A 243793-nucleotide genomic window follows, 5' to 3' on the forward strand; every position below is an offset into this window, starting at 1 on the left:
ATGGGGGGCCTCGCGGGCGGGCGGCGGACTTACGGTTAGAAGCCCGCCCAGGGTGCGGAGTAACCGCCACCGCTCCAGGACGCAGGGCCTTGGGCAGCGTTTTAGCGGCTCTGAGGCCGAAGCTGGGATTTTGGCGAAGGTTGTCCGGAACTTTCAGTGCTGTCGCAACCTAGGCCCGATTCGGGGCCAGACGGTCTCGGCGGGAAGTTGGGAGGTTACATCCCGAGGCCCCTGACCCCCAGCGCCCACCCGGACCGCTGAGGAACAAACGGGCGCTTGCGGGCTACAGCTGGGACCCGGCCGCGGAAGCCGCGCCGCTGGCGGCCGAATCGGCCCGGCAAGGCCGCGCATCCTTCGGCCGCGAGTCCTCGACAAGCGCCGCAGGCTCCAGCGGCTCGCCAAGGCAGGCGGGCGAAGGTTGCCCGGCGCAGGGGCGCAGCGGGGCCTCCGGGTCTCCCCGCTGAGCTGAGGCGCCGCAGCGGCTAAGCCTCCCAGCTCCTCCACGGAGCCCCGTGCTCAGGCCGGGGAGGCAAGCGGTGCTGGAACCCTTGGAACTCGGAGGCCGAGACTGCCCAAGTTGGAGCGAGAAGGCCCTTCCGTCCACCTAGACCCACGGGCCTAGGGTCGAGGTGGCTGCAGGCGCCCCTAGGCCGCCCCGCAGCGCTCACTAGGCATGACCCCCTTTCCTCCCAAGTGTCAGAGCGCTGGCGTTTGGAGGCGAGAGCGCAGGTCCTGCCGCTACAACGCCCAGAACTAATTTCTGTGCGACTGTGAACACAAGTTTTTCCTACTGCGAAGTGGAGAGGAGCAACCAGACCGGGCAGAGATGTTCGGTCGCTGTAAACCACACCAGGCGTCCAAGGCCAGCGGTTCTCGGTGGCAGTGCTGTACGGGGAGCCGAGGAAGGGGAGTCACTCCCACGTGCTGGAAGCGAGTGCCAGCCCCTCTGTCGGTCTGTCTGTCTGGCTGTGTTCTGCCCGGGTCCCCTCTTCGGTCCCATTTACATTCCCGTAATTCCAGATATCACTGGCCGCGGAGCCTCCCGGTGGCCTGACCCCGCGCCCTGGGCCGGGCAGCGTGACCCTCTTTGCCGACTCCTAGGGCCCAGGCCTCCCCACCTGCGGGCAGGGCCCCCAAACTTTCGCACCGGGGGGATCTCGCACAACCAGCCCTCCGGGCCCAGGGGCTGCCTCTTGCCTCCGTCCTGCGTCTGTGAAATGGGGCGGCTTTGGAGACGCTCCAACCCAGGCGAGGGCAGGCTGCGGGGGAGGGCGGCGAGGCGGCGAAGTCCGCTCTGGCCCCGAGGTCCGCTGCTTCTCGCCTGCCGCAGCCAGGCTGGGCGTCCCCACTCCCACCGTCTCCGGAGCCTCGCCGCTTCCTCAGGCCAAAGTGGGCCCTAATGTTGGGTGAGGATCTCGAAGGGGCAGCCCAGGAAGGCCTCCCCCCCGCCTCCCGCAGGCCTTCTTTCCCCTAAGCTCAGCCTCGGGGGCGCCCGTCCGATCCGGATATTTCCGCGCCCAGGCTCTGCCTCAAAGCCGTCCTCAGGAGGGGGCTGGGAGCGGTGTCCCTCAAAGCGGCGTCCTCCGCCGGATTGCTTCGCAGCCACGGTGGGCACGGCGACCTCCGGGCGCTGGCTTTTCACCCCGGGAAGGAGGGGTTTAGGCACCCGCACCTAAACCCGCGCCTAACACCCGCGCATTGGTCAGCAATCGCTCCCACCCGCGGGGGGCGCCCGCACTGCTCTGGTGGGCACCCACTCGCCACCAGGTCCCACTCGGGTGGGCTCAGCGCCCTCACTGGAAGAACTCTTGGCCCGTCTGCGCTGGGCCAGCCTTGGTTGGGGCTAAGCGCTCAGAACGGAGGAAGGCCAGGAGGCACCGGGTGGGGAGAAACCTGGGGCCTCGCAGGGCGCCATTGAGACTGGGTCCCGCCCTGGAGCGTGCTCGACCCCGAGTGGCCTTCGCAGTCAGAGATTTTTGCGCAAAGTGAGGCAACAGGGAGAAAGAAAAATACGCTAGTGTGTCCCCCAACAGGCCCAAGGCTGGAGGGTCACCCTGGTAAAACAACAAAAATAATTTAGGAAAACAAACCCCACCAAGCTTATTATTACGGAGCAATAGCAAAAAAGTGAGGGAAGTGGGAACGTGAGGGCAGGCCCCGGAGAAGGGGCTGTCTGGCCAGCAAAGGCAAAGAAAGCCGCTCTAGGTCTTAGATGCTCAAATCCCCGGCCGAGGGGCCAACCTTTTGCATCCCGAGGACGCACGAGGGCGTTCACTGGGCTTCTCAGCGGAGAAGACCGGCGCACTTCAGAAAAACACCCGCCGAAGAGGCACGAAGTTCTGAGTCCCCCTGCCAGGCCCTCTCGGGAGTGTCTTTAAGTCCGCGGCGACCCCAGCGTCCGGATCGGTGGGGCTTGGAGGCGGAGGTGAGCGCAGGAACCCTGGGAGCTCCAGCCGTGTTTCTCAGACTCCCTCCCCTGCCTGGAGCCCGGCCAGCGCGGACGAGCCCGCAGCCCGCGTGCATCGAAAGCGCCCCAGCACCGGAGCTCGCGGGGCGGCGCATGGCCCCAGAGAGGAGGAGACGGTAGGGGGGCAGGGCTGCTGTAGGGCCTCTGGGATAGCGCCCCATGGGTTTAATCTCGGGGAGCTACTGGGAGCCTGGCCTGGAGCACTGAGGAGGGGGCACAGAGACGGAGGCGGAGACAGAGGCAAAGAGGGGCTCAGAGACGAAAAAGATAAAACAAAAAGGACAGAGAGAGAGAGAGAGAGAGAGAGAGAGAGAGAGACCTAGAGATAGACAGAGGGAGTCAGGAGAAGAAACGGAGAAAGGGAGGGGACGAGAGGAGATCATAAAGTCAGAGAAGCGAAAAGCAACAGAGAAGGAACTACCATGCAGAGAAACGTTAAACTCTAAAGAAAAGGCAAAAGATGCAGCCACATCGAGACGGAGAGGAGGCACGTGGAGGAGGAACAGAGAACGTAGCGGAGACAGACCCGGAGAGGCCAGAAGCAAGAAAAGTTTCCAAAAGGGAGAACGACGAAAGGAAAAAGCGAGAGGAAACGACCGCAGGCGCTTCGAGTGCGTTCGTCTTTGTTGGAAGGGGCCTCCCGCTGCCAAACCCGCGGCCCCCAAACTTCTTGCTTTGGAGTCCAGGTGACGCTGGGTGGACCGGGCCACACCGCTTCGCACCTGGATCAGGGGTTCGGGCCTTCCGGGCGCCGCCCGGCTCCAGGCCGCAGTGACGTCACGTGACGTCACGCTCTACCTGTGGTCCCAAGCAACCTACAAGAGCGCGGGTGTCCTGGGCTGTGTGTCCCCGACCCCGAGAGTTTGCACCCCCAGGACGCACACCCACTCCACGCACAGCCCTTCCACGACGCGCCCCGAGCCGGTGCAGCTAGTCGGCGGGGCCCGCCCAGGGCCTCTTGGAGGCCTCATTGGAAAAGGAGTGGACAGCAGGCTGTGGGCTGGGGGGCGCGATGGGGCGGCTCGGAGTTCCCAGACGGTCGAGGTCGCAGGGCCTACCACCCTCCAGGTCGGTTTGGCCTGGGACGGCCTGTCGCTCCCCAACTCCGGCGCTGGTCTAGTACCACCAGGCCTGGAGAGCCCTCCCCGCGCGCACCCCATCCCGCGGGCACCCAGACTGCGCGCGGCGGGCGCACACTGACCTGCACCGCCGATCCTCCGCGGGGCGCGGGCGGGGGTTTGAGCCGAGGCGCGTACGGAGGAGCCTTGGAGAAGGAGACGCGCCCCGCACACCGCGGCTGGGCCTCTACCGCCGTAGGGGTGGGGCGCAGGCCGCGGGTCAGCGAGCGTTATTGGAACGAAAACAAAATAAAAGCGGCGTTAAGTGAAATAGCTAACTTTTTTTTTATTAAATAAAACGACTTAAATAAAAGGAACGGAAAGAAGTGGACCCTGCCTGAGCGCAGTCTTGCCCCAAGCCACTGGCTCTTCCCCCACCACCTGGTCGGCCGCCCCTCCTCCACAGGCCCCCGCGGGGGAAGCAGGTGGCCGGTTTGGGGGGGGAAAAAAGCCGAAACTTTTATTATTTACATGTTTGGGCAAAAGTACAAAGTATAATACAGGCGCCCGGCCCGGGGATGCGGGCGTGGGGCGGAGAAACGTAAGGCGCTTTCTTTGTCAGGCCCTGGCCTGGGGCGGGACTGGGCGCGGGGCGGGGGCTCGGATTGTGCAGCCGCGCGGAGCCCGGGCCCAGCCCCCTCCTCGGCCCGCGGGGATGCGGTCGCGCCCCCGGGGCCTTCTCGAGCTCGGCGGCCCCTACCCCTCTCGGCCTCGGTTCCCCCCCCAGCCCGGCTGGGGGCCCGAGGCGCCCCACCGCGGGGAGGCGGCGATCCGTGGCGACCGTGCGGGTTGGTGGCTCACACCAGAGAGGTGACGGCGGGGACTTTGGAGCTATCCTCCTCCCAGGGCTGCAGATTCTGCAGAGCAAAAAGCGACGAGTTGTGCAGACAGAGCGGGTCCGGCTGGATGGAGTCGTTGAGGCTCTTTTGGAAGGCGTCGTGTTGCAGCTGCAGCATGAGCCGACTCGCCTGCTGCCGCTCCGCCTCCCGCTCCTCCGCCGTCTGCCGCCTGCACGGGGGGAGGGAGAGGGGCAGCGCCGTTATGCACCCGGCCCCGCGGAGCCGCCGGCGGGGCTCCAGCCCTCCCAGGAGCCCAGGCCAGCCGCGAGTCTCCAGGCGCAGAGCCCGCCTGCCCCCTGCCCGTGCTGTACGCCGGCGGCCGGCGGGCGCGTCCCGGGACTGGGTTGGGTCGCTTGTTTTTGCTGTGCCCCGGGAGGTCGCCGGGAGGGGACTCCGCCCGCTGCCCACCTGCACGCCCGGGTATTGTGGCTTTGCCAACGACAAAGATTGTTTCTTTTGTGGGACAAGGGCTGGGCGTGCGTGTAACGGACTTGGCCCTGCGGCAGGCAGCCGGGAACTCACTGGGCTCCGCGGGTGGGCAGGCTGGCTCTGCACCACCCGCGCGCGCTGTTCCCGGGAGGGGTCGGCCTATCCATTTCTCCCAGGCCCTGTCTCGGACCCCTCTTTCGGGACCGCTTCGCCGTTCACGGGTTGGATGGGAACAGGGATGGGATAAACACGGGGCTGGAGTCGGGATGGGGAGCTAGAGGGGGAACGTGGAGTCCGCACGGATTGTCGGAAATCCGAGAGGACCAGCGGAGGGAGAAGGGGAGTGAGACAGGGGTGGGGGGCGGGGTGTTGGGGAAGGCAGGTGAGAGGAAACCGAGAGAGCGAAGGAGACAGAATAAAACACGCAGAGAGTTGGAGAGGCGCGAGAGAGCGACACAGGAATGGCCACGGAGGAGAAGCCGGGGAGCGAGAGAGTGGGGAGAGAAACACAGGCCGGCGGGAAGGAGCGGAGGCAGATGGAAATCTGCGAAGGCAGGGTGGGGTGGGGGGCAAGGCGCGGCCCGGGCAAGGCGGGGTGGGGGTAGCGCGCGGGACGGGCAGAGCGCGAGCCTGCGGCGTGGGGCGGGTGAAGGGCAGGCGCAAGGTGGGCCGGGCCGGGCCTCTCTCACCGCCACTTGGTCCTCCGGTTTTGGAACCAGGTCTTGACCTGCGCGTCCGTCATTTTGAGGGACTTGGCGAGCGCCGCCCTCTCGGCCGAGGCCAGGTACTTCTGGCGGTGGAAGCGCTTTTCCAGCTCACAGATCTGCACCCGAGAAAAGGACGTGCGCGGCTTCTTACGCTTGGGCGGCGTCCTGTTCTGGTAGGGGTGGCCGATGCGCCGGGTCACCGTGAAGGGCGTGAGCGCTGCCGCCGCTGCGGAGACACACGAGGCCCCCTGAGGCCCAGCCCAGCTCCACTGCCTTTCAGGCCCCACGCAGACCCCGCGCCGCCCGGTGGGGCGCAGAATGCTCTGCTGTGTCGTTGGTCGCGCGCGTTCCCAGCGGCACCAAGCCGCCTGGGAGGTGCCCCCCTGTTCCCTGGGCACAGGCTTATTTCCCCGAACTCCCTGATTCTCCTCCCCCTGCCGTTGCCCCGGATCCCTGGGCGCCGGGGCCTCCGCCGCGCTTGGGCCTCCGGAATCGTTTCCCGGAGAGGAGCTCACTGGGCGCGGTGCCTCCCGCCCCGGGAGGGCCGTGGCCCGGCGCCTGTTCGCCCGCCCTGCTCACCTGTGAAGCGGTCTTTCACGAAGCGGCGGCTGCTCTCCATCCAGGGGAAATTGAGGCCGCCCAGGCTGGAGACCGCGGGCACGGAGGGCATGGCGGGCAGCGCGCTAGGCAGGGGCGGCGGCACGGCTCCGGGCAGCGGCCTGTGCGCCGGCACCCGGATCACGCCGGCGGGCGCCAGGCTCAGGTTGACACTGTAAGATCCCGCGTCCTCGAAGGGCGCGCCGAGGCCGGCAAAGGAGGCGGGCAGAGACGGGTATGTGGCGCCCGGACGGCCCCCCGGGGGCCCTCCCAGGTAGCTGGCGCCGTCGGGGCCCCTCGGGGCTGGTGCGCTGTCCTGGTCCGGGCTGTTGAGGATCTGGTCGATGCCGAAACTGATGGGCTCGTGCGGGTGCGGGGTCTGCGCGCTGGCGGGCGCCTCCATCCTGGGCGGGCGGAAGGGCTGGGCTGGGCTGGGCGGGGAGGCGGCTGGGTCCCCGTTACGGCGCGGCCATGGAGCGCCCGGCGCCTCTCGTCGCACTGAAACTTTGCCAAGAGTGCGCGGGCCCGACAGGCTCTGTGTCATCTTTCTTGAACCGAACCTGGAGTTTCCGCTGCTAATTCCTCTCCCGCCGCAGCCATTGGCTGCGATCAACAAGCCTCTCTCCTCCCATTGGCTCCCGGCTTTCAATAACGGCCTAATTCATGGAAATAGGAGCTTAGGGACTGTTCCAAGGTGACATCATTTTAACAAACGAACAATAGGTCAAATTTATTAGCTGGGATAATGGGCGGCGGATATTAGCGCCCGAACCGCAGCCTCCCAAACACGAAATCTAACGAAGCTGCAATTAGCAGACGCTCCCCGCTCCTCCCGGTCCGGGCCGCTTCCCCGCCGCAGCGCGGGGCCGGTCGGGGCGCTTTGCTGGTGAAATTGTCCTTGGCTGAGGGGGGTTGCGGTTTTCTTCCAAAATTTTTTTTTTTTTCATCTGAGCAAAAGCCGAACCCTGTGAATCCTCTCAGTTACAATGGAATCGCAACCCCGGAACGACTCTGCGGTAGATCCACCGAAGCGCCTCGGACACTCCAGCGCCGCCGGAGCAACGAAAAGGGCGCACCCCAGGGCGCAAGCTCCGCGCTTCTGCGCGCGGGGTGACGCGAGCACCGCAGCGTGCTCCGCGCTGCCGAGGACACCGACCCGCGTGGGCAGAATTCGCCCCCTCCTGGCTTTCGGCCGCGGCGTCGTGACCACTTTGGAGACACTCCCTGGCTCCCGCCGGGAGGACCGAGGAGTGACTCAGAGGTGCCCACGCCTGCCCTGCCCGACTGGGCTAGGGACCCTGGGTCGCCCGGTGGGGAGAGGGGGTCCGGCCCCTCGAAGTTCGTTGCAAGATGGACGGGACTGTTGGTCGCTCGTGGGGACCCGCCCGTGGCGCAGCAGGTGTGGGGACCTAGGGTTCCCAAGGGGCAAGGGCGGGAGTGGCTCATATTTAGAGCAGACAGCGGGGTTTCTCCGGGTAACGAGAGCAGCGAGTTCCTCCCGCTCCAGTGTAGCCTGCGCGTTGGAACCGCTCCGCGCTTCGCTCGCGGCCCTCGGGGGCTGTCCAGGCAGGCCGAGGGGCACTGTGGCCCCGACCGCACGCGGGGCCGTCACCCCCCGCGCCAGCCTCACCTGTCCCCCCTAGGGGAGACGCAGAGTCGTTTTCTACCCGCTGGTTCTTGAATTGTTAGGTGCAAACTGACTGCTACACCCTTGGCCAGGCCTCTCCCCGGCGCTCCCCGCCTCGCGGACCTGGTGAGAGGTGGGACGCGCGGTTGGCCAGAAACGAGTTTAAATTGGGGCCGGCCACTTCCTAGTGGAGTGACCTTGGGCAAGTGTTCCCCTGCCTTAGGCTTTGGTTTTCTTCTTTGCAAAAAGGGCAACGCAATGCGTGCGTTGCTGGATTATCGCGAGCGGGCAGGAAAGGGCCGGGAGCGCCGGGCTTAGGGCCTGGCACACAGTAGGCGCTGAGCGGCTGCTCCCCGCCATCTTCCCACGCCTCGCCGCCGCCCCCCACCCCAGCGAGATAGTTGATGGATGATTCTCAGGATTCTTGTTTATTTGTTTGCAGTTGTATTTGCGGAGGCTCAGCATCCTGCAGAGAGAGAGATATTTGCCTCCAGTGGAGTCAGTCTCCGAGGAAGGGCAGGAGGCGGCCTGGGGGGGGGAGGCCCCAGGTGCCTGAGTGAGGTCGCCGACCCCGTTGGCTGTGTGGCCTTGGGCCAGTCTCCGCCCTTTGTGGAACCTCCGTGTCGCGTGGGAAGCAGGAGGCCCCCTAAGGTGGGCCCTCCTCCGCTCCCTCCAGGGTACAGAGACCTTCAGAGCCAGCAGACGCCCCCGCTTCTAATCCGGGCGCTGCCTGCACTGTGGTGCTGGGGTGCTTTGGTCTCTCACGGCCCCTCCACTTTCCGTGTCTGTGCAGCCAGCCGCCACCCCGGGCCCGTGGAAGTGCCTGTGAGGACCGCTGTCCGTTCTTGGATGCCTAGGACAGCACGAGGCCACTGGAGGTGGCTGGGACCCTGGTGTGTGCCGGGTGGGACGTGGCCTTGCACCTGTGTCTCAGCAGAGCCCTGTGAAGAAAGGCTGTTACTGGTCCCATTTTTTCCCTGATGTGGGAACTGAAGAACACAGTGCTTACGAGACTCCCAGCCCCCACCTCGGGAGCTGGCCCTGGCGCCTCACCTGCTTCCCTTCTGGCTTCCGGAGCTCTGGGTTCCGGGCCTGTCCTGGCCACTTGCCCGCGGGTGCAACTGGGATAAGAAGTCCCACCCCGCAGGTCTGTGGGCACAGGACTAGGGAGATGGGGTGGGCGGTGTGGGCAAAGCCGGTCCCAGGCCATGGAGAGTGGCCCAGTGCTAAAGAATTGCATGTGTGCCTCTGTTTCCCAGCTGTGTGGTCTCGAGGAATGATTGGTCCTCTTTGTGCCTCAGTTTCCCCAAGGACTAGAGCAGTGGCACCAACATCCTGGAACTGCAGGAGCTCTTCCAGGTGGAAATACCAGCTCAGGGCCTGGCCAGGGAAGGGCCCCGCCTCCCTGCACCTGCCTGAGACGCTGGGTGTCTGGCACCCAGCAGTAGGCATTTTGGGCTGCAAATGCCGTCTTGCCCAATCCAGACTGGGCAGAGCTGCCAGGAAGGGGCAAAAGGGGCAGTCACGACCCCTGGGACAGTGGTTCTCGGGGTGCGTTCCGGGCCAGCAGCAGCCACTGCCACTGCAGCAGCAGCACCCGGGAATTTGTCAGAGATGCACACTCTTGGCCCCCAGCCCAGACCCACCGGATCAGAATCTGGGGTCGGGCTCGGCAATCCGATGTGACCAGGCCTCCAGACGATTCTGAGGCACATTCCGACTGGGGAGCCAGTGCCCGGAATATTGTCCATTTCATCCAAGCTTCCAAACTCATTGTTATAGCCCCGTGGAAATATTCAGCTCATTTGAAACTCTCATGTGAATCTGAGCTAATATCGTCTGCATTTCACTCCCAGCCTTGCTCCGCTGTGCCTTGTGGTCTTCCGTGCCAAAGGTTCGTCCATTTCATGGGTCTTCAAAGACATTTATTTCATTATTTTCTTTTTTATGTCATCTTTCAGGAGTGTTTCGATTTATTTTTATCAATTAATTTCTTCTTTGTAGAAGTGAACATTTAGTTCATGTTTTCAATCTTTCTTGTTTTTTGAGTAAACATATTTAAGGCTATAAATGGACTTTTAGGCACTTTTTTTTAGCCAAGAATGTTTTGATGCGTAGTTGGTGTTCCTGAGATTGTAATTTTGCTGTTCCTGCTCATCTGCTATCAATTGAACACTCTCACCCACATGAAAAATCACAATGCTAAGACCTGGGCACCTGGGGCCAGGTGTCCTGCATCCAGAAGGACTTCTGGGATACAATGTATCCTCGATACTTCCTTGTGGAGAAGCTGGGAGAAAGGGCAGAGCTGGTGGAGCCCTTGCTAGGGGTTGGATAGGAGAGGGGAGGGCTTCAGGCCCGGCGGGCAGGGCGCTGCAATTTCCAGTGACGCATGTGCAAGGGGCTTGCTCTCCCACCGACTTCCTGTGCTGGGTGGAGCTCCATCTCCCTGTCTGTGAAGTGGGGCAGAGATGGAATCAGGGCTCCTAAACATGTTTGGATCAGCAACCCTATTTGAAAGATGGATGAAAATATTACGGGCAACTTCCGGAGACAAAGACACCGGCGAGTAACTCGGTGCACGTGCCGAGCCACCGGTCGCCCGCCTGCCCAGTCTCGGTGCCCACACCCTGGTCGGAGTCTCCCAGTTAGAGACACCTGCTGAAATTGGTCGCTCGTTCATCCATTTGCTCAGTAAATATTTACGACTGAGTGCTTGTTCAAGTTTTCTGAACCACGCCCCAGCGTTGGGCCTCCGTTTTCCCATCCAGAGCGGTCTGATGCATTTGGGCTCGGTATCGCTGCCTCCCCCGCTCCCCCCATTCCTGCGGGTGGGCTGGGGGGAGAACCTTCCTGGGGGGTCTGGCAGGGCCCTAGACTCTGCCAGCTGGAGGAAGGCGAAGCCCCCTGGGTGTTGTGTGCTCCTTGAGGCTTAAAGGACAGCGGGTCCAAGGGACTGAAGGCCTTTCCCAGAAGCGTGCAGTTGGGAAGGCTGGAGCTGGGATTTGAACTCGGGGCTGTCTTGTCGACAAAGCCCATGCTTTCTCCTTTATGCCACATCCCCCACTTTCCCCCCGGGAGCGGGTAGAAAGGACTCTGAGTCCCAGGACCCAGTGGGGAGAGGAATTAGCGGAGGGTCGCCCAGGGGTGGGGTGAGGGCTGGCTGTGGTGGGGTTCACTTCTGTCTCCCCCGCTGGCTCGGAGCCCCTTTAACGCAGGACAGTGTTGCGGCATTCGACGCCACGTCCTGGGACCCAGCCCAGGGTCTGGGGAGAAGGGGTCAGAAGTGTGTCCGGGAACTGGCCGGCACTCCGCTGCATGCTCACTTCCCCCAGCTCTCGGGCTGGTGCCCGTCCACCCTTGAAGCCCCGGGCCAGCGAAGGCCTCTCGGCCCATCCCCCTCAGCAGTCCCACTGCCCAGAATGCTTCACCCCTGTTGATTTTCATCATTGCCTTTGGATCCAAGATCCTCTTTATCCTGCCCACCAGCCGAGGACGGAGACTCGTCTCGCGCCCAGCTTTCTCTGTGATGGGGGAATGAATGAGCGAATGCATGCTTTCCAGGATCCTCGCATGCTGAGTCAGACGGGGGCCCTGGCCTTGGGGGTGCGCCCGGGCAGCAGCCCGAGAAAGCTGGCTCCCGGGTCGGGGGGCTAGAAGAGGGTGTGCGGTGAGAAGGGGGAGGGGAGGAGAGGCCTTTCCCCGCAGGCAGGCTGGCGGAGGACGCAGAGGGCGTGTGTGTGTGAGCAGGGCCCCGTGCAGAAGCAGCGTGTCCGGGGTGGCGGGGGTGGGTCGATGCGTGAGCGGGCACGGAGGGCAGGCGCGCTCGGTGGCCGTTGTGGGGCCTGCGAACCCCAGAACGTGCCCTGGGGTTCGCTCCCGCCGCCCAGCAGCCACTTCTCCCGTCTTGCGTTCTGCAACTTTCCTCTCTTCCTGACAGATTTCTCCACTAAATTTGACTTCGTTTCAACACTTTTGTTGGGCAAATTACATTAAGATGGATGTTGCAGGTACGCTTTATGGTTTATTTATCGTGATACTGTTGGTATCTCACACTTATAAATAACTTATGTTATAGCTTTTGTTTGTGGAAATGTAACTTACATATTTTATTACGCTTTCTGTAAACCTCAGAAAGAATCTTGTCAGGGAAGCGCTCTTATCAGCAATCCGAACTGTGAGACGTAAAAATCGACACTAACATTATTTTTTAATATGCCAAGGAGGCAGGTTACTCTTGCTGTAGTTTGAAAGGTTTGCTGTCATCATAAACTTACACCTCAATAAAACATTAAAAAGTCTCAGAATGATTTTATAAAGTTCATGGGGGAGGAGGAATGGGTGGCAGAAACCACAGACACACCACACCGGGGGCCGAGGGACTGGACTGGCCTTGTTTTGGGGGGGGGGCAAGCCCCAAAAGGTTCCAGATCACCCTGCTCCCCAACCCCCTGCCCCTCACCCCCCAACTTTCCCCAAGCCTGGCTGTGAAGACCTAGTTTAAGGGATTCAGGCAGAAAAGAAACACGAGTTCTGGATCAGGCGGACGTGCCTTTGAATCCTGGCTCGTCCACTTTCTAGCTACGTGGCTTTCGGCCAGGTTTCCAGACTCGGTTTTGCGACCCCTGAAATGGGGAAGAGGACACTCACCTGACGTTCTGATGGGGAAGCATTAAATTTCAATGAGACCGCTCTCCACAGCGCCGGGCAGGTGTGCGCAGCACAGGAGAGTGGTTCCAATCGGTTAATGCTTGTCTCGGAACTTTCGTCCTCTCCTTTTCCGCCCTGCCCTGCCCTGCCCTGCCCTGCCCGCCGGGGGCACCATCCCCTCCTCGCCGCCACCGGAGCTGAGCTCTCTGGTGCCCCGTCTGCCCCCCTCCATGCACGATTTCCCCAGTTTCTCTCTCCAAAGCGATCCTGTCCTTTGTTCTCATGCTCAGCTCTCGACTGGTGCTTCCTCTAGTCACTGATCTCAGCGTGTGGCCACGTGCCAGGACGGTTCTGCATGTGCAAAGGAACCTCCGGCGCGTGCAAAGGAACCGTGACGCCACACAGGCGCTCTGAGCGTGGGAGGGAGCTCGGGGGCTGGGCCCAGAGCTTTCCGGGCTTCTCAGATCGTCACGCAGTGCTGGGGCCCTGAGCTTCCTCATCTTCCCACCCTGGAGGGGCCTGACGGGAAGGCACAGAAAAATGGAAGCGTCTAGAATACAGCCTCCTCGAGGGTTAGGTTCTGAAGTCAGCGTTGGAGACACAAAATGAGCCATGTCAAAAAAATACCTACAGACTGCGTCTCGCCCGAGTGTCTGCTGGGGCAGCTGGCTGGGCGCGGGGCCCCGTGTGCACGAGCGACCCGTGTCCGCACACGAGATTCTCGCCAGGAGGACGAGGGGCGCCCGCAGAGGCCCCCACCCCCCACGCTGTCTGCCCTCTCTCCCCCCTCCCGCCGCTGAATCGGAGCAAGTCGGACACACCCCGGACCCGATGGAGCACGTGGCAGATCCAGCCGCTGCTCTTTGGGGTCGGCCCCGCAAGGTGGGGTGTGCCGTCGAATGCTCGTCGGACCCTTGGGAGACTGTGTCCCTTGCCAAGGCCGACTCTGGCAGGCGGGGTGGGGTGTGGGGGGGCACAGTCAGGGGTCAGGTTCCCACTGGTTGGGGGACGAGCGCACAGGATGTGTCCCCGAAATGCCCCAGCTCCCCCGCCCCCTCTTCTCCCCTCAGGAAGGGTGCAGAATGGAACTGAGCCCTCCAAGGAAAATCAGGGTTCCCTTCCGGGTTCAGAGGGAGGAGCTCGCAGCCAAACGCAACCTCTCTAGCACCGGCCGGTAAGAGGTGCGGTGGGCGGTTCTGAAAATGGCTCCCGAGAGCCCCCGCCTGCTGGCACCCACGCCCTCGGCCCTCCTCCAGCGTGGGTGTGAGCCGGTGCCAGCGGTCTTAGGGACCAGACGGAGCGGAGTGACGGCGCCCCTGCGGAGACCGGGTGGGAAGAGGCTGTGACTCCCAGGCCGCTGCCCCCTCCGGCTCTTTCCCGCTTGTTCCGCTGAAGCGGGGTGCTGCCGCGTGAGCTGCCCGTGAAGAGGCCCGTTTGCCAAGGAGCTGGGCTCCCAGCCCGCCAGTCCCCGTGGGACGGACCCCCGCTGCCAGCCGCCGGTGGCTGCAGAAGCAGGTCCTTCACCAGGCGAGCCCCCTGATGATCGCAGCCCCGGTTGCCCACCGTGCCTGAGGCCTGGGCGCCCCCGGAGCAGGGGACCTGGCTGCGGACTCCGTGGCCCCCAGGACTGTGACACAACCACCGTCGTTCCAAGCCACTACGTTTTGGGGTGTGCTGGGAAGCATCCGAGTCCCGAAAAACAAATGGAAACGGACGTACACGGTAACTGGTTTCAGCTCACCACTGTCTTCCTCGGAAGAGACCCCGAGTCCCTGGAGGCGAGGCCGAACCGGGCTCCGGCCCTGCGGTGGGACCCATGAGAGCTGTGTGCCAGCTCGGGGTCTTGGTGTCCTCCTCCCACTGGCAGGGACAATGGGGTCTACCTTCCCGGGGCTGTTTCAAGGATGGAGGGAGGGAGGGAACACAGGTCACGGGCACGGTGGACACTCCATCAGTGTCCGCCGGGTCCGTGCTCCAGCCTGCGTGCGCCGCCTGGACGCATGCCCCGAGTCCAGCCCATGGGCAGGCCCCGCTGCCACTGGGCCACAGTGGGGCGGGCCTGGCCTGGCGAGTGGCCGGAGAGCAGCTCTCCAAGGCCAAGGCGGAGGGGCCTTCCACAGCTGCTGCGACCCAGCCGCTGACCTCTGGCAGTGTGGCGAGGAAAAGCAAGTGCACGCTGTCATTTTCTCGTGAGCATTTTACTGCAAATGCTTTTGTGCCTCCGGGTCCTAGGCTTTTGTAGAGAAAACTGAGCCAGACAGGCAGAGGCCTTCGATGAAGCAATTTTTTTTTTGTGGGGTGAACGTGCAGTAAGAAGTCCCTGAAAAAACAGAACTCCTCAAGTGGGGCTTCTTCAGTTGATGTGTTATAAAGCTCAGGATTTGCCTCCTCCAGAAAAACTCTGTGTTTCTCACTGCGAAGGAAATGCAGGGTAAGGCCCAGGAGACACCGGAAGCAGCCCTATCCAGAACACACTTCCCCCGGTCTCCCGGGCCGGCGCGCGGAAGACAGGCGTTCTGAGGTCAACTTGGCTGACTCTGCCTTTACGTGACGAGCCTGTTCCCAAATTCCGCTCTCAAGAGCGGCTCCCGCGGCCACTGGTCTGAGGAACGAGATGAAAACGGGGTTCTGTGGACTGACTTCTTGTCCAACAGGAAGGCCGATGCCTCCCGTCTTCTTACCAGAAGTGAAGGGCCCAACGGTTCCTGCCAGCCCGGACCGTGAAGACAAGACAGTGAGACTGGATGGCCGCCTGGCGGGGGCAGCCACCCCCCACGGACAGCCTGGTTACAGGGCCCCTCCTGTGCTGGGGGTGCGTCCCACCGGGGACGCGTTTCTGCGGAGGGACGGAAGCCCACTACTCCCCAGCCTCCCAAGATGTGCACTTGGGTACCTGGGGCTGTCCTGGACGGCCCAGGGAGGTGGAGCTGCCTCCAACCGGTATTTTCGTGCGACGCCCTCGGGGTCTCGTAGGGATTAAACAGGCGGGAGGACGGGGTGCTCGCCCCACCCCGTGGCCTGGCTCCTCCTGAAGAAATGTCTCTGCGGGCAGTGATCGCACAGCTTAATTCTCCTAGACCGGAGCGCTGCAGATTTATGCCCGTGCAGAGCAAACGTTGTTTGTAAGCCGTTTAATTGTGTTACTGTCTCTCCGCTTTATCAGATGCCGCGGAGGCGGAGGGGGCTGTGCGGCCCCGTGGAGGCTCCCGAGCGCTCCCAGGCCCGTGCTCGGCGCCCACGGCCGGCGGCCCCCGTGCCGCCCCCCAGACGCCTAACGAACTGCTCACGCAGCAGGACCGAGCGGGCTTTGTCTCCCTCTGGGGTGCGCGGCGGAGGCCGCGTCGCCGACACTTCTCGGCTCTGACGGAAGGACCGTGAGCGGGTCCACACTCAGGCGCAAACGTGGTTTATTGTGTTCTTTGGTTAAATACACCGCTGCGGAGCATTGTAAGAACAAAGATAAGGACGTTTTTATAGAAAGGCTGAAAACACTCTTGCTTTTTCGGAGCGAAGAATGAATTTACATAGAATGAATCTGCACTAGTATAAATTCTTACAATCAGGCTGGACTTAGAAAAAGGTAGGGCTCTTGTCGCTGTTTGTTTTGAAAAATAGATCTCCCCGGGCTGGCCGGCCGCGCCGTCCTGGGCCCGGCCGCACGAGTCTCTCGGAAAGGCCGCCGCTCCCGCGCCCGAGAAGCCGTGTCAGCTCATCATGTCCAGGCCGCAGGGCTCGGCGCCGCCGTCGCCGCTGTCGCCGCGCAGAACCTCCGCCACGTCTCGCCTGAACACGGACAGGTTCTGGGTGAACCTGCGGGAAGAGGAAGGAAGGGCTGAGGGCGGCCGGGCGAGGCTGCACCCGTGTCCCGCCGGCGGAGCCACGGTGGCGTTCAGCACCCTGGAGAGCGCCCCGGGTCCGGCTGGGCGGAGGCTCCTCCCTTCCACTCCGACCAGCAGGACCGCCCCCTCCCAGAAAATGCAGGTCACCACCCTAACCACTCCGACCATTTTGAGGGTGCATTTTGTGGTTGTGCTATTTAAAAATTGTTTCTAATTGACGGGACAGGAGATTATAAAGAACTGAAGTTCAAGTGCCAGGTTGAGCTTATGCCTGAATTCTCATAATCATCAGAAGTCCTCCCAAAGGTAGGCAATGGTATCTCCTTTTACAGATGAGAAAACCGCCCTCAGTGCTTCAAGAGCGGGGCACTGGGTCAGACCGCCCGGGCGCAAGCCCTGGCCCCACCACCCCTTAGCTGGGTGATCTCGGATGAGTGCGTGGGTGCCCGACAGGGCGGCTACCCCACAGGACCGTGGGAAGCGAGACCTCACCTGGGACAATGCCTGCGAGTGCTCAGCCTAGAGCCGGTGCTCGGGAAACACCGGCCTTGCTGGCCGGGCCCCCGGGAGCGAGGAGGGCTGGCCCGCGGGCGGCACTCCAGTTCCCCAGCCCCGGGGAAGCCCGCTGAGGGTTGCCCACTCGGCGCCTTCAGCCGGCTGCCCTCCTCTGCCTGGGGGGGTGCCCTGGCAGGGAACAGAGGGAGAGTCCGCAGAGCGCCTCCACTAGGCCTCGCACTAGCTGAGCCGGGCCGGCGACTCCAGGACACACTGGCCACCGGGACGGCCGACGTGCATTTCCGACAGTGTGGCCCTTGAACGCCACCGCTTTCACCAGAGGGTGGGACAGGTGGTTGTTGTCCCTGCAAACGTCACTCCGTATCGTCCGTCTTCTCCAGCAGAAGCTGCCTGAACAGTCAGTTCCCCACGGGTACCCCCCCCACGCCGGGCGCACGGCGGGCGCTCCGTAATGTTCCGTGCGCCGGATGGATGGACGGAGAACGTGGGCATGGCTGCTAAGTGCGGCTCCTCTTAGGTCTCCCGGGCGGCTCACGGGTCCCTGTTGTCACAAAGCCAGCCACCACCCCCCGCTTTTTTTTTTAACCAGCCACTCTTAAAGGCCAGGCAAGGGAACCGATATTTACTGCAAGTCCTATGTCCTCGGGACCATTCCTCACTACATTCTGTGTCTAAACATCACAGCCTATTACCCTGGTCTCAGTTTTACTAGTAAATGAACCGAGGGCCAGAGAAGCTGATGCACTCTCTGCCACGCAGCCTGCAAAGGGCAGGGATGAGATCTGAGTTGGGGTCCGCCCGACTTCAAAGCCCGTGCCTGTTCACGTGCGGGGAAGCCCTTCCTCGTCCTTTGTAGCACGTCCGAGCCTGCTTTCTTTGGCTTCTCTGTTAGTCACTTCTCGTATGGCTCCTGCCGGACCGCAAGCTGCCTCTGCACCCCGTGCAGTCCCCGGCCCGAGGCTTGCGGGCAGCGGGCGCCCGGTCACGACTGCCGGGCGGAAGTGAAGGGCGCCAGGGTTCGAGGTGCGACAGAACAGCCGCACGCACGGGTGAGCCGTGTTAAGCAGGGCCCAGTTCTTCTCCACGGACCGGGAACGCCCACCTCCCCCAGAGACGCCGCCGAGCCCACCGGGCACTGCTCACCTGTCTCTGTTCTTGATGGACAGGTTCTGCTCCACGCCTTCCATCAGGTTCCTGAAGCACTGGGCCAGGCCCTCCTGCTTGGGGAGAGGCTGGCTGTCGATCAGGCTCGCCCTCAGTTCGCTGAAATACTGTTGGGGGACAGCGTAGGCGTCAGGCTCCGGCTCCGGCTCCGGGCTGGGGGGGAGGCCCGGGGAAGGGGCTGGGGACTGGCTCCCAGCCGCCCGGGCTCCCGGCTCGCAGGGGAGCCCCTGCCGGGTCCGGCCTGCACCGTGAGCCTTTGCAGAGAAGGGAAGCAACAGAGGCCTTCCTGCACTCAACCTGCGTCCCTTTCCCCACGGCAACCTCTCGCTGTGACTGCTCTGTGGTCACTGGACGACTCAGGCTGACGGAGGCCTCGCTGCCTCTGCGGGGACCGGGCAGGCGGCCGGGAGAGGCAGGGCCTCTCGGGCGGATGGGAGGACGGCACTGACGCCCAGGGAGCACGCTGGGGCCACTGACGGCCCGGCCCAGGGTCCTGTCATTCTTCATGGCTTCAGGGAATCGTCCCCCAACAACCCCGGGCTTTGTCTCCAGCCCCTGCCCTTCCGGGTCAGGATGGGGCCGCATCCTAGGACGCGGGCACGGGAGGAGCCTGCTTAGTTCCGGGGGGACAGTCTGTCCTACCTGGTCACTCGGGACCCGCAAAGCCCCTTCCCCTCTCGGGGACCGGGGAGGTTTTGCACAAACAAAACCTCTCATGCTAACCACGGCCCCTAATGATCGGAAGCAGCCTAATTTGGGCACAAAGACAGCGTTTTGCCAGTCGTGAGTTTATCCTTCCCAGCCCAAACGGCATGGTATTTAATTCCCGTCATACATTAAAACAGCTCACATCAAAAACACACATAATTAATATGGAGTCAGACTAATACTTAAATACTATATATCAGAGACATTAGATGTAAACCTCACTGTCTCCCTGAACAAGATTGGGAATGCACAGAACTACTTATTTTTCCTTTTTATAATGATGCAGTGACTCACACCAAATAGAAAATTATTAGTTTTTCATCCCAAACTGTGAAATATTGCCTCCATCAGTAAAGTATAATATTGTGATGTCATAAGCTTTTTCTAAACACTGAATTTGCCCTTATTCCCTCTCAATCATTTTAAAAGAACTGCTCTCCTTTATAGAGCCTGGATCTAAATCACGGCAGCGCCAGCGGAAGATGAATGGCGGGGCTCCCGAATGCGGCTAAAATTGGATACTTCAGCACAGGTGAGTGATGAGTCGGCGCTGCTCTTTTTGATATATTTTCTCCTTCCATTAGTTTCCTTCCAAGGCTGGGGTTTCGGTTTGAATTTTAATGTATGCGCCTGCCTGTAATCTCCCTGTCTTTTCCCCCAGTACCATCTCATTGTACAGACAATTCATTCTCCCGAGCAGGAAGGAGCGCCCTGTTCCCGCCCACTGCTGGGGGGCGGGGGGGCTTCTGGGGACAGCCCCCCACCCCGGCGGCGGCGGCGGCGGGCACTTCGGGACCGACCGGAGACGCGTGCCCCGGGGGTGAAGGGGCTGGCTCTGGCGCGGCCCTGAGGGGCTGCTGCCGCGGTCCAGGGCAGTAGGGATCCCAGGCTTAAAAGGAGGCCAAGGAAGGGGCAAAACAGGATTATTGCTCAGAATCCCCGTGGAACGGGGGCAGGAGACGAGGGCGGGCTTGAAGCACTGCTGGGCACACCGCCCGCCCCGCGAGTGGGAGCTCTGGGTTCCAGGGGAGCTGGCCCCGAGGCCTCTGCTGAACTGGAGAGGCCTCCGGGGGAGCACGGCTCTGCCCCTGGGGGCTGGAGCTCCCCGCTCAAGCTCAGGGGCCCCTCCGTCGCAGCATGGCCCAGCGTCCGGCCTCTGCCCCGCCCAGGGCCCGCCCCCGAGGCCCTCCCTGCAGCCCCGCTCACCTTCTCATGGAGCAGGATGAGCCCCAGGAGGGGCCTGGACACCGACCACTGGTTCCGGCAGTCTTCGAAGACGATGGTGTTCATGAGGACAGACATCATCTAGGAGACAGGGTCCCATGAAGACACTGCTGCCGTGGCTCGGAGTCCCTCCGGCCGCTGGCCCCCGCCTCTCAACCCTCTACGCGAGGTCGCCGGGCGACAGCCCAGCTCCCCTTCCTGTCTGCCTCTCGTTTCACCGGAGGCCAAGTCGCGGAGGGAAGCAGCTCTCAGGCGGAGGGAGGGACGGGACCCTGCTCCCGCCGGCTCGGGCTGCTGAAGTCGCTCGTTCCTCCTTCTCTGCTTCAGTCACACACACACTCACTCCGCTCCCACAGGCACATCCGCCCGTTCGCTTACACTCGAAGCCTGCGGGACAGCCAGCGGAGGAGAGGGAACACAGGCGTCTAGCCCAGCCTCTGCCCTCGAGGAGCTAGCTGGACGCCCCCTGGGGCAGAACCAGCAGGAGGCAGCTCGGGGGAAACAGGGCTGGGCGGGCGCCGTGCCATGGGCATGCAGTGGGGGGCGGAGCGACAGACAGGTGGGCCAGAAGCAAGACCCCAGTGCCAGGTGGGAAGGCCACGCCCGAGGACCTGGACTTCATCCTGATGGCAGTGGGAGCCAGCCATGGGCTCACGGCAAAAGGCGCACAGGCTCAGACTTGTCTGGGGACACGGGGGACATGTCCCGTGCAGCTGACACGGCAGGAGGGAGGCTAGAGATGGCCAAGGCGGCTGGAAGCCCAGGTGAGTGACAGAGAAGCAGGCCGTGGTCATTCACGTGGGGCCGAGGATCCACCTTCTGCTTCTCGGACCCTTCACCCCGACTCCAGCCCGTTTCCACAGCGCCAGAGCTCCTCTCCCCACTGTGGGGGCGGGGCAGGGGCAACGGAGACGCCGCGGCACAGGCTGCCGCGCACACCGCCCCCAGCTGGGCTCTCGTGACACTTGGTTTCACCCTCTGGTACTTTTGCGATCCAAGGTACACTTCGATCCTGCACAAGTTACTGAACCTTTCTCTCTCTCTCTGCCTCTGTGTCACTAGCTATGAAGAGAAAATAACGATCCGGCAGCAGGAAGCTCCGAGAACCGAACAAGATGGTGGAGCTCAGAAGTGCTGTGAAGAGTGGAAGGTGCTGCAGACGTGCAAGGTACGTGATCACAGCAGCGGTGAGCTTCTCTGCAGCTCTAAGCACCGGCCACTGCACGCGCACACACACCAGCGCCGTCGTCACCGCCGCTGTGGCGCCGAGGCTGGTTGTGAAGGAGACCTGCCAGCCCCTCCCCTGGCCGGCTGCGTGTCCGGCCTCCCGGGGAAGAGGCCAGGTCTCCAGCCTGACCCGAGCACCGTGTGCAGGTCACGTGTTTCTACGTGTAACCTAACGAGCCACCCGAAGTCACGGAGCCACAAATTAAACTGACAAGCAAAACTAACCGATCCGCGGAGACAGCCTAAAATATTATGCGCTTCTCAGTGTGAAGGCAGAATGGATATTTTAATGGGGAAGATGCAAGTTAGAGGTACTGAGCTCCTCCAGTAACTGACAAAGCATCCTGAAGTGATATGCCAATTACTTTCTACGGTTCTCCCGTGGATTCATTTGTCTGAATGCATGTATTTATGTCTGTAATAAGTAAGGGGATGTTTGAATAAAACACTTTTCTAAAAATAAAGTTAGCTAAAGCGGATGATTTTTTCCCCCTTTTCGCTCTTCCGGAAAAATGGAAATTGGTGAGCGAATCTGCCCAAATGGCACTGACGTGGCGGATCCTTTCCAGCGATCCTCTCCCTAGTAGCCGTGGAGGGTGCGGGGGAAGCAGCGCAGCCACGAGGCACGTGGAAGAACACGGGGTGAAGCGCTTCAGTGCGGCAGCCTGCCCGGGCGAAGGGAGCTCGCTGGTGGGAAGCCCTCTGGGGTTCAGGTGCGGACAGTGAGGACGGCAGGGGGCGAGCTCCTGGCGGTTCTGCACGGCACCCCCCTTCCCCGCCCCACTGAGCTGCGGGGCTCCACCAGTGTGTGGCTGGTAGGAGGAATGCAGCACAAGCCCTCCCCGCTCCCCGCAACACACTCCCAGACTGTTACAGGGACGGCCAGAATGGCCGTCTCCCATCTGCCCCACCCAGGCTGCCATTTCCAGGGCCCACGTCCAAAACCACACCGAGCCGCGTACCCTCCTCTGCCGAGTTCTGCCCCACTCTGCAGGGGACCGCGTGGGGAGGGCGAGGGCCACTCCACACGGCCTCGGCGCGTCCCCGTCCCCCTTCCTCGCTCCCACAGGCTGTGGCACGAGATGACAGGAAACCCCTCTCAGCGCAGTGAGACCAACCTGCTGTAGTAGGGACAGGCTCAGGAGCCAGGCGGCACTGAGGCCAAATGTGGCCGGGCCACACACCCACCCGACTTGAACTGAGGGGGGGCTGGGCAAGCCATTCACTTCTCCGAGCCTTTAGTCCCTTGCCTGTCGGCAGGGGATGATACCAGCTACTTGAGGGGCGGCTGCGAGGACGAACGCTTCCAAAGGCCTCAGAGTCACTAGCATCTCTTCACTCCAACTCCGGCTCCCCGGCCCGGCCCAGCGGAACCTCGTGGCTCAAGCAAGCGCCGCATTTCATGTCTTGCTTGTGTACAGATAAACCAATTATAGTCTCCATACAATCTAACTTCACTGAGACCTGCAGTAAAACCAACCAACCAACCAACCAACCAACCAAACAACCAAACAACAAAAACAACAGCAAAACCCTAAAACGGGAGCCAGTCCGAAAGGCGTCCCTACTTGGCCGGTACAGGTGTCAGCGTGGACTTTGAATGACAGAGTTCCTGCTGCTCTGAAAATGCGTCATCTCCCAGACAGAACCCGAGGCTACTCGGCAAGTGCCCGGCCTGGGAGAAGAGCACAGAGTGACGACGCCGTGCTCCGCGTCTCCGCCCGCCCCTCAGCGCCCCACCCTCCCCACCCCCCGCCTGCTTCCCGGGGCCCAGTGGACTTCCCCACCCAAGGGTGCTGGGTGATACTGTCCCTGCGGCAGGCCAGTCATTTCCAAAAGCTTCCAGACATTTAGGAAATTTTTATATTTCCTAAAAATAATAGCATCCCTCCCTCTAAAAATACCACGTGCACAGCAACTGAAACTGACATCCTAGAAAACACTGGGAAATGAAGCTCATTTCCTTTGAGTTCTAGGACTCCCTATAAAGCGAACACTTCTCATTTCTAATGTTCTTCGAGCACACTGAGTAATATAACCAAAAATATTTCGGACTTCTAAGAAACAGGTGGGAAAATTCAAACCCCTCCCTGTTGCCTCCTGTCTGTAACAGAGAGAGGCGTGTCCGACCTGCGGGCTGCATGCGGCCCGGGATGGCTGGGAGTTGGGTCCACCACAGGATCGTACACATTTACTTAAAACAATATGAGAATTTTTTGTGTGATTACACGTCACAACATATTTAATGTGTGGCCCAAGACAACTCTTCTTCTTCCAGTGTGGCCCAGAGATGCCACAGGGTTGGACTGAACCTGAACCCGGAAACTGAACCTGAAGTGACCAGGTGAACCCTGACCCTCTGGGGGTCAAACCTTCAACGTACTTAGGGAGCTTCAGCTCTTCCCTCTCGGATCCCGGCTCTCCGTTCAGGGCCGCAGGACAAAACAGTCCCAGCGCCACTCCGCTGCCTGTTGGCCAGGGAGTCAGAAAGTGGCCCTGGGACGAGAGTCCACCTGTCTCATCCGAGCGGTGGTGGCCGGAGGGCCTGGGACGGCGGCTTTGGGTTGGACCAGCGATTTCCAAACTTCTTCATCTCACGGCACACGTTAACTACTAAAATTCTGTGGCACAACAAAAAATGTGTTTTTTGCTGATCTGACAAAAGACTAGGTATAATTTTGATTCATTTGCGCTGGGCGGCTATTGTGTTGGCTGTTGTCATTTTTTTTACTCGGCGACCTACGGGAAAAGAGGTCCGTGCCCCTGACTGAACAGTTAGGTATCGCATGTTGTAAAAATTCTCGTGGCGCACTGGTTGAAATCGCTGGTTCAGACAAAGGAAGGGCAGACCTAAGAGAAGGTGAGGGGCCCAGGAGAAAGCCTAGATGGAGGCTGGGGTGGCAGGCGCAGGACGAAGGCAGGACGGTCAGGGCTGTGCCCGAGGGGACCTGTCCGCAGAGTGGGGTGTTCTGATGTGGTAGGTGGGGGGCCTTTATGGGAAGAGGGGTAGTGTACCAGACGATCTGTACCCCTGGCCAAGCCAGGCGGCCCCCGATTCTGAGGTAAGGAGCAGGGGAGGTTCTGAGGAACACCCAACACTAAATGCCCCAGCCACTCAGAGCTGCTTCTGAGCCTGAGGCATCCTCTGGCGCGGTACCTGGCCTTTCGGAAGGCCGGTGGCAGAGGGGGACCTGGGGCCTGGGGGGGGTCCTGAGTGCTGCCCACGGAGGGGATGCGTCCAGACTGCCAGTGCTCGTGGGAACCAGGGAGCTGCTGCCACGGCCACGGGCTGTTCCCGTGGCCTCACGCGAGAGCAGCACACACTGAAATGTGATCCTCCTCAAATTAGATCCTAGTCATCTTTAGGGAGAAGGAATCAATTGTTCCCTTCGTCTGCTGCTTACCGGTGTGGGCCGGTGGGATGCTACGAGACATACAAGCAGTGGACCAATGAGCCTGCCCTTCCCTGCCTGGACTAACTGAGCCCTACCACCTACGTCACCTCACCTCTTTTAATGTCCACACAGTCAGCACCCTCTTCAACTCCTGCATGTCTTTGTGGCCTCGTGACAGAAGAGTGCGTTAGCACTTTAAGTGAAAAAACAATCAAATGAAATGCAGGACGAGGTGGGCCTCTTTTCAAAGAAACAAGACAGCAGTTGATTATGGGCGACCCCTTCTCCTCCGGAAAATCATTTCGGGGTCCCGCCCACTGGGCCTTTGCACAGGGCTAGCTTTGCTAAAAAAAGAAAAAAAGATAAGCAGAGAGGCTTCTTACCAATAAAGGCACCGTGGGACTGGTTACCTCGGCCGGCCCTGGTCTTGCATTAGCGCTGCAGGCCGCAGCCACACCGACAGCACCCTCCCCTGCTGCCCCTCCTCACGGCAAGTGAGGGGCTGCTTTCTCTCCGTGTGATGCGCGGCCCAGAGTGTTTCAGAACTCTACCACCCACCGCAAAATCCAAGGAAAACCACGACCTAGTTTTGCTGTTGTTTCATTTTTCCCCATTACCAACATTACCCCTAGTTCTCAACACACTCACTTGGATCATCGTTTATTGGGGAAAGAATTACCTGCCAGTCTCCTAGCTTATAAGATAGAAGATAAAAGTTGGAATGCAACTTCAGGATTAATTAATTGAGAGTATTGCATGTAATGTGTCTATTCTGAGTGTTACTGCGAGTATCACAATGAAAACAGTTTTATTTTCCATGGCTGAAATAAATTATCATAAATAATTCATTTCAATGGCAGAGATGTACCGGAGAGCAGCGGCAACGAAATTGACTGCACTGCACTGTGAGTCTCATTCTTGAATCTTCATTATCCACTGGAAACTTTTTACGAGTACTCAATCATATTTCAAGTGGCTGCAGACCTCATAAAGCAGCTTGCTGCATTAAACTAAAACCAGGAAACCCGGGGCTCTGGACGGCTGCAGGGTTTGCCACTCAGCACTATTTGGGGGACCGCTTCTCACTCTCCTCTTGCCGACATCAAACAGAACGCTTTCCAATGTGATGGGAACATTACGCATCACTTGTCAAAGACATGATTTCCATTTCCTCTGGGTAGGAATGGTGGCAAAAAAAGTGGAGGAACAGCTTTCAGCGCCAAAGCCGTTTTCCTCTAGCATGTGACACTGTTACTTTTCGCTCACGGTCCCACGTGAGAGACCGGCTTCCACCAGCCTCTGGGGGTCCCCGACCAGCCAACAGGTGTGCGAGCTCCAGGGAGGCCAACAAGGGCACATGCACGGTGATTGTGCCTGAAAAGACCTGCCTATCTTCCTAGGAAGGTGACATTGAACTTGAATCCTAACAGATGTACAGAGCATCACCGGGGAAGGAGAATCTATCCGGAAAGGAAAAGAAAATGAGAAAAAGCACAGGAGGCAGGGCTGGGTGGGCCTGCGTGAGAAGCAGTGAGCCCGGCACAGGAAGCTTTTGAGAGACGCTTTCTGAGCGGCCAGAGGTGGAGCCGAGGAAGAGGGGAAGGCTGGGCTGAGCCCGGGTCGTAAAAGGCCGTCCAGGGCAGGCTAAGTGCCGAAACGAGTCTGGCCCAGCACACGCGCGGGAGCCTTCCAAGGCCTGCTGAGTAGGGGCGAGGACTCTGATGTGGAACAGTGACTGACGGGGATCTGGGGGCCGGCACCCGCGGGCGGCTGGAGGCAGGGGGCATCCAATGGCTGCAGCCCGCTGCAGAAGTCCGGCGGGGACGTGACGGGGGCCCGGTGGGGCTGCGGTAGCAGACGCACAGAGCGCCGGCCGGAATTCCCGACTGCATGCCCCGTCTTCTTCCCAGTAAAGGAAGGCTTTCCCAGAAACATGACCCGATCCGGGAGCCGCAGGTGTACACTGAGCTCTAAGGGTAAACACTGAGCCTCAAGGTCCAGGCTGCCAACGGAGAGAAGCGGTTGGGTGCCAGGCTGCCCCGGCATGGAGCGCTGGCTGTGTCTAGCGGGCCAACCGTCGTCCGACAGTGAATCCGGGGCGTCAGGGGCAGTGAAACGAACCCTGACCGGGGTCCACACACATGCACGGCAGAGACCAGCACAGGCACGTGCCGGTACGAAACGTTCGGTGATAGAGTCGGCGCTGCTAACCGAGGCCCCTGGAACCCCGGGAAGGGGGCGGGCAAGAGCGTGCTCCTGCCCTGCGTGGCCCTCATAGCGCTTCCCGAGGAGCGTCGTGTTTCACAGCGGAGCGACGCACGGCACGGCGGCACGAGGGCGGCTGGCGCAGCCGTCGACGCGGAGCGCGATGAATATTGTATTTCGTAGTACATGTATTACCCCTGCCGCAGGAGGCCCCGAGTTGCATCGCCTCTCATCTATCACTGCGTTCTCCCTGAGTTCGTGAAGGGATTTGCTTAGATGGACATAAAACCCTTCATAACCAACAGGGGAGGGTTATTTCACTTACCATGTTCACAGTGATTTTGAGTGGGGAGAGAAAGTATTTCTGCGGAACATTCATGGGGCCCTCAGAAGCACTTTCCACCGAAGACTGGGCTCGGGCTCACATTTAAGCCACGGCGGACGGCGAGCCACCTCTCAGGGCCGAGGGGTTTTATTTAGAGTTGTCTGAATGGCGCAGCGAGTACTGGCCCGGGGCCGGGAGGTGATTCCAAGACGTTGCTGAGACTTGCAAGCTCGTTGGCCCTGATCATTACACAGGGACCCCAAGACACGGCAGTGACGGACAGTGCTGGGGATCGAACCTCGTTCCACGGTTTCTTCAGACACTGGCTGACCGCCTCCCCTGTGCCGGGCTCGGGGTCCGACCCCGGGGACGCAGATATGCACGTCTCGGCCCCAGCCCTCAGAGAGCTCACGGTCAAGTCGGGGAGGACAACACAGTACAGCAGGCGCCACGAACCTAGGCCCGCTCAGGGGGCGTAGAGAGACCAGAGGCGGCTGGCCGACTGCCTTGGGCTGCAGGGGCAGGCAGGGACCCCCAGTGTGTCGCAGGGAACGGGCCAAGGCGGCCAGGCGGGAAGAAGGGCAGGCAGGGGCAAAGGTGTGGAGAGGTGGGGTGATGAGCGGGTCCGGGGGGCTGGAGAGGGAGCTCGGGCCATCAGGCGGCTGACGGGGGAGGCGAGGGCCGGTCTGGTGCAGGAACCCTTCCAGCAGTGACATGGGAAGGTGACCTGCCTCTGCAACCAGGGGTCAGAGCCTTTAGGGGTCTGGGGCTCCCCGACTCCTTCCAAGAAGATGCAACGTTTTGTGCTGTGCTAGGACCGGGAAGCCGCAGACGGGTGGCCCGCGGGTCCCGGCCTCGGCCAGGATGCGCCGCGGCGCCTGCCCTGCAGCTCTGCGGCCAGCGGCCTGAGCAGCGGCCCCGCCATTACTTCCGCTGGCCCACAGCACATAACTTAATAGTGTCCCCCGTCAGGAACGGTTCCCTTTGTCAGAAAGCTTTTTATTGATGCTCAACCTTCATTTTCCCTTTCTTAATATTATCCCATTATGCCAATACTCCATTGTGCCAGGCTAAGTAATTCCCTTTCCTCCCTGGCATTTACATCCTCCGAGTATTTATAGACTTATCAAATGCCCCATTTAGTTGTCACTTAGGCCGGCTATACATATTTAGCTTCTTTAATCTGGCCCCATAAGCCAACCCTTCCATTCTCCTAAATCACTTGAGTTACTCTCCTCCAGGTTTCTGTCAATTTGTTTCGAGCCTCTCTGTAATTCAGGGGGCTCGGAAACAAGACCGGGGGATGGGGAGAGGGGGCGCCTGCTCCCTCTGTGGGGCCGGAGAGTAGCGTTTGCATAGGGTGGGGCTTCTCCCCTAAAGGGCAGCCTCCCTTGAAGCAGTCCAAGAAGCTTCTGGAGGGGCCACGAATTCTGCAGGCATTTCAAGTCAGTATTCTCTTCTCAGCTCTTATTATGCGCTAGGTGCACCCACGCAACGCATGCATTGAGCTCCTACTGTATGGCGGGTTCTGTGGTGCGGGACTGAATCAAGTGCGGTCCCTGCAGCCTCCCAGAGCACAGCAGCCTACGTATTTATTAATCTCCTGTTGTCCGCCCATCAAGTTGTCTCCTCCTAATCTTAAGGGTCTCGGAGAAATCATCCCTAAATGCACTTAACTCTAATTGACGCTTTCAGCTCCCCGAGTGGAACTCCCCTGTCCCATCTAAAACGAGATGCCACACTAAGTATGGGCATTAACACACGGCTCCTGCTTCAGGCTTTCCTTCTGTGAGGTCTCTGGGGCCTCAGAGACTTCTCTGCAGGTCTTGCACTTTCCTTCGCTGTACTTCCTGGCAGTTTATCTCTTATTCTTTGCTCCTGTGACCTCAGCTAAGTGTGCCCGTGAGTGTTCTGCTTGTCCGTGGCACCCGCGTTCCAAGCAATGGCGCGGGCTGAGGGGGTGGTGGAGGGCGAGAGCTGGAGGGCAGCGAGTGCCGGCTCGAGTCTGGGGAGTCTGGGCATGAGACCACAGGACGGAGTCGTTCAGCCGCCTCCTCTTCCTGGGGCCCACTTCAAGTAAGGTACAGGGTTCTCCAGGAGGAGGTGCCGTTCCCCTCGAAGAGGTGGAGTGCCTGACCCAAGGACACAGGTAGGAAGCACAGAACTGCTACTCCGACTGCAAAACCTGTCAGTTCCAACTTTGATGGAGCGGAAACTCCACCCAACACAGAGACTCCGCAATGGAACAACCCTCAGAGGAGGACGGAACTGCTTCTGTCTGGAAGCACCGAGTCTGTCTGTCCCTGAGCACGACAAGGGCTACACAGTCAACACGTCAGAGTCGTCCGTGCCGCAAAGCACGGGAAGCAGCATTAACTCACAAAAGGTCGGGGGGTCAGGGAGCCTTGACCTTGTTCTTCAGGTAGTGACCAGACCGCGATCCGAAAGAAAGTCTTCCCTGGTGTACGACGCAAGCGTACGACGCAAGCCCACAGCCGCCCCGCGGGCTGCTGCTGTGGGCCGAGCTCCCCGCGAGTGAGGCCGAGCCGAACGCCAGGCCCCGACTCGCCGCGCCGGCACACGAACACACGTCGGGGGAATCGCACGTCATTTGCCCTTCAGGTACGTGCAAAACCAGTAATAACTGTAAAATGAATAAATCATTAGGCCAACTCTCACTTTATACTGTTCCTTTGTTTCAAAGACTCGAAGAGCTGCTCACACCGCTCACAATGCCACTCAGAGACAAGGAGAGACCCTGCCATCGACCCCGCCGCCTCCCTGGACAGGCACGGACGGGCAGGAAGGAAAGCCAGGAAGGGAGGGGAGGCCAAGGCCCTGGGAAGCCTCGCTCCGGTGAGAGCCGCACCGTCAGGGGCCGTGACCGCCCCTGGAGCAGGTGCGTCCCGGGCACCGGCATTTACTGGCTCAGTGACTGCGGGCGAGTTACTTCGCGTCTCTGAACCTCTGCGTGCTTTCCCCACGTGGGCGCCACGAGAACACATTTGTTGATGTCCTCAGACTCCCAAGTTCAAAAATACCCATGCTGGCCTCATCTACCCGTTGGGACAGAGACTCAGAAGAGACCTGGGTGCGCAGACACGATGTAAAAGGAGAGCGTTAGGAAGGTGATTTTTGTTCTTGCCCGGTCGGAGTACGCAGGAAGAGTGAGTGGGAAGAAGTCAGTCTGGGGCCAAGAGGGGGAGGGGCACAGGGAAAAGCCACTGTTTTCAGGGCGCAGGCGCACCTGACGCACTTGGTGCACCCTCCTCCGGGTCAAGGAGGCGACGCTCCGTGGTCCGTCTTGTCCTCGAAGCGTCCCTGAGTCAAGACTGTCTGTCTGTGAGGGCAGCAGCCTCGATGGATGACACTGAGGCCGGAAAGGGCTGACTCGGACCCGGGCCCGGGCCCAGGCGGAGCAGCCAGGCCCCTCGGGGACCCACCCGCAGGGACAAGGGCTGCCAGGGCCTCTCCCAGTCTCTCTGTCTCTGTCTCTCGTCCAGACTCTCGGCACGTCGGCCGAGCTCCCCGTGGCTGCGGAGCGGCTGCTGCTCTGAGCACTGGGCAGGGGCTGCCTGCCCCCGGCTCCTGACTTTTCAGGTCTTCCGTTCAGGGGGAGACTGGAGGCTGACCAACCCTTCTGAACGCTGACTTCCCCATCCAGGGGCCCTGACGGAGGCAGCCGGTGCCCAGTGTCCACCTCTTGTCCAGTCCGTTCTGCGGAGAAGGGTCCTCGGCTCAGGCAAGGGCCTGGGAGTGGCGGGGCTCTGCGCCCCTCCCGCTGCCTCCCCTCCACCCCACCAGTCCCGTCTCCCATCCGTCTGAGCTCCGTCCCGGGGACCGGAGCGGACTGCCACCTGCCAGCTGGGTGGCTTTGGGTGGGCCACCGGACTTGCCAGAGCTGCAACGACCCTCTTTCGACTATAAAATGGAGATAAAAACATCTGCCTCGCAGCCGGTGAGACTTAAATAGAACACACACACATGCGCACGCGCATATCACACGTGTACATGCACGGACGTGTGTACAAAGCACTGAGCACACAACCTAGCGTGTGCTGATTATTTCTACTTCTTTTCCGTCATATCGTTCATCACCATGATTCTCTCTCTGAGTCTGAGGTGGCCCTTGCACAGTGACGGCCCAGGCCCTGGCGGCCCGCAGAGAGTAGGGCGTCTGTGGCCGGAGGGAGGAAGGGTCTGGCTCTTCGAGGAGGTGTGCGGGTTCCTCCACTCAGGCATTGGAGGAGCCCCCGGCCCAGCATGCTCTGATCAGCGCAGTCAGCCTCGCGGGGACACCCGCACAGGCTCAGGACCCTGCTGGCGAGCCCTGGCCTGGCTTCGGTGCGACTCAGGACAATGACCTCAGGTGTGGCCTTCAAGGTCACAGAGATGCCGCTCAGAGGAGAAAGAGTGCCCTGGTGTTAACGCTTGGGAGTGCGGACGAAAGCCAGACAGCTCCCGCCCGCGAAGGGTGGACAGCGCGGCCACCTGTGCCGCGCCGGCGTGAACAGGCAGGGTCATCTGGGGTGCCCTCGTCTTCCGAGAACGCTCTACGACGAAGACAAAACTGTCCCTTCAGAACACAAACCGTTCATTCTCCCAGGGCTGGTCTCCGTATGGAATCCGTGGATTAGGAATTTTCCTTGCAGAGGCTTTTACAAAAGGTATGTTCAGCGAACTATTTTTATCCTTCACTTACAAGGACAGCCAATTACGCCAACCCCCGTTAACGCAGACGCTAAAACCACCTTGCTTGCCATTGGCCATTGGGGTGACGGGCCTAATCACACCCTATCGGGCTCGCCGACCACAGCTCTCTGCGTCTTTTCCTTAGGAAGCGCTGTCCGTCCACTTTCCGTGAGTGGGCAGGAAGAGGTGTGCCCACGGGCCGTGTTTTTACAGCTCCTTGGCTATTCCGAGAGCATCTGCTGCGGACCGACAGTGAGACCGTGCTGCACCGCGGATGAAAGGGTGGTGACAGGCCGCAGCCACTCTGATTCATCACGGGCGCGCTCGGAACCCCTGGGAACGCCCCGTCCAGCCGCTGGCACCCAGTGACTTCATGCTAAGTCACACACTGGATCCTATTTTTTAGATTAAACGCAGGGGCTAATGGACATGTGGCTCATTTATTTCAAATTCTTTTTTTTACGAAGGAGTGGGCTCCTTGGAAAACATTATAATTCCCCTATTCTATAAACACACAAGTATAATTGCAAAATGACATCATTCTGTTTTCATTTAATTACTCCTGAAATGCTTTCTATTTAATATTCATTACTCAAAAGCTAATTTAAAAGAGAAAGAGATGAGACTTATTCAAAAAGATGTACTGTCATTCACAGCAATAGTTATCTAATACACAGAAGTTAATAAAGCAGATTAATCTACAAGTCCCTTTAAGCCATTCTTGAGTTCTGAACAACTGCCTCTTTGACCTCTCACCCTCACGCTGCGCACCAGTAGCAGGTGCCAGCTGTACAGAAATTATGGCTGTGCATCTGAAGGCAGAAGCTTTTCTTACTTTGCTTCTGACCAGCAGCTGACCCTGTAGGAGTGATTGTTTCTGGTGCCGGCCTAAAGGCTACATAAACCAGTAGCAGATTAACAAAAGGCTACACAGACCAGCTGCCTCGCCTAAGGGTACCATCCTGCCATCCTGGGCTGACACCTCCGCTCCCGCTCCCGCCCTCTGGACCGCTCCCCATCGGTTTCCGTGCATGCATTTCACCCTTGTTAGTCTGGGCGCGGGGGGAGCAGGGGCGGGCAGAGGAGAAAACCCCCCAAACAACAAAAAACCCCCATCCCTTCCCTCGAACTTGACTTTTGAGTATTCCATGTCAAACTGTGCCATTATGATGCTAATCTAGGTCTGATTTAGCAACTTTAATAAGAGGCTAAGCCCTCTTGTAATTAGATAATAAAATTTTATTATGTATTTTAATATTAAAAGTCTTAAAATCAAACTCCTCAAATCATACACTGGTACAGAACTAAGGTACTTAAGTACCGTAGCCCCAGAAAACGGGAACCCGAAAAAGCACAGTGTGGCTGATTTTTCACTCTCAGAAATGTAAACATGGGATTCCTATGTGGTGGCGGCGGAAAGCTCCAACCCTCTTAATTACGTGCGGGGAAGAATGAATCTGCTCCAGTACGGAGCGCACGGTACCGCTTCCCGCAACGGCGCGAGATGGCTTTGACAGTTATTTCTTGGATACAAATTACACAAGTACAAAAACAATCCCCATAATGATTAAATGCAGTTATGTACATGGGAGAATACCAGTGCAAATGGTAACATATTTAAATGGTTTTCCTTCATTAAAAAAATTATATATGATATTAAACCATCAATCACTGCTGAGGCACAGGAGTTTAAGTGTACTGTCACCGGTTGAAATAAATGACTTGGAGACCGAATTCTGGCTCACTCAATATGGTGTCTTCCCTGTTGCTTAGTCACCCAACTCTCTGCTGGTTTGGGCTACATCTGGTGGACTCCATCCCTTTCAATTAATAAGGGCAGTTCCACTATCCATGGATTACATCTTTAAGCTGTGCTTAGAGGTAGAAAAAACACATGTCCTAGTGAAAAAACAAACAAACAAAACAAAATAAAAAACACCTCTCTGTTCTGTTAACCATATCCTGGAACTATATTTGAAGTACTTATTTCTTTCTTCACCCGAGTGTGGAGTGAGCTGTTCTTGTGGACTTTTGGCAGGGTGACGAGGTAGCGTACAGAAACATACAATAAGCTCATCTCAGCATCGCTGTTTAGTTCATTGCGCAGTAAGTGGTCTGCAACCACGTTGATTTGATACCTAATGCCTATTGGACTTAGAAAGTCTAAATTTTTTTTTTGTTTGCTTGCTTTGCAGACAGTCATCAACCAGCACAAGGTGCCAGGCTCCATGCGGGGCTGGGATGAGAACCGAGATGATGACAATCTTTGGGGAAAACAAGGGATTCTGGAAAATAGGTATTATGGCCATAATGCCAATCTGATGATTTACTAATCAAGAATAAGGTACTATTATAACTGGCTTTTCTGTTTTAAAATATCACTTTTTTTTTTTGGTTACAGTTGAAACAGTCACTCAACAATTCCATAACAACAACGAGGTCGAACTGGCAAAGGTGATCCATGACAAAGGATACGGACCAGAATCCTCCTTCTAAAGATGGACAAATAATTTCTAATACCATGGATAAGATGCTATTTAAATGAAAAAAGAGTGTTCTCTATTTTTAAAAATATAAAGTTGAATTTTCTAAACTGATCTTCAGCGGCGGTGGCGACATACTCGTCCTTCTCCCTTGCGGGCGCCTGTTACCTGGCTGTTACCTCGATGATTCTGTCCAGCCCTGGTTCTTCTAGACGTTCTGATTTCCTCCTGATTAATTATTAGATTTTACCACATCCCTTCTGTATGCAAAATAACACATCCTTTAAAAACTAATAAAAAAGTGTGCTTTGAAAATTCTCAAAACATCAGAGAGAAATAAACATACCACTGGAGCCGTGCCCCAGGAGCTGGCGTGAGCAACTCAGGGGACCACGCACTGGGGGACCTTACGGTTCTGAAACTCTCTGCTACCACACAGCACAGAGGAGCAAAACCAGTAACCAGACATACAGTGCTGACCTTTTACTTTTTGTTTCCGGTTTCCAGTTCGTGGCCAGCACTTTAAAAGCTAGGTCTCTGGCTCCTCTTTGGGGGTCGATCTCAATGCACCTGGCAACACCTAGCCTTCCCTTTTCGCAGGGAAGTAGTTCGCCCGAGCTGTGAGGACGCTGCCCCCTTCAGACAGGAATGCGCACTCAATTTAGTGTTGTTCCCCTGTGCGCCTCATTCACGGTTTCTGCCCGGCTCTAAGAGGCATGCACCTAAGCTCGCAGAGTGGAAGGGCGAGGAAGAGGGAGGCTCAGAGGAACCCAGGTGTCGGCTTCGGACTTGCCAATGTGAGCACACCTTAAGGATGACCTCTGATAGAGCTAATGGTGCTCAGTAGTAGGAGCTTCCTTTAGGCAAGAAGGACCTGTTTACGACCAGGAGGGGGTGAAACATGGCATTCTGCGCTGATAAATCAGTGACGAAAGTCAGGAGGAAAGTGGGGGTGTGCAGGGCGTGGGGGATGGACGCAGAACACTTGCTGCTTCCCCACCCGCACTGCCCGGTCCACCCCACCGCTGCCAAGTGACAGTACGGCCCGGAAGCCACCTCAGAGGCATGGAAGGAGAGTCACAGAGGGGCATCAGGCACAGTCACCCTGCCGACTCTGCTCTTCTCAGGAGACATGTCTCGCTAAATCTCACACGCTCAAAGCCTGGCTGCGGCACTAACGCTTGGGTCTGGGTGGAGCAGGAGAGCGAGGAGGCCCTGTTAGCTCTGCTCGCACCGCCTCGGGGACGGCAGGGACCACCGGGCGTCTCGGTACCAGCTGGCAGAACGACCTCCCTCTCCCTTGCCCATTGCCCCTTTGGGTCACTGCCATCTGTGTTGCCCGGGACGCAGCACCAAGCAGAGGCGCAGGATGACGCTCTCAATCACTCTGCCTCAAGGATGGCCCCGACGGGACTTCCTGGAAGCTCAACTCGCCGCAGCGCTCGTGCCTAAAACACTCACGCTCTCGCAGAGGAGTGGCCAAGCGGCTACAGCTTTGTGGTCAGCATCTGAACTCGGGAGTGAGACGGGCCGAGGCTAATATTTCCGTTTTTCTACTTATTGACCAAGTGACCTGGGGAGAGTTACTTAATCATCTGGTGCCTCAGTTTCTGGATCTGTAAAATGGAGATCATGTGGCAGAGGTGCTGTGATGACAAGACCAGATGAAATACAGGAACGTAAAGAGCTTCAGCCAGTGCCTGCCCAGCGCAAGCACTTCTGTGTCGCCGGTGTCGCCTGCTCCCCGGGCGTAAACCCACCGGGCGGGCAGGGAGGGCTGCGGGGCCGAGCTCGCGGCAGCAGCTGCAGAAACCGACTGTACCCCGACGCGGGGGTTCCTGTTGTCCGCTTTCGCTGTCCAGCGACCGACCCCGGGCTTCCTGCAAACCCCGTCAGCCCACGATTCAGCCCACGTTATCCTCTGACCCGCTCGCGAGCGCCTGCCAGTGTGCGTCTCTGACACCAATCTACTGCCGTATTTTTGATGATGAAGTTGCGTGTGCATCAGCCAGACTGAGCTAACGGGTCACGCAGAGGGCACACGTCCTATTTAGGGTTCGCGAGAAGTGCCTTTAACAGCATTACCAAATCTGGCTAATCCCTTTTTAAGAGGCTGAGAGACATGAGTGTCTCTCACTGGCCTGAGTGTTCCCCGCGGCGGGAGGGGGCCTCCCCGCCAGTGGAAGGCACGCCTGCGCTCTCCTGGCTCTCGGTTATGGGATGGAATCTTAAGTATGAGAGATGTCTCGTGCGGTATGTCAAAATGTTGAGCAATACCATCTCAGTCTAAACACAGGAGTGAAAGGAGAGCAGATGATCTCCCTCTCGCTGTAATTCACTTTGGGATGTATGTCATGCAGAGCGCTGTACAAAAGCAATTTTCATTGATTGACTGACTGATTGAGGAAAAGGGCGAGTGTTCTTTCAGCTTACGTCCCTGCCGGAGCATGACTCTCATAGCTCCTGACAGCTCTTCACAATCTGTAGTTAAATGCCAGGTTAGCGCAAGAAGTCGGGTGGGGGGAGGGTGTTGGGATGTCTGATACTTGATCCAAACAGTTAAACAGATGAGGGTAAGATAAACTGAAACCTAAATGTTCTCATTCCTCCATTCAACATACAAATATATTTAGATCTTAGAGAATATAATTGCTGAAAGTACCTTGTTCATAAGTCAATCACATAATCTAATCTAATCAGGAACACTGCCGCTCACACACTTTTTGTTGTGCTTCAGCAGAAGCTGCTACTCGCGCTAGGGCAGTGAGTTTTAGCTGGCGTTCTGGCTTAGGGAAGCATTCAGAGTCAGTACCCTGTTCTTATAGTCTGAAAAAGGGTCAGTCACATCTCTGACATGGCCCTGTAACTCCACGGAACTCACTCCTTCATCTACCTAACCTGGGCAAATCTTTCACCCCGTGAGATGACTAAATGAATGCTGGTCTGTGGGTTATGGATGCAGACACTTAAGGTGACCAGCGGTAAAGCTGAAAACAAACAAACAAACAAACAAACAAACAAACAAACAAACATCACCTAGAAGTTGCATCTTCCAAATTACGGCGGCCGGTCAGGGCCTCCTCGCTGTGACTATTGTCCTGCTCTTAAAATTTCGGTTTATCTTTCTAATGACATATAAACATACGGGGAATTTTTTTCTTAATAATATGTGTAAACTGGGTGTTTCTCAACTGCAAAGTCAAAACAGTGCTGGCTAGAAAACAATTCTTACTTGAAACGGAGCCACTTAATCATCATGCGTCTTCAAACGGACCAAATTTAATGCTTGCAAAGTTAGATCTGTTTGCAAAACGTGGCAGGTAACTTCTTTGGAGAGCGCTGGGAACAGCACTGAAGAGCTACAGCCCCGCGGCAGGTCCGGGTCAGCACAGCTGAGGTGAGTGGCACCTCGGATGTCTCTCCCCAGCCGCCGCGCACACAGGAGGGCCTGCGGGGCCGCCGGAAAACCCTCTGTGCGGGCTCCTGCTTCTTCTGCTCCGGACACTTCGGGAGATCACTTTTGCAATTTGGAGTCGACCCTCCTCTCGCAACTATGCTCCCAGCAATGGAGACCCAGGTTGGGGGGGAAAACAATTCAAACTAGTAAATAATTGCAGTCTCGTCGTATCAGTTTAGTTTTAAAGAGCTGACAAACTCTCTCTAAACTCCAAGCACAATTAGTCATTAGGGTCTAGTTTTTCAGCACTGTTAAGCAATTTGTAACCCATTCCTTTTAATAGGGTTAGGCATTACTTAACGGACACAGATGTCTTGAAAACTGAAACCTCCAGTTATGAAGCAGCAACCTTGTTCATTACTTTCTGTGATAGGCAAATCACCTATAAAATCAGCATTTAATGGGCAACCAATGAATAATCAATGGCTCACTTTTCATCTGAGTGTGAAAATGAGAATAATCTAATACAAAGTCCCCCTGGTAAGGGGCCGAGTCCTGGGCTCTGCCGCTCTTCAGGGCTGATTTATAAGGTCTGGGAAGCCGATGTAAACAGATGATCAATGGGACCCATCCTCGCTCATAATAACCCCCAACTGGCCCACTCCCTCTTTTCCAAGTCCATCCCTTCAGGCTATTAGCTCTGTCCGGCTAATCCTTCCCACCGCTCCTGCCTGCTGCTTTTACTCCGGCCATCCGTTCAGTCCAGCCGGCTCAGAAGTAATTTTATACGCAGCAGAGAGCGGGTGGAATTGATTTTTCACTCAGCGCTCAGTTCCCATCTGAATAATTATCAATTTTACTGCCTCATAAAGGGAAGAGTCAAAATTTCAAATCAATTCAAAAGAGCTTTTGAGACGACAGAAACTGTGCATGAGAATAGAGGTCAAAGTTGTCGGTGACCTGAGGAGATGATGTCAGATATTACGGGCCGACAGCTGACATCAGAGGCACTCAGGATGATAGAACCTCGTGCTAATGCAAATCATGTTTATGCTGACTACCAGATACCAGCCATTAATATTTAAAATGCTATCTGAAAGCCTCCATTCCAAATAAATAGAATGTATTCCACTGTTAATAAAGATGTATCACTACTTAGTCGTACACTACAAAGTAAAGGGTTACCAAGTGTTATTAACACACAGAAATTACTTAAAGCAACAAACGCATGGTCCTTCTGAGTGCAGACAAACTTGACCGCCCCCTGCAGGGCCACGTGACTTGCTCCGCACTGCCTGACGGTACTTGTCTGGGACCACGGCCTATTGATTTTTGCTAAAATTTTCCACTCACGGCAAAATTCCTGCCAAAGCCTGTAGGGCAATGTTGAGACCACGGCTGAGTGCCAGCAGGGGGCGTTTGGTGGTGACCTTGTTGCCTGCCATGGAGGGGTGGGGGCTGGGGCCGGTCCCTGGCCAATCCATGGGTGTTTACCTTCTCCAGGGGCTCCGTTCTCCAAGTCTGTGGTCCTCAACCTTCTCCTTTGCAAAACACCTAGGGCCATGGCACACTGCGGACAGTGCCCGCGGCGACTGCAGTGGGTGGGCAGGGCAGTGGGGAGGAGAAGCACGCCCAGCTCTCGACAGGAAAGGCAGTCCAGGTGAATCTGAGGTCTTAACCCCAACGAGACCCTTGAGAGCCACTGGCATAGGTGGTGAGGACTTGGGCTCTTGAGTCAAACAGACCTTCCTTCACATCTGACTTTCCAGTTGATCTCTCTGAACCTCAGTTTACTCATCTGTCAAATGGGGATGATGATACCCACATTTCAGGGTTGTTGGGGGGTGTCGAAAAGAGATGACTTCTCTAAAAGTCCTCTTCTCCCATGTCACCCTGTCATCACTATATTAATCACGTCATCATATAACTGGTTAGTTACTTATTTCTCTGTCCCACCCGACAGGAGACTTTTTAAGGACAGGAATGATGTCTTATGAGTCTTAACTGCCCTTGTACCTTGTATGTAGAAAGTTCTCAATAAATGTGAGTTACCTTCTTCTTCTGTTCACTGTGTCACCAATACGTAACAATTCTGGGGTCATACCAAATAGTTAACAAGCTGACAGCACTTTGCCTAGTTACACAAGACCTTAACTACCCCCGTCCCCACCAGGAAAATAATTGGTTAACTGAGACATTGCCACAAATAAAGTTCTCGTAATTTCATTGAAACATTAGCCAAAAATGACAGCCAGGAAGAATGCCCCTTCCATGGCTGCTGTCTCTTTCTGTTTCACCCAGAGTGACCTTGTCTGCTGATTGTAAAACACTTATTTGCTGGTTGATGGCCATGGCAAAGCGTTTACATTTGCAAACCAGACCACAACGGAGATAATATCGCAAAACAGAACTGGAAGCACAACAAAGATATCATTTTCCAAACCCAGTGAAACTGGAAAAGATCAGAGTGATGGTATTTCCATAGAGAAATGGTATTCTTCTTTTGAAATAACAGCATGTGTATTTTTTAAATGCATACTGTTATGGTGATTTGTTGAAGTGAGCTCTTTTTTTTAAAGATTTATTTACTTTTAGAGAGGGAAGGGAGGGATATATATATATGTATGTGTGTGTGTGTGTGTGTGTGTGTGTATATATATATATATATATATATATATATATATAGAGAGAGAGAGAGAGAGAGAGAGAGAGACATCAATGTGTGGTTGCTGGAGGTCATGGCCTGCAACCCAGGCATGTGCCCTGAATGGGAATCGAACCTGCGACACTTTGGTTCGCAGCCTGCGCTCAATCCACTGAGCTACGCCAGCCAGGGCTGAAGTGAGCTCTTTAAGAACAGAGACAGAATCATGGATATGGAGAGTGTTTTGATGGTTGCCAGATGGGAGGAGGGTGTGGGGGAGTGGGTGAAGAGGTGAGGGAATTAAGAAGTACAAATAGGTCGTTCCAGAACAGCCATGGGGATGTAAAGTAAAATACAGGAAATAGAGTAGCCAAAGAACTTATACGCATGACCCACAGACATGAACAATGGTGGGGTGAATGCCTGAGGTAGCAGGGGGTGCTGGGTGGAGGGGGACAAAAGGGGGGGGAAATTGGGACAACTGAAATAGCATAATCCATAAGAGATCATAAAAAAAGAGAAAATAAAAACAATATTAAACTGGGACCTAACTCATATTAGCCACTGAGAAAACACATTTGACAATAAAGAAATTGTGGCTTTATTACTTATTATTAAATGCTCCTGGGAATATGACCTCGCTGGACCTTGATTTCTCATCTTAAACTGGGAGAACCATTTATCATGCTATGATAAATGGAAAGCTCCTGGTAGGTTTTCCCTGGGACAGATGTGAGTTCCCCACATCTCAGAGTGCTCCCCAGGCCAATGCAAGACGACATTATTACAGGCTCCAGGGAAGAACTCAGAAGTGGACCGTTTCTAGCTCCGGCTTCGCCTTTTCCCCTCCCAGGCCTCCGGAAGAGCCGGCCCCTTTCTGAACTCTAGTTCACTGCGGGCAGACCGAGGGCTCCGAGAGCCCCGAGGCTGGTAACCCTAAGGCCAGCGCGCTTCCCACCTTCGGGGGAGACCCTCCCGGGGAATAACTGCTGGAGAATCCCCGGGAGACCAGCCGCTGTCGAAGACACTCAGGCGCCGGGCTGGCGTTTGGGAAACTCTGTTTCTTAAGCCAGGCGAGCGACCACCAGTCAGTTACCTGCTGCAGGACGTCTGGATTCTGCTGCATGAAGTGGAGCAGCCTCTGGCCGGCCTGGGCGGCCTCTCGGCAGCGGAGTGGCTTCTTGCCTTCTTTGGCTATGTGCCTGAAGAGGTAGGTGACGATGTAGTCCAAGCTGGTGCAGCAGCTGGAGGAGACCACCGTGTCTGCAGGAACAAGAAGCGAGAGCTCATTTGCGCCGCTGACGTGTTTGCGTCACCTGGCTCGTTACAATGCCTCTGCTGAAAAATAACTTTCTGGTTTCAAAGTACTCCCCCCCCTCTTTTTATTGAGTGTATGTGGGTGATACTGGTTAACAAAATCATAGGTTTCAGGGGCACGGCTCTAAATGAACGCATCATCTGTACACTGTATGTGTGCTCCCCACCCTGGGTCGAGTCTCTGTCCATCACCCCCGCCCCCCCGTACCCTCCCCATGCTGTCAATCACCACATCGTTGTCCGTGCCCATGAGTTTTTTCTTTTTTGCTCCAACCCCACCCCCTGACAGCTGCCAGCCTGCTCTCTGTCTGAGTCCCTCACAATGTGCTCATTAGTTAATTTTGTTCATCGGATTCCACATGTGAGTGAAATCACATGGTACTTGTCTTTCTGTGACTGGCTTGTTTCTCTTAGCACAGTGCTCGCCAGGGCCATCCCGGCTGTCACAGAGGGTGAGCCTTCCTTCCTTTTTACAGCTGAGTAGTATTCCACTACGTGAATAACACACCACAGCTTTTCTTTTTTATCCACTCATCTACTGACGGACACTCGGACTGCTTCCGAGTCTTGGTTACGGTAAATAACACTGCAATGAACGCAGGAGTGCATGTATTCTTTTGATTTAGTGTTTTGGGTTTCTTTGGATAGATTCCCAGAAATGGAATTGTTGGGCGATAAGGCAGTTCCATTTTTAATTTTTTGAGGTAATCGCATACTGCTCCCCACAGTGGCTGCATCAACCTGCATCCCCACCAACAGTGCGTGAGGGTTTCCTTTTCTTTACATCCAGCCGAGACTAATCTGTTGATTTACTGATGATGGCCTTTCTGCTATGTATGAGGTGGGATCTCCTCATGATTTTAATTTGCATTTCTCTGATGATTAGTGACGTTGGGCACCCTTTCGTAGGCCTACGGGCCCTCTGTACGTCCTCTTTGGAGAAGTGCCTATTCAGGTCCTTTGCTCATTTTTAAATCGGACTGTCTGTTTTCTTCGTGTTGAGTTTTACAAGTTCTTTATAAGCCTTGGCTATTAACCTCTTATCAAATGTATTGGTGAGTATGTTCTCCCATTCATACTGGTGGGCTGTCTTTTCATTTTGTTGATATTTTTCCTTTGCTGTGCAAAGGCTTTTTAGTTTGATGTAATTCCATTCGTTTATTTTTCTTTTGTTTCCCTTACCCGAGGAGATATATCAGAAAAAAATTGCTACAAGCAATGTCTGCGATTCTACTACCTATGTTTTCTTCTAGTATTTTTATGGTTTTGAGTCTAACATTTAAGTCCAATGTTTGCAAGGCCAGCATTATCCTAATTCCAAAACCAGACAGACACTATTAAAGAAAGAAAATTACGGGCCTGTATCTCCAATGAACACAGACACTAAAATCCCTCAACAAAATATTAGCAAACCAGATCCAGTAATACATTAAAAAGATCGCATGCCATGATCAAGCGGGATTTAATCTGGGGATGCAAGGTTGGTACAATATCCATAAATCAATAAATGTAATACACCACATAAACAAAACAAGGGGTAAAAACCATATGATCATACCAATAGATGCAGAAAAAGCATTTGATAAAATCCAGCACCTATTTATTTATGATAAAAACTCTCAGCAAAGTGGGAATAGAGGAAACATACCTCCATGTAATAAAGGCCATATTGACAAACCCACAACCAGCATCATACTAAACGGGCAAAAACTACTATTAGTTACATGGATGATTATTTTTAATCCTCACAACAGCATCATAATAGTCACTACTGTTATCTCCACGTATAGCGGAGGACAGCGAGAGCTTCGGTGACTTGTCTGGTGTGGAGCTGCGACAGGAAGGTAGACAAGGAGGAGAGACCTACACTCTTAAACACTCAAACTGAGTAGATGTTGAGCAAAACATCTCCTATTCTCAGCGAGGGAGGAGAGAGGGAGAGAGAGAGGAGGGAAGCATCAATGTGTGAAACACTGGTTGCCTCATCCATGCCCCGCAGCTGGGGACCCGGCCTGCAGCCCAGGCATGCGCCCTGACCGGGAACCGAACCAGAGACTCTTCCATTCGTGGGCTAATGCTCCATCCACGGAGCCACACCAGCCAGAGCTCAAAATTAAGTCTTAAGGAAAAATATATGCAAGCATCAAGCAAGGTCCAAAACCACAAGGGGGACTCAAAAGATGTCGTCCTGGCGCCAGAGGAGGCTGCGTTCGGGGAGCGGGACTTCTGGTTTGAGCGAGAGACCGTGGAGGGCGGTCCTAAGAGAAGGCCGACAAGGAAGGTTTGGGTCCTCCTTGAGCACATCTAATATTGGGCTGACACACTCACATGTACTCCGAAAGGCAACAGAAGTGCTCGTGAGGTTTCTGTTTCTTGTTTTTTTGCAAGCAGGTGACACGACAGAACAACCACTTATTCATTCTCCCTTGTACATTAAAACGATCATTTCATGGACTTCCGGAAACCACTTTGTATATACGTGGTGTTATTTGCCTTTTTCAAATGAGACAAATAAAGGCCAGAGATAAGCAGATTCTCCAAAGTTCATGGGTTGGATTCACACCGTGACACTGCCCAGATATTTTTGGCCCATGGTAATACATGAACATCACCCCGGGGAGTCTATGATTAGTGACAGAAACAGCCAGAGAAATAGTTAAAAACACCATGGACTCAAAAAATGGCAACTGGGGCAGATACAGGAGAGAGGCACACTGGGCCGGCAGGACCAGGGAGCACTGGGTCATCCAATTCCTAAGGCGATGGTTTCTTCCTCGCTTCATCCACCTCTGAGGCGTGCAGACACGTGCGCCCGCCATAGAGGAGAGGTGAAATATTAGCTGAACTGATTAAAGAATGGGCAGGCAAAGCGAGTCTGAGAAAGTTTTTGAAAGGTCTTGAGTTGTGTTTAGTAATAAAACCTACAGTTGATGTAACACCACAGTGTAGAAACCCTTTCACACACACTGTTTTAGAAAGAATTGACATAGTAAATAAAAAGAGGTAGGTTGGGGGCCAGTTTTGAAACACAAACATGTGCATTTAAAATAGAGGGTGATGCCCTGGCTGGCGGGGCTCAGTGGGCTGAGTGCCGGCCTGTGAACCGCAAGGTCGCCGGCTCGATTTCGGGTCACGGCACACGCCTGAGTTTGCTGGCCAGCTCCATGCAAGAGGTATCGATGTGTCTCTCACACACTGGTGTCTCCCTCCCTCTCTTCCTCCCTCCCCTTCCCCCTCTCTCTCTAAATAAATAAGCAAAATCTTTAAAAAAATAAATCAGAGGATCCTGATGGCAGCAGGATCACAAGGGGCTGGATGAGCTTCCAGAAGATGGGCCCGGACAGCAGTTTGGGGAACCCACGGAGCTATGGGCTTTTAAGAAGGAGCTTTCCTCTCCTCCTAAGGCTATGGCATCTGATTGAATTATTAATTAATTAACTGTTTGCTCTCCCCACTACCTGGGTTACCCTGCAGAAAGGGGAGCTTTGGTTTCATAGCCCTGAGCGGTCGTGTGTGGTGGAAAACCTCTAGGCTTGAGAGCCAAGCAGGCTTGTTGAGCCTGGGTGTTTCCTCCTTCCCTTCACATCTCGGCCGTGGAGGTCCTCCTCAGGAAGGTAAGTGGACTAAGTGACTGAACATCTGCAAGGGGAAGCAAACAGACACGGTTCCTCTCACCAGGGGAGAGCAATGTGCTATCAATCACACAGAAGTGAGGGAGACTTCGCACAGACCTGGTGACCACATGCCACGCGGGCTGCATTCAAAGGTTCCAATGCACTGAGTCAGCTATGAAAAAGCCAGGTAGACACTTCGGATACGGAGGTCAGAGCGCATGCCCTTGCAGTAACAGCAGGAAGAAGAGCTTCCATTATGGCTGATTTACGGCCGGTGACTTTGAAAAGGATAAACGTTATTTCAGGGCAGAATGAAACGTGAGGAATCGTAAGGATCGAGGGGCATTTGACCAAAACACGGAAGGAACAGCGCCTAGGACTGGGTACTGTTCCTGGTTTTCTTTACATGCCGCTCATGCTACCGTGTGAGATTCAGACCGTGAGCCTCTCCTGGCATAAAAGAACAAGCAAAAGTCAGGGATTTTCACATTTTATCCTATTTCTTGCTGTTTAGAATCTATTAATAAGGATTCATCAATAATTTAGACAGTTGTGGATATAATTTTTGCTAAAGATTTTATTTATTTAATTTTAGAGGGGGGACAGGAGGGAGAAAGAGAGGGAGAGAAACATTGATCAGTTGCTTCTCCCAAGCCCACAACTGGGGACCCAGCCAGCAACCTAGGAATGTGTCCTGACCAGGAATTGAACCGGTGACCTTTAGGTTCGCAGGCTAGCACTCAATCCACTGAACCACACCAGCCAGGACTAAATAGTCCTCTTTTTTAAACACAGAGGGCACAGTTCACTTGCGCCGACAATGCCATTTTGCAACAATATAAGAGACTGAAGATAAAATCAAGAATACGAGGAAAACCATTTTTACCAGGCATCTAGCCATCAAAACTGTGACCTTTATCAGGCACATCTAGCAGGCTGGCAGGTAAAGAAGAATGAATGAGCCGTAAGGTTAGAAAGACTCGTAGATCAGGTACTTAATAGTTGCATGACCTCAGGCAGATTGCTGCCCCTCTCTGAGCCACAGCTTACCGTCCATGCAGCGAAAGGGATCTTACCTAATTAACTCAGTCTGTAATACTCAGTCTCAAGTATTCATTGAGCACTTACACGCTAGGCACTGGGAATACAGTGATGATCAAGGCCGCTCCCCTCCTTCAGCTTACGGTTACGGAGGAAGCAAGGACAAACCATGCCGTCAGAGGGTCTGATTCAGTGTCAGTATGCAGAATGCATCCGAGGATGAAATGAACACAAGAGAAACACACACACGAGAACACCAGTGGCAGTATCGGGCACAGAGCAGGGGTCCGTGCTCATGCATTTAGTGAGCGGCAGCACCGGATTCCAAGCTCAATATTCTCCCCACAAAGCCACTTTGTCAAGACTCACGTGAGAACCTTGCTTAAATGCAGATTCCAGGCCTCAGACCACACTCGGAGAACAACACAGCCACCAGCACCCGATGCAAACTCTTTGGTGTTACTAGGATGCGAGAGAAAAGAAGGCCAGGCCCAACTGCAATAATAAAAGACGTCAGTTTCTGTCCACGAAGAATTAACTGCCATGAGAATTCTCCCTTCTTCCGTAAACAACGAGAACACAGAACGAAATATATGAAACAGCGTTTGCAGTTATTGCACAACAAGTAGTACAGGACTATTAAACCGGAGACGAGGGGAGGAATGGGGGAATGGCCACACAACTGCGCAGGCTCACCGTGCAGCGCGGTTTCCAGGCCGCAGACGGGGGAGGGGGAAGCGCACGAAGCCAAGTCTTCTCGCTGAGCTGAAGGGGAGCAGCTGGGTTTGGGGGGGCTGAGGCAGCTGGAACCCGTTGGGCAGAGTGTTAGAGAGGGGAAGCTGTTCCGGGAGCAGCTCTGGGGACCCGCGAGGGAGTCCTCTCCGGTCTCCGGTCCCCGAGCAACATAACCGAGACAGGTACCACCTGGGGACCTGGAGTTCCGGAAGGAATGGAGACAGAGGAAGACAGGCAGACTGTCAATATCTGAAGGAAACTGTGACGATATTATTTGAAGGTATGCATTGTGAACCCTAGAGTGCCACTAAAATCAAGAAGTATGGCTAAGAAACTCAAAGGGGATATAAAATGAACTCATAAAAAACAATCCAAACCAAAAGAAGGGAGGAAAAAGAAAAGGAACGGTGTCAAGACAGGGTCCAGAGAAAACCAACAGCAACAGTGAAGTTTAAACTCAAATACACTGGTAGTTACCTGGACTGTACATGGCTGAACCACCAATTAGAAGGCGGAGGTAGTCAGATTCGACATAAAAATATAACCCAGCTATGTGCCTGGTGCTATGCAAATATGGCCACATGCTGACCCCCAGAACCTGGGAATGCGTTAAGTCATTGGTGTTCAGATGGATTAAGGTTGATAATCAGCTGGACTAAAACTAGGGAGATAACCCTGGATTGTGTGGGTAGGACTGACATAATCCCCAAGACCTTAAACAGGAAAGAGAGACACACTGAGGGAAGACGGGTCCCGGAGATCGGATGCTGCTGGCCCAGAAGGCAGGAGGCGGGCCGGAGCTGAGGAATGCAGCTGGTCTCCGGGAGCAGGAAGGGGCGGGAAAATGCATGACCCTCTAGAAAGAGACGCGGCTCTGCTGGCACCGCGGTGCGAGACCCTCATCAGAATTATGACCTAAAGCACGATAAGATAACACATTTCCATGGTTTTAAGCCGCCAGATTTACAGAAAGTTGTTACAACAGCGATATAAAATATTGGGCTGGCGAAAGTGTCTGTTTAGTTTTTTTCTGCAAAATAAGGCACATTTTTCATTTTCACCGGCAACTGTATTGATTTGGACATTTTGAGTATGTCGGCTGTCTCCTGCGCGGTAGAACGTGGGTTGCTCTCACTGCCTCGATGTGACCACTATGAATTTCAACTGGTCTACCCGACCGTGGAGCACGGTCCAGCGAGAACTCTCCAGCGCGAAACTTTGCAAACCACCTGTGACACGTTCGATCAGTCACAGCACCTTTCAATACACTGTACGAAACTTGTTTTTGCATTTCATTTGTGTTTTTATCTTGCTTGAAATAATATGCCAAAATTGTGCATTTTCTTCTATCTTCAGTACGAAAAAGGCTACACAAAAATTCACCGATTTTGATGTTTTTTTTTTAAAAACTCGCTGATATGACAACCGTCACAATATAATCTAATGAAATTGTTTCAAATGAAGTTAAAGACAACTAAGTGCTACTAAAGCCATCTTACAGAATAAACCAAACAAACTTTTTGGACAACCCAATACTTGCTATCTACAAGAAACCAACTTTAAATATAAAGACCCAGATTAAAAGCAAAATGATTTAAAAAAATAGAGGAAAGTCCTGGTTGGCATAGCTCAGTGGATTGAGCGCGGGCTGTGAACCAAAGTGTCGCAGGTTCGATTCCCAGTTAGGGCACATGCCTGGGTTGCAGGCCATAACCCCAGCAACCGCACATTGATGTTTCTCTCTCTCTCTCTTTCTCCCTCCCTTCCCTCTCTAAAAATAAATAAATAAAATCTTAAAAAAAGAGAGAGACAGGATAACAGTACTCAAAAGAAAGCTGAAGGGGTCAGTAGTATTGAAGTATTGTAGATTTCGGAGGGAAGAATGTTCCAGGGATAGATAAAGAGGGTCCTCTCATAATAACAACAGGGTGAATTCATCAAGGGGATGTAACAATCCTAAGTATTTATATGCTTAATAATACAGCTTCAAAATGCTTTATATCAAGATCAACAGAACTGAAAGGACAAGTGGACAAATCTATAGGTAAAGTTGGAGACTTTAGCCCATCTCTCGCAATAATTCATACAACAAGCAGAAAGCAAACACACAAGAAACCAGCGAGTACAGAACAAACCCTGAACGTTGTCAGTCGGTCGGAACTGACACTGAAACAGATGCCCTTCCAGCAGCAGCGGGACACCCATGCAGGTGCCCATGAACACGCGCTGTGTCTGGGACTATAACAAAGACTCGATGAATATAAAAGTTACAACAATCATTGAGCATATTCTATGCCCACCTGGAATGAAACTAGGATCAGTAACAGAAAGGTATTAGGAACATCTCTGAATATTTGGAAATTGAACAATGTGTTCCTAAGTAACAACCCATTGGTAAAAGAAATCAGCAGGGTAGTTAGAAAATGGATTTTTAACCTAATGGAAAAAAGTATCAATATAAAAATGTTGTGAGGTATGGCTACAGCAGTGTTTACATTACAGCATTAAATAAACAGGTATCTCAGAAAAGCAGGAAGGTCTAAAAGGAGTGATCTAAGCTTCTACCTGACAAAACCAGATTGGGAAAAGCAGAGTAAATTGAAAGACGGAAATAATAAAGATTATATTTCAGATCAATGAAATAAAGATGGAACACCAGAGAAACATCCATGAAAACTGAAAGCTGGTTCTCTGCAACACAGCCGATGAACCCGGGGCCGGGACAACCAAGAAAAAAAGAGAGGAGACACAGACTGCCAATGCCAGGGACAAGAGGGGGACGTCACTACAGACCCCAAGGAAACAAACTGTGTAAAAGGGTACATTATGGACAACTTTAGGTCCAAGATGTCAGGTTAACTTCAGATAAAAAGGTGGACAAGTTCTTTTCAAGACACAAACTACTAAATGCTACTCAAGATGTAACAGATAACTTTAACAACCCTATACCGTGAAAGATATTTAATTTGTAGTTAAACACCCCCTAACAAAAGAGAAATCTAGGCCTAAGGTTTCCCTAGAGGATTGTGTGAAACAATAAATGAAGAACTAACAACAATTCTACACACGATCTGAAGAGAATGGAAGAGGGCAGCATTTCCCGACTCATTTTATGAGGGCCCTTCCCTGACACTAAAAACAAGGCAAAGATATGAGGAGAACAGAAAAGTATGAAAGAACTAAAACCTGTTGCAACATTTTAGAAAGTTGAATACAGTACTCTCTAAAAAAGGTAATATCTTGTAACCAAGTGTGGAATGCAAGGTTGGTTTAACATCCAAATGTGCATCAGTGATGATTAACATTATATCGTGTATTATCACACCTCTCCCCTCAAAAAAAAACGATACAATCGTCTCAACAGATGCAGAAATAGATGCTTTTGATCAGATTCAACACCCATTCATGGTGACACTCTGGGAAAACTGCAACAGAGGGGAATGTCCTCAACAAGACGAAGAGCATCCATGGGAACCCCAGAGCCAACATTAGACCGAGTGAGGAAAGGATGCGCGTGTCATCCGTGACCCTGGAGACAGGAGAAGGGTGTTCGCCATCACCCCATATTCAGAACTGCACTGTGGATCCTAGCCGGTGGGATAAGCGGAGGCAAAAAGCCACAGAGATTGGGAAAAAGGAGGTAACACTGTCTTTGTTTGCAGATACATCTACGTAGAAAAACCTACAAACCTATTTTTGTAAAATAATCTACAAAATGCTACCGGAATTAATAAGCGAGTTTAGCAGAGTCACACGATACAAGGTTGACATCCAAATATCAACTGCAATTCTACATGGCAGCAAAGAACAATATAATAAAATACTGAAACTCAGTACCATTTACAATAGCATAAAAACATAAAATACTCACTTATAAATACAACAAAATATGTACAAGACCCATACATTTAAAACTACAAAAATGCTATTTATAACAATTAAGGGAGATCTAAATGCACAAATATGCCGTTTCAGAAACTGAACACTCAATAGTGCTAATATATCAATTCTCTCCAAATTGGGTTAGAAATTCAATGCAAAGCCTGACCAAAATTCCCCTATTTATTCTTTTTTCTAACAAGAGAAATGAGCAAATTGACTCTAAAAATTTATATTAAAAAAGCCAGGGACCCAGAACAGCCATGACAATTTTAAAAGAGAAAAAAAAAATAGAGGGCTGTACTATTCGATTTCAAGGCTGACTATGATATCAGGACAGTACAGGACTGGTACACAGTAATCCAAAAGATAAAGGGAATTTTTCAACAGAAGTTGCTAGGACAATTGAATATCCATATGTTAAAAATACCTTAACTTTAATCTCATAATACTATATTCAAAAAGTTAATGAAATGGCTTGTAGACCTAAAAGTAAGAGCTAAAACTATAAAACTTCTAGAGAAAAAAAACAGAGGAAAAATATCTGTATGGCCTTGGGGTAAGCAAAAATGTCTTAGGATGGGACCCAAAAGACATGAACCATAAGAGAAAAAAAAATTGGATTTCCTTAAGATTAAAAGCGTCTGCTCTTCAGAAGATATTGTTACGAAAATAAAAAGACAAGCCAAGGGCTGAAAAAATAACTGTCAAAAATATATTTGATAAAGGATTTGTACCTGGAATAAAAAAATAAACAATCCAATTTAAGAAATGGGTTAAAGATTTAAACAAACTCTTCACCAAGAAGACACATGCATAGCAAACAAGCATGAAAAGATGCTCAAATCATTAATCATGAGTGAACTGTGAATTCGAACCACAGTGAGATTCCACTTCACACCTACTGGGATGGCCAGGACGGAAAGGCTGGTACTAACCAACAGTGCTACCGTCGGGTGCCTGGAGCGCGCAGACACTGCTGGGGGAGCCCAGTGGGATGATGACTTTGGGGAACAGTCTGGCAGTTTTTTTATGTTAAAAACACAGGTGGCACACAACCCAGAAATCCCACGTCGCAGTGTTTACCTAAGAGAAATAACATTTGTCTGCAGAAAGACTTGTCCCTCAATGTTCATTACTCAAAGTCACTAAATAATGAAGACAGCTCAAGTTTTAAGCGGCTGGCGAACAGCTAAAGAATGGCGGTCATCTATGCAGTGGAATGACACTCAGTGATGGACAGGGATGAACTCGCTGGCTCATGAAACGGGGACGAATCACAAAGGCATTACGCAAAATGAAGGATGCCAGACCCAGAGGATCACACAGTCTACGATCCCACGGACATGAGCTCCTGGAAAAGGCAAACCACAGGGAGAGAAGGTGGACCGCGGTTCCTCGGGGCCGGGGCTACACGGGAGGACCGATCGGACTGCGGCGCGAGGGAGTGTGTGGTGCTGGTGACAACGTTTCTGCCTTGGCCGCGGTGCTTCCTACGGTGTACATACGTTTGCCAGGGCTCCGTGAACGGTTCGCTTAAAATGAATACATTTCAGGGTGTGTAAATCATACCTTCGTAAAGCTGATTAGAAAATAAACCATGTATCAGAATATAAAAGAAGCATTTTTGCACTTGCAAGCAATCGTTACAGCCTTTCAGCCTGGGCACGTGCCCTGCCCGCCAGTCCGACGGACGCCCAGCGCGGGGAGCGCGGACACCGACGGGCACAGTCTAGTGTTCCCCGTGGAAGCGACGCTCCCCGTGCCACCTACCCAGAGTGGTGAGTCCCTCCGAGACCGAGGTGAGCACGTACAGGAGCACGGGAGGCTCCAGGTCGGTGATGAAGCTCATGTGGTCCTGGGTGAGACACTCCAGGAGCGGGTAGTACGCCTGGCTCAGCTTCCGGTATTGCTGCAACACAGAGATACTGAGTGTCAAGCCACACAGAAGCTCCAAAGACATGTGACAGTCCAGCGGAAACTGCCATTTATAATATTGGAAATGACAAACTTACTTAAAGAAAAGCAATACAACATAAACATATGAAACGGATGCCATGACCACTCTCAGTTCAGCACTGAAAGGGCTCTAACGGGCATCTCTTGATGGCCAGAGACCCTCATCTGAAGTTCCGGCATAGTGTGTCATTTCAGTTTCACCTTCCATGGCTAACACACACACGCAAGTAAAATCTCTGTCGTATGGAATTCAGAAGACTGAATTATTTTTCTGGACTGGAATGGTATAACACTCAATACTGCCTAATAGTGGCTTGGCAAACCTTTTCGTTTTTTCCTTTGAACACCAAGAAATTTGCTCGTATAACAGGCTTTGGCATGACAGTCTGCTGCATTTCCACAATGCCACCCCACCTAACGAAATCATAATTTAGTAAATGGCTTGATATATACCATAGACTACAGGCAAAGGGTAAGTGCCTGAGAGAGACACCTGGAAAAGCTGAAAGGAAACTCGAACCAGTAGCAAAAGAAAGCATACTCGGAAGACACATAAGGCCGAGAATTTCTGAGAGTGAGATTAAGACCATGTCCGTAAGAACTGCATGAGGTGCTCGTTAAAAATGCAGTTCTCTGACCCCCACTCCAGGCTCACGGAATGAAAAGCTCTGGAAAGAAGTCCAGAAATGGGCATTTTAAATATGTACACTAAGGAGTCTTAGGCACCCTCAAAACTGATTTTGAGAACTACTGAGTTAGAAGCTTGCCGGTCTGTGAGAAAGAAGACGAGAGACATTCCTAGAACCGCGCCAGTTTTTCTGGCGGGCCTCAACCGCAGTGAAGGGTCCCCTCCATGAGCTGGCTGTAATGCAAGGCTCACCCGACTCAAGTGTCTACTTGGTAATTTCTGTCACCTGGGCAGCCTTCAACACGCATTCCATTCTACCGCAAAGAGGCTTACCCACTCTGCCTCGAGATGTGGTTCTGCTAAGACCAGCTCAGAAAGGTGGAAGAGGGCACCACGGGCCCACGAGGCCATCCAGGGGCACTGCCCACACAGGTACACTAATGAAGGCCGCCGGAGCTTACTTGTAGCCCTGGGTTGGGAGCAGGCGGGAAGCCTGAACTAAGGCCGAGCATGAACTTGGCTGTGTTACTGGAGTAATTATTGGAACCACACTGGGCATGGTTTAGCTTTTGTGTCATCAGGCAGAGATGTTAAAAAAAAAAAGTCTGATAATGAAACAGATCCGGGGAAGAGCCTGGGAATTTGACTTTTCAACAAGCGCCCCAGGTGACCCCGATGGGCCTCTGAGTCTGAGGACGACAGACATAAATCACAGGAAGTAGGTGGCAGAGTACGAAAGGGACCTAGAGATCACCGTGTTTAATTCAGTCACTTTACAGGTGGGAAAATGCAGGCCTGGAGAGCCAGAGACGGGGACTGATTCGTGGTCCAGGACCGGTGAGTGGCGGGGCTGAGGGCACGCGCTGGGCTGCTCCACTTCCAGGTCAGCACCCCGTGCCCCAGACCAGCAGCGGGGAGCGCGGACAGAGTGGGGGACGGGACAGAGCTGACCTGCGGCAGGAGGTCCTGCAGCCCGCCCCGCACTCTCCGCCGTGGGCAGCACACACCTCTGCTGCACTGGAGGCGGAGCTGCGAGCCACGGGCTGAAACTGCTGACGACACCTTCTCCAGGTGCAGGGCCTGGAGCACTCTGGGTGACTGATTTGTCAGAGGTGGCGGCCGCGGTTTTCAGAATGGCACATTTAATTCTATCAATACGGCCACCGCGGTGGCTCAGAGTCTCTGAGTTCAGTGGAGATGCCGCTCTAACACGCGAAGTGTCGCGGCGCGACTCCAACCCCCTGGGCTGCGTTGCCGCGGCTCCAAGCCCGTGGTGGCGGCGCGTCACGTTCCGCGAGAAGGCCCCCAGGACGCACGGGCGCTTACTAGCAGGTCGCTGTGGGACACCGACAGCAGCATCTTGACGAAGGCCTGGAGTACATTGTCAAAATGGTTGTCCCCGTACAGCTTGAAGACGCCAAAGCTGACATAATTCCCGCACAAGGCAGACTTGAGAGCGGAATAGCAGATGGAGATGCCCTTGAGCTTCATTGGATACATCTGATCTTTTGAGAGGCTCCCGAGGGACAGGATCTGATTACCTGTTTCGGGGGAAGAGCAGAAAGAGGACGGGCTATGAGGAGACACAGTTCCAAGCAGTTAGGAGGCACACACTGTTTGACGTTTTTACTTTCCTGCTTTTGTGTTCCCTGCCACTGCTCCGAGAATGACGCCATTCGCGCACTGAAAATGGAACTGTCTAAGGCAGTTTACCTGGGAAGTACGAACGGCCCAAGGAAAACCAATCAAGGGCATTAGAAAATATTTTATATTTTTATCCGGATGCATACCTAGATACAGAAAAATCCACTGAGTTTTATTCAGGATTAGTTCCCCTTATGTACTTTAATATGTGCGTTATCCATTCTCCAGTAAGATGTTAAGGAAAAGTGGGACTAAATAACCAGCTAAGTCAAGGGAAAAAGATAACCTAGACTGAGAGATATAAATTACTCTGAATTCTGCAGTGAATTTTCAACCTTTTTTTTTTATATAAACTTGATCTTGAGACACTTCACTTTTAGGGGCCTCACAGGTTTGGTGTGTGAATTAAATGAAATAAGACACATAAGAAGTTCTGGGCACAGCACGCAATAAATGTTACTTCCTTTTTCTCCTTAGATCCTTTTTCAGATGACTGCTTTAAAAACTGTACTTAAATTCTATGCTGACCATCAAAAGACAAAGAAATGTTTATATAATCACCTTAAAATTTTTACTAGGTATGTTACTAGGCGAAACCCAAGAATGCTTTTTCAAAAGATATAAAGTTGTGCATGTTTCTTTCCTCTGCTTTTTCCTGTTCAAGTAAGTGCCGCTTCTAAAATTGAAGCAAAATTCAATTTACAAAATTTAGAGGGGCATTGTTGTGGTTTTGTACTGCGTCGACTTGGCTAAATAAGAATTCAGTTTCCCAGAATGCATTTCCCTGTACGACTGTTGGCAAGAGCTGGGCAAACAGAAATCTGTGCGAGATCTGGGAGGTGGAAGGGAAGCAGCCGCCATGGTCTTCTTACGGCCACTCCGATTAGACACAGTGAGAGTAAGCTGCAGAACTGCCCGTGGGTTTCAGCTGGTCCTTGCTCTTCTCCGCTCTGTGACCGGAACTACCAGCTGTGCTGACCGCTGGTCCCCAGCTCACTGCCAAGTCCTTGGCAGCACGCTCACAGGGCGGCAGCGCTGCAGAGGCGACGGTCTCTCAGCCTTGCACGCCCCTGCGCCGGTCCCCGAGTCACACCTCTCCTCCGAGGTGCCACCTGGCAGCTGGGTGAGCGCAGCTTCTAGCTTTCCCCGCTGCTCCCACTTGCCCACCCACGCCCCTGTTTCAGGAGGGCTGGTCGGTGGCGTCTCTCCTGACTGTCCGACTCCCCCGGCTGGATCCAGTCCCCGTCTTTGCCCAGGATTACACAAGGTCTAGTTCCTAACTTCCCTGTTCTACTCGTGTCGTGTCATGGCGCTTGTTTCCCTGCTTGATCCCTGATGGGTATGTTTGCCATGGTAGCCACACGTTAGGGGTCTAAGAGGTTAGGAAGGGCCAACACTCCTAGCAGATCCTAAAATGCCCTCGATCTGTCCGAGTGAAACACGTCCCTGTAAAGGTTTTCTTCTGTGCATCCTCAGAAGCCCATGTAGCTCCGCTTATAGTGTATACATCTGACTGTACAACCACTGTCCTGGAGGCTGGAGCAGGCCTTGGAGCTGACCCCACACCCAATTCTACACCCTCTCTCATGCCCCCACCTTAACTCACCTACCAGCACCCAGCGAGTGCCGCACGGATTCGACGCAATACGACGGCGCTAACTCAACAGTCACTGCGTGTGCGGTGCCGGGCCGAACAAACCAATGGAATAAAACCTCTGCTCTGACGGGGTACCAATAGATGTGTAAACACAGAGGTGCACACCAGGCGACAAACACTGTCCGAGAGGCCTGTCCGGGCGCTATGGGGACAGCAGGGGCTGCCTCTGCTTGGGCAGGAGGGCAGCGGGTTACTTCTCAAGGATCAACTGCCGCTTCCCGGGTGAACGTGGAGGGGCAGGAGTGTTTTCCAGGTAAAGCACAGGTATGGAGGTACCCCTGAGAAAGCAGGACAGGTATGGCAGGACAGGGCAGCTGTCAGCGGCTGCCTTTCTACCTTTGCCTCACACTCAACATAAGCCAAGGTAGGCCCTTCCTCCCCCGCCTGCCTCAGGAAAGAAAGTGCTGTTCACACGGGATGGGAAGAGGCAGAGTAAGTGGCGGGAGCGGGGGAGGGGCGATGGTGGTTGTTACATACCATGGTGGTTTGCTGGGGCGGCCAGGACCACGGGGAGAAAACCAGGTCATCTTTTGGGACCTTTGCGTGCTCACGTTCTTCTGGGGGAAGTAATGGTCCTGTATTCTTCAGCGAAAGATGGACCAGGCGGGCCAAGGGCCCTGACGGGGAAAACCTGATTGTAAAGGGCCGGATAACCTATCGGCGAGGAGGACTCATTATCCAGAACCGCAACCTGCACCTCTACGTTGAAGGTGCGGTTGGGCACGCACGCCTTTTGGACTGTTCCAGACCCGTCTGTGTTGAAGGCAGTGAACGGCACGTGTCATCGTGACTGCCACAGCGGAATGAGCGACACTCTTAAAGCAGGACACGCTCATCTCGTTGTGTTCAGGTGCCTGGGTGGCGCTCCCTGGGGGCTATGAGAGACTGTGGAGGTCAGTGAACAGACGCGACAGACAAACGGAAACTCCGAGACACAGACGACAGTGTGGTGAGCACCAGAGAGCAAGGGAGCGGGGGGGGAATGAGGGGAGGGGATGAGGGTAAAGAGGGTCAAGTACACGGTGACTCTGGGTAGCAGATACACAACACGATACACAGATGATGTGTTACAGCACTGTACACTTGACATCTGTCTAATTTTATTAACCAGTGTCACCCAGTGATTGTAATGAAAAAAAAAAAAAAGACTACAGAAGAGAAGCTTTGGCCAAGTTGTCATTTATTGATTCCAACTCAGCTTTTTCCAACAATACTTACTGAAATCGGAGGTCCTGCCCTCAAACAGCTGAAAATTCAGCGGTGGACTCTCACTACTGCAAACAACAGTGACTGGCCTGGGTCTGATCCTGATGGTCCTCTGCAGATAGGTCAGCCCTCCGGGCCACCCTGCTCCACCCCACGCCTGGAAAACGCCCTCTCCTTCCTCCCCAGCCCCCGCCCCCGCCCCCACCACCAAGAGGAGGCCTGCATTACACCGGTGGGCAGCTGGGAGATGCAGGCATGGCCAGCCTGGCAGCCACGGAAGCCAGTAACAGTCACCACTTTGGTACTGTTGTTGCGGCACAGAAGGAAATGATACTTTCCTTAATGAAATAAAAGGAACTTTGGGAGTTTAGAGTCAGAAGGAAAAGCTGTACGTGTTTCCCACTGACTCCATCTGCCAGGAGTGGGGGCCGGGGGAATGAGGTGCGGTTACATCCTAACGCTAGACCCGGGTCAGACGGATGGCGAGGTCAAATGCTGGGGCCTGGGAACAGACGCCGCGGACTGGGCGGGGAGCCTGGGTGGGGAGCCTGGGTGGGGAGCCAATGGTGGGGGGCAGGAGGCCCAACGGCAGGCGCTGCCATTCCTACTCCTGCTCACGCCGCGCAGCAGGACAGAGCTGCTAAATGGAAGGGGGATGAGCTGGGAAGGAAGCACAGAGGACGCCGGATGCAGATAATCTGGCTCTTTAAAAACTTTTTCCTCATTATTAGCGTATGTGAGCTGCTTGGGCTCTGGAGAAGCCTTTTCTGTGTGTTTGGTTTTTGGTTAGCTTCCAGCACTTAGCAGTAGACAACTCTCAAGATCTAGAGTCGGAGAGGGAAGTTTATATAAAGATGCAAAGTCTCCTATTTTCAAGTCTGTTTTAAAATAAAACCTTTTTCCTTCTGACTCTCTCTCTTCCGAGGACACCTACGGAGTCACAGGCCTCCTCAGGGGAACTGAGCAACCCCAGAATATTCTGACGACAAACGTCATTCGTAAGCACGCGCGATGAACCAGCGCACTGCGCACCTGGGCTTCAAGTCCTACGTCTGACTGCCGGGTGTCTGAGCGGATTACTATGCTGTGACAGCCAGTGTCCTTATCTGCAGAAAGAGGATCGAGACGGTACCTGTAACTCACAGGGCTCTTAGGTGGAGCGAAGGAGGCGGCACTGGAGAGGAAGTCACCACGGAACCAGCCCAGAGCTCCGCGGGAGTCAACTGCAAGGTCACCTACACGGGGGCCGCTGCCTGCTCCAGCCTAATGGCCCGCAGGGCCACGTCTGGGGAGCTGTGGGCTGGAAGGAGGCGGAGGGGAGGCTCCGTGTGTGTGTGCTGTGCGATACAGTCACCTCCTCCTAACACGTAACTCAAAGGAAGGCCAACACTTTATCTCTGACCACCTTCGCTCTGTTCCTTCGGTGGCGACACGGCTCCAGGGGTCACGGCGGGGTTCCCTGTCCCCCGGGGTCTACCAGTTCTCCGCGCCCTTACACGGACGCTCAGGGGAGGAAAGGCCCAGTGAGGAGATGCTGTAACAGTGTGCCGAACCGGGAGAGCTAACAGCACGGGCAATCCATTACATCGATTTACCTTTTCTTTCTCCCTTTTAATCTCTAAAATTTTAAAGTGAGTGTGATAGTCAGCTGACAGCTCTACGGGCCGAGCGTCTTCATTCATCACCGGAGCGGCTGTGCGGAGAGGGCCGCCAGCCAGCGCGCTGCTGCCCCCCCGGGTCAGGCCGCTGTGTGCAGGCCCCCCGAGGCCTGGGCGGGCCGGCCTGGGGGGAACGGGGCTGTGGCGGCCGGAGAGGGGTGCGTTTCCCTTCCGGGTCGGAAGGGGTGAAAACCAGGCGGTGTGGATGCGGCTGTGGGAGACTGAGGAAGGGGCTGGAAATGGGAATCGGTGTAACCACTCTACAAGGCAACGTAGTGGCATTTATTAAAAAGATAAAAGTGGGTAAATCCACTTTCGGGAACATGCTCTGATTCCCAGGGTCGACGCCACACCCACCGTCCACCGGCGTCCGCACTCACACGCCGTCGGCCACACAGGCCGACGCCCGCGCCTGTTCCACTAGCTCCCACCTCCTCGGTTACGAGCTGAACCGAGTGCCATTCCCCCCCTTTCCTATGCAATATATATATTTTTTTGCTGTTAGATCATCTTACTGGTATACAAGTTATGCTACTATCTCTTTCATAAAAATGCACAAAAATCTCACCTTGTCCCTACTTCCATGCTAGGTAGGTATTATTCCCCCTTGTACTGAAGCTTCTCCGAAAAATGGCCTATATTCGCTCTCATGACTTCCTCTCTGATCCTCTCCCACGCCCACGCCCACTCCACCCAAGTGCTCTGTCCAAGGTTCCCAAGGGCCTCCTTGTCGCTCACTGTGACGGTCGACTCTGGGTCCTCATCTCACTGGGCCCACGGGTGGCTGTGGGCGTAGCTGGCTGCCTCTCCCCTCGTCTGACAAGACACACGATCTCCTGACTTTCTTTTCCTTCAGTGCTTGCTCCTTCTCGTTCCCCTTTGCCGGTGTCATCTCCTCTCCGTCTCCCCCGCACCGCAGCACCCTTGGGATCGATCCTGGGTCTTCACATTTACATTACCACCCCCCCGCCCCACGCTGGCACCTGGTAACCTTACCTGGTTTCCCACTGCAAATACCACCCAAGGGTCCACGACTCCCGTACTTGTTTCCCTAGACCAAACCTCAGGCCCAGACACCCAGCTCCAGGTTCACCCTCTCCACCTGTAAGTCTCATCAACACCTCCAGCTCGGCACGACCCACATGGAACTTTCCATCCGCTCACACCCATCCTCGCCTTCCCCGTCTCAGGCGACGGTAACCTCACCCCTCCAGCTGTGTGTGTCACAGTTCTCCGACTACGTTATTTCTCTCATGCCGTGTAGCCAGTCCACCCAAAAATTCGATTTGCTTTCCCTTCAAAATACATCCAGGATCCAACCGCTTCTCACCAATCCCCCTGCTACCACCTGGGTCAAAGCGACATGAAGCCAACGCCACCCCTCTGCTCAAAACATCCTCAAGTCGCTCTGTTTCCTTGGAGTTAGCATCCAAGTCCGGATAATGGTCTATAGGACATGACATTAACGGCATTGCTCTTCCCGTTTCTCTCCCTTTGATTTATTGTGCTCTGGCTACTGATCTCCCCGCTGTTCCTCAGACGCGCCAGATACACTTCTGCCTCAGGACCCCAAAACGGGGTGTCCCGCAGCCTGGAAGGCTCTCCCCCAAGATACCCCTGCGCCAGAAGCCCCCTCACTTCCTGCCAGTCTTTGGTCACGTGCCATCTCAGGGAGGCCTACCTCGACGCTGCGTGCAGCTGCCTGTTTCCGGGGCCCCGGCACTTCGAATGCCCCCCCCACCCCAATCCTCATTTCCTCCCTCCTTTCCTTCCTTCCAACAAATGTTCTACTGATTCTGCTATTCCAGTTGTCTCCATTTTTTCTCCTTTGCACCCCTCTGCCTGGTGTCCTCTTCCCTCCGGCGATCCCCCCGCCGCTTAGTTCGTGTTCATGGGTGTGCGTATAAGTTCTTGGGCTTCACATTTCCTACACTGTTCTCGACATCCCCTGTCTGTTTTGTACCCACCAATTATGCTCCTTAATCCCTGCATTCCCCCCTCGTCCCCCCTTCTCTCCACCCCAGCTGATAACCCTCTAAATGATCTCCGTATCTATGATTCTGTTTCTGTTCCGGGTCTTTGTTTCTTAGATTCAGTTGTTGATAGTTGTGAATTTTTTGCCATTAATGTTCATAGTTTTGATCTTTTTCTTAAATAAGTCCCTTTAACATTTCATGTAATAGTGGCTTGGTGATGATGAACTGCTTTAGTTTTACCTTGTCTGGGAAGCACTTTATCTGCCCTTCCATTCTAAATGACAGCTTTGCTGGACGGAGTCATCGAGGTCGTAGGTCCTTGCTTTCATCACTTCGAATACTTCTTGCCAGTCCCTTCTGGCCTGCAAAGTTTCTTTCAGGAATCAGCTGATAGTCTTATGGGAACTCATTTGTAGGTAACTCTGCTTTTCTCTTGCTGCTTTTAAGATTCTCTCTTTATCTTTAACCTTTGGCATCTTAATTATGATGTGTCTTGGTGTGGTCCTCTTTGGGTCCACTTTCTGCGCTTCCTGGACTTGTGTGCCACAGCACCGTGTGCGCTTCGGGAGCACGCGAGGGGACGCGACACATCGCAACTCTTCATGCACTTCTCTGAATCCCCCACTGGGCGCAGGTTTCTTAGGGGAAATCTCTTCCTGTGTCTCCTTTTCCTAGGCCTGTGACTCTCACAGTATTGGACACATAGTAGATGCTCAATAAACGTTAGCTGTGCAGGTGAAAGAATCCACTGAATCCTAAGGAATCACCTTCACTTACTAAACCGATCACTCGGCATTTTTTGCCGGCCTACAGAATGGGCCCAGTCCAACACGTGCGGTGGCAGAGGAGACAGACCAGCAGCCCCCCGGGGTCCCCGTGGGTGTGTTCCCACAGGCCTTCCTTTTGTAAGCCACCCCATCTCGGTGTTGAGATCCTCGAGGTGTTAGTCATTTCATTGTCTCACAAGACTTTTGTGAGCTTTACTCAACTACGTTGCCGTTCTGTGTCCCCAACCAAGGCTTTGATAAAATCTAAGGCCATATGTAGGGTTCCTGACAGTGTTTTCCAGAGCTATTTTTCCTGGTGACGTTTTATTAAGCCTCCAGTTATTTCAAGGTCAAGGCGTTCTTCAGCTATCTGACTGTAATCATCTAAATATCAGCATACAATCACAAACCTTCATTCTTAGGATACTTCCGCTAGTGCATTCTAGTAATTTTCAAGTTCTTTTATAAACATATTTTTTAAGACAGGAGACCCCGATGACAAGACAAACAAATCCAGAACAACTACCCAGCTGGGCGGGGCTGGTCCAGGGGCAGCAGGGTCCCCCGCCCACCCCCTTCTGGGGGGCCTCTGTGGCACTTTCTGCAAAACCCAGTTAGGGCACCACTGGTCTGTTATCTAGGTCGCAATAAATAACAGTGGCTTGTACTTTACAAATTCAATTTATGCATGTTATTAAGTCATGCCTTAAATGCATCTGGAGCGCAGGCTGCCGAGAAGAACCGTGATGTAAATTCTTTTGTATAGTGAGTAATCATAGCCGGTTCCACTCATTTTTCAAGTTCAGCTGTTTTACACACCGAACTTCCCTAACTCGGGTGCCCAAGGAAGGAATCAAGGCAGGTCCGTGGGGCCGGGCCTAGGAAGACGATCAGGGCCCCCTCCCCCTGTGCGCTCTTCAGCCAACAGATGTCACTAAAGACGCCAGCACCCAGAGGCGAAGGGGAGAAGCGATTAGACAAATGGAAACCGAGCGTAAAAAACATCCAGTTCTTACAACTGAGGAGTAGGTTTCCGAAGTAATAACATTTATTACACTGCGTGCAACATTTTAACCAAAAATTTAAGAAAGAAATTTCTTTTATTAAGTTGGTTAGGCTGAACGGATCACGGCACTAAGTTTTGAACTACACGTCCTTGAAGCAATTTAAAACTCATTAGAAATAATAGGCTTGGGCTAGTGGAAAATGCGGTAAAATTTAATCCTCATCCAAATGTTACCTGGGCTGTACACACAGGAAATTGTTCTGTGCTACTGTGGCTAACCTCGCTGCTGACCCTGAGCTGTAACAGCGAGAGCGGCTGAGAGCTGAGGCAAAATTAAAAACTTACATCAAAGTATATCATGACAGAATGTAGATAAATAAAACAGCATATCAAAAGTATTATTTTTCTGCCAGTCTCGTTGAGCAGGGAGGTGGAGGTGTTCCACAAAATATACAGCCAATCAGGCGCATTTGGAAATGAGCCCTCCCCCTCGGTCCTGCCCCCACTCCTGGCTGCCCCAGTACTGCCCAGGAGAGGCGAGCGGAGAGAAAGGCCGCTGCGCACGGGGACCGTCGGGATCACAGAATGTTCTGGCCTGGTGCCCCCCCAGGCTCCCCCTTCCTTCACCCCGGCTCACCAAAGAAATAAACACCGCCGGCTCTCCTGTGTCCTCCCAGCCCCTCTTCCCCTCGCCCTCCAGACCCCTGGCGGGCAACCCCACGACCCCCCTCCGGGCGCGCGGCAGAATCTCCAGAGGTAAGAAGCAGGGTAATGGAAGGTTCCAGGAGGTGGAGACAGGCAAACCCGGCCTGGCCGATAGATGGGGGCCAGCAGGGGGATCAGTGGGGGTGGAAACGTCCTTCTCCTACTCCACGTCAAGTGCATGTGTCAGAGTCGCCAGCGACCACGTTGAAGGCCATTTTCCCATTGGGCCTTGATTTTCCTTACGTTTTAGGATGGAAGCCACCATACTTAAAAAAAAAAGTCCTTCATCAGAAACATCCAAGGCACAATCTTTCTTCGGCCACTCCCAAGCGGCAGTGAGAAACGCGGGAGACCACTGCCCGGAGTCAGACAGACTTGGAAGGGATTCCAGCTCAGCCGCACACGCTGGCCACGCGCGCGGAGTGGGGCCAATCTCTTCTCAGCTCCGCGAGCTCCAGTTCCTCCCTCGCGATAACCACGGCCGCGCACTGGTCCAAGGGCTTGTCATGCACAGTCTGCCTGAATCTTCACAACCACCCGACGAAGCAGCTGTTATTGTCTCTGTTTCACAGGAAGCTGAAGGACAAGTAGCTAAGCAGCTCAGCCGAGTTCCAGTGGCTGGGGAGTGGCAGCGCACGCCTGCCTGGGGAAACCAGCGAGCTAACGTGTGGTCAACGATCCGGTGCAGGAGTGGGCAGGTAAGAGCTGCTCAGAAAACGGAGGTCACCACTGTTACCAGCACAACGGGAGCAGAGCTGGCCTGGTCTCCTGGTCTCTCGTCGGGGTAAGAAAACCCCTCACTGCTCTTCTTCTCAAGAACGCTTCGAGGGTTTTTCTCTCTTCCCCTCCACCTCCTGCCCCTTCTCCCTCACCGTCCCCTGTTTCCGTCCGTCCCCTCTTGTTCTCCCCCCCAAGTAACCCTCACAAAGTCACCTCTCCCTCGGCTTTGCCTGTGTCTGCGACAGAACCCCAGACGGAGGGCTGGGTAGCCCTGGGAGCCTGTGGGTGTGGCACTGTTCTGAGATCGCCTGGACGTCCCTTGCTGGACACCCGTTCTTCTGTTCTAGACGTCCAGGAACAGCGCCCGAGGAGGAGGCCACTGCTCCCTCCCGCCCCCTGCGCCGACGAAGGAACCGCCGAGGACAGACTGTGCTTGGTGGAGCGAACTAGATGCAGAGGAGGGAGATGGAAGACACGATCGTGACTGGTAACGGGGCTCTACCATTCACACAGCCACAGCTCCACTGCCTACTGAGACATTCAAAAAAGGAAATTCATACACACGCATCGTTTCATGATGGAAAAATGCTATTTCCTTTTAAAAAGAGAAGAAATGGAAACTCAGCCCCTGTCACGGGCGGAAGGGGGCTGCGCAGTGGGGTCCAAGTATGAGGGGTCCGTGAACAAAACCGGGACGACGGCGGCCGTGCACCCCGTGCAGAGAGAGCCGGCCCTGCGCGCGCGCGAGGGCACCCCAGGGAGGCGCTGCAGTGGGCGGCGTCCAGCGCCGCAGCCCGAGCCGAGCCCTCCACCCAGGGCGGCTCCGCTCACCACCGCGCCCGCGACCTGGGCAGGTAGGTCAGTAGCTACTGTTCACTACCGTCGGCTCTCTCTCTGCATTGCACCTGCAGTTTGGTCAACTACAGATCTGAACTCACTGGAAAAAACCACCTCAGAAAATTCCAGAACGCAAACCTAGAATCTGCCACGCACCGGGCACCATGCTGAGTCCATGGGAATGAACTGGGGGGAGGCAGGCCCTGCTGCAGCCGGCATGCAGGTCCCGCGCCGTGCTCTGCACGGGCCTGGAGAGTCAGGGGTTTGGTATGCGAGGGGGACCCTGGAGCCAGTGCCCCACAGGCACGGAGGGACACCTGGAGTCCTCATTTTCAAGTGTATGAGGGAACCAGGCACAAAAAGGCACAGTGTCTTCGGTGAAGCTCACGGAGTTCATCAGGGCTGGTACTCAGACCTTTTAATCCCCAAAACTATGCTTTTTCTAAGGTCCCAGGCTTTGGGGAAAAGGCCCAGACATGTATCTTTGTATGACCAGATGCTGACAGGAGTTAGACAGACAAGGAGTTAGACAGACAGACAGAAGCGTGGCAAACCGTCCTGAGAATATTTTAGAAGGGGTCCATTTTAACCATTAGGCGGCAAAGCATTCTGCTTACATGACCCTAACATCCCATTGTCAAGAGATGCGAAAGCTGTGGCAACGCAGCTGCTGGCAGAGACGAAAATAAGGGCAGGCAAGTTTACTGACTTGAATTAGGTGATTTCTGCAGTTTCTGTACACTCGCAACCTTCAACTGTAAAATCAACTGCACAGTGAAAACTGGGCATTCCAAGCAGAAGCCTCTAATGCACACATATCAGAGACTCAGAATACATTCTTTCCTAAAAATTGTTCAACTATAGTTGTCCCCATTCCACGCACCGCCCTCCTGTCCCCCCACTCCGTTGGCTTTGTCCAAGGGTCCTTTTCCTTCCCTTTCCCCCATAACCCTGCCCCTCCCCTCTGGTTCCTATCAGTTTGTTATTTACTTCAATGTCTCAGGTTATATTTCGCTTGCTTGTTTGTTCTGTTGATTAAGTTCCACCTATATTCTGAATTAATGTAAAAAATTTTAAAACAACAGTTCTTCTGCCATATTTTTAAAAAATGGGATTTTTAAAAAAGTAACATGCTTTTAATGGTTGTTCTCTCTCTGTCATACACACACACACACACACACACACACACACACACACTAAAGAGGCTTTACAAAATTTTGTAAAATCTGTCTCTAGGCACTCAAAAAGATCTACGAAAATCACAGGCCATGTTGAGACCACACGTACGTGGAGCTGGCCACTGCCGGGGAAGGGAGCACGGGACAGGCAGAGAGGAGAGACCGAGTCCCAGAGGCACAGGAAACGCCCCCGGGGAAGGGCCCGCCCTGCACGGCCGGCCTGGGCTGGGTGCCTGGTCAGTGCGCGGCCAGCAGGGCACAGGGACTCCTGTCCGTCCTGCCAGCGCCTCATCCCCCCACCCCCCGAAAAGCCTCGGCGGTGAGAATTTCATTGATGACGCTGTCAGAGTAGGTGAGTATGAAGGTTGACGGTAGTTCTAAGGCCCACTGTGAGCTATTACCCCAATTTTTTTTCCCTGTAATTGAGTAGGACAGTCTGTCGAACTCCGATTCCGGGCGCTGTGATGCCCCAAAGTCCCTATAGTGCAGCATTTACTGCTCGTCACCAGGACATTTCCCCCGAATTCAGTGCCGGTGACCTCCTGGTCTAGGCGCTCCTCCACCTGAGACAGCGGACGGCCTGGCGGGACTTTTAGCAGTTTTGAATATGCCAGAACTGTTCCCTGTTCTACCAGGTGTACATACTCCCTGTGCCCACTGACACTGCAGTTTTATTCAAAAGAAATTCATCAAGTTGGTCAGGAATGATTTGCAGTCAGGGGCAGGCTGCCTACTTCTCCCGACGCCAATGTGACAGCTACCTGGCTTTTTGCACTCCGGTTACCCACTTCGCAAATGCATACAGATATGAAGTTCAAAATAACAAAATAACTAACATCTTTCTTTCCTCCAAAGAGATAAAGTTATATTGCAGAGACAAATATGGAAAAAGATACTCACCATAAGTGCAAATCATTTTACTAGCTTCTCTGAAGAGAAGAATTCCATTAGGAGATGATACATCAAAATTCAAACGCTGGGATCTAAGAAATACAGCAAAAAATTAGACTACCCATGCAGAAAAAGAAACCCAATATAGGTTTAAAATGCCTAGCATTTCCATTTATTAGAAGTAGCGATAGTACAATTAGCCCTTTTTAAAAGTGCTATTCCATTAACATACGCTAATTTTCTCACTACAAAGACACTAAAACAATTAAGAAAAGTTATTTTTACTTATATGCTGAATCAAAGAATTCACTTTGTATCTGTTGAAACAATATCCTGACACCCTATATCACAACGCCCTTCTCCTTTCATGCAAAGTGGTTGATAGGTAGTAACATAAAACCCCAGGTGTGTACGTGCAAGTTTATGCAGATACTTGGACAGATTTACATCTGAGAGCTCCTCCTGTCCCCGCTACACATTTTGAAAACAGATTCTAAAGAGACAGGAAACCGAGGTACCTTTAAGACCACACATTTGCGTAATGCTCCACCTGACACTTCAGGCGCATTTCCAACCCGGTAAGTCCCACACAGACTGCGGCGGTTTCCACGGCCCCAGCTCCAGGAGGGAGCGCGGCACACCCCAGGAGCTCCGCCTGCGGACGGTTCCTCCGCCGCCGGCTCCCGACAGGGCAGGGCCGCAGGGACGGAACAGAGGACGCGCCACCCTGACACACTATCGGCTTTTCCGACCTCGCTTTGGCTTTAGTGGGTTCTAACATGCCTTCCCACTGTGCTTTCAAGAAAGGATGGATTTCTAAGAGAATCAGCAAAAATAAGAAATCAGGCCGAGGACGTATGGAAAAGCAAAGACACTGGCTAGAGCGCTGACTGTCAGCTGGGAGCAGATTGCAGTGCTACCGTCCCACGCTTTCTCAAAATGCTCTGGGACCCAGTTCAGTTACAACTTATCAGAAATGTTACTGTGGACTTCCGACTGTTGGCATATTATTCCCGATTAAAAATGTACACACATAATTGACATTAGATTCTAGAGAAACACAGACAAGGTGACACATTTTCTGAGATATCAATAGGCAGCTGCTAAAACAACTGAGCTAGATAAATTACCAGCCTGTGCTCACATAAAATACTGCACAACATATGATGCAGTGTTTTTCCTTTCGCATTAAATATCACAGCAGCAATATACAGTATCAATTATCTGGCTGAAAACACTGTAACTGAATAAAAACTAAATTCCTGATGTAAAATGCATAGCTATGTTTCCCTTAGTATTTAAGTAACCTATGAAAATGGTTAAAAAAAACCCTAACAGCTTTCAAAAGAATAATACTCACAGTTACTTATGTGCCAGGTATTTTTCCACCTCTTGTTTTAAAAATTTGAAACTCACTGCCGGAGAAACGCAGCACCAGAGAGAACACTGGAGCTGCCGTCCACGCTCCTGCCTGAGCACCGCCCTTCCAGCCCGCGGTTTACAAAGAGCAGCTGATGACACAGGAGGGCTCAGTGACAGGTAATTTGGTGCTGAGCCACATTCACAATGACATTATTTTAAAGAGGTAAACCAATTAGCTTATTGCCAGTTTTTCTCTTTTGGCTACATCTTTGTTAGTATTTATGCGCAGAGTTATTGAATCTCTGCTGGTCTATGCAAATTATAAGGTCAGCCAGGCAATTCCTGGGAAGTATTGTAGTTGCTATTGAAATAAAAATTTCGAGTGCATAAATCATCCACCTACCGTGCGCCCTGGCGCAGAGGAAGAGAGATTCGTTAGAAGTCAAAGCAAGGATATTCCCAGGGCTCCTGAGACAGACTGGGCCCTGACCTGCTCTGGGCCTCTGCTCCCTTCCCACGAAATGAAGCATCTCCACCCCGACACCTCTAGACTTCTCTCCTGCTTTCAGGTTCTCCAGAGTCGCAGGTAAGCAGGGAAACGGTAAAACCGGCTGCCCTTCCTCCGTGTCGTGCCTTTGATTATTTTAAGGAAGGGTGGCTGTGGTCTTCTAATTTTTTCCAGCTTCCATGTACACGGAAGCATGCCATGTTCTTTCCCCCAAAAGGACTAAGTTTACGTCTCTAATTCTACTGCTACCACTGATCATCTTGCTCTGGCCCCCGGGTTCGTGGTGAGCCTTGGTTATACACACATAAAGCAGTAAGTACATTCTGATCTCGGCAGGCCGCCGCCAAAGAGACGGGCTTCACTCCCCGCCGCACCTCTTACCTGTTCTGCATCAGTTCGGCCATCAGTTTTAAGATGGGCGTGGTGCACGCCGGCTCTCCGTACCACCGTTCCACAGCCTGCTGAAGGAGGGGGAGGTAGGTGGGGTACCTGTCACAAAGCCTGTTAAAGAATTTAAGGCTCACGAGAAATGGTGCTCTGGAAAGTGCTGCTTAAGAAGAAAAAGGAGGAGCCCGCACTTGCTCTATGGTTTGCCCACAACGGCAGTCTTATAACCCACTCTCCATAACCTGTGCAGCTGCATGCTTCCGAGACTGAAAATGATGTGCTCTTATTTGTAACGTATCCCATACCTTGACCCATGACCTTGACCTTGACCTTGCTTTATTCTCGGCATGCTCTATAAATAAAATATATAAAGTATCAGGGAAGTATCTGGGTTAATTCTTTAACCCAGTTAAAGAATTGCACTTAATATTGCAGAAAAAATGAATTTTTGTTCATGAGGATAAAAACATATTTTAATTGTTATCCTTACCAGGCTTTCTTGGGTATCAAACTACTTAAGGAATGATGTCGCTCATTCTGAAATTTTAAAAATACATCAAAGGAGAGGGAAATGGTAACAACAAACCACATGTACCCATCTCCAAGCTTAGAAATTATACGCATTCTCTTCTTTCCAAGTCGCTGACGTGTTCTGCTTGGACCGGCCAGAGCTCCGAAGAACAGCGGGGATGTTAACTTGGGGAAAACCTGTGGGTAACTTTTAACCTGCTCAGCGTGGCTCCCCAGGTCGCCCCATGCCCACGCGCCAGGGAGAAACTCCCAAAGGTCCTCATCAGTAGCGAGGAGTGTGTGCCTCCAGGAGTCACTGGCCAGGACCATCGGGCCCCGGAACAGTGACTCGGCTCCACTGGCCCCGGAGCCCACGACCAGCCTGCTCCTTGCCCCGTGGGCACACACAGATGAAGGTGAGGCCTAACCTGCAGCAGAGAAAACTCTCGCCGCGCCACCGCCTTCACTCCTTGCTCTCTTCCTGGTCCCCAAGTCTCTCTCTCTCTCTCTGACCCTTTCGGATGTGCTCGCCTTTTTGCTGCAGGTCAAGTGCTGAACCGAACCTTTTCACGGCGTTCTGTGGGATACAGGCAGAGACCTCCCTGGTGGAGAAGATCCCACGTTCCTTCCCTGCCCTTGGGATGAACGCCCGACTCCTTAGCAGGTCACCGAGGCCTTCTCAGTGCTCCCGCCCACCGAGGCCCAGCCCTCCGCAGTCCCCTGCAGATCCGGTCGCCCACTCTCTTATCTCCCTCCTCTGCGGGCTGCTGCGGCCTCTGCCTAACGCTCATAGCATCTCCCCTAACAAACCGTATCAGGGTGGGTCGCTTGTGTTCCTGCCTGCCCATCGGAGAGTGAGTCTCTGCGGGGCCGAGGTGACCTGTGCTCCCCTACCACGTCCCTGCTAATTCCCGTCTGCCCCCCACATTCCAAGACAGACGTCAGTTATCCTATGAGGCCTCCACGACCCCGGCCCCCTCGCCCCCGCACACACACAGCACAGGGTGGGTGAGGTGTGTCTCCTGTGCGTGGCTATGGTACCGCATCTAGCACTATGGCAGCACCTTATCTGCTACATCCCACGCTCCTGTGTGCATGGGCCTGCCAAGGAGTCGACGTCAGCACGTGTTTGTTGCTGTAAACTTGTCGCCCTCAAAATGAGGCGTCGCACATCTGCATAGAGCTATCTATTTAATTCTTTTAAACTGTGTATTTTACTTTGACGCTTCAGGAAACAACATTCAATGAAAACAAGCCCGCCACTGGCTGAGAGTAGCATGCTCCTTACAAGTACAAAAAGCAATATTTTTATCTCCCTAAGACATACCATGTTCAAGGCGGCATTTGCTTATAGTAAAACAATTTACCCAAGTATTTACTGAAGGCCTATTCTGTAACTGTGTTTGCTGTTTTAGACTCTCTGGAGACACCAGTGAACCAAGCATTTTAAAAAATCCCTACCCTCACAGACTTTAGAGTCTAATAAGACAGAAAATAAACAAACTAGATAGGCAATCTGTTAGAAAGTAGCAGAAAGGAAAATCAGGCAGAGATGGGAGATAAGTGGTGAGTATGTACGTGAGTGTGAGATTTCAGTTGAATAAGAATGGAAAAACTGCCCTGGATGGTGTAGCTCAGTGGACTGAGTGCCAGCCTGCGAATCAAAGGGTCACTGGTTCAATTCCCAGTCAGGGCACAGGCCTGGGTTGCAAGCCTGGTGCCCAGTAGGGGGCGCATGAGAAGCAACTACATATTGATGCTTCTCTCCCTTTCTCTCTCCCTTCCCCTCTCTCTAAAAACAAAGAAATAAAATGTTTAAAAAAAGAATGGAAAAACTAAAGTCAATGAACTTGATTATTAACTCTATTTTGGCTGTTGTCATATAATTGACTATTCTTCCCTATCAACTAGAAAATTTGTTAGTTCTGATCGACGGTAGACACCATGTGCCAGGTACTACGCGGGGGGCCAGGGATCTAGAGATAAGCCAGCCGCGGCTTCATCCGTGGGGAATTCGTGCTCACGTCTGGACGGTGGACACGCGGCAGGGACACTCCAAGCAGCGGAACCCCAAGGCGGCGCCAGAGGAGCCAGGGCGAGAACATATTCCGCTGAGAGGCCTCGCGAGCGCACCCTCAGCGACCAACGAGCGGGAAAGCACCTGGGAGGCTCATCAGGACACTGGAAAGACCCAAAAGTCAGAATCGAAGGCCCCTGTGCTAGGCGCTCCACGGGCATTAGGGCCACCCTGTTTTTCAGAGCACAGTGCGTTCACCGTGAGACCCGGCCGGGGGACCTGCGGGGGAGGGGGGGCTGCCTTCCCTGTGCGGGGTGAGCGCTGTTCTCACATGCTCCCGACAGAGGGGACTGCCACAGGGAAAATGAGGGACAGCGGAGAGCGGAGCGCAGACCTACGCAGCAGGGAGGTTAAGAGGCTGCGGAGAGAGAAAGCCAGGCTTAGATCACAGGGCGAGAACCAGAGCCCGCTCTCGGCTTGCCCGCGGGCTCGCGAGGACCGTGCACACACACACGGACAGGAGGAAGGCCTCGGCGGCCCTCAGGGAGGAGGGCCGGACTCTAACCACCTTCGCCTAGATCTTCTCAATGAATGCCCCAGGTCTGCGTCAGATGAGCGGACAACGAAAAGCATCACAGACATATTACCGTGTAAGATGCCCAACACAAAGGAAAATGGGAAGTATGTGAGATTCGCTTCTGGACAACATCCACCCACCCGTCCGTCCAGTAGCGATTAGTACTTACTATACTATGTGCCCACCCCCCAGCACTCCCCCCCCAAAATGAGTAAAATCGTGATTCTTTCCCTCTGGACCTTCACAACAGAGAAAGCATCGCAGTACACCAGAAGACGACAAAAGAGTTTCTGCTGAACCCGGCAGGAGGCTAGGCGTGAGGACGTGGGCACAGCAGGGGCCTGCCAGTTTCGAGCTTACTCTGGAGGCGCCCGTGGATGTGACCTGGCCACGCTCTGTTCCTGCAGGGGAACGCTGCCAGGGCCGGGGCCGGGCCGCTCCCTGCCGCCCGGCCAGCGCCCGCCTGCCCGTCTTCGGCACCTGGGCCAATGTCCCCTCCTCTCACGGGCTCCCGTGGTCCTTTACACACACTGCTGTTAGAACGCGCTGACTGCTGATCAGCTACTGGTTATATATCCACTCGACTGGGAGCTTCCGCAGAGCAATCGGTTGTGTCCGTTCTTGTAAAGAGCGATCCTTTTATTCATGCCTCATGCCTGGCACAGAGCACTCAAAAAAAATGCGCGTGGAACAGTGAGTTTTCAGGCTTCCTTCCTTTCCTGTGGCGGTCTGTCCAACATATTGATCATTACACCTCATTCTTAAAACTGAATTCTGATTGTCAGTCAATCCAAGCAATCGGTTGCTTTACGCTGTCTATGGAGTAAGGGTCTACATCCCTCAGCCTGACGGTTTCGAGGGTTCCAGACAACCTGCATTTCCAACCACGAAGGAAGCAGCATCTGTAACTGTTCCCCACTATCCCCCTTCCTGAGACCGAGTCCCGGCCAACTGGAAAGATCTGACTGTGCAGTTCCCATGGTCCGATTCTGCGTTTTTGGTAAGATCCAAAACACACAAAAAAACAAATCTTCACCTTGACGGAGCCTTTCCTGATTCCCCAGCTAAATGCAATCCCTCCATTTGTATCTTTAAGGCACTTACCACCTTTTATATTTTGTTATAGTCATTTATGCAGGTAGCTAACCAGGTCTATCTGTCATGAACCGTAAGCTCCTTTTGGGGTAGGATTTGATCCGAAGTGATCTTTGTCCTTCACAAAACCTGACACAGCCCTTAGCAAAGTCTGCTGGGCGAGGGAACAAATGCACTCCTTTGTCTCACTGCTGTCAGAGGACGGAGCTACAATGACAGCGTCAGAGCAGGTACGTTGAGCCAGACGCTGTCCTGGGCCCCTTCAGTACGTCAGTTCACTCGCTTCACGACACTCCTGTGCGACAGGCGTTGCTAGCCCTGCTCTGCAGAATGGAACACTGTGACTCCAAGACATTGCGTGGCTCACCCAGGAGCTCACAAGTTGTTTCGTGGCGAAACCGGAACGGAGTCTACGACGACCCTATCCCAGAGCGTGTGCTCGCCGGCCAAGCTCCTCGTCTCGCCCCATCTCTGTACGCTCTGATGGGTGTTAATACCCACAACTGCTTGACTGGAAAGCAGTGGACCTAAAGGTCAGACTATGACCATTAAAACACCAGCTAGAAATAGCGTCATACACATTTCTATAGCTTTTTTTCTCTATTTCCTTTTGGATTTTTGACACCTGAGTCTAAATATGATCTGGGGAAAGTTTAAACGAGGTGACTTAATATGCTGTAAGATAAGGTGCTTTTGTATGGTTGCATTCTCACTACAGGAGCAAAGAAGTGTATCAATGATTCTTCTTCAGTTCTCCAGTAGGGGAACAATTTATCAACACGGTTGCTTGTGTAGTTTCAGGCAATTTAGTTTTGGAAGGACAGAGTGATGAGCCATGTAGTTTGTGTGGCAGTTAATGCAGTCAGTATTTATAGAAGTGTTTTTGAATTAAATAGCTAACCGCTAAAATAGCATTTTGTCAAATAATCACCATAAATAAAATGCATTTTGACGGGGAGATGACACGTGCTCTTACAGGATGCTCCTTCCGCGTGCCAAGGACGGTCCCGCAAATTAAAGGACGCACGTTTATGGGGATAAAAGGCAAATAAACCTTCCCCAGCAGTAATGTGGGAATCACCACTGACGTTTTGACATATCAATATTTCAGGAAGAATAAATGACTTTCATATCCATGTTTTTTTTAATCATATACTTATTCATTTTTACATTACTAGAATACTTTGAAAAGAATCTGTACTTTATCACCTGAAACTGCTTAAAGTATTTCGAAATATTTTAATAAAGCTTTTTGAATGATCAAATAATGTAACTTTTAAACAAATTTTACTATTATTATAAATATTCGCTCTTCATCCCTGGCCCAAAGGAAAACTATAAATCTTGTCTCCACTGAATGAACACCATTTATCATATTCATTTTGTTGTCAATACAATTATGAAAAGCCTTTGGCCTTCTCCCAAGGAAGCTGATTTGCTCCTGAAACTCAATTATTATAAGCAAGGCCTGGACCACGCCGCCCGTCGGGCGACCTGGCCCAACTTCCTGCGTGACAGACGCCCCGCCCTGCGCCCGCACCCTGGCCGTGTCCACGTCTGTGGTCAGACGGGGGAGACAATGGCTTCTGGTTTGAAGCAGAGCACTGTCCCAAGGTTTTCTGTTTGCCATTTTCTGCCACCTGCTGGACGAAAGTCTCACTGTACAGAGGTGCCAGGAAGAAGGAGCTGCGTCAGGCGATGGAAAACAGCCTTAATTAAACACTCAAACTGCACTGTGTTCTATGAGGTTCAGGCAGTGCCAGTTATGGAAGATCTTTCTATTCTGTGACACTGACTCTTGGTCCTGACTGTGGAGGGAGACACGCAACATTGACTGCTGGGCACCCGAGAGCCATGGCTTGGTCACAAGGTCACTGTCCATTCTGAAGTGCCAGAACTAGGATTGTATGACTTCTCAAAGAAATGAAAGTCTTACTGCATGAGCTATTTCCGTTTAGAGAAATAAGAGGGTCATATGTGATCCCGTGTATCGTTCACAGTTTAAAGAGCTGCATGACTCTTCTCCACACTGAAATCTACCATCTCTGGAAATACACTTTGTTTGGTGATCGAAAGATGCACATGCTTCCTCAGTGACACGATACATTGTCTCTAACCCTTCTTTTTTAAAAAAAATATTTTATTTATTTTTAGAGAGAAGAGAAGGGAGGGAGAAAGAGAGGGAGAGAAGTATCAATGTGTGAGAGGAACATCAATTGGTTGTCTCTCTTCCACTCCCAACTGGGGACCTGGCCCGCAACCCAGGCATGTGCCCTGACCAGGAATCGAACCAGCGACCTTTTGGTTCACAGGCTGGTGCTCAATCCACTGAGCCACACCAGCCAGGGCTCTAACCCTAATCTGGGCACATAAATCTGATGAAGTGGTTTTAATAGTAAAATGTAAGTCAGTATTCAAGTTAATGTTAAAAATTAAAAAAATATATATATAACGTTCTCTCTAAAACACATCAGGTTCCTAGTTAGTTATTTTTGGGGCCATAACTGTTGTAGATTGCCTTAAAAAGTTTCTTTTACAATTTATGGGGGAAGTTTGGATAAGAAGGGTTTGAAAAGAGCAACTGGGGAATGGTGCAACTGAAAACTATAACAGCTTTAAAGCTTTAGAATTTTTCTTACGCGCTCTGATGGTTTCATGTGTAAAGGCATGAAGAGCTTACATAACACTTACACGACTCGCCTACATTGTCGCTTCCTGTTAGGGTCAAAGAAGGTTCATATACACCATTAAAGCGATCTGAATAACCGCCGTCGGAGACTGTCCAACACGCTGCAGACCGTACACAGAGTCAGCTGGTCTAATGGTCACAACGAGCCAGGACACTGGCTGTCTCCGTGTCCGGGCGGGGACACCGGGGCTCAGAGAAGGTAAGTGACTTGCCAGGGCTCCCGTAACAGTGAAGAACTTGGATTTCTGACGCCCAAATCCAAGTTCTGTTCACTCTCAGGTGATGAGACACTTCTGTGGGACATGTCTGTCTGTCTGTCTGTCTGTCTGGCTGCCTGCACTGGGCCTTGGCAAAGGCAGACTCGTACACCAAACGGAAGGTCCTGACCACTCACTCCCCGCGCTCTCCGCGTCCATTGATGTTCTCACGATGCTGAAAAACTGGGGCATGATGAATTAAGCCTCAAAGAGATAAAGTGACCTTCTCGGTCCTGCTAATTAAGATGGAGGAGAAATCCAAATCTCCTCAAGACACCAAACGCCAGAGTTCGCTGGTCCTGAGTCAAAGATGTTAGCCCGACTATCCCTCGACCCTGACACAAACACTCATCTGGGGACGGGATTTTTAAGTTGTCAACATTTAACGGCACCGAGAAAGTGACCTCTCTGAGCCGGGTCTCCAAATGCTACGCTCAGTTATCTGCACCGCTGCCGCTGTGCTGTAATTTTTAGCTGATTACACATTAGTTCATTTAGCTTTGTTTCCTCTTCCCCACTGTGCCATACTATTAAACGAGAGCGAGGGGCCTGGCGTCCCTCTGTGCACAGAGCTGGTATTGTCACAGTGTAATAAGGATACATCCAGTCGAACAGCATGGTGTAGCTGGTCTTTGTGTTCAGCGCGAAGGCAATCCCTCGAAGGTCTCTTGCCAGCCCGATCAACATACGCTGTCAGTGGGGAAGAGACACAGTAATTGATTTTCACGTTAGCACGGAGCAGATGGAGTAATAATCAGGCAATAATGACCACATATCTGATTTTGATTCATTAGCTAAAATGTCTCGCTCAGAGCCTTTTCTGCAGAAAAACGTAGACCCTTCAAACAGACAGACCTCAGATCTGCTGACCAGCTCTGCTTTGATCCTTGCAAACTGAGCTAAGTCACAATTCTAACAGTGTAGGAACACGCAGATGCTTAATACATTTTAAAGCCAAAATAGGGGGGAAAAAAGGACTGGTAATTCCATGAGACAGAAATGCACACAGTCTAGACATTATTCAGTCACAGCAAATCTTAACGACACTGGCTTGCACGGAACCAGCCCCACCATGCAGCCTGAAGCCCACTGTGCAAGCACAGCGGCATTTAAAGATCTCTAAGGAAAATCCCGAGTAACTCAGGACAAGAGACAACTGCCCACGTGACCCACTGGCACCATGATATGCTTAGGGTACTCATATTCCCCGAGCAAAAACAAAAACAAGAACACAAGAAGAAGGTGTAAGGAAGAGTCCCACAGTCAGTGCCAGAAGACCTGATATTGAATTCCAGCTTCACTTTTTAAATGTAAGTCTTAAAGCAGGGCAATTTATCAGCCTCAGTTTCTCTCATCTATAAAAGGGGCTGATAATACCTCTTTCACAGAGGCATTGTGGAGGGTACATTGAATAAATTGATGTAAAAATGCCGAACAAGAGCGTGATACATGCTAAATGTTCCACAGATATTTAGTTTTAGAAAAACAAAAATTTGACTCTAAAATTAAAGAGCTCTGACTTGGTACTCTGGATGCTTAATTAAGCTGTCCTTAGGATGATGCCTGGGAAGAGAAAAATGAAACCCACCAACAGATGCTGGAATGTCAGAACAAAGAGCACAAATAAACATAATTGCAAGACAAGGGGGTGGGATAATTGAGGGGAGCAACTGTGATTTCTGAAGATACTGTTTCAGTAGCACAGTTTGCCGGAAAATAGCTTCTGAACTTCTCATCTGACCAGATTTCCTTGCTCCTCACGCTCTGGTAATAAATGAAAACCTCTTTAGGAAGGTGTTTAAATTATCATTAAGGACTTGGAAGTGAATCACGACCCCCAGCTTAATGGCTGACTAACACTGCAAAGCACCAAATAATAGTTTCTCTGTCGGGGCATCTGAACTTGCGATCCTTCCGCCACCCACCTGTGAGGTGACTCATTACCACTGGAAGGTGTTTATAAAAACACTCAGCTTTGATGCCCACCGTTTACAGAGTGATGGTTATGTGAATTTCTGAATCTGTTAAACCCCGGATACCTGTTTGTTTCTCCACGTGACCTACAAAGAATAAGTCTCTCCCCTGTCTCGCCAGTCCTTGCTTCTCTGCGACCGGCTGGTCTCCTGTCTAGTTCTCTCACGTGACCTGCTATTTTTTAAAAAAACCACTTTGCCTTTTATTCAACCTGCTCTCACCACCTGGCGCCTGTTCCCCTCTGTCTCACAGCCTCCAGAACAGAACAGGTCTCCTAAGAAGCCTCCTCGAGCAATTCTGTTCTGACTCGTCAGCTCTGCAGTTCTCCTACCGAAGTGGCCTTTCTGGTCTACTTTTATGACGTGTGCTCACAGGTCACCAGCTACTCTCCAAAGAATCTTACGTTCTCCTGTACAAGCGGCCCCCGCCATTGCACTCTGAATTAGTCAACAGGACCCGAGAGTTAACCTTCTTTGTACCAAGTGCAAAGGATTCTTCCAGTATTTTAGACCACCCTCATTACACAGACATGCTAATATTTATTTCATTAAGCATTTTTCTTCCTTAAAAGACGCCGAGTTAGTTGACATGCTCTAATGGACTCAAATCTATGAAAATCTATGAATGTCTAATTTTAGAAAACGTCACTCCAGAGCAGCGTAAGCATTAGGAAGTAATAATTAAATGCATGTTTTCAGCAGGTCTGACTGAGCAGGAGAATGCGGCGAGCACGTGAGAAGCGGTTCCCTGTGCTCAGACAGGGTCTTCTATCTCAGAACAGCCAGAGCGCCCTGATGAGCTCGACAGAAACTCGACGCGATTTCCCGGGAGCCAACACATCCCCAGCGCCGGGGTGAGACGGGAAACCCGCTCTCTGGGAGCTCAGCCAGCTCCGAACCACCTCAGAGAGTGGCGGGTGATCCGGCTGAAATGGGGGGGCGTTGGGAAGGAGCCCCAATTTACCATCTCACTTACAACAGCACAGACGGGTTTATTTGAACGAGCTGCCCTTCTCCTGCGGCTGGCCAGCGCTGGACTGGCTGGGCTGGTGTGAAAAGTGAGCGGTCGGTCACTGTATTTCCAGCGAGGCTTCCTGGGGGGCGGGGCGGCCCTGGGGTGCCCGGCCCCGTGGCTTCCTTTTCGGGTGCCCTTGGGTGGCCCGAGGAGAAGCCGCTCACTGGCGCAGTCCGCGGCCTGGCGAGCACTTGTCTGTGTGCCAAGCGGGAGACGGATGGGCTGGGAACCAGCTGAGATGCGGCTCCTTCCACCCTGACCCCCAAAACAGGGTTTCTAATGGAAAGTCTGACAGACCCTTTACGGTAGTGGCACTACTGGGGGCAGCTATAATATTATCCTCATAATTCTACGGTATAATAACAACAAAGAAGAAGAAGGTGAAGGGTCATTGTGCTTTGTCTTTAGAATTAAGATGGCTGTCTTCATCCTTAAAGCATACTCTTAATTCTGGAGACACATCTTAATAACCTCTAAATAGTTCCAACAAAAGAGCCGTGTCAGAGGAATGAGCCGGCCCCAAGGTGTTTCAACTGGAGTGTTTTCATCTGCCTTTATTGCTCTATCCCTCTCCAGAATTAAGGCAATAACCTGTGATAAATTATTCAGGAACTGCTACAGGGATCAAAGCAAAATCATTCTGTTAAAGTGCTGTTTGCAACATTTGGCACTTAGTGCGAAAACTTTTAATGTGCGCATGCTGAAAATCAAGGATTTTAAATAATTTAACATTGTGGCGTTTATACGGAGGGACTAAATATAGCAGGCTCCCATTTAACTGCTCCTCTTCCTCTGAGAAGTTTTCATTCATTTTCCTTAAAACCGGTGACGTCATGGCCACATCAAAAATGATGCATGAGCCGGGGGCAACTGGGCTGTATCTCACCACGGATACAATTACGCGGGAACAACATATATTTTGCACGAATGCTGTAGAGCCGGGATCTGTCCCAGCATTTTCCCTCTTCTTCCCCTTTCCTTTGAAGAGAAAAACCCGACACAAAAATTCAATGTTCTCTTCATTTCTGTTAGGACTAAGTAAGAAAACAAAGCCATAAATTTCAGAGTTTTGCACCATCTCCTCCCCTCACAACCATATTTCATTTTGGCAACACAGGTCCTTAATGTTTATGTTCGTCCTGAAATCTGCATTTGAGAAATGTCTGTAAATAGGGAGTTAGGAAATCTTGGGAAGGGTTGCAAATTAAATGAATATGGCAGTCCTGAGGCATCTTCATAGAGATATTTTAACAGCGTCACCTCCTGTGGATTGGAATACTAAATACTTTATTGAAGAACAAAACAGAACCGTTTTTATCTCTGGTACTTGCAAAATGAAGTACCTGAAAGCACTTTTGCATGTATTATTTATTCATCGTGATAGAAAAATAGCCTTAACCTAATAAATTACATTTAAAAGCATTTAGTGCAAAAGTTTTGTTTATGATAAAGCAACAGATTTAGTTCCTTACTGGTAGCTCAGAGCACCAAGTTTTCTTTATACAAATTAGACAGATGGTGCTTACAGTAGAATTTACTAAAGGTCTGTCACAACAAATGCAGCCAAGCTGCATATTTAATCACTGCAGAATCTTGTCTACCTGCAGCTGCCAACTGCTAATCCAATTTCCCTGATAAATGTGGCAAGAGACACGATCAGCAATAAAGAGCATCTAACTCCATTTTCCTGCAGGGCGTCTTTTGATGAACATTTAGGACGGAAGCAGGGAGTGCACTGTGTGGCCTTGGTTCGTGGCAGCTGCATGCATTCTGCGGCACAGTTCTCAGGTTACTCACTTAATTCTGCCACTATCATTACGTTGCTATTGATCTCAGTAGCTGTTGCCTACACAGCATTACTCTAGATGAAGCTGAATCAGGCAGTTATCATGCATCAAACTTGCTCAAAAGCCTGGAGATTTCCCCTTAATTACTTGTGATTTTATTTGCAAATACCGTTAAAGTGTAATCAAGCAGTCACTTTCCAGGGTCGTTAAGAACTTGCTGGTTTAGGGATATATCACTGGAACTCCATTAAAAATGACTCCAGGAAGATGGTTTCCATCAAACTAGATGGGATCATATCAAAACGGGCTTGGAGTATAATGAAATCTTCAAATGAGACAAATGTAATTTTTATAAAATGGTTTTTTTCAACCTCGCTTCTTTTTGGCATCAAGGACAGCAATAGCCACCTTAGAGCTGCAAAGACCTGGCTGGTCAGTAGGGATGTTTGTGAGACGCCTATAACTCACAGCTAGTCTGAATGGAAGCTCTGGTGAAGAATCTCAGCAAGGCTATGAACACACAGAAAATCTCTACAATCCCTTTTGGTTTTAAAATTCTGTGACTACTGAGTGTTGAGAAATGCTCATTTCAAAAACTTTATTTCAAATGACAAAGTACAGTATTTGGCTAATTATTTTTTGGTAGAACTATCCTAAAATAATCGTCAAAGGGTGATGGTTTTTCTATCTGGCTTCTTACGGCTATTTTTTTTTTTTGCTTTTGTTTTTGTTTTCTGGTGGAGAGAAGAGGAGCCATGGGAAATGGTGGTTTATATTTTGGTCAGCTTATTTCAAATAACAACAAAATATGGCTCAAACATCACCAACAAAGGTGCCTAAATCCTCAAGAGTATGTTTATTAGTCTCTTAAAAATAATCATCAGTGCCAATCTATTGAACATGCCCCCGACACCTCATAATTTCAGAAGACGCTCTTTCCACTCTGCAGACCTTCGCTCCCCATCCTCCACGTGGAAATATGGGACTGTTTTGTCATGAACAGCTTGCTGCACTTAAGGATTTTACTAATAAAACATAATGTTGTCTTAGATATTATGACTGTTGCCACAGCTGAACTGACTTGTCAAATCAATCCTAATATGCCTCCCACAGGCGCATAAAAACCTTATTTAGCTATCAGTTATCCTAATCACTTTGTTCAGCTTAAGAATGCAATACTTCAAGACCAGCCCCTATTTATACACATATGCCTAGCCATTTAATAAAGTCTTGATTTATATAAATTCCTGTTTAAAAAATATTTAGAGATGTCGTGTTTGAGCGTGTGTACGTTTGTGCGTTCTTCCATATGAACAGGCTGAAAACCGCAGTGGGGGGCAGATGAGGGAGCAGGGGTGTCTAAAGGGGTGCACCCGTGAGAAACGTTCTTTTAAAGACACGGGCTGCCGAGAAGAGACAAATCCGTGTCATCTCATCTCGAGTGCCCAAACTCACCGCTGGTCTCCGAGTCCATCTGTGCGAGACACGCCGACACTTACAGGAAAAGGACAACCGGAAGACACCAGCGTTTGGGGACGCACGCTGGATGAGGCGCGGGGCACACGCAACCAACTGTGCGGCAGCTCTCCCTGCATCTAGACACCCGGCAGTGAACAGGACGGTCTTTTCTCCCGTTTGGGAGCAAACCCACCTTCACATCTTCTTGTTTAAAGTTGTTGTTGAACATCTGTAACACTGTTTCAAAGGAGACCGTGAGGGGCAGCATGAAATTCTCAAATTCGTCCTCATCTTCGCCTATCGGAGAGACAAAAGGGTCACCAGGGTGTAGCGCGCCTGCCATTGTGTGCACGCGCCTCCGCAGCCAGAGTGCCCCGCTCGGGCTCAGAAGCGTGCCGGCGGGGGGGGGTGGGGGGGGGTGGGGGGGGGAAGGGGTCGCCGGCGCCCACACGCAGGCCACACTTTGCGCTTTGGCTCATTGAATATTCTGGTGTTTTGCCTTCTCGTTTCGCACCATATGAAAGAGCGAAATCACTCACCAGCCATTTTTTTTTCCTGGCTCTTTATTGGATCACAGACTCCTGCCCGGGGCATCTCAGCCCGGCAGCTCGGAGCGCCCCCAGAGCTGCCCCAGTGCCCCAAGGGGAGTCACTCTCAAGGCCTCGGAGACAAGGGCCTTTTCTCTCCCTTCTCTTTGGGTGCCAAGGCCCCACAGGGCTCACAGACTCAGGTGCCCAGACAGCTCTGAGTCATTATTCTCTTTTATTTATGTTCTTTTTATTAATTTGTTAAATAGATGGCAGGGAAACTTTGATCTGCCAAACAGACTGAGGTCCCTCCTAGGTCATTTGGATTTTCAGCACATTCTCCATGGGCACCCTTCCTCTTGCACTAAGCTTCCCTTTCTTTATAGAAAAGAGAGAAAAAGAGACATTTTGCTACTGTTTTTTCACTTTAGAGGTAGACTATAGTTTCCCCAAGGATTCTGCCAAAGCGGTCTTCACTTCACACATGGATAGGCCCAATAGACAATTTATGTAATACTCTTTCAAAACGGGCTTATTTTAAATGCGAGTTGATTTCCTCCTTCAGCCTCTGCCACAGGGAACCCGCAGGCCCGGGTTACTGGTGAGGAGCAGACAGGGAAAGGCCAAGTGACTCGCTCAAGGCAGCATGCTTCAGCTGGAGGTGGAGCTATATGGTCCGGATGCCTGGTTTCTGTGCCTGCAGTTTTTATACAGAGCATCACAGAGGGAACGAGATCTCAGAGGAGAGGCCAGGGGTTCCCCAAGTCTGGTCCTGCCCAGCAGCACCAGCAGCACCCGGAACATGTTAGGTGGACATTCCCAGGATCTATCCCAGGTTTACGGAGTCAGGGGTGGGGTCTCGCATTTTCATTTTAAGACCGCCCCCCCCCCGCCCCAGGCGATTCAGATGCGTGCAAATGCTGGAGAAACACCAGCCTGCGCATCGCTCTGCAGGCGAGGACACTGAGGTCCAAGGCCACATACACCGAAGGTCATGGCAGAATCGGGATCTCCTGACGCTCAAGGAGTGGCTGACCAGGCTGACACTCATCTTCTGTGACTTTTCCCTTTAACCTCACGAAACTTCTTTCCAGAGTCCACCGGAATCAGAGGCTTAGCTTTGTTCACAGAGACACGTGGAAAGGCCAACGCGTATTTCCTGGTTTGCTGCTCTAGGTCAGGGTCCTAGGGGACGGGGAAGTCGGTCCAAATGACCGCTGGCCCCGTGACCAACTTACTCCTCTCACACACAACCTCCGTCACCTGGGGAGAACGGCAGAGAGCTCTCCAGTGACCCTTCTCATTGCCAAAGCCCAGGTCCAACCATCGCACGCCCAGTGTCCGAGCCAGGCTGCCCTGCAAGTGCACCCTGAGGCCCCACCACAGGCGTCCCCCTTTCCCTTCCAATCCCCACGGCACTTTGTCTGGCTCTGCCACAGTCGGCATCTTTATTGGGAAGCCTGGCACTGCAAGGGTCTGGGCGTACAGCTACTGACAACACGAACGACACCACCGACAGGAGCCCACGGTTTCCACCATGTGATGCGGGTCCCTGTGGGGACTGAACAAGATAAAATGTATGCTGTGTGTAGTGTATGAGGTCTGTCAGCCTGCACCGATAGCGTCTTTGGCTGCCCTCCTGGGGAGCTGAGACTTGCATCTTTGCGTTTCCCGGTGAAGGGAATGAGGCCGGGAGAGCTCTGCAGGAGCGGACCTGGAGTCTGCCTCAAGCAGACGCTGCTTAACTTTGCGTACTCACTGATCACCCCGAGTCTCAGGTTCTCATCGTCAACATGAGGGTGAAAATACCCATCTTTTAAGGCTATTGTGAATATGAAATGTCACATGCAACACGTGAAAAGTAGATGCTCAATAAACGGTAGAGGTGGTACTACTGTTTCAGCATTAGCTCCTACACCGCAGCCTGCCAGGGAGGCGGGGCTGCTCCAGAGACCGGTGATCACGCCCCCTGCTGGCGGACACGGGTGCAGGGAGGAGCCGGAGCTGTGCACATTCTAAACTCGGGACCCTGGCTCTGCTATCATTAGCCATCTGGTTTTGGATGACGTCACTTTACTCATCTAAGCCTTAGTGTCCTCACCTGTAATTAAGACACATAATATTTACAGCAGACCCCCTTAGCTGTGGTTTCACGTTCTACAGTTTCAATGACCTGAGGTTAACCAAGGTCCAAAAATACTAAATGGAAAATTCCAGAAATAAACAATGTGTAAGTTTTAAATTGCATGCTGTGCTAACAAACACGACAGCACCTGTGCCATCTCGCTCCGGCCCGCCCGGGACTGGAATCGCCCGCGCTGTCCAGCGTCTCTGTGCTCTGCGTGCGGCCCGCCCGCCCGTCACTTAGCAGTCGGCTGGGTCCGATCCGCTGTCGCACTGCCACAGAGCCTGTGTCCACCTAACTCTTACTTTACTTACTCATGACCCCGAACTACAAGAGTAGTGACGCTGGCAATTTGGAGACGCCAAAGACAAGCTGTGAAGTGCTTTCTTAAAGTGAAAGACAGAAGTTCTTGACTTAATAAAGAGAAAAAAGTATTATGAGGTTGCTCTGATCCGTTATGAGAAGAATGAATCTTCTATCCATGGAACGGGGAAGGAAAGACACACGGGTGCTGGTTCTGCTGTCGCACCGCAAATTGCAGAGGGTCCAGCCACGGTGCTCGGTGAGGGCCTGGTTACGACAGAGAAGGCACTGGACCGCGGGTGGAGGATGCGAACAGAAAACGTGCTCTGGCCGGTGGCGACGTGTTGCCCCAGAGAGCACCGAGCCCAAAGGGGCCCCCTCCAGCAAGGGGTCCCCTGAAATGGGGCACCACATAACTTTTATTACAGTCCATTGTCCAGTTATAGTGGTCGTATTTCAATCTCCATTATTGTTGGTAATGTCTCGCTGTGCCTAACTTATAAAGTTTATCATGGACATGCGTTACAGGAAGAAACACAGTGTGTGTAGGTCTCAGTACCACCTGTGGTTTCAGGCACCCACTGGGGGTCTTGGAGCGTGTCCCCAGTGGGTAAGGGGGGGCTGCTGCACTTCACGAAATCCGCTGCAAGGACTAAATGACAAAACATCTGTAAACCCCTCTGCTCAGTGCCTGGCACTTAGTACATGACAACCACTAGCGTTTTGTTGTTCTGAGTCTACACGGACGTAGGTGGTTACGGCGACCAAATGAGGTGCGTCCACAAGGCTAGGCTGCCAGCCCAACACCCTTCCTCTGGGAGCAGAGCTCTTCCAGGGTGGAGCTGTCCACTGAGAACACAAGCTCGGGACTTGAGCGCTCCCACCGTTCACTAACCCCCTGAGCCACGGATGGAGAAACGGACTTCCTTTCCTTCCGCAACCCATTTCGGAGGCCAACAGAGGTATCAGGGACGCCAGAGACAAGTCACCGAAACGCGCGGGGAGAAGCCAGGGGGCAAACATTAAAGGCGGTCACTTGGACAGCAGTTCCGCTTATAGGCCACTCGGGCCTCCGCGGCCCGCTGACCTGAAGCCGGCCAGCGCGCACCCCACCCTCACCAGTTTCCCGCCCCGCCAACGACTGGGCTTTTCTTACGAGACTTGCTGAGACTGGCTCTCACTGACATATGTCCTCGCTGTCTTCCCCACTAGAGCGGAAGCTCCTTAGAGAAGCAACCCGGCCTGTTCTGGTGACGGCCGTGTCCCGAGTGCCTAGACTGGGGCCCGCCACCCAAGAAACAGCTGGGTCGAGGCTGCTGGAGCACAGGGCCGTGAGCCTGTGTCACCGACAGCCTCTCGATGGGAGGAGGCGGGGGGACAGACTCCTCCTCGGGGCCCCCAGAAGAAGCGCTGGCCTGCCCACACCTTGGTGTAGCCCGCCGAGGCCCATTTCGGACTTGTGGCCTCTGGAATTGTAAGATTATAAATTTGCAACATTTAAGTCACTGCGTGTGTGGCACTGTGTCACAGTGGTGACAGGAAACGCACACAGTGGGCAAAGGTCGGTGTGACGCCTCTGTTCCCGACAGAGGAGGCTGAGAGGAGAGACAGACGAGGGGCCAAAGAGGTGGGGAGCGGAGAAGCGAACCCGTCTAAAACCGAGTGCCTGCCCACGGGCAATCTCCGAACGGCCGCCCCCCCACCCCTCCTTAGGACAGCACTCTCAAGGTCTAGGGCGAGTCTGGAGACACGTGCTCAGCCAGCTCTCTCCAACGTGGGCCAGAACCTGGTGTTGGTGTCAGGCCCTCCGCACCGCCCGGCAGACCCAGGGGGCTCTGAGACGGCGTCTGGCGTCCGGCAGGGCAGGAGGCCTCTGCACCTGTCAGGAGGTGTCATCAGCTTGGGGTGTTGTAGGAAAACAACAGCCTGGACTCTGGAGGCAGAGCAGCTGCATTAAGCCACTAAACCCGCGTTGTTCCGAGGTCCCCGTGGCAGTCAGTGTCCCTAAGAGTGCTGGCAATAAATATCTGTGTCCCAACCCATACAGACCGAGTACGTGCTTTGTGAACAGAAGTGGTCCCAGGCCCTGTGCGCACCTCACTATGGTATTTAAGCCCCACGACTCTTGGAGGTAGGTGTCTCCACCTACAGATGAAGAAATCGAGGCTCCCTTTCACTCCTCTCCCTCGGGAACCAGAATGTCTACTGTGTTCCCAGAAGAAAAATGCGGCACCCACTGCCGACCACCCAACACCTTCTCTGGGACAGCTACCTGCGAGTGTCATCCCTGAGGCCCCTTATTCCCTGGGGTGCCCTGGACTCTCCCCTCAAAATCAGGTAAGCTATTAAAACTGGATCTGGGCTTAATGGGCTGCTTTCTGCCTACAGGGCCAGCTAATTAGTCTTAATGATCTCATTATAGATTCTAAGTATTTCCAGCCGCTTCTTTCCCCATTATTGCCCACTCCACCCCACCCCGTAACCCCCAATGTCTGTTTTCCAGACAGTCTCTGCCAAATCCTGGACACAGGTGATGTATGGATGCAGTCTTCCTATCTATGAGAACGTTAGCTGCTTCTGATTAAGCTTCTCACTGGCTAGACCCTCCTGGGATACCCACCTCTGTGTTCCTCCGGCTAGGGGAAATACACTTTGCCCAATTATTGGACGCAAGGACAAATTTTATAAACTACATCTGACTTTCACCGATCATCGGGCTGTAACGTACCCATAAAGGGCCAATCACAAACATGAATTTATTTGATAGAAGCTTGGAAAGTAATCCCTTCTCCCTTCTCTCAGTGCCCCCAAGCCTCATAGCAATCACTCAGTACAAATAGTTCAAATAAAAATGAAGAACAGGAAGTTACTTTTCCTAATTGGCTGAGGGAGTGAAAGGTGAAGCAACAGCTTAGGGAAAGTGAGAACGTGTGGCCGGAGGGCTGCAGCGTGCACACTGACCTTGGGGCTACAGTGTATATGCCTGACCTTGGGGCTGCAACGTGCACACTGACCTTGGGGCTGCAGTGTATATGCCTGACCTTGGGGCTGCAGCGTGCACACTGACCCTGGGGCTGCAGTGTATATGCCTGACCTTGGGGCTGCAGTGTGTACACTGACCTTGGGGCTACAGCGTGCACACTGACCTTGGGGCTGCAGTGTGTACACTGACCCTGGGGCTGCAGCGTGCACACTGACCTTGGGGCTACAGTGTATATGCCTGACCTTGGGGCTGCAGTGTATATGCCTGACCTTGGGGCTGCAGTGTATATGCCTGACCTTGGGGCTACAGTGTATACGCCTGACCTTGGGGCTACAGTGTATACGCCTGACCTCGGGCAGGTCACTTAGTCTTCGCACCTCAACTTTCCGACAGGTAAACAGTGCGACAGTCCTCACCCCAAGGGGGCTCTTGTGAGGTGGGAACAGACTACTGCGTGGAACAGTGGTGCGCTCCCTGCAAACCTGTGAACAAATGCTAGTTATTATTACTAAAGAAAAGGCAAGTTTCCTTCCTCTGTATTTCTACTTCTCTCTTTTAGTAGTTATTTCTGGAACACTCTTCCCTTTTGATTCAAGTCATTTACTTGTTATTTAAATTTTCTCAAGTTTCAGCTAGAGACCTTCAGGTACCAAGTACTTGTTATGAACCACAGAAGCAGATGGGAGCTTTGCTCATCCCTGCAGAGCAGCAGTCCCCCTGCTTCTGGGCACCAGGGGCTGGTTTGGGGGAAGACAATTTTTCCCCCGACCGGGGTCGGGGGTGGGGGGATGGTCTCAGGGTGACTCAAGAGCACTACATTCAAGCTCACCTCCTGCTGTGCGGGCCAGTTCCTAACAGGCCCGGACCAGCACCAGTCTGAGGCTGGAGGTTGGGGACCCCGCTACAGAGAGAACTATCTCACAATGTCTATAAACTCTATTTTCACATTAGCATGCCCACGACCAGCAAAGCATACGACTGCTTCTTAAGAGGTTGGATATCTGAGGAAAGCACTGATCACTCAGATGCTATCAACGCGCTTCGCACCTGAGGATTCCAAGGTGAGGTCAGACCGTAACGTGTCCAAGGACGACCAGCTGGCAGTGACACTGAGCACTTCCAAATCTGTGGCTGGTGAAAACTTCAGTTGCAGCTAATGATATTTAGTTCTCCACAAAACAGAGGGCCTTGTTACAGCTCTTCTCCACACTCCCCTCTCCAGTATTTGTCAGCTGAGTTCACCTCCATTCAAATTAAACAAAATAGGAGGTTTTTATTTATTCCAGTATTTCAGACTGAACAGCTCCCCAGAGGTTCTCCATTTACTGGCTTGAGTAATACTATCTTTCCTTTAGTTTATTAGGTTGACGAAGTTAATTCAGGAATAACCTAGGGAACTTTAAGTGATCCTGGGAAGGGCTAACACAGGTACACGTGATCGGCCACCCATCTCTTCTGTAAGTGAGCTATCTCTCAAAGGGAACTGTTTTGCACTTACTTTTATAATTTCTTAGAATACAAAAAAGTACATCGCTAACACGAATCATCTTCATTCTGCTCACGACATGCTTTCAATCCTTTTCTTTATTTCATCTAGTTTAGACCAGGAACAATTTGATAAAACCGTACAACTGTTTATTGCCAAAAACCTCCCCATTTTCATCCGAAATACTACCTGGGGCACACGGCATCTAATTAAATCCGCACAAAGCACGAATTATTGACTAGAAACCAAAATGCACTTCAAAGTAAATATCAATTAATGTGACACCCGATTTCTAGTCACTCCAATGTGCAAGGCTTATGCATGAAACATATTCAATTTATTTTATAGGATTCAATTAGAATACGTCTTATACCTCAATCCAAGAATCACGTCTAGTGGTTTGCTAGCAGTTTGGTTGGGTGTTTTTTTCTAGTTTATTCTTACCAAAAATTTAAAAAAAATCAGTGTTATAAAAAGTTCCTCCTCAAATGCTTCGTTTGAGAAGGATTCTCATTGCCTGATGTTTTTCTTTCTTTCACCCAGTGCGTGGGTCTGTGCTTCCCTTGGCAAGAGCGCTGTCTCCTCTCCCCTGGTTTCCATGACAGTGAGCACCCAATGGAAAACCTCGAAACCGTGGGTGCGGGAACTCCGACGGCAACGTGCCAGTCAACCCGGTCGGTGAGACAAGACTTCAAATAGCAGCGCCGTGTTCGACAGCACTCAACAAATGAGCGTCTCTAGAGCAGCGACCCTTCTCCTGTCCGACAGAAAAGAACAAACGACTCATCCAGCACAAGTCGGGCCAAGCACGGCTCATGCCGTGCGAGAGGAATCAGCCACTGGGTGAGTTCTGTCTCGGAGAGGCCGACGGGCAAAGCTACTCCCAGAGGGAGCCCGGCAGGCAGAGCTGAGGCCAGGAGCCATAATGATGGCGTCCTGGCCACAGTACACTTGGGTGTCATACTTTCAACAAATATTCACCGAGTCCTTCCGATGCGGAGACACTGGGATGGTGCTGGAAACCGGGAAACAGACAGAGTCCGTCCAGTGCGGGGCTGGGAAGCAGAGTCCCAGTGGTTCTCGACAAGGGAAAGACCTCGTCATATCTATCACACGTCAGCCCTCGATGCAAATAATACACATGATTTCCAAAAATAAAAACCACTGACACGTAAGGAAACAGTTTCTTCCCGAGCAACGCAGAGCGCCCGTGCGCGCCGCTGCTGTGCTTCCCGCACACGCCCGGTCCGACCGCCTCACCCCGCGCCCGCCTCACCCCCGCGCCCGCACACGGCCCGTGCCCTCCTGTTGCTCTCAAGGTGTCCAAAACGCGCTGGCCGTGTAACAGATATTTACTTTTTTAATAAAACACTAATTAAAGAAATCCATTCATACTTTACGTTGCTGTGGGTTAAATAATTCAGAGAAACTGGCGAGAGCTAAGAGCGTCCTAGCACTTACTCAGATTTATACACTCGCACTTCAGTTTCCCGTCCCTCACGGGCAGCACCGAGTGACCCTAAATCACAGGCGCCTTCACGAGGGGTCTCCCCGGCAGCACCGAGCCAGCCGCGCCCTGCGCACTGGCGGTGCCGTCCTGTCGCCGAAGCCTCTCAGGTTTCCGGGGCCCTTCTGTCCGGGGGGACCTTGTGGAAGAGGATCCAGGCCCGTCCCACTTGGGTCCCCACGTCCTTCCCCCGCTCTGCCAGAGCCGCCCCAAGAGCGTGCTGGAGGCTTGGGAAGGAAGCGCGCCTGGGGAAGGGCCTCCCGGTCTTCCTCGGTGCTCCGACAATCGGGAGGCGAGAGGGCGAGCTCCCCGGGGGCAGGGGCCGGCCTGGCGAGGTCCCTGTGGCGCCCTCGGAGCTCAGCAGCGTGCGCTCTCGCAATGGCCACTGAGGACAAGGACAAACCCCAGCCCGCTCCTCCGCTCTCCCAGGCAGCCGCCGAGGCTCGGCGCAGGTCAGCGTGCAGCACGCAGGGCTGTCACTCAGCGCGAGCTCCCGCTTGCCCGCGGTGGCAGACGATTGGGTTCTGCATGCCTGGTCTGCACTCTTCAAATATTTATAGGCCGCGCTCTTCGCCTCGAGCCCTGGTTGTCACTTAGCCAAGTTACACATACACGGTTCTTTTCATCTCTCCTTAGAAATCAATCCCGCCCGGCCCCCTCATCCTTCTGCTCGCACTTCTCTCAACTTCCGGCTGCCCGTCTTTCTGGTAACTTATTCTTTTAAAATGCACACACACAACACAGGCATGGAGCCGAGAGGGGCTCTCCTTCCCCATTACAAGGTTCAGTGCCTTTTACGTGCAAAAATAAGATTATTCATCCTCTTTCCTTTTGTATGATCATGTTTTTAAAAATTCAGATTTAAGTCGATGGGCCAATCAGTGCTTTGCAAGAGAAAGGAAGAAAGAGTCTCATCAGCATCACGTGCTCTAAGGACGACGTGGTCACTGCGTTAACTGTCTCACGTGTCCGTAAAACATGCGAACAACGGGATCCAGAGTCGCGTGGTCACAGAGAGGCCACTGCGCCTGCCCCCAGGCGCCTCCTCCCTGTGGACACTGCTAGCTAACTTCCGCTTCCAATGCAAACAATACACACAAATGAATTCCTCCCACTGCAAAAGGAGTACATGAACGAAAATCTCACATAATCCGACATGAGGAAATGCTACCTATAGTCCACTATTCAAAGACAATATTTAACATTTTTGAAGAATTTCGAATACGCCTTTTCTTGGTGTATTGCCCCCCCAAGTCCCAAGAGACATGGCCATACCATGTGCATAGTTGAACACCTTGCTTTTCCCACCATTGTAACAGAAAATTTCATGTCTGCACTGTCTTCAAATTGGAATTAAAAAAAATTTTTTTAAAGATTTTATTTCTTGTAGAGAGGGGAAGGGAGGGAGAAAGAGAGGGAGAGAAACATCAGTGTGTGGTTGCCTCTCATGTGCCCTACACTGGGGACCTGGCCTGCAACCCAGGCCTGTGCCCTGACTGGGAACTGAACCGACAGTCCTTTAGTTCGCAGGCCGGCACTCCATCCACTGAGCCACGTCGGCCAGAGCAAACTGGAATGGTTATTGACCATACATTCTTCCATCAAGTAAGTAGATGTATCCATCAAGTAAGTAGAATGCCATTAAATGGCATTATAAAGAAAATCTATGTGTAAGCCTTTTCTGTATTTAAGGTTATTCCCAGATTCATAGCACTAACATTAAGATAGCAAAGGATACCCAGAAAACAAATGTAGAAGAAGGAAGGAACTAATGCAAGAACTATTTGAAGTGAGGAACACCATCTCAGGCACGAAGGCTTGTCCTGGGCTCTGAGGTCAGCAGGTGAACGCTCACATCCCAGAAAGCTGGTGAAAGCTGCTGGGGGTGGCAGTGCCAGTGAGTTAACTGTGGTCTCACTAGTCTTTCATTTCTTGATTCACACGAGTGTGTGGTTATGCCCTCGCTAAGTGAGCTCCAAGTTTCACTCTTACCCAGCTCTACCATGAGGAGGCGGGTGAGGGCCGTGTAGAAGGTGGTGCGGCACCGGAAGTCGCTGAGACTGTAACTGTCGCTGATGCCCAGGAAGGGGAAGTGTTCACTCTGAAAGCACAAGAGCACCCGAGGTCACACGCACTTCACCTGAACTGCCGGGAAAGTCGGGTCACGAACGAAGGGAAGTAAGACTCACCGTGTGATTTTTTAGCATGAATTTCACAGCATCGATCTTCACAAGCTTTTTTAAAAGGATATAGGTAATAGAAGTTAAGGAACCCGTGGGAATGTGATTGTCTTATCAATAGGTAATAAACCACAAGGTAACACTGAATTGTAATGGCACCGACTTCTATTATGAAGAATAAATATTATTTCTAAAGAATATTCCTATAGACATGTCCTTCATACTATTAAGAATGATAATCTATTATTAACCAGTGCAATTACTTTCCCTATCTTATACATATTCTCATTATGGAAAGAAAGAATGAATTTTATAATTAAGACAAAACTTCTTTACTATTAAAACCTTCAGAGTGGAAAATTAAAATGACCTTTTTTTACATTTTGGGTGTCATGTGAGAATTTTTCACTTAATATTATTTCATAATAAAATAATTGTAAAAGACCCATGATATGCTATGGAGAAAGAAAAATGTTCAATTCTAAGAAAGAACGAGCACAGCTGGAAACCTAAGGAAACGCTGCGTTAGATGAAGGGGCCGGACCTGGGTCCGGGGGCAGAGCCGACCGCACGTCACCAGGCATCGATGCAGAGGCTCAGCGGACTGAGCGTTTCCCAAGAACCTCCTGGGTGCACGGCATTTCGTATTTGTCAGCTCACAATCACACTGTTCAACACGGTCTGCCATTTCTAATCTACAGACAAAACAGGCACCGAGAAACCGGGTGTCTCGCCGAGGACTGCAGAGCTGTGGATGGACGGTGCTGGGGTCTGCACTGAGGGCGGACCCCGAAGGTCGTACTCCTTCTCCTGTCCTCACTGTGGCCCGAACAGCTCAGCTGAAAATGAGAACAACGTTAAAGAGTCATAACTGTGACTGTGGGTCTAAATAATTTCTGGTTGACGCTGTCATCAAAGGAGGGCTGGCAAGGGCTCTGACAACATCGATTCAGGGCACAAGCACCCTCCTCTTTTACTTCGCCGCAGTCACGGCGCCCCTGCCTCAGCCAGGGTCTCTCCGGGCCACTCCCTGCACATTCACCCCTGCCCTTCCTGACGCCTGTGACACCGTACACGGCGCCGTTCGGGTTCCAGTGAGCACACGGACTCCTCTGCTTACGTACATCGTCTCCAAATGCAGAACTCTGTAAACGGCCTCTGCACGGGGCCGCTGAAGCCTAACTCCAAGTGTCCGTCACTGGGGTGGGATGTCACAGGGTGGACAGCACGCTGGGACTCGGGCCAGGAAGCCTGGGCTTTCAGCTCCACGATTCTGTCCAATCAGCCGGCTGAGTCATGCACGGGGCTCTGCACTCAGAGCCTTCGTGTCCCGCCCCAACAGGTGAGGGTGCAACCTAGACTCAGGCTACCTGTCTCCCAGAACCACTGTGAGGGTCCGACGACAGAAATGTCTCCATCCATTATAAACCGGGGAAGAGGACACACCGACGCAGAGGTTAACACATGCGGAACATTGACTACTTGCCAGGTGGATTCTCACAGTCCCACGAGATAGGTGACATCACTTCCGTTGATCAGATGAGGGAACAAACACACAGAAACTCAATGAAACTGCCCATGCAAAACAATCAGAATGACTTAGACTCAAGTCCCTTGGACTCCAAAGCCACCATTCCAGCTGCACATGAAGCCAGCCTGTGCGGCCCACCTCCACGCTAGACCGGACGCTTTCTGGGGGCAGGGCTGCACCTGCACGTCTCCCTCTCTGCACCGCGCTCAGCGGGTGGTGCTCAGTGAGCTGCGGGTTTCTGGCGGCCGAAGGGCAGCAAGACCGGGGCTGGCAGTGAGCGGGTCCTTCCCTGCCTACAAAGACGCAGATTTGATGCCTTTTCCCGGTGAAAATCACTGAGCGGAAGAACTGCCACTCAAACTTCACTCAGTTTAACAGGGCGGGGATCAATACACTAAGAAATACCTTAAGCAATTACCAAATACAATTCTCTTAGAATTGCAGAGTTAAAGTGACAGGGTCTGTGGGTAACAAGAATGCTGCCATTAATAGGAAGCTTCCTGTCAGCGCTGCTAATAAACAGCAAGTCATGTTCTGACAATAGAATATTTATGGTCGCAATAAACAGAACGTTCGCAGGAAGTCCTCCGCTGCCAAAGACACACTTTCGGCAGCACTGCATCCGTGCACTTCGTGCCAAGGCCAGCCTCACGCCTTTTAATTACATTCTAAAGAAAAAAATAATTAAGAACACATCTTTTTTCCATAAAGAAAAACATGAGAGTTCGTCTGAATATTTATCTTCCCTTGTAGGAATTCAATTCAAAGCCGGTTAGGGTCCTCGAGGGGGTCTGTACTATTGTTTTTTAAAAGGCACATGGATGATCGCTTTAGGATCTTGTGTACTTTTATCTCATTCTTCCCGAAAGGACTCGGGCTCTTACGAATGGCACCACTGTATTTGGTGGGCGCGTTTTAGCTGAACAGCTCACGGCAGAAAAGCGTGGCGATGGCGTTCGGCAGTGACAGCACCGGGGGTAGGGGCTGAGAGCAGTGAGGATTCAGGAGAGGTCGCACATCGGGCGTGTGAGTGATAAACGCAAGATTCACACCCGACTCTGCCTGACTGCAGAGTATGAGCTCTTTTCTCTAGGTGACACCCTATCCACTGGATTTCAAGGAGGCCAGCGATTCCGCATGGACCACACCCGGGACTGCACGAACCCACAGCCTGGCTAATACTCCCTCACTACACAAAGTTCCCAGAGAACCCCTTTCTGTGTCCGTGTGGTCACGAAAGCACTGAGGAAGGTGGAGACGGTCTGGGTGACAGCCAGCGGGACAAATGGAGAAGGGCAAGAAACGTTGAAAAAAGGGTGTATCTTAAAGGTGGTTGCAAGTTTTTAAAATCTGTATCCTTTGAAGAGGAGGACGACTACATTGAGAATTAGCTGGTTTCTCAAATTACAGGGGCACCACGCACTTTCACGGAGGGGCTGACGGGCACATCAGCACCGAATACAGCTTCCGTTCACGGTGCCAAGCCTTCACGGGGTACCTACCGTATTCCACCAGACCTGCAGTACCGCTGATTATGAAAAACATTATTTTAGGTGCTACGAAGACAGGGGAGGTATTTAGAAATATCATAGATTGTAAGACATCTTATTCAGAGAAGAATTAAAGTGTGAAGAAACGTCGGTCTGAGAACCAAAGGAGTGGTGCAATAAATATACCATATTTACTAAACACAAGAGGGCACGTGGCGGTACTGATCCAGGCAACCACTTTAAAGCCACACGTGTTTATGAATAGTTTTCACAGACAGCGTTAGACCCCAGTGATAAGAGGAAGTTCACGAGTAAGAAAATTACATGTCGGAAATCACTGCAGATAGACGACAGATACAAGGTCTGATCACTAAACTATTAGTTCGCCTATTTCACAAACAGGATTATGCTCATAAGCCCTACTGGGCTAAAAAACCCAAACAGCTATAACCAAAAGGAAGTATCTTATGGGATACTGACAATCACTTACAAGGAAGAGGGGTTACGGTCTTGGTCATTCAACGAGAGGGTGACAACAGGTTCAAACGTCCACAGGGGAAGTTCTGAAACCCCAGAGGGGAAAAAAAGAACCCCAGTCTCTAACAACTTACAACCTACCCGGAAGGAGTGCTAGCCCATACCAATCTGTATTATATCCATCCTCAGATACGTGAACCAGGTGTTCAGGAACATCGAGAAAATTAAAGATGATAGGAACAGAAGGGGGGCGGTTAATTTAGTCAGCTCCTACTTATACGACAGGGTCTGTGGCACCAGGTACTTTATTTTTGTTAGATAACACAAATACATTGTTATCCATTTATTATTTTATTTAGTTCACACAAAATCCTAAAACGTAGACAATATTCCCTTTCTATTGAAGAAGAACCTGAGCCCCAGAGAAACGACATGCTTGTTTGAGTTCTTTCAGTTAGCTCGGTTACTAAGGAGCACAGCCATTGCCAGGTGGCTGTGCTAAGTCTCCAGCAAGGCCGCAAGAACAAATTTTTTTTAAAGAGACCGAATCGAGTTACAATGGGCCAGATGATGAGAACAGCCTACGCGGTGATTCAGTGAAAGGTCATGCAGGGGGTCAAGGGGAAGGCAAAATACATTTCCCTGGCCCAAGGAAAAGTCTCGAGTACAAATTGTGGTTGAGTGGTGGATCAGAAATTAGTTGCGGGAACTCAATAAGTCAAGTACCGTTCAAGGACTCGAGTTCAAATCAATAATTTTACTTTGACCTGAGAAGCAAGTAGAAGTAATTCTGGGCTTTTGGGAAGAGAAATGATCAGATTAAAACGATACTCAAGGAAGGTAATCTTGTGAAGCAAGAATTTAAAGAACCGAGTGAAGCTCTGAAAACGCAGGCTACGGAAGGGCAGACAGGATTCCCACGCTTGATGCTAGTACAAAACCAAACAGAGCAGACAAATCACGGGGTGCCTTCTCCACAGGTGAGAGAGACAGGAAAGAGAAAAACACATCAACATTTCTTTTGATGAGAAATGTTAACAGAAGTATGCCTGAGGGGTGTACGCCGAAGCTGGTTTTATTTAACATTCTCCAGACCATCTGGAGACGGTGGGGTCCCGTGAAATAAAACAATACATTTTAATACTGTTCCACCGAAGCAGAGTCACTCCTATTTATTACTAAATACTTCCTGTGACGGACATACCCACTTTTATTTCCATCCTGCACCCTTATTTCCTTCTAGACCTCTGTTTCCTTTCTCGTCCCCCACACTTCGCTGACCCCAGCTCCTCCGGGATTCACGCCCAGTGGAGGGCAGACCAGCAGCAGGGCACGGATGTCTGGTTTGCATGTTACTCGCATGCTGAGCGGCTCGTACACGAGCTATGTCTAAATGACCTTGAATAAAGAGCGCTCCCTCAAAGCCACCACATCAACATGTCACATACCCGCTTTATGTGCAGTGGGTAGATTTCCAGAAATTTCGTATGTCATTTGTTTGGGTTACATTTTAAAAAAGGAGACTGTTAATAATACAATGTTCTTGGAGCTCTCAGTAGAGATACAGGAAAGGAAGTCTGGAGTTGGGGCCAATTCTAGAAAGGCAGGGCCCGCGTCTCATTTGTCCTTCTGCCCCGTGCGGAGCAAATGCTTAATTAAGATTTGTTGAATTGAAGGAGGCCAGTAAGATAAAGTAAATCATTCAGAGGAGTATGAAATTACATGTTTAAATCATTATTTATTCTTACTCAATGTTAAATTTCAGTAAGGATGCAATACTAGTCATTGCACTTGAACTGGCAAGCACCAAAGACAGATGCAGCTGGAAGGGGCTTGGGGTGGAGGAAGCAAACCATCGGGGTGAGCTAGAACAGGAGAGGAGAGACCCTGGCTTGCAAAAACGAAAACCACCGAAATAAATAGATAAACAGATCTACGATGCATGTGGACCGAAATGATATTCACGAAATCCTGGCGGTACAGGAACTAAGGGGACGGTCTCAAAGTCCTGGAGAGTTAGTCTGAAGCCAAATGAAAGGAATTAGCGTTTTACACGACAGATAACCTGGGCCAGCCTCGTGGGTGTGCAAGCCGTGCTCTTGCACGGGGTCTTGTGCTCGGTTCAGTGCTCTGCTGTCGGGGTCCTGAAATTCTCAGTAACTTGGGAACGAGTGTTCCCTGATGTGTTCATTTCGTGCTGGGCCCTGCAAATTAGGTAGGTGGTCCTGGAATAACATGGATGAGCCATCAATCCGAAGAACTGTTGAAGTGAACAGTAACGACAGGGTAAAAATGAGTTTGGCTCATTTCATGAATTAGTGCAGAGCTCTTTCTTAGGGTCTGTTGTAAAAAGCTGAAGATATTTGGGGGTTTTCTTAAACCTTTGAGGATGATGTAATGAGGGCAGCCGCCAACAGAGGGCCTGGTGGAAAATACAAGTCCTTCCTCTTTATTATCTATCCGAAGCCCATGCTACTGCTGTGAATTCGAGCAAATAAACAAACTGCAGTAGAGATATTCATCAGTGATCTCTCAAAGGGAAAAATCTGGAATAACAGGGAGCAGACAAAACTCTGGACGAAACGCGAGCCTTCCTTCCCTCGCTCTCAGTGTTCCACACCAGTCTGGCCTGGCTTCCTCCTGCTCTGCACGGCCTCAGTTTCTCCGGTTTCCCCGGCAGCTCCCTTGTCGTAATCATTGGAACGGGCCCACCCTCTCCCAGTCAGAACAAACTGGAACTGCTGATCGGGACACACCTTGCAGAGGAGAAAGATGCTGAGCCGGACTGCGCAGGGCCGCCCGGGACACGGCCGTCTCAGCTCCCGCGCGCAGGGACGAGCTAGGGAGAACCTGGAAGTCTTGAAACGTTGTCTTGGACATTGAAAGAGCATATTAAAAAGCTACTCAGATATATTTGCTAAAGAGATTTTACATGCCCCATGTAATGTATTTGATTGGAAAACAAGCCTTCTCTCAAACAAGGCCTCTGGGTTTTAAAATTACCGAAGCCTTAACAATCTGGAGAACCTCAAAGGTGGCAAACAGAAACCATGGGGTAAATCGCAGCAGGCTCCCTCAGGTCAATTCCAGGGCCTTCTCGTCCCGGCAGCCTCCTCACACACACCTTGTTCAGGGAGCTAGACTGCGGGCAGTTCTCCGAGTCTCGTCCCTGGGCCCCCAGCGGTCACCCGAGACTTGCTGGAAATGCAGGTTCTCAGGGCCCGGCCAACACCTCCTAACACCTCCGTTCCGGTGGGGGGGCCTGGCCGCTCTGCTCTACAAGCATGCAGGTGCCCGGAGGGCTACCGAGTCTGAGACAGCTGCCTCGGGCAGGTGAGCACAGGCTCTCTTACGTGTCCTAAGAGCAAGAATCTTTTGGGATTTCAATTTCCAAACAAGCGGCCAGATAAAAAAACACGGAAGTTCAGAGACTGACTTCGAAGCCCATACACACTGAGTAAGATTCACCACAAAGAAATAAAAACAGAAAAAACACAAAAGTACCTGAAAACATGCATCATAAAGGCATAGGGAGCACTTCAAAGCTTCGTGGCAAAATAACGTGCTTTTCATTTGTTATTAATATTTTAAATACACTTATTTTAAATATTAATATAGAAACAGATTTACATTAATAGGGGGTCAATCAGTGACAATTTTTCGCCTGCATAACTGTTCCTATTTCTGAAGAATGCCATCTTATTTTTAACACAGAAATAATGCATTGCTTTAAAATCAGGACCTGAAAATACATTACAGTACAGAAATCGACGGGAAACAACAGAACATGCATTAGGATCCAGCAACGGCACTGAAGCGGGCTCGCCACTCACATATTCCATTATGTAAATGAATTCAAAGATATTTCATGACTGATCAGCTGGAAGGGACATAATGATTTATAATTCAAATAACTGAGCACTGAAATCAAATTGAGCTAATATATATTTCTAAATATGCAAACCTGAAATAATTGTTAAAAAATATAAATCAATGTACCCACATTGAAACCATTCATATCCCTTAGTTTAAAATGTTATAGCTTTTAAACTTTTATCTAATAAGTTTTCTGGAAATATGATTTTTTATTAACTTCAGGAAGTGCTCAAAAGCAATAAGCAGCTTATAAAATAAAAGGTTATAATTTTAGAACTAAAGAATGGATACAAAATACAAGGCGATAGGAAGAGAATCCTAATAGCAGAAACAAATAAATTAGGCATTATGCAAATTACACTAAAAAGAATACAAATCAAATTAATTTTGCATTAGATTTCAATCTCCACCTAAAAAGTCGGTGAGTCTAAACAACAGACATGTACGATAGGACAACACAGGCTTCTTTGCAGGTAAGATGCTCTCAAAGTAATTCACCGTGAAAAGGCCAGCATCTGCAATACTAGGAAGTACTTATAAACCACTTCATATGTTAGAAATAAAGAGTATTTCAGCATTATTATTTAAAAAAATACAGGTTCAGTGTTTTTTTAATAAGAAAAAACACGTATCTTAAGAAGCGGAAATGACCACCGGAATTGGGCTGTGCATCACTTTCCAGTAAAAAGGAAAAGCAGCCTGGACAGGTGTAATTTATCATTTTTCTGATTTAATATCAAAGAAATATATTAAAATAATAAAAAGAATCCTGAAATCCTCAAAATTTGTAGTGATAAATAGCCCTCCCTGACTTTATTGCATTATACCTACTAACAGAAATATTGCACGGTGGATTTTGCCAGACAAGGACGATTATTTTCCAATAAAAAGTTGCATATTAAATTCCAGCACAAAAGTGGGTGTCTAATACTTTGGAAATCTTTTCTGGTTTGCCAAGGAACACAATTTTAAAGTTAACTAATACAAACGTATTCGGGAAGTGAACCTACACTAAAAATTTCTCTCCAGTGCCACCCGTTTGCAGAATTTTACGTCCGTATTAAAACATGAACGACTCTTACTGCTTAATTAAACCAACATTTGTTTTTCAAAACTTCTCCATGTTTGATGGATAACATATAAAAGGCGAACTACACAATTCTCTCTCACTGGTAGAAACACGACAGCATTACGAGTTACAACCTATCAAGAAAAGAAGGTTCCGGGTTTAGATTTGAAAAATCTTCTAAGGAGAGTGCGCACCGGGGAATCTAGGGTAAATAACGCACTGATCTGGTGAGGCCGAAAATCAAAAAAGGGTTCAAAACTTAAAATTTTCTTCCTATTCCTTTGTGCCTCTTCACTGATGAAAATAATACCCTTCAACTGAACAATGCTGAATATGTATCTACTCTTAGGAATTCAGTTTCTATCAGGTAGTGTTTTTAGAACATTTTGACCTTCTTAGAATTAGTTACATGCTTTCTTCTAAAAAAAAAGCTTCCGGACAATCATGTAAGATCATGGGCGAAAACACATGTGGTTGCATACTTTCTTAAACAACAATTTATTAATCTGGGTGCGCATAAACCAGAACTTTAGTTAGGAATCTATACAGTCTTTCATCTACAATCATTCTGACTCTGAATGTAGGCCAGTACGAAGCTAATGTAAATCTTTCAAAAGCATGCATTTACAGATAAGGCTAAATAAAAGGCTTTTTTAAAAAAAGTGCAAAAAATATAAACAAGGAAAATACCTAGCCAATAGCGTGCACTTGTTAGGTTGCTTACACAAATGATCAGACACACAGCAAAAAGGATATCCGACAGAAAGGTCATTCAGGAACTGGAGAGTCCTTGAGATCACGGGCTCACATCTCCCCCAGTATTTAAGGTTTGTCACACTGAATATGAAAAAAGAAGTTGTGAACTGTAAGTCAGGGATCCAGAAGTACACATGCATTCGTGTAAGCCAGAAGACCTAAATCACAAAATACCAATGGAATACTTTTTATTTTATTCTTTTGACGTAGCACATTCAAAATGATAAATAATCAATGCACAATGGGCACTGCCCTCCAAATGGTATATAATTCTATAAATTTAGTTTTGTAAATTAAGAAGCTGCCTAAGTGTTTCAGGGGAGACACATTAAGCCCGTATCTAAAACACGTATTTGGGGACCCAGCGGGACTTACGAAGGAAGTCAGGTTCCCAGTCACCACCAAGAAATGAACCGTCTAACTTGCAGCTCCAGACTCACTTCTTAGGATCATGACTGTTTATCTAGCTTTTACTATCTGCCAGCAAGACAGCGCTACTTCTGCGTCACACAGACACAGGGGACACCACGTGGAGGCAGCCCAGGGTAGGGTAAGTGCACAAAGTCACATTTCTAGCCAGACAATGGTGGATTCTGCGGACACTGTAAGGATAACTCCGTGTCCACCATGACCGTGTCCCCGACAGCACCGGTTCCTCCTGGAGCCGATGCCCACCCTGCGTCGAGGCCATCAGGTCTCTCTCAGTGATTCCAGGGCGCAATAATCCCTTCCCCCGCGCTCTTCCAAACTGGGCACTTTCTTTTTAATTAAAAGAAATACTGCCCAAGTGGCTTGGAGAGTCAAAGCCTGCACACTTTCCAAACCCACGTTCTGGTGCTGCGTACTGCAGTGGTTAGAGCCCCTGACAAATGCCAATGTCTCCCGGATGGTGAACCTTAAATTTGAGAAATTCAGTTTTAATTAAAACCATGCCTTCTAAGAATTAAAGCCTAATTTTTACAGCCATTTATTAAGAAAATGAGTATTTACAGAAAGATTCAGACAAAGTGAAAAGGTCTATTAGATTCGAACCAGCAACAGCAGCAGAGAAAAATCCAAGAGGCAAGGCAGGAACTCACATTTTCGTCACGAACGTCTCCAGAACGTGGCTGTCGTCCATTATCCCCAAGACTTCCGACATGCGGGCGTACACCTGCGTGAAAGCATTCCCTTGTTAAAGGCTTCATCATCAGCATGTATTTTCAAAAGGCTATCAAACGGAACAAGTGTAAGAGTTAATGCACTGTTTCACCCAGACTAAAGTTGGGAATGGGGGGCAGGGAGCAGAGCGAATCAAGAATTAAAAAAAATGTTTATATCTCCCCCAAATACAATTAAGCTCCCCCAGATACAGACGACAGGTCTTACTTTCCATGTTGAAACCGAAAGCCCGGGCTCAGGAGCTCTCTGCGGAGGACACCAGGGCCTGGGAACCCACTGAGCTTCCGGTGAGAGCGGGGGCTGCAGAGTTTGCGTGCGACGTTTCCGTCCCAACCCGGGCCACCCTGAGCTGATGATAAGCACACACCCACTTCACTGGGAACCTGCCCCCGGCAGCCAGTGGAACATTCCCTAATAGCCTGGCAAAGCCGAGAGGTGGGTTAACACCTCCGCACTGCCCGACGCTCTGGTGTGACTCCAGGTCATCCCTGCCAGACGCCAGCTGTACGGGATTTCTCTTCTACGACTTGCCCCCCTGTGCCTGCGGTTTCTCACTTTCTAGGGACCACCCCCTTTCCGATGGTGTGGCTGCTCAGCTGCCACTCTCTCTGCCTCTACGTCCGCTACAGCGCGACACACTGCCATTGGTCGGGAAGGCGAGCAAGAAACCACAGGGCACCCAGAGTTGCAGGGTTGTGATACAGGGGAGCAAAGCTGTTCACTGCCCAGGTCTCACGTTTGGATTTTAAACACTATTCAAACCAGAAGTTTACGTTCCAGGCTTTTAGCCTAAGTGCTGTGACCAAAAGCTCCTCAGGCCCGCAGAGTGCACTAGAGACGGGCAGAAGGCGGGCGGGCGCGGGGCGGGTGGGGAAGGCCAGAGGAGGAGAGAAGGTGGCGGGAGAAGCCGGGGACCCACGTTCCTGTTGCCTTTTCTGCTGACTTCCGAGCCCTCAAAGAGGCATTTCAATGACGGTATCTGTGGCTCTGCTCGTGAGGGTAGGCCTTTGCCTCTTCTAAGACTGAGTCCGCGTGTTTGTAGGATGTGTGGGGAAAAGAGGAAACTAGGAAGAGAGAACCCAGGCAAGTTCATCACTACTCGTCCTCAGTGACCAGCAACCTTCGCGCACAAGGCTCAACCGAAGAATCCTAGGTAGAAAGGGAAGCTTCCGCACCTCACCGCGACCCTGAACCGCTCTCTCGGGTGGGAGTGAGTTCGGTCCCCCAGGAAATCTCCTAGTGAGACGATGAATGGCACAAGAGGCCCTTTACAGCTTGACCCTGACCTACCTCTCGTCTCCCGTTTCCCCTCCCCCTGAAGCCACATGAAATGCTGCTGGAACACTGAGGCTGCTCACGCAGTTCTGGAACTCTGTGAGCACACATGCTTTCATCTTGCCTGACTCTGCCTTCTTCCTCCTCTTCCCGATTCCCATGCGAAAGCCATCTCTCCTCTGACAGCCCCCGTCCCTCCCCAGCGGAGGCACCCTCTCCTGTGTGTCTCCACAGCGGCTGGCTGGTCCCTCCATCACGGGACTCTGCACGCTGTGACTGGGTGTCCGCCCCCCACCCCCGAGACACTGTATTGCTTTTCTGTAAAATCAAATTTTACACTTTCAAGGCTCTACAAATGCTTTTTGTTTTTAAGGACAAAACTCAGGATTATTCTAATTTTGATTTTACCCATGCCACACTGAATACAAACATAACTAAAACGTGCTTTTAAACACTGAACCTATTTTAAGTTAAACAATGTTTTTTTTTTATTAATAGTTCTTACGAGCGAGTTTGCTATTGTGTCCCTGCCACTCAAGAGAGGAGCAGACGGGACAGCGGGCCTGTTGTGCTCTGCTGTCAAAACAGTTCCTCGGAGCGTCAGGCTCGACCCAATGAGATACTAGAAAAAACAGTCAACATTGACACATGGCGGTGCTTTAATCCACAATTATCCTTGTAACTTGCACCATTCCTTTTATCATCCATTAGCTTTGATTCCCATTACCCCATCTAGAACTGTGTCAACGCTTTCGCCCCCCGGGACTTCTCTCCTCTGCTAGGGTCTGACAGTCAGGCTGGAGCACTAAACAGGATCATTACCTCTTAAATCCACTTATCTGATCTACTGAATAGTAAATTGAAAAGCTCATTAAGAGCAACAATCTGATTTGTTTTCCAGTGTGACAGGGTCATTTAAAATCAATGTATGATTACTGCATTTCTTTTAAAAGGCTGTCTCACATTTTCCAAGGCACCTTGTCACTCAGAGAGCACACAGAAAATATGAAAATGTCTTCAAACATTTGGAATTTAATTGCGCCACAGACACACATAATTTGGGGGTGGGAAGTGATGTGTCCAGTGAGAAAAGATCTATAAAACTGTTTATCATAAAACGAGCGAATGCAAGTTCTCTACGGAGAAAATTCTAACACACTATTTATGGGTTTTGACATTATCTAAAACTTCTATCATTTCATCAAAAATAATTTTTATGACAGAAGAAACTACATCGTGAGACTGATTTTAAGAAACGATACAGACAGCACAGGAATGCGAGGCGAGGTAAAAACTCACTTTAGTTCACAGATTCCTAATCTTTTATCTCAGAATTAAGATAATTTGATCACAGTGAAAAAGGAGCAAGAAATCTAAGGCACAATAGACGAAGCTCAAGGTGCTGTCCACCCGTCTTGGGAGGGGGCGACGCCGCAGAATGAGCAGTCCTGGCTCGGGCTGTGTGTTTCACGTAACCAGAGATGCTCACGTCGTGACCCAGCTTCTGCCTGTCGGCCGTGCCTTCCTCCCTCTCCTCCTCCGTTTCCAATACACCTGCATTTCTCCACTAGACTGCGAGCTCCCTGTGGGCAGAGATGATGGTGTCTTTTATCTCTCATGCCCAAGACTCAATAAATGTAAAATGGCTAAAATAAAGTAATATTAAAATGTTAATATGGGCCGATTCCATTTCATTCAAAGAAATTTTTAACAAAATGAAAACCAACCCGTAAAAGGTTCTTTTAGAGTAACTTTTTCCTAAAAATAATATTCCCCAAACTCCACTCACCAGAGATGACCACTGGCAAAATTCTGTTATTTAAAAAGATGTGGTTTTAGTGCTTAAATAGTATTTCTGGAAGAAGCTCTTCCTGTGGATCCAGTGAGAGGAGCTGTGAATACTCTGAGCACCCCACCCCGCTGTTCCAGCCTGTTCTTGGCACTTCTCATGTTATATAAAAGAATACGATCTCGTTTCAGAATTCACTTTCCACGTGAATACGGAAGGTTCATTTTCCTCCATGATTTCAAACACGTGCTGTACTATTTCCCTGGCATTTCAAGCATGTGCCGCCCGAGGGCAGGGCAGGTGCCTGTTTCTCTTTACACACCCGGAAGTACTTGTAAGGACTGTCCTGAGGAATTTAGCAACGAAGGAAAAGCACAGGTTCTAGTCCCAAAGGTCTGGATTTGCATCCCAGGTCTACAGCTAACCAGGTGTTACTTAAACTCTCTGAGTCTCGGTTTCCTGCCTGGACACAGGAAAAATGATCCTAACGCCTTCTTGGTGGGCTTTCGGGAAAAATAAATGATGATCCCTGACACTAAGGCTGGCATTTAGTAGTCACTCAACAAACGCTGCTTCCCTTCCTACTCCATTTCAGGAACCTTTTCTCACCGCAGGGGCTCAAGGTGTCTGCCACTGCCTTTTCAAGAGAGGTTCATGCCCTGGCTGGCGTAGCTTAGTGGATTGAGCGCGGGCTGCGAACCAAAGTGTCACAGGTTCGATTCCCAGCCAGGGCACATGCCTGGGTTGCAGGCCACGGCCTCCAGCACATTGATGTTTCTCTCTCTCTCTCTTTCTCCCTCCCTTCCCTCTCTAAAAATAAATAAATAAATCTAAAAAAAAGAGGTTCATGAAAAATAACATAAAAATAACAGTGGGGTGAGAAGGGGCTTACCTTGAAGATTTTGACATGGCACAAAGAGGGTTAAAACAAACAAAACTTTAAAATTTGTGTTAACTTAGAAATCTTTTCATATCTATTCAGTCAACACACTCTAGTCAAGGTCAGAAATGGCATCTGGTGCAGGTAGAAAGCTTCAAAATTTCATGATACAAAACCCAATTCTCTCCAGTTCTAATTAGTTACTGAGAAGCTAGAAAACTGGCCCGTTTTAACCAGCCGTCCATCTCTCTAGCTCGAGATACAGGAAGTTGTTAGAAAGGTAAGACATTACCATTAACACAGACTTGAGAAGGCACGTTCCTATAGAACTGTTTCACCATGTTGGTTTTCTTATCTCTACTCATCTTACATGAAGGTGATTTCGGTTTTCAGAAAAGAGCCTTTGGCTATGCATGCAGTACCTCAACGACCGAGAGAAACGTCTCCACCTTCTCAAGTAGCCAAACAGCAGACACTGCGTGTGCCCACGCAGGGAACCTAAGTGGCCTTATTTCTGGTTTTCAAAGAGGAAGCAGATGAGATAAGAAATCCAGACAAGGGAAGAAACATACAAATAGCAATAAGAGTTTGAGCTGTAAGTTCAGTTTAATAAAGAACAAAAGTATGTGCTGTGATAATTTTTAAATTACTTTCTTTTTCCAATCCTAATCCTGGGTCTTCGGTGTCTGCAGTGCTGTCTCTAACATTCTGGTTATAACTTTGAAGAAACTAATTATGTCAATCCTTAAATTTGAAGTAGATTACAGAACTGGGAAACCCGGGATATTAGTTCCTAAAGGTTGTATGGATATATAATGACAGCCACAGAAATTCAATAACAGCCCTCTATGAAATGTACTCAAAAGCACCACATGAAACAAATTAAAAAGAACAATGAATCGCTCATTCTGTGCAAATAAGAAAATAAAAGAGAAAAACTGGTTCTGCAGGTTTTCATAAGAGTTGTTATAATGAATTAAGATTTTGGATAATGAATCTTTGGAAAATTACAGTAAGTTAATACCCTTAGGCCTTCTATAACTGCTCTCAAAGAGCTTTTGCAAGCAGGCGCCGCACAGAAAATTAGCAGTGCTGCGAAAATCAACAACAGAGTATTCTGCCATCGGATGACATATTCCCGAACCAGTTCAGTCTCAAAAAACCCACATACGAAAATGCAAAATTGGTACCACAAAATGAAAAAGAATTGTTGTGGATTTTAAAGTATTACTGCAATCTACCGAAATGACTTATCAACCAAGACTGTTTTTAGCGGGTTGTAATTTGGCAAAACAAAATTTGTCACCAGAAAGGATCTAATATAATGAAAGAATTAACGCTCCTTCTGAAAAGAAGTTTGGAACTGAGTGTGAACTCATTTGTTATGAGTAAGAGGCCGGTTTCCATTTGTTTTGCCTTAGGGTTCAAGTGCCCTTGAGGTCGATGCAGTGCTTTCTGTGAGGGAGAGCCACTTCTGGACGGGCGGGGAGGAGAGACGGAGGAGAGGACAGAGCGTCTGATCACTTGGAGGTAAAGGGCCAGGAACTAAAGATACTGAGCTCTTTCATCAGCAGTGAAGCAGAATAAAACACGATCACCACAGTTACCTCACGACCACAACAGGAGAATGAACAGTACCAACATCATGGCCACATATTAACGATACAAACTTAGTGACAGTGAGTAGATCCACACCAGTCTTGGTTGATTAACTTTTCCATATCGTCTAACATAACATCACAAAGTATAGGACCAAAATCACAAGTAAAAAAAAATCTTTTGCCAGGATGTGACTTTAAAACCGTAAGATGTGTTGGAAAGCAAGCGGCGAATGTTTAGGAATCCGCTTGCCTTAATCAGAGTGGCATCTGATGAAGAAAAGCTGGCTGTGGGAGCACAAAATAAACACGAACGGGAAGTGTTTATTTCAGCGGGAATACCCGAGCCCGCCATCTGCGGTGGCCATCTTGCTGAGGGGACACATACCTAACAAATCTCTTAAGAGGCACTCCCGATCTGCTTGAATGAGCCCTTGTGTGAGGCCACTTGGAGCCACCCCTCTGGCCGCACGGCTCCTCCGCTCCGCTTCCTGTGGCACAAAGCAGGCGCCCCGCAGGCTGGGGTGCAGGGCTGCCTGCTGCCTTGCGATAATCCCCTCTCCCAGCAGGGGCCTCCACTGATGCATGGCTAAGAACATGCTTCCTCTTTTGCTTGCACCCCAGTGGGGTTTCCATTCCTCGCTTGGGCCCGAATCCAGACTGCTGAGGAAGGGCTCCAGATGCTGCCAGAGATACGCTGGGATTAGTGTCTAAACAATCATTTATTAGAAAGAGGCACGCAGGTACAGGGCGAAAACCAGCAATGCTGGCCATCGTGGAGAGATTCTTTCCCTCCCGCCCCCGCCCAGACCTGAGGTCTAACTACCACCTGTTCAACAGAAGCTGGCCGTTTGCCTCGTGTTCCTTCAGGGAGCCCCTGACTAAGGATCTCCACCAGCATGAGCCTAATGTCTCCCGACAGGCCCTCGCTAGCCAAGAGGGACCCGGGTCGAGTGCACCAGTTACTGGTCACGGGATCCGCAGCCCGCAGAAAGGCCCCTGCGGCGCGGCCAGCTGAAAGCCAACCAGAGAGGATGGGCAGTGTGCGCTTGTCCTGACACAGCTTTGCTCCCGCTGGCTGCCAACTCGCTCCGAGTCGGGGGCCAAGCTTCTGTTCAACTGGTCTTCTGTGGCGGAAGCCAGGGCGAGGCCCTGGGTAAATCTTCCCAAGAGCGTGCAGCAAGAAGCTAACCGTGGCTACGGCACAAGGCTGCTGGGAGAAGGCTTGATGGATTTTGGTAGAAAGTTTGGAGACCACGATTTCAAGGGGCAGTTAAGGCATTTCATTTACAATTTTTTTTTTTGCAATAGCGATTTATAAGATGCCACGATTAGATCTTGGAGCACAGAAGTGGACGCTGGATGAAGTTTCTGAGAGGGTGATGGTGCAGGACGCCAGCAAAGAGGAGATCTGTCTTACGCCAACGCCCCACACTGCTCAGAGGTGTGGGCCAGGGGCGGCTTCTGGCGCCCGGGACACAACGTGCAGTAGACACTGCTGCTCAGTGACAGGCGCCAGACAAAACTCGCTCCTTCCAGGGATGAATACCTGGTCAGAACTGGCGGCTTCAGAAACGTTATGTCCCAGAAACTCGGGCTGCTTTCTCGCTCTGCAAGCGCACTAAACGGCCTTGGCAGTTAATACGGCTTATTAGCTGACCAGGGGACATTTGGTTATAAAACACCCACACTGCAGGGTTTGTGCCGCACGGAAGGGGTATCCCTACAAAGGTCACTGCCCGCACGTGCCTGTTGTGGTGCTGGGAATCTGGGGCTATGGTGAGACAAACATAAGCACTGGTGACCCACCACGATAACCAGCAACCCGACTCACCTTCACTACTTTCCAAGCCTTCTCGGGAACTCTGGACACATCACTCCTCAGGCGTACCACCTGAAAAGCACAGAGTTTAGGGACCTGCCACCTGGCATCAGAGGTAAGGGAAGAGCAGAAGGCCTTCCCAAGGTCAGGTACAGGGAGAACGGGGCTCCGGATCTTTGTGGCTGCCACTTAACATACTCCTGGGACCTGGATTTATTCTGGGGGCCGGGAGGAGGGGCCTGGTGGGGTGCCGTTCGAAGCCTAGACGTGGTGAGATGGATTCCATGGAATAGGTCAAGAACCCAACGACTAAAGGACAGCCCTAAAAAAGACCCAGTTATAAATAATATTGGCAGGACTGTGTAAAAGAATCTGTTAGTACTGCTGCTTCCTATGAGACACTCCCTTCACGCAAGTGTGGCAAGGGGGGTTCACGATGTAAGCAGGGTAAGCCGCCTCCTCACGGGTGAACGTGCATCTTTCCTACACGGAGCTCACCTCTGCAGGCAGTCAGGGGGTGAGCAAATCACACCGAGTCTCCCGCCACTGAACCCAAGTCCCACACACACACCGCCCCCAAACCCTCCGACAGCGCACCGAACTGTGGGCACCCACCGTGGGGGCTATGATCTTCGCCAGGTCCCCGCTTCCACGTCTAACATCTTTACTTTATTTACCCGCGTTTTCTGATGACATAACTATTTTTGCCTCTACCTTGCTTCCCTGAAACATGTCCCATTTTCTAGATGACTTCTGCACCTTTCTCCTAAGAGATCTCACCGCTGATCCCCCGGGAAGGACCGCCTGACATGAGGAGTCGAGGGGTGAAGGCTCAGGGAATCGATGGGGGGAGTCGACGACATCATCTTGTCCAATCAGCTAGTTTCATTCCTATCATCATAGTCTCAAATTGTACTCAGAGGTCTTGTTCCTACAGTCCCTTGCCCCTTTCCATTTGTCCCTCACACTAGCCTGGTCTGCGACAACTGTAACTCGCCCACAGCGGTGGGTCAGCGCTCACCTCCCGATGGGCCACGAAGGCGCTCGGCCACCAGCGTCCGCCCGCTCCGAGCAGGCGGTGCCCGCGGGGTGGGCCGGGCCGCCTGCAGCCCGGTGTCTTCCCAGCGAACACTCTCTGTCGGACACCAGCTACGACACAGGCAAACAACCCCAATGGGGGACACGGCTGCCGAGCAAGCACATTCCTCTCTCAGTGAGAAGACAGAAATGCGGGAGCTAACTGAGCCTGTGCTTCGGACGACGGCACCTCGGAGGGGACACGGAGAGTGTGCGCAGTGCCGTGCGCAGAGGGGTCAGAGTCAGAGTCAGAGTCAGAGTCAGAGTCAGCCTCCGCCACCGGGCAGCCCGGCACAGCGCTTGGCTGAACAGGCACTGAATGAACACTGCTATTCCATAAATTAACTCTATCATCCTGGTCAGAATTAATTAGCCTTCCTTCTTCATCTGTAGAATGGAAAGAATAGTGTCACAGCCAGCACTCTCACAGACTGGAAGGGAGTCTGGTAGAGTGGTTGAGGACAGATTCTGAAGACCAAGACGAGCTGGATTCTACCACTGACAGTGACTTAGGGCAAGTTCCTTACCCTCCAAACCTTAGTTTTCTCAAATATAAAATGAGGATGAGACTAGGACCTAATTTACAGAATCTCTGAGAGGATTAAAGTAGTTAACTTATGCAAAGCATGCAGGCCTTGCACACAGTAACATTTCTGTTAGCTATTAGTAGTAGTAGTAGTAGTAGTAGTAGTAGTAGTAGTAGTATTGTCATCACATGCTATATTACATACAGCACTGCCAGCACAGGGTCAGAAACACTTGGGAAGGTTTTAGGACAGAGTAAGCACCAAATAAACATTAGCTATTAGCCACTAGAACAGGTGGTCAGTAAACGGCTGCTGTTATTATTAAATAGTATAGAATGAAACACCGGTCTGACACTAAGGTTAGGAAGCACACACCACGATGACCATCTCTTTCCTTTGCGCTTTGTCTGAATGAGACGCTCGAAAACAGGTGTGCGTTCTAAGCCGGTACGAGAGTAGCGTTAGTAAAGGCTAAAGAAGAGTGGTTAGAAGGGAAAGGGCCCTTGGGAGAGCCGGCCTGACTCCCAGTCCCCTATCTTCCGCCGACAACTGGGACGTGACAGGAGGAGGAGCAGGAGGAGGACTGGCGGGCGGGCGAGGAGGCAGGAGGAGGACAATCCTGAGGCGGCAGGTGCTGTCTTATCTCAAGGGCTCGTTTGCATCCCCGAAGTTCCCAGTTCTGAGGCCCCGCCCTCCTCTTTCGGAGCCATCACAAATTCCTATTTCCTGGGTAAGTTCTCAGCCTACTGGGTGACTGGATGATGGACATCCCCGTGACCAACAAATTATTGACATCTCCGATTCAGTGAGTCCACCCAGTTCTCCCAGTTTCTTTGGTAAATTGGTGCACGCAGACAATGGGTTTCCGAACCACCACTGGTTCAGCATTATCGGGAGTTCTTGGTAAAGGGCCAAATGCACGGTACTGGATGGAAACTAGACTTTCGGTGGTAAGTGTGCCATAGCTTATACAGAGAGTGAATTACGTTGTCCACTTGAAACTTACACAATGTGATTAACCAAAGCTACCTCAATTCTGTGCAGCAGGCTCAGTAAGAACAGAAATGCAATGCCTTTCAGATATAAACACAATATCAATCTCTGACAGCAGACTATGAGTTGAGTTGCTTTTCCTACAGTAGGATGGATTATATCAAACATCTAGGACCTAGCTTAGTCCTCTTGTGACTGATGGCTCGCCAGGACTAGAGGTCCAATCTGTGGCTGTAGAGGTTAAGTTTTTTTCCTTGGGAAGTAAAGCGGCAAATCTGCAGATGAAACTTGTGCTGCTGGTCTTACCAAACCTCACGCTGAAACCTGACCGCGCCTGGACTCGCGCCTAAATACAGGCACAGGCGACGTGGCACGGTGGAAGGCAACCCTGGGCCTGCAGTAAGTGAAGTGATTTGGTCAAATCCCAGGGTCTGCCTCTAAACAAGTTTATAACCTCCCTGAAATCTATTTCATATTCTGTAAGACGGAGATAATCATATCTACTAAACAGAATATGGCTGAGAAGACTAAATAAGAAATGTAATGAATAACCTCACAAAAGGGTCAAGCCCAAGGTAGAAACCCAATACAGATTCAATTAAGGCTGAAGACAAAACATTCTCAAGTGGTACTTCCTGGGCATTTCTCTATTCTGCGTTATCTGAATATATGGAATCCATAAGTTGCAGCACGGACACCATACCCAGTGCCTTGAACTTCAGGGACATCAGCAATGCTCGGGTCGGAAACATTGTGGAAGGCGGCTGCACCTGCCGCGGCGTGCGCTACCGCAGCTCTGTTTCATAAATGCAGATGGGCGGGGCAAAGGCCATCCGGCCGAGAACCGGGACTACCCGGCACCAGCATTCCCGCTGAGCCAGGGGAGCGCGCAAGGACGAGGTCGGGAGCACTTGGAGGTGGGAAAAAACAGGAAGCGTTCGAAGGCCCACATGAAGCCAGCATGCTATTGAATGTCAGCTATTACCAAGATACTAAAACGTAATCAAAAGAAGAAGAAGTTAAGTCAAAGAAGAAAGACTAAGACTAAGAATAAAGGGTTAACACACAAACGGAGAATCACGGGTCCCAGCGACCACAGAGCCGTCGGTGCGTGAGGTGCTGCGCACCCTTCCGCGGCGTCTAGGGTTCGACAGTCTCCCTCATCAGAAGGTGTGCGAGGCTACCCGCAGAAACGCATTCCCGGTTTTGGGATGGGAACCAGTCAGGGGATGTAGCTCCCACTGGGGAAAGTTGCTGCAAAGCCAAGTTCCCTCAAACATATCCACTTAGAAAAGCCAGGGACGCCGGCGCTGGGGAGCCGCGCAGGCCTGGGGGAACGCACGATCCCAGCGAGCCTGCCAAGTGTGCCTTTCCATCTCGGGGCTCCTTCCACAGAAACGTTCTGGGGGATGAAAATTAGGAAGACACTGAATGCAACGAATTCAAAATGTTGAAAAGATATTTTGCATTTGTGTTTTATAACCAAGTGCCTTTCCCACATTTGTCCCAAGGCAGCAGATGAAGCGTCCTATTCACCAATGCTAATACTAGCAATTGGAACATGCTCTTTGGCAAGGCAGAAATAAGATAATTGTTCAACATAGGCTGGCTTTTCAGAAATACTGGAAGCATTGCCTGTAATTATAGACATCTGTCACTGCTAGCCACTCAGTACTAACCCTGACATCAATATATACAACCATAGCACGCTGAACTGCCTGCAGGCACGGCAGTGGAGACCAGATACCCAGGCAGGCAATCATCTGCTTCATCCGAACTATCTGTCAAAGGTTCCCAACCACAAATAGCTCTTACATTTTGTATCCTTAGGATAATATGTTGATTTATTTTAGATTCCCTAATATTTACAGTCTAGGCCATCTACTAAAATAAAGAAACAAAACTTATGGCTAATGGAGGCAGTTACTGTTCACAGTCATCATAGAGGGTCATAGCTCAACCCTCAAATGTTAAAAATTGATGGCAGCTTTAACCATGCACTATTGCACAGGTGTTCCCTTTTGTAGGGGCGATTATTTTCAAAGGCAATTCAAAATGGTAAATACAATCTTTCATCAGCAAGCACGTTGCCACAAATGACGTAATAGAAATGCTCATATTTTTAAGTCCTTTTTTGAGAAGTAGAGATAAGTTTTGATGTTGAGTGACATCACTGACAAACTGGAGAACCCGATTGTCAGTCTGGGTTTGGCTGTACATATAGCACTGTGTCTGGCAACACGGTTTTTGTTTTGCATATACAAATGATGCGCTGTCCAAAAATTAGGGAAGATATTGAAGGATAAAAGACTTGGTTAATGAATAAGTTGACATATAACGTTGCTGGGTATAAAGCTTATTGAAATATGTGCATGCACATTCATATTTTTAAAAGCCCAGAGATACACTATAGCTTTAAATGCCACTCTCTTTTTTTTTTCTTTGAAGCAGGCAGAGAAGCTAAAAATTACTCCGCATTTAGGCTAATTAGGAATAAACACGCACAATTATCGTAATGTGTTCCTAAAAACCCAGATATTTCTTGGTCTGATCACAACAGCCTATGCTGAGGAAAAACTATTAATTACTGACAGACAGTTAGCTTACAAGTGAGCTGCATCTTAAAAACCTCTTTTAAAATACAATTGCTAAATGCCTTACAGTGCTGTAATGTGAGACAGGTTCAAATCTTATTACTTCACTGAAATTAAAACCTAAGTTTTAATACTGTTCAAGTCGAACAATGATTCCACACTTTATTGCTTTTGAAATCCCCCGATGACCATAGGAAAAAATGCCCCCGAGAAAGAAAGACTGTTTTCGATAAACAGAAAATACAGTTTGCACTCTTAGCCTCTTTGTCATCACAAAAAAAGGATTTAATGCCAATTCTTTAAAAAAAGACTTTTCCCCACAAAATGTGCGCCTTGCGTGCCATTTGTAAAATCAGTTCACTTTCTTTTATTTATTACTGCAGCGCGGCAAGGCAATAAAGAAGCTACCGATAGCTAATAAATTACATGCCTTTTAAAACAATTCTCTTGCTACAAAAACATGTAACTACAAAGGTTTACATTTACATGGTACATCATATGAAATGTCTATATTTGTGTCCTATTAACCATTTTAGCAAATTGTGGATTTTTACCAAATAGTGGATAAGAAAGAAAAAATAAAATGATTCACAAATGTCAATGTGATATAAAATAAAAGCCTTTCTGGGAAACTACTCTTATGCCATGTGCACTTTCTAAAAATCCTCCCAAATATATTTTAAAACATTTTTTGATAAATTATTTTATGCATCAAAAAGGTAGTAAAAGACAGTCTAATCAAGGTCATTTTAACCTTCACTCAGTGAACACTAAGACCTAAGAAAGTACCTTCCCCCCTAATTTATGCTGCTAGTACCATGCAGTCTCTTAAAAATCATAGCTCCTAGCAATTACTTAGAACAAATTATAAAGATGAGATCACTGGATGTAAGGCAAAAGTGGACCAAATCTGTTCCTTAATATAGTTTGTATTTTTAAAAAGATATAGGAACTTGGTTATCTGTTTTAAAAATATTCACATCAAATGTCTTGCTTAATTATAATTTTTCTCTTCAAATAACATAGTTTCACATATCCACAAGAACTGCCTGAAAGCCCTACTCTTTGAAAAGGGGCTATTTATTTTGTTTTTCTGGTTTATCTGCATTCAAATGAATTTTTAAATTTATCTGTACTCCAATTCCAGGATTAACTTGTTCAATTAATCAGGGCATTTGTTTAATGCCCTCATCCTCAAATCCAGGGACTTTCCACGGGGGTGCCACAGGAATTTTCACAACACGCGACACCTGCCTATGTGGTCCAGGCACTGACCCCTTTTCCCTGATGCTGTCCGGTAAAAAAGTGACAACAGCCAACGCAACAATAGCCGTCCGGTGCGAATGGATCAAAAGTATACCTACATTTTTGTCAGACTGGCCAACATTTTATTTATTTTTTGGTGTGCTGCAGGATTTTAGTAATTAGTTTAGGTGTTCCGTGAGATGAAAAAGGTTGAAAATAGCTCCTCGAAATCTCATGATGAGCATGTATTTATGAGGTAATGTACTGTCTTTTATTATTAATTTCCTCCATTTCCTGTAATAGCTATCAGAGCTGTGGCTTTTTTCGTTTTATACCTACAAAATTTCAACTTTGTTCAATTATGCATGATGAACGATAATTCCATTTTTAAAGTACAAACAACTTCGTTCCACTCCATCTTTCCTTCCAGATGACGGCCCGCTGCACGCCGGCGGCGGTGGGGCCACGTTCCCCAGCACTCCGTGCAGGACCTGCTTTCTCCTCCTTTCTTTTGATACCAGTTTGATTATCTAATCTAATGATTAACCATTAGCAATTTGTGGAAGATACGTTTTTTGAAGAGTTCAATGAAATCATTTCACTTTCACAGATTTCTTTAGAGGGGAATTATTACCATCACAATCATATTCTATAAACTACGCATCTGTGTATGTCGAGAAACCTGGACTATGTCCTAATTCTTCTTTTGCTTGTTTGTGTTTTTTTGAAACATGACCTTTCCCCATACTGCAGCTGATCTGAAATGATAAAATTCTCAATTAGCAACCAAGAAAAGTAGCTGACAAAATACCTCCTTCCTCTATGGCCCCTTCTCTATCTCACTGATAGAATTTTACTTTAAGTCTTTAATTACTTGGATTACCCCTGCCCCCCGCCCCCCGCTGGGAGAGGGCTCACACTCACTGTATTGCCCTCTTGGATCACTAAGAATGTACACCAGACCAGGCAGGGCAGGCATCACCACCCTCATTGTTTTAGGTGAGGAAAATAAAAAAAACAGTCAGCAGATTGCTCAAGATTGCACAGCAAAATGGCTTCTCCTCCCACTTCCTGTTCACAGTTCTGTTCGACAACACTGCTTCCTAGCCACTAGGGAAAAACATGTGTTCGTGGACAGTTATTCTATTCACTCCAAACTAAACTTCCTACTGGGTGCCGTTTGACTCACTGCATGGAAAATAACCTTGACTTGTATGGGGCCCCTGTCTGACACAGTGGAAGTCGTGGGCAGTTCTCGGGGCCGACAGAGGGGGCGCCAGAGTTCATCTGTTTTACTAAATACCCTCTTAGAAGCGATGGAACGCTTTGTCATCGACCTCTTTAATTCGGTAAACAATCTAAAGTGTACTGGTATTTCATTTTCTTGGGTCTTGTTTTGCAATCTCTAAAAAAATTTTATTGATTGATTTGCGAGAGAGAAAAAAAACCCCTCGCGAACTTGTGGTTTCACTCCATTTGTGCACTCACTGGCTGACTCTTCTACGTGCCCTGCCCAGGGACTGGACTGGCAACCCTGGTGCCTTGGAGCGACACCCTGACCAGCTGAGCTGCCTGCACAACGCTTGTTTCGCAGTCCTGATGGGAAAGCGGAAAACACGCAGCTGGACTATTCTGGCCTCTTTTGGCACCAATATGCAGCAAACCCCTAGTTTTACTTTATTTACGTGTTAATGTAGCACGCACTAAAAGAAACCCCCAGGGTCCCCTGGGGCTTACACTAGGGTTCTTCGTAAGCATCCCCACTGTTCTTCTGCACATCAGTCACGCCTCGACAGACTGAGCAAGGGTGACCTGTCAGCTTCGTCTGTGTTCTCCACTGGTCTGTGACGGCAGGACTCACTGTCATCTGGCGCACAGTAGGCAACTGACTACATCTATCTGTCATTCCAATGTGTTTTTCCCCCTAAACCATCAAATACTTCTCCAGCTCCCAGTGGATACTGACCAGATCCTAACTAGATTCTGACGCTATCTACCTAGAGAGAGTCTCAGATCGCACAGGTGAAGGGCTCAGTCCCACGAGACTGCCCTTAATCCAGATGACAATGGAAAGAAAGTGCAGCTCATCGGCTCATCACCTACCGAGCAAAGGTTCCGATGACTCCCTCCTTGGGTTTAATTTGCTAGAGGAGCTCACAGAACTCATAGAAACGTTTTACTGACTGGGTTACTGCTATGAAAGCTGTCCACACAGGAAGAGCCAGACAGAGGAGATGCTTACGGCAAAGTGCGTGCAGAGTGTCCGTGCCCTCCGAGGGGGCCGCTCTCCCTGAACCTGCACGTGGTCTCCAACCCAGGAGCGCTCCGAACTCCGTCCTTTTAACTTCTTATGGACGCTTCATGACATGGGCACCACTGATGAACTCGCTGGCCACCGGCAGAGACTGACCTCCATCCCCAGCCCCTTGCCCCTTCCTAGAGATCGTGGTTACTTCCCCCGCAGCCAGCTCCCATCCTTAGGTACCTTCCAAACATCCCCTCTTGAACAAAAACCCAGGTGTAGTTGAGAGGGGTACGACTATCAAGACACTTACTGGCAGTTCGTCACTTAGGAAATTCTAAGGGTTTTAGGAGCTCTATGCCAGAAAGGGGACTGCAGACCGAACATGTATTTCTTATTATAAATCACATGGCAGAGTAATTACAAGCCCTTGAACACTGAGACAAGAGAAGGGTGGCACTGATCTGGCCCCACGTTACAGGGTTACACCTACTATCAAGGTCCTTTTCTAATTTACCGTCCCAGGAAAGGGAACACGGGCTGGTTCCCAACCACCGTTTCCCATAAATCACCGCTTTGATTAATGACACCCATTCCAGAAAAATGACTAGGGTCAGAATAAAGTCTCTGCTGCTGTCTCCGTGAATTCTGACCACCTCCCCCCACCTAATCCATGTTCAATCAGTCACGACGGTCTCAAACTTGGTTAAAAAAACAAGGACACAGAGCAGAAAACACTTAAGGAACGCGACTGGGAATTACAGCTCATCCTCTAATGGGTTTGGAGCCAGACCCGAACATCAAATCACGTGCGCGCCACTTCCTCCCACTGCATGCTCGGGCAAGTCGCTTTGTCAGGAGAGCTAGGGTTAGGAACGCCATCATTAAGATTATTTTGAGGCTCATAAGATATAATTTATGTAAAAGCTTATTGTCCCAGCGCCTGACATACAGTGAGGAATAGATGAACGCCAGCATTGTCATTATCGTTATTATTTAACTAAGTTTTAATGACTGTGATCTAAACACTGAAACTGGAAGAGTGAACACTTGAATGCAACAGTGAGGGATGGGAATCGTGTGGGCTGGGGGAAGAGCGAAGGAAAAAGAAAAAACAGAATCTAAGCCGAAGAGGGTGAGAGCCAGCCTGATAGACGGACGGACGCTGTGGGAGCGGGCACTGGCCAGGGGACGGGACTAGGTTACGCAGGACCTTCGAGGCCGCGGAGCGCGGGCTGCATGCGGGCCACGGAGGGGTCTCTGAGCCCTGCGGGGGCCGTGGGCTGGAGCGCGCCCAGCTGCAGTGTGTGCACGGGCCACAGAGAAGGCAGGCCTTTCTTTACCCTTCCAGGACGTTTGCTGGCTCTGAAGCCACGTGTTTCCTCTCCCTGGGAGTCTGACCTTCGCGGACTCAGGGTTCTGGCTTCTCATTTCTCTAGTTCTTTATTTTCAGTCAGAAATTCCTACCTCCACATCCTTCAACCGAGGGTGCCCTCCATCCTCATACTCACAGTTCCTTGGGGAAGGGTCATCTGTTTATAGGATTTCAATCAAATATGTACCCAAAACCTCTAAATCCGTAGTCCCAAAAGCCAGTGCTCAACGTGGGAAAGGAACCCCTCCGCCTCAGCTGTGCTACAGAAGAAAAGCACCACATTTTTGCTGTGTTTAAGGTGCACCTTTTTGCCGAAATTTTTGAGGGGAAAATAAGGATGCACATTATACACGAGTAGTGCTAATTCCATATCTATATGCATGTTTTTAATTCTTTTATTTATGCTTATGCATTAAAAGCATAACTCTAGAAAGCAACAATGATACCCATATGCAAAATGATACCCTGGCATACGCTACTTAGTTTTGTTTCTAAATATAGATAACTAAAAGATGAATTAAAAATGAAAATGAAAGATTTTTTTCCTGAAAGTTTGGACCAAAAACGTGGGTGTGCATTATATACAGCAAAATATAATAGGGAGGGTTGGAAACTGAAAAGGAATGGCAAGGTGGCAAAACCGTGCCCGTTCTGGGTCTGTTCTGTTGAAGAAGAATGGCAGAGGTCGGCCAGGAACGTGGGGGGGATTTCCGCTACCTGAGTCGTCACGTGGGGACACCGCCTGTGAGTTCGAGAGCTCGTCTGGCTCGTCATTGCCTCTGACTTCTACTCCGGCCACCTGCTCTGCACCCGTGACCGCTAACCTCGGAAGGTCAGAGGTATAACCTAGACATTTCTTTCTTAATAACTGGTTGAGAGTCTTTCCTTCACGGACTTATCAAATCTGTGTGGACTTTCAGTTTGTGACACTGCTTGAAAAAGCAAGTTCCATAAATTTTATTATCCGCCATAGAAACAGAATTTCCTCTTATTCTCCCTGCACTGACTGTAGGGCTAGGGGACTCCTGAACTTCACTTTAAGAAACTTCCCAGTCTTACCCATTTCCCGATTTTAAAAAAATGTGATCTTCCCTCTTACATGTTTAGTTTTCTAGGCTGAAGAAGAGGCCTAATATTTTCACAGTGTTTATTTTTATAGTGTATATGCAAGCTGGGTTCTGAAACAGTAAAAATACATAGATTATATCTATTAACACTGTGCTTGTAAATCATTTGAACTACTGCATCTTCGGGGGCTGTTTTGCGCAGACCGCAATTTTGGGCAGTGACAAAGGTCAAGAACCGTGTAACCACAGCGCCATTCGATTCCGACTGACGTCTCGGACGGCTACTGGAGGACTTACGCTGACCAAGAGAAACCACAGGGAAAAACAAATGGGTGGTGTAAATTCTTAGAAGCAGGGCAAACTTGTTCATTTTCTTGCTTTTTAAGTAAAAGCTTTTTGGGTTTTTTTTTGTTTTTAAATTGAAAAAGCAGAAATGGGGAACCAAGGGTCACAGTATTTCTCAATGACTAGAGAAGAAAATAAAATGCCTAGAGACTCTCAAAGGCTGGCAAGAGTCAGAAACTTCACAACCAAGTGAAGTGTGCTCGCTTGCAACCACATAAAATATGCCAGCTCTGACTTCTTGTTTAGAAACCTGTCACATACTGAATCGTCTTTCTGACACGGCATTTTTGAAAAGCAGTATGTAAGAGTCAGGGAAACTAGAGTTCAAATCCCCAGTCTCAGGTGTGACCTTGGACTATTTTATCAACTTCCTGGAGAATCAATGTCTTCATCTACAAAACGAGGATAACTCCTATCTTATAAGGCTACGGAAAGCATCAACAACAACTTAGACAAATGCCTAGCACAGCACCCGGCTGGGGCGCAACAGGCAGTTTGTACCTACTACTGACTGAGAACATCAGTTGCGTATCTAGAAAACAGCCAAGCTTATAACAAATAGGAATTTTCATGAAATTGTACGATGCTCTTTTTTTTAAATGAAAAGGGAAAAATAGACCACCATTTACATTCAATTACTATGCATCTATTAATGTATCACATTATTTGGGCAATTTAAATTTTGGGGTCTGAGAATAAGTAATTGGGAAGGGAGGAAAACATTCTAATTGCATAACATATAGCACGCTGTACCTAAATTAAAAAGCAACTATTCTCTGGAGCATTAAATGGGAACATCTCAAAAAGCATAAGGTTTTTAAAGAGTGGTATGGATTCCTAGCTCACTGTGAAAAATTCCCGATGCCTTTTAAAGCTTTTTAAGAGCACCAGAACGGCCAACAGTAGGTGAAGCGAACATAAAGCAGATGGTTCGGCCAGTCTGGATGTGAAAAAGCAGGTGCTTAGCAAAACAGAAGCATGTGCCAGTTTGCCAACACTGCTGGTTCCTGCTCCCACACTCTGCTTGCAGCACTGCCCGCCCCTCCCCCCCGCCCACAGCTGCTCACTGGCGCTCGTGCCATTCATCCGTTCCACTCAGAAGCTGAAGAGCTGCAGCAACCTACAAATCCAGAGCTGACTGACATGTGTTATTTAAAAGTGGAATGTTCCTTTCTTTGCAGGTTTTTCTCCGTATTTTAATCTTAGAGAGGTGGGGAAATTATCTCTAAATTTAAGACACATTTCTCTGACTGCAGATAATTCTTGCAACAAGAGCCCAGTGAAGGGGTATCGATGGCTAGCTTACGGCTCATGTTCATACAGAGGGATGCGAACTCACTCAGAGCTTAAACCGCGTTTGCAGATTATAGCCTCTACGGCCGAGTACCGTAAAAGAAGAAACTGCCACAAATTAGCGGCTAAAAACAAAGAAAGCCACCACAGCCTCACCTGATCACAGGGAGAACCAAACTAGGCATATTCTTCACAAAGTATCACATTTTTCTTTTGCTTCTCAACAAGGCTAGGAACTTCCGAGGAGAGTATGATACAATTTAGAAGGATGAAAATGCAGCAGGTTGAAAGAATAAGATTAACAGTCTCATGGTGAAAAGGACCCAGACGGGAGACAACGTTCTTCCATTTCATATTCCCTCATTGGTGTGCTGTGGGATCTTGAAAATAAAAATACTACAGTGTATACCTACTTAGAAACGTAATGGACACTGGTGAAAAACGAGCATAACTCAGACATGAACGAAAAGGAGGAGATCCAGGGTATCCCCCAAAAGGGTTGAGGGTGCGGAGAGGGAATATGGGGGGCACCGAACTGGGGAGAGACCCGGGGAACAGCCAGGAAAGCGGAGGGTGATTTATGGACGGACATGGTGAAGGGGGTGTGTCAGGCCAGCTGCAGACCCCACGGCCGGGTTTACTTTGCTAACGAGCAGCCTTCCAGCCGGCCCCTCCAGTTTTCACCCGTCACTTGTGGGCACTGACGTTCCAGGGACGGAGACAGTGACAGTGACGATGAAGAGAGTACGAGCAGCTATCATTGCCGAGTGCTTGTTATCTGCTAGGCTCTCTAAGAAGCCTGGCTCGGCCCTTCCTCACGCACAGACACCCCGGCATTACAGTCTGGCCTTCACAGTATACGCTACAGCACCTTTCGGTAAAACAATGGCCCTTTTGGTTTACTATCATGCAAGCATCACACAAATCACTGAATACTGTATTTAGTCCCAGAAAAGCCAAATGAAACCTAAGATGCTCTCCCAACAGCCCGCTTCTCCATATATCTTCATGCCTGAAGCCAGAATCCATCACAAGCGAAAATACTCAAGAGAAATAATACTATAAAAATCATATGTCCTTCCCGTTCTCTGTCCCTCTGAACCGACTCAGAGCGCTCCATGGTCTGTGACATCTAAAGCAGATGATGACAAAGGAAACTAGAAATTATCCTGTCTCATAGTAAGTCATAATGTCATTTCAAGTGAAGCAAGACACAAAAAGGCATTTCACGGAGAGTCACTCAGTTTTAAAAGGTCCTCCAAGCCCGATCGGCGCTGTGCCGTGACAGGCACACGCTCTCTCAAGGACAGGACGCCGTTAACCAACCACCTGATGGACACCCGCTGCCACGGGGAAGGGCCCGGGCGCCAGCGGGCACGGGGATGAGACGGCTGAAGGGCGACGTGCACTAGAGGCCGCACTCCCGCCCCCCCAGCATGATGACACTGCCACCAGAATAATGCCTCCGGAATGTCACACGGATGGTCAGTCACTGCTCTTGTCCAGCTCAAAGCCTCGAGGGGCGCCCTGTTTCCCACAGAATAAACCCTCCTTTCCTGACTCTGCGGTGCAGCACCCCTACCCCTCTGGCCGTCCCCAACCGCAGTAACCACCTTGGTCCCAGCTCGCACTGCGCCGTCCAGAATGTCACCCCACGAAGCCCCCTGACCCGGGCCGCTCACGCCACGTGCTCATACCCCCCTGGCTTCGTTTCCAGCCGGGAACAGTCATCCTCCCCTTTGCAACCTGGCGACACCCTCTCCACCTTCCAGACCCAGTTCGAGTGGCACTTGTCACAGGATGCTTGACCTCTTTCACATGACACTTCATAAACTCCCTGTGTCACGCTGTGCTGTCCATGACTCGTTTACCCTTACGTCTCCTCCACAGTCTGCGAGCTCCCGGAGCAGCGAGTGGACGGGGACGCACACTCAATAGCGCCAACTAAAAGGCTGAATACACTAAAGGATCGCAAGTCCTCATTCAGCCCCGACTGCCTTGGCTCAGTGGGTTGGGCACCATCCTCCAACCTGTGCAAGTTCCGCAGCCTCTCCTTGCTGTTTGGGACCTCGAGGTGCCTGTGCAGGACTCCAGGCAATGACGCGGTAGGATGTCTATCTACCTGCATCCATCTGAGGCTTCTTCATGAACAAAGTGAGGTTATACATTTTTAGCAAGAACACCAGAGGAGAGAACATGTCTATCGGTCTTGTTACTCGTGATGTCAACCTTGAACTCCTGCCACTACCTTTTCATTGTAGTGACTCTTTTTCCTTTCGCGGTGAATATTTTGGGGGAAACACTAGTCTTCTCGTGAAGACAGGAAAATAACTTGTTTATCCTTAAATTTACGCTAACTTGAGCATCCATTGGTGGATCTTGCCTACAGCAGCTGTTCCTGTGGTGTCACTATTAAGTGATTTTATATCTCCTCCGCTCCCTCTAAATTTACTGATTGGAAATCATCCATAAGGAAGAACTTCCTCTTCTTGCCCATTTATTCAGTTACATACGCATATCAGTATTAACACATGAATATTTATCTCATTCCGGGTGTTATAATACAATGCTATACCATTCATTTTGCTGCTCAAAATTTTTCCAGCCAGCCACTGGGAGTTCTCTCAGGGTGCCTCCTGCTGGTATGCCCACATCCTCTGTCCCACGCCTTTGAAAAAGCACCTCTTTACTGGCTGGCGCTGTAAGAAGCTCTAAGCTCATCCTGTCTTCTCGCTGACCCAGTCCTGGCATCAACCTCTTCTCCAAGAAGCCTTTGTTTCTTTTGTTGGAAAATGGTATTTAGAAATCAAGATCTGGGACCTGGATGTGTTCATTGCTTCTGGTGTTTCACCGATTCTCAGGACAAAACAAGCAAGTATAAGTCCGATTACTATGTACACATCCATGTTTATTTCTGTGTCTGTCTACGTAGGAAATACTGATGTACTCTAATTTTGATGCAAGAGCACCACTCATTCCAGCCCCCCCTTCCATTATTTGTAACTCCTTTTCTCAGCAGGAATATAGTTCTTAGTACCTATAACACTTGGTATTGTGAAGTTTTTTTAAGAATCTAAACCCTTCTAATAAAGTTGTAGTATCTCATTATGGTTTTAATGTGCATTTTCCTAATAACAATGATGTTGAACTTTCCATATACTTATTTGCTACCTGTATACACTCTTCACTGGAGTATCTGCTAATGTGGTGTTTCTCATCACTGGGTTTCAAGACTTCTTTGTGTGTTTTAAATATAAGTCATTTGTCAGAAATGTAATTTGCAAATATTTCTGCCAATCTGTTACTTGCCTTTTAATTCATTTTGAGTTAATTTTTGTATAAATTGTGAGATATAAAGAGAAATTCATATTTTTGTGTGTGGACATCCACATGACTTAGAACTTTGTTGAAAAAGACCATCCTTTGTCCAGTGAATTTGCATTTCATCTTTGTAACAACCAGAAAAGAATATTTGTGTGGGTCTATTTCCGATTTTCTATTATGCCCCATTGATCTGTATCTAAATTCTTGCCAGTGCCACAGCGATTACTGTGATTCTATGGCAAGCCTTGAAGCTGAGCGTGTGCATTCCTGTAACTCTGTTCTTTCTCAAAATAGTTTTTGGCTATTCTTGCTGCTGTGCCTTCCCAGATTAATTTTAGAATTAGGTTGTCGATGTCTACAAAAAATCCCGCCAGCGTGCGGACTGGGAATGCATTGAATCTATGGGTTAATTGTGGAGAGTTAACATCGTGACAACATTGAACCTTCTCATCATGAACCCTGTGTATGTCTCCCTATATTAGGTCTTGCCCTTCTTCCCTCAGTGTTTTATAGTTTTAGCATACAGATCCTGCATAGACTTTGTTAGCTTTACACCAAAGTATTCAACTTGGCAGTACTGTGTTATATAGTACTTTTTAAAAAATAAAAATTCAATTGTTCATTGCTAGTATAAACATCCAGTTGAGATTTGTGTTTTGACCTTGCATTCTGCAATCATGCTAAACTCACTATTTCCAGGATCTTTTAATTTTTTAAAATTTTTTGATAGATTTCTTGGCATTTTTCTATACAGTCATGTCATTTGGGAATAGAGACAGGTTTTATTCCTCCTTTCCAACCTGTGTATTTAAATTTTCTCCTTCTGTCTCACAGAACGGAGCAGAACTTCTGGGTGCCAAACGGGAGCGGCGAGGAAGGGTGTCTCTGCATCGTTGCTGATGTCAGAGGACAGCATCCAGCCTCCGGCATTCCAGCAGGACGCTGCTCTTCTCGGGCGGCACGGACCACAGTCAGAAGGGCCCCTTCTACTCCTGGTTTATTCAGTGTGTACTGAGAATGGGTGTTAAAAACTTTTTCTGCATCTATGGCAATGATCATATACAGTTTTTCTCCTTTAGCTTGTGAATAAGGTGAATGACACTGACTGACTTTTAAATGCTGAACTGGCCACGCTCTCCTAGGATGATTCCGTTTGGTTCTGCAGCATCATCTTTTTCACACATTGTCGGATTTAATTTACAAATATTTTGCTAAGAATTCCTGAGTCTGCCCTGGCTGGTGTAGCTCAGTGGATTGAGCGCCGGCCTGTAAACCAAACAGTTGCAGGTTTGATTCCCACTCAGGGCACCTGCATGGGTTGCGGGCCAGGTCCCCAGTGGGGGGCCCACCAGAGGCAACCACACATGGATGTTTCTCTCTCTCTCTGTCTCCCTCCCTTTCCCTCTCTCTGAAAATAAATAAAATCTTTAAAAAAAATTCCTGAGTCTATGACTATGAAGGGTATTGATCTTTAGTTTTCTTTTCGTGTAATATCTTTGTCTGGTTTTGAAATTGGGGTAATCATGGCCTCGTAAAATGAGCTGAAAAGTATTTCCTTCTCTCTATTTTCTGGAAGAGACTGTAGAATTAGGATTATTTCTTCCTTACATGTTTGGTAGTATTCTCCAGTGGAACAATTGGGGTCTGAAGTTTTCCTTATTGAAAGGTTTTTAAGTATAAGTGCAGTTTCTTTAATAGACATCGGGCTATTGTGGTTATCTACTTCTTCTTGAATGAGTTCTGGTAGCTTGTATCTAACAGAAATAGCCTGTAACCAAGAGCGTCAAGCTGTATTCCTTCACTGTCCCTATAGTGTCTGCGGGGTCTGCACCGGTATCTGGCTTTCATTCCTCATGCTGGTTGGTGCCTCTGTTATTTTCCCTTGGCCAGTGTACCTAGATATTTACTCATTTTATTTCTCTTTTCAACCAGCTTCTGGTTTCATTGATCTTATTATTTTTCTATTTTAAATTTCATTGATTTGTGCTCTTGTATTTACTATTTCCTTCCCTGCTTTGACTTTGAACTTAACTTGTTCTCCGTTTTCTACAGTAAGGGCAGGCAACCCACAGTCCATGGGACTGCCTGGATCTTGACGGTAGTGTCAACCCCTGTTCTAAATGCTAATGTAAGTTCCTCTTCCTTTTTCTAATATGATCATTTAACGCTAAAATTTTACTCTAAGCACTTCTCTAGCACTATCCCACAGATCATGATGTTTAAGATTTATTTTCATTCAGTTAAAATATTAAAAAAATTTTTTTCAACCCATGAACTACTTAGAAGTGGTGGTTTTATTTCCAAGTATTTAGTAATTTTCAGAATAACTTTCTGATAATGATTTCAAGTTTAATTTTCTCACGGTCTAAAAACATACTTTGCAGGATTTCTATAGATTTGCTAACATTTGCTTTACGGCCCAAAATAGGATCTAGCGTGGTGAATGTGTCACGTGCGTGTGAAAAGAGTGTACAATCTACGACTGTTAGACGGAATGTTCTATGAGCGTCAGTCCGGTCGGGTCGGTCTGTAGCGTTATCCCAGTCTCCCACAGCCTGTGCGTGTCCTGTGCTCATGCTCTTGGATGGCCTGTTCCTTTAATTTTTATTCATCCTTTTTCCTACTTATGTTTCAGTGTGGGTGCTCCCTGTTGGTCCACCTTTGGGCTCACCAGTTCTCCCCTCAACCCTGCCAAGCATGCCGACGAGGCCGTCAAAGGCCCTCTTCCTTTTCAGCGTTTGTATTTAATTCTCTCCGACCATTTCAACTCCCTGCTGGAGCTACTCATTTGATATCGCATGTCGTCCGCCTTCACCGTCAGAATGTTCACCATATCAGTCACTGTTGCCCTCAATTCCTCGCCGTCCAGTTCTGACACCTGCGTCACAGCTGAGTCTGCTTTTGTTACTTGCTTTGTCTCTTGGCCGGCGGCCGCTTCTTTTCAGCCCCATTTTATAACCTTTTTGTCGAAGGCTGGATTGTCTGGTGGTTTTTGCCCCTGGAAGTGGGCACGCCTTTCTGCTGGGCCTTTCGCGTGGGAGCCTGAGCTGATGGTTAGGAACTGGGTTAAATCTGAAATGTCTTGTTGAATGGTTACCTACAGTACACCACAGGCTTCGGATCACGCTGGGGACACCTTTTGTTTAGAGTGGAGGCGGCCGTGGAGAGGAAAGGCAGGGACCGTCCCAGGGTCCGCTCCACCCTCGGCGTCAGGTCTCTCCTTAGGGCTGGGCGGGATCTCCGTCCTCACTCTCGCAGCTCTCCGACAGGGCAGCTTCCTCCTACGATTACACTATCACCGTTCCTGGACACTGCTGGTCTGGTGGAGGCGGGGGTGCCGGGGGACAGAGTCCTCTGCTGTTCTGACCAGGGCTCAGTCTCGGGCAGGCGCTGTGTGTCTCCAGGTGTCGGGGGTGTGGCCTTCTCGGTGCTCCGCCCCCCCGCCCCACCCCTGCAGCTGGCGCTGTCCTGGCTCCCTCTCTGGCACGGTCCCCTCCCCTCTCCCCTCTCCCCTCTCGCAGCGCCTCCCTGCTTCCTCCCCTCAGTGCCCTAGACCTTCACGGGCCGCCTTCCTTACTAGGCACAGTTACCCTCTTTTCCAGCAGGGGAGACGGAAGGTAAGGTTCAGGTGGAGTTCCGTGCCCTTGCAGGGCTGCACCCTCGCCCAGGTCTGCGCCCTGAAGCATGCTCTCTCAGGACTGTCCCTGACGCCCTTCTGGTGCAGGCAGAGGCTGCCTGGTGGGGTCTGCGGAGAGAGAGCCTGTAGATGGTGTAAAACCCCCACGCATGTCGGGCCCCCCGGGGCCCCGCTTTCCCCTGCCGGCCTCCATCAGTTCGTTAACCGTTTGGCCCAGTCATTCCGGATGGTTTTGCGAGTCTGCCCCAAGTAAGAAAGTGCTTGTGCTCCTTCTTCTCCGGCACACACCTACCTCTTCTTAGACTTCAGGCTGCTGGTTGCCCTACCGTCTCGGGGCTTTAAAAGGCCGGGCAAAGTCACGCAGCCGAGCAGTCCGCCCGGGTCTCTGTTGCTGTGAGGACGGGAGCCACGCTCCCGCGACCCTCGACAGTCTCGTCACCCCATCAACTCACCTTCAAAAATTTAAGACAGAAAGTCCTCTCCCATCTTTACTCCTCGAAATTGAGTCAAAAAGGCCCCAGAAGCAATCTAGTTCATGACTTTATTTTACAAATGAGAACACTGAAATGCTAAAAGAAAAAAAAATAACTTCTCTGGATATTTAGAGGCAGAGTCAGGGCGAGGTTCCTTGTTTATACAGTGACTCACGATGCACGGTATCGGAAGTCACACGTGGGAAACCCAGGCACTAAGGAAGGAATGAAAACGAAACCTAAGAGCCGGGTACAGCATGGAGTTGAATGAGAGTGCGGATCGGGCCAGGGAGGAGAACGATCAAAATTCCCGAAAGCAGATCGCTAAGTTTCACACAACAGTGTCTAGCTGCGCCGTAAGTTGGCGCCCCACTTCCAGATGTCCAAAGTGAAACATGAAAGGCTATTTTGAGTCTTTATTCCCTATCAGAGGAACATATTTGCATTTCCTCAGGAAATAAAAGCATATCCTAATGCTAATTTTTACAACAAATTTCTCTCCTGCGGCGCCACATGGGGGCCCCTACGGCGTGTGATGGGACGAGAGTGGCGGCGACAACCCCGAGGTGACACAGTTGTCAGGTTTCACACGAGTGTCGGGGTTAGACTGTGGGCAGAAGTGCTCGGTCTCAAACTCTAAACCTCTGTCTCCTCCACGCAGCTCGCGCCACCGCAGGTCCCCGAGACGAACCGCTCTTGTACACACTGCTGATGCGCCCCGGTGGCTCGGGCAAGGGGGGCCCAGGGAGGCGTGTCCCAGGTCCCAACATGCTTCCCGAGTGGAGGGTCCTCCTCCGCTCGCCCCACCGTCTCAGCTTAGAGATGGAATAGATCATGCAACGCGCTTTCTTGTGAAACACGTTAATATGGAAAGTTTAATTCCTACTCAGTTTAAAAAGAAGTCTTTTAAAACCCAGCTACGCTGACAAGGTATTTTCTCTTCAGGATGATATTGATGTTAATAATGGAACTTTATAAATATTTCAAGATAATTCCTAGAAATCATAAACAAAAGAAATGGAAAACAAAAGCCAGCCGTAAACCCTCCTGTACTGTCAACAACTTATTGGAGCGAAAAGGGTCAAAATCTAGACGGAAAGACTGGGAGGAACCGCAGAGAAGAAGAAAGTGAACAGTCCCTCCAGGGACAAGATTTCCTACAACTGCTCATACTACACAGCTTCACAGCTCCAAGTTTCAAGGGTGTGAGGAATTTTCATTTAATTTTGTACATCGAATGCAAAATTAGTAATTTCTAAATTTTCAATTAGCCATTGAAAGTAGAGTGAGCTCGAAAAGACCTACGGTCAGAACTAACACATATCTGTATACACCACGACATTCGAAGAGATTCCGATTAAACATGACTGCACCTAGGAATTGAAAAACAAAAAAAAACTCCTCTGCTACAATGACATTCGAATTCCCCCTTCAGGAAGAGCTGGGACAGCCTCTGAGGACACGCAAGGCTGGTCTGGGACGCTGCTCCACACGCGTCTGCTGAAAGGGCTGGAGGACCAGCTCCCCGGGGAACGCAATCTTACCAAAGACGGCCCTGCCCCAGGGACCCAGGGTACAGAATCAGCGGAGACCCTAGCTCCCTCTTTCTCTTAAAAAAAAAAAAAGAAAAAAAGGGTGGGGAGATTTGAGTAAAATGAAAATTCTATGTAAATACACAGATATCGGTTAGAAAAACAAATACCCAGTTAGTATTACTGGGCATTGTGGTATCGAGAAAATAATTTCACTTCCCATTTGGCATTAGCTAACTCATGGTTAAAAAAAGTAAACATGTATTAATAATACTCATATGAGAACATAACTTACACAAACTAAAGGGCCAAGAATGTTACTCTGGACCTATAATCTTGCAGCCATTAAGTTGGGAGGGTAGTGATCTTAATGATGGAAATTATGATTCAAAGACCAACTACATAAACAGGAAGATGCACACAGATGCACACACACAAGATTAACTGTATACGGCCAACGCGTGCCTCTTAGCACCTGTCCTCACATGTAGAAAAGAACGTCAGCCTTTGACTGATTATTTCTTTCTGACATGATTTATCACCCGGTATTCTTTAAACTTGATAAAGCAAATTAATCTTTGATTGCAGGCGGCACTGGAGGTTGCCATTAGTCATGTGGCTGGGCGAGGCTGCCTGGGTTTCATTTACCAGGCGCGGGGAGAGCGGGCCCAGGAGCAATCGCCTCGGCTCTGACTTCCCTCCCGACCCACCCAGGAGAAATGATCAAAGAATTCAATATATGGTATTTTAAATTACTTCTACAGAACTGACCAACGAGGGGGAAGAGGGGTTTTCTCTTTACTCTGTTTTTATAATTATTTTTTAACCAAGGACAGAGGAACAGTTAAAACTTGTGATTTCAACATTAACAACTCAAACACTCTTTTCTTCTTTGTTTGTTGTAGGGACAAGGACTGGGGGTAGGGGGTCATTAAGAATGACAATTTTTAAAGCCAGAATCTTAAGAAAGAAAGGACATTTAGGAATCAACTGTTAGGAAGACAGATACGACAAATTGATATTCAATACTGAAAAGATTCTTATCAAAACCATCTTTTACAGAAACATAACTTCTAGATTAGTAAATATTTTATCCTAAAATATTATCTAATTTTTGCTTTAAAAAAATTAGTACACAATGATAGGAAATCTGTCAGGACTTTTAAAGCTTATTCCTTTTTGGGCTCCTTACTTTATAATTTAACATTCGAAGAGCACTATGTTGGTCTAACACCATTACTCATCCTAATATCTCGGTGCACAGAAGAGAAAGATTTAGCTGATGAAATAACTACCAGGGAGCAATGCCTGAGTTGGAACTCAGGGCTTTCTGCTTTTGGTCCCTTACTTAAGTGACAATACCTATCAAGGACATTTCCCACAATTTCAAAACACAGATTCCTCTATTACACTGCCAGTAACAAACCGTCACATTATGTACAATCTGGTCATTTCAACAAAATAGTTCTTCCATGTAGCCTTAAGTAAAGGATTGCAAATTTGATCCCTAAGAAAGGTGACACTCTCTATTAGGCTAAACTGGAGGAAAAACCACTTGAGTTAGCCTGCTGGAGAACTTAATAAACCCCAATACTTATGAGATAGCCTCGTTTCCTAATTAGTTTGCACGGAGGACACTTCTACGCCTAAAGGGGAGGAGAAGTTCTCTTTGTAGCTTAAACCCCCCTTTAAATAAATCATCTATTCTCTTAGAAAGAAACCCAAACAATGCATGAATAATTAAAAATACCAAATTCCACTTATGATTTATGCAGTGTCTTAATTTTCAAAAAATGATATTCCATTACAATGGACCGGCTGGAGCAGGCCTCACATCAGTTGGTGTGTCAAGCACTCCAAGTGGCACCACCTGCTCGTGGAGCAAAACCCTGCAAATGGTCTAAACGTGGCAATAAAGGCACTGCACGGGTGGGCGCTTGAAAGACCCTTTCCTTCAGTGAAACATAAACAGCACCGTGATGCATGGAGACAAGCTAAAAGCTCGAGTACAACAGTGCCTTAAACACACACACACACACACACACACACACACACACACACACGGAAGAAAGATCTATTGATGTTCTCATTCCAAGGACGTCTGATGCATCACACCCACCAGACTCCTGGCCATACACTGAGGCGCAAACTGTTCAACGGGGCATCAGGTTTCTGCCCACGGCCCCGCCGGCTGAGCAGGACCCGGGGTCTGGGGCAGCCCGCGCACCGACAGGCACAGGGAGAGCAGTCCCCTGCCCTTTTGAAGAGTTTATGAAAATAATGCCACAAAATGTCGTTTCCTAAAAACAATCCTCTCTTCTTCCTCAGCATGTCTGAAAGCTTGTCAGAAATATCATTTTGTAAATTGTAAAGAGGAGGAAATCTTGACAAAGTGATCATATAAAATGCAAGAATTTGGCATTACTGTCTGTAATTGCAAACAAAATGCATCATTGGTTTGACATCATTTATAGAAACTTTAAAAAGCCAGCACGATTAATGAACTATAATATGACAATAATCAGAATTATAAAAACTATATATTCCTTATAGCAAATATTGTCATGTGTAAATAAAAACATATCTATAACTGTGTATTATCTTTCAAAATACATATGTAACTCCATATTATTTCTACATTTTACCTTAACTAATTAAAAGGCAAAAACCCTGATTAATGCCATGAGTTTTTAATGAACAACTTTGTTGCAACATTTTCTTCTGGAATCATTATAAATGATTGCATTTCAGAAAATCTGAGTACATGAGTTGAAAACTGTTAGAACAGAGTGATGGAAGAACTTCAAATACACTCTATTAAGACAGACTTTAGTCTGTCCCTGGCATAGGACTTCAAGAAAAGAAACGCGGACACCGTGCTCTGGAACAAGGAGTCCAGCCTTCCTCCTTTAAGGCCTTGCTCCCTCTCCTCCTCTCCCTCCCTCCCTCCCTCCCTCCCTCCCTTTTGACTAAAGAAGGACATTTCAGGACAGAGTAAATTCAGTATGACAAAAGTCTATCTTTCCCTTTTTATTAGTAACTCCAGTTGTGACTTGTATGCTTATTTAAGGCAGGCTCACATGTAACAACTTACTGTTTATATATGAATATACACTCACTGCTTGGCTCCATTGAGAAACTATAAATTTCATCTATTGAACATTAGCAAAAAATTACATGTGTTTATCATCTGGATTATTCTCAGATTAATAGAGATAAATGACAAAACATAATCAGGAGCAGCTCTGCAACTTAATCATTGCATCTGAGCTATAGGAAGCACTTAATTACTCTCATTTACTAGGTTCAATCTAATGAGAAGGCATTAGCCAAATGAAAAGAATGCGGTACAAACAAACAAAATAGTTACACCATCATTAAAAAGAAACTCTGACAGTGCAGGTGACAGCACAGGCAGGATAAATTACCATAATGTTCTAAATGCTGAGCTGTCAGCATGCTAATGCCGTGATCAGACGCCCTGGGAATCTCGGCACTATAGCTGTCAGAAACAGGTATCATAAATCACCTCTCTCTACTGTACAGCTCATTATCACAGCGATAGTATACATGTTTTTCAGCACACTTCAGGACACATTTGAAGGCAACACTTATTCTTATGAGTGGGTCTGTTTACTCTTGCAGACACTGTAGACAATCGCTGCCTAATAAATGGATACTTTATTTTGCAATAATGAACGACGGATCTTAGAACACGATAGGCCTCTGCTTTTAATTCATAAACCACCTGAATGAACAGACTGCAAAAACAGCACATTTTCCCAAGCTGTGCAACACAGTAGCAGTGAACTAGATAAATTAACGTTATTTCGTTTAACAGAGTATCATTATTTGGAAGCGGCTCCTGGATCTGGAAAACGGTAGTAGCAGCTCTGAATTAGAAGCGGATACAAACCACTTCCAATGCTTAGGAACATTTAAGGAAACCATCGATGAAATTAAAAGGCTACCTAAGGAATGGGAGGAAATATCTGCAAATCGTCAATCTGATAAGGGCTGAATCTGAATATATAAAATGCATAAAAACTCATGCAACTCAAGAGACTTTAAAAAATCTGGTTGAAAAACAGGCAGAGGACCTTAACGGACATGTCCCCAAAGACAACACACCAATGTCCCAGAGGTACATCAAAGGTGCGCAACATCCCTAATCACTGGGGAAACGCAAATCAAAACCACAGAGAGACATTACCTTACACCCGTTAGAACAGCTATTATCAAAAAGTCCAGAAATAAGGGTCCTGAAGGGTATGGGGAAAAGTTGCACTATTGGCGGTAATACACCAGCAAATTGGGGCGGCCAGTGGAAAACAGTACGGAGGTTCCTCGAAGAGTTAAAAATAGAACTACCACATGATCTAGCAATTCTACTTCCGGATATTTATCAAAAGGAAACGAAACCACTATCTTGAAAAGATGCCTGCACCCCCATGTCTTTACTGCAGCTTTATTTACAATAGCCAGGACAGAGAAACAATCTACATGTCCGTCGATGGATGAATGAACAGAATGTGGTATGCGCACAGTGGAATCTCATTCAGCCACAAAAAAGAAAATTCTGCCACTTGGTACGACATGGATGGACCTTGAGGGCATTACATACAGCTACGTAAGCCAGACAGAAAAAGATAAATACTCTCTGATGTCATGTACATATGGAATCTAAAACAAAACTCCAGAACTTACAGATACAGAGAACGGACTGGTGGGGGCCAGAGGCGGGGGTGGAGGAGAGTGGGCTAACGGGCGAAGGTGGTCAGGAGAAAAAAGACATCATCTTAATTTTTTTTTCAGGGAAATCTTTTTCCATAGGGAAAAAGAGCCAATATATTTTGAGAGCTCATTATATGTTATCTCCTTTAACCCTTACAACAGCCTTGCGCATTAGGTATTGCAATTCTAACTTCAGGAGCAAGAAAAGGAAGGGTCTGAGAGTTCGAGAAACGTGCCCGAAGGTCGCTGACTGGCAGAACCATTTTCGAACCCAAGTCTGTGTGATGCTCTTATCCCTGAGTTAGCCAAAGGCTTTTGGAGAGAAAAGTCTAAAACCATATATAACATAAAAGAGTTCTCAGAAAGGGTACTGTATTCTCCAGTGTACATAAAATAATATTAAACCATTAATTTCCTTTTTCAGATACTACATTTACTGTCTCATCTGGTTTTTTAACTTAATTTTTATTGTTGACACTAGTACAGATGCCCCCCTTCTTGCCGCCCACGCCCCCCCTCACCCGCCCCCACCCCCTTCCCTCCGGCCGCCAACACACTGCCGTCTGCGTCTGCAGGTTATGTTCTTTGGCCAATCTCTACATCGTCAAACTACAAATTTGTATTCACCAAAAGAAACACCTAGAAGGAAAACCAGCTTTTCGTCTCCGCAATATAATTCGTAATACAATGGTACCACGGTCAACAGTTGCTTATGATGACATATCTGTAGTCCCAAAATGGTTTTTCCTAAAAAGCATAGGACATGTTTATGAAATAAAATTGTATTTTTATAATGGGAAAAAGTATTTTTAAGGCATTTTGATTGAGCATGAAACTGTAAGGAAAAGGAAAATACTATGTTGCATTCGGGAAGCACAATCCCCAAAGGAAGTGAAAACAATGGCTGAGTGACTCCTTCCCTACAATGTGTTCACAGGCTCTCCTCAGCCGACTCCAAGGGGATGAATGGTGTTTCTTCCTGGCTTCTTGAGTTTCAGTGGGAGGTAAGTGATGGGGGAGAAAAGTGTTACAAAAACTGCTGTTTCAATGCTCTCGTGTCCAAGTACAACTGAATTACATGTTGAAACCTCAGTCAGTTTTACTTTGGATGGTAATACACCCCTGTGTTGCAACCAGAACACTCATTACTGTAAGTTTAATCCTTTTTCATTTGGACAGACACCACGGCCCATTATGCTTCTTTCAAAAAGTAGCTCTGCCTCGTGTTTATTTTCTTTCCTTATGTTGCACAAGATAATTTCACTATTTTTGTAGAATTTGACTCTCTTCTGGCTCCACTTAATTCTACCCATATCATGTTGAGACCTAACACTACGACCCACTTCCAGGGGCCTACTATGTCCCCAGCAGTGTGCGTGTCACAGCAGGAAAACCCCACGAGTGCAGAGGGCGGATCTGAACCCCGGGCAGTTAGGGACGAGGCTTGTGTGCCGCTGTTCACTGCGTAACACTGTCCTCTGCCATATGCGTAAACCTGCCGTCCTGGATTGTCCTGGGGAGAAAACTCTGTAAATCTCACACTGCTTCATTTCTCTGACGTCACTTCACAGACTTGCTGCCTGGAAATGGTCGTTGTGGTGGCGACTCAGCATGGGACACGCTTTGGAAAGAGGGAGCTAGGGAGCTGTGGAGCCTCGAGCTCCGGGGGAAGCAGAGGCACAACACGGCTCTCCGTCACCTCCCCTGATCCCTAGATGGCGCTGTGGGCTCGATGGCAGTGCCGGATTGGAGTAACTGGTAGAAACACAGGGAAAGCTTGGGGCGAGGCGGGGAGGGCGCGGGAGGAAGAAAAACCGCTGGGGTCCACGCGCTGTGTACTTCAAAAGATGTTAGCTAGTCTTAGGTCTGGCTAGCCCTCACTTCACTGGAGCAACATTTGTGGAAGCAAAAACTAGCAGTTTTAAAAGATTTTAAATGTTGTTCCTAGGCAAACTCATTTCTGTTCCAGGCTAATGGTACTTGCCACAAAGGAGTCCCAGGTCCCTTTGACCGTGAAACACCAGTACGTAATGCCTGCTGGAACGCTGCCAGGCGGAGCACTGGGTATGGAAGTGAGGCAGACCTAGAACACACTCCCAGCCGCAACACTGAAAACTGAGACCACTTTCCCTAGCATTAACACGGTGCACTTTACTGTAATACACAGATGTGTAAAGTCTACACATAAATGTTCCCCAATTTTCTGGGAACTTTAGGGTATTGTTCCCTTTCGATGATCATATACACCACTCAACGGAGCAATCAATTTGTTTTACAGCGAACACTTTCCAGGGTCTACTCTTTAAATACAGGAGACAATGTTATCTCTTTTTATCTTAAGGGAGATTAGATAAAAATATTAGTCATTGTTTTAAAAAATACTTAGCTCTGTTTTAGATGTCAATAATTTCTATACCGGAAGTAAGATTTTATTGCTAATTAATAATACTCATAAAATAGGCTATAACCTTTTTACTCACATAAAATCAATGACAGGCATCATTCATCAGGAATAAAAAAGATGTTAGTTTTGGAAGTTTCACACTAGTTTGGCAAAAATACCTTTCATTTAACACAGAAGCTGGCAAATGGCTAATAACTGTTAAATGAAAGAAATAAACAGTTCTTTTAGAAGCCATGAAGCGTGCCTGTACTCTACCATGCTTCTAGAATGCTCAAAAATACACAGCACATAAACCCTACCAGAGCATTCGCCATTTCTTTATCTAAGGAAGGAAACACACTATTTGCTTCCTGGAGTTGAATAAACTTCTAGAGGTGGAACTATACTAATCATATCCTAAAATATATTGTCTAAACATTTTAAAACAATGTGCTTCAATTATAATGTAAGTCTTTCTATGTCGTTCATAAATACGAACTTGGAAATCTGACTTCAGTACACCAAACTCACGGTCATTCACACTGTAGCAGCACCAGTCACAGTATTTTGCACGGCAAGCCCTTGGAGAAGGCCAAGAAGGCCAAAGAATACACAGAATGTCAAGTGTCACTCCGAACAATTCTGACACCTTGTTAGATGGTATGATTCGTGGACAGAATTATAGGACCCTCTAAAACTGGGAAGTCAACTGAAAAGACCCAAAATGTATATGAAAAGGGAGGCTCTCAGTTATGGAAGCACGAGTGTACAGTAGCACTTCTCAAACGTACTGGTCTCTGGTGCGCTTTAAAAATCGACTGAGGAGGAACTCAAAGAACTTTTGCTTATGTGGGCTATCTCTATTGATATTTACTATTCTGGATATAAAACAGAATTTAAAAAAATGTTAACATATTAGAAAAATAATAGGTCTGTCCCATGCCAACATAATTCACATGTTTAATGAAAATGCCATGTTCTCTCAAACAAAGAACTGAGTGAAGAACAGTGCCACTACCCTGCCTTTTTCTACAGCTCCGACACCCGGGCCAGCAGGAGCAGCAGCAGCTGGGTTTCGCTACCTGCTTCTGCACTCGCTCTGTCGTCCTCTCACACGGCACGCGGCCTCTAGAAAACTCCACTGTACACCAATTAGAGTCTGAGAGTGCAAGGTTAACACTGGCCTGGCCTCGTCCCAAGAACAGTTTGACCTCGATGACCCCGAGAGGGCCCCGGGAGCTCCAGGGGTTCCTGGACCCCGTGAGGACACCTGCTGGGTGGAGGCTGGAGCTCAGGCTCTGGGTCCCGAGACGCCGGGGCTCATCCAGCTCCCCTTCCCCGCAGCTCTGGGAACTCACTCCGCTGGGGCTCCATTTCCTTGCCTGCAAAGGGGAGATTAACGGTGGCCCCTGCCTTGGAGGAACTGCTGTCTGAGTTAAATGAGATGGTCCACACCAAGAAGTTAGCCTACTAGATAATACTTTTAAATAATAATGAAATAGCTAACAGTAAAAAAATGCACTGCTTTAAAAGAGGTGTGGGCATCTTCCCATTTCACATTGCTAAGCCCAGCCATTTTACCAATGCGATGCTTGTGTGCAGCACAACTGGGAGCATGTCTGGAATGTAGGGAATGCTCGAATACTTGTGAATAAATTACTGGGTGAATAGACAAGTGGCTGTCTACATGCAACGGCTGTCTTCATATTCCAGCAGCGACACGATTCCTCTCTACTTTGAAAATAGCAGTAGGATGGGCGGTGTTGGCCGAGGAAGCTCAGATCTAAACAACTAACCTTGGGTGGTTCAGAAACCAAGGGAAAAATGTGTGAGCGCACGAAGGGAGACGATGCGGTGGTGGCTGTTTACGTGAGAAGAATGACTGTTGCGTGATACATCTCCAGAGCTATTTGCAGATGTGCAGTCTGGCTGGGCTTCTGTTAGAATTATGCTGTGCATACGCCAGGTGGGAAAGCAGGAAGAGCGAAAGGACACCCGCTTTCATCAAGTATCTATTTTATGCTAGCCATTATTTTGAGAAGAAGGGGTTTTTATCCCCAAGTTACAAAGGGAAACTCAGGTAGGTTATATTGTTTGTGATTGTACAGCTAACATAATTTCCCTACTATTTCTTGCAATGTCTCTGAACATTTTTGTCCAATTCCTTGCGTACAACAGATCTTCAGTAAATGTTTACAGGATGAAGACGGCAGATTATACCCAATCTGAAGGAGGCGGATTCTTTAACAGGTAAGTAAAATCGGATCCTGGAAAGACGGGCCACCCTCACCAGGGAGGGCCCGTCTACATCAGCCATAGAGTTTTTCGTACAGAGGTTTACCTACCATCACCGGACTCGTGAGAAAGGAAACACGGAATGACAGATCTGGTGGAGGAACAGCCACACGGGACATTGTTTGGACTCTGCTTTGGGGAAGAGCAGTCACTTGAGGACCGCCACTGTCTCTGCTCAGCAAGTCACGCGTGAGCCGCTCTTCCGACTCGGCGTGTCCGCCACGGCTCCCAGCTTCAGACAAAGAAGCAAGAATGTCTGTTTCTGGAAGATGAGTTATTAGGGGACTAATGACGGTTGTGACAGTGGGGACAAGGTAGCTCTGCTAGGCAAAGTTGTGACAGGAGAAGAGCCAACAGACGCTATTTTATAAGAAACATTATTTACCACCTGTAACCCACTCTTTTCCCATTAAGTTTACTTTGTTGCTCGGTGTTTACTGGGCATCTACCATTTTTCCAGGCACTAGATGTACAGAGGTGAATGAGGCGTGGCCCCTGAGTGTAAGGGGGGCCAGAGACAAGGACACACACAAATACCATAGTTTAAATCACCACGGTAAGTGCATGTATTGCCTTGTACTATGTGTGCTAAGCCAATTTGGAAGAATAGCTAATGCACAGCGCTATTTCGGCAGACTGGAGAGCATTCTAGAGAAAGAAGAGCATGCACAAGGGCCCAAAAGTGCTACAGGGGCACAGCCCTGTTCGAAGAATTGTGAACAATTCAGTGAGGCCGTGAGAGGCGGAGTGAACAGAGTCCAGAGAGGGAGGCGGCTCTGGGGTCTGGATTCACCTGGAAAGCAGCTTCGTCTCGGGTGTCTGGGGAGGGGGAGATCAAGACTGGAACAGCGGGTGAAAATAAAGGTGGTCTGAATGGGGCAGAGGGAGAGAAACAAGCAGAGATATTCAAGAGAATTTACAAAGAGAAAAGAGTCCAAATGGCTTCTGCATCCTTCTGCATGGGTCATTCCACGAGCCGAGAATGACCCGCACTCTCAGCGGGAGTGAGAGGTGTCTGGGGAGAAGGCGAATGGTGAAGTCTTGGGTGATGAGTTTGACACAATGCGGGAGAGATGCAAGTGGAAGCTTACAGCAGGAAGACCAGACAATGTAAGCTTATGAGCTGGAGGACCACCGGTGGTAAAGCAGGGCAGTGTGCTGGGCCACCGCCCTGAGGGTCTGCGCCCAGCAGACAGAGGGCAGATTACAGCGTTCGGGTCCCCCGTTATGTGATTGTGTTTACTTATTGTAACCTCGCAGCAACCCTACGAGGCAGGTATTCGTTACCCCCACTTTACAGACGAGGAAACAAGCACAGAGAGATGTGAACTTTCGTCCAAACCCAGGCAGGAAGGAAGTAACAGGCCTCAAACGGGAACCAGGCAGTCAGGCCTTATTTACTGCCTTGTGCTCCTGGTGATCAGACTAGGAAAACAGCCTTTTAGAGCTCTGCAATTAATTTCAAAGCATTTTTTCTGATAAGAGTAGTAATATTCAGAAACAATTCTAATTATAAAAATAGAATTTACTTTTAAATATGATTTATATCAATACTATAATAAACATATTTTATTTTACATAATAAAATACAGAGTAAGAAAAAAGGCATGGAATAAGACCACTGCAGGACAACCACTGTGCACATTTTAGTACATTTCCTTTCAGTTTTTTTAATAACCATCCTCTTACCCTTGAATATGCAACTTTCAGACTTTTAAAAATGTAAGATAGTTATTTTTTCAGAATATTAAAACTTCTATCATTACTGCTGATGACTATAATGCAAGGTAGGGCAAAAGTTGGTTTACAGTTGTTCATATGGAAAGAAATTAATAAACAATGACCCAAGAAGAAACTCCGTGTTTTGCGTACTCACAGAGCTACACCCACTTTTGCCCCGCCCTGCGCTCCACACTGATGTACGCAACGGGTCCAACACGTGCGTTCGTGCTACACGTTTATGTTGTTCACTTCCCACTATGATGAAGCTGTTGCAATGAGTATCTCTGCACAGAGTGCTCTTTCTGCCCATAGTAAATTTAAAAATAAATTCTCTTAGATTCACAGATGGCAATTTCAAAACAATACCCATAGGCAGTGATGGATAAAAATTATAAATAAAACCTAACAATTTTTTTTCTAGAAATAACTTCCAAAATATATTAACAGTATTTAACTTCAATGGAAAATCATTTCAAAAACTGATACAATAAGAATAACCTAATAAACAAATATAGCTAAAAATGCATAGTTCTTAATTTGAACAATTATCTCTAAATTATGGTAATATGAAATGCACTAAAATAGTAACATTCCCTTGATCTAAATTGGCAATTAATATTTTTAGTTTTATTTGATCAACACATATTCCATTAAGTTTTTCTAAAATAAGTGAAATTCTGTCAGCCATTTTTCTGATATTATTTGAGTGAAATATTGGATAGAAAAAAAAAGTGTAAGACATAAAAACACCTATGTGATTACACCTGAACCTGAATCTTTTGTTTATTTATTTAATGTGCAAGGAACTTTTATTTTTAAGCAATATGGTTCATTTCTTTTAAATGTTTTGCTTATGCTATTACAGTTGTCCCATTTTTCCCCGTTTGCCCCCATCCTCCCAGCCCGCCCACCACTTCCAAAGTCGCCCGAACCCTTGAAACTTATGTTGAAAGTATGTTGAAGTGCTATGTATGCGTCTTCCCTATTACAACTCGACATAACACGTAATTCTAGACGTCCCCTTTGTAGTCACAATGCTTTGTGCTTAAGAAATTAAAAAACTGGAAATTGAGACCAAAAGGGTCCCTGAAACAAAACAAAACAACAACAACAAAATAAGTTACTTAAATAACTGTTTGACAAGGCATCTGGCTTACAACACTTCTATCCACAAAAGTAAAAACTGGAACACTTTGCTATGCCAACTTTACTTTTTAATCACACAATGAGAGGATGAGTAAATTATAATATCCATCACCAATAAGCCTTCTTTGAGTGAGTATCAATTGACTTTGACCATAATTGATAACCTAAGCCAATGGTACATTCTGTTACAATTCCAGGTTCAAAAGGTTAATTATGGCCTGGCCACAGGCTCATCCGGAAATCTGAAACTGATTGCTATATGCCCGCTTAATGAAGATGTACTGCATGTATTAGAGACGCACACGGATAAGTGATCGGAACCTCCGACATCAATGCAGCGAGCAAGCATTAACCTTCGCCACGTCAATTTAACTGTCATTCTCACAGTTTATATCCCATCAGGTCCTTTTATTCTACGAGAAAGACAGAGTCTGATAACTGTATTTCCTTTGCAAAGACAAGATTTCCCTTCTCATTCTAATGAATACAGGAATCAATAATGGTAAGTCAATTCAAACTATGTTATGAATTAACAATACCCAGGAAAGTTAAGAAGAGGTTAGAGTGATGATGAGAGTTATCATTTGTCACCAAAATCTTTAATTTGCGTGTAGATTTACTGCCCCTGTGCACAGGGCATCAGAAAAACGCCCGCATCTTTTCTTTCCGAGAGGCAGTTACACTGGCCCCTTGCTCACAGGCCAAGAAAAGAACACGGCAGGCCGAACGAGGGGCGCCTACTCCCAGATCAAACCAGGGGAGCAGCCTCCGTGGCCTGCACCAACGCGCGCTGCCAGTCTGTGGCGGAGGAGCCGGCACGTCCTCAAACCGAGCTGGGGGACTAAGACCCCTCCGAGAGAGCACAAGTCCTGAACCGATCGTGTGGTGACAGTTAGCCACAAAACCTCTTTGCCGGTCGGCAACGGCAGCCGAGTGGGGTAATGAAATGTGCCTGGGACTACGAGGCCGACGGGGTACTGGCTGTGTTCCTTGCCGTGTGTGCGGCCTTTCACAGAACGCTCGGCTTCCCCACCTACAACACAGGAACAGTAATTCCTGTTTGCTCGAGCTCATAGACAGAAGTTTTCACCCATGGCTACACGGTAGAATCACATCAAACTAAAAAAAAAAAAAAAAAGATAACTTGTGTCCTACTGCAAGAAATTCTGATCACACTGGTGTAGGATAGGGGCCCAGGCACAGACGGATATCTTTTGGCGGTGGTTGTTCAGAAAAACGTCTTAGAATTTTACTTCTTAAACTTCTTACCATGGAAATCTCCGAACATACACAAACACAATGGGGCTGCTCTAATGAACCCCAGGTGCCCTTCACCTAGCCTCAGTGATTATTAACATTCTGCCAGTCATGTGTCCTCTCTTCCCACCCCCAACATTGAAAATTTCTGTTGGAGTGTTTTACAGCAAATCCACACTGGAATTAAAAAAAAAAAAAATCCCCACGTGATTATACTGTACAGCCAGTATTAAGAACCACACGAGGATTCTGAAAATACTTCCCAAATCGCAAAAGAGCAATGATAAAAACGAAGCCACGCCCAGGCAGATTATCCGGCTCAAGCACTTTTAGCTGGAACTGACTACCAAGGCATCAGAGTAAAACAGTTGAGTGAACACATTTCGGTCATTTACTTCCCTGGAACTGACTAGTGTTTTCACAAACCAGGCCCCCCAAGGCCACAGCAGGAAAACCTCCTCTCTCCCTTCACACCCAGGGTTTTCCCCTGGCCACCCCACCTTACAGCTCCCCAAATGTGTTATTTCCTCCACCTGGAAAAATCTACCCCTCCCGGCCCCTCGCCCCCATCTACCTGCCAACCTCCTGTGGGCCTCAGAGCCCAGAACAGACAGTGCCACTATGGAGTCTCCCGGCTCCGAGGTCCCCTCTGTCCTGCTCCCCTCAGGCCCCGGGGAGGCACCCCTCCTAAGGGTGGCCGCAGCTCCGTCTCACCTCGGTCACAGTGTCATCTCCCGGTTCTCATCAGTCTCACCACTAATTACAAGGTTCTTTTTATTTATTTTTAATAACCACCATTTTTTAAATAATTTTTATTTTTTTATTATACTTGACATTTAAAAAAATTTTAATTATTAATTTAGAAAAGAGAACAGGAGAGAGAGAGAGAGATATTGATTTGTTGTTCCACTTATTTATGCATTGGCTGATTCTTGCATGTGCCCTGACTGGGGATCGAACCCACAGCCCTGATGTATTGGGACAATGCTTCTGAAAGATCAGAAGAATCAGTTTTAGAAGACAGGCTCAGATAAGCCAGGTTAGACGTCAAGAGCCTACAGGATCTGAGGAAGCGTTTGTAATCTCAGAGGCCTAGGGAGGTTCTACGGTTATTCAAAGGATCCATTTCTGTGAAACATAAATATGGAGGGGATCCAGAAAGGCACACACTGACCTTAAACACATCGATCATCATATAAAAATGATGATGGTGATGAAGAAAATAATAATAACAGGCTCATTTAACAGAAGAATTTATAAAACGCTGGCCATGTGGCATTTTTGCATAGTTACTTTGCAGACACAATCCCTAATTCTGACATGACTTTGCAGTGAAGGTACCAGGGGCCCATCTCTGCCAGAGAAAAATGCAAGAGGTTAGTTTGTCTCCTGCTCAGCTAGCTGCCTAAGGCGGCAGTCTCTCATCAGCCAACACACGTGATTAAAAATCATGCACAGGTTGGTGGCCGCCACCTAGACTGGCATCTGATTACTACTACTTTCCATTAAATAAACCCCCACAAGGTCTTGCACCAGAGTTTGTCGGTTCTTTCATTCCTTCGTCTGTTCGAGAACCTACTACAGAGTTAACATATGCCGAGATACATTGCATGCTGGCAAATTATACTTTCAAGGCAATGGACTCCAAACCCTTTAAAATAGTTTTTCACATACAATGATTATTTTTAACAGTATGCTTTTTAAACTAAATTAATGTTAGCTACCATTATGGAGCAACTCTCCATGATCTGGTGCTGTACTTAGTGTTTTGTGTATGTTGCCGCAATTAGTGGAGATCCAGGCCTCCGTGATTGCAGAACCAGGAATCTTTCCAACTCGTCACCTTGGCTCAAGCCCAGCTTTGATCAGTGTGCATTACGTCGTGGTGCAGGCACTAAATCAGACCGGTGCAGATAGGGCATTATTGCTACTGGGGGCAGGGGGAGATGCGACTCTCACACACTTAATCTGATTACATTACCAGACCGCACAAAAACTCAACTAGAAATAACCAACACATTTCTACGGTCATTTAAAAAACATAGCACTGTTTAGGGTTCATGGAAATTACAGCAGCAATTATGATTATTTGTCCTCTGTCCCTGACATTATTAATAGACAGTGACAATGAGCAGGTTCTTTTCCAGAAGTTCCCTTGTTACATAAGCTATCACACACCTCTGGGTTCTTGATGTTTTTTTCTCGTAGAAAGGGATCATTACAAAGCAGTGATTATTTTTTTCAGCAGTAATTCAGTTACTAATGTGTGTGGTTCTGTGTCATCACCTGCTTAGAAAAAAGAATCGACCAATATGTGCTAAGCAGTAATAAACACTAGGAGATAAAAAAATGGAAAAAGTAATGCTTCTGGCTTCAAGTAGCGTACAGTCCACAGGGGACAAAGTCACATGTAAACATATAGCATCTGCGACACAAGGAAAATAAAATGTGTTTCTATCCTTATAACGAATCTGGGGGACTAACCTACAGCTGCAAGGACGGGGGTGCATGGAGCTGACTGGACAAGACACTGTCCTCCCACAGAGCCGAAGACAGAAGTGGCAGCGGGCATTCAGTAAGTGCCAGGCACAGAGTCTAAGGAGCAGAGATCAAAGGTGAGTGACGCCTCTTCCAAGAATGTGGGAAGTTCCTGCGCAGAACAGGCCCCTCCAGCACTGTTACCACAGAGGGGAGGACAAGCCGAGCTTCCCGGGGACGAGCTTCAGAATAATAATCCTTTCGCCATGATGTGACAAGTCTCTTGGCAGACATGAATGCAGGTGACAGATCCTGGTAAGCTCTTTTGGTTGAGAATTTCTGCAGCTAGACAGGACTTCAGTAGTAACCCAGGGCAAGCCCTCCGCTCCTCAATCGAACGTACCAGGGTAACGTCACACAGTAACCGCAGGTCGAGCCTTGTACCTGCTCCGCCCTAATGACAGGGAGAGACGTCGTCCTAGTTCACTGTGACGCCATTATTATGCAAGGAGACTATTCATTATGGAAGTCAGTAGGACAGGACAGATCCTCAGCCACAAACTGAGAACGTTTTTGTTGTGAGAGCCACTGCAACAGAACCTTGGAGTCACAGGCCAATGGGGCTACGTATTTTTGGAGCTTCAACAAAACTTGAAGTATCCCTCCGCACACTAGCGGGAGTTCGCTAAATGCCAAACCCGGAGCTGAAGGCCTAGGATCACGGGTAAGCGGTCACTCTCCAAACGCAGGGAGGCCCTGACGGTGCGCAGCACGGAGGGGTAGGCGTGGAGGTGACCGCCGCCGCAGAAGATGCAGGAGGAGTCGCGGAAAGGAAAAAAGAATGCCAGTTTTGAGGAAGATGATTTCTGTTTTAGTGTTAAGTCATTTCATAAGGCGTAAAAGCTATTTCACATAACTTAAGAATCAAATATTCAAATTTCAAGTTTGCCAAGAAAATAGGAAACTTGTGTGTTCTTTAAAACGAACAGAAGTTTGTAGGTTTGTAAGCGGGACCAACACAGACGTAATCAGAGTTAACCATACTTAACGTTAAGTTAGATTTTGTAGCAAACTTTTTTTTGCTTTACTACAATTTTTTTAGGTATTAAATCGTTTCCCCACTGACTTTAATAAATTTAAAATCATGTTCTTGGGAAAAATTTCTGGCCCCCCAAATAGCTGTTAATGAAATGAACCAATATAGATCAGCTCATCAAAATAAAGTATTTAAACATTCAAACCTACAGTAATCAGTGTAAAATGTAAATACGAATTAACAAGGAAAGGATTTTACACTTAACAAAAAGATTAATAGTTGAAAGACAAATAAGAAAGGGTACTGGACTAAGCAGAACACTCTCTACTGAAAAGACCTCTCTTCCTTTGCTTAGTCTGTAATCCCTATCATGTTTGGGAAGCTCCTGTCTTTTTAAAATGTATGTGTTTACTTGATAACAGACAAGGATGGAAACCATGAGACGGCAAGGCAGTGAACTGACTAGACAAGCTCAGCAACACACTGCCTTAGCAGTTACGTTGGATCATACCCATAAAGTTGTAGTGTAAGAAAGGATGTGAAATTACTCATCAAACCCAGGTAACAAAAACTTGTACTAGCAAGGCACCTAAGCAGCGATTATTTAGGAGTTCGAATAACTTCATATACGTTCATTCCAATAACTTTCACAATAACCCTGTTTGGAAGGTACTATTTTCGCCATCTTGGAGATGAGAGAACTGGGGTCTCACACGGTCACACGACCTTCTGATCCCTGTGACCAGGAACGAAGTGGAGGAGTCAGACCCCGGTAGAGGGCTGTGGATTTCTGCTCCGCTCTCTTCTTGGCGGTCCCGAGTCGGCGTGACTCAGAGCACAGGGGAGGCAAGACCACGACTCTGGTTCTGAGAGGCACGTGCGTTTCCCACGGACGTGCCTGCCCTGCGACTGCCCGAGACTCATCCTTCCATCCCAAGTTCAACTATGTCCTGCGCGCTCAGCAGTGAAGTGCTCAGTCAGATTGGCTGACTCACTCCTTTGTCAAACACAGAGTTAGTTATCACGTGTCTGAAAACGTCAGGCTCCAGGAGAACGCAAGAAAATGGCCGGTCAGTCGTTCCTTGATTGGCACCTTTCTAGAATGTCTGGAGTAACCGTGTTTCACATTTTCTCCCCATGAGACACAAAGGTGAGGCGCTCTACCTGAGGCGAGCACAAGCCAGCTAACCAACACAGCAGTGCCGATTCAGAGAAGAACATTAGATGTTAGAAAAAGATCTATTTTAAGGGGCAAAGGGAATACATTTTAAAATGTTGTAGCAAAAATTACTTTCAAAGGCTGTGTGATTCCTTAAAGGTATGTGAAAGAAAAAGATGACTTCAAACTGAAATTCTAAACCTAACCAGTTACATAACTGCCATGTTAGGAGGGTCATGAGGACGTGTAGTTCATTTCAGTTTCTAAATACGGAAATGAAGAGTTATGAAAGTTAAGTGACTCTCCCATGACATTAATAAAAAAGCAGGAATGCACATTTCATCTGACTGTATTTACACTCAGCAGATCTAACCTGCGTTGCAATAAACTGGTAAAGAGCGACCTCCTCTTTTCTTTTGAAATTTCCAAATTAACTACAGTAAGGTATCCTTACTTCTAAATTCACATCAAATCAGGTTTGATGTGAACATTTTTATTTACCAGTATATGGTTCATGATTGCTAATGATCAGAAAACTGAGTTTGTATTCTCAGTCTGAGTTAGAAATAATACTCCCAAATTAAAAAAATAAAGATCTTCCTCTTCCCAGGGTACCAGCTGCACGAGGATACGTGTGCACTAGCTGAACACGGGGAAAGTCACGTGTTCTCTAATGGCGAGTTTTCCATGTTTCACAGTGTTCCGAAGTATTTTTTTTAACAACAAAATGCATAATTCTATACCTTGAAACAAAGGACACTGCATGACATGTTGGGTTAATATTTGAACACTTGTATCAGATTTGGCTTATTGTGAATATACTGCTGAATGCTATATCCATCTGCCATCTTATAAATCATTCATGAAAAAACAAATCCCATATCCCTTTATTCAATGACCACGGTGTAGCTCTTATCCTCTTATTAAATGATACGGAGATCTGTCACTTACAGTCAGTTTCACTGACTGGTGGGAAGAGGGGGCAGCGCGGATGCGAGACGCCACCCCTGAAGAAACAGGGTCAAAGGTGAGAACATCTATCACGTGCCTGTCCTCAGGGACGCAGCTGGAAGAATGGTAAAAGCATAAGTTTCTGACGTTACGGACCAGAGTTTTAAATGCCAGTTATCTCACCAACTGGATGCCCTTAGTCCGAGGCCCTGGGCCTCGAGGTCATCTGTGACATGGGGTCCTACCACCCACCTTAACATCCCCCCCAGTCCACGGCCAGGACAAAGGGGGCGCTCGATGAACCACACCCGCTATGAGCACGCTGAGGGAGAAGTTTGGCGTGTGAATTACACACAGACAAAAACGAAATGGGGAGAGATGGCCCTCTTTTTTCACACAAAAATGCCCCAAAAGGCTCTCCATTACCATGGGCAGTCATATACAATTTCTTCCGTATAAGAATGATGAAGAGTGTTGCATGCAGAATGTTCTGTTTGCAGCCGTGATTCATCGTGTGCATGGAAAAAACTGCTGACACGTTGAGAAGAGATTTTCCCGTAAAAGGTTGAAGTCCTTAAGCAGCAAAAAACACCAACGTCCATCATCTTTAAACCCTATTGATTTCTGGTGAAGATTTAAAAGGCTGTTTACTTATTTCCCATCATTTCTGTCAGAGCTGTAACAGTTCTCTTCCCACTGAATAAACCTCTCATGGTCCTCCTGGTGATTAAGGTCAGACAAAATGTCAAACTCCTAATGCTAAGTGCTTTCACATTAAAAATTCATATCAAATCACCAAGTAAAATCCAAACAAGAAGTCAGACATGTAAACAGTTCACAAAACAGGGCTGCAGTGACCGCTGCAGAGGGTAGGTGCAGTGCAGGTGCGGACAAAGGGGCTGGCAGCAGGTCAGGACACGCCCCCACTTCCTCCTGGCATCTTCGCTGTCACTTCCTATTTTAGAATTAGTAGCCATCCTGGACTTAAGTGGAGTGTGTGTGTGTGTGTGTGTGAGAGAGAGAGAGAGAGAGAGAGAGAGAGAGAGGGGAGGAGGAAGAGGAGGAGGAAGGGAGGGAGGCAGGAGAGGGAGAGAAGGGAGGAGATGGAGGAGAGGAAGAGGGGCAGGGGAAGGAGAAGGAGGAGAGGAGGAGGAGAAAAAGATGGAAGGTGAAAAAAGAAAGAAGAAGAAGATTGGGGAGGAGGACGGGATGAAAAGAGAGAGGGAGAGGGCAGGGAGCCAGGGAGGGAGCGGGAGAGACAGAACCTATCTCTGGAACCGCTTTGAGTCATTAGCAGCCATTGGGTTCTACAAGTTCAGCACGTCTTTTTAAACAGGGGGTGTGTGTGGAGGGAGCACGCATTCGGGAGCTGAAATGACCATTGCCAGACCTGATGCGGCTGGATCGCTGGGTCTGGGGCTAAAGAAACAGCACCAGGATCCGCCTCTCGCCATCTCTCATGTTTTGTTCGCACTCAAGCTGGAGGTCCGAACACAGCTGCTCCTAACAGCTCCAAGACTTCCTTCCCCAGCTACAAATTCAGTGGAAAGAGAACTTCTCCTTCCAAATAGTTCAAACGGGTCTCAGAAATTAAATCTCACTGACCTGGACGTGGTTTGGTTAGTACGTTCATATTAACCCAGTAATGCAAGTCAGGGAACGGGGTCAGCTCCCCGAGAACGAGAAGTAGCAGAGACAGCACAGAACTTACTTGAGAACAGAAATCAGCATGTAACTATAAATAAAGGCGTGAGCAGCAACAACAGAAAGACCCCAAACAAATAAGCTGGGCATTTACTGAACTGAGAATCTCTGCACTTCAAAGGACATCGTTAAGAAACTGAGACAACCCACAGAAGAGGAGAAATCATTCACAAACCATGCGTCTGATGAGGGTTCAGTATAAATGCTGTATGAACAATTCTTGTAACTCAGTAAGAAAAAGACAACACAATTAAAAAATGAGTGGAAGACTGGAAGAGATACTGCTTCAAAGAAGATATACAAGTGCCTGATAACATGATCAGTGTCACCTGTCATTAAGGAAATGCAAATCAAAGCCACAGTGAGGTGTTACTTCACACACAGAAGCCTGGCTATAATAATTATATGTTGTTAAAAGTGCCGAAAGGACGGGAGAGGGGTTGAGAACTGTCGGAGCTGCCAGCCCAGAATTCTGCATCCAGAGAAAAAACGTCCCTCATAAATAAAGGTACGGTAATGACCACTCCCAATGATGGAAAATGCAGAGAATTCGTTGCGGGGAGACCTGCTCTGTAAGAAAGGTTTAAGGAAGTTCTTCGGACAGAAGGAAAATGATATGAGAAAAAAAGCTGGAAAGTCAGTAATAAAAGGAAACAGAAAAAAGTAAATACATGGATAAACAATATTATTTTTCTCTTACATTCTTTAAAATATGTATAACTGTTCAAAGCAAAAGGTACAGCATTATTTGAGAAGTTTTCAGTGTGTGCAAACATAACATATAAAGCAACTACCACAAAAATGAGTGGATGATAAAGGGATTTATGTTCTGCTCTAAGTGGTCAAGTATTAATTCTAAATATATTGTGAGAAGTTAAATATGTATGTTATAATCTCTAGAGCAACCATGAAAAAAAAAACCATTTAAAGAGACATAGTCAAAAACTCAGTAGATAATATAAAAGGAAACACCATAAATATTTAAGTCATCTAAAAGGAGGCAGGAAAGAAGAAACAAATAAAGAGGTAACAAACAAAACAAATAAGAAGGTAGACTTCAATCCAAATATCGATAGTAGTTAAAAGTAAATGGTTTAAATATTAAAAGACAGAGATTGTAAGAACAAACTAAAAACAACTGAATGACACGTTATCTACGGATACATTTGTATTCAAAGATAAAGTGAAAGGATGGAAGAAGGACATCCTCAAAGACATGCACAAGAATGAGATGATCTAGGAGAATATCTCTGCGTCTCGGGAACAGGCAGAGTTCTCACACGTTGCTCATTTAACTCTGCAGGACGCCAAAAGCATGATAAACTAAAAAAAATTCATAAATTAGATTTCATGCAAATTAACAATTTTTGCTCCTTAATGGACACTGTTAAGAAAATGGAAAGATAAACTATATATTGAACAGAAGACATCTGTTAATCACACATCCAGTAAAAGACCTGTATCCAAAATCCATAAAGTATTCTAAAAACTTGAGACCATGAAAACAAATGACCTAATTTTAAAAGGGGTGACAGACCTGAACAGATAATTTTCCAAAGAAAATGTATGGAAGATAATTAGGTACAAAAAATGATGTTCAACATCATTATCCATTCAATGAGATACTCCCCAAAAAGCTTGAACAAAAACCTACCAAACCCTGCCCCCGCAAAATTCTTGCTGGATTTTCTTTAAAAATCAGGATTGTGTTGAATATATAAATAAAATTGGACACATCTGACATCTTAACAATAGTGATTTCAATTGCACTGATATTTAATGAAGTACAGTTTAAAATAAAAGTGAGAAAGTTTCCACTAGACCTGCAAAGACTACACAGGAGGATAATGATGGCGAAGTAAGTGTGCAAACTGGCTGAACCTCTCTGGAAGGCAAACTGTGACCCATACAATTGTTTGTGTTCATTGCATTTCTGTGATCTTCTACCCAGCAATTTCATTTCTAGGAGTTACTGAAAGAACATGCATGCAGAAAGACACGCACAAGAATGGTCACGGCAGCACTGAAGGCCGTTTTTAAACAAGTCTAAGCGTCTGTGTTGGGGCCGGTCAAGCAACGCATGGTGCATCCGTGAAATGACAGTGGGGACACTTACAAAGGCAGAACTGCGTGTGTGAATGAGGGCGAGAATCCAGGTCTAGCTGTGATGGGGATACTGTGAAAAAGAAACTAACTTTCCTTACGGGCAGATCGCCTACATTAATTGGACAAACTGGTATTATTGTTGCTATTCAATTCTGGGAGGGGCAGATAGGAAACAATTTACTGCTATTACTGAAACATGGATGGATCTCAAAGGCATCGCACTGAGAACCAGATTCAAAAGGTCAAACACTATGAGATTCCCTTTACATGACCGTCCGAAAAAAGGCAAAACTGCAGTGATGAGGAAGAGATCGGCGGTTGGTTGCCAGGGGTTAGGAACGAGGAGGGAGAGGGGCAGAACGAGAAAAGGTATTTTTTTAGGTGACGGAACCCTTTGGTATCCTGATTGTGGTAGCGGTTCCATAGGTTAAAACTCACAGACTTGTACATTGTCCCCCAAAATTAAAAAGTGAAGTTTACTGTATTTTTTTTTAAAGAACCAGGTTTTAGATTACATACTCTTTGGAGGTTATGTTGCTCCTTCCCCTGGAAAGACTAAATTAGAATTTTATATATATCTAACATATATGTATATAACTAAAGCCTTCGTTCTCATCCTTTTCTGATTCAAAACAATGAGAATTAGTTTAAGTGAAAGTGATTAAGGAGCATATTGTTTTTGACATCCACAGTAAGTTCTTAATATAAATCTTTCTGTCTGAGAATATGGGGAGACTTCTTCCTTCTGTCTATAGCAAAGGCATAGAGAAATGCTTCTGGCTTGTAAAATAAGAATTAATCAAGTCTCTTATGCTACACCATGTCTTGAAGTGCCAACTACATACCATCTTAAGATAAACTAACGAGTCTTCGGTTTTATCTGTTCCTGAATGAAATCTGTTCATTCTTCTCATAATTACGTTGGTCACTACACTAGATATTGAGGGGTTTTTATTTTCTCTATCCACAGAAATTGCCATTCTTTTGGCTTGAATTTGTGTTAAACCTTTATCTCCATGTAAACTAGAAATAATGTTTCCTCTTGCACAAGAGCCGAACATTGTAAGCATTACGAAACTGTTCAAATTGTTTGTTAAGTTATACATTATAATTAGTTTGGCAGAGCTAATACAAATCACATTTACAGACTAACAATAATAAAATTGAAGTACCAGTTAAATATCCAAAATAATTAAAGGAATCATTTTTAGCCTGGCATAATTAGCTAATTCACTTTACAAGCATTTATTAAAATGAATTCACATGTTATTATTCTATAGGTAGTTACACAATAGTGTTTATACAGGAAAAAATAATGAACCAAACTCTTTGTATCCAGCCCTCCACAATTAAAACGAAGACTCCCCAAGTAATATCAATCTAGGATAGACTAATTAAGTTTGGTTTGATAACCATTCATTTCTTCTATTGCCTCTGAGCAAATTGTTTATTAGAGAAAGTTATTTTACACAAATCAAATCAAACTGGGTAAACCATTATATTTGAGGGAAACTTTAGCCATCAGTCAATTAATCCATCATTTTCTCCAGACACTATTGTTTAACGAGCAGATCATATTATCAACAATTTAGAAATCACATGATTCAATTATAACAGTAAATTTATTGACAGTTTCTCTAATACTTTTATTATGAGTAAATTTGGATTTCTCCTTACCTTTGTGAGCAAAAGCAAAACCAGTTTGCGTATTATAGTCAAATGTCAAATAAATATAAAATTCTCTACAAATTTTATAATAGTCTGAAAATATATTATTACCAAAGGAAAAATAAGCCCTTATGAATTAAAATTGAAAGTAAAGTAAAATAAAATTTCAATTAGAAATAATTAAAATATTTCTTCAATATGCTGAAATATATCCATATGACCCTAAAGTTAAAAATTCATCTTACGAAGACTTTGGAAAATATTAATTTATACTCATAAACAACTGGGAAAATGTGCCACTTTAACGTTCAAGCCACGTGCCAAGTGAATCCACATGAACTGTTAAAACCACAGCCTGGTTCGCTAGGTTTCTAAGGATGCAGATGTCACAGGAGGCGTTAAGAGAAGAATGTCAGGTTATTTTTTTACTTATGGACAGCACAAGAAGGGAACTCGCACCTCCCCACACCGGCGTGGGAGATGGTGTTGCAGATTCGAGGACAGCAGCAGGGTGGGTCCCTAGTTCTCAGCAGGAAGTGCATAAACGCACGGTTTGTTAGCTTACCTAAATGAGATGAAATCTCGCACAAGAACTTCTTCTTCATCTAAGCATTTGAAAATAGATCCTTTCCAAATACATTTGTCTAATTTTGGTTCTTAAAAGCCAAAACGTTGTATTACTATTTTGTTACGAGGTTGTCTCTCATCATTATAGCTCGGCTGGCTTTTTCTCACCAAACAGAGTAGTTTAAGCCGCCTGGAGCGGTGGGCCAGCACGCGTCCTTCAGCTCATCAAGGGGAAACGCCCCGGGCTCTGCGAGGAACGGCAGAATGGTGGGTGGGTGCTTGGAAGGGGCTTCGGACTCGCCTGCATCCGACTCTCTTTCATCGCCCACACGCGAGGAAGCTGAGAACGGGAGTGTCTGAACCAGTCTGCGATACCCGAGTGTGGGGACGGACTGGACAGACATCTTGACCAACAATAACTCGGGGCACCCAATAAACACAATAAACACATTCCTGCGGAGTGGGTGTCGCTGCTGCTGCTGGCCGGTGCACATGCTCCAACAGCGACACCAAGGCCGCGGCGAACAGCACGCGGCCTGAGAGTGGTGAACTCCTACGCACGTCCCCAGTTTTCACAGCGCCCTCCGCAGAGGCGCGGGGGACACTGCAGGGGCCCTGCCGAGGGGGTGAGGACACGGCCATTCCGCATTTCAGCCAGAGCCGATGGCTTTTGTCTGTGTGCGATTTTGCATCCTTTAATTACATTGAAAAATAATACAGCCAAGCAATGTGCAACCTTTTTCATCCCACTGCACATAAACTAATTACAAAAATTCTGCAGCGCACCAACAAGTGTATTATTTTTGGCCGATCTGACAAAAAATAGGTATGTATGTTTTTATTGTACTTTTTCCATTACCACTTATCCCCATACCGTCTTCCGCCCCCAGAGCCGTCTGCTTTTGTGTGCAACTGTTCGAAAACCCGTTTGAAACCACGACCCTCCCCTATGGATATTCCCAGAAACTTCACAGTGAAATTGTTTAAGAAAAGAATGACCTTAGGTTTTTTTTTTAATAAAAGAAAAACCCTTCATTTCACATATCTGCCTCAAGAAGAGTCACCCATTACAAAGTAACCACAGGAACATCTGCACGGAAGCGCGGCAGGCAGCCACGTGGCAGAGACCGGTACCCACGCAACTGTTTGACGGGAAGTGCGGGAAGGCGGTCGGCAGTCAACATGCAACATCAGCTCTAGCTCTTCTTCTGAATTCGTCCCGTTGTCATTCACTGTTGTGCCCGTTAAGTACATCCTTAGTGTTAATGTAAGCAAACTACTCTACCCTCTTCTAAAGTGCTGTAAAGTGACTTTATGTTCACTGTCTCTCCAAACATCTGGAGTACGTACAGCCACTCCCTTCGCAAACAGCACAGACCTAAGAGAAGGGGTCTTTCTGTGACCTGGGTCTCCCTGACGAAACACTAAACGGTTCTTACAGAACACGTGGCTCTCTGTCACTTGACACGGTTTTTGATTTATATTTATAATTAAGAAAAGCAATGCAAAAACGAACACGAGTTAGAACCTTTTAATCCAAAGATGATTCAAGTGTGAGTGCTACTGTGATCAAATCACTGTTGGTGCTCCAGATCATTCTCAGGATATTAGCAAAGGGAGAATTCCTCTCTGATCCAAACAACTCAACAGCATTAATTAATCATCTCTTTCACCACAAATATTTCATTAACACTGAAAACAACACATGTATTTAAGTAGAGCATCTGCTTATAATGATGTACTTCAAAAATGATTTCAACTGAGATATGGAGGGCTTCCTTCAACAAATAAAAATATATTTTCATGTTTCATCACAACTTAGATTGTAAAGGGGATTGTGGTTGTAATTTGGCTTCTTTATTTGTTTTGGGAGATATGTTGCTTTGCGCTCAGTAATAATTCAAGAAACTTAGGAATTACAAGATACAATGAAGCAAATGGGCGACATCACTTACGGAAATAAATGGTTCTCACTGCTTAATAAATATTACATAATATAACCCTGAATTTTTATAGAAGCCTTCTAGGGGATAGATAACTCGGACGTCTCTCAATATTGAATATGTATCGCAATTCCACACCACAGCAGGGAAGACTGAGGCATGACAAGACTTAGCCAATCACTCAACGTCACCCAGCGAGAGAATCAAGACTTCAGTCCAGTTAGCCAGCTCCCCCAAGATTCAAGATTTTCTCACAAGATCAGACTGCCCCCTCAAGGGACACACACTGCATGTGTAACTGTGCACAAAAGTCATAAAGCCCCTGCATAGTGTGAGATGTATGTGTCTACAGTCACACTTCCGGTGTCACGGTGTTCCTTTGGCGTTATTATTAGGTTTCCCTACTTCCAAAACCAGCACACTAAGCCTTGGGGTGGGGGGCAAAGCTGGAAATTTCCTGTTTTATGTATAGATAGTTTCAGACTTAAAGAATAATCATAAATACAGTTACCAAGAATTCCTATATATCTTTCACTTGTACCCGCCCCCCCCGCCCCCCAGCCCCAGGGGTGTCCAACCTTTCGGCATCTCTGAGCCACACTGGGAGAAGGGCTGTCTTGGGCCACTCATTAAATACACAAACACTAATGAAAACAAGAAAGAAATCTCATCAAGTTTAAGTAAATTTATGATTTTGTGCTGGGCAGCACTCACAGCCGTCCTGGGCCACGCGCAGCCTGCGGGCCATGGGTCGGACACCCCTGCTGTGGTCATGAGGCTTTTAAGAGATGTGGCTAGAACCTAAATAACAGCTTTCTCTCTCCAAGTGATACGGTTCTTCCAGTTATGTTACCATTTTAGCTACACACGAGCTATGCCAAGGACAAGAAATTATGACTGTACCAGAGGCCACCGCAAATATCTCAGCATTCTGCATAGACTATGCTAATGAATAAGACTCACACACTAGAGTCCAAAACTATATGTAGTGGTTTTCACTACTAAAAAGATTTTTAGCAGGACTACCCCTAAGAAGCGAAAAAACTGCAGCGCAGGTTCCCCATTCGTAATTCCCCACGGCTCTGGATTTCTACACGGGTTACGGTGGGAACCGCGGTGCCCAGTCCAGGGGCCTGGGACGCGGCAGACGCTGTGCCAGTTAAGAATGTCCAGTGTTTCCGGCCCCTGTGACTTCTGGGAGAACGTCCGAGTTGTGGCCCTTGCTGCCGCATCACAGGAAGCACATCACTTAGACAGGAAGAGCTGGATGTTACTTCCAGGCTTGCTAGGATGTCAACTACCGGCGATAAGCTGTATGTGCTGTTCGGGCCGGGCAGAAAAGTCACCCACTCTTCGCCACTGCGGGTCGGCACTCATTCGGAAGAGCAGCAGCTGGGAGCAGTATCGTAAGGGTAAGAGTTTGTTCCCTCAACACTTTATTACAAAAATTTTCAGAAGACAGAGAAGTTGCAAGAATTGTACAATGAGGAGCCAGCCACATGTCCGCCACCTAGCTTTTATAAGGAAAGCTCTGCATCACTGCATTTCATGCCACCCCGCCATCCACCTCTCAATCCACCGCCAGCGGGGAGTTTTCGAGCCCGGAGATTCATACAACTTTTCAGCACTTACATGGGTATGACCTTCGTTGGATGGCCTCGGAGCAGCACCACGATGACCAGTGTCACAGGCAGTGGTGCAAAGTGCACGGCCAAACACACCCCTCCCCCGTGACAGGTCCGGCCATCGGCCTCCCCGAGTCACGGCACAGCAGGCCCCAGAGTGCACGCGAGCTGCAGTCCCCTGCTAGGGCTCCTTCCAGCCAGGCTGGCCCCCGGATGTGACCATGAGGTCCCTCCGCTCAGTAATGACATAAGGCTGAGAAAACAGAAGTCCAGGGAAGCCACCTTCTGGGGGAGGACGACCTGAGGAGGTCCAAGGAAGTCAGCTGCCTTGGAGACAACGAGGATGATCAACCCATCCATCTAAGAGTTTCACGTGGCAAGAAAGTGAGGCCCCTGCCAACAAGGAGTGAGGCACCGAGGAGGCCCACTGCCAACGCCGAGGGGGCAAGCCAGTCTGCAAGCTGACCCTCCAACCGAGGTCAAGTTTTCAGCGACGACGGCCTCAGGTGAACACCCCGAGTGACCCTCACGCGGAACCCCGAGCCACAGGCGCTCAGCTACCCTGCTCCCAGATAGCCGTCTCTCGGGCCTGTGTGAAAGGCAGTGCGTTCCCCCCTGCGCGGCGGGTGACCGGCGGCAGAGCGACACGTCACTGACGCGGGGCACAGCCAGGGAGGACTTCCTCAGCGGCTTCCTCTCGTCGGCGTCAGAACTTAACCTTGACTCCTTTAGCTTCCTCTCTGTCTTGGATCCCTGTGCTTCCGTCAGGGTGTTCTTGTTACCTCTCTTTCCCCATTTTGGTTCCTCTGTTCCTCACCCTCTGCCACAGAGGAAGGCAACTGGTTCCCAAAACTTCTTCCAGTCCAAGAATCTGCTTTATAGGACGAGAGCGCCCCCGAGCCCCCTGTGTGGTCTACTTCCACTGACCAGCAACTCCGGCGACTCCAACAGCAGCGCTTCGCGAACCTTCCTGGAACCGAGGGCCGCTCTGGAAGGGCCAGTAAGTGCAATGGTGCTTGTTATTCCTGAGCGCCCAACATAAAACGAGAACCTTCTAACAACAGTAAAAGTACAGTGTTTTCCAGTTATAAGCGCTTGAAATATATAGGAAAGTCCATGGCTCGCACTGAGACTTTCTACCACAACTTATCAAAAATAAAAATCTACACTCAAATCTACACTCAAAAATCCCCACAAAAATATATATATGATAGAGTGACTATGTTAAAAGTATATTCAAATAGTCTAAAACTATGTCGTTTTCACTATATTAACAAAGCTATTTGGAAGCATCATTTGAGTCTGAACTGCTTCCGCAACCAAAAAACAAAAATCTTTAATGGCATTAAATTCATCGTAATTCTTAAAAACTGCCGAGGTGATATTTTTATTTTATTTTTTTCAGTGGTAAAATGTACCCCGCAGCGAGATGGACATGAACTCTGGGACGGACACGCGGGGACAGAGCGCTGGCTCGCTGAGGAGACGACCTGCGGCGTTTTTGATGTCTGCGGCTTCCCCCTCATCTACTTTGCCGAGTCACGGTGGCCTTGCTGTTCTGCAAACGCACCAGATGTGCTTCTGTGTCGGAACTGCCGTCTCCGCTGTTCCGGGGCATTTTTAGCGCAGGCCATTATGGCTTGTTGCACACTTTCTTCACATTTTTGCGAAAATGTCATCTCACTAGGAAGGGCTTCTGTAAATACCCTGTACAGAGCACCCCCGCCCAGCACCCGCTCCCCTCCAGGTCCCAGCTTGCTTTTCTTCCTAGCACTTACTGCTTACTCATTGCATTTCTTATTGTTTATTCTTTTTGGTTTTTATTACTCTCTCTCCAACTAGACTACTAAAAATAAGAAATGCAATTTATGTTATTCATGGTCTCCCTTGTTACCCAAAAGACTCTGAGGTAGGCAACAAATTTAATACAACATCTCATCCTGCCTGAAATGACATTAAGTGTAATAGGAGTCATAGATGGTTTTAAAGATTTAAAATACATCTTTCTAAAGTCTCTAAACTTTGCCTCCCTCTGTTACTCCTGCCGTCTTGCGTTTGCATTGCTCCCCCCGTTTGTTTTTAACGAGGAGCGTGCTCCCGCGAGGTGACGAAGTCCATCAACGGAAGGTGACAGAAACACTCGTGTAGTTCGGAATGGCTGTGCCCTGGCCAGCGCCGAGTGGAGCTGGTTAGTGAGGCGGCTGTACAGTTTTTTACCTTTAAGAGCGTACCAGCTGCAGCTGGCTGCAGCCTACGCACCCTCGGCCGGTTCTGAACCCCCCCCCCCCCCCGTGCAGCACCTCTCACTGCAGCTAAGATTTGCTTGACACGCATTCAGGCTCTCCATCACTGCAAGTGCCGCATGTGTTATAAATAGAAAATACGGTTTACAAAGGGCTGGTAATTACATTATAAGCATCACAGTAATGCCTAAAGACGAGATATTACAACCTGAGAACAAAGTTAACTGTAAGAATGTGTTGTGATTTCTAACTTTGCAGGTGGTTGTAATTGCTTTAGCTAAGAATTTTTATGTCATGTGCTCTATAATAATGCATATACTTAATCGAGCTTTTGTTTTTTATTTTACATTGCTATTTACTATTTCGGTGGTTATGGAGCCAAATCACAAAGAGGCTGAGCTCAGAAAGCCACTCTGCACTGCGTGGAACCTGGAATTTCAGCGACGATCTCAGGTCCCAAGTCAGTGCGCTGGGCTTTTACTGTTCTAAACAATGCTCTCTGTGTTATAACTCATAAACGAGACTCAGCACAGAGACGATGAACACATGCACAATGTAACTAACAAGTTCTCATTTCGTGGGATTTTTCTCCTTTAATATACAGGCAATATATTTCTTCCATTTCCCTCTTTGAGGCATCAAAAGCCTTTTACAATCAGGCCCCAGGCAACTGTCCCATATTTTACCTCTCTTCATCGCTTAGAATATTGTTGCATTCATACATTTATTATTTCAACTAAAGGGCCTGATGATGACTGACCTATTTCCACTGTTAACAAAACGTACGGAGAAACAGCCTAGAGTTTGGAGGGCATCACCACCCACAGATGTGTCAGGCAGAGCAGCAGTAAAACTGCTCATCTCTCAAGTGGCAAAATGCAGATTCCAAGTCCAGTCCCGAGCATTCTAAGTGCATCAGACTACAGACTCCAAAAGGATACATCTGGGGGGAAAAACCTATAAAATATTCGGAGGCTACGATTCATGTAATACATAAACAACAACCTGAACACAAGAAGCATATCTGACCTTTAAAGCAATAACAAATGTAAACAGAGTTTCTAGTTTTCTATTACTACTCATTTTATTTTCCTCTTAAATTTCACCCCACTGTGGTATGATAATCCCTCATTACTGTAGCACAATAATGCACAGTCTATACCCCACCTATAGTTGTCTTGTGTCTGCTTAGTTTTATAGCAAGCAAGCAATTTGAGAATATGGTAATAAAGCCTCAATCACAGTAATGATGTATGATGGGCTGTAATTTCTCTGTGCTAATGGGTTACAAACAGTATTACAGTGATGACGGGAATCTCATTGATTCATTATAAGACTGCAATAATATCAAAATGACTTAATATAGATCACGATTAAGTCATGCACACGCGACTAACAACCTCTATATTTCACTATATAGATATAGAGGGAAATAAAATTAATACTAGTCTTTCTATATAAAAGTTCACACAGCACAAAACATTTTGTGTTGAGTACCCTAAATCAATGTTTAAAGTTGGAATTACTGCATTGAACTGGTTCTTTGAAAAGAAAACCATTGATTTTAATCTGCTTGAAGCAATCAATTACTCCCTGTCCTCTTTATTCCAAACTGTAATGAAAACTAAACTGCGTTGTCTTGAAAACTAAATGTGAAGATGATCATAAACAGAATTTAAACTCCATGGATTATTCATATCTACCCATTTAGATTTGCCATTTCCATTATGAGTACATTTGCCACGAGCATTTAATGGACATCTAAAAGGGAATTCATTAAAGCAGGAGCTGTTGGCAGCACTTATGGGCTTCAGACTGCTTTATGCTTGCCTTTAATAGCTCACTATTATAAAAGTGATATATTGTGTTCATCCCATTAGTAGTTTGCAGAAAGGTCTGCAAGAGATAACAAATCCTTCTGAATATTTTCACAACTGAAAGTAAATCACTGTTTGTAGCATCATATTCTAATAATACACAATTTTCGTGTTTTCTAAATTTAGTTGTTTCAAGCCAAGTAAGATTTTAGCCATCACAGACACATTTGTGAAGCAGGCAGCACCTTTCTGAAATATTCTGTGATTATGAACTTGAGACATCAGTAGCCGTCAGGCAATCTGACCCAGTACCTGAAGGTACGGGAGGGATAACGGCACAGCACACATTTCTGTGAGTTAATGGCAAGGCATCGCCAACGGGAAAGCTAGGGAGCGTATTCCTACACGACCGCATGCTACCGCTGCTCGGGGTGGGAAGCAATTGCTCCTGGCATCTTAGAGGCATTGTAAGAGCTTCTTTGGAGAACGACAGTCATTGGTCTTTTCTCCTTTTGTCCTACATGGAAATGGAAAATGAACTCAAAGAAACGCAAAGCAGTTTGATGTCAGAGCTTATTAGAGTAACACAATCGAATCCTAAGTGGGAAGGAAGAATACGGAAAGGAACCCCGACTTCGGCACGTAATCTCTGTAACGCCTAGGTCTACACAACGCTTTACTCTAAGTCCAACATATTTTACGTAAAAGAGGTAAAGATGAAGCTTATGGCGGGTCAGCAGCATGCCTTTGTATTTTTAATTTCGATGCATGGAAGAGTCCACAAGTTATGTATCTGGTTTTGGAAGTCAGTGACCTATTTCTCAGAGCAAACGTGCCTTCCTAACTTGGTTTTGCTTATAGTAAGGCATGTCGGCTAGCACGTCCCTCGTGATGCATACCAGGTGTCTCCAAAACGTGTGAACGGGTGTAGGATAGAAATGCTATCACAGGGAATCAAAATCTAGAAATGTGAAGTCTGTAAATCTCTGTGTAGACAATTAAAAGTTGATTCGATTATGATGTTCTAGAGATGGATCTTTTAAAAGTCTCTAAATTTTAGTTCATTCATTTATGGAAACAGAGGTTACACTGACTTCACTGCCAAAACTAAGGAACTGTGCGAAGTTCACATATGCATCTTCACAAAAAGCCACTGGTTACACAAGTATAAGAGTGTGAGGAGAGTAAAAGTAGGAATGATTACTTTAAAACTCACTCCTCAGCCCTGGCTGGCGTAGCTCAGTGGATGGAGCAGGGGCTGCGAACCAAAGTGTCGCAGGTTCGATTCCCAGTCAGGGCACATGCCTGGGTTGCAGGCCATAACCCCCAGCAACCACACATTGATGTTTCTCTCTCTCTCCCTTTCTCCCTCCCTTCCCTCTCTAAAAATAAATAAATAAAATCTTTAAAAAAAACCCTCACTCCTCAGACATTATTCCAAAGCCAATCACATATACTACTCTAGTTTCATTCAGAGGCGGCAAAATGTCTTCACAATCACACTCCTTCGGCACTGTGGTTGAGCAGCCCAGGCCCAGAACAGCATGCGAGGTCCATGCTACTCCCTAAGTTTTTGAATCATGGCCCCTGTGCACATTAAGGTACAGAGTCTAATATTTAGCAAACGTTTTAATGTGTATGACATTCCTGGTTCACTAATGCATTTCAGATTTCTAAATATTTAAGTTACTGTACATCTTCACAGAATTGGGTTAAATGCGCTCACATACACATGCAATGCACATGTGAAAAGAACCTAATCATACTAAAACAGCAATGGTTTGGTGGTAAATAACTTTGTATTAGACTCTGCAGCAGAGTTAAACACCTTTGCTATTCAGGAGAGACACCACGGAAATATCTGACACCCAGTGAGTGTTTTCTGTTCTTCTACACATGTCACACTAAACATAAAGGGATTAGAAAAATAATGAGGGATTTGTACCCGACCCATTTTGTGTCTAAATCCACACTAACTCAGCCGTCCTGCTACAGAATCAAATGAACAGCTCCCCTATTTAGGTTCAACATGGTGAAATACAGGTGGTCCCAAATAATGAACACTTGGAAAGGTGCTTTTCCAGACAAAGGAAAGCTCTCTTGCTCAAAACTGTACCGACATTTTTGAGTAACACACACAAAACAATGCCTTTCGAAAAGCCAACCGTCAAGAGTATCACAACTACTCAGCTGTCAAAATTGAGAGCGGGCACGGCCTGGTCCTCCCGGGGACCAGGGGCCCTCTTCACCGCGGCGAACTCCCCGCAGCGCGTCAACTTCAGTCTGCAACTTGCGAGTCTTTTGAAGAGTGAGCCAAGAAAAGGATATAAAAGCACGATTTATTCCCATCCACGTGTTGGCCAATGGAGGGACAAGGTATATTAAAGGAGAATTACTTTTGTCTCCCTCACAGTGAAATGCATACGGTGTCACCACCATGATGAGACGAACAGTGTGCTGTAAGACTGATAACTAACGCATTACGGTGCGTGAAGGGTCACCGACACAACAAGTCACATACAATGCAAGCATGTATTTCGAAGGACAGGATATTGGAGTCAGAATACAAGGCAGACTGTATTTTCCCCAATTAAAAAAAACTTTTGAATAATAAGTTATCTTGAACGTAGCCTCAGAGCCACAGACGTAACTCAGCTTCCAACTTAAAAGACACATCGAGGGGCAAAGCCAGACTCCATCTGCCCGAGACCACGTGCCTGAGGCACAGCCGTCAGTTTCTCCCTACCCCTCACACACGGAAGCTGGGACAGAACAGGGAAACCCTTGTCCGTCTCCTCAATCACTCTGGCCTTGGACGAGAGAATTCACGCAAACCAGCGAAGACTTTCATGAGTGCCCTGCGTGTAAACGCTGTCTAGAATCTGCCAAATCTACCTCTGTTTTTCAAGACATCTACAGACATAGTTAAAAGCTATTAAAATTACAAGGGTACACAACTATATATGCCGGATTGATTATAAATTGTTCTCAACTCTTACTTGTTCAATAAAAATGGAGACACGAATCAGTGCTAAACTGCAACTAAAAAGACATCTGTTTCAACATACGTCTTTCTGTCTCACCACACATGCATACTCCTTTTAAAGCTGCTGGAATTAACAATGAGTGAGTATCCTCAAATGATGACTTCGTACAGCAGAGAAAAAATTTTAGCGAAATGATCAATGGTTGATAGTTTGGGTGGGCACTCGCTCGAGTTAACGGGCAGATGCCCCAAGTCTCTCTCCGCAGACTGGGAAGCTTTGAAAACTAAGACCGGCTGATGCTGAGTGTGACGTACCCGACCAGGAAAGGAATGGGCTTAAAATACAGACTGACCTGCCCTCACCTGCACCCTGAGAGTGGGATCCCTGGTTCAGATGATGGTGGACCAGACTGTTCTCAAGGAGGAGGAAACCCGAGTTGGATAGGTTTGCCACAAGCCCTTCACAGGAAGATGTCAGTCTTCTGTGCAAGACAAAAAAGAAAAGGAAAAAAGGTACAGTGGCAGTGGACGAACGCCCCCTCTCGGGAGAGGGAAAAAGGTCAGATGTGCACATTCGCCCTCCGCGACCTCTTTTCGTGCACAGGCAAAGGAAGTCTCTGCAACAGTTGGGAGAGGCAAAGGTATCAAAAATCAAAGTCACCTGGGCATGGAGATTAAAATGATAAAGATGCTAATTATAACTTATCGTTTTCACGGCCCCTTAAAATTGAATGTTGGGAAGATCAATAATCAAAAGTTTGCATTCATGGGCAGTGATTAGTCCTGGAATAGTCCTAAAAATACTTAGTTTGGATATAGAAAATGTAAAAAATCCAGTGTCAATCCAAATGCCTAAATTATTTTCAGGTATTGTAGCTACTGTAATGGTGATTTAAAAGAATATATCTTTCCACTGTTCAAATTACCAGGCGTTCCAAAGGCTAGGATTTGCTATGTCTCTAACTTGTTCCAATTGGGTTTTTCATAGGTATAATACACCCTTATTGCAGTTTCAAATAAGAATTCTAAAATACATTGCTTTTCCCTCCAAAACTGTTGATCTCCTATTTTTAATTTTAGGGTCTATATTAAAAAATATTATGTCAGCTTTTTTAAAACTTCTGGATTTTAAAATGTCGATTTTGCCCTCTTAAACACAAATAATTTGTTTTTTAATTAAAAGTTTACAGTTTTTTTGGTAGTACCTTACAAAATCTAATATTATTAATTTAACTTCTCCTTCATAGGCAAGTTTAAAATTTCAATGTTCTGGAAGTTATGGGCATCACTTAATTTTTATTTAAAAGAAATCAGTAAGCACAAAACTCCTTTTCACAGGAGGGACATGGTATGGTGAGATACACTCACAATAAGATTGGCTGAAGAGAATCGAATAGGCCCCTAATTAAGAGCCGATGAATTTACATGAATCCAAAATCCCTTCCTCATCCCTAGTTCTCACGTCCCGTTCTACAAAATAACCAGAACCACCACGTCTAGCAGTGATGTCGGACCAGTGAAATAACCTCTCTGAGTTCACCCACGTGACAACGAGGCTACGGCGCCTGCGCTGTAGGGCTGGCGTGACGGTTGAACAACCCTTGGCTGCACACAGCAATGCGAACAGCAAGTGCATGGAAGTGGCTCAATAAACAGCAGCTATTATCGTCACTCTTTACTGAATGTCTCCCAAGAAATTTAGAAGCCTCCCAAAGAAAAATGACAAATTATAAGCTTTTTATGATCATTAAAACACTGCATATACTTATTTCATTTCACAAATATTTGACTTTTTTTAAAGATCTTATTTATTTTTAGAGAGGGAAGGGAGGGAGGGGGAGAGGGGGAGAGGGAGAGAGGGAGAGAGAGAGAGAGAGAAACATCAATGTGCGGTTGCTGGGGGTTATGGCCTGCAACCCAGGCATGTACCCTGGCTGGGAATCGAACCTGGGACACTTTGGTTCCCAGCCCGCACTCAATCCACTGAGCTACGCCAGCCAGGGGTTACAAATATTTGACTTTTAAAAACAGGACTGGTACTGAGGATGCAAAGGTGAACAAGATGGACACAACTCCTTCCCGTGTGGAGATGACAGTTTTGTGAGAAAGACAGATGAGTAATCACGTTAATTACAGTTGTAACTGATCATCGTGTCATGAGTGCTTTGAAGACTAAAGACCAAGTAATATGATTTCCAATAACTGGAGGCGCTAAGATGGGAAGGGAAGGTGAGGGCCGGCTGCCCAGAGAAAACAGTGTGAGAACTGGCTAAAGAAGTGAGAAGGACCATTCCAGTTAGAAGAAACAGTACGTGCAGAGGCCCTGAGAAAGTTATCTGGAGAATCTGGGAACTGAAAAAATGCCAGAGTACCTACAGAGAAGAGAAAGGAAGGGAGACGGTATAGCATGAAGCTGAAGAGAGCCAGAAGATAAGTTTCTCTAGTAGGTTCTATAAGCCATTAAAACATTTTTGTCTTTATCTTAAAAGCAATGAGAATACACTGATTTTCATTTTAAAACAATCACTTCGGCTACAGGACGTGATGCGCCTCTTTGAGAGGTGCAAGAATGCATACAGGTAGACCAGTAGGAAATTGCCACAGAGGCCACACAAGGTGGCCTGAACTAGGGTCATGCAAATACAGACAAAATTATACAAAATCAAATACCTAGGAGGTTAAAACTGAAAAGGCCTTAGTAGCGCCAATGATGAGTTTCAGGTGCTCAGCATGCACACTAGGGGCCATTTACTGAACAGAGAAACTGTAGGGTAAGAGCAGCTTTGGCAGGGGGCCATTGTAAAAATCCTGCTTAGAGCCTCTTGAATTTGAGATGGCAAACAGATGTCAAACAGACGGCTGGCTACATAAGCCTGAAGGTCAGGAGACAGGCCTAGCTTCAGATGTATGTATATTTGGAGTCATCAGGAAGTAGACGGTACTTCCTGACGGAAGATACAGGAATGCACGAGGGTAGGAGGAAAACACAGCAGGCAGACACGAAGACCTGTAAGCCCGGTCAGAAGAAATTCCAACGTTCAAAGGTCCGATTTAGAAAAATTAGTATACAAAGAAGCTGAGAAAGAACTCAGAGAGAGCTGATTTTTTAATGTAGAAAAGAATGAACTGGGAAAAGCTGAAAAGAATGAACTTGGAACAGGCTGAGAAGTGAGCACGGGATGAGGGCATGGCCACAAGTGGCCTAGACAGCACTTCTAAGAGGTCTGGCTGGTTGCAAAAGGGAATAAATAATGAGGTCGCAACCAATAGGGGAGCTGGGGGGCGGGGCAAGTCATGGTCCGAAGTCCACTAGTTTGCAGCTCTGCTATAGTTTGCTGCTCCATTGAGGTTGGGGCTACACCGGTAGCAGCAGGTCAGCCCAGGTAGTGTCTGGAATATGGCAGTTGCTGAAAATAAAAAGCTGGATGTTGGAATCGTCTCGGAATTCTGGGAGCTGCCTCAAACATGCTCACGAGGAACCATGAGCAGTATCGAATAAACAGTTGCTCAGCAGCACTGCACCATTTTAAGGCAGTTTCAAAATGAGTATGCACACGGACCCAGTAGAATGTGTCTTCTGAGATGTAACTCTAGAATCAAAATAGACATCGAAGCTTCTGCACACGGTTCACAAATGGACCGCTTCCTTGCTCGGGATACTGCAAAGCGACCGGATAAAATATGAAGCTCAACAAGACATCTTATGTAATGGAAGAGATTAAAATGTAGCTACTGTATGATGTGATCATATGTGAAATAAACATACACATTCCTGTCTTTAAAAGTAATTCGCAAAAAAAAAAAGCCTGAGTCTGAAAGTTATGATTTTATGATTTCAGCATGGAAAAACTATCATAAAAATCACGAGTTAACTGAAAATGGAACAGCAAATAATGATTTAAAAAGACTTTCTCTTTGGATGCTGAAAATTTCTCAGTCGACTAACAATTTCTACTTTCACTTATGAGAAGTACAGTTCTCAAAGGATGACTAGATATCTTGCCCAAATGCTTCCTCCCTCTCAGTAACTAGAATCCTGACCAAAAATAGTTCAATATTTTTTTGCTCAAAAATATCCTAGGAAAATGTAAAATGACAACTATCATATTCTAAGTCTAGCAAACAGATTGCCCAGTGAGAGCATATACACAAAAGAGATATGAATTTAAAAATAACTGTAGACTTTTACCTTAGATGAATACTAAAAATTAGCTCATTTCCTACATACAAGACAAAGTAATGTGGAATTGATATCAGTAGGATAATCTTGTAAATATCGGGTTTGCTGTTTCTATCATTTTATCTCTTTGCTCCACAGTTCATTGTTGGTCTACAGTGCCCTTGTTGCAAAAGTTTTATTAAAATTCTATTTCCTTAGCTATGTAGCATTCTTGGCAATAGTGTTTAAACAGATCTGAGGCAATAAGCCAAAAAAAAACCCCACAAATTGTAGGACTTGTTATATAACTGCTGGTGTGGAGTTCTCAAGAAGTATCGTGAGACAACAAAAGATGGCAAAAAATTTTAGATTAAAGAGAAATAACTCAATATACAATCACCTTGGTGTTAAAAAAACTACACATGACAGTACTGAGACAACTGGAAAATCTTAAATACGGACCATATGTTACATGATATTCTTACGTCATCACAGTGGGGCGAGGCGGGTTCACGGTTTAAGTAAGTGGAGGTTTATTCTTGTATTACTACTTAACGATTATTGCATTATTTTCCAGGCAAACCACCGCGAACCTACTTTCCCCACCCTTGATATCGGTGTGTGATAATGTTATGTTCACACGTGAGGACATCCCTGACTGCGAGAGACCTGTGAACAGCATCAGGGGTTAACTGTCACGGGCATAACAAGCTCAGGTGGTTCAGAGAAAAATGACTGAACCCATGTGTGTGTGTTCTACAGACACAGAGTGACATGTGAAACATGTGGCCAAGTGTGTGGCATAAAGGCACTTGTTCCAGTACTCTTTAAACTTTTCTGTGCATTTGAAAAACTTTAAAATATGCAATTGGAGAAAAATAATTTTCCATAATTATCATGAAAATGCATCAAAATTCCTTTCTAGTGAGTAATATACAAAATAATAGAAAGAACAGGTGCCTGCTCTAGTAGTCCTAAGGAAGGCACTAGAGGCCATAGGCACCACGGACGGGCCGTCCTCACGTAACACCCGGTCAGCTCTGATCACACACTGGGCATCGACACCAACAGTTATTCGTATTCTGATGTGAGGGCAAGTTAAAGAAAACAAACATAGGCAGTCCACTACCGACTCTTAATTGAATTCATCTTGATTAAATTCTCTTCTTTCCTATATAATAACTTGCATAAAGTTTGAAATGACCGGGGGCTTTTGTGTTCACGTCCTGAGGTGTAGTGGTGCGGATCTCCTTCTAAAATGCCCTTGCTGGGTTTGGTATCGGGGCTGCGTCAGACTCACGAAGGCAACGCAGCGTCCTTCCTCTCCTTCTCCAGAAAGTTCGCGGGAGAATGGTGCCGCTTCCCCCGCCGACGCTGGATACGTTTCACCAGGGATGCCGCCCGGGGCCTGGCATTTTCTTTGCGGGGACAATATTTAATTACACACGTAATTACCTTTATCAGATATTAAACTACGTAGATTTTCCATTTCTTCTTTCGTTAGTTCTGGTAAGTTCTTTTAAAAAAAGACGTGTTATTTTCTCTAGCTGTCAAATTTATTGGCATAAAATTATTCATAAAGTTCCCTAATCATCCTTTTAGTGTGTGTAGGGTTATATAGGCGTCTCTTTTTTCATTCCTGATATTGGTAATGTTAGGGGTTTTTATTCCTTAATCCACCTCTCAGGGTTTGTTTTAAAAACTGATTCGAGAGAGAGAAAGTGGGGGTGGGGGGCGACAGTGCAACACTGACCTGCTATTCCACCGACTCACGCATTCTTTGGTTGCTTCCTGCACGTGTCCTGACGGGGGACCCGACCCTCAACCTTGGCGCACTGGGTCCGCACTCCAATCAACTGAGCCGCGCGGCCAGGGCCGATTTCATTTATCTGTTCCAATAACCAACTTTCCACTCACTGGTTCTCTCTATTGATTGCCCATTTTATAGTTCATTGATTTCTACTCAAACTTCAACGATTCCTTTCTCCTGCTTACTTAGGGTTTAATTTGCTCATCTTTTCTGACAACGTAAGGTAGAAGTTGAAGTTGATTTTAAACTTTTCCTTTATCATGTAAGCACTGCTTGAGCTTTATCCCGCAAGTTTACTGAGATTTGCTTAACTGCCCAGCATATGGTCCAAGCTGTCTCCATGGTCAACAAACAGGTGTATTCTGCGATTGTTCAGTGCAGTGTTCTCCAGTGTCCTGCGGTGGGCTGGCTGAGCTTCCCAGATTCACAGGGTATTTTGTTAAAAAAAATCAAATCTCTAAGGTATAAACCTGGCCCGTATGTCTTTCATTGGTTTTCCGTCCTTTTCCAGCAGTCTGTGGGATGGACTCCAGCGGCACAGGGGCCGGGCTCCCCGACACCCGCTGCTGGGGGGCCCTGCTCACTCCCAGCCCGCCCATCCTCTCCTCTCCCTGCTCCAGTTCTGACGACTTACACTGCTCCGTGGGGTCACTGGTCCTTCCTTCCGCTGTGTCTGATTTTCTGATCATCCCATCCATGGACTTTTTAATTTCAAAAATGGTAATGTTCTGTTCTAGGATTTCCAACTGATTTTTTAAAAAATGATTTTCACACTTGTCCAAAAATCCCTCACGAATTCACTCAATTACTCTTTTATTTCGTGAAGATCCTTTAACGTATCAGCTTCTTTAAAGTCCTCGTCTACTAATTCCAACATCTGAGTAACTGCTGGTCTGTTATATAGATTACATTTTCTCCTGTGTGTCACTTTCACTGTTTTTTTTCACATGACTATTAATTTTCTACTGCCTACTGCACAGAATGTCTGAATTTTGTATTGTATTAACTTTCTCAAAACAATAATGAGTTTCATTCTTGCAGGCAACTGAGTTAGTAGAGGATCACCTTGACCTTGCTAGAACTGTTCAAGGGTTTGTTCGAACACCTCTATTTCAGTTTGGCATTGGTTCTACCACAAAAATGTTAGTCCTGGAATCTGACCTATATTCCTTATGTGTGGCCATTCCCGACTTTTAGTGGTAAGCCGGAGGTGTTTGACACGCTCCTCGCATTTGGCAGGACTGGAGCGCGACACTGTCTTCAGCCACTGCTGAGGTCACTGCTTGGCCCTTTAGAGTCTCTGAGTGTTGGCCTGACCTGCCCCGGAAAGTCTGGATACAAATTCTGGGGCTCCTCGCTTTGGGTGTCTTCCTCTCTAGCATTCCTCTCGGTCTCCAGCTGCTCTGACAAGCCTGATTTTCATCCTCCGACTCATCAAAAATGGCGTCTGATTTCTGCCTGGGTTGTGTGTATTCCTGTGCCACTGCATGAACTTGTGAGTTTCTTCGAGGACAAAGACATAGAAACGTGCATCTCAACCAATCTTGTTCCTTTCTTTCAAGGGGCAATGTCTCCGGTTTCTACCTACTCTGGGTTGCTCTCTAGTGCTTTAAAACAGTGTTTTCTAAAAAATATTTTATCCAGTGGTTATAATTCAGCAAGAAGGTTATTTGATACAAGTTCTCCACATTACCAGAAGCCAAAAGACGACAATGATTACCTTTGACAGCAAAGGTCTTGATTAAAAAAATCCTTTTCAGAAAGAATTCCCCGCTTTTGGCTGCATTGAGACTGACTGTGTAGCATACAACCACACTGTCTGACCACTAGAAAAGAACTTGGAGATCACCAAGTTTGAGCAGTAATCCTGTGCAAAGATTTAAAAACCACTTTAAGAATCCGAGGAGCACTGCCAGTCTGTCCATCGAAATGAAAATGATGACACATAATTCCGAAGACCCTGAGACCCATTTCTCCCCGTCTGGTTCAGCCCTTTTCCTTCACGCGGGGTAAATGTGAGACTCAGACTGCAGCTGACTCACCCGAGGTCACAAAACTAAAGCAACGGCCGTGATTTACAGAACACGAATTTGGTGTGAAGATCTTCGTGTGTATGCCGCTAGCCTTCACGGCAACCCTGCAGAGCGTTTTATTTAGGAAAAGGGACACCTAGAGAGGTTAGGTACCTTGCCCAAGGCCGCAAACCTGCTGAGCGATACAGAACAGCACCACGATCTGGTACATCAGATCCCAACACTATGACACGCTCCTCTACAAAACGTGGCGTTAGCGTCAGGGACCAAAGCGGGTGGCAGCTCTCCTGGCTCTGGCCCCTCGCTGTGTGGCGTGGCTGTGGATGCCCGAGCGTAACGGGGCCAAAGAAGTTAAATAATGTCATACAGCAACATGCAAATTATGCAAATTAGAAAGGTACAGTGTAGAAAATGAAGGATTTACATGCAATGTTGTAAAAAAGAAAGCACTCCTTTAAATGTGGTAACAGTAAAAGAGAAAAAGTGGTACTTATTGGAAATACATCTTCAGATTGATTTCAACAGTCAACATAAACATTCAGATTTAAGAGCATTTTGGACGGATAGGCCCAAAAAGACTGAGTTAGAAAGCTTAATTATATAGCTACTCCGGTTTTACTGTGCATATAATTTACATATATTTTATTTTGCATGGCCAAAAGGTGAGGATACGGAGAAGCTGAAACCCTCGTGCACCGTTCATGAGAACGTAAAAATGGTACAGCCATTGTGGAAAAGAATATGGCAGCTCCTCAAAATATTAAAAATAGAATTAGCACATAATCCAGCAATTGCACTTCTGAGCATTTACTCAAAAGAACTGAAAAGCAAGGTCTAGAAGAGAGATTTGTGCGTCATGTCCAGAGGCGTACTCACAATTGCTACAATGTGGGAGCAGCCCGAGTCTCCACTGACAGACGCATGAACAAGCCCAATGTGGAATATGCAGACACCAGAACATGATTCAGCCTTGAAAAGGAAGGGAACCCTTTCACACCACAACATCAGTGAACCTTGGGGACATTAGCCAAGTGAAATAAACTACTCAGAAGCAGGCAAATACTGTACAATTCTACTCATGTGTGCCTAAGAGTTATCAAAGCCACAGAGGCAAAGGCAGAACGGTGGTTGCGAGGGGCCAAGGGGCAGGAGGAAGAAGGGTCACTGTCACTGTGTAGCGGGGCCAGGGCTTCAGCCCTGCAAACCGGAGAAGGATCTGGAAATGGATGGTGGCGTGGCTGCACAATATGAATGCACTCAATACTGCCTGCTGTGCACTTAAAAATTGTTAAGGTAATAAGTTTAATATTTTATACAATAAGAATAATTTGAAAAAAAAACTTCAGTAGGATTAATATTAGGTTAGAGCAAGTGCATTACAATTCATTCATCTCAACTCCTATTTTTCAATCATCTTTGAGAAGGCCCATATTTCTCTAAGCATATAAAAGGCCATAAATGTATATACACTATTCATTTTTAAGTTTGCAAAAGATGGTATCAATTCTGAATCATTTAAATATTAGTTTACAAATATTGCTTATAGCTTAATAGCATTGTAGATGCAGCTTCACAAAGATATTGGCTCTAGACAGTAATTATATACTCAGCCTAATGTCTCAGTTAATGGACGCGCATTGCAGTGATAATTGCAATGCTTGAACATAATGTGCCTTTATTAGCAGTATAAAATAAAGCCAGCTTATATCAATTGAAAAAACAGGCTATTTATTTTTATAATTGCTTATTTTTTTACTGTAAAAATATTATAAAATGGTAAAAAGAAAACCTGTAAGAAATACTAGCATTTTATTAACAATTATGAAAATATACTTAAAAACTTCATAATGGTGAACACTGGCATAAGCCGTATTTGTTAAAAATGTATCAGTGTAATGATCCAAGAAAATAATTAAATAAAATTATCACGTCAGGAAAACAGCAGCCTCGTTTCTAGTTTGCTCTAGCATGTACCAGCTATGAGACCTTGAGTAGGTCACCCACTCTCACACGGCCTCCCTGTTAAAATAGCGTTAACTTTTTTAACTGCCTCAAGGTAGCAGATGATCTGTCAAGATCCTTTCTAGCTGTAAACTTGACAATGCTACTATAGTATATAAATATAAAATAAAATCTTGAAAGTAAAATATCCTAACATGTGCCCTGGCTGGTGTGGCTCAGTGGACTGAGTGCCAGCCTGCGAACCAAAAGGTCGCTGGCCAGATTCCCAGTTGGGGCACCTGCCTGGATTGTGGGCCAGTAGGGGGTGCACAAGAGGCAACCACACATTGATGTTTCTCTCCCTCTCTTTCTCCCTCCCTTCCCCTCTCTAAACTAGATAAATAAAATCTTTTTAAAAAATAACAACATAAAATATCCTAAAATGTGATATTCTATCTGGGTTCACGAACATTTCTAGAAACAATGCAAGTGATAAGTTATAAAAAACCCTTGAAATTTCCCATTCAAAATAAAAGATGTTTAATACAAATTAAAAACCACAGCCCTGAGACCTGTGCTCCTCTGACATTTTTTTTCATTAAAACTGGAACAGATGACTTTAATTTCCATCAGCAAACGCATGTGGATGGACAGCGAAGATGAAAGTACAAGCACAATAAAACGGACCAGTCGGTAGGGTCATTTTTAATTAGCAGCGGTTAAAACGCCTCGAGGACCTCAGCAAGACGATTAACCTGCTCGACGAGAAGGGCTTAACACGGAATTAACGCCGCCGTCGGAGCCCCTCCCCTCCCAGTGCTGGCGTCGCCGCCGCGCGCGCTCACAGCTCCCTGCCGCACGGACGCAGCGCTCACGTGCTGTGAGGATGCGGAGTCCACCCACAGTCATTTAGGTGATCTCACACGGATGCGCCTAAGAATGAAGTGATTTTTTTAAAGCCATAAACCCAAGGTTTATACATGGGGTTCTGTGTCTTTCAATAAGCAGTATGACCTCAGAATGGCCGAAGTATTTGAAATTATTCTTTTTTTTAATGATACGTTTCTTTTTCTAAGCAGTTTTTTTAAAGATTTATTTATTTGTTTATTTTTAGAGAGGGAAGGGAGGGAGAAAGAGAAAAAGAGAAAGAAACATCAATGTGCGGTTGCTGGGGGCCATGGCCTGCAACCCAGGCATGTGCCCTGACTGGGAATCGAACCTGCGATGCTTTGGTTCGCAGCCTGCGCTCAATCCACGGAGCCACGCCAGCCAGGGCTGAAATTATTCTTAGTTATTTGAAATGACAATTGCTCCACCCTGACAATTACATTTAAAATGCTGTATTCAGAAAGGTATACATATGACAATAACATTTCCCAAGGTCAGTGCAGAACTAAGAAGTGATAAACAACATGAGATTTAAAACACCGTATTTACACGAACAGCAAATTTTCATGCATTTGGCAGACTTCACAGCATATTGCAAAACTGAGTACAACAGAAAGTAATGTGAAAATCCTTAGACTTCTACTATGTAATCAAGTCAATTGTGAAGATACTAAAAAACAGCTACTTGTAATGTGATCCTTTTAATAAGATATACAAGGTGGGGCAAGAGTAGGTTTATACTTTTCAGTATTTACAACAGAGTTTGTTTTTGTATTATTTGTTAATTACTGTATTATTTTCCATACAAAGAACTGTAAACCTACTTTTGTCCCACCATGTAATATTGGAGAAATCAAAGAAGTAGAAGAAAATTTTAAAATTCTCTGTAACTGTCATGAGAGATAAAGAAAAATGAGTATTTTGGTTCATTTCCTTGTAAGTCCTTTTTTCCTTTTTTCATGTAGCTGGGTCTCACTATATATTTAATATTATGCGCTGTTTTCTATTATCATAAATGAAGCATTTTTCAAGTGACTTTAGACTTCATACTGTCTTTTTATACTAAATTTATTACCTACAAATACAAAAGCAATGATAATTTCCAATGAATGCATTTCTAGATATGGCAATTATTAGATCAAAGGGTATGCACATTTAAAAAAATATTTCTTTATTTTTTAGACAGAGGGAGGGAGGGACTTAGAGGGAGAGAAACATCAGTGTGAGAGAGAAACATCCACCTATCACGTGCGCCCCAACTGGGAACCAAACCAGCGCTTTATGGACAACGCCCAACCAACTGAGCCACACCGGTCAGGTCAGGGAGGGTCTGCACATTTTTATGGCTCCCAACATGTAGTGTGACTAGCTTAACAAGAACTTTGGATTAGTATATGGTTTTCCAACCGTGGGATAAAAGGCCCGAAGACACGGATATCAAATAATTGCTTAGTCAACCAGTATTTATTTAAGATAAGAGTGGGTAGGTATGTAGTACTTCACTAAGCCCAGCAGGCAAATAGCAATGTGAATCAAACAAGGCAGAACAACTTCTGAGAGAGGACTTACAAAGTCACCCATCCCCCTTGGCAGTACATCCAGTACACGGACTAGGAGGCAGAACTTTTTGGACACGTGACTGTAGTTCGGGGACCACGTACACCGAAATTAGTAGGCGTGCTTACTACAGTAACGGGTCGTGCCCCAGATCTACTGCATCAGAACCGCTGAGGATTATATGAATCTGTATTTAACCCCCTCCCCCACCCCGCCCCGCTGCCAAGATCCCTACGCACAACACAGTCCGAGGAACCACCACTCCACAGCCCCCACTGAGGACTCGGAGCTGCAACCTGGGGCCTGACTGAAACTGGGTTTTTTACCTTCTTTTAGCTGGCAATTCACTTTTCAATTTTTTTAGAAACCACTGCATAACAAATAGGAACGCCTAAAAATCTTATCTTTTAGTAAAGCTAGGAAAGGATAAATTACCACTTTTCACAGAGCAAATGTTCTGGAGTCTGAACAGCCTAGGTCTGAGTTCTGCCTTCACCCCGCTTCCTCTAGGAAAGCTTCTGGCGCGTTGTAACTGTGACATCAAAACTCTCCAAGGAGAAGAGAAACCTTTCTCTGCACTCATCTGGTTCAGCTGTTGAAAGCTGCTGTTTAGCAGTGTGTGTGCAAAATAAACTCCAGATTTCAGACGACCGAAACACACAGTCCCACGAAGGTCACCTGGGCACCCTCTGGCGGCCGTGCCAGGTGTCTGACGATCGATCACTGCGCCCAGCCCGCACTTCCACTCCGCCCACTCTCCACCTCTCCGACGTGGCTGGCTACCGCGTCCCCAGGCGGACCACCGCCGCGGGCCTGGGCCTCCGTGTGAGGCCAGTGCGTGATTCACTACCGTCAGCCTTTCAAACCCTCTCCTGGCGACCACGGCTCCCTTCTTCCACTCGGACATTCTCTCCCACTCTCCTTACACCCTCCATTCGCTTTCCTTCTCAGAATTACGGTTTCAACTGCTTTTTTCTTGTTTGTTTGTTCTGGGGTAGTTTGTAAACAGGTGAAAGGTACTGCCATTTTCCCTGTAACATGGAAATAGATACAATGCTTCCTACTTTACAACATACTTTCACATATACTTATTTAGTTAGCATTCACAATTCTAGTAAGCTGGCGGCGCTTATGTTTTAAGGTAATACTCATCCTAACATCTTGATAAACTGCAAAACGCTCCTCCCGCTCTCATCTCTTATGAGGATCCATTTCTTGTTCCTATTTTAATTGTTTACCAGATTTTTTTAAAAGATTATTTATTTATTTTTTTAGAGAGGGAAGGGAGAGAGAAAGAGAGAGAGAGAGAAACATCAATGTGCAGTTGCTGGGGACCTGGCCTGCAACCCAGGCATGTGCCCTGACTGGGAATCGAACCTGCGATGCTTTGGTTCACAGCCCGAGCTCAATCCACTGAGCTATGCCAGCCAGGGCCCAGATTTTTTTTTGACAAAGCATGCAACATAACTGATATAATTCGTTATCAAGACAGCGATAGGTATCATGAATTGTACTTTGCTGTCCAGGAACACGAAGTCGGAGGGCGGCAGTGTCAGAGGCCTCTGTGTGACTCCAACCCGGGGGGGAGCGAAAGAGGAGGAAGGCAGGAGACACAAATCCGACACAAGGACCAAACGCCAAAGAGGATAAAAAATAGAGATTCTGAGCAAAGAACAGATTTGATCACATCAGAAGTCACACTTTTCCCTTTTTCTAAAGACTACCCGGTTTTGATGCCATTTCTGCCTGGCGTTAGGAAAAAGCGTGAACTTAGTTTATCTGCTGATATAACAAACACTAAGTGTCTGTCCAAAGTCTCCTCCAAAAAAGTCAACCTGTGATAAATCAGGTGGTTTCCAAAACAGAGCAGGAATTACATTAGATATGCTAAAAATTAGATTACATGAAATTCTTTTGAGGAGACCTCTCATTACAGTAAACTTATAGAGACAAATTTTGAAAATTTTACCCTATCTTGTTAGTTTTATCAGTAACGGCTGCCCTTTTTGGGAGTATTTGCATTGTATCAGATGCTCTGCTAGGTGCTCGTCACACACCTTATTTAGTCCTCACAACTCTCTGCAGAAGGCATCTCCCCCAGTGATAGGCGGGGAAATTTACTCAAGGAAAAATGAGCAGATTTGCCAAGAGCAGGAAGAGTGGAGGCAGGCTGGAGGTCCGCCTGGCCAGACGCCCACGCTGCTTCTCCCCGCGCGCTGCACCTTTCTCCTGAACAGGCAAATCCTATCTTAGCTGGACTGTCTGATAGCCACCTCATTTTGGGGAAGAAAAAGAACCCACAAGGACAGTTCCTGAAATGCACAGGCTCTAATTTTCCAACACTGACTACCAGAAATAAATAAGGTGACCGCCTTCGCAGTTCTACCTTGGGCTGCTTTTTAAAAATAAATAATCACCCTCATCTCATAACACATGACAGAGGTTACGTGCTGTTCTCATTATGAGGCTTCCTTAAACTCTAACTGCTAAACTGAAATGAGAGGCATTTGGTACAATCTGAAAAATATTCAGTTCAATTAAAAGTAATTGATGCATGGTGAAATAATTCTTCCCAAAGCTGCTGTAAAATCTTCAAAAAAATAAAGCTACTTAATAATTTTCATCTCCTACAGGCTAGAGAGAAGCATTATTGCATATTAAAAATTGGAGTGTAGTTTTCCCAGAGGTAAAAGAAAGTTATTAAAACAACCTATTTATTGTTGATATAACTATCCATTTGTGCCACACAAAAAGTAACAAATTTCAGTACATTAAAAGAAAAGCTAATTAAGGTATAATTAGTATTTTCTGTATTTTGATAATTAGGGGTTAGTTGGCTATTCCTTTTTAAATTTCTATTTGATGCACCCTGACAATGCCTTTAATGAGCAACTAACGCTATTGAATCCCTCATGGCGGAGGGGTTTAGTGACCACGACTACATTACTTTCATTTATCACTGCCTCTTTACCTATAAATTAATCCAGCCCTGTAGCTATGTTGATCTACTTTATATCAATTTCTTCATCCATATCAGCTGAATATGTATGGCATTAACCTCATTTGCTAGTTGAGAAAAGCAGAATTAAAATGAGATCTAATTTCTTGTGCACAGCACAATTTCAAAACTGCCTGCTAATTTCCACCACCTGTCAGTGTGAAGAGCCTTGACTTTCTTGTAATTAAATAAAACAGTATATTTTTTAGCAGCTCTGAAAAATGCTAATCTTTCAAAAGTGTTCAGTGATCATTAATCATTAGGACAGTAAAGGAGCCTTACTCCAAACGCTCATTTACCCTTTGTTTAAGCTTTAAAAAAATATTTTTTTGGCCTTTTCACAGGGAAGAAAAAAATAAATGTACCAGATGGAATATAAACATTAACTATTATATCCACACTACTAAAGTTTTTATCTAGTTTACTGCCACATGGTGAAAACGAGGCTTAACATAACAAAACCCGGACAGAGCTGGTTTGATAGAATAAAAATATAATAAGCACACAATCACATTCTCTGAAATCAGTAGGAATCTACAGTAAATGCACACGGCACCCATCTATGTGTAGTCCAACCTGAATTTATAAGACTTAGAATATAGTATAATTGAAGAAAAATTTTAACACATTTAATGAGATTCATTCAATAAACTGCCTACTATGCTGCACTCTGAACGACCGCCTGGAAGTATCATCTGAACAAAGACGGCGCGGTTGGGCGCAGGCACAGGTGAGCCCTGTGGACTGACTGGCTGCGGCTGGGTCTCCCCGACAGACACGACCGGGACGAGTCTGAAGATATTTAAAGAACTAAAAGACTACACTGACTGTCATTTTAATTTAGAGAGCAAATTAATATTTTATATCTCTTCTGTACTATTCTTCAAATACTGGTGTGCCTTGAAAGTAATATCCTATGTTTATTTACTTTCTTATCCTTATCCTATAAAAATGCACAACGTATTTGTACAGAAGTGATAAAGTGATTGATATAGAGAACTTATAAAGAATGAGTAAATGGTTTAAATTGTTTCATGATTAAAAATGCATGATATTCCTCATTCACCTTTGTAGGGAACACATGGCCCTATAGGGTCCCTATTTCAAAGCCTGAAACTCTACTGGAAATATTTCAACCATACTGACTCACAAAGTGGTAACTAAAATGACTTTTATTATCATTCCAGCTGATCATCACAATACCTAATAGGTGTTAAGCATTCCTTGAAGCAAAAGACACAAAGACGTGGGGTGGCTTAGTTACACATTTGGAGTAGCTTCAGGGTCTCGGCAGCAGAAGTAGGATGGATCCTATCTCATCCCGACTCCCTCCAAGCGAGCTCCTTAAAGCAATTGTGAGCAGAAGGAAGACAGTACTTTCAGGGGCGCAGTAAGAGACCCTCATTGATAACCACTTTGACACTAAGTAATAAGAAAGAGAACTAATTTTAGCATCAGCATCACAGGTGTACACATTTTGGACAGAAACCTAGCGGAAGATTTACACACACCTCTGTTGCTGAAATGCCAATGTCAGTAATATATTTTTACAGATGGACGTCTTTTAAGAACTCAAATATTTGTAAGAGATCCGACTCCACCCCAAGCTCCCATTAACTAGGTAGCCCATCTCTCCCATACAACGGGTTCGATGAGGTCTTCAGTAGATTCTCTACATTTTCATTATCCTAGAAGCAAGAACTATCAAATAAATGCAGCACCGTGTGTGTGCACATGTGTATGTATGTTGTGTATGTCTGTATATGTGTGTATAAGTGATATATATAAAAGGAACTGCAGACACACGTAATTAAATCACGGGAAATCCTTCTTAAGGAAACGGTGGTCTATTGTATGCTTCACCTTTTGATTTGGGAGAAGATCATCTTGTGCCATGATTTCCACAAAACCTGATGACTATTAAGAAAAACCACAGACCAATGAGGGCAGAAAAGGAATTTCTGAGCTGCAAAATCTAGAAAGTAAAACTGCTTTAAATTTCGAGTGCGCTTCAGCACTGAAATTCTCCAAAGACAAATCTCAGTCACACACCGCATGATATTTTGTTTCTTCTCAACACAACGGTTTCTTTAAGTCATTAGAAAAACGTCAAACGTCAGAAGATAAGTTGGGATACATACATCTGAGGCAGAAAACTTACAAGACGCCACCAGAAGAAATTATTACCTTCCATCTTCCTTTTAAAAAATTAAGCAAGAGAACAATCCACAACGCGCCAGTCACAATCTGTGAGTGCACGGGGAGTTTGCACTTTGTGCATATTGTCCACGGACGTCAGACTTTAAAATGCCTTAGACTTTATAATCATTAAAAATAAATGAAAAGCAGGAGAAAGTATAGACCGAAAATTCTCTGTGGGTAAGCATGCATGCTGTCTAGTGGCCGCAAAGAACCGTTACCTTCGCACTGCTCCAGTGTCGCACACACGCGGGCACGACGGGGACAGGGAGTGTCCAACACACACATGTATGAGGAGTCACAAGATGACACGCAAGTCATGTGAGATTTGCTGCCAAGTAACGTCAAATAGTGTGATAAACAATAAATAATGAAAATCAGTTTAAAAAGTCTAGTCCCATGTTTTCCCGTTTAAATCCTGTATTTCTTTTGCATCATCATTTCAATTATTAATGGCGGCTAAGATTTTAACTTTAGGTTTTTCTGCTCCAAACTTCCTTGTCTAGTACTTAATGCTCTTGAGTCATCACTTAAATGCACTTAGGGAGTTCATACTTAAAAGTATAAACTGGCAAATCCATTTATAAAGCGAAGACATCTTAGAAATAAAATAAGTAGGCTTTCTATGTGCTGTGTTCACCTTTCTGTTAAGCATAGAATGTGGCTGTTTAAAGCAGCTAATATATATTATCACATAAGATAAATGAAGTGGGAAAGGGTATAAAGAAACCATCTTTGTTCAGAAGAGCGTATCTGGCTCAGCTGGTTGGACATCAGTGCCCCAAAGCAGAAGGTCACGGTGGGTTCCCAGTCAGGGCACGTGCCTGGGCGCGGGCCTGGTCCCTGGTGGTGGCCTGTGCGAGGGGCAACCGCTGGATGTCTCTCTCTCTCTTTCTCCCTCCCTTCCCCTCTCTCTAGAAATAAATAAAATCTTTATTTAAAAGAGCCTATATGAATACTGATGCATTATATGTATTAGACGTATTTTGATAATTGAAAAACAAATCCCTGGCCAATAAAATATAGCAATGTAAGCATTAATGTGGACTATAAGCACTAACACTCTCTGAGAAGGGAAGCCTAGCCAGCTCCAATAACACTCTATCACAGCAACAGATCACGATATAGTTACACAGTAAAGGTGAAAACAGCATATAATTAAAGTTCAAAAGTTTTAAAACACCTGGTGAAAATTCCAAAAGTCATTGATCATTATCCCCTAACACTCAAGGTAAAAAGATGATCTTAACTCTTCTAGGTACTTTTTCCCTATAACCTGCATGATATACTTACTCCACTAAAATATTTTAAATGTTTTAAATGTTTAAAAAGTTTTCAAGCTGCTCCTTATCTTTCACCCAAGTGAAAAATCTATGCACGAAACAGTTTTCTTGCGACTGAATTTCCTAAATGCTTTCCCCTAAAAGTGTTATCAAGCACAAAGACACGTTTTGCCAACTGAAATATATCCAAGTACCGAAAAAAGCAGCAAGCCCATTATTTCAACACTGGATTGCACTTCCAGTTCCAGCAGCCCACTGAAGTCACTGTTACGGTGTCTGTTTCGCCGTCCGAGGGCTTTCCTGCTCAGTTTCCCAGCGACTGTGAGGAACGGCCGGCGCCCGGGAACCTACCAACTGCAGGCAGAGAATGCCATCTGCTGCTCCGTGTGGGTGCGCCACCGGAGGAGGAGAGCCGGCTCGCAGGTGCGGGGAGCGCACGCAACTGAAGAGCCTGCGTGCAAAGATAATGCCCGGAAGTGGAAGCATCCCCATTCCTATTTTGAGTAACTGGGAAATACATCAACGGGCACTTACTGTCTTAATGTAGATTGCAAGTCACTCCACAGAATTACAAGGCTACGATGTGCTTATATATCACTAGTTCACGATGCTTATAATAAACAAGGCTTTTTCTCAGGTATGGAGAGCCAGAGAGTCAAAAGGATCCGTTGCCTAGGCTTAGCAAAACTATTTCCCATTTATGAATCACTACACTATCCTGTTTATGAACATGTAACTTATAAATAAAGTTTATAATTTATTACCCATGCAGGGACACGTTTGAGAATGAAAGGCAGAGCAATGAACTATCATATCAGTTACGGCGGGACAAGCATGCGCCCAGACCACCCCAGGCCAATCTGAATGCCGGCCACCCTGCTCATAAACTACTAGGCTGTCTTCACCTCCTCAGGCTTCACGACCCCCCCAGTGCCTTGAGGACCTTCCGGAAAGGTAACTTGGAAATTTGCGGGGAAGAGCTAGATTCAAGAGGAAGGCAAAAAAAAAAGGGGGGGGCAACTTAGTGCAGTGGACTCCCAAACCAGACAGTACCTGGGTCTAAGTACCTACCTCAACGCTGCCTGATTTTTTACTTTCTTCCCTTTGCTACATCACATGAAATTCTTTGGCATTAACAGATACTTTCTTCAGATAAGGCAGATCCTTTCTGGGAGAATTCATTCATACACTAACTGGAATGCTTTCCTTTTGACAGCTGGTAGGCCCCGGTGTCTGGAAAGAAGGCGGATCGGTAAGGTAGGGGCGGGTGCGTGCACGTGTGTGTGGCTGCGTGCGGAGTGGGGACGGGGGAAGGGGGAGAACCGCTCACTTCAGAGGACGGCGTCCCTCGGGTGGCGGCTGACCGACAGGAGGGAGGGAAGGGGAGGAAAGTCTCTGAGGCTGTCTTGCCTACTTCAGATTTTAAACCCTAAGAGGGAAGGGCAACTTTCTCCCCCATTTCTGATGCCTCCGTTTAAGAGGCCAAAACTCAGACACCGTCTATGAATACGACAGCTTATCAGTATCATTGATTAAGTAGCTCTTTGCGGATCTGTTTTTAAAGGAAAATACACTCCAAGGTCTAAAGAACCACATGATAACTAACTTTTGGAATTTCACTTATGGGTGAGATTTTTGTTACCAACCAAAGCAAAACTGATGTTTATGGTAGGGTAGGTTTGAATAAGAAAAAGGATTTAAAAACTAAGGACAAAACTTTCAACCCTCAGTAAATATTCAGAAGCCAAGTTGCACGTGTGTGTGTGAAAGGGTTCTTCCATATTTAATTTTAAGTTTTTAATTCTAATTTTAATTGGATTGAAAATTTAAACAAACCTTTCCCCCCAAAATGAACGGACATCAAATATAAAAATGTAGTATTTATAACTGGCCTCAATAAACTGAAGTCATGAATAATTATGGCAAATGGTGGCATCTTCTACATGAGATCCCAGAAAGCACTAATATTCACCAGAGAACTGATGAATACAAAAAAATACTGCAAAAATTCTGATATACTCTAAAAAATATTCTATTATATTTAGTAGAGTTTTAATGTTTTAAATTGCATCCTAATATTTTAAGTGGGTGATCTATTTACCTATACAGTTTACCAATCAGCAACACTTTTGATTAGTGCATTTTATTACAAAATAAAATGGCTTAGTGTAATTACGCTGTTAGCGAAGTCCAGAACAGATTATTTATCTCAGAAATAATCCGCTTAGTTAGTGGGCAAACTGTTCACTGCAGAATTTGCTATACTGCCCATCCACCAAGACTCCTGGCCTGCTCGCCGAAAGGCAGGCTGCATGTGACTGCCATGTGTCTCCTGTCCCGGGTGTCTCCTGTCCCGGGTGCCTCCTGTCCCCCTCTGAGAAAACCCTTTCCCATACGCCGGCTCTATGCTCAGGGGCTCTGTGCCCCCACGACACCACGTGCTTACCATTATCACTGTGTGTACAAAGTGATGGTGCAGTTGTCCACATTAGTTTGCACTTCTATAAAATTACACATCTACATCTAGAAATCAGAGAGTAACAGTGAAGAGCCTGCTGTCTTCTGACATGCTCCTCCACGTGTCTGACTCCGACACTCAGGACACCCACTTTAGACTCCTTCAGCTATTTCTTTCACTATTTCCATCCATTCTTCCAAATAACATGCTGATCCACCTACTTCTCGAATTTTGAATTTTAGACATTATCTCTCGACTCCCTAACATATTTACGACAATGGAGCTATCGTTCAGAACTAAGCTACATAATTCTACTATAACTGGATTTCATTTCTTGTGCAAACATTTAGTTTGACTCACTTACGAATCCCCTGAGTTTTCTATGTTTCCACCGATTGCAAATTGATCCTTGAACTCTCCTCCTGATCTGTAAAACCCTTCCACTCCTCTCCACAGGATCCAGCACCTGTGGAAGTGGACCAGTTCCTTTAGAAAAGAAAAGAGAAACCAGTGACCTCCCACCTGTTCCGGTCTAAACTGATGGGTCCCTCTGCTGGAGGCACGGCCGTCACCGGCCGTGACCGTAGAGCTTCCCTCTGCCATCGCGCTGGAAACCCCCTGCCTCCCTCCTGCGCTGGATCCCCGATTCTCAGGACCCAGGAGGAAGGACCCACGCCTTCCTCCTCATTTCTGGCTCTGCTCTTGGTTTGGCGGAACACACCTTCCAGGAGCTTCCCAGTCAAGAATGTAAGGGAAGCAGAGTTTGAGGCTTTGACCAGAAATGTGTTGTTTGAGTTTGACTAGATAGAAAATTCCAGGTTGCAATTCAGTTTTTCTCAAAACCGCGAGGACACTGTTCCACTGTCTTTCAGTTCAAGGGTTGCAGCTGGGAAGGCCGATGTAACGGTCATTCCCAGTCTTGTGAACGGGACCTGTTCCGTCTCTCTGGGAGCTTTCAGGGTCCACTCTTCCCTCCCTGGTCGTGTGAGTTCCCAGTGATGCGCCCCGAGAAGGATCTTCTCTCACTCACTTCGCCGGAGCCCAGCACAGTCCTTTTCAATCAGTATAAAAGTCTCTTATCCTTCATTGCAAAACTTTTCTAGTACTCATTCATTTCCTCTTGCTGGAACTAATATCTTATTAATCCACTGTTTCGACTTCCTAAATTGCCTCCTTTTCTTATTTCTCTCTCCTATTGTTGAGGTGTAACGTACATACAATAAGGTACTTAAACGATAATTATAAGCTGAGTGAATTTTTACATGTGTATACACTCATGTCGCTCTCATCAAGAGGCAGTAGTATTTACAGCTCCCCAGACGGCTTCCTCGCTCAGCTTCTCCTGCCCACAGGTTCTCCCTCCTCAACGCGGCCGCCCTCCTGATCTCTGTCCCCACAAGTCGGTTTGGACTGTGAGTAAATTAAGTAGAATCATCAAGTCTATACACTTGTGTCTAACTTTTTTCATTTATCTTAATGGTTAAATCGATTATCATAAATTTACCCCAATTTTTACATGTAGCAAAATGTTTTTTCTTTTCTTTTATTGCTGTGTAATAGTACATCTTGTGGCTGTATGTTCATTCATTTATCCATTCGAATGTCGGCAGACACGGGTTTCCAGTCCTTGGATGTTATACGTGAGGCTGCTGTGAACATCCTTATACATGTCAGTTGACGGGTATGTAAACTCATCTCTCCTGGATTTATACTAAGAATGAAACGAATGAGTTACAGGGTAGGCTATGGTCAATGTTAGTGGATACCATCAAACGGTTTTCCAAAAAGGTTACATTTACACCTCCGCCCACAACATACGGCGGTTTCGTGTATTCCACACCGTCGTCAAGGCTTGGTTTGATCCGTCTTTCTCACGTCTGGCCATTCTGGCAGGAATATATTGGCATTTCATTGGATTTCACCGATGATTAACAAAGTTGAGAATGTTTTTATGTGATTATTGGCCACTTAGATAACTTCTTTTGATGTATTTGCTTACCTCTTTCCCTCATTTTAAAAGTGAGTTTTTGTCTTATTTTGGTAATAGCTGAAAACCGTTCACCTAAGTTCAGACATTTAAAGCATACAATTTAGTGGTTTTTAGTATATCCTCAGGCATCTGCAATCAATTTTAGAATATTTTCAACACCACTAAACGATACCTTTCCTAGGCAACCAATAATCAAATTTCTGTTTCCGTAGATTTGCCTATTCCAGAGATTTCACATAAATGAAGTCACCTATTCGTTCTTTTGTGGCTGGCCTCTTTCGCTTAGCAATATGTTTTCAAGGATCATCCATATTGTAGCAATACTTCATTCCCACTATGGCCAAATAATATTTCACTTCTGTACACACCACATTTATCTGTTCTTCCGTTGATAGACATTGGGTCTTTTCTTCTTTGTGGCTACTACGAATAATGCTTCTGTGACGAGTTTGTGTGGACGTGTGTTTCCGTTTCTCCTGGGGATAAACGACGACTGAACTGCTGAATCGCACGGTAACTATACGCTTAACCTTTTGAAGAACTGCCGGACTGTTTTCCGAACTAGTTGTATCACTTTACATCCCCAGCAGCACTATGGGAACTGGTCTAACCTCTCCACATCCTCACCAAGATCTGCTAGTATCTGCTTGTATGATCATATCCCTCCTAGGGGGCGTGAAGTGGTATCTTATTACAGTATTTGACATAAATTTCCCATGAATTATAGTGATGTTAAACATCTTTTCACGTGCTTACTGACCATCTGTATGCCTATTCAAATCCTTTTCCTATTTTAAATTGGGTTATCCCTTTATTATTGAGTTTTAAGAGCTCTTTTTAAGAGCTCTTTTTACTTTGATGGCGTCCTTTTTGCACAGAAGTTTTTAATTTTCAATAAAGTTCAATTTATCTATTTTTTCCTTTGGTTGCTTGTGCTTTTGGTGTTGTATCTAAAAAATCACTGCCTGACCCAAAGTCATAAAGGTTTACTCCTATGTTTTCTTCTAAGAGTTTCACAGTTTTAACTCTTACACTTAAGTCCTATTCATTTTGACAGTTTTTGTGTGTGACGGGAGACAGGGGTTCACTCCCTTCTTTTGCCTGTGGCTGTTTCCCCAGCATCGTCTGTTGAAAAGATGATTCTTTCATCATTGGACTGTCCTGGCATCTCTCTCGAAATAAACTGCCTGCCAATGTGCAGGTTTCTACCTAGGCTTTCAGTGGCCTATATATCAATAATTATGGCAGTACCACACACTGTCTGATTATTATTAAGTGTGGAAATTGAGAAGGTAGTGTTCTTTTTCAAGATTGTTTTGGGTATTCTTGGTATTTTAAATTCCCATACGAATCTTAGGGTAAGCTTGTCAATTCCTGCAAAGAAGACAGCTAAGACTCTGACACGGTGTCGAAGCTGCAGATCAGCTGGGGGAGTCACGCCATCCTAACAATACTAGGTCTTCCGATTCATGACCATGGGAGAGCTTTCCACTTACTATATTTTCTTCAATTTGCTCCGACAATGCTTTTTGGTTTTCAGTTTATAAGTTTTACACTTTTGTGAAATTTATCCCTAAGTATTTAATTTTTTATGCTACTGTGAAATGGAATGTTTTGTTCACTTCCGGGTGGGTTACTTCAAGTATAAAGAAATTCTATTGCTCTTTATATTGATCTTCTGTCCTCAAACTTACTGATGTTTTTTATTACTTCTAATTATTTTTAGTGGATCCCGAGGATTTTCAATATAAAAGGGCATGCCATTTGTGAACAGGGACTGCTTTACCTCCTCCTTTCCAATCTGGGTACCATTTGTTTCATTTTGGGGCCGAATTTCCCTGCCCAGAACCTCTAATGTTTAGCACAAGAGAGATTCTTGTCTGGCTCCTGATCACAAGGGAAAGAATTTATAAGTTGTTGGATTCAGTTGGTTTGCATTTTTCGAGTGTTTTCTTCTCTATTCATAAGAGATATTGGTGAGTATTTTTCTTTTTTGTGATGCATTTGTATGGTTCTGGTATCAGGGTAAACTTGCCTCTTAGAAAGAGCTGGGAAACGTTACCTCAACTTGCATTTTTTTTGGACGCATGTACAAAGAATTGGTATTAATTCTTTGAATGTTTGCTAGAATTCCTGGGGGAAGCCGCCTGGGCCCTTTGTGGGTCATCTCTGATTACTGAGTCAATCTCGAGTCGTTGTACGTCTGTTCAGATTTCCATGACTTCTTGAATCAGTTCCAGTAGTTTATATCTTTCTAGGAATTTGTTGATTTCATCTAAGTTATCTAACTTGGCATTAACTATTCATGATATTCCACTATAATCCTTTTTATTTCTGTAAGGTCAATAGTAATGTTTCTTATTTCATTCCTGATTTTAGTACTTTTGAGTCTTCCTTCTTTCTGTCGGTCTAGCAAAGGGGTTGATAGCACAGGCTCTATTATTAGGTCTCCTGGGTTCAAATCCAGTTCGACCAGTTTAGCACAATAATGAACCATCCCCAGCCTCAGCCTCCATATATGTATAAAGAGGTGCAAGTGGGTGTTAATAACAATATCTATTTGTGCAGAGTTTTTGTGAAATAAAATTAGACGCTTGTCAAGTGCTGTGCAGAGTCTTCAGCAGAGACTAACCGTTAGACACCTGCAGCTACCACCGATGGTTCTGTCTCACGTACGGACGCACTTCTCTGCATCGCTGAGGACTCTTCAATGATTCCACCTTAGTTCCTGAAACACTGATTTCTATAAATCATTTTATTTGCATATGTAGCCTTTTATACAGTTTCCAAGATGCTTAACAGTGTACCTCACTTAAAACTGCCAAATAATTTCACAGAAGTCAGCATCATTTTCCTTTATTATCCTTAATTACCTGAAAGCATTATATCAGGAGGTCCAGATCTATTTTCTGTGGAATTCTGCTAAATATATACACTCAACCACTACGTAGTAGACAGCAGACAAGCAATATGCCCGGCACTTGGAGGTGAAAACAATAAAAAAGGCAGAGATAGTTCTAACCCAAATTACAGTCCACATACATTTTACTAACGTATGTAATTACAATGCAATGTGATGATGCTAAAATGGGAAACACAGCGAAAAGAAATTCTCCCAGATTTTAAGTTAAGAAGGGCATTCTAAAGGATGGGAGTGAAAGATAAGTAGGAGTTAACAGAGAAAGGCAGGGAGGTAGAAGCTGGATTCAAAAGAAATATGTCCGAGGCAGAAGAAACATTCTGTGCGAAGGCCCGAAACGGACAGAGAACGCAGAATCCTGAAGGAGCGGAAAGCGCTCGGCACATGCACCGCGTGCAGTACGAGCGTGGAGTGCTGAAGCATGAAACTGGTCACATGCAGAAAAGAGGCCGGGAAGAACTCTGCCAGGCCGTATTCTACATAATCTAATGAAATGAAACAACGCTTATGAGTGTTTAATACAGTTCCTGGCACAAAGTAAGTGCACACTAAACTCAACATTATTCACCTGCTGTTACCTAACACTCCTCTTTTTTGACACAATTGGAAATGCAACAATGCACTAACCCAAAAATATTTTCCCTCTAGTCTTTCTTAGTTGGATGCCAGAAAAACAGTATGTGGAGAATGTATAAATGTCTCGGTCTGCCCTTTCGTTTGTAAATGGGAATAATACGACCAACCTCTCAGGCTTGCTCTAAGGACTGGAAAGGCCCCAAAGAGCTCTTGGAAGGGTGCCGGGGCACATATTAATGACCTCCAAAGCAGCTCCTACTCAGGCAGAATGGCAGACCGGCCAGAGGAAAAAAAAAGTGGAAAGTTGTGTTTCACCCTGGGGTTATGCAGCAGAAATACCTTAGAAAGAATGTCAACTTAGGCCTAAACTCTCTTTGAAAACAGGCTGAGATGCATACACCAAAAATATTAAAGTTTTACTCAAAGAAACAACACTAGTCTGATAATGTTTATTTTTTTCCTAATGTGTAAGCTCTTTCAAAACATAAAAAGAGATCTTCCACAATACGTATTTTCACAATTATCTTATATTAAAAGATGCCTATGTGTACTTCCCAAGTCCTATCGCCCTAAAACTACTACTCTTGTTTTACAAATTTCTTTCCAGTACTTTAAACACATTTGAAGGTTTTTCTACTCTGTATTATACTGTTCTGATTTAAGACCCAGACCAAATGGATATTGAATAAGTAATGTTTCCAGAGTATCTGCTTTTGCAAAAGCAAAAAAACAAACTCTATGGGTACATTTAAAACAAGACAATTAATAATTCAATTTACACTCAACTTCTGAGTAACACATCTAGGATTTTAAAAGAGGCACCCTATGTAAATTTTATAACATATGATTTCTGTCTGATGCTAATTTGTCTTAGTCTCAACCTAAGACATTTATTCTAGCTACTCTTTTTTTCTCCCTAATGGTCTCATTCAGTAGCAGCTTAATTCTGAGAAAATTTTATTGATATCAATCATAAATAGAAATAAAATATCACAATGTGTTTGTCATAGAAAGCATCAAGCTATACCTCTTTCTGAAAAAGCAAACGAAAAAAAAACCTACCTGAAATGAACTAAAGGATGATCCTAACAGAATCAAACGAATATTTTTTTCACATTACTATACAGCCATTATTAACAGAAAGTCATACATGATCTGAAGGTTAAACTAAATCTCCCAGGGAACAAAATGCCCAGTTTAACAGAAAAAGCTTCTTCTAGAATTTTCAAATAGGAAATACTTCCACATTACTAACACAAACCATAAATCCAAAGAAGATAAGACTATCCTTAAGACTTCCTACAGAGCGTTTGGACAGAGTTACTATTCCAGGAAGAAGAAAAAAAATCTCATCGATCTTACTCAGGGTCGCCAACACTGCTGAGTATCCGGTTTGGGTTCACGTACACGCCCTCTCTCGCCCCTCTCTGCACCTTAGGTTCCCGTCGTGTCTGTCTGTTGATGCTCGGCTTCCAGTTACCAGAGCACACGTGTTCTCCACACTCAGGTAGTTTAACAGTGACCTCTCGAACACATACCTAACTCTCCTAGTTGTCATAATCTATTATGTAAACATGTTGAGGAAGGAGCAAAAAATATACTGGAAGTCACATAAATAAATAAGTGTCCAGAGTAAAAACCAGAACTACTAAAAGAGTTAATCGTATGCTTTAAACCTTGAAATGCAGTAAGGCAAAATTCACTGAGATCTTTAGCATAATCTTAGCTATTTCATGAGTAGCCACATAACAAACATTCACTATGTCTGTCTGTCAATCAGTCTTCAAAGAAAATACTAAATCCAGGCATAAAATGAGCAAATTAATCTCCCATTGCCTTCCATGGCAATTAATTCATCGATTTCAATTGGTCAATTAAATTTCTTATGTAGAAATTGCCCAAATATAGCATTCAGCTCAAAGCTGTTACATGTAAGTATCTTTCCTCATCTTCAAAAACATTTTTTTTGAATCTCTAGTAAAAACCTACCTTTGAGGTTCTTTGAAGTTGATCACCGACATATGTTTTACGAAACTGATCCAAGAACCACAGAATTGCAAGCTCTATTTTCTCATTAGAACTCTGAGGCAATCCGGTATCCATTAAAGATATAAGTTGAAAAACTCTTTTCATGAAGGAAAGAAAAAAAGCTTCAGTGAAAATTGTTAGAAAAACAACATTAAAATATACATTAAAACATTTATTGCCAATGTAATACATAATTACTGTAAAAAGTGGAAACATACAAAAACTTATAAAGAGCCCTGGCTGGTGTGGCTCAGTGGACTGAGTGCCAGCCTGCAAACTGAAGGGTCACCGGTTCGATTCCCAGCTAGGGCACATGCCTGGGTTTTGGGCCAGGTCCCGAATTGGGCAACCGACCTATATTTCTCTTGCACATCACAGTTTCTATCCCTCTCTCTCTCTTCCTTCCCCTCTGTCTAAAAATAAATAAAGACTTAGAACCTATAAAGAAATTATTTTAAAAACCACCTAAAATCCTACCACTAAGAGATACTACAATTTGGCCTAATTCCTTCTAATATTTTTTCCTAAGACATGCATACACATATATACATACAAGCATATAAACCTACACAGATATATGTAGTATTTTACAAAAAATTATATTTAAACACATATAATATACATATATAACATACACAGGTATGAATAAACATGATTATGAATATAATACATAATGTATGTTAATATCTGTATAGATAAAATTTTAGTAAATAAAAGAATGACATTGAATACATAGTTTTGAGTTTTACTTTTTCAATAAACCTTGTATTTTTATTTAGTAATATATTTCGGGGTCCCATGATTCAAAATACAAAAAATATTAAGAGGTAGGCCCATCAAGTTACATCACTTTCTTCATGAATAACAAACATCTTACCTAAAATACATTATAAGATGATTATATTGACATAATCAAATATTTTTAACACAAGTATGCTATTATTATGATCAGAAAATCATAAATAAACTAAAGGTTAAGTTAAATTTCCTAGAGGAAAAAAAACTTAATTCAGTATAATAAAAAGTTTAGCCTAGAATTTTCAAAAAAGAAATCCTTTTATTATCTTCCTATTACCATTAAAATGTTCCAGGGGATGGCAACCAAGTGCCTGGTGCCAACAAAACCCAGCATAGTATAAGAATCATTTTAAGAGACAGAAACAGAGGTCACTGAGGAAGCAGCACCTTTTCCTCCTCTGTCTAACCGCACAAAGGCAGCTCAGCAAGCCCTGGCCCACCTGCGTCCTGCCATGTTTGCACACAAGACATACACACACATCGTTAACCATTCATGTGTCCTTTCGAGGATGTTAAAAAATGTATGTACAGGCAAATATGACTATATACTCTAAATAGATACATACATCAAACTTTGTCTCTAGATCCAGGTGATATTTCAAGTGACTTAATTAAGGCATATCTTGCTATTAAATTATTTATTGAGTAGGACTTCCCTTTTCCTGCTCTAGTTCTTTGTTGATTCTATGTAATTGCTCGTTTACTTTTATTTCCTTTTAATAGCATACGCTCTAAAATCCAAGGAAGACATAAGACCAAAAGACAGTTTGTTGAGGTGTCTTTACAACTCATATTAAGATGCTGATTTGCATTTCCCTAGGCAGCAACCGCATCCCTAGCAGGAAAGTAGAAAAGAGTCCCCAGCAGGGCACACAATCCACTTGCCAAAGAAGCTTTGGTAATTGTACAAGAAGCTCAGCTTCAAGTGCCTGAAATCCAAAATAACCATTGCTTAAACAATGTAGATGTTTATCTCTCAAGCAAAAACCCAAGGCAGTGCCCCAGGACTAGCTGGTGCTCCACAGTGTATCAGGGACTCAGGCTCCTTCCATCCTGTTGTTCATTCACACGGTCACTTCATGGTCTAACACTGCTCCGTCAACTCTACTCATTATGTTCACATATGTTGCACAAACTGCATTCATTTACATCCAAGTGCTGAACATAATCCAAGCGCTTAACTATACCTAGCTGCAAGGGAGTCTAGTAAATCTAGTTTTTATTCAGGTGGCCACAATCAGGTATTCTATTATGTCAGAAGAAGGGAAGAAGAGATATGGCACAACTAGTAATCTCTGCCATGGTGTACTTCAAAGATTTTTGGCCACCTCTAACAAGTGCTTAAGATCAAAACTTGTATTTTATAAATATATAATATTTACTTCCAGATTCAATTTATTGTTCTACATTTATTTTCTCTTTATCTTATGTTATTTTTGGTAAAGAGCACGGAGGGAATAAACAGATAAATATATCACTAAATTATTTTGACCCAAGTAGAAGCACACCATTTCAAATACAACAAAATGAACTTTGGACAATCATTTTATATTCCCCTAGATAGCCAAGTAAAAAATTATTCAGTCAACAAATATTCGAGGGTTTACTATATAACTGGTATGCATTAGAAAGTCAGAATACAACAATGAGCAAGACACATATATTCCCAGTCCTCCAAAAATCTACTGTCTATGCAAGGAACAACAATAACCCATGCAACTAGAATCAAGGTTGACAGTGCTAAAATAAACACGACAAAGAAATGAGCGAGGATTCCTAACATTCTAGAATGGAACACGACAAAGAATGTTGAGGAAGAGGAAAGTATATAGCTCTCTAGGAAGGAAAGAAAAAGCATGGCTCATTTAAGAGCTGAAAGAAAGTTCAACATGGCTATAAAGCAGTCAGTGGCAGCAGAGGAGGCTGATGAGATAGGTAGAAGCCAGCTCACCAAGAGCCCGATAAGCCACGTTGACTTGCATCCCAATGGCCACGGACAGTCTCGCGGAGTTTAAGGAAAGCACTGACATGGTCAGACCTGCACTTCAGGAAGCCAGAGCCGAGGCAAGGTGTCCATTGAAGTCTATAGCACGCATCCTAGTGAAGGATCGCAGGGGCTAAAAAGGCAGGGGAGATGGAGATAACCGGACTGATCGAGGTATCTAAAGGGTAGGACTGGCAGACTTGGATGACTATATGGATGCCAGTGAGAGGGGAAAAATTTAGGGATAGCTCCCAGGTAACTCCCAGGATTCAAGCTTAGGCAAGTGAGTGGGCAGGGGAGGGAGCTGAATCTCAGTCAAGGAACCAGCGGCCCGTGTGGGACCGGACGCGCATATCCAACAGTCCTGTAGGTGTCTGGAAGCCAGAGGACAAGAGTTACTAAAACAACGTAGAATCTCCGAGCAACACTGAGGGCTGAGTTGAGGTAGAAAATGTAGACGTATCTTAACTGACAGTAGTACCTATGTACAGAGGTATCCTACTTCTTTTACCATCACTCAACAAATGAGGGAAAACCCTGGGTCTCAGCAGGGTTAAGGTGTGCCGGGCAGATGAAATAATCAGCAGTGAACAAAGTAGATGAAGCTTCTTCCTTCCCTTATTGCCGTATTGTGAAGTAAACAAATACAGGTCAAGAGGTCACAGTACCATGACGAAGAATAAAGAAAGCAGGGTAAGGACGGAGCTGTGGAGAGGGAGGTCAGCGGTGGCGGACACCCGACAGCAGTGAGGGAGTGCAGGGTGAACACACAGAGAAGGCGCTCCCAGCACAGGGAAGTTCAGGGGCGCTCAAGTGAAAAACACTGGTAACACTCAAAAAAGAGCAAGCAGGCCAGTGTGGCTGCGCTGAATTAGAAGGGACAGGAAATCAGCTCAGGGAAGCAGTGCAGGGTGCTCCGGACCACGACAAGGACTTTGGAATTTGTCCCTTGTGAGACGGGAAGCCACTGGAAGCTGATGAATAAAGAGGACAGTGTCATTATCTGATGGGGCGGAAGTTCAAGTCCTCTACCGATAGAGAGTAGGGTTTGGGACAGAGAGGGACACTCTGAGACAGTCGTCAAGGTCTTCAAAGGAGGAGGAGGGATGACGAAAAACGAGCAGGCGGGGCCCGGGAGACACGGGGCGGGGGGGCGACAGAAGAATGACCCGAGAAAGGCAGCCGCTCTGCGGTGCCGGCAGAGCGAGAGGGCGCAGGACGGGCGAGGCGGAATCCCGGGGAAATCTCTCAGGACGGTTACGCTCGGGTCGTGATGAATGAAACTCAAATGACTATGAAATTATCCTCATTTAATTAGAATTGTGTGGCCCGAGCACAAGTACATTTATTTGTTTTCATTATAATTATCACAATATTGGGAGCTTTCAGGAATATTAACCTGCTCCTGATAAAACAGCACGCAGATTTTTGGCAGGAGCTCCGCAGTCTCCTAAGCGGGCCGCGCTCTCCCGGGATCTGGAAAGGTGTCACGTGTGCGCACACAGAAGCAAACAGCACCGCAGTTCCAGGTACTCAGAACTTCTCCGTGTGAAATGGGTGTTTTAAAACACTGCATGAAACATCGCTCTTACTTAAAAATGTCATTTTAAAACGCATGCCTATGGCTTTTCTGGACAAAGCAGGGAACTGCCAGCGTAAGTCCCACGCTTCTGTTTCCACGCCCGCCTGCCCCGCCCCCACTTCTCGCCCCGCCCCAGCCCCGGCCGCGTGCCGGGCGGCCGAGAAAAGACCCACAGGTTCCCGTGTTTGCAACGAGGCCTCGCCCAGGAGAGAGGACAGGCCTGCCGCGGCTCCAGCCCTTACTCTCAGCTCAGCAGGACCAGAAGAAGTTCTGGCTTCCCCAGCGGCTTCTCAACGAGGCCAGGGAACACAACTAAGAAACACGGAAAAGTGAAACACGCCAGGAGCAGATGTCAACCAGTAAGGAATGGGACACGGAAATAAGCCAACAGATAAACTGCCTTCCCTTAGTTTCCACCCGCCTCCACTACCACCACAGACTGCCTTGGGGCACAGAACGGGGTCCCGAGTGGCCTTTGGGGAAGACGCCCGAAGCCACCAGGTGCGTGACACACCTTCGCCTGCAGCCCACGGCCACTGCTCACGCTGGTTCTGTCGTGTGAAGTCGCCGTGAGCACCGACTCAGCGAGCACTGAACCAATGCTCCCAAAGGACACACGGGGTCCGGTTCCCGAGGAACTGCGGTCACGCCGTGTTCATCAGCCCGTCCACACGTCACCTTGTTCTGCGTGTGTGTTTCTTTAAAGACACCCTATTTAATGTAGACTTGATTCGTTAATACTGATCTCACAGCCAGCAGCACCACCACTTGCCTAAATAAAGTTTAGCTAAATGCATGTGTTTTCTTTCTAAGGCACGTTACAGCCTTTATGTGCAGAGAAACGCTAGCCAGCACTTCGGCACCAGCTGGAAGGGCCATTTTAAACAGCAAAACCACCAACAAAAAAAACACAAAAATGCAAAAATGATGGCACTACACAGAGGGCAGAAAGGGTCAATTTGCAGTGTGAGAGCCAAGAGGAAAAGGCAGCGCGCCTGCTCCAGCTCAGCCAGGAAAGTGTGGACCTAGCAACTCAAATTTGTCACCACCACACACACACGTCCAAGACCAACGGCAACAGCACCTCGAGGACTGATTGGGGTGCAGGAAAATTTTCGCAAGTACCTCAGCTTGCAACAATGAGGTCTGTGAATAATGAGGGTCGACTTTATTTGTTTTCTCTTATTCTCTCGCTTCCTTTATCTTCATTCTTTCTTCCCTAAAAATGCACCCTTCTCCCCACCCCTCAGAAAAGCCATAGTCCATAAACTTCACCAAAGATCTGTTTTCTAAACAATGCAGACTAAAACACAAAACAAATCTTATTTAAAGTTACATATGTGTGCTGGTTAAACAGAAAATAAATTTTTCCACTTGGCAAATAGACACCCTCTTTTGTCTACCCCCTCTTATACATTTCTCAGGACAACAGGCCAATGGGTATTTCCCTACTTGATGACAAGAACTTTTAAGAATTAAACTAGGGCAATAAGTAGGCAAATTGTTCGCTTGGTTTAAAATGAACCAAAGCATTTTAAGAATGCCCGCATTCATATTTTAAAGTAATTTAATATTAACAATACTAACCTTAAGAGAAACTAAAAATATTTATGTTACATTTGGGTTCAAATTTCAATGACAAGGGCTACTTTAAAGGTTGAAATGGGTATGGAGTGAAGGGAAAATATAACTAAAAGAATATTTACCTTAAGGTAGTTTATAATAAGAAAAAACTGAGAAACGACCTAAAATTCCCCCCAATAAGCGCCAGCTTAAATTATGGTTCAGTTTAGAATATTTCATATCTCGGTGAAATGTTCATAACATTATGTTTGACTTTTTTAGAAAAGAAGTGTTTTTCCCTGGCCAGGTGGCTGGGTCAGTGGGAGCGCCGTCCCGTGCACCAAAAGGCTGGGGGCTGGGTCCCGGTTAGGGCGGTCCCCACCTACGGGAGAGGCAGCTGGTCACTATTTCACCGATGTTGAAAAATAAAAAAAGTGTTTTGAGGTTTTGTTTTTTGGGGGTTTTTTTTTAGTAATATAGTACTTACCATTTGCCAGGCATTGCTTTAAGCATTTAAAAATATTAACTCATTTAATCCTAGTAATAGTTCAAATGAATTAGGTATTATTATTAGTATTGCTATTTTAGTTTACAATAGTGTAATATAATTTTTGCTTTAAATAGTTGAAAAATACACATGTGATGTACATATACCCTCAAGCATGAGTCAAAAGACTCAAGGTCTTTACCAAAATGATGGCAGTAGTTATGTCCAACTCAATATATGACTTTTCATTTGGATTTTTAAGGGTTCAACAAAAACACGTATTACTTGGTTAATAAAGACATCATTAAAAATAAAATACATGGGAAACCAACTCACTCATATTATTCATACACAGGAATTCTCCTCAGGTTAGAACAGAAACATGAATTGCTTCATATTAACACTGTATCTGAGGTGCAATCTAGTCCGTAATCCTGAACAAAACCTGTATCAGGTAACTGGCTTTCCATTGCTTTCTGACCACAGGTACGTCACCCCAATTTTGCCACCAGCCCGATACACACCGCTTTGGCATGCTTCATCAGGTCCCAAGAAATAAAAAGCAACCTAAATCTTCGTCACACTATTTAAACACGTTTAACATATATTTGACTATGACTTACCACAGGCTGGACATCTACAAATCACTTAACCCCTAAGGCTTGGTATTCTCGTCAAGAAAAGGGAAAAGAACACCTTCCTCGAAAGGCCAGACACAACATGCTTTATTTAGCTAACAATACCAGTTCAGCCAGGGTTTCTCGACTACTTAGTAAATTTCTGCAAATCGCACGGCCATTACTCACCGACAGGATAATTCTCCATCCATAGCGTCGTGTTCATCTGTGCTGGTGTAGGTTAACCTTCCGCCGACAACGGTCCCCACTAAGTACACCAGCCACGCAAGACGTCCTGATAAATAACAAGAGCAAAAATGTTCATGAAGTACTGTAGAAAGAAAGTGTGATTTTCCAGAATACTTCAAACTTGGTAAAATGATCTATTCCTCCAAATATGTGATAAAAGATTGTGGACTCAGTTCTTCACAGTGTGGAGAGCTGGGTCTCAAGTTCATCGAGGCACTAAGTAGAATAGTGAAAATGACAGATGTCACAGCCAGGTGACACTGTTTGAATCCCAGCTTGACCAATTTGCTATGTGATCTTGCTTAAGTTACTTACCCCTTCACATCTTATACGGTTTTCATCTGCAAAGCAGAGAAAATCATATTTACCCTGAAGACTTATGATTAAAGTTAAACTTGATCACAAAAACGCAAATGGGACGTCCAGACCCAGGGCTGTCAGTCACACTGGGACGATCCAACCACCGGAAGCTTTTCCGCATGGTCAGTGTCATGGCAGTGCTAGTCTGAGCGTTTTTAATATTAGCCCTACTCAGTATGTCACAATTTATTCCCTTTGTGTTTTTATGCGAGATTTTTAAAAATCTAAGATTTTCACTGTGCAATTCACATTGTGTGACAAGCAAATTAACGTCCTGGGCAACAGCAGGACAGGACTGAACAGCTTCACATCGGGGGCATGGTGGTACACGCAATCTTCACGAATCTTACTCCGGGGTGGCTGACACTGACCATTTGGAAATGGAGGTATTTGTATCAAGTGGTTTTTATTTAAGGCATATTATTTTACATCTCTAGATTCAGCAATCTATATAACAGGTTCTCCGAGACTTTTGAGAACTTTATGAATAATTAACAACATGCCAACTATCTTGCTAAAGAGAAATTCCGTGCTCTTCTTGGGGACTAATTTTTCAAAGATGACCAGGCTAATTCACAATACTGAAATCAATGACGTTTCTGTCTTGGGAAACCTTCTCAAGTGAACTACGGTGTTTGGGGTTTTTTACAAGGTGTTGAACAGTAATAACAGAGGGTGTGCGCACTTGTAAGAAGACTTAAGAAGGATAAATAAGTAGGCAGCAGAGAAAGGACACATTCTCCTGATCTTCCTGTGGACACTTAGCAGTCGTCACTGCACGACAGCTAACCGACAGAGGATTCAAACCTCTGGAGACACGAGCACACGGAGGTGACAAACACCCACCAGGTCGGAAACCTGACCCGGCGAGTACCCACACCCCCGAACCTGTCTGTCACGAAACAGCAATGACTGGATCAGAACTGACCAACTACGCAGCCTGTGCGTCAGCAGTGTGAAACGGGTTAAATAAAAGAATAAGATCACTCGTTTGATCAAGCAATTCGGTTTTGTGACTTACTAACGTATAGTTTGTGAAAAAGGCTAGCAGGAAAAAAGCTCGCGCAGGAAACTGAAGGTATTAGGAAGCTACCCTATGCACTTCAGCACTTTGTGATCAACATGAAAGTGTGTTACTTACATACACATTATACTTCTACCTAAACCTCAACAATTTGGACTGGCACTATTCAAATTAATAAATGTTAAAGTTACTCTGGTTACAGAATTACTTCCACAAAGTTTACAGAGTCATATAAATCCATAAATCTAAACTGTATTTAGAAATATGTTCAATAAATACGCAACACGTGAGTTACGTACCTATAAATTTTAAAAACATCTCATCCTATAATAAGACTAAATTTCCATTTTAATTTTCCATTAATGTTCAGGGCACTTGTTTTAGCAGCTGTTCGAGTACAGAACATTTTTTCCTTTAAAAAAATAATTATTGCTGCAATAATCTGTAATTATGGTTTATAACCGCAATAATCCCAAAGAAATCAGTCATTACCATAGATCACCAATAATCGCTAACTACTGTTAATGACCTACTTCCTAGGGATTATTGTTTTCTAAGCCATGACCGTATCATCACAAATATGGAAGAGCAAGACAATATAATACAAATGAGATCGTAATATAATAATAAACTTATTTTGTAACATTAAAAGCCATTAAGCATCTAAATTAAAGCACACATAACGAGAGCATATAATTTTCTTTGTTCAACACTAACTGAAGTGTTGGGTCTGCACAAAGGAAACCGAATACCACCACATACGATGGTACAAACTGGAGCCGCGTTACGTGTTTTTCATGATATGAAACAACCATTTTTTAGTAGACCACAGGTATCTTTACAAGGTGGAAAAATTCCTTCCCCTTGACCTTTTGACTAGAAGGGAACAAATATTTATTTAAAATGTTTTATGTATCAGGCATTATATTAGAGACTTTGAAATGTCATTTTATTAAGACTATATATCTAACTATACAAACACCTTAAATTTATATTAATCAAAAATCAAGTCTCACTTATTTTATTCAATAAACAAGCGAATTATTACCGTTCAATTATTTCCACTCATATTTCATAGAACAGCTACTACCCTTAGGAAATATCATTTTATAGGAACACAGGTCTTTTTTTTTTTTTTTACTGTTGTTCAAGTACAATTGTCTCCATTTTCCCGCCACCACTTTCCCCTGCCCCACCCACTGCCCCCTCCTACCACCCACAATCCTATCCCCCTTTGTCTTTGCCCATAGGTCCTTTGTACATGTCCTTTGTTTCACAACTGAATCTTTTCATTGGGTTGGCCAAAAAGTCTGTTTGTTTTTCCAGCACAATGGCTCTAGTAGCACTTAGTTGTCTGACACTTCATTCAAAACAGTTTTGTTAGATTGTGACAGCTGTCGTATCAGCATGTGTTAAAAAAAACTTACCAAAATTAGTCAATTTTGGGGCAGCCATTTTAATACTGCAGATGGAAGAAAATACACAACATTTTCAGCATAGTATGCTTTCTTTTTTCAAGAAAGGTAAAAATGCAACTGAAATACATAAAAAGATTTATGCAGTGTATTGGAGAAAGTGCTGTGGCTGATAGAACATGTCAAAAGTGATTTGTAACTTTTGTGCTGGAGATTTCTCACTGGACCATGCTCCATGTTTGGGTAGACCAGCTGAAGCTGACAGCGATCAAATTGAGACATTCATTAATTGAGAATAAAAAACGTTATACCACACAGCAGACAGCCAACATACTCAAAATATCCAAATCAAGAAAATTATTGGTGACAATGAAAACCATGTCGTTTATTTTATGGAAAAAACTTGACAGACTTTTTGGCCAACCCAATACATTGTAATTTAATATTTATATATAGGAAAAAAATAAGTAATGTATGTGAAGTATAATACAACAAACACCCATGAACACGCTACACAACTTAAGGACCAAGGCTTTCCCATCACACTCGCTCCTGCCTCCGCGCCCTCCCCGGGCTGGCCTCCTTACCCCAACCCTGGAGGCGACAGTGACCCTGGATTCAGAGCTTACTAAGTTCTTGACGTTTTCCTTTCGTTTTATCATCTGCACATATCACTGCGTGTTCCTACACAACATAGTTTCAGTCTCACTTGTTTGGGGGCTTCATGAACTATTTCAAGCCACACATAGTTTACTGAGAATCGCTTTCTTCCCCCACTGAACACCTTACCTCTGACATCCACCTTTAAGTGCACCTGTATGTAGCTCATCCTTTTTATTGTTACACAGTATTATTAGGTTGGCCAAAAAACATGTATTATCTTCAGAACATATAAGTATGTAGTAAAAGTATGAAGAAAAGGCACTAAATGATAGGCATGAAAATTGAAGACCGCAAGTATCCCCTGCTGGCAGCAGAGGACAGACTCGGGAAGAGGAACAGCGGGACCAGCACGGCTGGCGGCGCCGACCCGCTCTGCCAGCTGCGTGACGGGCTCCGTGACCGCTGGCCACTGCGTCTCAATACATGCACACGCCCTCTGGCATGTCCTTGGTGTTTCATAATTTTCAAAACTTGACTAAGAGAAGAAACCAATCATGAAAAGGCTAAATGCTGCAAAAAAGGTTAGTTCTCCCCAATTTATTTGTAAATACTGAAACCCTAATTCAAGAAAGAACATTTCAAGGAGAGACAGCTAGTAGCTCCAGTCCTCAGTCCCTTGGCAGAACTGTACGGCAGAAGAAAAGGGAAAATACGTAACAAATAAAAGGCATCTTAAGACGACATTACGTAAATGCAGAGGAGAATCCTTTAACTGTGTTTTACAGAGCAGCTGAGGTGAGAAATCACTGAAAGCAAGTCTGACTGTCACCCCTTACCGCTCGCTTTCTGAAACGACACCAAAGGTACAAAGACTTTAAGAAAATTCTTGGATTATAATTAAAAAGCTTCCTCCTAGAAATGTATGGAATCAGTTCCACTCTCATTATTCACGTCATTAAAAAAATCTGAAAAATGTATTTATTTATTCTCATTCCCTGCTAAGATCCTGAAAGGATTTAAAGGGATAGACATAAACAAATCCTCCTCAATAAAGGGCTAAAGAAAAACAGTGAGATTTGTAGGTGTAAAGAACTAAAACATCACAGTAATAAAGTAAAGCCCCGGTGAAGGCTCGCACGCAAATGCAGACCCAGGATGAGGTCTCCCAGGGCTGTTCGCTGGCTGACGCTGGGCTCTGAACGTGCCGTCTGCAACGGAGGAGGACATGCGAGCGATCGGACCAGGTGTAAGGTCGTGAACCCTATTCACTACCAGTCTTCCCCCATACTGATTCCAGAGAGAAATATCTCCTATGAATACTATAAAGGAAAACTGGAAGTTAACCATCAAGCCACCAAAATATCCAAAAGGTAAAAAAAAAATTAATGGCTTCTTAGGGGATTAGGAATTGGGGGGAATACATAAGAGTAATTTGTATCAAATTATTAAAGTGATCCGTGAAACTACTTAAAGTCCCGCATGACACCACGGGGCCGATAGCATGTACTGACCCTCCTGGATCGCCATGTCCACGGTCGCCCCAGAAGCAGAATGCAGGAGCTTCTGGTAGTTCTGCGCGTTCTGGTCGAACAGCCGCACGAGGAGCGCGCACGTCTTCTCGTAGTCGCACCTGCTGACCGTGCACAGCTGCTCCAGCTGCTGGAACACGGTGGCGGTGTCGTCCAGCGGGTCATCTAAATGATCTCTGCGGGTGCAAAAACAAGTTTGCAGACGGCATTAGAGTGTGAGGCACCACAAATAAGTCACCACAAATAAGCTTTACTCATGTTAAATAAAATTCCATAATGGATAAAGGGATAAAGGAAACCAGATTGGAATGGAAAAAACAATGTCTATATTTGACTAGGACATGATTGCATACACTAAAAAAAATAGCCCAGAAAAGCTACTTGCACTAACAGGTGAGCTTACCAAGGTCCTGGCATACAGGGTCAATGTACAGAATTCGAGTGCATTACTACATACTAGCAACGAATAACTAGAAATCGAAACTTAAAAAACAGTACCTTCCAAAGGCACTACTAGAAAATATACAAGACTAATGAAATCTAATTAAACACCTGTAAGAGCTAAAGGCTGAATACTATAAAACACTGACGAAAGAGATCGCAGAAGAGCTAAAGAAATTAAAAGACAAACGTGCTCACTGGCTGAAAGACTCGATATTGGTTAGATATCAATTCTGCCCCCAAATTAATAAATAAATTCAATGCAATCCCTGTCAAAACCCCACCAGGATTTAGCTGTCGATACTGATTAAGATCATTTAAAAATTTACATACATGGAAAAACAAAGGAAAAAAAAAGAATTTCCTTCATTTCATAAAGGCTCCCTCCTTTCCATAAACATTTTAGAGTGATCTAAGACACACAGACAGCAGAGCCCACAAATTACAGGTGTACAGCTTAATGAATTTTTACAAAGTGAACACACCAATGTGACTGGCACTCACAACAAAAACCAGCACATTTCTAGGACCTCACAAACCTCCCTGCTGCCCCCAAAGCCCCCTCTTATTCACCCAAAGGAGGACCCCAGATCCCTTTTGCCTGATTTTGAACTTCATGGAAGTATACAGCCTGTACTCTTTTGGGTCTGTCTTCCTTTGCTTACTATAATGCTTGTGGAATTCACCCATGTTATTGCACATAATTGTAGAAGATTTATTCCCACTAGAGCCAAAATAATTTTGAAAAAGAAAGACTACGGTGGGAGATTCATACTACCTGATTTCAAAGCTTATTATAAGACAACAGTAATCAAGATAGGTTATTAGCAGGAGAAACACAGATTAATGAGAACAGAGTCAAGAAACAGAACCACATGTGTGTGGTCCATTACTTCTCGAAAACAGTGTAAAGGCAATTCAATGGAGAAAGGATAGTTTTTTCTTCTTCTTCTTTTTTTTTTTTTTACAAATGGTGTTGGGATAACTGCTCATCCATGTGTAAAAAAACAACACCAACAAAAAAAATGCCACAAACCTCAAGCCTTACCTCACATCACATACAAAAATTAACTCAAAATGAATCATAGACATCAGTGTTAGTAATGAAAGTATATAACTTCTAGAGGAAAAATACAGAATAAATTGAACTTCGTCAAACTTTATAACACCTTATCTTTGAAAGACTGTTAAGGAAATGAAAAGGCAAGCTATGAACTGGAAGAAAATACTTGAAAAAACACACACGATAAAAAGACTTGTGACCAGAATATACAGACCTCTCAAATCTCAATATAAGAAAATAACCCAGTAAATAATGGGCAGCAGATTGGACAGGCACTTTGCCAAGAATACATACAAATGACAAATAAGCATATAAAATGATGCTTAACATTATTAGTCACTAAGGGAATGCAAATTAAAACCACCATGAGGTACCACTACATACCTATTAGTTTGACTAAATTTTTAAAAACAGACAATATTAAGTGCTGATGAGGATGCAGAGCAACTGGATCTTTCATACATTGCTGGTGGGAATGCAAAATGATACAGCCAATTTGGAAAAGAGCTGGGCAGCTTCTTACAAAGTAAAACATACACTTACCATGCAACCGAGGATTCTCACACTTTACTATCTACCCAAGAGAAACAAAAATTTATGTCTATGCAAAAATCTGTACGGGGACATTTACAGCTGTTTTATTCATAATTGATAAAAATGGAAACAATCCTAATGTCCATTCACAGGTGAATGGATACACAAATTGTGGTATATCCATAGAATGGAATACTATTCAGCAGTGAAAAGGAAATGACTGGCGCGACATGGAGGAATCTTATACGCACTATGCTAAGTGAGAGAAGCCAGACTAAAGGGCTATATGCTATGTAATTTCATTTTTACAACATTCTGGAGAGGGCAAACACTATAGGAAACAAAACAAATCAGTACTTGCCAGAGGCTAATGGTGGGGAAAGGACTAACTATAAAGGGACCCAAAAGAGCTTTTTGGGGATGATGAAGCCATTCTATATCTTAATTTTGATGGGCGTTATACAACTGTATGCACTTGTCACAACTCATAAAACTGTACACTAAAAAGGATGAATTTTACAGTAGGTAAATTACTCCTCAATTTTAAAAAATTCCAAGATGCAAAAGATGAAAATTCAACAGAAAGATTTAGTTTTCAATACCTCACAACTATGGCAACAGATTCCAACCGAGAAGTGATAAAGGCCTTCGTGATTTCTGGTGCATAAGTGTCTAACAAGTGGGGTTCAGTTGATTTCACAAAAGGAACTGAAGCTACCATCCTTTGCCACAGAGTTAATAAATAATGAACACTGTTGGGAGCAAATTCCCAATGCTACAAAGAAATAAAGCAAATGTTATTTAGAATGACATATCTTTCTAGAATAAGAATTACAGAGGAAAAATTACTAAACACAGATTTTAAATTTAACTTTTACTCTGATTATATAACCAATGAACGCTTAGCATAGCAAATTTTGTAAATGCAAAAAATGTATAAAGAAAAAAACCAACAATCTCTCATTATTCTTCCACCCAGAAATTACCACTATTAAAATGTTAGTATACTTCCTTTTAATCTTTTTTCCATGAATAGCTTTCCACAGAGTTGATATCATTTGGAAAATAGAGTTTTTAAACCTTCCCCCAAACTTACAAATTTTCCCCAAAACCAATCGGTAAAAACTTCATTCCCCACATAGATTTTACTGTAGCTTTTCAATTCATTCTTCAACTATTAGATATTTAGATGCCCTCTAAGTTTTTACTATAAAAATGTTATAAGCCTTTTACCCTAAAACCTTGCAATGAACATTTTTAGCAAAGTACTCTAATAGATGTTTTAAAAATCCCTACCAAATCTTACCAAGAATCTACAGTTTAATATCAAGTATATATTTCTATTTACCTGTAGGCTAGTAATGGTAAAATTAGCAATTAATCTGATAACTTCAGGATACTCCTTCACCATAACTAATTCTCCCAGCTGGTAATTTGTCTTCAAACGAGCCAAAAATCGACAAAATTCATGATAATTACCTGGATCAGACAAACCCTAAAATATGAGACAGAAAGAAAGGCTTTTAAAAATACTTAAAAACAAACCAAGCCGAGGACCATCAGTAGCATTCCAAGAGCACGTTATTAAGTCTTCTAGTTTTCATGGGTACTCATGATATTTTATACCAACTAGGTAGATAGTAATGAAAGAAAACAAATCATTTCTGCTGGGTTTAATGTTGTCCTCAATTACTAACAATTGCTAACAATAAGGAATCCAAAGTAGAGGCTTTGCAGGAAACTCTGTACCATGAAAGCTAAATTATAATGCTTAGGAACCCATTACATTACACAGAAGGGGTGTGTGTGTGTGTGTGTGTGTGTGTGTGTGTGTGTCATGGCTTAAACAGAAGTCAACAGAAAACTTGGAAAATATTTAAGATAAAAAAACAAGAATGGGCTCTTGCAACCCTGGAAAAGAGCAACACCACTGAACTCAAGGTAAATAGTGTACATGCACGGCACACACAAGTAATACAAACTGCTTTTAACTCAACAAATTTTTATCGAGAACCTACAGGCACTGTACCCTCAAGCATCTTCCTGTTGCTAAATGAAGAGTCATTTGAATAAATTAATGCAGCGAAGGGCACAAAGTTTAACAAAACTTCTACAAGACGCAGAGATGACTTCTGGGGGAGGACAGGTGAAAGGACAAGACCAAACCAGGTGCCCGCCGTGGTCTGTGAGCTCCTGGAAAGCAGGGCCCACGTGTTCTTATCGCCGCAGTCTGAACACTTTGCACGGGGGCTGGCAGGAAACCGTTCAGAAAGTACTTGTTTAATACTGAAGAGTGTATAGGAAACTTCACTCAAATGAGCTCAAGGAAAGAACAGAAAATAGTGTCTAATTATTAAGAACAGATTACAAAAAGTATTGTGTACTCATAGGTCTTTTAATATGTTTGTAACTCCAAAATAATTGACATAATATTCAAACTAACTTTTGGAGCCAGGAAACATCAACATTTGGATGTTAAGTCAATTAAGAAAGGTATATGATATTATATTACCCTCCACACATTGATTGATGGTAGCAATTAAAACTACAAACATTAAAGCATATTGGTAAAGTTCCATTTACCAGCAAAACACATAAAGTTTACAGTTGTACTAAACGGAAAGTAAAGCAGGATGGGGGGACTGGGTAAAAGAAGGTGAAAGGATTCACCAAAAAACATGTACATGTAACACGCAGACACGGCCAACATCGGGGCAACAGCCGGAGGGAAAGCGGGGGAGGGGAGGGGACAGAGGGGACGAAACAGGGACAGGAAGAGACGCTGCTCTGGGCAGCCGGCGCACGATGTCTCGTGCAGATGAGGATGTTCTGCTGAGTGGTTCACGTGGAACTTGCACGGTTTTATTAACCGATGTCACCCCGGTAAGTTTAACTGGTTTTAAGAGAGGGTAACGCAAATGCACAACATATAAAATACTCCCGAGACTAACCTGCAAAAATGACTGCTCTTTAAAAAAGCATTTTCTTTATGTGCAGATATTGTATGTAGTAACCAAAATTAGTGGTAACCAAGAGATTTATACAAACCTCCGCAAATCATCATGTAACCTTTTAAAAGCTGTAGTTCTGTTACAGATATTTTAAACCAAGCACAAAATAAAAAGTGAAACAAAAAATTTTATCTGGGCATGTGAAATCACTACTTGATAATGGCTTTGCAATGTTTGGAAACGAGTATTGCTATTGAAGTTTTGCAGTCAGTGTAGAAAGATTTTAAAATCTACAAACTCTTATTTGTCCACAAGAGGGCAAAAAGACATTATTTCATCATTTAAAGCCACTTACTCCAATGTTAACATTCAGACTTATATTAAGTCCTCTAGCTCAGAAGGCAGCTATAACTCGGAATCAATCACTTCAGTGATTTATGAAGAGCAAGCAAAGAAGTGTAGTACAATAGTGGAAAGCAGAAGCATGATATGATACGTGACATCCACCCAGCTAACAGAACGGAAAAAACACAAGAGGAAGAACACAGAAGCAGGTCGGAAAGGCGCCCACTCCCACGACGAAGGAGCCGTGAGAAAGATGAGCACACTTCATGCTTTCTCCCAGGATCGTCCTAGAGTCACGACTTTATGATGCACCTCTCAGCAGAAAAACTGTATTTCTATATGATAAGTATTAAATGTCTTCATAAATACCTGAGGGTTTTCAAGTATCCTTTTTACTCCCTTAATTAAATTGCTGAGGTACTTGGCCCGTTCGGGACTGCTAAATAAGGACCTTCTTGTAGAAGCAAACTGGACCAAACATGAAAGTGCCTGGAAAAGGAAACAATGAAAGTCACTTCAACTTTAGAAGTAACTAGGGCCACATGGAAGGAACACCAGTCTTTACATAAAAAATATTTTTCATTTCTGTGATTAAAAAAGCATTATAGAATCCAAAAATAATGAAAGCTAAAAATTTAACGTATCCATCACCACCACCATCTAGAACTCTTCAACCCCATTAACATTTCCATTAGTGTGTCTTTTCTTCTAATATTTCTTCACATATTAAATGTGCCCAGAGCAGTGCCTGGACATTTACACTCAAAAGGCTCGCAAGTGCTTCCAGTGACCAGGTCCGATGACCAGGTCTGTTTGCAAACCCGAGCCACGTGTCCTACCGGAAAGAAAATATGGTTTTCTGGTAGAAGATGGTTGGGAAATACTGCACATTATGCACTGTGGCATTCCGTAAATGGGCAGTGGGGAGACCTCCTGCAACTTTACCTAATCCAGCGTGTCCCAAATTTATTTGATGACAGACCACCTTACCATTCATGAACGTCTTAAGGAACAATTTGGAAAACGCTGCTGGAAGAGACAGATACTCTATGAAAATTCCTACCAAGAATCGACGGTCTAGTTACCTTCTTAACGTTATTACTTTACCAGAAAATGTCACTACCTGGGTTCTTAATTCCACCACTGGTGCCCGTGGAAGTCTGTTGGATTATTAAATGAGAAGCCCCGACTTGGTAACTTTTAGGTTAAACTGGCCCATGTATGTTTTGCTTTGGTTCAGATAACGTTTGCTTGCCCAGTGTTTTAAAATATTAGCATCTGCTGCCAATATTTAAATATTTCAACTTCACACAAAACGCCTGGCTCTCCCTGCAAGGCTGAGAATAAGGCCAAAAATCAGAGGGCAACTTTTCTGATGTCCTCCAGTTTGCCATAGTCCTTAAGGTTAAAAAATAAATAAATAAAACCAAACAAACGAGAAAACCTTAGGCAGCTACGATGTGTAGGAAGTTGGAGAAGCACTCGTCTATTACAGACACCCCGGGTTGGGGGCCCCCAACGCCGGGGCCCGAAGCCCCACTCCGGCATTCCGTTCGCTGCCCTGGACAGAGTCCCCCAGCCAGTCCGGCCCGTTCCCTCGTCTTCCCGGCGCGGCAGTCACACCCCGCAGGGCCGCTTTGAGGGTGAAGGGACATAAGCACCACGTGCTCATAGCGCACGCCCGATAAATGTCCCTTTCTCTGAAAGCAGCTGGGTATATTCCATTTTATGTTTTAAGCACCAGCAGCTTATTTGCTTTATCCCAGAACATAACCGTACAAGAAACCCTGGTTTTTAAACCACTACAAACAAGACTATCCTGGTTAAAAGATGGAAGGTGGAAGTTCTGCGGCCCCAGCCGGAAACCTAAGTGTCCTGTGAAACCCAGCTTCAAAACCACCTTAAAGCCCTGACTTTGAGAGGATACACGTTCTAAAAAAAGGGCCATTTTTGTGAATGAGTCTGTGCTGCCTCTCTGGGCGCTGACGCATCTACACAAGCACGCCATTCACACGCAGTTCACATCTGGAACACCGTTTCCAGGGGTTAGGATTCCCCAGCGCTACCCCTACAAGCCTAGAGATCAAACTGACGACTTTTCCTTCTCTCTCTTTTTTCAGTCTTGCCTGGCTTCTGTTTTAGATTCCACAAAGATGGGGTTCACAGTCTCGAAGCCCTAGATAACCAAAGAGCTCCAAGAATGATTACACCGCACACTGGAGCCGGATTTCAGAAACACTAACAACTGGGGTGATGGGCACCAAGCCACGTGTGCAGATCACTCCCTTGCTCGTTCAGAGAGATCTGTGGGGGCTGCCAGGCACGCCAGAGACGCAGACACAGGCAGGGTTGAGAAAGAGCGAGAGGGGGGGTTGAGGAAGGGGAGGTAGCAGAGGAGGGTGGCCACCCACTGAACGGGGGTCGAGAGGAGGGGTGGGGACTGAGGGGGGAGGGAAGATACACTCAGGGCCTGGGGGCGGGCCTGGCTCTGGGCGGAAGCTAGCTCAGTGGTGGCGGTTCCGGGCTCCCCCAGGAAGTGGGGTGCACCGCTGACTATCGGCAGAATCTGAAGAACAGCCGAAGCAATACGAATCCCAGAAATGTAAGAATTTCCTGAGAGATAAACCCAATCAAGAATATAAACAGAATTTGTACAAGTAAATCTGTTAACAACCTTAGATGAAGATCACAGGCACTTTTTAATGAAATAATGAATGGTTTTTACTTACTAACTGAGACAGTAGCGGTGGAAGCGAATGGTACAAATTGAAGAAAAGATCCAACGTCTCTGGTTCCAGGAAAACTGGAAAAGAAGTTATTTTCTAATACCATTACTTTCAATTCTGTGATCTTAACGAAGTAAGACTTTATCCCGCAAACCAAGCACTCCAAGACCTCTGCATGCGGCCACCCTTTCCAGTTAGACTCAGTTCCCTTTAAGTCCTAGTTGTTTTCTTTTGAAAGATGAAATAGTACCGAGATAGAAATTAATTAGCTAAGATGTTCCTTATTTCTATGTAGCATTACAGTTCTTACTGGGAGAATCATCTTTATATTTTTAATTGCATTAAAGTATAGACATCTAAAAATTCAGCGTCAAAAGGTAACTAAAAAGTGTGTGATAAAAAACAGTGGTAGCCCACCCCAATTCAAAACCTTTCAACTCTTACCTATATTTACATACGTATTTCCAAATGGCATACTATATACTATTTCTTTGTTTGACATTAATTTACCCCACCACTCTCTCCACAATCCATCCTTTTCTAAGAAATCCATCCACTATTATACCAATTTAAGATTAAATCAATCCTAAGTGTTTATATTTCTTATGACTATGTAAATTATGTTAATGAATTGAGGATTGTATCACATTTCTAACGCTCTCTGGACTTAATCGCACCATCTTTTCCGCACTTACGGCGTACGTCGCCCTGTCACCAAGTCTTCACAAATGCTCTCACAGCTTTGCAAAATGTTCATGCCACTTTCCATATGATCAACAACATCCAGTAACTATCATGTTCATTTTCTCACTCCTTCCTCCCAGAGCCTTCACCCTGGACTGGGTATTCCTACATTTGTTACATGATTACCTCCTTTTTATGAATATACATTGTCATCTCGGTTTGAGCTCCCTATCCCAAACCCCGTGTCTTCCACTTTTTCGGGTTGTATAGCAAGCAGCTTCCTCGTAACAAGTACGTACGGGATAAATTTTGGGAGAATTTACACATCTGATAATGTCTTTATTCTATCTTATACTTGACACTTTCAATCTAGGTTGACAATAAGTTTCCCTCAAAAGTCTGGGGATATTACACTGTCTTCTAGCTTCCAGGGTTGCTGTTGAGAAGGTTAATAGCATTCCAGATCCCAATCCTTTGTAGGTGACCTATTTTTTTTCTTTCTCATACGTTTTAGGATCTTCTCTTTATCCTTATTATTCTGAAATGTTTATAAAGCTTGGTGTATTTTTTTTCCATTTATTTTGTTGGGTACTTGATGGGACCTTTCAATCTGAAAATTTGTATCCCAGTGATACGAACATTTCGTTGGTATTATTTGTTTGCAGATTTCCTTCTGTTTTTTTCCTACCCTCTTCCTCAAACTCCTACTAGTCAGGTGCCAAATCTCCTAACTTCATGCTCTAAACATTCTTGTATTTTCATCTCCTATTGAATCTTTCCTTGTTGTTTTGTTCTACATTCTGGGATACTTCCTTAATTTTATCTGCCAACTCTTTCACGAAATGTTTTATTTTGGCAACCATCTTTTATATTTGGAATAGTCTTTGAACGTTCCTCTTAAAAACAGTATCCTATTTTTCTTCCATGATGCATTACCTCTTTATCTCTCTGGAGATAATTATACTTTTTAAACTTTTACTTCTACTCTTCCCTTTGTCTCTGTTTCCACTAACTCTCCCTCATTTAAAAAAAAAACGTTTTGAGATGATTGCAGAGTCTCTTGCAGTATGGAGAAACAGCAGAGAGGCGCTCCGGGCGCCCTGACCCGGTTTCCCCCCAGTGTGAGCTCCTGGGAAACGGCAACACCATACCACAGTCAGGAGAGAACACTGCAACGATCCACTAGTCCGATTCCGATTTCCCAGTTTTACATGTACTTGTGTGTGCGTGGATTTGGTCCGTGCAGTTTTTATTAGAACGTTGGTTCATGTATTCATAACCATAGTCAAGGTGTGAAACCCCTTTTAATGATTTGTTTTAGCCTCTAATTTCCGTATTAATTTTCGCAACATCTAGGGTGTTTCTCCAATACATCTGAGATGCCTGAATGTGAAACCTCTCCGGTTTAGATGCAGACGGAGGAGAAGGCCTGGTCGTGAAAAGCAAGGGGGAAGTGCACAGAGGGGAGAGGGCAGGAAAAGACGGGTCACCTGGCTGCACAGGTGGTACAGAGGGTCCCAGCCCTGTCATTCCCATTGTCTTATCCTTGATCACTTCAGTCTGACCCCAGAACACCCCACTGCCATCAGCTTTCTGGGGTGCAGGCGAGCCCATCAGCTTGCTTTTCTTGGTATCCCTCTTTGCAAGGAAGTAAGTTGCAATTCTGTTTGCTTAGTCAGTTGCTCTTTTCCTTCTCTTTGTAACTTTGAAAAACATGTTGATATCTGTTGCCAAGTGCTGTACCCTCTCCCACTGTTTACAGAGGTCATTTCCCCCCTCAAACCTGTTTTCCCCCTAAGTCCACAGTCAGTCTTCTCCTTTTCCCAAAAGCAAATACGGAGTTACTCTGATGTAACTGGAGACTGGACTTGGCAGCTACCCTGCGTTACAAATCCCTTGAACTTTCTGACTATCTAGTAAAAACTGCAGATGGCTGCACGCAGACAAGTATATTGCTTAATTCTGCGCATCAAGCTGATCATCCCTCACACTCAACTTCTTTCTTACTTGTTCTCCAGGTTGTTGGAATCTGCACAGTGCAAAGGTCATCTGCGGATTCATCCGCTGAACTGCCAATGAAGTCAAAGTTTAGGCAGTTGAGGACTAGTTTCAGGACCTGCATGACCAGGTTCTGTTGATCTTGATCTTGAAGGTTTAACGGTTTGGCTAACACCTGGAAAAAAGTTCAAAAGCAAATAAAACTTTATAAAACATGTCAATCAACAAACTTTCACTAATTAAAATAATTTTTCAATGCCAAATTAAAATGAACAAAAAAGAGTTTGCAAAATTGTTATTGTGTATATTAGAAAAAAACTGTAAAATCACTCTCAAAAATCTACAATAGACTATTTTCATACTTAATTTTATAAAATGAGAATAAAGAATGTTACTCTTAACTGTAAAATGTAGGTCACCATTAATAGTTTTAAGAGGTAATTTAGAACAAATACTTTATACAGCACAAATGTATAAATGTATGGGATTCATTCAAAGATTTCTCAGAACAAGCTGAAATATAATATTCTTCAAAAAAAAAGCGGGGGAACTTCATGCACAAATGACCCCTATTCCGCTAACAAAGGTTCTCAGAGCTGCTGGGGTGTGGGAGGACCCTCGCAAGTTTCTGGGGAACAATCCTGACCTCCCTCCTCCCTGCCACCCACAAAGGTCCATTCTGCCATGACCAGAATACGTTATGCCTCCTAGAGACACTTCCTGAAATATTTGTGGAGGAAATGATGTAAAGTTTGGGATTCTGCTTTACTGATCGCCCCCCCAGCACACACAAATGTCCATTCTGCCATGACCAGAAAAGGTAGATCTCCTGGAGATACTTCCTGAAATATTTGTGGAGGAAATGATGTGAAGTGTGGGATTCTGCTTCAAGAGTAACACAACCAGAAATAAACTTGTCAGGTTAGCGGCAGAGATGAAACAAGACTGCTCATGAGCTGTTACTACAGCGATCGATGGATCCAAGGGAGTTCGCTATACTATTCCATCTTCTTCCCTACATGTTAAAATCGTCCATACTGAAGGAAAATGTTTAAAATAACAGGCTCTTTCAGCCTGGCCTCATGTGGGGGTCATCATGTTACTACAGAACTGAACTAAGCAGAAAGCAGTGAACAGTGGAGCACACTTTGGGAAATGCTGCACTGCACCAATTCACAGGCGTGGGCAGCACGACGGAGTCCCCATATCACAAGACAACACAAAGAATTACAAACAGTCCTAACCCTAATGGCCAATCAGGCACAGAGTAGCAAATAGGGCAATAGTGTTGCCCTAAGAAATTATTCAAGTCAACTATCTTGGCTCAGCTATGAATAAATACTGATAACTGATTAATTAGAAAAACCTACTGTCATTTCACTGCTCATCTACACCCGGTTAAAACATGGGCGGGGCATTAAAGAAACTAAGTCCCATTTAGCTTTGGGAATAAACCATCTACAGCAGGAAGACACCGAGAGTATTATCCAAAGGCAAACTTCTCAATTCTCTTCGGATTTCACTTTAGTATATTCCTAGTGAGTGAAAGCCAGTTTTTGGAACTACAGATTTGTGTAGATCTGTTAAGATATCTTAGATGAGATCTCCCCACATTCTGCCTTTTGAACGGTTGCAGACAAGCCTAAGATATAAAATATTGTCTAAGTTATAAAATATCTTAGGGTTGTCTACAGCCCTTCAAAAGGCAGAATGCTGGGAGGGAGACACACTTGAAATTCTTTGAAACCTGAAGTTTCCTAGACACCGTCCCTAAGACGCTGCGTTACCAGGGAACTCACCTCCTTCAGCAGAGCGCACGCCAGCACAAGAATGTCTTTGAGGGAAGTGTCGCGGAACGAGGTAGCTGTTTTCCTGTGTTTCGCTGAAGGTCTCGAATAATCAACCTAAAAAGATCAAGGTGAATTCATTTAGCCAGCCTTACCAAATAGCAAAACAAAATTCACTACGTAGGAAAAACACGGAGATGGTGATAAAGGAATCATAAAGTACGGCACTGAAAGAACTCGCACAGATCTACCGGGATTCAGCGGAGGGCTTAGGGTTCCTCAAACGAGTGACGGGAGAGCCACGGCTAGCGCCCAAGCTTCTGGACTGTTTTAATTCAGCGCTCTTTCTACCAACCATGCTGATCCGAACCATGCTGATCGATCCCAAAATTAGAAGCCAGAACTCACTGAACGTTCAGAGGCAGTGTAAACACATACCATAAAATAACAGACAGATACTATCGACTCCTGAACTACGCACATTAAGCAAGTAACGGCTTCCCCATTTCTCAAAGTCCACCTTAAAATGATAAATATCTAAGACAATCTAATCCTCAAATTCTAACTTTCTATAAATCGGCAAACCGAATCGGTTATATAAAATGTCTTCTATATAAAAGTGGAATTGCTATATATACCAAATATGTCATTGGTTTTATATAGCCTTGGTACTCTAAAAAGAAACCAAGGCAGAAATAATAATTAATCAGCAATTTGATTTATTATATAAGCAACAGCATATTCCCTGTGAATATTTAATTAATGATAAATAATCTTAAGAATAAATTTACTAAGAACCTCTAAAATATATATGGTCAAAACTGTATTATTAATACCATTAATGCTTCCACTTATTAGTAGGAAACAGCAAACAACACTGGAGTCTGAAACCCAAACAATGATTGACACCACGGACCAAGTGATTACAGAAAGTAGTTACTGGAACCTGTATCTGATGAGCAAGATCTGAATTAATATTCCCAGCATTCCTCCCTTCTTTCAAATCAAACTTGTGAAGTCTGTGAATCCTATAGCACTTCCCTTAATACATAAAAAAAATTCTCCTTCAGACAACTTAATGGTAGTCTATAGTCTTACAGTAGCAATTTCTGAAACGTTCTTCACGCATTATGTCAGCGAACCCCCCACACTAACCCGTCAGGTATCGGTTCTCCCCTCTTGCCTACGGGAACACTGGAGCGCAGGACACACCGCCTCGGCCCGGCCTCTGTTACCAGCGCAGCTGCGACGCACGGAAGGGCCTCGGGGTCCCTGACTCGCACCCACTGGGCTGCAGGCAGGCCGGCAGCTGCCCCCGGAGGGGCTCACGGCAGATGCCACGCTCACTTTAAAGACAGCGGTGTGTGCGTGCAGGGCCACGGGGAAGTGCACACTGGGCAGTAAGCACAGAGCAGAAGAAACACAAGTCCAGGCCTTACGCTTCAGAATCATCGTGGAGGCCTCCATGCTTACTGGTACACGGAGACACCCGGTTTTCTGAGGAGAGAAACCGGGGCCCCTCTTCCACTGCCCACCACATGCCTCTACCAGGTAGGCAAAGTGTATTTAACTTCTTGAGGATTATATATTGAATACACTCCAGGAATAGCAGACTTTGCTTCTGAAACAGCTGGATGACATCTATTACTCTGAACTTTTAAGAAACTTAGATCTTTTCCTTAAAAGACACATCCTGATATTGACACCACGTGAATTTACCTGGCTCACCCTTGACAACTACAGTATCTGATTTTCACGATGCACTGCAGCTCTCCGGCTGTCTGGCCCAGAAGTACTTAAGAAACTCTAGCTGAAATGATCGATGCCCTAAGATCAGGCCGAGGGGCCATCTGTCCAGAAGCCTTATTATTTTTTCACCGCACAAAGCCAAGATCAGCCTTGAGACCTTGAAGCTTTTTTCAAAAGGCATTTGGTTCTATACAAGATAAGCCTGGAACATCTTGTACGAGCAAGTAAGAAAATATTCAAAGAACGGTAAGTAAATGTCAAACGGACACAGAAGCTAGCTTGAAAGGGTTCCTGCTGGCCAACTCCGGGAAAATATGAACATCAAAATACGCCAGTAACGAATTATAACCTATTAAATGAAGTAGGAAACCAGGAGTCCCTGCTGATGGAAATACACGAATAAATGGAAACTTTGATAAGGAATGAGGTATTTTCAGAGTTTTAAAGTACCTCCCAATAGAATACTTATCATGTACAAAGGGGAGAGAGTAAATGCACAGTTGGAGAAGCCCAGCAGAGACCACCTTGATCAAGTGCCCCCGGTGGGCATCGTCAGTAATGTGGCAAATCACCCACGTGCTCCTGATCGGACACAAGACCACAGCCATCACTTCTGGGATATTCCCAACAAACACACAACCCTGAATCCGCGAGTGGAGAAACATCAGACAACCCCACAGGGAGGGCCCCTGTACAGAACAACCAGCCTTCACAAGTATCAAGGTCACGTGAATCAAGTGAAGGGAAGATCGAGGAACTTTTCTACATGGACGGAGACTAATAAAACGTCCAATAAATGAGACGCATGATTCTAAACTAGTTCCTCCCTGGGACAAACGACGAAACCTAAATGCAGTGTGAGAATAACAATAATATGTCATTTAATTTTCTAATTTTCACATGTAGGAGAATGTCCTTGTGTGTAAGAAATAGATTAAAAGTATTCTGGGCCCATGTCGGCAACTTAGTAGCAAATGGTGTAGAGGAAACTTCTTTGTATTAGATTCCCAAGTTTTCTGTAAGTTTATTAAAGTTAGTTTAAAAAATAAAACAGCTTTGTTGCTCTCTGGGTCATACTTCTATCAGAACTCCAAACTACCCAGTATTGTCTTAGTAACAATCTACACACAGAAACCCCTCACTACCAGGGCAGTCTGTATTCCTACCCTGTTCTGAAGAAGGAAATGAAAAAAAAATTCTCGTTTTTAAGATTAGCAAAAAGCTTATGGTGGTGTATGCTGAATAATGACACATGGGGTTTTTGTACTATTCTCTTCACTTTTATGGGATAAAATATTCATACTAAAATTATATATACATATATTTTTTTAAAGAAAGCTACAGCTCTTCAGACTATTTACAGAGTTTAACAGGTTTAGCCAAACTCCTCATCATAATGTCCCATAATTATCGTAATGCCGACACAATCACTCTGTTTGAGGAAATATTACTACTAGTCCTAGAGATACACACATAGATGTTGGCATAAGGCAAGAAATCTTTACATATACCAGGGAAGAAACTGGCTGTGGTGTATTAAGAGATCACTTTAATTTTAGAAATCCTTCACATCCAGAAGTGTTTTCTAATTCTTGACTGAACACAAGTAGAAAATAGTTATTTCGGAGGATTTTTTTTTTACACACTGAAACTATATTGTCTCTCCAAAGGGAGTTTGGCAAGCGGGCCTGGCGAGCTCCCTCCATGTACGCACGTGCGTGTACGTAAATACGCGCGCGTGTGTGTGTGTATATATATATATGTGGATACATCCACACACACAAACACAGACCACTCAAGATGACGATCAATTTGTACACAAGAACCTACGTTTCCCCTTACTGTAGCATTCCCCTTAGAACCCCACTTCTGCCTCTGCTCTGCTGAGAGCCACACAACGGACGGACGAGAGTGAACAGGGGCAGGTGACGGCGCTCAGCTGCGGAGCTCACAAAGGCACCGGCGGGGGGAAGCGCGGCTTCTGAAAACCCCCCTTGTGCAGGGTTAAAACCCCTGCTAGCAAGTGGCCAAGTGCCAATGCCTGTTCTGTGATAAGTCCTGCTGTGTGCCATTTATTGAGTATCAATTTACCACGCCGCTTCTCTTCTATTCGTAAGCAAATAAAGGGTTGTTTCTCTACTGCACATAATTTCTTTTTTATGGTTAGGATATTACTATATATGCAGAACATAAAAGGATAATTCTCCAACTGCCATGGAGCAAGGACCGTGTCTAATTCCCTATTCTTTGCAGTACTTTCTACTTTTGGTATCATTTTCAATGACAATGGAAGTATTCCGACACTTATTATCCCACCAAAGATTAAGGAAAACAACACCTGACTACTCAAGAGTTGTGTGCCACACAGTGAAGATTTTATATCAAAGAAACAGCATTACTTAGCAAACGTCTTCTCACCATTAGACGGAAAGGCTTACCAGGTTCATTTCTTGAGTCAGTTCTGAAAGGATTATCACTCCTATGACGCAGTGTTCCACGGTGCCCTTCGGAGAAAATAACCAAGTTCAGACTAACTGGAGATGCGACTGGTTCTTAGTGTGTAAACCGGGTAATATTGACAAGTAATTAAATACTGAAACATAGCATTCTCTTAGCCATATATCTATTAAAATATGTAGAAAAAGCACAATGAGGTCCACAAATATGAAGAATTTCAAGTTCGTTTTTTGAGGAATAAATTAGTACACAGAGATGAGTGGGATAGCAGTTCACGAATCTCAGAACTACGTGACCCTCTACAACATGTTTTCAGCACCCAGAACTTACCATAAACTAAACCTGAAAACGTAGGAGTCGGGTTTCATACTTTTCACAAGGCCCTCGATAAGAACGAACAAAAACCACTTTTTAGCTCTATAAATCTGCGTGGAGGCCACTGAGGCGCACGCATTCAATGAACAATTAGCGTGTGCGTGCACGTACTGCGTGTCTGCAAGGAGGGCGTCCCCGGTGCCCCCAGCCCCGGGGTAAACACGTACCCTCAGGACGGTGTCCAGTTTCACAGCCTCTGCAACGCTGTAACGTAATCGCTTTCCAGTCGAATCTCAAAAACTTCTTCAGGTCAAAATTCAGGTTTTATGTGCACATGACTAACAAGTTACCCCACTGCCAACGCAGACGGCAAGTCTGAATAAACGTAGCACCTGATTATAGCGGAATCGTAAAAATACACTACCAGATGACACACTTTTCAAGTTTTAATTTTACAGTTGGCCATTCCCCATCACCAAATTCCACTAACGGTGGGTCACTAAGTGTAACTAGGTTCAAACCATCTCATAATAAAACTATAAACAAAAGAAGTGCGCCATAATTTTTGCATTTTAATTCTTTAAGACGACCTGAACTTCCTGAATCGAGCTACGGACTTCCTGTGCCTGAGGCCTCCGTCCTCTGGGGGCCCCAGGCGCAAAGTCCTCCCGGGGGCGCCCTGCCCGGCTGGCCGGCCCCTGAATCTGCCGGTGGTCTGCAAACCCAATTCCGATCTGAGAACGGTCGGGGAGTGGTCCACGAGAGGATGAAAAATTTTGTGTAGAAGATAAAAGAGCTAAGTCACTACGTACACTGGTTGTTCAGCTGGGACTTTCTCAGAGCAAGTCTTTCTGGGGGAAATCGGGACCACGTTGACTCGCATCGTGACACAAACCCCTTATTTGCTGTGGGCAGCGATGCGAGTAGCCCGGCCCCAGACACCAGGAGGGTCCTCCGGGCGTGTGTGTGTGTGTGTGTGTGTGTGTGTGTGTGGAAGGGAGGCACGGAGTGTGTGAGTGTGGCAGCCACAGACTGCAAAGACGGAGAAAGGAAGATGTACACAACTTCAGGCCATTAAAGATTTAACACACCTAAAGTAATTTCTAGCGCAGAACTCACGGAGGCTGCTGATCCCACAGGGATCTTTCGGTACCACTATTTTCGAGTGCTGACACATTCAAGTGAACCGTCTCCCTCACGGATCAAGGACAGGTTAAGTCACATACCAAGAAAGCAAGTGCTTGTTTGGATACTAGAATAAACTTTGGAAATCAAACATTTTCTGTTTCTTCTGATCTTCCACAACTGACAAAAGCACACTAAAACCCAATTTACCAGCCATTAAAAATGGAGCTTGAAAAACATTAGTCAACAGGAATGATTTCATTCCATTGAGTTTCAACCTTAATTAAAAAAAAAAAAAGAAAAAAGAACTCTGAAGCCTATACTTGTCTACGCTCATGATTCCTGATGAGCTGCACGCAGTCGTGGTGACGGACCAGAGAGGGCGCTACTGTGCCAGCCGAAACTGCAAGCACAACTCCGCAGTGAGAAACTCACCAGTCTCTGCACAAACCACCTCTGTCTGCCCCCAGGGCAAACCTACTCAGGGCGGAAAACACTTATTCACGTGGTTTTAGATGATCAAATATAGTAAGTCCTCCACAGGTGCTGCCACTTTAAGTGAAACGACTTACAGAGAAACCAATTCTACCATAACACTCATTGATATGAACAGAGCTAAGCTGCTGGGCATCTCCTCAACACTGAAGTGACACTACCCAATGCAGACCCGAGGGCCTGCGTACTCGTGGGCCATGGTTCGAACACCATGATGAAAGGGCAGCAGCCCGTCCAGCATGTCATTTCTGAGGTGCCCGGCATCGCACTGCATGATGGAGTTACATCTCACACAGGGATTAAATTTTACAGTTGCTGTGTAAGAAGTAACATCTCAGAAAGTCCAGACTGCTCCTGATTGCTAATAAACCCATATTGACCCATCTCTCAATTGTCCCAAACTGCCAATTTTTTGAGAATTGTTAACAGATCACTGCTTCTCCAGCACAGCACTAGCTAAAGTACTTTTCTCGCAAGTAGGGTTAAAGTTTGGCTAGAAAACACGTTATCTTTAAAGCTCCGAGTCATGCTGAGCAGAGCAGGGGGGTCATCACAAGAGGCACACGGGGGCAGGAAATCACAGACCGGGTTTCCCAACACTTGCACTTAGGCTGAAAACATTCTTGAGAAGCTAATCTAGTCAATGTGGTACAGTGTAAAATTAAATATATTGGTCTGTAGATATATATGTACGTGTATTAAGTTAGAAAACTTGTTGAAATGCTAGCTCTATGCATTACCGAGTCACTGTGCAACCTTATGCAAATCACTTCACTTTTCCACGCCTGTTTTCTCATTTACAAAATAACGTCTACTTCAAAGAGATGTAATGAGCAATACAGGAAAACATTATGTACATGTTTTGTATACATGAAATACAGATACACACATGCTAGAAATGACAGAACATATACTTCTGCAACTAGAAAACATTACAATTCATCCTTCTGCTCTGCATGTTATATAATGGCAAGGTCCTTATTTGTTGGCAATTAAAAAATAAAGGACTCAGAGGACAAGTAATAAATCATAATCATATAGAACTGGTGGCCACAAAACAAACCACACAACTTTAACACAAGTAGTTTTTTGAACCTAAGAATGACATTCAAATACTGTTACAATGCCTTTTTACCTGAAGAAACTTCTTCACGTCAGCAATGATCTCTCTGAAGACAAACTGGTCTTTCTGAACCTCAAACCAGCCCAGTTTGGTGATTTTAGCGATGACCTGGGTCAGGGCTTGGATGACAAAGGCAGGCAGCTTGGGCCGTGATGCCACGTAATTAAGAATGTAGTTTCCTGAAAGAAAACATTCAGTGGTCACTTGGACTTTCCAGAAACAAAATACGAATCATGTGAAGAAAATCAGGTGGTAAATACACATTCTTGGACACAAAGTTATTCCCTTTCTTTGAGACATATACTTACTTAGTCAATTCTACCATAAGACTTATTTTGAAAAAGCAAATTTGTTCCAATTCAATTGATATGTGAGAGAATAAGCGGAGTATAATGAAAACGTCACTTTTGTTTTTGCATGGTTTCTGATAGGAAAAATGCCGAGTGAATACAGAACCCCCTCCCCCATGCCGAGGCCGAGCGAACTGAGCCTACACACCCCTCATCAAAGAAAACACGCCGACGGCAAACAAGCACGAGAAAGATGCTCCACATCCCACGTCTCCGGGGAACTGCGAATCAGAACAACTGCGAGACACTCACTGCCATGGGCCCTACTAACATGGCCAAAGGGCAGAACACAGAAAACAGCAAATGTTGGCGAGGATGCGGAACAATAGGAACTCTCCCTCACCGCTGGTGAGAACACAGAACGCTACAGCCACGCGGAAGACGCAATCTGGTGATTCCTTCCAAACCTAAACATATTGTTACCATACCACCCAGCAATCACGCTCCTGGGGGTTTGCCCAAGGAGAAGGCTTATGCGCACAGGAAAACCTGCTTCACTGCCATTTCGTTCATAACTGCCAAAGCTCAGAGGCGATCGAGCTGTTCTTCCGGCGGTGAGTGCAGAAGCTGCTGTACCGGACTGCGGCACATCACTCAGTGCTTAGAAAAGGAAAAAAGAGCTACCGGGCCACGAAGGCGTGAAGGAACCTGCAGCGCATACTGCTAAGTAAAAGCAGCCCATCTGAAAGGGCTATCCACCGTGTAATTCCAACTGCTTGACGTTCCGGAAGAACTGTAGAAACAGTATAAAGATCAGTGGTTGCCGGGGGTGTTAGGGGCTGGAGGGAGGAAGAGATGAATGAGCAGAACACAGGATTTTCAGGGCCGTGAAACGATGCTATGTAATATGATAACGAGGATGTATGTCCTCGCACGTTTACCCAAACCCACAGAGAGCACTGAACCCTCATGTAAACTACGGACTCTGGGGGACAATGTTGTGTCGGGGGAGGCTCATGAACTGCGACCCACACACCACTCCGCTGCGGGATGCTGACAGCGGGGGAGGCGACACCCACGCGGGGGCAAGGGGAACACTGGAACTCTGTATTTCTTGCTCAGTTTTGCCATGAACCTACAACTGCTCTAAAAAATAAAGTCTACTTAAAATGTGTGTGTGTGTGTGTATAGAAGTCAAACAAAAACAATGTTTAATGACTTAGGTTTATAACGTTTAAACCTTCATTTTTAAAACCGTGATTTCTCTTTTGCATCCCTAAGCACACGAGTCCTCGAGGGCATGGGTACGTCCTCCTCGGGGTTTGCCGCGGCGTCTGTGGCTCCCAGCACTTAGAGAAATACCAGTCAAATTTGTGAGGCAAATGCCACGTTGTCGTGTGCTCCATTCAAAAATGGATCTTAAAGACCCACCACCCTTATTTTAATGTTTCTGATACACAAATATGAATCATGAGAACCCTGAGACCAGAAAGCAGAAATGAATCAACAATCTATTTCTAATACGAAAAAAAGATTTTTAAAAATCCCATACCTCAATTCTTAGAGCTTCGTCCATATAAAAAGTAAATTCACACACAGACACACAAACACACTCCTTAAAATACATGACATGAAAAATATGTTGCTACTTTAGTAGAATCAGTTTCCAACTACAAGTACTACTCATCCGCATACACGATATCTTCCTAATAAGGAGAAGTCTGCTTCTTTAAATTTTAATTATTTTTATTTTTTATTTTATTGTATTTTCCCTATTACCACTTATTCCCCCCATACCCTCTTCCACTTCTACCCAACCCCTTTCAGAAATCTGCTTTTGATTTTATACATGCGTCCCAAATAATCTCCAAACAGCCTCCTGAGAAATACTGGAAAACTGACTTTTCCCCATCACTCAGTAGTGTATGAGGTTAAGACAAGACTACGAACACGAGGCCCACACATTTTGTGTGGGTTTGATCACTGTTCTATTGCTCCTGAGCTGTGAGATCTCAGACACACTGCAGAGCCTGTCGAATCTGATTTCCTCGTGTGTAAGGTGAGGGTAACAATAGTGCCAACCTTCGAAATTCAGCGGCTAAAATAAAATAGTGCAAGACTTCATAAATAGTGCACAAAATATACAATGCTAGTTGCTATTTATGATCCATTTAAACACATGTGTTTTCAATCACACATGGTTGTATGATCATCGTCACCCATGACCAGATGGGCAAAGGAGACTGGGCCGCTACTCTTTGTAAAATGACAGAGTCAAATACCTGGCACACCTATAGCAGTTCGGCATATTTAGAAGGAAAACGAATACAACTTGATGAAAGGCATTTCAAACCACTTACTGATATCTATCCTCTGTTCCACGGGCAGAGGGCTGACGCGGCTGACAAGTTTGGAGAGACACGTTGCCGCGAGGAGCTGAGCATAGGACGTCTGCAAGAACAGGGACATTTATTACCGTCATCACAGGTGAAATTACAGAAATTAAAACTCTACAGTAAGAACTTTTCCTAAGCAATATTGCGAATTTTTCCCATGAAGCAAACAGAAAAAGCATGACATTTGAAACAAAGTATCTCATCGCAGCAGAACGTCTTCTCAAAAACAGAAAATAAGGCCGCAGCCAAAGATAAGTTTTCAAGTGGCTCATCCATGAGCGAAGCAAGGAAATCCCCTTACCAACGGAGTGAACTAAATCACCATTACTTGACGGCAGTAGCCAAAGAGATACAAGCAGAGAAGACAGACTTCAGGCCACTAGCCTTCCGGTGAGCACACCGCTCGGGGGAAGACATCTGAGCAGCATCGGGAGCAGGTTTCGAGCAAGGCCAGTGACCCGAGGTTCTCCTCGGTGCTCGCCGAGGTCACGGAGGCTGCTGACACTGCCCACACTGCCACCGATACTCACCGTTTACTCCAGAAATCAGTGCTGAGTGTGGAGTGACTAAGGAATTAACCCCTAAAGAGTCTGCAAGACTACAGGCCAGAATGTTCTTCAAGAAGCTGAGAGCACACTAATTCTGTGCCACCTGGAGTCGTGTCTGCAAAGATGCGTCACTGGTGGTGGTAAAAACACGTGGAGCGGGAAAGGGCTCTCAAGCCCGCGGTCAGTCGCTGCACTAACCATCAGTGGACACTCTGCACTAAATGCCCCAGTCTGTCGGCGTGATGGGGCAGAGGTGTTAACTGTGGACTTCTGTTCACTTTTGTGCCTACCAGACACAGAAGCTGAATATCTTGGCTTTCCCTACCACCCAGTTAGTTCAGTAGCTTAGCAGTGGTCGAGTCTCGTCACAGCTTTTATTTTTAACTCAGGGCTGAGACTGAAATTTTTCCGAATGAGAAGAACCATTCTAAGCCACTACTGCGGACACTAAATGGCTTTAAGAAATTAGCTTTTGCTGCAAACTTGATGTCTCTTAATGACTTCAACCTCAAGTTGTAAATGGCCTAAAAGGCAACCGGTGCTCAGTACTTACTTACAAAGCTTACACTGCAATAAAAGTCACTTCAGGGACGACGGACACTGTCTGAATCACAAGTATTACCAAGCTGCTTTACATGCTTCCGCGCTGTCGGGAGTTGAAACAAGTAGCTAGATCTCTATTCCCGATATATTTTCTGAGCGCAAAAGACAGCTCCAGCAGCGGTTTTCAGACCTTGGGCTGCCGGTGCAAAAGCCGTTCCCGTGTCTTAAAACCCATTTAACCGAGCAATTGAGGAGCCTCCACCTGACCTTCCACGGGAAGTGACTAATCAGCAAAGTATTCACATTCTAAAAGGCAAATCTCAAGAGAAGTTTTAGCAGAATTCTATAAACGCCTCCTTAGTGATGAATATGCTTAATCAAAATCACACGCTCGCGGACTGATGATGTTTGTGAGACCCTACCTGTGTGAAAAGGCACTTTCAAAAATGAAATACGTAAAGCCTCATTCCAGATCGCTATTAACATAGGAACATTTGCAATCAACGCTGAGGACAGGAAATACGAACTCTGAACACCAAGTAAGCAAAATGTCACCCCCAAAAGGATAACTCCATTCTTTTCATTAGCAGGCCTATAGGAAGAAAGCTGTACTCAACGGTCACATTTTAAGTTTCATCAATAAAACTTTGGGGACATGTGTTTTCTCTCTTCTTATAGACATGTTTACAGAAGACCCTTGATGTTGTCTCTTGGCCCGCAGAGTCTGAACTGTCTACAGGCTGGCACTTCACAGAAAAGGTCTGCTGGCCTCTGCTCTGGACCACACGGTCGCTCATGGCACGGTCGCTCACGGCACTGCTCACCGTGTCATGTCAGAGGTCTCCCTCCACAGCTACGCCTCCTCAACTGAACTGTGAGTAGCTTCAGTGCACAAACATACAGCAAGTAGGCAGTGCAGCACCCGTTTTACGTTTAAGCATCTGCTAATTGCTGAATAAAAGGCTATGGAACTCTAGAAGGGAAGGAGGCAGGAAGTCTTCAGCATCCCCCCCACCCATCATTCCTTCTGTTTCAGAGTCAGTTACAACTCGGAGGTGGCCTCCCCCACCTTAGATTTTTTTGTTAAAGCTGTCAGTCAACTTTATAAAAACGTAACTTTCGCCCACTGGTATGATGCATAAAGAGGGGCCAAGCGGAATCAACAAACTACTTCAATTCATGTCTATGTCCGCCTCCTGCACCCTTCTCCAAGCGTGCCTTCATTCAGGCTTCCCAATCCCTTCTCTGATTCGGCTTTCTGACAGTGAAATAAACCGTAGCAAAAAGACATGTGGTAATACCTATCAGGCATCACTGCTACCTACACGAGGTCATTAAGAATGAATGACATATATCCACTGATCTTTCATGATTAATCACTTATCAAATACTTACTGTTCCTTGTTCTAATAACAGCTGACACTTGCTGAGACATTCTGGGCTGTCAATAAGTTCCAGGAGTGCCTTCTCAGCCTCTATTCTCTGTGCGAGGTCAGTCCCTATGTAGAGATGGGTGCATAATACTTCCAATTCTGCCAAACTCTTGAAAAGAAAAAAAGTGAGTATTTTACTTGAGTGGAATAAATTAGATAAATATATTGATCACAGGAAACAGGAAACGGATACAGATATTGAGCCTGTGTTCATCAACTCAATACATGTTTATGGAGCTACCTCTGCTCCTACTTTACAGGCACAAAGAATAATTCATTCTGTTTACAAATATAATCTCAACTGAAGATACAGGATGCGCAGATACAACCTGAAACAAATTTAAAAATGAGTTCAGCATTCCTCTCAGTTTTAAAGACCTTTTGTTAATGGTGTCCTACGAAAATAAACTATTCCCCTGGAACTTGAATCAGAAGAGAATTATTCTTTGAAAGATGGACAACGATTGGCACAGATTTCAATGTCAGGTGGGCATATGAAGAAACGCTATTCTGTGCCCCTTCCGGCCTGAACTTCTGCGTCAGCCTTGCAGCTGCACTGGTCCGAACGCTCCCTCAAGTGCACGGGGGGCCTTTGCCTAGCAGGAATGCGCCGAGATGAGACCCCTCTGCCTCCCCCACCCTTCTCACTTCTCCTCCTTCTTAGCTCCCTCACGGCACTCTCCACTTCCCCATCCGGGTTGGGGCCCAGCATCCCGGGCTTGGGAATTTTTGGCCGGGGTGAAAATAAAAATACAAATGAAAGTCTTCAAGTGGATAAATTAAAATAAAGGAAAAAATAAAATAAAAATAAAATAAAATAAAGGATCTCAAGTGAACCACATTTTAAAGACACCCCCCACCCCAGATGGTCCAGCGAGTCCTCAGAGTGCTATAACACACTGTTCATAGTATCAAAATCCACCGAGAATGCATGACTCACCGATATACATGAATCCCCCTATTTTCTCCAAGGGTAAGAAATACAAAAATGAAAGGAGCTACCCCTTTCCATCTCAGACTTCATGATCAAGCTCAGAAGTCTTCTTTACCTGATGAACTTGAAGGGCTGGATTTCAGACCTGATAATACCCAGAATAATTCAATAATAAACGGACCTTGCCACATTCACATAGGTCTAAGAGTCTTTGAAGAAGGCAACTTTGAGTACAAGAAGAACTGGGCCAGAAAGTGACAAGACCTAGCTGTTCAAATACAAAAGGCATCAAGAAGAAGAGGCTAGTGGCCGTGTCTATCCACCTCACAGGTTTGTTGGGAGATTAAATGAGGGAAGGATGCATAACTTCTGCAGACAGTGCACACTGTAAAGGCCAATTGTTTGTTATGAGTATTACAATGAATGGAATTACATCCCCCTAAAAGACGTGTCCAAGCCCCAACCCCCAGTACCTCATTCGGAAATGGGGTCTTCGCAAATCCATGAAAAAGGATCTTGGGATATGAAGTCATACCGGATTCAGGGAGGGCCCTAAATCTAATGATTCGTAAGAGAAAGGAGAGGGACATTTTAGAGGCAGAGACACAGGGAAGAAGGTCACGTGGAGGAGGAGGAGGCAGAGACTGGAGAGGTCCAGCTACGTGGCCGGGGACACCAAAGACGGCCGGGGCTGGCGGCCGGCGGAGACGGGGAGGAAGGCAGGGGACAGCTCTTCCCGCAAGGCCTCCGGAAGGGACCCACCCCACCGGCACATGCTCCGGCTTCTGGCCTCCAGAGCAGCGAGAGAATGAATGCTGTTGTTTTAACCCACCCAGCGCGTGGCAATTGGCTACAACAGCCCTGGGAAGCGAGTGCAAATAGCGTTAATCAATCAATGGTTCCTAAGCAAATCTATTTGGAGAGATTCTGGAAAAGTTCTGGAAATTATTTTGCCTGTTTTCTCATACTGATTCAGAGATCCTCAACACAGAACAAGTCTGGGGTGTATTTATGTTTGAGTCTGAACTGTCACCAGTGACCTATTTTCCCCCCACAGGTATTTTTAAACTATTAACTGAAAGGCAGCGCAAGATAGAAAGGTTTGAACTTTCTCTTCCAAAAGACTGAAACAAGGGAGAAAAAAGTCAAGCTACTCTTTCACTGTAATTATTGCAATTAAACACATGCCTGGCATACCAAGCCTTTTCGGAGGAGAGCATGCGTACACACGGATCCTCGGTCTGGTGGGAGGGCACTACGCAAACCTTTGCAGCAGTTAACCCCACAGTGAGGTGAGACTGCTGACCGACGAGCAATCTTCTGATCAGCATTTGACTTTCCAAAGAACCTCTCTACAGAGACTTCATTTTTCACAGCGAACTGATACATTTGCACCTTAGCTTCACACACGGATGTCAGAGAATATGATTAACGTGAGAAGGCCTCAAAGAAACGACTCTCTTCTCGATCTGTTGACAAATCTGGTTTGAGTTATTAAAGCTTCCACAAGGCTTAGTATCAGCATTATAAGTCCATTTAAATAACTAATGGGTAGAACAAGTAGAATTGGACATCGCCTAACTCTTACAGAGCAACTATCAAATACAAACAGACAGCACCCAATTTCCACAGCCCAGGAGACAAGGACACAATCCTGCGTACAGTGTAAATAAAGATCTTCCAAGTCACTCTGGGCTTGTTTCTGGCCTTCGCACTTGATGCACAGTGAACCCTACAGGACGTGACTTCCTTCTACACAGTCATTCATTCCCACACACGTATCTATCCACTGGTAAGTGCTGAGTAAAAGCAGCCAGACAGCCCTGGCCAGGGTGGCTCAGTTGGCTGGAGCGTCATCCCACAAACCTAAGACTCGCAGGCTGATCTCAGTTAGGGCACATGCCTAGGCTGTGGGTTCCGTCCCCAGTCGGGGACACATGTGAGAGGCAACTGGTAGATTCTTCTCTCTCACATAGTTGTTCCTCTCCCTCTCTCGGCCCGTTCCTTCCCCTATCTCTAAAACCAATAAGCATGTCCTCAGGTAAAATTAAAAAAAGAAAAAGAAGACGCCAAACAAAAAGAATGTGTATCATATGGTTCTGTAGTGCCAGAGAGGACCTCTGCGGCTTCTGGCGGGGGAGGGGGGAGAGGAGGCATCACGTCTGGGGAATGACTGGTACGCACATTATCTTGACGTCACCCGTGGTTTCGCAGGTCTCTACAAATGTCAAAGTTCATCCGTCTGCAGAGTTTAAATATGTGCAGTTTATTGTGAATTATACTTCAACAAACTAAAAAAACTGAAGGCTTTTGTTCTAGGGGGGAAATGTCCCCTAATAATAAAATAAATAAATAAACAAACCACGAAAATCCCACCTCTATTCAATTTAAAACTATTTTCAATTATTTCCTTATATCTTTCCTGCCTTTTGGAATTAAGCTTCTTGATTACCACTAATAAAAAAACGCCTTTATTCACTTTTGCATTTCCCACAAACTCCCTGTTTCTTCCTCCCTTTACTACGCCTTCCCTGGCTTATTCCCGGGCCTCTTGTACCTGTTCTGCAAGGACCTGGATAAGTATTGTTTTAGGGCTTCATAGTTTACAGAAGTATTTCCATCTTTTACTTTTTAAACCAATCCTGAAAAGCAGACTCCTGCAAGCACACCTGCTTTACAGACGCGCTGACGGCGAGAGATCAAATATACAAGTAAGTTGCTCCGGATCAAACATGAGTAAGTGGTCAAGTCCGAGCCAAACAGAAGGCCCCAGGTGCACGCCGTCTCCTCGCCGCCACCTTGCCACCCTCCACTTCAGTCACCACCAATCTGCAGATGACCGTCCTAGTCTGTGCTTTCAACTCTGTCACCATCTTTATATTTGCCTACAAATGTCTTCCTCTTGGGAAGCCAGAAAGATGCTGAAAACAACCCAAAAGTGTCAGAAACTGAATTGGATATATTTCCCACAGATGTCCCCTCTGTCCCTTTATTTTCTTTCGGTGTCTCCAGAGGTCTGGCCCAGAAGCTAGATTTGCAATCTTGATGTTACCTTTGGCTCTTCATCCCTCAGTAGCCCCTCCTCTGTAATTAAGAGTTGGGTCCTGCGCAAAGAAAAGTCCGGCCTTTGCCCCCAGATTCTGGGGGATAATCCAGGTCATACCCAATAGGAATGTTTTTGTTCAGAACCCAGTGTAGGGGGGTCCACCCCATAGACTTAAATTGGGGTCTGGCCACACCAGAAATGTCAACCACCCATTTTAGGGTGGGGACTTTGGATTACATGGTATCCATCTCCCTAAAAGACTGAGATCAATTACATGGGCAATCAATCAATCATGACTACTTGATGAAGTCCCAATAAAACCTTCCAAACTCAAAGCTCGGGCTTCCCTGGTTTGCCGTACTCAGCGCACGCTGCCCACATATTTGCTCGGAGAGTAACATGTCCTGAGGGCAACGAAAACGTTCCTTTGGAATTCTTCGAGACTCCGCCCTCTGCCTCTCTTCTTTTAATGAGCTTTAATCTGTGTACTTTCCTGGTGATAAACTGCAGCCTCGAGAATGACGAGAATGACGGCATTCAGTGAATTCTCTGAGTCCTTCTGACAAACTAGCAAACTCGAGGGTGGTGCTGGGAAAGCCCCCCAACACACACACACACACACACACACACACACACACACAGAGTTAGTGTCAGAAGTGAGCTCTTGAAGTGCGGCTGATTTCAGGTATAAACCTAGTCTGTTACAAAGTCCTACCAATTCTTTTTAAATAAAGGCTTCACACCTCTACATGGTATTCACAGACAACAGAGCAATGAACCAACATGTTCTGACTGTGGCCTCCAGTGCCCTGGATTCTTAATTGGTTTCTTTGGGAATAAGAGTGGGAGCTTGGAGTCTGGCACTTACTAAGTAACTTCATGCAAAGTATTTAACCTTTCTAAACCTCATTTTGAAGACGATAAATATTAGTTTGAAATAATATCCGCCTTCCAAAATAACTGTCAAGACTAAGACAGAAAAGATGAGAGAAAGCTTACTCCAGTGTCCGGCACACAGCAGATCACACTACATGGTAAATACTGCCTTGGTCACTGACAACGACAGAGCACCACACGGTCCTCTGTCTACCGTTCCTCCAAGTTCAAGTCCACACTGCCAGGAAGGTCGGTCCTAGGCCCCATTTCATCATGCTACCACCGCGTCCAAATACAACAGTTCACAATCACGTCTAGATCAAATCAGATAGCCTGGCTGGGTATTAACAAGCAAGGCTATGGTCCCTGATTCAGGAACAATCCTAAGAAGAAAAAAAAAAACATCGACCAACTAGGTCGCCCATATTATCGGCAACGTTCTCTCTCGATTCTCATCAAGGGCGCTCTGTTCCGTGCGCTACCTACCCTCCATTGTCCTTGTTCCCGACTCTAACCTTCCTCACACCGCTCTTCATCCTCAATCTGAACCGTCTCCCCTCAGGTAACCCAGGTCCATTACTTCCTTTTGGACGGAGCGCCCTAACTCACGGCTCCCTACCCAGAACGCGTGTACCTTAAGTGGGTCCTGGGTGTGCCTGATATTGACTCCGCTGCCTGTGCAGCAGGCTTCTGGCCGTCGACAATTTATGCCAATGAACTACACAATTAGCGTGTTTTACGGATGCCCATGATGTGAAAAAGATCGTGGAGCACAGCCGTAACCCCACCTTACACAAACCCACTGCTTTACTCGTCACCCCAACAGCAGAATGTCCAACTGTCTGCTGTGTCGGGGTGACAGTAGCCTGCAGGCATGAAAGAACACGCAACTCTGAGTTCCTGGGTCTACTCTAACCCTGCAGCCTTGGGCAAGTCGCAGCTGTTCTGAGACTCCGTGTCTTCAGGAATAATGTGCACACTTCTCAAGTTAGTTGTGGGGCTCCCGATCTACACCGAGCATATGAAAATTCAAAATGCTAGGGACTGGTTATCATTATTAATAAATGTTTCTTGAGTTAACTGGACTACAATATGATCCTATAGGCTGAAAAGAATTCAAAGTGAGAAGTTTTGGAGTTTTTTCTGCCCCCGCCCCCAACTATCTGATCTTTTATTTGTCCAATTCTACTTTTAAGCTGCCCACAGCTGCTCCAAAATACATTGCTAGGAAACCAGTATGGGCAGTTTTGGGATTAGCAGCTAACTGTTCCAACACTCTACCTAAGTATGAAGCAGTCTTCCAGGACTGAGTGATAATACTATTATGCATCACCTTTCCAAGTCGGAAAATGTTCCAAACTCCCGCCATAGTTTTTAATTTACACTCACAATTTGAACTGGTAACCTCTGAATGCCTGTTTACAATCCCTAAGTCCTCCCTGTGAGATTCTTCCTGCGAAAATTTCCCAGGGCGGCATATTTATAAAGTACTAATAAATCACATTATTTTGACCTGGAGGCCCTTAAAGTAAGTGGCAATGAGTCCAAAGGCCGTGTGTGGGGCTCACCACCTCCTAATCCATCAACACCCTGGAGCTGCCAAGGAATGAATCAGTGTGACGACAGGGGGACCCAAGGAAGTCTACAAAGCGTACGTGACACTCGGATACACTGTCATCGTATCAAGATATTGCCTACCCCTCCCTAGTCGTCTCTCCTGCCATCCACAGCCTCCCCTGCTCCCATCCCTTTTGTGATGACTCCTCCGCTCCCGCCAGACCCAACTTCCTGCCGTGCGCCACGTTCTTCCACAATTCTTTGCCTTGGCCCCCATGGTCCTTTTGCCTCTCCGCCCTTCCCTTCCTCTTCACCCAGCCAACTCCTCCAGGTCTGTGGAGAACCCCTAGCTTGCAAGTTCCCGGACAGTAGACACCATCAAGTTTTGCTACAGCTGTATCTTCAATACTTAGCAAAGTAAGAACTCAATAAAAAACGTGGACAGATGGAAGTGGCCAGAAGCTCGAAGCCTCTCCGGTCTGAGACGCCTCGCAGCTCTGCCTCCCACACTCGGTGGGCTGCCCCCTTCTCCGTGTTCCCAGGGTATCCTCTGATGAACTCGATCACACCATTTTTCACATGTACTGTAATAATGCTGCATGCAACGAGGGCAGGGATGGGAAAATGTCGTCATCCTTCATCCCAGAACTTTGCACAGTGTTTAAGACACAGTGGGAAGCTCTATAAATGTTCGTTGAATAAATAAGTGGATGCACACACCCGAGGAGCCCGAGGAGCCCGAGGATGCGGGAGCCTTCCTCTTCGAACAGCCTCAGCATCCCCACGCTCCCGGCGCACGCCGGGCCGGGGTCTGTGCCTCCAACTCCCTACGGAAACAGCCCCTGCCCGCTCCGGCCAGTCCAAGTCCAGCTGCTGCCGCGGCACCTTCGGCGACTCAGGGCCCCTCTCGAGCTCCGTCCCAACTGTGTGTTGACTGACGACGGGGCTGCGGCCGCCGGCGCGGCGGGAAGGCTGTCCAGCCGGACTGGGTTCCCACCTGCCCGGGGCGCCCGCCGAAGCCGCCCTTCCCGCCGATCTCCGGCGTCCGCACACCGCCCCACGCAGGGGCGACCTCCCAGGCTGGCCTTTGCCCCCCCCCCACCCCCCACCCCGCCCCCCACCCCCGGCCCAGGCCGCCCTTCCTCCAGCCCGCGGTGTACAGCCCAGCCAGTCAGTGGCCGCGTCCCTGGGACGCCGGTCCGCGGCCCCGCGGCCTCCGCCGCCGCCTTCGGCCCTCAGTCCCCAGATCGCGGAGTCCCGCCGGGTTCCCGCGGCGGCGGAGCGCACTGACCTGGAAGTGCAGCGCCATCTTCCCGGGAGGCGGTGCCGGCCAGCGGCCCCGAGAGCCCGAGGGGAGGGAGAGGAGGCGGGTGCCGCGAGAGCCCCAGCCGCCCGCGGGGTCCCTGCGCCGCTCGTTCGCTCGCTCTTCGCGGGTGCCGGATGGCCTCGCGGTTCTAGGCGCTGGACAGGGCGGGGCCTGACGTGGGGGGCGGGGCGATGGAGGCGGTGGGAGGGGCGGGGACAAGAGGGCGGAGCCTGGGGATGGGAATCTCAACTGTCCTCTGCACTCTTTCCAACCGCTGTGAATCTCGCACCTCTGTCCTTTGGCACAACCACCACAGCCCAACTGTCAGCCCTGAC

At 47.0% G+C, this 243793-nt stretch overlaps 2 protein-coding genes across 3 annotated transcripts; both read right to left on the reverse strand.

The window, feature by feature from the left end:
• Positions 1 to 4382: 4382 nt before the first annotated feature.
• Positions 4383 to 6575, reverse strand: TLX3 (T cell leukemia homeobox 3). Its single transcript, XM_045829300.1, has 3 exons — positions 6140 to 6575; positions 5543 to 5786; positions 4383 to 4593 (listed from the first exon to the last, which is right to left on the reverse strand). Exons 1-3 carry the CDS (start codon positions 6558 to 6560, stop codon positions 4383 to 4385), a joined length of 876 nt encoding a protein of 291 aa, XP_045685256.1. The 5' UTR covers positions 6561 to 6575.
• Positions 6576 to 15834: 9259 nt separating this feature from the next.
• Positions 15835 to 243564, reverse strand: RANBP17 (RAN binding protein 17). 2 transcript variants are annotated; one of them, XM_045823994.1, is made up of 29 exons: positions 243444 to 243564; positions 235702 to 235848; positions 233180 to 233270; positions 230542 to 230708; positions 227453 to 227518; positions 223278 to 223382; positions 221488 to 221653; positions 218800 to 218873; positions 216440 to 216559; positions 214123 to 214269; positions 213377 to 213549; positions 210719 to 210912; positions 205746 to 205851; positions 198487 to 198622; positions 112154 to 112213; positions 104696 to 104769; positions 103617 to 103697; positions 94427 to 94490; positions 94230 to 94338; positions 83500 to 83603; positions 77675 to 77763; positions 69923 to 70030; positions 67681 to 67763; positions 54753 to 54967; positions 52613 to 52751; positions 41350 to 41516; positions 19868 to 19966; positions 17933 to 18060; positions 15835 to 16244 (listed from the first exon to the last, which is right to left on the reverse strand). In XM_045823994.1, the coding sequence occupies exons 1-29, from the start codon at positions 243459 to 243461 to the stop codon at positions 16139 to 16141; spliced, it is 3336 nt and encodes a 1111-aa protein (XP_045679950.1). In that variant the 5' UTR covers positions 243462 to 243564; the 3' UTR covers positions 15835 to 16138. The 2 variants fall into 2 exon arrangements, with proteins under 2 accessions (XP_045679950.1, XP_045679953.1); XM_045823997.1 differs by lacking the exon at positions 112154 to 112213.
• Positions 243565 to 243793: the final 229 nt, after the last annotated feature.

Source organism: Phyllostomus hastatus, unplaced genomic scaffold, assembly GCF_019186645.2.
Source record: "Phyllostomus hastatus isolate PE091 unplaced genomic scaffold, TTU_PhHast_1.1 phas_contig_150, whole genome shotgun sequence".
Lineage (NCBI taxonomy): Eukaryota > Metazoa > Chordata > Mammalia > Chiroptera > Phyllostomidae > Phyllostomus > Phyllostomus hastatus.

Bases quoted from the DNA above. Each gene is read 5' to 3' on its own strand.
- TLX3 (XM_045829300.1), bottom strand. From the start codon at position 6,560: ATGGAGGCGCCCGCCAGCGCGCAGACCCCGCACCCGCACGAGCCCATC. The intron at 5,787-6,139 runs GTGAGCAGGGCG...GTGTCTCCGCAG, and splicing joins CGTGAAAGACCGCTTCACAG to CGGCGGCAGCGCTCACGCCC. The intron at 4,594-5,542 runs GTGAGAGAGGCC...CCCCCCGTGCAG, and splicing joins AACCGGAGGACCAAGTGGCG to GCGGCAGACGGCGGAGGAGC.
- RANBP17 (XM_045823994.1), bottom strand. The intron at 205,852-210,718 runs GTCAGTACATGC...GTTATTTATCAG, and splicing joins GGACATGGCGATCCAGGAGG to GACGTCTTGCGTGGCTGGTG. The intron at 41,517-52,612 runs GTAGGTGGCACG...TTGTTCCTGCAG, and splicing joins GGAGGGACTCACCACTCTGG to ACACGGTGGTCTCCTCCAGC.